At 45.7% G+C, this 288,358-nt stretch overlaps 2 protein-coding genes across 3 annotated transcripts; one reads left to right on the top strand and one right to left on the bottom strand.

The window, feature by feature from the left end:
- Nucleotides 1-62,038: 62,038 nt before the first annotated feature.
- LOC144099454 (glutamate receptor ionotropic, kainate 2-like) lies at nucleotides 62,039-188,173 on the top strand. 2 transcript variants are annotated; one of them, XM_077632763.1, is made up of 17 exons: nucleotides 62,039-62,324; nucleotides 63,569-63,774; nucleotides 123,429-123,647; nucleotides 132,735-132,998; nucleotides 139,276-139,460; nucleotides 143,413-143,466; nucleotides 146,082-146,258; nucleotides 147,806-147,970; nucleotides 150,482-150,586; nucleotides 163,219-163,332; nucleotides 167,443-167,646; nucleotides 171,058-171,584; nucleotides 172,940-173,138; nucleotides 174,162-174,375; nucleotides 180,418-180,734; nucleotides 182,613-182,731; nucleotides 187,965-188,173. In XM_077632763.1, the coding sequence occupies exons 1-15, from the start codon at nucleotides 62,308-62,310 to the stop codon at nucleotides 180,684-180,686; spliced, it is 2,919 nt and encodes a 972-aa protein (XP_077488889.1). In that variant the 5' UTR covers nucleotides 62,039-62,307; the 3' UTR covers nucleotides 180,687-180,734; nucleotides 182,613-182,731; nucleotides 187,965-188,173. The 2 variants fall into 2 exon arrangements, with proteins under 2 accessions (XP_077488889.1, XP_077488888.1); XM_077632762.1 differs by having other exon boundaries at nucleotides 63,509-63,774.
- A 41,015-nt stretch (nucleotides 188,174-229,188) lies between these two features.
- Nucleotides 229,189-261,809, bottom strand: LOC144097372 (MFS-type transporter SLC18B1-like). The gene is made up of 13 exons (XM_077630107.1): nucleotides 261,400-261,809; nucleotides 252,168-252,263; nucleotides 251,994-252,067; nucleotides 250,659-250,806; nucleotides 248,465-248,533; nucleotides 245,205-245,304; nucleotides 243,515-243,669; nucleotides 242,383-242,481; nucleotides 241,525-241,613; nucleotides 236,186-236,281; nucleotides 234,822-234,896; nucleotides 234,656-234,749; nucleotides 229,189-229,323 (listed from the first exon to the last, which is right to left on the bottom strand). Exons 1-13 carry the CDS (start codon nucleotides 261,688-261,690, stop codon nucleotides 229,240-229,242), a joined length of 1,470 nt encoding a protein of 489 aa, XP_077486233.1. The 5' UTR covers nucleotides 261,691-261,809; the 3' UTR covers nucleotides 229,189-229,239.
- Between the last annotated feature and the right edge of the window lie 26,549 nt (nucleotides 261,810-288,358).

The following is a 288,358-nucleotide window of genomic DNA, read 5'->3' as shown; positions in this document are numbered from 1 at the left end:
GTGACAAATTTCGTCCACGCCTAACACCGGCCAACGATGGAATGTTACGCTTGCTCCACCGCAATTAGGACCAATACTTTCACGCTAGATATCAACAGTCACGAATACGTCTTGCCTGGTGACAAACTCAAACCGGCCTTCGTTGCCGCTCTTGGACCAGCGGACCGCCACCCAATGTGACCTCGACGCTACCATCCTTCTGTGTGGCCTCACCCAAGCATGTTCACTGGGCTGTTTCTAGCTTTACCTCTATGGCGTGAGAGTTCTGCAGCGACCTTTGAGTCGCGCTAGGGCCGCAAACCACAAGTCACTCCGAGAAGAGGAACGAGGAAGAACATTATTTGGGCCAGTGCTAAGGCCCAAGTCCGCTGATGATCTGCCGAGCTCGAGTAAAGTCGAGCACTCCAAGTAGAATTCAAGGGGGGGAGAAGGGGGTAAGGGTAATAGGCGATGCACGCGTCTGTCAACGAAGTTGGCACGAGGCCTCGCAGCGTGAGAAACGCCACAAGTGAATAGGTTGATACTCAATACTGTCGAGTTGTCGAGGTTGGGTTTTAACATCGACATGTGAAAGCCACCTTATACACTTTTGAAAACCTTGAAGGGATACTTAAGCTCCGTCTTAAGGGTGGGATGATAGAGCGTTAATGGGTCCTTTCGGAGGCCTGTGGCGGTATTCTATAAGCTGTCCATTTTAATATGGCTTTTCGCTTCAGTCTGGTCTTCTGTCATTGGTCGCTCACATATATACCCGCGGCTCTCAAGAGTCTATCATAAGCGACCCGGCCACTGGGTGCGACCGAACCTCCTCATTGGCTCGCATTGACTGCATTATGCAGCCTCTGGTGAGGTGCATCACAATGCTCTGTAAATATCAGGTATCGAAGCTGCCTGCTGGCTGCCATTGGCTGTTACATGCTGGAAACGTGAGGTCCTGTCATCTTCTAAATAATAGCAGGGTCGCTCGAAAAACTCTTGAAAGCCGCCGGTAAATCGTAATGACCAATGATAAAGGAGCAGACGGACGCAAAATGGACATTTTAAAATGGACAGCTCATGGAATACTGCCGCTGGAGTCCTCTCTGCATACTACTTCGCAGACACGGACACACACCTTTCTTTCACCATGACAAAGCGGTTAATTTGCCCTTAAGAGTACTACCTCGATGGAAAGAAACGCGAACAACCAGGCGCCAACACACTGCGCTGTTTCAATTTCTTTTCACCGCGCTTTTACTTCGCTGATAGCAAAAAGACCGTAGACTCGTCCATGATGCATTCTAGGACGACTCTAAGCTCTTTTTCGTGCCACCCAGCTAAAAGCGCAACGAAAACAAAATCCAACAGCGGGGCATGTTGGCGCCTGGTTGTTCGCGTTTCTTTTCATCAAGGTAGTACAATGCGTTAGAATTAGAGATCCCTCCCGAGTGCGTACTCCTGCTATGTCGCTTATGTTCTGCCTACATTCGCCTATATCCACGATTGGCGCTTCTCTAATTTGCACTCATAGATCACGGGGAGCCCTTATACCGCTCCTGGCCCAAAGGCGCAGCGGCCGATGGGGTATGTGAGACCGAGGTTTCTCTTCTAGAGGAACCTCTCGCGACCAGTCATACATTTAACCACCGCCTGCCACGCTGGGCAGGTTGCTCACAATCCTATGGCAGGTTGCCACCTGCACCAGTAGGCAGGTTGTAATGGCCTCACACGTTCACGTTACCTAGGTGGCTGGTGGGCCACCTAATTTTACCGACAATCCGACGACGCCGGGGTTGCCGCTGTACGGGATCCCTAAACACCCTTGCGCTGAAATGGTTTCAAGCTGATGTGCCTCAGAGCCTAATACTGACCACATGCAGAATCGGTAAATTTTTTTCGCCCTTTCATAATCATAAGATCTCACGAAGTGCACAGGACGTTGAAATGGTTCGTAAGTGATCCATGCCTTGATGTGATGAAAAGAGAGCCGATGAACTTCATTGGAAAACTCCTGGGCGCAGCAGACCTTGATCAGTGTAGTTAGCCCGAGAGTAACTACGATCGGGATCGAGGAATAAAGAACACGGGATACAAATTGGAAGTTTCGTAGAAATCTGGCCTGGATATGGCTCATTTGCCGGCCGAGGAAGATTACGGGTTTGCGCGGCAGCGCCGATGCTTCATATTAGTCGCAGCAAAAGAGTCATTCGCCCGTTTGGACAAAAGATGTAGGCGCACTAAATTAGTCCCGAACGATTTCTATCCCGACATGTCCAGAGCCGCGGGCCGACCGTAGCGAACCGGAACAAAAGGCGGAACTGTGGTCGTGAAGTATCACAGGGAGAAAAGGGAACGGCCATTATCGCGAAATTTGCCGCAGACCTCTCTCCTACGGACACCGTGTCTTTGTTTCTCTGGAAATTTCGTGGAAAATCTTCGGAAGATCTGGTTATGCGTTTGAAACATTTTCGGGGTTCTTAAAAACCATGAATAAAACAAAACTGTTTCGAACTGGGTATATATCTTTGCTAATCTGTACAGGTCGCTCATAAAACGATTTCTCGCCTTATTGCATGATTTTTAGTAGCACTTCGCTCTGTCTAACATCTCTTTTTTCTTTCTAGGTATTAGAAAAGGACACTTTTCCACTAGTGTCCTGCTCGTAATAATGAGGGCACTTTATTAAATAAATGGTTCCGATCAATGCTTTCTCTTTTGTGTGTGACTGTAGATAAGCAGCTTGCTGTGGATCACCTCTCATTAGCGCAGCTCAAAATGAGAAACTAGCTTTTGTGGCAGAAACGTACAGGATATATACGTCCTTTCGTTGGGCCTCAGCTCCTGTGTGTCTCAGACCTGGTCACTGTGAGGAAGTCACAATGAAGTCGCTTGTGGAATCAGAGAAAGGCCGAAAAAAGGGCCATCCCACTCACAGGACAGAGCCCGCTGTCGTGCGGCCTCAATCATATAGACCGGACTGGCCTTTGCATTAATGTGAGGCTCATGGAGCACGTTAATTCCTTGAAGGAAAAGGCTACAAACTTGGCTAAGCATTGCGCTTCCTGTCAATGCACTCCGTAATTTTTGAATAACGAAGTGCTCTTTGTAAATTCCTATAGACGTGCCAGGGAGGTAGCTGAAGCATTCCACATTTCCAGAAAAAATAATTAATGCGTTAGCATGCCATCTGTGATGTAATCTTCTTGAGAGATGAACGTGCTTCCCAGTAGATAGCGGTTCCATGGTATATAGAAGTGCTTTTGAAGCCGGTTTTTACTTTTTATGAGAACGTCTGTGGTTGACATGGCGCATGTCCGCAGTGTTCTTTTGTATAAATTGACGTGCATACTTGCAATAATACTCTGTTGCAAATTCAGCGCCGTTCTGTGCGTACCTTCTTTTACTCTATCCTGTTTCTTAGCGCTGTTGAATCATCACGAATTAATTTATCTAATTTATTCAAATGTGTTACACGCCGTGGTATGACACGGCAAAATTTTGTGAAGGCAGGCTGCACAAACAAATCCTAAATATGCGAAGATTGACAATGCTGGATGCTGTACGATTTGTCATGTCCAAGAACTTAGTATTAATAGGGTGACAATGGGATGCAAGGGCTCCCAGCCTTTATTTCTAAGCATCATAGCGCGCAGTCTGATTTACAAGCTACCGTTGTTAAAACGTGGTGTGCAAATACAAATGCGCTATGGAAAGCCCGGGCGAATTATTCGGCAGCTTTTTCCACTTGCGGCACTCAAGAACGCCGATTGATACATCAAAAGAAATCAAATGCTTGAATGCAGCGTATCGCTGAAGGAGCTGACTCATACTTACGTACATACACTGCTTTGGCCAATTTCGCTTCCATTTTTGTGTCTGCAGCAGCAGAAAGAATGTGGTGAGCAAATGGAATGTTGGAGTTGTCACAGGAAATTCTTTTGGGAACTAAGTTTTATTCTCTGCAGGGTTTAGGTTTGTCGGCAGTCGAATGGCCATGCATTACATGATTAGGGTGAAGTCCACTGCATATCAGACTTAGCGCCCTTGTGCTCAGCACTGTTTCAAAGCTGCACTTCATAGAATGGCATACTCAGGAATTTATTTTCAAGAGAAAACAAATATTATTCAGGAATCCCGCACCAGCAATCTATGCTTGGCTTAAAAAAAGTGGAAAAACGAAAGAGGAGACGCAGAAATTGTTTAATGGGTCTTAAACAAACGAAGCAAATATATAAAAAACGTGGTTTCAGATTTGGTGAGAAAACAATCACTCAGCGAATAGTTAACATAAACACATCATGAAGATAGATGTGAAAGATCAGGGAGCGGGCAGGAGAAAAAAAGAGGGCAATTGAAAGATATCCTGTAATAAGCCCAGACACAGAAGTGAAAAGAAACTGTGCGCTAGTCGGCACACAAACTCTAAAAAAAACAAGCAAAGAGAAAAGAATTAAGGCAGCCAAAACAAAAGATTAACATTATGCTTTCAAAGCAGTATGAACAATCAAACATAGTGAGAATGCATTTAAAATAAAATAAAAATCTGCAAGGAAGATTGAAAAAACTATTTATGTAAATTAAAATATGGACCTATAGACAAAAACATAAAAATAAATCCACGTAATGACAAAACTGACTGCAAAGCGTAGGTAAAGTTTGCAGTAGTACGTGCACATGACTGTGAGGTGAGCACTGGAGTAGAAGACATAAAGTGTGGCTTGCGCAGAACTAAATGGTTTATTACGTGAAGCTGTGGCTACAAAGAAAAGACATTAGAGTGGCGCGTATCAACAAGCCTACTAGAAGGGTAAAAGATGGCCGTCGCTCTTGTCCAAAGATGACGGTGAGATTTCGTGACAAGGCGCCTGAAACATCGGCGACAACATCAAAACAAACATCGCCGGAACTGTTGGACACAGCCAATAATTATCTGCAGAACTCAGATGCAGTCTCGCGTGGCGAGCGTATTTGTGAATTTTTCGTGCAAGCGGCGATGGCGAAAAATCTTCTGAAAATAAACAAAAAAAAACCTTGGTGGAAATATCAAAGGTGAGGAAATCCCCCACCGACACCTGCGGCGACCACTGCAAAACCTTACCTAATGAACATTGGGCCACACTGCGCGCGCTGAATGAAGCTAACATCAAAAAGTTCCACTCCAGTTGTTCTGAAACAATAAAATGTGCCCGCCAAAGGTTGGGAAACGGGATTTAGGAGGACTCGGATGCGCTTTTGCTCCATTAGCGCAAGCCCGTGTGCCTGCTCGCTTCCCTGCAGAGCGCCAGTCACTTCGACAGAACCCAGACATAAAACCTGTTGTTTCTGTCGGTACTGCTGTTTAGGTGGTACGACGCTACGGTAGCACCTGCGAACCAGGTCTGAATAGTTCTCGGAAACAGCGACGCAGAGCAATCTCCGATTGCCACCCTCATGGCTGACCCGAAGCAACTCGCATTGTGGAACCGCGCCATGCGCCAACAAATCTGTTTGATGTCCCGAGAGCTGGGAAGCGGCTCGTAAATTTAGATCGGAACGTCGGCAGCCGCCGAAACAACCGTGCTTCGGAAGGAGAATTTTTGTTGTGCATTTGTTTTGCTCTCAGCACGCAACTGGTTCTACTGGGCGGCTATCAAGTGCAAGATTTCGTGACGCAGATGCTTCGCATAAGCGTCAGAGAGAAACATTCGTGGATTGCCTTCCTCAGCAGTCGAAACACATGATGGCATAGATAGAAAAACCGAGACGCCTCGCATCGATTAGATTAGCAATACATTGTTTTCTCACTACTTTGCCCAGACAATCATGCGTTGCTATCCTTTAGCCTTTATCAATCAATGTTTTCTTTATACATAATTTAATACAGTCCAGGAGTGGACAAGAAGCGCCAGAACAGAAAGGACGCACGCTGCTTCGGAACTGGTGCTCTTCATGTCTCGTTTCACTCGCAGAGGAAGATGTATTGAAATGGCGTTTCAAGAAGTATCTTGTTAGTCACTGTCTCTTATGCAAGCCTTCTGTCCGTCATGTGCGTCTCTGTGCTCTATTAAGCTATGAATTATTACCAGCTCCCCTATATCGCTAGCCTTAGTTCCAGTTTTTTCTCCAAACATTACAACGGCCTTTCATTGAAGTTGTAAATTCGAAATTTTTCTTTTCCGATATGTTTACTTTCTTCCTAATATTCGTTAAATTACGCCGTTATAGATCTAGCGTTCTTTTGTTCCTTCATTTACAAAAATAATTTCATAATTTATTTTATTTTAACAGTGGTGTTACTTTTCCTGAACCGGGGTGATCATTTAACTGCTTTGAGTTCTTCTTTCACGAGATTTTACCTGGAATGTACTTAAATTTAGGCAAGATTCCTCTGGTATGACTTCATTACCTCTGTTCTGCGCACAGATCCGAGAACTGAGTGTTTATTGCAACGTAGAAAAAGTCCAAAATCCAAGAAAAACAGCCGTCCAGTTCCTTTCTTAATGCTGTGGCTATAACAAACACTTGAACAAACTATGTCCAGAAATTGCTTTCAGGTCCTTGCGTCTGGCGCCTCATTGTGTTCACCCTGAAAAGAAGAAATAATTTTCTGTGGCCTTTGATCAGTGGAGCCGTCTACTGGAGTTGGTCAGGGGAATTCCTGTTGTGACCTTTTCTTTCATCACTAGAGGGATGTAAATGAAATATAAATCGTGTTTTTATATCTTTGTGGCGCGAGCGCTTTGTGAAGATTTCATGCTTTATAAATTAGCAACATAATAAGCGCTTAGCGGACAGCATGATCCACATCGCTGATAGCCACCAGTCGGCCCATAAGATCATTCCTGATGCCTTGCGCATAGCGTAGCGCCCCCGGTTGACACTAACCAAAGAGCGAGGTCAAGTGCCAGGCTTTTATTTCATAGGTACTAGTAGAGTGCATCTTAAAACCGCGCAAAAAAAGACAAGGGACGAGTAAGAAACCAACAGGACAGAGCGCAGAACTTCTACTGGTATATTACTACAGTGCGTCACATTTACACAATCTTCGTAACGACGTGGTAACATGACAAACGATTATCACGTAACACTTGTGCGCAGGCGTGTACGAGACATCATGCAATCTAGATATGAATACTCTTTATCGGATAGGTTAACCGAGGTTTTGCTGACACACGAGCCGGATTCCTTCTTTATACAGTAGGTTTCGTTCACTTCTCTGCTTGGTTTAGACCCGAACTTGTTGAGGATAGTGGTATCGCGGAACCGAGGCGTGCAACCACGGCAGTGGCGACAATGGTCGGCCACATGCCCTTGCCCGCCAATGCGCCTACTCCTCCGTGGTGCTCCTGAAGTCTGACGTTTATACAACGTCCGGTTTGTCCGATGTAGCTTTTCCCACAGGACAGGGGTATACGGAAAACAACCCCCCTTTTGCACGGGACAAATCTTTCTGCGTGCTTGATACCTCATTCTTCTTTGTGCTTTCCCTGCACCTTGTTGCATTGGCCGGCCAGTTTTTGGGGTGCGGTGAAGACCACCGGCACGTCGCCCTTCTGAGCCACTTTTTTCAAGCGATGCGAGATCTAACGTTATCTCTGCCTTTAATATATTCCACCTAAAATGAGCATTCTTGCAAGGCCAAACTCCATCTCATAACTTTACTATTGTGCGTTTTAGCCTTGGTTAAGTATTCAAGCGGCTGATGATCTGTTTGAATCCCGAAATGTCTCCCATAAAGATAAATGTGGAATTTCTTTACCACTCACACCACCGCCAAACATTCCTTTTCAACAGTGGAGTAGTTGCGTTCACTAGCCGATAATCTCTTGCTTGCAAAAAATACCGCATGTAGCACGTGATTCCCTTCTGGCAAGAGTACGGCTCCTAAAGCTCGGTCTGATGCATCAGTGCGAAGCACAAACTCTTTACCCAGATTCGGAGCAAGCAGAACGGGCGGTTTTGCCATATACCCTTTTAACATCACGAATGCATTTTCATGTTCAGCAGTCCAATTCAGCTTATTGCTTGCCCCCTTCTTAGTGAGTTTGACAAGCGGGTCGGCTGTGTGGGCGTAATCGGGAATAAAGTCCCTGTAGTATCCCGTTAACCCCAGGAACGACTGTACCCCCTTCTTGGTCGTCGGTGTCTGGGCCTGCTGTATTTTGTCCAAGATGTCGTCTTTCGTCGCGATGTAGCCCATCCCCAGCTTGTGTCCGAGAAAAGAAATAGCTTCAAAGCCCACCTCACATTTTCCCGGTTTTATGGTCAACCTGGCTTGCTGAATTCTATCAAATAGTATTTCCAGCGTAATTACATGCTCTTCCCACGTATCTGTTGCCACCAGGATGTCATCAATATAGTGTTCTACATTTTGGAGCCCATTCAAAACCTTCCTCATGAGCTTCGTGAATATTGCAGATGCTGTCTTCAAACCAAAAGGCATGAATTTAAACTGGAATAAACCAGCCGAGCACGAAAAGGCAGTCTTCTCTTTAGACGAATCTTCCATTTGTATTTGCAAATACCCTTTAGCTAAGTCAAATTTAGAAAAAAAACTTTTGTGAGCCACCTTAGCGAACACCACGTCCGCTCTTGGTATGGGTTCTGCATCGGGTACTATGATGTCATTTAGCCGACGAAAATCTACACACAGTCGATTAGTACCATCGGGTTTTTTGACAACCACGAGAGGCGCATTGTATGCTGACCACGACCTCTCAATCACACCAAGCTCCAACATATCCTGCACCTCCTTTTCTATTGATTCTTGAACTGCTAAAGGTAGTGGTATTGTTTCACGCTGATTAGTCGGTCTGTAGTGAGATCTAGTCTGCAACATATGACATTCGTTTTGCCCTGTACATCCGAAAACACATCCCCTTTGCTTTGGAGTAGGGCCTTTATCTGTGAGCGTCGGGCTTCATTCAAATTGGGGTTTATTAGCACCTTATCCCAACCTACAGTTTTCTTCCCACTGCATGTGGGCATCTCGACAACATCATCTGTCTCCTCGGCTACTACCCAGCATACTACCTTGGGGGCGCACTGGATGGGAACTCTTTCTTCGTACTTTTTCAACACGTTTGCATCGAAAACCTTCTTGGTGTTATTTATCAATAACTCATAATCCATGTCATTTTTCTTCTGTGTCACAAGGTAAGGGCCCTTCCACTGCATCATTAACTTATTATGATCCGTGCGTAGCAGGATGAGAACCTTGTCCCCCGGATTCAAATTCCTGTGAGTGGCTTTCTTGTCATAGTAGCCCTTATAGCGTTCGCGCGCCCTTTCTAGGCCTTGATGTGCAAGCCTCCATGTTTCTTCCAACTTATCCCGCAACTCAAGAACGTATGTGTATGTTATCTTGAGATCTGATGCAATCTGCTTATTAGCCCACAGCTCCTTGAGTATTGTAAGTGGACCTCTAACGGTTCTCCGATACAACATCTCAAAGGGCGAGAAACCAAGACTCGTTTGTGGTACCTCGCGGTAAGCGAACAAAAGAGCTGGGAAATATCTATCCCAATCAGTAGGTCTCTCCTGGCACATTTTCTTGATAATATTTTTGAGGGTGCCGCTGAACCACTCTACAAGCCCATTACTCATGGGATGGTAAGGCGTTGTCAGTAATTGCCTCACTGACAAAAGGCCGTTAACCTCCTTCATAAGTTTCGATGTGAAATTCGAGCCCAGGTCACTCAAAACTTCCCTCGGCAACCCATAACGCGAAAACATTTCCACGAGACCCTCCGCCACTTGGATACTGTCAATAGTTCTCAGTGGAATAGCGTCAGGATAACGAGTGGCCACGTCAACCAGAGTAAGCACATATCTATTGCCTTTGGCGGATACTGGAGAGATTGGCCCCACAATGTCAATCGCCACTCGCTGAAATGGTAGGTCGATGACTGGCATCTCGCCCATAGGTACGGGACCAACTCTTCCCTTCGGAACTGTGCGCTGGCACATGTCACATGAGCGAGCAAAGCGCTTAACGTCACTCTGAACACCCGGCCAAAAGAACTCCTCGGTGATCCTAAACACCGTTTTTTGAACACCTTGGTGTCCGGCCATAATGGCGTCATGTCCTAAGCGTAGCACGGTCTCTCGCATATCTCTCGGTAACACTAGCTGCTGGACCCGCCATCCTGAACTAAATATGCACTCCCTGTGCAGAAGACCATTTACCAATTGATATTCGAATGACGCCCGACTCTTCTTTCTTTTCACCTTATCCCCGACTGTTTGGAAGCAGGTCTTCAGGCTCGGGTCTTCTTTTTGCCTAATTGCAATTTCGCCCGGTGATACGCTCAGGCACATCGCAACAGGAGTAGAAACTGACGCTGCGTTGCTCGGACTGTCGCTTGAGCTCTTGTCTCCACTGCCGACGAGAAACTGACTGCACCCGTCTGAGCTGTCGCGGGCCTTTCCTCGTTTGGATGTTCTTCAACGTCGAGCATCCTCCACTCGGGATGGGGGTCTTCGACACTTCTTGCACCCGTAATGTTTCCCAAGATGAGATCGTAGATGGGTTGGTCTACGCATTTTGCCATTACCTGTCCAGTATAATATGGCGTGGACACTAAAATCCTGGCTTCAGGAAGGTACCTCACTGTGCTGTCTACCAGAGTGACGGCCGACGCTTCCCCTGTAAGAGCCTCGTCCTTCACCAGGCTTCTACGAACCAAGACTGTGCTGGCTCCGCTGTCTCTAAGCACCAATATAGGACGGTCCCCTATTTGCCCAACCACCACAGGCATTGCTGCATTCGACTTGGGTGTTCCACTCACTGCCTCATTTTCCAGCGGCGTTTGCTCTCCTTTCAGCTGTGGAACTTCGGATGGCGTGACAAGTTCTACCCTAGAGTCGACAACGCATGCAGCTCGGTCCTGCGTTCTCTATCGGCACTCATCCAGAGTATGACCCCTCCTCTTGCAACCTTGACACACAGTCTGTGTTTTTTGGGCAGCGCTACTAGTCCGACAGTCGGCTGCACGGTGTCCTACCTTGCCGCAGAGAAAACACCTTACTGGCGCCTTACATGCACTGCCATATGATCTTGGTTTTTCCGCATCTGTCTCTAAGGTCTTTTGGGTTTCCTCCTTTTCCTTACTCAAATTTCTTAACCCTTGAGCCTCGAGGAATTGGTCTGCAGTGTCGGCGAACTCTTCCAATGAACAGAACTTTCTTTCTTTCAGCAATAGCGCTAGCTTTGAGCTGGAACACGCTAAAAATTGCTCTGTGACCAGCTTGTCACGCACACCTTCAAAACTCTTTTCTGTGTTTGACATATCAAGCCACCTATCAAAATAGTTGGATAGCCTGCAGGAAAACTGCTTAGCGGTTTCCAAATCCTCTGGTTTCGCGGTGCGAAATCTCACGAAAACCCTCTGCCGTAAGCCTGAATCTTTGGAGGAGTGCCTTTTTGACTTTCTCGTAGTCCATGGAATCAGCAGCAGGAATCCTTCCAAACACATTCAGCGCCTCTCCGACTAAACACATGCTCAATGCCGTGGCCCATTCACAGCGCTCCCAGCCTTGCCCCAAAGCTATCCGCTCCAAGCGTTGCAGATATGCATCCAAATCATCTCTCTTGTCATCAAAAGTAGCCATCAGCTTTCTTGGACATACTCTGGCCGGTCTAGGAGATTATGTACCCGCTAAGGAACGCTGATCATTGTCCGTGACCTCCTCATATCCTCCTGCGACATGCGCCTGTTTCCACAAAATAAACTCCTCCCGTTCTATCCTTCTTTTCTCCTGTTCTTCTTCCTCGCGAGCTCTTCTAGTTTCTCGCTCTTTTGCCTCGCGAGCGTCTGCGCAAGCGTCTGCGCGTGCTTGCGCCCTTTCCTCTCTCTGCCTGCCTCCTCTTTCTTCCTCTTTGCCTCCTCCTCATAGAGACGCATCGCCTCTTCTTTGCATAACCCCAGCTTGAGCGCCAGTTCTAACGTTTTTGCCAAATCCATACTTCCTGCCGTCGAGAGATCGGAAAGATCCGAGACAAAGCAAAAAAGAAAAAGGAAATGTATCCTGGCACAAGCTCGCCACTTATCTTTTTCACGGATCTCTCCGGAGAACACTCGAACCGAAAGAATGGACTAGGCGATGGGTGTACTCACACAAACGCACAATTAATACACCCTACGTGACACGCACACTAGAACACAAAACTAACAAAACTAACACAACACACAAAGGCTATAAATACACACGACCCGGGCACACTACTACCAGCGTCTTCTACTAGCAATCTACTATTCGTGGTCGGCGTTCGTGCTCGCGGCTGGTTCGGTGCGGCTGCGGAATTGTAGGGACCACGTAGCCGGCATCGAGGCGGCGTTCGGCGTGCTTGGGCTGGCGTTGCTGGCGGCGTCCTACGTGCTTGGGCTGGCGTCGCTGGCGGCGTCACTGGCGGTGTCGTACAAGCTCCCGGTCCAAGCGCCCGTGGAGGTGATGCCGGTGTTGTTAGCGTTGGGGGCACCACCTGGATGGGTGCCAACAGCGCTGGAGACACCCCTGGCCTTAGCAGGTGGTAGCGGCCTCCGTCGACTCCCCGGAACGGGCTCAGGCACGGCAGGTAGTCCACGATGCGTTGCCGTAAAACGCGAGCTCACCGGAGCAGTAGCCGGCGTCGCTCTTTTCCAGCCGATGTGTCCCTGACCCGCCGGAGCATCCGCTTCTCTGCTGTTTCCCCCCGGGCCTCGCTCTCACTCGCCCTTTTATAGCCTCGGTGTTAGTCAACGTATGCCTTGTCGTCGTCTTCTTCTCTTATCCACCAATCATCTCTCTCCACCTCACCGAATGCTTCTCCACCAATCACCTCCCTCCACCTCACCGAATGCTCCTTCTTCCTCTTATTTATTCTTCGGTTAATTCGCGTCGTCTTCTTCACACCTTTTTCCTTTAAAATTTAATTTAGGCTCCTTAATATATGCGACAGATGTAAGCTTCGATGATGATGATGATGATGATGATATCCTCAGGTGGTGTTATGTGTAAGCTTCGATAACCTCACTGCTTTCCTTTTTTCTTTTTTCTTCCTTCCAGAAATAGTGATCCCGTTTAACCTCAAAAACATTTTTCCAGTAACCGTTTTCCGGTTGGCGATTACTCCGCTCTCCTGTTATTCTCCTTCTTCCGTGGTAATCACCCTCCTGATGGCTCTGGTGGTAACGGCCTTGCGGTTACGCATCTCTCCGCTCATATCATACCTTTTTCTTTACATCGTAGCCACCTCCGAGTGGTTCCCATGGCAACGCACCTACCGGGTGCGCCGACGACTGCGACACACTGTGACATACCCAGGAAGACTGGGCCCTTAACAGCTATCGCTGCGAAAAGGAATATGCTATTGCGTCATCATGATCAGCATGGCAGTTCGTGGATACCAAGAAATTGCTTTTTTCTGTGGAAGCTCCTTGGACACTACCTCCACCCCCCACCCCCACCCATCTCGTTTTTTACTTCTAGTGGAAGCAAAAAAAAAAAGAACTGTGACACCAGCATCATTACTCACAGTTGTCTTCAAACAATAAATATCAATGCAAACTCTATGCGCTGAACGGCAATAAGAACATACAAAGTTCTCTTTTTGTTCACGCTTCGAAGGCCCTGATACCAAAGCCACCAAATCTTCGTGGACCCCATAGCTACGAAATGTGAAATCTGGAGCGCAAGCAATATACCAGGGCCGCATATTTCGCTCGCTTTTTTTTTCTTGCTTGTGTTGCTAACCTATCGACTTGCTACATCTCGGCCAGAATGTTTTCGCCACTCTTGGAATAAAGTCGAGATCAGCCAGGATCGTGAAATGTTGTGCTTTATGAAAAACGAAAAAGGTATATGCCTCAGCTCATTCATCGTGTACGCTTCCATTTATTATAAGTGTCCAACGCATTTTGAAATCAATATTCGTCTCATATCCTTTTTTTATCACGGAGAACCCACTTAGTTTTCACAGCCATTTTATATATTCTTTTTGAAATGCAAATTTTGATGACATTCATTCAGATCATCTATAAAGGAAAACAATTATGCGTCTCATTTTTATACTTTCTTAATATGGGATTTTCGTTTTCATGCGTAATTTAAGCAAGGATTATGCTGCACTGTTATTCTATGTTTTCTTTAAACCTCCGTCGATATTTCCTAACAATTAACTTTCTTAATAGACTTGCGAACCTTGGTAAACGTGTACAGTTCATTTTCGAGGAGAAGCATTATATTTTGCTGTAGTAGGTATCTCTATCACTTGTCACTAAGGTCACATTCACCAGGGGCACTGCGCCCATTTTGTACTATCGGGCACAAAAGTACACGGGGCACGAGGGGACGGGGAAAAGTTTCTGTGTAGTCACCTCATCCAGCCGGCTGAGATTTGTAAATGCTTGAGGCTACTTCGGCGCTCCATCCGCTGATAAGAATTCCACACCACTAAGTCACCAGGCAGAGCTACAATAAGATCTCATGCGAGGACACGCGTCGTGTCAACTATTGATCGCTTTTATACATGACAACATCATATTTAAACATTTTCTTGTCCTTTAGGACTCTTTTAGGAAATTTGTATAGGGAGAGGGAAGGTGTTAACGCAATCATGAAAGTTGATAGGCAGGCTATGGCAGTGGTTTTGAAGGCCGTTCTAGTTAAGTGGAAGTAAAGAAAAAAATGAGTTGGTAAGAGTAGTAGTACGAAAACCAGGGCACTAAACTTGAATACAAACACCGACGCGATGCGATCGGCGCGATTTACAGGCGGGGACGCTGATGTACGATTTTTGGCTGAGTGGGTAATTTAAAAAAAATTGAAACAAGACGAGACTGGTATTGATACGACGATTTTAAACACTAGACAAACTTTATTGCAGTTGTAAGGACGATGTGGTATTGTCATATGATTACGATGAGTGCATGAATTTAGTCGCTATGCTTTGTACAGCTTAGAGGTCATTATCCGCATTGCTACGAATGCTTTTAATGCTTGTTTGTTGACGTTCAAAGCCTTAGGCACACGTCTTTACCAATTTGCTTGCGACGGGAGATGCGACAAGACTTATCTCGAAAGATCCCAGCTCTTTGAAGGTGATTCTACGTTGTTGGAGATGGTTGTGTTTGTTTTTTTTGCGGCCTGTATTGAAAGGCCTTTGGCAGCTTCAAATCCCGGGTCGGCCTAGAGCGGCGGTGATTCTTTTCTGCGATGACCGTCGAGCCAGTTTTCTTGCTATTTCAGACGCCGAGTTGCTCACTTCTTTGTGGACGCAAGACAGCACAATAAATATTTTCGTTTGGAGGCCATTTGACTGTTTTCATGCCTACTGGGCCCCCGTCTCCCCTACGTGACAACATATGCCTGATCAAGGCTCAAGACGGCCGACGACTGCTTCGGACTTATCGCAAAATCGAGAAACACAACTGTTGACGGTACAACTGTGGTACCTGTAGGGACAATTGTTTGGTGTGTTGAGCTTTTAAACGAACGATGAGCGAACAGCTTAAACAACACTGCAAAAAAAATAAAATTATTATAAAATTCCTTGCGATTCGAGAACGGAGCGAAGCGCTGACTGAAAAAAAAATGCAATCATTGACAGTATTCAACGCTATGTGCTAATGAATTACACTGTGCTAAGGATTGTACGAGAGGCGCACCGCTATAGTGTTAAGCATGAGCGAAACTGCTTTACTTTGTACTCGTTATCTATACTAGTCGAGATGTGATGAGTTTCAAAATTATTTTCGCGAAAAACGTGCGTCTCACTGGGTTATATGGTGTGGAAAACATGCAGTCGGGCAAATTTTCTGCGCATGGCGACCGATGGCATACTGAAGGTGCCCGAGTCTGGTGACGCTTTGAAGTCGCGAATACCATGGCAAGATGAACCATGCTGCTTTGTTTTGAAGCGCTTCGAGGTAGTTAGTGCAGATGACCTGAACGATATGCCAGATTATATATGCGTATTGTTACTAAGGCCGGATGAACGAGTTATATACAGAAAATCTGCTGGCTATGTTGGCGCTACGGAGTCGTCGCTTGAGGAGGCCGAGTTTGTGCGACACTTTCGAAGTGCTCTAGAATTAAAGAATAGTTTCATATGTAAAATTAAAAAATAATAGAAATAAGTGTTATTTCTAGGTATTGAATAGTGGGAACACAGTCAAGTGGAATATTTTTGACGTATGTATTGACCGATGTTTCTGACGCGGATCTGAATTTAAGGTGATTCGTTCTTTTTTATGTTGATTTGCATCGACCACGTAGAGCACAGCTCTGTTAGTTTGTTGACGGCAAACTGCAGCCTAGTAACGGCGGCAGGGCTTGTTATTTCGTTATATATTACATATAGTATAGGTGATCAAACTGTCCCACTGATCTTAACACCTATTTCATAAACTTAAATAGAACATGAAAGTGGCCCCGATGCTAACCCCTTTGGTACCCCTACTGTGACGCGTGCGTGGCTCGAGATGTGATTTTGTAATTTCAAAAAACGACAATGTAACTTTAAAAGCTCTTTATTTAGCGGCATTTTTTTTCTGTTCAATTTTAAGATTATGGGTTTTTATGAGATTTAAGTTCAAGCATTAATTGGGTAAATGAATAACTGCTTTTGAAAAATCTGCACAAACTTCATCAGCCTATAGGGAGGAGTGCAGTGAACGAAGAAGGTTGCAGCACAGTTTTAGTGCGATTGTCTGGGAAGGCATACAATCGAAGACACATATGTTGCCGGTTCGAATCCCTGTCGCAAGCTAGGCTCCAACTTGACTAGCACATGCAAGCTGTATGCAACAAAAAATTGTGTGACACCACACGGAATGCTGTACGACAAACGGTTGCTCACAATTGTGGTACAAATGTCGTCGGAAAACTGCCGCCACATGCAGGTCGGCGAGCGGCGAGTAAACTTAGACAAAATATGTGTATGGCTATGGTTAAAAGTGGCAGTGCTCGGTTCGCTGTGCGCGTCATATGGACGCTTCGTGCCGTCACCCTATTATTCTTGCCATCGCTGGGATTTTTTGTGCCATCTGCGAGTAGCCATCCCCCCCCCCCCCCCTGCTTTTCTCGTAATGATATTAGTAATACTTCCTAATTAAAATTTTATAACTTTTAAATTCGGAGAACGGATTGCGCCGCCGAATATCTATTAACTCAGTGGCAGTCCGATTGCCCATTTTGGGAATTATTTAAGTGGACGTCCTCACGTAGCATGATAATGTAGAAATCGCATGAGCAGCCATGGCAGTCAAAGTATACTGAAATCAAGGCGAACTTATAAACGCGCTTTACAGGGCTTATTGCAGGCGTGGAAGCCACTTCAAAACCTTCTGCACCACAAAAGAGATTAACAGCGGCTGCATTTTGTGCGTTAAATATTAACCGTTAAACCATTACTCGCCGGGCGCTGCGTTGCTCTGAATTACTGACAATACTGAAATTTATTGGGACGCAACATGTTATATTTTACGGATAATGACGGCGGCATCTCGCATGGCGCCGACTTATTTCGGCATCCCGGTTGGTGAAAACCCACTACAGGATGTGCATCAAAACATTAATGAAAATGCAGCACTCGCATACTTAAGTGCACTTTTCAAGCTTTGTTCTAGGCATGATTATGTGCCATTTAAATCTGATGTCGGAACACGAGAAACAAGCAGGAACTAGAAAGAAAACCTTTCATGCAGGCTCAGGGGGCTCAGACTCGTGCCAGTGGGTGATGCAATCACGAATTCGGATCTAGAAAAAAAATAATTTTTTTCGCCATGCGCCTGACGACACTCAGGAGACAAAAAAGCCTGATGAGTTTTGTCTCAGATGTTCCCGCTGTCACTTTTCTTTTATTACAGAACGGTGTCACTGCGGTAAAGAAGAGAGGCCGGATTCTGCACCCTGATCGGTGCACGCTCCCGTGTTTACTACCTCATCTGCGCTCAAAGCAGCATCAAAGTTACTAAATATTATAACAGCTCTGTAGAGCACATCCAAAGTTTACGTGACTCTGCAGATTTTCTTTCCTGCCTTATTCTGCATACGTAGACAGCACTCGCATGTGGCGCATACAGAGAGCTACAGAAAATCGCCTTGCCTTTTAAGCACCCCGGAATTACACGGTGTATTCGTTAAATAGCGTGAACGAAGATTTTTATGGCTGGGAGGTTTTTTCTGAAAAGAAATGAAAGATTATCTGAAGTTTTCCACTTTACGTGAAATAGAAAATTTATAAGAGGAGAAAAATTTTACCTGAAAACTTGCCCATCTAACAGATTTTTTTTTTCAAATAGTGAATCCCACAATATAATTTTAAACAATTTGAAAAAACAATTTTTATACAGTTTGAAACTGGCTTCCAAAAGACCATACAAGAGACAATTTTTACCTCAGCAGCAACTACGATGCAACTTTCTCGTCATGGCAGCAGATTCATGGAAAGAACCAGGCTGTGGACTAAGTCTTATGCTTTAAAATAATCCTTGTGCCTCTCTCCTATGCGTTTGCTTCTGGTATTACACCGACTATTCAACCAGATTATACACACGCTGTCTGTAACCATCTGTATTGCCTCTCGAGCCAACAGATTTGTATACTATTCTACCCGCACAGAACCGTACACATGAAAACCTGGAGAAGTAGATAACTGACTGATCAGCCTCCACTAACATCAGGAGCTCCGTAGGCTAGGTGCGCCGACCGTGTAATATATGCGCTAACCTTGACCTTGTGCTTATAATTGAACATGCTTTTTTCTTCACCTGTGGTTCAATAATGTACAAAATTCTACTGATTAAAACTGACTTATATTTATTTTCAAGAAATCGGAGATTTAACGCAGGCAGTGCACTTCTTAGTATGCTTTACAGGCTCCAAAAATGCCCGTCTGTGCCAAGAAGCCGCAACAGCGCGTTCATGCTGCAGAGAATCGTGAAAGTGTCCCGGTTGTTCTCCGGGCTTGCGTCGCTTCGCGGCGCTCAGTGAAAATGAGCGCCTCTCTTCAAACAGCCTTAATGAAGACAGATTATGGGCGCGCCATCACCGCTGTTCCCTCTGTAGTTGGTGTCTGCCGTCCGCTGCTTTGGCGGAGGCAGAGACGAGCGAAAAATGTCTCCGGACGTGTTTTTCGGCTCGATGCGCCCTTGGACAGTATGCAAGTGACTAATGCGCCGCCAGGAGGAGGGAACACGTCCATTAGGAAAACTCGGTGTGCAGAAAAACGCACCGTCAACGGAAAGACCTACACGTTACAGAGCCGCGTGTCTTGCGCAATACGACAATTTACGTCACAAAGAAATATTGCTTTAGTGCATGCGAGTGCGTGCAGTGCTATAGATTCCTAGTTCCTACTCAATGCATTTCACCATGCGGATGGCGCAAGGATACATTCTGGAAGCGTTTCGATCGGTAGGAGTCTATAATATTACCATCGGTAGGGCACCAAACAGCTTACGTACGTGGAACTTTTAGTTTCACCTACCTGAGTGGAGGAGATTCTTATGAACGGTGGCGGACTTACGCATTGCCATCTAAAGCCATCGGAAATGGTCCTCCCGATCCCAGTTGTTTCGGATAATTAGTCACGTAGTACGGGAAAAAGCAGAAGACATTTTAATCGCATCGTGACTTCAATGAATAAAAGAATGCGGTGGCGAATTACCGGCTATGAGGGGTCGGTAGTTTGCTTTGTTCTTGTGAGCAGGCAGCGCTCTGCACGAAGTGCGATATTATAGAGTGCACATCGGGGCCCCCGTACCTGAGAACCGCAAACACTGTGACGTGCAGATCAACGGCCCTAAGTACACTGTACCTTGTGTTGCACACTTAGCAGAATGCTCTACGACACTTGGTTCGCTGCAATCTGTAGCACTGCGCGGAAGAGAACGCACTCTTGACGGGTGCATGATGTAGAGCATGACAACGCTTCAGGTCGTAGTAATCGCTACTGCATTGATTCGACCACACACAGCTCGTACACTTGAGCGTGACGGTCTGCTCTTCGCGCAAGCGGCGCTGTCACACTGTATATACCCACTGTTTACAAGAGGCGGATGCTGTTGGCGGTTCCTTGGGCGATGATTTCGTGTCGACAATGTGGACCAGCTTAAGGAGCTATGCGCGATAAGGTCAAGGGTGTGACATTCCCGTAGAGCCAATGGGGACGATTTTGAAATGCGACGGTGGCGGTGCCTGGGAGTTGGCGGTAAAAACATAAATTGCTCAAAACTTTGCTCGCTATGCTTGCGCCGGTCGCTGTCGTCTGCTGCCACTGCGCTGCAGCGTTGCCCGCGGCGGCACTGGCGGCGCAGACGCGTTGTGTCATTGACTCCAGCCGCGTTTGCTGCCAGATACCAGGATCGCTGCAATCGTTCCGACCGTGGCGACACTTATGGCGCGGACGCGCAACTTGCAACATGCCACAGCACTGATAAGGTTTCGCTCCTGGCGTTCAGGACAGAAACCGTGGTTTTGGCAGGCGAGAGCAATGCCTATGTGGTTACAGGAAAATGGACAAACAATTAGGCGAGGTGCAACTTTTCGGCGGCACGCGTTTCATATCTTCTTTAGACGAATACGTGCTCAGCTGTCTTTCTCCGGGCCTAAACGTGTCGACATCGTATTGTGCTGAAAGTGGAAAACTGCTGAGTTGCTGTGCTCGCGCCGAGCTGACAATCTGAGGACGTTTTTTGTTTGGTCGTATAAACGAACTTGCCGTCGCCCATTTGGGTTGAAGCTTTCAATTACATGGGGAGAGTTAGCCATACAAGTTGCTGTCACTTGTCCTGACAGCACGTAATAATTGATCTGCGTTTGCCTGCTAAAACCACCTTAACTAATACATTATATATTTGAAAAAAGGATCTCTCCCTGATGTGGACAGACCTCTTCCGAGCCCCAAGGCTCCACCCTTCTCGTCGTATCCACCGCAATACATCTATGACTTTTGGCTGCTGTTTCCCGTACATTCGTCCGAGCCCTCGATGTCACAAACTGTTCGCAAAGTTATCAGCATCTTGAGCGTGCTCCGTTTTCTTCATCAACCCTCTTGTACCTACCATTACTTCTTGCAGGAGAGTTGGAATATGAGTTAGTTGGTACATAATCTTGAAAGAAATTAAGGGGGCACGCGAGGCGAAAGCCTCCGGCCGAGGTCAAATTTTGGGGTTGGGTGGGCCATTTTGGGGTTGCACCTTGCCAAATTTTGGGGTCACTATGGTATTCGCCGTAGTCGAATTATACTGAACATCGTTTTCGGTTCAAATCGGCCAAGGTGAAATTTCGGAGGTGACCCGGGCCAACTTTGGACGTCACCCTGATGTTTGCCGTAGTCGAATTAGGCTGGACATCGATTTGGTGCAAATCGTCCAAGGTCAAATTTCGGGGGTGAACCGGGCGAAATTTGGGGGTCACCGGGGCAAAATTTGGCGTCACCACGGTGTTCGTCGTAGTCGATTTAGGCTGGATATCGATTTTGGTGCAAATCGGCCAAGATCAAAGTGTGTTGACAATGTTTGTCAACTGCGATTAAGAGCATGGATAAGGGCAGAGGCTATCTAAACGCTCTGCCTTGAATAAATCCTGTTGAAAGTGCAGCGCTCATCCTGTTCTCTTACTCGTCTGTGTTGCCATTTTGCTCTTTCATGTCTTTCACGAATACGCACCAAGCCCAGCCGCAAGTACTTCTTAATAAACATATCCTTTTTATGTAGCACAGCTTGTTTCCATTTTATCAAATCGAAAGGCATCTGCTCAGTCGCTCAGTTCAGATGCCATGCATGGAGCTGTAAGCTGTTCTGAAAGACATACCTTATGGCAATGTTTTTTTTGCGTGTGTTTGTGGAAGGAGGGTGAGCGCTTGTTTGGAAGATAAAGGTTACAAATAGTAGTCACATTCCTGACAAACAGTCGGCGCTAGGTGATATACCACACGGTTCAATTTTTGCCCGAAAATAATTTCTAAGTCCGTGTCATGCAACGAGCTATTAACAAAAATAAAGATATATGTGAGCGCACAGGGGAATATCAATGCTCCGCAGAAAAAAAAAAATGTGGACTTTCAGGAAATATTCGGCGATAGTAAGAGATACTGAATAGCCAACATATATTCATAATCCAGAAACGTCTTTCATTTTTTAAACCTATTCACCGCGGACTGTGTACCGGAAATGACATCATGCATATATGCCAGCATTAAATCATGGGGCCATAATTTTCAAAGGACGATTTCACGTATCGATGCAGTTACACAAGAACGAACGAGCACGCAACACCGCCCCTTCATGAAGAACACGAACTCCGGCGCGCATCGTAGTGTGATGACGTCACGGAGGAGCAGAGAGGCCTTGCCTAGTCTAGAGGGTGTTGGCTAGGCTCACATTTGAGCTGCTGGCGGAACACCTGTCCCTGGTGACTAAGGCGCAACCTGGTCGCTGCATAGTGCTGCGCCAAAATCAAGTTGCTTGGTTACTCCGGGACAAAATCTACTCGCAACCTTGTGCTGTTCTGAGATTAAATTGGCGATGTGGGGGCTGTGGAACAATATCTACTCCCCGTATAATGCTGCAGTGAAATTAAGTTTGCCCTTGCGGACCTAGTGAATCTAGTTACCTTATTGACTCTGAAACAAGATACGTTCACTGCCTAGTGCTGCGCTGAAATTTAGTCTGCCCTTGCGGCCCTGGCAAGGTGTCTACTCGCTGCTTTGTGCTTCGGTGAAAATAAGCTTTCTCTTGTGAATCTACGACAATATACTTGCTGCTGTTGTGCTTGCCACTGTTTCTCCGTCGGTATCAGCCGCGTATCTGCCTGAACGGTGCATATTGTACACGGATGCATCACATACTGCAGAGAGGGGTGTTACTGCTGTGTGTGTGTGCGGGGGGGGGGGGGGGTTACTTAGGAGGGTAGATGTGTAGGCCAGTTGCAGTCCCTCCCATCCGCCTCTCAACTTTCGCGCGACATATACCGCGGATACGTGCACTCCCCTGGCATCGGAACTTGAAGCCATTTATAATGTCATTGCTTCCCTTCCACTCCTTCCCACATTTAATACAGTTTATATTTACATCGACTCTCTCGCCGCCCTTAAACAGGTTAAGGCTGTTCGACGCACATTACAGATTACACAATCAATTCATCTTCTGTGCGCAAAGTACTCATGTCCTGTGCGCGTACACTGGATTCGCGGCCATGCTCAGGATCCACTAACATTCAAGCGGATGCTATGACTCACCTTCACACGTCGGACGACCCGCCACCTTCCCCTCTTCCCCCAGATCCGTTCGTGTCCCATGTTTCCGATTCCGAAGTTCGGCACCAGCGAACACGCGCTCTAATTCCTTCGTGTTCGCACCCTCTCCCCCGTTGTCTTACTCGGCAGGAGGAGGCATCCGTGCGCCGGATTCGGGCAGGGGAGGCTCTGCCACCATCTGTCCGTCATCGGTGGCGTGCAAAATATTTGCCAGCAACTGACAGGTGCCCTCACTCTGGCGCTGCACCGGACATTTGTGATGTGCGACACTTGTTGAGGACATGCCCGCCGACGGCTTCAATCAGAAAACGGCTCCTGCAGGAAGGTGCGCCTGTTGGGGAACTGCGAACGTGACTATGTGAAGTGGACTATGAACAATCATTTCATCGGCAACCTGTGTGACTACCTCAGTGCAACGGGTCTTCACTCTTTCTTTTAACTTTCTATCTCCAGCATTCCTTCCCCTTTTTTCAACTTCTGCCTCATGGTACACTGTTCGAATAAAAAAAAGCATGAGGTGAAGTTCATTGTTCCTTGGTGCCTGTGTCAAAATGTATACTCGCTGCTTCGATGGTGCAGATAAATCAACTTGGCGCTATTGATGGTTTATGGTTTATGCAGGTTTAATGTCCCAAAGCGACTCAGACTATGAGGGACGCCGTAGTGAATGGCTCCGGAAACTTCGGCCACCTAGGGTTCTTTAACGAGCACTTACATCGCACAGTACACGGGCCTAATGAATTTCTCCACCATCGAAATTCAGCCGCTGCATCCGGGATCGAACCCGCGCTGTTGAATCTGGGACAATAAATACTTGTTGCTTAGTGCTGCGATGAACTTGCGTTATCCGTCATGATTCTAGCCCGAGACGTGCTCATACTTCCGAGTGCTGCACTGATATCAAGTTTCCACTGGTGGCTCTGCCCAAAATCTGTTCAGCGGCAGAGTTCTGCGCTGAACTGTGTTTGCCAAAGTGGATTTAAGAGAATATATACTCGCTGCCTCTTACTGCGCAGCAATGAATTTTGCCATGGTGAATTTTGCTCAAGCGCTGCTCACTGCGTAGTATTTCGCTGAAACTAATTTTCTCTTGATGCCTAAGGCGCCAGACTTACTAGTTGCGTACGGCTGTGGCGAAAATATGTGCGCCCTGGTGCCGGGCGGAAGATGTATTCGCTGCAAAGTGCTGCGCTCAATTTATGTTTTGCCAAGTGGCTCTTCAAAAACGCGTGCTCGCTTCTAGGGCTCAAATTAAGTCTGCTATTTTTCTGCCTCCGCTGATGTTACTGCTTGTGCTAATATTATAAGTAATACTATTCGCCCTATCTGCTACACCTATGCTTGGCATGATATTAGCGCCGAAGCTCATCCTTATCTTTTTGTTCTTTACAGGGTAGGTTTGCGGCGTCAGACTAGCGTCGAATGTATTTATTAGATACCATAGTCATTTTCTAGGTCAGTTGAATAATCAAATAACGATTTCCTTGGTGAAGTGCGAGCACGTTCGTTCATTATTACGTCCGGCTTTACAGCACCTTAAAAATCTGAACGGCGAAAGTTAGCGGTTGAGCGAGACTGGAGATGTGTAGGTGAAACAGTAAATAGCAAAAAGCAAACGGCTCCCGTTTTCTATAACAGCCATTGACATTATTCTTTGCAGTTAGCCTTTAAAGAAATGCATGACATGAAAAACGCACCTCAGCCACAGCCTTTGCCCTTCTCTAATCCACCTTACTCAATCCCTATGCAGCTCTGGGAACGTAAAACGATATTAGCCTCTGAAAAATAAACCTTCAGTTTCTTCCAAGTTTTGCAGGGTATGAGGCAATGCAATGGAAAAACTGAGCGCTAACAAAGAAAACACGAATGGAGAATGCAGTCCTCGTTGCATAGCTTCTGGGCCTCAAGGCAAAATTACAGAAGCTACGGTGAACAAATCTGATTCGTAAGTGACTAGTTTTGTTGTCAGCATCGCAAGAGGAAGAAATAAATAAAATGAAAAGAGAAATAGTGATTGCACGTCAAGAATTTAACCCTCAGCGCCCTCCAGTGCTCCCTCCAACAACCGCTCCTTTCTGAAGGAGATTTCGCGAGTAGGCGGCTCTCAAGAACGGCAGCCATTGAGATGTGTGAGGGGCCGCTGGTCAGCAGAAGGAAATGTGGCACTTACCTCATCGTGCGATCACCGTAGGCCGTGATTAACTCGAGCACTAAAAAAGAAAGCGAAAGAGAATTCGCAAGCGCGTGATGCATGTTTAAAGACAGAAGGCAGAAATGAACTAGGGAAGATGTAGGGGCGAAAATTCCAAGTCCTAGAATTACAGCCTCTGGAAGGTGCAAGTTCAGCGCTGATTTTCTTTACCGCGGAGCGTCCGTGTCGTTATAAGTTCTTGCTGCATAGACCAAAGAGAGCTCCAGGCTGCAGCACTAGGGTGCAGCGTTGTCAGGAAGCAAGATAGCCAGCGAGCCAGCTTGTTCATTCGCCAGACTCACATCTCGTTTCGCTCGCTCGGCTGCTCGAATCAGCCACATCATCGAATAAATCCGCACCCTGCTCCCTTCTCCGCGACGTACGGTGCCAAAAGAAACCACACTTTATTATCCCACTAATGTGAATGCTTCCCCGTGGCCGGCGTGCGCCTCGACTGCGTAGGAAAAGGCGAACGAAGAGAACCTAGCTGTAATGCCCCATACCAGGGGTGTTTGAGGTATCAGATAAATAATAAATAAATAAATAATGAAATAATGAAATAAATAAATAACTAAATAAAGAGTGCTTAAATGTTGTGCCGATAGACTAGACATTTTACCTTTACTGCTTCCGTAAATGAAATGAACATGAATCCAATTTCCTTGTTTTTTATGATGTGAGGCGAATTTTGTAAAGCGGAGTTAGGTATTTTATTTCTACATTCTAGCATTTGAAGTAGAAAAGCCTGCTCGATGCTAATTACGTGCAAACAGTTACATTTTCTTAGACTCAGGGGTTTTAAAGATTCCAACATATCTGTTCGCTTCCTGCTTGAATTGACTGGTCGTTCTTCCGGACGGTGAATCGATGTTACATTCTCTGCTTGTCGATCTTTCATTTGTTAATCTAAAACAAGGTTCAAAGCCAGTGCTTTGCAGGCGTTTTGCAAAAAAAAACAGTACTTATATGGTTTGGCAAATATATATTTAGGGTTTTTTACATCACATTAAAACTTCAAGTCGTCAGTGCTGAAGTTAATTCTCTCATTACTAGAATTCTAGAGGCCCGTTTACTGTGCGATGTCAGTGCAGGTTAAAGAACCCCAGGTGTTAGAAATTTCCGGAGCCCTTCACTACGCCGTCTCTCATAGCCTGAGTCTCTTTGCGACGTTAAACCCACATAAACCATAAACCAAACCAAGCCTACCACAACGTATAAAAGAGTGGTATTAGTGAGCGCTGAAATGTACTTCGGGTGTCAGGAACTACTTCAAATCGATAACTTTTTCCGGCAGAAGTAAAGAGTATAAATAAATAAGTAGGAAAGGAGGTGCGTTGAATCGCAGTCGACCGCAACGTTTCGCACGTGTGGGCTAGCAATGCGTGGCCAGCGTGGCTAGCACTGGCGACGATCTTCAGGTGTCGCCGCGTTTAGGCACGTCATAAGCCCCAAGGTACTCCAGCGGGGCACTTAGTATGTAGATTTGTAAAGTCCCATTCGCCGTTTAAAGTGAAGTAGCACTCGTTTGCTCCTCATAGGCTTTTAAAAAGATTTGGGGTCCCGAACGAGCCGGGTGAAAGATGACCAAGACGACAGTATCGAAAGCAGAGCGTGAGAGGCTACACGCTGCGTAGAGGGGCTGCGGCGATGTTGGATTGATCTATAAGGCGTCGAGAAACAACGCTGCTCCGTTTTGACCACCGCTTTCGAGCCCCACTCTGAGCCGGTTTTTTTTCTGCTGACTACACTTTGGATAGAAAGTTTTGGACTCTTTCGCAAAAGTTCAGCCTGATGCTCGTCTTCAGATTCGCTGTTCCAGACGATGGTCGCCGTAATATGTCTAGAATGGGAGCTAAAATTATTTCATGCTAAAAACTCGCATACACACCCGAAAATAGTTGTGTAACTACAGCAGAAAATGATTCCAATCAGTCCGCTTCTGAAATCTCTTTATTCACTCGAGGCTATATTGTTCTGCTAGTACATCTTCGTTTTCTTCCAGGCTTAACTGGACAGCATGGACAACCCAACCTCCTACGAACGCAGCTGTTTATGCAGTGGACACTATAGCTGCTCAGGCAAACAGGGTACGCGCTTTAAAAGAGCTGTGTGTACTCTGTTTCATTCAGATTAAGGTTTCATAGCTGAATCAAAGTGGGCGAGAATATAGAGTCAAAACCCACATATGATTTCAATATTAAAGCCTCTGCTTGCAAATGCAGCATTAATTTGGTGCTGAGTCCTCTTCTCAGCACACTCTCTTCTCCACTCCTCGCTTGCACCGCCCCACTTGGTGGCCGAAATGGCTTCCTCTTCCGGAGTCTGCGTAAAGCAATACCGTCTTATTAAGTATTAACCACGACGACAAGAGGCCCTCGTGTACGATTTCCTTCCTGTTATGCCATCTCAATAATCCTAACAGTGAGTGTGCCCTTCGCTGAGGGCTCGAAGAAAGAACCGTTTCGTCCTTCTTCTCTGTTCGGTATGACCTTGAGTGAAACACTGTAGGAAGGGCTTCTGTGCTTAGAGATGGGCCGCAGGCTCTACCTTTGGGGAGCGCCTCCGAGGTCGCCCTGTTGATTATTCATTTATAGCCCACACTAACCTCTTAACGAACGTTGAAACCCTGTCATCGCCGTTGCAAACGTCTTGCAATGGCGATGACAAGGTCTTGACATCCTGACCTCGGGGTCTTGACAACTTGGCCACAGAGGGCGGCTTGTTTCGTCGCAGTACAGGAACACACGTTGGCGCAACTTTGTGTTGCTGGTTGCGTTGTTACTAACTTTGCGGTACTTCTCTGCCATCGATGATTGCGGTTGGCGAACGTACATAGTGATCTAGGAAACTGTCGCTATGGGTCAGAATTCCTTCAAGATTAAGACTCCGGGCCCGTGCAGCCCCTGCAATTCTTCAACGTAAGATGTGCATGCTCGGCAAGCATCAGATAGAGGCACGCGTAACTCCTTTATGCGTACTGTAGCTTTACATCAATGCCGCATGGTTCTTTTTTATTTCCAGAACAGTCCAGTGATTCTCAAAAAAAACGTCGCTAATCGCGAAAAGCAGCTCCAAATAAAACTAACGACCCTTGATAACATCTTGGTTAACCACACCGTATCAATGCTCCAGCACCATCAGTCACCCTCAATATAATATCAAAACGATCGAATGGCGTCACCAACTACTTCGCACGAAGTAAAACCAGACGCAGGATTTCTAGAGTGCGTTGACTTTATGTCCCCTGAGAGGGGGAGGCGGGAGAGAGAGAAGATACTAGTATTCAGTGACCTGCACTGTATTCGGGAGTCTTTATTCGTTGGGTCGATGACCACGTCCAGCAACCACTTCACAAATGCGGCGCTCATCGTAAAGACGCCATGGGGTTCTTTGTAGGTAAGCCGGCAACAATAAAAGATCGTTTGCGGGACACGATAAGTTGCTCCACTGCTTCCAGCTGCAGCCAAACGGTAGCATCAGCTCGAGTAGCCAAGACCAGCGGCCCATATTATGGCCCCCCTGCGATAAACGATCGAAGCGCAGAGTTGCCAGCGTATACGGTTGAGCATTTGCAAAAGCCGGAGAGAAGCTCCTGCGCGCGTTGTTCGACAGGGGCTCTTTATCTACTTGCTGCATTATGTTCGATGAAAAAGATGTGGAGCTTAAAAGAAGATAAAAGAAGTGAAACTTTCCAAGGTAGAGGAACATCGATTGAATGGGCTTACTGAAGTAGTAAGAAGCTTTAATAAGGGCCTTCTTCAGAACGTAGTTGGTGCATTCTGTTTTGTTATCAGATTATTATGCCTATCTCCTTCGCAACACTATCTGCGTAATCTCAGCTTGCGCTAACCTTGTTGCCAGCTGAAATATTTTTGTTTCTTATTAAGAAACCTACAGAGTACATCAAAAAATTCCTTCTCAGAGAAACGCTCACGCCGAAAGTAACGGTTAGAGCAGGATGACTAAGACGAATCAATACCACACAAAAAACATCGGGCCGTGGGTAGTTCTCGATCTATTTTGCAGACTTGGAGAACCAGCGTCACACTCTGCCAGTTTTCGCAGAGTTTTCAGCAGCAATAACAAGTCTGCAGCGAGATGTGACAGCATGCACGAGTATTCGTAGAAGACGAATCACATACCAAGCAAAAATGACGCTGCGAGGAGCTCTTCGCGAAAGCAAAATTTTGCGGTTGGCCAAGCGTTCAGTCCACCGCGAGGAAGTTACGGTTTCGTGCGCCTTCCTTCGTGTTGCGGAAGATGAGGACAAGAGAAGCAGAGGCAATGGTGTTTTGTGACGCACGCTTCGAGCAACACACAAGAAAGCGCACGTCGACAGAATATATGGCACGTCCGACCTTGTTTGGCTTCTGCCGCGACACCGTCGAGCTGGTCGTAATCAATAATGCAGCGCCAAGGCGCATCTCATCTCCGCTCCCCTCTGGCAGAAACGCTCCAGCGGCTCGGGCCGTCTCTGCCTAGAATCGGCCCTAACATTGGTTCGGGACTGGGGAAGAAGCAGAGAGTCGGCAATGGCGGATGCAGCTTTTGTGTTCATAGATGCGTGTAGCGCTTTCTATGCTCACTGTTTTAGAATCCTAACATTCTAGCGGTATAGTGTTGATTTAAAAAGTATCTCACGCTGAACTAACCAAAACGTATGATGGACAGTAGAATAGCGACACTTATGAATTTCTGCATAGCTGTTACCGGCACCACGGTATACAGATGACAGCGACGAAGACTTGGTCAACTGTGTACGTCTCTTTAGACTTACCGTAGCGCTTAGCTATGGCACTCAATGTCCCGCATAGTCTCGAATAGTCTCGCTGAGGCGGGAACCAAAGCATTCGGCTCTTTTTTCTACAAACGGCTCTCGAGCCATTGTCACATAGGCGCTTTCCAGTATTTATTACTGCTGGTCGTGCTGGCTTCTGCCTTTTTTTCTAAGAGCAGCTTTCCTGGGTATCCCTTTTGTTGTAACGCAACTATGGATTATTGTAAGATGCTGTTAAAAACAGATTGATGGAAATTGTCGAGCCTGTACAAGGGTACTGAAACCTTGCTTTTTAAGTTTCTCCACCTCTCACGCGATGTAGGTAGGACTGACGTAGAACACTGAACGGGTGCTTCTTTGACAATAGATAAAACTACAAGTGTCTCGAGAAGGGATCGGCGGATGTAATGACTGTTATGGTCAAATCTTCCGATATGCGAAAAAATAGCTTTCATAAACAACTTTGCGTTAAAAAAATGCGCTTGCTCAGGATTTTTGGATATGTGGAATTGGAATGACAAGTCGTTGCCTTATAGCGACGTACTCGAATTTGCATATTAGTTGCGAAAGGAGCTAGGACTGGCAGCCATCAACAGGCAGAACGCGCATCATACAACAAATTGGAATACAGTGTACTGCAGTACACAAAACGATGCAACACGCGAGTCACTAACAGAAACCACTGACTCAAGGTGGAGCGAAACAAAGTCATGATTGAGTACTAGTAGGGAGTGAAGACGTGTCTACAAATACCTAATAACCAAGGCAAACATGTAGACACAAATATGCCCCACAATGCATAGCAGTTGAAGTAACGATAACAAATAAGACGCAACGGACACGGAGTACCGTGTCCTAGGAAGGTAAGAGTGCGTTTGCATTACTGCTGAATGCCCATGACGACCAACCAATGGAAACCGTGAAGTCGTGAAACTTGGCATGCACTGCTATAGTGGGAGGTGGAAAACGGCCAGAAAAAGAAACTGCATACTGAGGCGTAAGAAAAATTAGAAAACCTACATTGCACACAGGGACAAGGCGTCTCTATAATGGTGCGTTTTATAAGTATGTAGAAATTTGTACATTCGGGCTTTTCCGGATCATTCCGATGCAATAGAAGCGCTAGAGTTCGGGCGCTTTTTTTTAAACGCTGCCAGATGACAAGTGACGATAGCTTGACTGAACGTGAAATGGTTGCAGTCATTTAAGAACCACGATAAATGAGTTCTCGCCATGCCAATACAGTATTCTCTGCGCAGTCCGATGCCTAACTCAGACGTCGTTTCAAATTGATTCAAATAAATGATAGGAAACTAAAAACAAAAAACTTTTTCTAGCTTTTCAAGTAACAAGCTCATCAAATAAAAAAACTCCCAGTTTCAACGTTCGCTGGATTGTTGTCTTCGCCAAGCAAATAAGCCCAGCTCTTCTAGAGCCACCGTGTCTATTTGGTTGCTTCCATGGGTCTGCTTCCATTACCGTTAGTAGCGATGTGATAGGTTCGAGAGCACAGACCTCGAGGCCTGTTCAGATGTCGAAACAGGAGACACGCTTGAATGACCTGTACAACATGGGCAAAAGTGTAAGCCTCCTGTCACCGGCTGCCGCCAAGAGTCGCACCGTCGTGGCTGCAACAAACTAAACATAAAACAATTTTAACTTTTTGTGCCAGGTACCTCACATTAAGAAAATAACGTGCCGCAACGCACGAAAAAAACGTTGGACCTTTTACGCTTGTCTCACAAACTGTGTAATAGCCGGCTTTCAGTGGTTAAGAAAGTAATGCAAAACTGCGAAACTAATGATGTTTATGTCGGCAATGTCCGTTTGACGGTGTTTTCCCTTCATAACGTGCACGTTTTTAAAATTAAATTTGGGCTTCTAAGCAGCATACACGCGAAAATGCGCTCCATAAACGAAACCACATGACAAGCAGCTTCAGAGTCGCTGTAATGAGAAGGCGATGGTTCGGCTTGTTTACATTGGCAGTACGTGTTCATTGCAAATAATAGCAGCATAAGTTCTACACTGTGTTTTTAACTGTTTTCCTCCCCATCATTAATTGCCAGAATTTCGGCGTCCTTGCTCGAGTTGCAATATTAAAATTGGCTCCGACTTCTACTAGGGCTTGCGCTGCGGGATACGACTGTCCAGTATTACAGAACGCAGAAGGGCCTTTGAAAAATCTTCAAGGGAGGATGGTGGTGGTAAAACTTTACTGGATGCACTGGGGCAAGTTTTAGAGGAGAATGGAGGGTCTAACCGCTCCCCTGCATGGGTGGTAGTCCTCATTCCGGGTTACTATTGGCGGTAGCCGCTGCCCACGCTCATTGGACCAGAGCCCTCTGGGACTCCAGCTCCAAGCAGCCAGACAAGGTCGCCTCCCAGCCCTCTCTCGTTAGCTGATTTGCTCTGTTTATTTGCGGATTTTTTTTGGCAGGCCCATAACATATGATATGCGTCTGACACGTACATCTCACAAAATTTACAGTACCCCGAAAAAGTGGGCTCTATGTGTTTTAGAATCGCAGGGCTTAGAAACGACGCCGTTTGTAGCCTTCTGAGGTGTCGTTCCTCAGTTCTATCTAGGCCCTTGGCAGGCTCTGGGAACGTCTGCCTACTGAGGCGCAGATATGTTGTAATGTCCGGATATGTGGTAAGCGGATTCGGTACAGGAGTGACGACAGAGTTTGGGAATTCAGTGGAACTCTGGGGGAGAGACGCTCTGGCGGCTGTGTGAGAAGCCTCGTTTCCTTCTATTCCCTGGTGTCCGGGCACCCATATCAGTTGCTTTGCTCTATGCATTGAGCTATGTTGAACGTTTGTTAAATTCTGCTTGCAAGCAGCGCTATTCTTGCTCTTATATAATTTCGACTGGCGTGTTGAGAATCAAAAATTATGTGCGTGGCGTCGGAGTCAGTGGCCGCCAGCGCTATCGCCTTTTCCTCGGCTAACGCAACTTTACTAGTTTTCACCGAGAGTCCATCCACGTGCTTCCCATCGCGTATGATCGCGACGGTGCAGATGCCCTCATGCGTAGAGCCCGCCGCGTATACATAATACGTGCCATTTTTCCTGCCGCAATACTTCTCTATCGCTCGAGCTCTGGCTTCTCTCCTACCTTGACTGTGCTCGGGATGCATGTTTTTTTTGGTATTGATTAAACTAGTACGAATTTCAAGAGAGGACGAGGAAAACTTTATTTTTTTCTGCATCGATAGATAAGTCCATTCTAAAACAAATACACTACTCTCACTAAAATTGGAGCTGCTGTAAGCTACAAAATGCCCCAAAAATGAATTTCAGCCGTCTCTACTATTCGCTTATTTTGAAAAGAAACTGCGGTGACCGGAAGAAACTTTTTGTCTGTTACGCAGATCCTTGAGGTTTGGCTAGCCAGCCGATCAATCTCAATCCAGGATCACGCAATGCTTTTTGGCCTTGACGTCACAAGTTCGAATGGAGGAGGGGGGCGTTCTATAATGATTTGCAATAAGCCGGACTTTCATGGACACCACTTTTATTGCTAGGCAGCTGTGTAGGGTTGTAACTCTGTTATGACTATGTTCATGGGAGTGCTGTGACCCTCTGGCACGGAGCAAAATATGGATGCAATTTTCCAGCGTTCGCACTAAGTAGTCAAGACTGCCATAGGAAAGTAATGGGGTGTGCCTCTCACAAAACTTGTGAACGAAGTGTGAAATATTGAAATATATTTTATTCCCACATTAAGGAGAAATGGTCTAATCTTCCGATGCATAGGAAAATCTTGCTTTTAAAGTTTGTCCTGCGCTTTCCCAGAGTAGTTAGGACGGTCTTAGTAAAGTATTGTGGTGAGTCTATCCCAGTAGACCGAAGAAAACTACAAGCGTGATGAAGAGGGTTCTGACCGTATATGTATTGACTGATAAGGTGCCTTGTTACGATATATGAAAAAAATCTCGCTCATTGAAAACTTCTCGTGGATAAATCTTCCTTCTCCATAATTGCTCGATGTGTTTCCTCGGAGCCAAGTGCGTCTCTTGCTGCCGAAGAAACGTCAACATATTAAGAAGGAGCCACAAAATGGATTTTATTACGACAAAACATTGCATGGAATGTCACAGTGCTGCTTCAAACAAAGAACGAACGCCGCTTCAGATATTTGTGCTAATTTTAACTTTTCTTTTTTCGCCACCATGAAACTCAGGTGTGCCTTAAAGATTTGGCGCCCCAATATTGAGTATTTACGGTATTTCCCGAAGAGCTGTGTAAAATTTACTTCCGCCTATAGCTCCCGGTAACCGGAGTATGACGCAAACTTTCACAACATCCGCTTTTCCCAGCGAGCTATGGAAACTGCAATGAGTATGTTTGCATGTTCGAGGCTTTTGACGCCGCTTCCAGTGAGTATAGAGACTCCTGGACTGTATTCACTCGCCATGGCTGGCTCGACGGGCTCCCGTCTTTTCTCCACCACAGCGAAAATGAATGAGCCCGCGTCGCCGACGTGCATTTTGAGCGGACTAATCTCGCTTGGGGCTAGTGGCCGAAAGCCGCGAGGGCCAGCCGTGTAAACAGAGAGAGAACGAGCGAGAGGGAGTGAGCTCAGTCCTGTCTCCATGCTGGAGCCACCGGTGACAGCGCAGTGGAATCCCGTGAGCCCCGATGGCATGGCCGTGATTAGGAAGCCTGACGCGCGCCAATCGCGTCACTCGAAATTAGACGCGCGCCGGGGCAAACAGGCAAGCGCCTTTGGCAGGATCGGTGGAAATGGGGCAGGTATTCCAGTGTTGCGGCGGTATTTCGCTTGAGATGCGGGCGGACAGGTGAGATTAACTGCGAGAGCTGAATGCGCAGCAGGACTGCACACCGCTGCCCCTCACTGCTGCGGTATCAGCTGTCGGTATTTCAAAGACCTTACGGAGAGGAGAGTAGATGAACAACATCGTTCTCGATTAGTCCTGTTAGTTACGACGGCAAAAAGTAATTTATTCGGTGAGTTATCTGCGCGCCTCTCTTTAAGTGCGGGATGCTTGTAACCGGGGCGTAAAATTTTCTCTTCCTTCGCAATCAGCCTCTTCAGCTTAATTAAGTTCACTACAGGACAGGAGTCTCGATAAGGAGAAAAATTACCATTGTCTCGCGCCATATCATTCCTCCCTACCGCGGAAAACGTCTGGAGCCCAATAGTCCACCCAAGAGCCTGTTGTGTGCTCCTACGTTGCTCTTACCTTGGCATCGGCTATCTCAGTCATTCCGGAGTTGTTTCTAGCAGAGACCTCAACATCTGTTTTTTTTTCAAGCTGCAGTGCTTTTGTTTTTTGACACCATGCCGCTCTGGATCAAGGAAGTCGATCCATGCTACCGCCGCGTTTTTCAGAAGCTACGCGCGACAGAGAGTCTCTTTCAAACGAAAGCAGTGTGAAAAAAAAAGAAAGAAACATAATAGAAGGGTCGAACACGCGTTTGATAAAGCAAGCATGGATTGGTGTCGAAGTTTGCATTAATAGGGAGTGTTGTAATTTACAGTCGTATTATGTGATATCCGGCACCGCCTTGGTTGTGATTCGTCTTAATTCATGACCAACCCTCTGGGACTAAAATTTTGAAATTGGAAATTTGTAGGACATTGTTAGGCAAATATTAAATTACATTCTTACATTCTTGTGATATGTATCAAAATCTTTCGTTTAAAGTGCTTCCACCGACCGCATCGAAGAGTTAAGTCGGCCATAGAAAACCAATAATAAACGCTTTTGAATAAAGCAAAAACGTGAATAGAAAAAGAATTCTAGACTGCCGTCGGGTGATCTGCGCATATATTGATTGTTATAGTGAAATCTCATATTATACGAAAAAATTGCGCTCATAAACGATTTCCAGCTCAAGATACTTTTGTCCGGAAATGTTGGTTTCGATTAGCGAGATATATTATTGAATTCAAAATAGCGAGCTGTAGCCATCGGTTTATGCAAAACAAAATATACGCACACATACTGAATTAATTAGATCGTTATAATATTAAATGAAGGGAAAGTAAATGGCTGACTGGCGGCGGCCGACCACAATACACTAGAAACGGAATGGGAGAGTTCACAAAGATTCATAGTTGCAAGCTGATTAGAGCATGTAAGACTAGAGAAAAGAGGGCGCAGAACGGGATCGGATGATGAATCTCCCATGTTAAACTTTCCACTTTTTCTTAAGAGCGAAAAGATGGCAAATTTAATCTGAAATTTCGCTCAGTGGACAGAAAGATGCGTGCACAAGCTCACTGTAGGCAAATGCCAACAACATTAAAGTTTCACCTGGAACACATATGAGTTCGCGTTTATGCTCAAGCTCAGTAGAGGAAAAGACGCCTAACAGCAAGTTTTGATATTCAAAATTTAAGAGGTTGCATTTACTAAAATATCCCAAGCCCTGAGGCCCATGTTCAGTGGCTCATCGCACGTATGTGTGTCGGATAGGAGAGATAATTATGCGCAGTGTTTTCATGTTCGATTTAATCTCGCTCGAGTGTAGTTTGTACAATGCGCCTGCTATCGTTTTTTTATCCTGTGTAGTGCAGTACACAGCTCCATTCTCTTCGTCTTCGACGCTTATGGCTGTCTCGCGGAATAATTTTACGTACCATCTCCAGGGCTTTTCATCGTGAAATATTATTGCTGCTGCCGCAACTGGCTGCGCAGAAAACAACTGCGGAAGCCGCTGAGGTCTGTCTGTGCTGCGTCATGGGCAATTCTACGTGCTGCCCATAAGTGTATAAATTAAATATAGGAACGCCTGCTTCTTTGATATCATGTCAGCTAAAACATGGCTGGTGGGTAAGCTTTAGTAAGCACGAAATATTGTGTGAAAGCAGCCTTTTTTGGACGTGGCCACAGCCGCCCCGTACATGAAAGCACGGCTGAGTTATCCACTGACCCAGGGAGCCAGTTATGCCCATTTTTAATTTTTTTCAACGTCAGTAACAATTTATCAAATGTACGCTGGCGGCCTATGCACCAGTGCAGCGTTTATGCAGCATTGTTGTCAATGTCAATGCATATTTCTCTAATGCCTTGCTTCTGCCTCAACGTTGTTCATGCCAACGCATGCAGCGCACATCGTTCTGTCATTAGAGCAAATTACTGGGCTAGTTGGCTCATGACGCACAGAGGGCGGAACCAGATAAACTGACGCAGGACAAGGAAAAGGAGGCACATACACAACACCGCTGAACTTACAAGTGAGTTATTTCGATTATTTTTATACATCTTTCCTGCGCAAGCGCACAGTCTGAACAAGGTGAACGAAAAAAACTTGACCAAGATAAGAACTGATACTCGTTTTCGGTGAATATGACTGAAGGATCGCTTATGCATGCCTACAAATTTTTTTTTTTCAATTGTAAGTCCAGTGGTGTTACGTGCGTGCCTCTATGCCTTTTCCTGCGTCAGTCATGGTTCCACGATATGAGCATCTTTCTATCACTACGCCACAGAGATCACAGCGCGAAGATTCGTTTGATAGTAGTATTAGTAGATGAAGAATACGACGCGGAATGCACAGCGCCAGAGTGTGTTGCAGTTTAACACGAGGCGTGTTCGTCTGCGGAGACATCCTAGCGCTCTCGTGTAGTGGCCACCGAAGCTGATCTGTTCACGGTGCCGCGGGTTCGTGCCCCAGTCGCGGATGGTTATTTGATTTATTTTGCTTTACTTATTTCATTTGAAAGGAGCCTACAAACACCGCAAACATACAAAGATCGCAAGATCTTGCTCAGGGTTTACCCATGGGAATCATGCTTTAGCACTAATATTACGTGGCCACATGTATTCACAAACGCGATTGCGCCCTTATCACATTTTGACGTATGTAAGCTATAGCCCAGCATGTTCTAGCGCGTATATTAGCGCGTGTGAGCCTGTTTATTCTTCTTTTGGTCCTATTTTTGTACCCTGCCTGCCTCACCATAACGTGACACCGAGTATCTGAGTGTTTCATCCTCCCCCTTTTTTCTGCTTCCAGCCAATAGGAGATTCTCCAGCAAAACCCCGAAAAGTTCCACCAAGTCCACAGAACTGGCCGGAGGGCGCCGAAACCGGCAATCGATTGACTATTGACCCTAATCTGGGCGTCGGCCTCCGGAAAAGTCAGGGTAACGACACGCCCTCACCGCCTCCGTTTATTCTTCCTCGTGTGTTCCTCCTTTTCTCCCCGCGAGTGGCTTCGTCTCCGTACGCCCTGATTTCTCCCTAACTCCAGTCCTCTCAATCGCAGTGCAGAGAGGAACAGGTCTCCTTTGATTGCAAGGCTAAGAGCGCCGCATGATCATTTGGCAGCCGTACGGCCATTTTGTCTGGTGCACTGATTCTATGGAGTTCGTTAGCCCCCCCCCCCCTCCCCTATTCACTACACACACGCACACACAATTAGAACGACCTACATACAGGGTTCACCTAGACACTGGTAGTACTGGTTGCGTGGTCAAAATCAAATCGTACCTATCACGTTATATGAGGCAGATATTGTTTCTATTATGTGAAAAAGGTTCAAAGGTCAACGTTGCATATTACGACACACACTGTATGATACAGAGAGTTGTAAGACATCAAGTCTTGATCACTCATCCCCAAGTAGGGCGCCCTTTTACTCTAGGAGTTGAAGAAAACAGAAAACAGGCAGAAAGATGGAGCGAAACGACGAGCGAAGTGGCCTACATCATCCTAGCTGTACAGTCTTAGTTAAAAGTATACAACCCAAGAGGTCTTCTTCTGAACCCTGCAGCGCAGCTCCTCTTCTATACTCAGGGACTCTAATCTCAAGAAGGCGGGGAGGAATTTAAGCCCTCAACCCTCCAAGGTATAGGACCCTCAGATGTGCTTATGAGCCCCGCTACATGGCTTGGAAGCAAACTCCTTGAGCTGTATATTTTTCTAAAAGACTGTACTTTATGGAATCGCATTCAACTTCTCTGATTGAAGCATTCATTTTTTCTTTTTTCTTTATTTTCAGCAAAAATCTACGTGGGGCTTCCAGTATACTCAGTCTCCCACGCATGTACTCACCAAATATATTGAACAAAAATTTACTGCTCTGCGAGAAAGAAATATTGCGTTGCTAAATAGACAAAAAGAACAGCTCCTTCACTGTGATGAATTTGTCACACAGAGTGAAGGTGAGATTCAGATGAAAAACATCCCTATTCTGAGACGTACAGCACACCCTAATATATAGCAACTTAATTAAGGTGTTCTTTCCGGCCTTTGCAGGCATACGCGGCGAAAAGCAAATGGATGAAAGTTGATGAAGACGACGATATCGATAGCACTGCAAGAGATTGATTGTCTCGTCCTCGATCTCCCAGTTCACAAGACCGCTGTGTTTGCGTCGTCCAATCTGTCAGTCTATATCCTATTTCTACTCCTTTACCTCTTCCACACGCTCCCGTTTCCAACAATTCACCGCCTGTGTCTTGGCCACTCCCCCGTAGTGGACATGTGCCACCTTTATTTGATGCCAATCAACCAACCAAGATAGAGAGAGGGAAACAGAAGAATGGAAACGCAGGGAGGTTATCCAGGACACGTCCAGAATAGTACCCTCCACGTGGGGAGGGCAGCAAACGGAGATAAAGATGGAGAAGAGATGAATGGGAGATTAGTTTTGAACGTGTTTGTAGACAATTACAGTGAATGTAAACAGGGCGCACACGAAAAGTTTAAAGTTTTGAACTCAACCCTCAGTCTTTTAAGAATTCCAATACCGCCTTCACAGCTTTCCTATGAGATGGTTTAGTGCAAGGTCCCTAAATCTTGGCTTCTGTAAGCGGACGAGGATCCAAGCGCGGAGGACAATCGAGGACAAACCAGGACAATCACAATGTAGGCGCGCAATTGTCTCATCGCATCGGTAGTGCTCACACACTGGAGAGTGTGCCACCTCGATTAAGTGGTGATAGTCATTTGTAAAAGCCACTCCTAGCAGCAGTTGACACAAGAATGCAGCATCCCGGCCGGAGGTGCCGAACGGTATACTCAGTTGAAGCATGGAATCGGGGTGGTGCACCACGGCCTGCTGAGACTCCGGGGTTAGACCATGACGTTGAAGTCTCATTTTGGGCAGGCACTTGCAGTCTACAAAGGTGGGCAATGGCCCTCATTTTTACTTTTCCTCCCACACCCTCACTTTTTAATCCATGACCCTCCCTTACACTCGCCCTCACTTTGAAAAGTTATCCGGCCCTCCCTCACCCTCACCATCCAATAAAAGAATTTGCTGGACCTCCCTCGCAGTCACCCTCACTAACAGTCATTTTAAAGGTAGTTATTTTTGTAGTCTGTGTACGTTAATGTCATTGCACGTTAAAGATCCCCAGGTGGTCGAAATTATTCCGGAGCCCTCCACTACGGCACCTCTTCCTTCCTTTCTTCTTTCACTCCCTCCTTTATCCCTTCCCTTACGGCGCGGTTCAGGTGTCCAACTATATATGAGACTGATACTGCGCCATTTCCTTTCCCAAAAAACCAATTATTATTATTTGTAGTCGGCAACTTATGGCGATATTGCTGAGTAATAAACACTACAGTAATAAACATAAAGAGTAATAAGACAAGCCCTCAAGGCACTATTGGACGACAGGCTAGATTCTTATATTGGTGTGGGCGCGTGTGTGTGCGCGCGCGCGCGCGCGCGCGTGTGTGTGTGTGTGTGTGTGTGTGTGTGTGTGTGTGTGTGTGTGTGTGTGTGTGTGTGTGTGTTGTTTGAGCTAATACGTGAATCTTTGTTTCGGTTTATGGGGGTTTAACGTTCTAAAGCGACTCAGGCTATGAGGGACGCCGTAGTGAAGGGCTCCGGAAATTTCGACCACCTGGGGTTCTTTAACGTGCACTGAGATCGCACAGTACACGGGCCTCTACAATTTCGCCTTCATCGAAATTCAACTGCCGCGGCCGGGATCGAACCTGTGTCTTTCGGGTCAGCAGCCGAGCGCCATAACCCCTGAGCCACCGCGGCGGCTGCTAATACGTGAGACAGAACCGAGGCAGCTACGAGTTGAGCCCCAAAATATCACTCTGCCTTTACTTTTGGCACGCAGTGCATGGGTACACGTTCCCTGCATTTATAACATGTCATTGTTATCTATACGCACTGCTAGAACGAGGCAACGAATTATTTGTGTCTGTAAACGAAAACTAATGTACGCCAAGAATATTTATAAATAATGCAGTAGCTTTTACCGCGACGCATAGATTGAATGTTAAGCATAGATTAGACCCGGAACAAGCAAAGCTTGTAGGTCGCTTAATGATCACTTCCCGATGACACTGCGATAGCACTAGGTCTTCTGAATTTCACTGCTTCTATTCTCCCGCCATTCCGTGCGGTTTGCTGCGTGCTTGTCTGATGACCCTTCCACGCGCACGGATGAAAGATGAAGACCGCTCTTTCAAACGACAGCGTGGGAGGCTGACAATTTAACACGCACGAAAGCTGGTACGTGACGAAGATCAGGACATTGATCAGCAGTTTTTTTTATTCGAGATGTTTCCCTTTAGGCATAATAACAAAGGGAGAGAAATTTAAAAGTTGGGGTCTAAGCAAACCTCGCTTAAAAAGTGGCAAAAGTTCTCGATAAAGCGAGTCGTCTTCAACGTCCCATCGCGGGCATACCTTCCTTAGGAAGCGTCGTCGCACGGAGGCTGCAGCCGGGTATGTCCACACCAAGTGTTTTGCGTCACGCAGTTCAGGCGCAGCGCCACGATGGGGACAGTTGTCAGTTCTATGCGTTTGTCATGCCACCGATGACGCACAGAGGGGGTCAGAGCCGCTCCTGCTCGAATCCGGCGCACGGATCCCCCCTCCTCCCGAGTGAGACTACGGGGGAGAGGGTACGAACGCGGAGGAATTAGAGCGCGTGTTCGCTGACGCAAATCTTGTTTCTGAGGAAACATGGGTCAGGAACGGATACGGGGGAAGAGAGGAAGGTGGCGGGATGTCTGATGTGTCAAGGTGTCATTGTATCCACATGATTATTATGCGGATCGTGAGCATGGCCGCGAATCCAGTGTATACGCACAGGACAGGGGTATTTTTTGCAGAGTTGGTGAATGGATTGTGTAATTTGGAATGTGCGCCGGAAAGCCTTAAGCTCCTTAAGGGCGGCAAATGTGAACGATATCGAAAGTGGGTAAAAGTGTAATTGAAGCAATTGCACTGTGTATCGCATGGAGCTCCAAGGCAAGGGGGGTGCAAGTATCCGCGCTATATGTAGCACGGGAGTTAAGATGAGGATGGCAGGGAACTGTAAGCTGCGGTAACTCCCTGCAGTGATGTGCGTGATGCATCGCTGTATATTATGCAGCCTGGAGGTAGATGCACGGCTGATATCGGCGGCAGAGCAGAGGAGCGATTGTCTGTGAGTTGAAAGTATGACGATGGAGAAAGAGTCTGTAAACGATGCAGCTGAAGGGACATCTTGCGTGCTCTGCTTGCCTCACGCTGGTCGATGATTTCAGTTAATGTATTAAGTTGAGCGTGCTATTGCAGAATGAGTATGGGTGTAATACGAGGGAGACAAGTTATGACGCGCATAGCCTCCCGATTCATTGCTTCAAGGGAGTCCCATTATCGACGGGTGAGGCGATGAAATTGGGCCTGGTACACTATCCACGACTGGAGGATGGAGCGCACAAGCTGACGGGGAGTATCAGAACGCGATCCACCGGAGCGCATAGCTATGCGTCGAATAAGACCTAGAGTAGCTTGAGCCGATTTGCGGGCCGCGTTTAGCCACGGAGTCCCAGTCCCAGATGTATGAAGTAGAAGACCTAGAACACACATTTTCTACTTAGCAGTTAATACAGGCATGATGTTAACATTTCTCCCAACCGATTGTTCATCTGAGGGAACTGTATTAACCATCCGACTTTAAATCAGAGTGGCATTCCCTCTTGGTGGTGTTCTCAGCCTTACCTCGCGCCTAGTGCTACGTTGCTGTCTTTATGCGATGTATTTCGATGCGTTTCCTAAAAGCTTTTTAAATAATTTAGTTAATATAAATAGAATATATTTTCAATGTAATAAATACCATGCTTAAAAAAGCTGTAGCGATGGCGTAGTGGTCTGAAGGAGCGGACAGCGGAACTGATATTTAGCGCCGCTGCGGGTTAGGATCCCACTCCCCAGCAATGAAGTTTTTATTCACTAGTGTCTTCCCCCAGTGCGATGCCGGCTGTCCGCTGCAGTGAGGCTCTTATGCTGTCGCTTAAAATTAAAAAAAAATTATTCAGGCCACTTGAAGATCAGACGGATCACTAAAATACATTTGGGCTGAATAATGCATGGTAATCACTAACTCATTGAGTCTGGACTGAACGATTTCCATGGATTTGTGAATGTAAAGAATTCGCCAAATCTACCGCAGCAAAAGTCTAAAATGATGCATCAGCCCGCAAACTTACATCATATGATATATCAACCGAAGTAAACCAGTTCAGGTCAAGCAAATGCCTGCAAGAAATTTTGTTCATAAAATCATGCGCGTGATTACGTGGTCACATGTCTCACCGACAGAAATAAACCGAGAGCTGTTCCTGTTATCTGGAGAGCAGTTCAACTTTTCCTTTTGTATCACCTCGTATAAGGCGGACCGAGAGATGATTCAGACCCAGGTGGTTAAGATGCTGCTTTATTTTCGTAGTAAAACTACAATGGTTGGCTTTGCCCACCCCACTGTAGAACCGCTTTCTTATACCGGAATTCCAGCGAAAATAGATGCGACTCTACTGAACACCTCATAGTATGAATGGGAACGCCAACAGGCTTTGATTTGGAAATGGGATTTCGCAGAAGTATTTTTTGCGCTGCAGCCACTTCTTTGAAATCTCACTGAGCTGAAATTTGACTTCGCTCCGGAAAGCAACGCTTAGAATTTGGGAATTGAACAGCCTTAAAGGTATAATTTCTACGTGATGTTCTGACAGACTCGGGGATGAAAATGAAAATGCCGACTGCAGTACCACGGTTTCCGTCGGACCTGTGGCCACCCGCACGGCCTGACCAGTGCCTCTTTGTGTTTCACTTTAAACTTTGCACAATTAACAAAAAACGCATTTTGAGTTGGAACAGTTTTTGTTTTCGGCATAGCATAGTCAGTAGTGTAGTAAATCGCGGCGACGGAGAAGGCGTGCTGCTCCCCGTCTTTCCTGCTTGCCTCGTGTATCTCCAGACTGCAGAAACTACGTCTTACGTGGGAACCTTTCACCTAAAATCCAGCGTTTTAGAACGGGAATACATAACGGGCTGTACAGACAAAAATTATTAGCTGGGAGTACGGCTCGGGCTACCACCCTCGCGCTCAGACAGTGCAACTTGCCCTCCATCACCCTCAACTCATCATGTCTTCTCTTCCTCGCCCTCACCTCACCGCGTCTTTCCTCTCTCACCCTGATCCTCATGAATTTCCTAGCGCCCATCCTCCCTCACCCCCACCTGACCGAGTGAAATCCTCATGAGGTGAGGGTGAGGACGCCTTCATAAGGGCTCGCCCTCGTGAGGATGCCCATCTCTGCTCGCAGATGTCTTGCGCGTAGAAGAGGCTGCCACTGAAATGCACTTCGCGATAGACTGCGGTGATCGCTGAGTGGACTAGAGCAGCTGGAAGCGAAGCTCATCTGCTCTTGCCGGCGGCCGTTCTAATGCAGCTAGAGGATATAAGTATAGCTATGTTTTTCTGCGTCCGCTATTTCCATTTACTCCTTTCGCTCCTTCTCTTCAGCTTCGGCGAAAAACACACGCCATCGGAATTTTGGGAATTGATATTTATGCTACTAGCGCCTTAGCAGATATCCTGTGCCTTAGAGTGCTCTATTTAGAACGGTCGCTTTCCGCAAAATAGAACGAACACCAAAATAACAAAAACAGTGAATAGTGCTGCCGTCTCGTGCGGCTGACCTGATGGTTACGTGCCGCACCATTCGGCGTTTTCTATTATAGCAGCTCTTACTTGATATGCAAATTCCATTTTCCTTGACTGAACAGAAAAACTCTTGGGAGTACCTAATCCGAAAATGACCAAAAAAATCTCGTATGCCTGAAATCAAGAAGACTAAAGCTTAGGATTTCATTCAGTTGCAGCTTTCAGTAGAGGATATCTGTTTTGTTTCTAAATCTCTCTTCTTTTTCCTGGAGTTTTCTTTAATGTCGTCGTCGGTGCCAATTACTGAATACTTTGCAAGCCACCGTGATGCTTCTTTAGTTTTGAGGATATGCTGCCGAGCCGAACTTCGAAATGCAATGCCCACAGTGGCGCTCTCAATCATTTGAGGCGAAAAGGCAGAAATGGCCATTTTGTTGCGCAATAATAGCTGACGTTAAATAATCTGAGGTGATCGCAATCAGCACGGAGCCCTCTACGGCGTCTCTCGAAAGTCGTCGCGCATCTTAAAGACGACAAACCCTACACACATGACTGCCCAACAACCGGGCCCTTTGCTACCAAGCAAATTTACGTAACCATCCTGGAATAGGAGGGAAAGTGGAAGCAGCGACCACAAAGAATGCTAGACAATTTAAATGCCCTCAGTCAGATATGAGCAGAATATATTAAATCCCTACGCATGCGTTCATAGACTACGAAATAGAATTGGGTTCAGCTGAAACATCCGCTTTTATGCGAGGATTACACTAGGATTTTGTACAGGTTAAGCAACTATACTAGATAACATATACACGACTGTACATGCCAAATATTCCCCCACAGCAGTTAGGTTTTTGTTTATGGAGGTTTAACGTCCCAAGGCGACTCAGGCTATGGGGAACGTCGTAGTCGGGGTTTCCGGAAAATTCCAGCACCTGGGGTTCTTTAACGTGCACTGACATCGCAAAGCAACACGGACCTCTTGCATTTTTCCGCCACAAAATTGCGATCGCCGCGGCCGGAATCGAACCCGTGTCCTTCAGGTCAGCACCCGAGCACCATAACCTCTGATACACCGCGGGGACATCGCCCCAATAAGTTGTAAGACGCGTCTTGAAGAGTGTCAGGCGAGTAAACACAATCTCTCCGACATTTGTTTAGTGCATATTTGCAGTAGGTATTTATAGGGATGAACTGGAAGGAGCTGAGAATGAGAGTTACTAACCTTTGTAACCTCCTATTTCCAGATTACATCGCACCAGAAATTACTTGAGAGCAGTAGTTGCAGGGTATGAATCATGGTGTAAATTATAGAGCCCAATTGCAGGCTCAAAACATATTAGGGTGAAGGCAAATGTATTACATCATCAACAGTAACGGTAGGAAGTAACAATTGCTGCTAGGCAGTAATGTTTTGGAAGGAGTAAGAGAGTACGCTTGTGTGGGCGAGGTAGTTACTGTAGACCCTGAAAGGACGACAAAAGTTGTGAGCAAAGTAAGTTTAGGTTGGAACGCATACACCCGAAATCCAAAGGCAATGAAGAGCTACCAACCGGTATCCCCCAAGAGGAATGTAAAGAACAGTTGCATCTTGCAAGTAGTCGTCAATACGACTTAAATCCTGAGATAACCAAATGGCTTAAAGTGAAATTGAGGACTGCGCAGCGAGCTATTAAAGGGGAAGTGACAGGTGTAACCTTACTATACAGGACTGGAGCAGAGTGGGTCGAGGAACAACCGCCAATCTGTTATGTTCTAGCTAAGAGAAAGAGGAGACTGCTGATTTTTCGCTTGGCACGTCTAAGCAGAACCGGCAAGCGATGGTCTCTTAGGTTACAGAAGTGATTTCAAGGGAAGGATACCAAAGCTAGGCATTGCAGGGAGCTACATGACCAGGTGAAATAAGAAATTACCTTTGATAACGCCGCCATTGTTAGCAAAGACCAGGGATAATTTCATATGGATGACCGGCCTTTGCCCCAAAGTGGACGCCGCAAGCGGTGGTGATGAAGATAGAAGAGATACTGTGGCAAAGGGTATACTATAAGCTAGGTTGAAGGCATAGAAACAGGAAGAAATAAGAAAAAGAGAAAACCCGCGCGTTCATTACCACTGTGTAGCGCGATATCAATCGACTGTTGGTCGCGGCAGTGATTATAATATTCTCGTTTCATTTTTCCCTTTTGTGTTGAACAGTGCTCGCAATGATTTCCGTTCTTGGAACGAACAAATATACCCGCTTTTCCTGTGATGCCACAGCTCGTTCGGCATAAGTGACTGGTACTTCGTTATTCCGCTTTCGTTAAAGCCTCTTGCATCACGGCATCACAGCAATGAACACCGTACACTGCTTACTGCTGTGAAAGCCTTATATGCAACTTAGAAAGAATGTCATTTTATGCTACGCGAGCACTGCGTTGTTAACGCATTCATTTTTTTCCACCTCGGCGATTCTTTTTCGGTTTTTGTTTCTAAATTCATCACGTTACTTCTTATTTCCCAAGAAAACATAGCACGTGGCTCCTAAGCTTTTGATTACAAAAAAATGTCATCATTTCAGAAGATACCGGTTGCCGTTAAAACTTCTTTTCTCTGCACACGATGTTAGGTGGAAAACACCGCCGTCATCGCGCTGTGCTAATAATATTGCTCTTTGCAGTTAATAAAAGTTTGCTGGCTCCTCGGCTCCATTCAGGTTTTCCTACTAGCGTCCGCAGTTTATGTTCCATAAACACTGATCAATGCTGAAAAGCAAGCACCGACAAGCAGAGCATACAGGCATGTTCATACGTCTCTCCGACTCGGCGCTGCCGGCTAAACTGGAAGTCATTTCTGTATTCTCGGTTTTATGCACGCAGGCTCCCTGGAATCAAGCTTGACCTGGAGCGGCCTGCATGCGTAACAGTACAAAAAGCACGCCCGGGAGTAATGAAATTACAGTTTGCCTCCGATCCCATGTCGGAACTCGCCGTAAAGCTGCACTCCATAGCAGCACAGTTCATGCGAAAAAATTTGAGTTTATGTCGGCCTGACCTGACGTCGCAGTGACCCTTCAATTCCGTCTTTTGTGAAACGCAAAGAACCGGTAATTCTGTCGAATAATTCTAGCCAGAGTTTACGATAGAGTACCTAGTTAGTTTTTACACGTTTTTTTACCCCAAACAAATTTTTACGTCGCGTGTGAGAGAGTTGCTAGGAGCTAAGATTAAAAAAGTTAAGAAGGGCTTTTACAAGACAGCCTTCACTTCTGAAACTTATCATCTGGGCACAGCAGGCATGCCTAAGAAAACAAAATAATGGAAATACCTTAAAGTTAAGTTTTGGGATTGTCTGGGTATTCAGGGTAGGTTTTTATGTCTGATGCTAGATTTCTATGGAAGAAATTATTTTTGAATGGATGAATAAAGGATTAGTTTGGCATAATACTTCGGCAAATATTATAACGTTTATTCTCGGCCGTCCATATACTTGCGGTAATGAGGGCGTAGTCTTCTTTAGAGTAGAATCGGTAATTAAAAAACTTGAACCTTGAAAAATATATCAGCAGTGAATTCAAATTGTGGTGCCCCATATTCTCCGGGCAGTCTTAGGCTATTAACACAATAATGCCGGTATTATTGGAAAGATAACTACATGTAACCTTGCCTGCACTTACTGGTGCGACCTAAGCTCTAACAGTAAAAAAAAATCAGTTCCAAATGAAACTGAGACGAACGCTGTATGCATTTGAAGGGAAACTTACAGGTGTAAAGAGAGTTGCAAAAAAGTGGGCGGAGGCACTTACGACTGCTTACATGTGAGAAGGCGTAAGCCCACCCGCTCACTTTGTGAAAGCAGTCACCGGGCGAGGCAGCGTGATATAACGCGATGCCACGGAGGTGGCAATTCTACCTCTGCCTGTCTCTGCGTAGCCGCCGCCACACCCCTTCCGATCTGCGGGCTAACTTCGTTACGGCAGTTGCCGTGGTGCGTACCGCACTCCACCTTAAGGGTATGACACGACAGCTAATGGGTTAATGCCCATATATACGGAATTGCTCTGTCTATACTTAACACTCGTAAACCCGTAGTAGTCCTATTACCACTTCTGGCGCATTGGTGCAACGATTAAGCGGGCTGCCACGGGCCTAGTAGGGCAGCGGCTGCCGCCGGTGCCACTTGTGCGATACAGGTTGTCCCAAGGAAGCTCGAGTGACCAATCATTAATTGCCACCAGTCAGGTTGAATGAGGATGCCACCTTTTATGGGTATCATCGAGTGCCATCGCAAAGACACACACACGCACACGCACACGCACACACACACACACACACACACACACACACACACACACACACACACACACACACACACACACACACACACACACACACACACACACACACACACACACACACACACACACACACACACACACACACACACACACACACAACACACACACGCACGCACGCACGCACGCACGCACGCACGCACGCACGCACGCACACACACACACACACACACACACACACACACACACACACACACACACACACACACACACACACACACACACACACACACACACACACACACACACACACACACACACACACACACACACACACACACACACACACACACACACACACACACACACACACACACACACACACACACACACACACACACACACACACACACACACACACACACACACACACACACACACACACACACACACACACACACACACACACACACACACACACACACACACACACACACACACACACACACACACACACACACACACACACACACACACACACACACACACACACACACACACACACACACACACACACACACACACACACACACACACACACACACACACACACACACACACACACACACACACACACACACACACACACACACACACACAGACGTGTTGTCACTGGAGGGGGCAACTAAGGCATACGCTTTAAAATGTGAGTCGTATTAAAGAATTCGTGCTGCTGGTAATATAACTAAAATTAGTATAAACTGAACATGAGAAAACTTGAATATTGAGAAATCGATGCAAGTAATAATCCAGCTGGCTGGGTGGCAAAGTGGATACGAAGGAAAGCAAACGGCTGCCCATGGAGACGGGGAATAATAAGGGGAGATAAGAAAAGTCTGTGTCATAAGGCGTCGTGGTTGACTTAGGATAATTGCAATCGGAGATCAACATTTCAGTGAGGCTATTTCCCCCCGAAGGGCTTAGCACGGAGTGATGATTATGGTATTGTAGAGATTAAAAGGACCACTGATTGCGGTATGCGAACCTGGGACTCTATGGCTATCACAAAATGCCAGCGACCGCAATTTTCAAGCAGTACGCCTCTCGAGTGAGAGAAAATAACTTGGCGCAGGCTCATACCGCGATCTTAGCGAAGCGGCCTTCCTTGCTGTTGTCATCACCTGAGGGCCCCAATTCCATGATTCTTGAGCACCCTCGTTATTTCTTGACTGCCAATGGCCCTGTTGTGGTCAGCTGCGTGGAGACTTCTCTTTCACGTGCTGTAAAAACAGTGCTTGCATCATTTATTATAATCTTAGTCTGCAGTGAAAAAAATCTCAGGATTGCAATAAGCAAGAAATCGCGTCGCCGACGTATTTTACAACGCTATCGCAGCATCAGTTGCCACAGGTGACGAAGTTTTCATCTGCCATCTTGCAGTATCACCAGGAGGTTCACTAATTTCATAGGCCATCATTAATTTATTCCTCGCATAGAGGCGTTCCTGAATCAGCTAACTGTAGGGTTTTTTGAACAGGTTGTCCTTTGAAATAAGAGGTTTTCATTTTTCATCGATATAGCTTGTGAAAATGGCCTAATGCAAAAATTTCCCACATTTCGCCCGACGTGCGCTTAGTTTGCCTGTATTTTGCATTCGTAGGATGTCTTTACTAGTTGAGGAAAGACATCGAACTAGACTAGGGACTTAGTGGTTACGGAGTTCTGTTACTGAGCAAGAAGTCGCGGTTTTATTCTATCCGCAAAGACGGAATTTCCATGACGGCGTTATGAAAGCCCACGTTTACTAAGTTTCAGTCCGCGTTAAAGAACCTTATGGGGTCGAATTTTAACATCAGCCCTCCTCTGTGGCCTGGCTTAAAGCCCATAACTTTGGTTTGGTAAATATTAGTGCACGAGAGAAGCTAAAGAACACGCGGAAAGCTCGCTTGCATGTATCTGATTCAATCATGAGTGCTCCGACACCAAGCAAGTGGAGAAGTCGTATATAGGTCTGGGTGCCGAGGCAAGGCGCGGCCCTCGGGACAATCATACATAAGAAGAGGCTCTGAAGGAAACATTGTACGAACGTGTCGCATGCACCCGGAAAAGTACTGCGAGGAACACAGGACGCTGGGAGGGTCCGATGCACTTCTAAGTAGCGGGGCTGGCGTGATCGGTTATTGGCCAGAGGAAGTCTAGGCTACTCAAGTTTCCTATAGCAAGTGCAGCTCTTTTTTTTGCAGTTTTCTGCTTAAATGGACCATACGCAAGAATGGCCACAGTTTGGGGATCACGGACGTGATGCTATACGTTTGTTCTTCTACCGGAAATACATTCACTGTTATTAGTAAATGAACCCAGAACAAGGAAATTCGTTAATTTTTTTTTGTCGAACCACGCTAATATTGTCTTTGAAATGCCGATTCAATTGCGAATAGTACACACTGTCTACTGAATTTAAAACAAATTAGGCTTCATGCAAGCGATTACTTAACCGTGTACCGGTTGCGATAATTGCACGGGAGCAGCAGGCTTCTTTTAATTATGTGAAGAGCTCCAACGAGAGGACTGCAGACGTCAGGCTTCATCTCAGAGAATATCAGCCTTAAGACGGATAAAATTGTGTGTCCACGTTGGCGCACTGGAATAATGAAAACAAATTACTAATAAAAAACGACAGAAGTGGTGACAGCTGAAGAAATGCGCATTACGGAAGAAATTGCAAAAAAAAAAATGTCTGCACGGTTACCCCACTTCTCCACGAGATTCAGCACAGCTGCTAACGTATTTGTATTTCACGGCGTGCTGAGGTAGAAAATATGAGACAGACTTCACGTCTGCGCATAGCTCTAGACAGATCTTAAGTTTTACACAGAAACCAGTTGTTTGACCGGCTCTCCACTCCTCTTACTTCCCCGGCAACTACCCTCCGAGTGGTTCTTACAGGAACACACCACCTGTTACGCCGAGGACTACGACACACTACTACTACTACGACGCGAAACCCAGGATCCGGTGCTTATAACAGCTGCCGCGGTAAAACTGCGTGAAGAAAGCGCGTACTTGCGACACATAGCAAACTGATATAATCTGCTCTGTAACGCAAGTAGGTTAAGAATGACTGGGAGAAGCGGAATTTAATTACGCGATAGCGCTAGGCAGCTGTCCGCCAGAACCTCCGGCGTCGCCGTTTTCGTCGTCGCTGGTTTTGTGAGTGGAAAAGCAGGTGGCTCACCTGCCACCTGGGTCACGTGGCCTTGTGACGTCCTCACAACCTGTCAACCGCGGCAGCTAGGAACCTCCTCGCCGGATTCGGATCCAAGTACCCACCATGGCAATTGGCAGTTCAATTAATTATGGTCCCGAATGGTTGATCGGGAAGCGTAACCTGCGTTTCACAAGCTCCATCGGTCGCTTTCTATAAAACAGCCCCATGCAGGGCCAGTAGCGCACAGCTCCATCACTGCGCTGCACCACTGCGCCAGGAATGGTAAGGGGACTCCCCGCGATCTATGAATTGTTACGTCTCGCCTACAGCGCGCGGTATAGCCGGCGCGGATGCAACGGACGCCGCGGCTTCGTTCATCGCTGCCGCAACGCCTCCCGCCAAGCGCGTCCAGGCATGTTTCAGTGCCACGTGTCGTCGTGCGTGCGTGTGTGTGTGTGCTTGTTTTGCCCACGCTTGTCAAAGCGCGGCAGCCGGGGAGAGGAGCTCCTCAACTGGGAGGCGAGGAGGTCTGACCGGCGCCGGCCTGGCGGACGCGCCCGTCACGCCTGAACATGTTCAAGCGTCGCCGTATCGGATGACTCTTCCCAAGCCGTTCCCTCTTGCCCTCGACTCCGTGGGTATAAAGGGGGCTGCCCCGGACGCCAACAGGAGAGCCTTCGATTCCTTCCTTCGAGTAACGTGGTCGCCCTGACCGGCTGCTCTTTTGCGATGCCAGAATAAACTAGTTGTTCTGTTGCCAGTCGACTCTTCCTTTGCCGGGACCTTCGGATGTTTCCAGCTTTGCCCCAGGCCGCCAGGCCAACGCTACCCTTGGGGCTTGCAACCCATTTGCAACAACTGGTTGCCAGCGGTGGGATCCCGACAACGGAGGCCAGCAGCGAAGATATGCGGTCAACTGTATGCTGAGCAGCACAACGACCATCCGGGAGCAGTGCAACGAGCCCTGTGTGATGACTGGTTGCCTGCAGCGGAACGACTGCGCTGAATTCGTGGCTGCGAGGTTTGGTGAGTGCGGGACTTTCTTCTTCTGAGTTTTGCCAGGCTTTTGTTAGTGTCAGAAACAGAGCTGGTAATTGTGGTTGTCGTTGCTGCCGGGTTAGTTTGCGGCAAGACAATAGTAGGCAGTAGAGAAAGCAGCATTCGGAGCAGCCATGGATTTGAAGTCGTTGCGCAAACCGAAATTGCTGGAGCTTGCAAGAGAGTTGGGTCTTGATGTCTCAGACAAACTCAGAAAACCAGAACTGCTAAGGGCGATTCTTGAGTTGGAGGCTGAGGATGACGAGCTGTCGGAATGCCTTGAGACCATTGAGGAGAGGGAACAAAAAGAGAAAGAGGAGCGCGAACGTAAAGAACAAAAAGAGAAAGACGAGCGCGAACGTAAAGAACAAAAAGAGAAAGACGAGCGCGAACGTAAAGAACAAAAAGAGAAAGAGGAGCGAGAACGTAAAGAACAAAAAGAGAAAGAAGAGCGCGACCGTCAACACGCTTTGGAAATGAAGCGTCTCGAGGTAGAGATGGAACGCGCTCGTAATGGAAGTCAGGCACACGGTGCAGGAGAACGGGTATCGTTCAAAATGACTGACCTGATGCGGCCGTTTAAGCTTGGAGAGGACATTGGTTTGTTCCTGGTTAACTTTGAGCGAACGTGCGAGAAGCAGGGGTTCTCTCGGGAAACGTGGCCACAGCGCTTGCTCACTTTGTTACCCGCCGAGGCGGCCGACGACGTAGTCGCTCGCTTGAAGAGAGAGGAGGCAGAGGATTTCGACCAAGTGAAATCAAGTCTGCTAAAAAAGTACAGGCTGTCAGCGGAGGCGTTCCGTCGGAAGTTTCGGGAAAATGAAAAAGGCAGAAATGAGTCATATACAGAGTTTGCCTACAGGCTTATGTCAAACATGCAGGAGTGGCTCAAAGAAGAGAAAGCGTTTGGTGACCACGAGAAAATTCTGCAGTGTTTCGGGCTGGAACAGTTTTATAGTCGGTTACCTGAGAACGTGCGGTACTGGGTCTTGGATAGGCCAGACGTTAGTACAGTGGCTAAAGCCGCCGAGCTAGCCGAGGAGTTTGTGACGCGTCGGGCTCGCGGAGCTAAGGACGGTCAAAAGGGTGAATTTGGCTCCAAGTCTGAGAGGCCGAAGTTCACACCCATGAGAGCAAGGGGGGACACACGTAGTGCGGATGCGAGTGAAAGCAGTCCGACCGAACGTAAGGAGACGGCGGCAGCCGAAGCCGAACGCAGAAAGCGGTTCGAGGCGAGGCAAGCGCGCGTGTGTTATACGTGCCAGAAGCCGGGTCACTTTTCGGCGCAGTGTCCAGAAACAAAAACAAAAGTCGTTTTTTTGTCATTATGCAGCACTGACGAGAACATGAAGCTTCTCGAGCCTTACATGCGAGACTTCCTCGTGAACGGGAAAGAGTGCCGAGTGCTTCGTGATTCCGCAGCTACAATGGATGTAGTTCACCCCTCTTACGTAGAACCCGATATGTTCACGGGCGAGTGCGCATGGATCAAGCAAGCCGTGGAAGCTCACAGCGTGTGTCTGCCCGTAGCAAAAGTGCTCATTGAAGGACCTTTCGGAGCAATTGAGACGGAGGCAGCAGTGTCATCTATGCTGCCCCCCCAGTACCCGTACCTATTTTCGAACCGGTCCGATCACCTCCTGCGCGAGAAGGGTCTTTTGTTTGGTGAGGCTAGCGTTCAGGCCTTAACCAGATCGAGAGTTCGGGAGCTCGCTGCAAAGGCGGTAGTTGCGGAGCCGACGTTGTCGAGCAATGAGAAAGGGTCGGAGGCGCAGCAAGCTGATATTCAGAGCACGTCCGAACTGAATAAAATTGAGCCTGTAGCGCTGAAGGCACCAGGTACTGGAGAGGAAATGCCCGACACGGGAAAATTAGAAGAGCTATCTACAGATTTGCTCATCGCGCCTACGTCCGATGGACTTAATAGGTTGCTAAAAGTCAGCCGGTCGGCTTTGATAGCAGAGCAAAAAAAGGATGGCAGCCTAGAAAACATGCGCTGCAATGTCAAAGAAGGTATCGCCAAGAAAAATGTTCGTTTTGTGGAAAGAGGTGGGGTCCTGTACCGGAAGTATCTAGACCGCAGAGGAGTCGAGTTCGATCAGCTGATCGTGCCTCAGTGCTACCGTCAGGATCTGTTGCGCTTGTCGCATGGCGGTTCGTGGTCCGGACACCTAGGAGTTAAGAAGACTAAGGACCGTCTCTTGCAAGAGTACTATTGGCCAGGGTGTTTTCGTGACGTAGAAACCTTTGTGAGGACATGTGACACCTGTCAGCGGGTTGGCAAACCAGGGGACAAATCGAGGGCGCCGTTGAAGTTGGTACCCATCATTACGGAGCCTTTTAGACGGCTCGTTATTGATACAGTGGGACCTCTGCCGGTAACAGCCACGGGGTACAGACACATTTTGACTGTGATCTGCCCAGCGACAAAGTTCCCTGAAGCAGTGCCTCTTAAAGAACTCAGCTCAGTTGAGATAGTCAATGCACTACTGTCCATATTTGCGCGAGTTGGTTTTCCTGCGGAAATCCAGTCAGATCAGGGCACAGTGTTTACCAGCGCTTTGACGACAGCCTTTCTCGAAAGGTGTGGGGTAAAGCTGTTACACAGCTCAGTGTACCACCCACAGTCGAATTCCGTTGAGAAGCTCCACTCCGTCATGAAGCGCGTGTTGAGAGCATTGTGTTTTGAGCAACAAAGTGATTGGGAGCTGTGTCTGCCTGGGGTGATGTTTGCATTAAGGACCGCGCCGCATGCGGCTACGGGGTTTTCGCCAGCTGAGCTGGTGTACGGTCGCTCGCTGCGGTCTCCGCTTCGCATGCTTCGAGACTCGTGGGAAGGCAGGGGCGACGACCCAGTCGTGGTCGAGTACGTGCTTAGTCTCCTCGAACGCTTAAGAAGGGCACAGGAGTTGTCAGGTGAAGCAATGGCAAAGGCCCAGCAGAGGGCCAAGGTTTATTATGATCGGACAGCCAGGGCCCGTCGTTTTGAGGTGGGCGATGAGGTGATGATATTGCGCACATCGCTAAAAAACAAACTCGACGTGCAGTGGGAGGGCCCAGCACGGATTGTTCAAAAACTGTCGGATGTTAACTACGTGGTGAGTCTGCCAGGAAAACGGAAAGCACAACAAGTTTACCACTGTAATCTGCTCAAACCCTATAGACAACGGGAAGCAGTGGTGTGTATGATGGTAAACGTTCCCGAAGAGCTTCCGGTCGAGCTTCCGGGACTAGGCTCAGTGACGAACAGGGAAGACACTGATCAGGTCATTAGTGACTTAATCATTAAAGCACCGCTGTCAGCTGAGCAGAGAACCGAACTACACCAACTCTTACAAGAGTTTCAAGGTCAGTTCTCTGAGAGGCCTGGTAGGACTTCTGTCCTTACTCATGATATAGAACTTACCTCGCCAGAGCCAGTACGATCCAAGGCGTACCGGGTGTCACCCCGCCAGCGCGATATTATGGAGGCCGAGGTAAAGAAAATGCTACAGCTCGGAGTTATTGAGGCGGGTGAGAGTGATTATACCTCCCCTTTGATTTTAGTTGAGGTACCGGGCAAGGAACCTCGTCCTTGCGTCGACTACCGCAGGCTTAATTCCATCACTAAGGATCAAATTTATCCGATCCCTAACATCGAGGAGCGCCTTGAGAAAGTTAGTAGCGCTCAGTTTATTTCCACCCTAGATCTTGTCAGGGGTTATTGGCAGGTTCCACTTACAGAGGAGGCTAGTAGGTATGCGGCGTTCATTTCACCAATGGGAACATTCCGTCCTAAAGTTTTGAGTTTTGGTTTGAAGAACGCGCCATACTGCTTTTCAAGCCTCATGGACAAAGTGTTGCGGGGACAGGAAGAATTCGCTTTATCGTATTTAGACGACGTAGCGATATTCTCCGCCTCCTGGTCTGAGCATATGGCACACTTGCGGGCAGTGCTAACCCGCCTGCGCGAAGCGGGCTTGACAGTCAAGGCTCCCAAGTGCCAATTAGCACAGGCCGAGGTTGTCTACCTCGGTCACGTGATTGGACAGGGTCGTCGCCGCCCCTCTGAAATAAAGGTGGCCGCTGTGCGAGACTTCCCGCAACCGCGCACGAAGACCGATATTCGGTCGTTCTTGGGTGTCGCCGGCTACTATCAGAGGTACATCCCCAGGTACTCCGATATCGCGGCTCCCCTGACGGATGCTCTAAGAAAAACAGAGCCCCAAACAGTCGTCTGGAGCGAGACAAAGGAGAGAGCTTTTAGCGCCCTAAAGAGCGTCCTAACAAGCCAGCCTGTGCTATGATCGCCAGACTATACCAAAGGGTTCGTTGTTCAGTGCGATGCTAGTGAGCGAGGCATGGGCGTTGTACTGTGCCAAAGGGACAATGGAGAAGTGGAACACCCCGTCCTGTATGCTAGTCGTAAGCTGACCTGTCGTGAGCAGGCGTACAGCGCCACCGAGAAAGAGTGTGCGTGTCTCGTGTGGGCCGTTCAGAAATTGTCATGCTACCTAGCCGGCTCGAGGTTTATCATTGAGACGGATCACTGCCCTCTCCAATGGCTGCAGACCATATCTCCCAAAAATGGCCGCCTCCTGCGCTGGAGCCTCGCTTTGCAACAATATTCCTTTGAGGTGCGTTACAAAAAGGGGAGTCTCAACGGTAACGCCGATGGCTTAAGTCGAAGCCCCTAACGTAGGAATCCGCCTCAAAGTTGTTGGTTACTGATGTTTTCTTCCTGAGGCAGGATTTTTAACATATTGCTTTTGTTTAGTGTTTCAAAGTGATTATGTGCTTTCTAGTGCAATTTTCCAATTTGTGGACGCGTTCTGAGTGCTGCTTGACTACTGTAAGGAACTAGGCAGTAGTATAAAAGGGGAAAGAGCCTGGCAGAGCTTAGTGAGGGTTGTCTCGTGCTTGCTGACTGAGCGGTTGCGTTTCGGCGTAGTTCTAACGCTTGCTGGGAACGAGCACAAAAATGGCAACTCTCCCGAAGTGACTTTGCAGTGCCCTGTGTGATCCTGAACCTGAGAACGAGGCCTTCTCTGTGCGCTGCGCTCAAGCAACGTCGAGGGACGACCGGTTTCGTTTACGAGCATCATCGAGCGACATCCCTCTGGACAGCGGATGCAGTCCCCTGACCATCGGGATCTCCTTCTCCCGGCGGGGCGGTCTGTTACGTCTCGCCTACAGCGCGCGGTATAGCCGGCGCGGATGCAACGGACGCCGCGGCTTCGTTCATCGCTGCCGCAACGCCTCCCGCCAAGCGCGTCCAGGCATGTTTCAGTGCCACGTGTCGTCGTGCGTGCGTGTGTGTGTGTGCTTGTTTTGCCCACGCTTGTCAAAGCGCGGCAGCCGGGGAGAGGAGCTCCTCAACTGGGAGGCGAGGAGGTCTGACCGGCGCCGGCCTGGCGGACGCGCCCGTCACGCCTGAACATGTTCAAGCGTCGCCGTATCGGATGACTCTTCCCAAGCCGTTCCCTCTTGCCCTCGACTCCGTGGGTATAAAGGGGGCTGCCCCGGACGCCAACAGGAGAGCCTTCGATTCCTTCCTTCGAGTAACGTGGACGCCCTGACCGGCTGCTCTTTTGCGATGCCAGAATAAACTAGTTGTTCTGTTGCCAGTCGACTCTTCCTTTGCCGGGACCTTCGGATGTTTCCAGCTTTGCCCCAGGCCGCCAGGCCAACGCTACCCTTGGGGCTTGCAACCCATTTGCAACAGAATGTAAAATACAGAACAACATTTTCCGCATATATGAGCATGTGTGCAGAGCCTAAGTTAAGTGATACGCAAAGAGCCTAGGCCGCTGAAAATACCTATTATCGCTATCGCGTCATACCTTTAAGGCGGAGCTTAATTTACACCCATGTTTTTATTTGTTTTTACATACTTAAGCTCCCATAGGGGGCAAAACGCAACTCAGAACTTAAGAAAAAGGTAAGTGATATGGACCCGAACACAGCAGGAAAAAAATATGGAACTGATTATTATAAATAAAAATTATGCGCTGCATCGTATAAAAGAGAATGCAGTAAAATTTGCGAACAAAATATAATATGATTATTCAGAGAACTAATGTTTAACTAGATAAGAAGCTGGGAGCCACTGGAAAACAATTGTGGAAGAGATGTGCAGTCATAGACCAAAGTTGGCGGCATGTGAACTCCGGGAATGAAAACTATTTATGCGTTTTCTCAGTTGTCAGTCAGCTTGCATTTTTCCTCTGAATCGCGCACGCATGCCCCGTCGTGATGCAGTACTTTTGGTTGTCCGGTTTTGCTCGACTGAACGAAAGTACATAATTTTTGTTTTATTTCGGCGAACCCGTATCCAACAAAGCTTTGCCCATGACTATACATACATGTGTACATTAGCCGCAAAGCAACTTAAAGTGAATCACGGCTTACTCAGAGAGCTCATCAGAAGTCAACAAGCCTGTTGCAAGATAAAGGTGGCGGAATTACTTAAACGTACTTGTAAAAGGCAAAAGAAGAACACTTCTCGAACACCTCTCGCCTTAGCGTTCGATCCTAATTGGTCACGGTGCAGTTGTATGCGCGGTCGTTTGTCTGCTTGAACGAATTGTACACAAGCTCAACAAGATACGCAGTTTTGCCTACTGTAATATCGTGTGAGCGAAAACTAGGGGTGGTTTGGTTTGGTTTAACGTACCGAAGAGGCTCAGGCGATAAATGACAAAAAAGGGGTGGTAGAGCTGCAGCTTAACAGATACTCTTTGGCAAGACGTTAGGAGGATCAAGGAACAAAACAACATTAAGTGATAAGAGCAAAAACTTTCACTGATTAGGATCATAGCTAAGTAATTGTCACAGGACGTTATAATCATTTGATATAGGCCTGTAGATCGAAATTTGGGCAGCGTTACCCGAAAAAAATGGGATTCAAAAACTTTTTCAAAATCAAGTAGAGCTAAAACAGCAGCCAGTTGGCTCTGCATCTGGGCGCACTCATGCGGCAGATATCGTCAGCGAGAGCCGGCAGAAAGGACAGAAGTGCACACCAGAGCTCAGTCGACGCACTCAGCCAACCTACACTCGTACCGGAAAAACGAGGAAGACCAGCGGGTGATCTCGCATCGCACAGCGGCGCCAGTAAATGGCTAACAGTGTGGGAATATTACAGCAGCCAACCAAGAAGCTGCATTAATAAAATAATGAGCGAACATTCGAGGAATTGTGGGAGAACTGTGCACACACGGAACCTGGCCATGCATTGTGCTCGGCACAAGTGTTATCCCTTGTTTTATTAGATCAGTGCAATGGGGCATGGAAGTGAGAAGATAGTAAGAGAGATATGAGAGCCATACTAATCTTCAAATCTTCAGGATAAAAGGTCCTGAAAAGTGTATTACTGACTTTGCCATTGTTTCAGCAGAAACAGAGATAGACATAGTCAAGAACGGATAGAGGTGGGGTGGCACGTGTATCATAGTGACCCAAAACTGGACACGTAATGCGTTAAAATGTATAAAAAGCAAGTGTTTCATGTGTAGTAAACAGCTTTCATTTCGCACCTGGTGCGCAGTTGTCTCTTTCTCTTTGTGTATTATCGTCACTAATTCAGTGTAGTAGGCCGCATATACGAAGATGTTCAAAAACGTTCTGAACGCCGCTCAAGAAATTTTAAAAATCTTGAATAATCTTGCATGTGCGGTACCAGATTCGTTCATATGATCGAATAAGCATATATATGATTTGCCCTGAGGAGTTTTGAATCTTCCGAGATCTCTAGTAGAATGATTAATTAAATCTTGTCGATTATATATAGTGCGCTTGGCTCTAATCTCATGGCTTGCTCATCATTGTCCCTCCTCTAAACTTGATAAGTACTGGGCCAGCAGCAATGGTGTAAAAAAGCAATATTTCTTTTCATTTGTTAAAACCTTCTTCATCCTCATCCATAAATACGGCAGTCTAAGAGCTTTTGACGAAGACGGCATATTGCCCGAGGAAAAGCAACTGATGGAAGACTGGCATGGGAAGATTTATTTAAGGGACGATGGGTTTAAGTGAGATTCCCCATCTTTTCATTCCTGCAAAAGAAGAAAATAATGGAAGTGGTGGGCAGGAATAATTTAGATCACTGACTCTTTACCATCTTTGGCATGCCTACGGAGGAATCACTCGGGAGCCAATCAACTCATGCAATTAAATTCCTCAATACGTGCTGCCGAGAAAAGTCGCAGCGGCTGCGGAAGGCCCGAAGGCGGATTCGCCACGAGCTGCCAACAGATGGCGCCACATTCTTCGTCGTTGCAGCAGTTTCGCTGCGCCAGTGTGTGCCCTCAGTTCACTCTGTTAGTGAAGAAGCGCGTGGGAGAAGGGAAGCTCTAGAGGAGCCTTCTCACAAGCCAGCTCTTTCCCACTTGCTCTTCCCTCCCCTCTCTTCCCTCGGTCTTTCCCAGATACCCTCTCTCGGAGTTCTTCAAACGCGCTCCGTGCAGCGGGGCCCGACCGCAGCAGATGCCTCGAGGCGCAGTGACCGGCGGCATGCTTCTCAGCTCTCCAGGGTCAGCTCCAGAGTTCTGCGTCCTTTCTCCGCGTGTTCGCAGAAGTGGGCGTTTGTTCAGCAACGACTGTTAACAAGTTTCAATATGTGTACTTGACTTCTTCTTGCGTCTTTTCCGCAACATTACGGACCATGAATTTTTTCGCACCGAACCTGTCGGGAAGAACGAAAAGAAGATCCTCTACTGCAGCTGCCCAGCGGATGTTTTGACTGCTTCTGGGATGCTGTTTACCTCAAAGTAGGTAGCATGAGACCAACCGGGTTAACTTGTGAAACAGCCCATCTCTGAGTGACTTTTTTACCGGTTTTGTGCCGTGAGTGCTCAAGCGGCTGTCTTCGGCTTTGTGCACTGCCACGGGACCTTCGTCGCAATGCTGGTGCTCGTCAACTGTGTTTTAAAAGGCATGCTGCCCTAGTAGCTGGCTTTGCATTTTTGCAGTCGAGGTTACCAGAAATACTACGGAAAAACTTACTAATCTCTCCGAATGCTATGACATGCGAAGGTAGCGAAGTACAACGTTCGCTCTTGAGGAACACGAGCTTCACTTCTGTTTCCACAGCAACATGTAATTCAAATATTTTGTCAAGCTAAGCCTTCTGCTTTCTTTCTCTTGGTAAAGTTCCGTGCTACCTGTTGCGAAAAGGTTCGATATTGCAAAAGTAATGGTCAGCTCAGTTAAAAGAGTCAATGTTGTGAAGGTACAACTTAAAAACTACTGTACCCGTGCACTTTGCCACCAGTTTCGTACATAATTGTGAATTTTAATTTCCTTCACTGAATATAAGTTTTCCTTTTACAAGTTATGTCAATTTTTTATACTGTTCCGCGACTGACCGAAGCCAGAAATAACAGAAAAAAGTAAAAGGAAATAATAGCGCTCGACGTAGTTCAGTGCAAATTCCTAACGACAGCCATTTCTCCAGGATAACACCAATCAAAAAGCACGCATCTTAATGTTAAGGAAGCCTATTACAATGTACATCCTCTGTTGTTATAGCTACTACTTCTAATAAATTACTCCGTCGTTTACTTTACTGTCATCCAAAGGTCCTCCTTCCTTTATGTCTTTCATCATTAGAGCAATTACAATTCTCAAGACAGGTGAATAGTTTTCCTCCGCGGCACATAGCATATTTATTTCGTTTCTCACAGCGCTGTATACAGCGTGGCAGTGTACCTTGTCCCGGATTCGGCCAAAATTATCTAAACTGAGGTGTTCCAGTTTTTCCAATGTTTCTTTTTTTGCCAGCCTATCTTTTATTACTTTAAGAAGCACCTGAAATTTTAACAAACCATGCATAATTAGAACGACCTCGCTAGAGCAATCGTTAGTTCCTAACACCCCCCCCCCCCCCCCCCCCCCCCCCCCCCCCCCAACGTCAGTTGTGTAATGGGACCTCCGCGACGTTAATGTTGGACAGAGCCCCCAGACCACGCTCGGATGGGTGGGCTCAGCGGCGCTCGTATTTTCCCGGCTATAGCCCCGGAGAGCCACGACTCGGGCCAGCCGCGCGTGAAACGCGGACACAGCGCACCGCCCCCACGGCCCGCCGTCCCTTCTCACGCAAGATGAACGCTGCCGGCACGCGTGTGCGCCCTCATCTGGGGCTCCTCGCAGCGCTGCTACTCGCGCTCGTCGCGGGCCCGGCAAGCGTGGGGCAAGCACTGCCGGACGTCGTGCGCATAGGTGAGTGGCTTCTCGTCCCTGCCTCTGGGTTCATTCCAGGATCCCTTTCTCCTTTTCCTCCGGACTGCTTCCTGATGTTATACTAGGATACAACTTCAAAAAACAGCAGTTACTCCGCTATCCAGTCACTAAAGTAAAGGAAATCATCTTTTTAATGTTGGACGTTATTAAACAAGCCATGTATGAAAATTCTAGAGCTTAAAACATTTTTCTCATGATTAGCTTCTTGTTTAGGTCAGAAGAAAAGTTTTAACAACGGACTGCCTTTTTGTCGTGGAGGAAATCTGTGCGGCGGTCCTGAATGTGGGTGGAGCTTCACTGCAGGCTTAAGTTGTATCAGACTATAGCTCCTGCCTTCAGTATCCGTCAAGTGCTTTTGTAAATTGGAAATGGGTTGCTCTTTCAGAGGAGCAATCACTGTGTTTTATGTTTTAACAAAACATTCAACACAGTTTTCGATTATAGTGTTGGCGATCGTTTAATTATTTATATTTAATCACCATTAGCCACACTATATGTTGTTGGTGCAATCGTGCTATGCTCACATGCTACCTAATCTCAAGCTGTGAAAAACAATTATTCTCATCCGAGTTCAAGAAAACAAAAATAAAAGAACAAAAGCGATTGCTGCACCGATCGGGCTTGATTTGGCGTACCCACAACGGGTATGGTGCTGCACGTGCATACTTCATTTGCATCAGCCGAACATAGAGGTTTCAGTAACCAGGGAAATTCAGAAGTGTAGAAAGTCCCTTACTATTGCTGTAATTGTTACCAACCAATTGATACCGAAATTATGACCGCGGTAGAAAGAAAACAATTTCTGCGATGCTCATTAACAGGACCTGCATGCCGTTATCACACTGTTATGCGGTCACTAGAGTTCACCGAGGATGAATTATGCAGAAACAGTAACCAGAACCTAAGTTCGTAGTGCAGGAACCTTATGTTGAGCGCCATTGTAACAACGTTCCGCAAGTTTACGGTTCATAGAAGATGTGTAAATAATTCCCAAGTATATTCGGAAAAGAACTGCCTTTTAAAGCATCGCTGCTACAACTACTGGACTAGCGATTTCAAGCGATGCCCAGTTTGTTCCTCACATTTGCTTCCAGAGCAGAAATTTTCTCTAAACAAAAGTCCTTTGTTCTGTCTTTTTGCTCCATTGATTGGCTAGCAGAACAGCCCAACCAGAGAGAGAGAGAGGGGTTTTTGTCAGAAAGAGGGGTTCCTGGTTGGCCTCAGAGCAGTTTGAGGATCAACTGGCACTTGTGGGACAAGGTCGTTCGATCCTCGCAGACTAAAACAAAGCTGCAAGCCGCCGCGGTGGCTGAGTGGCTATGGCGCACGGCTGCTGGCCCGAAAGACGCGGGTTCGATTCCGGCCGCGGCGGTCGAATTTCGATGGAGGCTAAATTCTAGAGGCCCGTGTGCTGTGCGATGTCAGTGCAAGTTGAAGGACCCCATGTGGTCGATATTTCCGGAGCCCTTTACTATGGCATCCCTCATAGCCTCAGTCGCTTTGGGACGTTAAACCCATATAAACCAAGCCTAAAACAAACCTGCCAAATAATATGCTGTCTCTCTATGTCTCTGTAACGCTCTACGTAATGATATTAGGTAGATCGGGCAGCATGGTTCGAAACTACGGTTCAGCACTGTGTATAAATTACCCTCCGCTTTCGACAAAACACCATCCGCGCACGTCGACTGTGCAAAATGTTTCATACACCAGACGCAGAATCTGTAAACAAACAGCCGTAGTTTTCCTATGTATTTCTCTGTGTTGCTCTTTCGCGAGGTGAAAATTACTGATTGTGCTCAGATAAAACGTCCTGCTTGAAGCAATAACTACCACTCCTGAGCTTGGTCCAGTCATCGAAGTGTCTATAGGAACCGGCTTAGGTGTGACGATGTTGCTATTTTGATTTTATTGGAAAAGGCGCAGACTTATGCATGAGGATTTTTGTTCCGCAGGGCTACTAGCACCCGTAATATGAAGTAGGTCATAGTCTTGCTCCCACTTACACGAAAAATGCCATATGAACAAGGTGTAAAATACGAACAATCTTAGGTCTGAAGCAGAAAAGTGTTTCACAAATTGGAGGATGCGCGTCAGTTTGGATATATATTCACAAAAATTATCTGCCGAAATGATTCTCCTGAAGCAGACGGAAACAGCTTTAAATAACCCAGAGTGTAAACGAATAACTATAAGAGTACACATAGATTTCTTCAAATAATTCGACAGGCTAAATTATGAGACTCTTGTTCTGAAAAGTTCTGAATGAGGTGTTCGAGACAAACCACTGACCTTAGACAAGCTATTTGACTGACGGACATCAGTATCTTTACAAGATAACCATCTTCCAATGTTTAATGATATAAAGCATAATGTACCGCAAGAATTTATTATTGGTCCTCTATTATTCAGTATATACAATAATGTTTTAGTGCAGATTGGTTCCGGAACGGATTATATAATTTATGCTCACGACACAACTGTATTTCTGGCAGACACCAAAGCCAACTGTATAGTTGACAGGCCGAACCAGATTTTTTGGAAACCTTAACTCTTGGTCTGAAAAAAAAAATACTTATGATAACATCACCTGAAACGCAGGCTATATATTTTTTAGCAAATATAGTGAAATGCGCAGCAGATACAGATTTAGTATTCGATGGTAGTGCAATTCAAATAATTATTCCTGTGAAGACACTAGGCGTTAACGTTAATTATTTCTGTTATAGGATGATCACATCAAGCAATAGGGGGTTAAATTTATCGAAGGTAAAGTGAATCTTACCTACCAAAGAAAAATTTGTAATCTACCATTCATTGTTAGAATCGCATGTTAAGTAATGTAATATGTCGGGGAACAGCAAAACGAAGTAATACTTCGAAGGCTTTAATATTAAAAAAAAATGCGCTGAGGGCAATAGCAGGTGCTTCCTACTTATCATATGCAAGGCCATTGTTCTTAAAATGGCGCATCATGAACGTGAGTGTCATTCATAAATCCAGTGTGTTTTAGCTACACAAATCTCATGTACATATTCGCATTGCATTTTAATGTGCCTTGATAATTTAGGTGAAAATACCATACTCCACAACACAAGACATCCTGAGCGTTGGTGTATGCCTTCTCCGCGCACAAATGAAGAATTTCTAAAGTATAACCGTAATTACATGACAGATACACATTCACTAATCTATCCATCCGCTCCGCTTCATATAACATCGCCAAAAATATGTTCCTACAAGATGATAATTCGAGACCAAGAATAAAATGACCCTTCGTTGTGATATCCCATTGCTTTGTATATGTGTGTAGACTGTACGCAGACTTTACTGGGTAGTTATTGTGAAGACAATGTCTCAATTGCTTGTCCATGTCTTCTCTTCAATTTCATTTGTTTTTTTTTATCGGCGACCTGTTATCGTTGCGTCGAACTGTTACGGGTGATGGGAGCTTTATCAAGCAGCTTGCTCTGTTTTTTCCGATGTTCTCAGTCATTGTACATCACTGGAATATAAGCTGAACTGAACTAGTGGCTGCCAAAACAGACTGAATCTAGAAAGCTGACGCGAACCGAAGACAAATCCGGAACACAAGGCCGGGTCCAATCATCTTGAGAGTCTCCTCAAGAAAGGAACATTTTATAGTGGCACAGTACTGATTCACGCATCAATTCTAGCTTGGTTGTTTTAGGTGAGGGTCTTGGCAATTTAATATTCCAATACTGAAAAGGAAAAAAAAAGATTTTCCAACACTTTTCACACCGATCAGACCCCAAATAACTTGGGTGCAGTGTCTCCCTCCCACCTTAACTTTTCTCCTATGTTACAGTTTAGCACCGAAGAACTCGGGAAGACACTCACACGTGTCGAGGAAGGACCAAACGCTCTTGAAGTTGGAAGAAAAGAGACTTCGTCTGAAGTAGCGGCTCGGCAGGGTGCGATTTATCATGCTTCTCATCCAGAGGCTGAGCACTCTTGTCAACAGAAAAAGGAGGTCACGACACTTAAAACAAGGGCACCCATAGTCATAAATTACTTTCTCCGTTCAACTCATTGATCGAGAGCTGCCAAAAAGAGCCCACTGCCCGCATAAGCAAGTGCTTGCAGCTCCGTTTGCTTCTTAGGCGCACTGCGAAAACTCTGTGTCCCATCGGCTTGATACTGTCAGCTTCCCAAGTGACAGAACGTTAATCGATGCGGAAGTAGTATTGCTATCAGGCCGGAAATGGCACCCCCATATAGCTCTTGTTGGGATTGCTGCTCGCGATCACTCAACGTCAAGCCGATTCTTCTGCCTTGCAAAGTCGGTACGTTATTAGAGCTGTGGCAGAGGCGCTGATGGCAGTGACCGTTGCGAGGCGAAAGCTCCCGATAATGTGCTCCGTAGAGTGAAGGCATTACACGAGGCCTGAAAGAAAAGTTAGTAAACACAACACTTTGTCTCAGCGGACGTTCGACTCATATGTCTTCAGCGTCCACACTTTAACAGAGGCTTTGGATCTGCGAGAAATAAAATGATACTTGTGCTGGAGAAAATTTAGTGTTAACGTTTTACCGCTGCCGAAAGCAAAACATAATTATGCACAAAGATCTGAACAACTCCTAATTATTGCACTTATCATAATAAAATAATATAGAAACGAATGAACGCAGAGGTGCCCTTACGAAAGAAATTAACTCATCAGTGAATGAGATCATAAGATTCGACTCAAGCAGGTGCTCAGCTTCTTTTTGCCGTTTTAGATTTAGGAAGGGACGCGAACCTGGGCTCCGGGCACCCTTGGATTAGTGGTTAGCAGAGCATTATGAAAGTTTGGTAGGGCTAACTTTGACAGTGAGTTCAACTTGGTGTGCGTGTTAGTCAGATTACATAGCCTGAATCGCTTTGGGAAGGTAATCTCGATAAATTAATCTAACACTTGCCAGAGACGTGGCGGCAAAAGCACTAAGTGAGAGAAAAGAGCGGCTACTAATAATTTTAGGAAGGACATAAAATGTGCAGACTAATGGTGACTTCCAATCGCAGAGTTGGAGCACTTCTGGAGCAACGTTTCCTGCTCTTTTCGGAACAACTGTATTCCAAACGCAGATCTGAGGCACGGATCGCGTCTTCCAATCGTAGACAGGGAGCGGTTGCCGAGCCGAGATTGCTCCGTGGAGCAGTCGGGACTGCTCCGCCGAAATCGGCGGATCCGACCGGTAGTTTGCGTGACGTTCTTATTCAGCGGCGATAGCGGCGCCCTACATGCTCTGGCCAGAGCAAGTGTACTCCAATCGCAATTTCAGGTCGGGCGCTCTGCGCCGGATTCAGGCGCTCTGTCACAGAGCGTGCAGACCGCTCCGGACCTGCGATTGGAATTCACCATAAATTAGCCCCTTAGGAAACGTCATGAAAAGTGGAAGTAAAAATACGCAACGCCGATACGAGCGGTCGTGCCGGATAGCTATGGTGGCCCGGTATTTAATAATTTATTCATTACATACATTTATTGCAGCCTAGTACAACAGAGGCCAGTATAATGTATTTATTTATTTATTTATTGAAACGCCCTAAAGGTCCTCCAAGGAGGGTATTACACAGGGGGAGACAAACGAAGTACTCTGACAACACTTTGTTCGAAACAGAAAAGAGAACAAAAAATACAGACACCATTTCGAAGTACATAAAAAACAGCAGTAACAGCAACACTATAGCGCAAATAGAAAAGCGTAAAAATTCAAACAGCTGGGATTAAGAATACGAAAACAACGTACAAAGAACAAAAACGAATGGAAAGAAACATCTGGATGAAGGTAATGGTATTCGATTGAGCACAAAAGAGGGATTACTAACTCTTTAAAAGTATAGTGGTGCACAGAGACGTCACATTCTGGTGTGAGTATGCAGCATTTTGTGAAATTTGTCTGGGTGAACCTCGGTAGCATTATCTGATGGTAGGTTATTCCAGTCACTTATGGTTCTAGGTATGAATGAGCGCGCTTAAAGTGATGACTGACAGGCTGGGCGATTGACTTTGTAAGGATGATCACGGGGAGGGAAGATGAGGCAAGGTGGCTGAAAGAAGTCGTCATGCAAAACTTCGTGTGTGATAAAGCTTGTGAAACAGAGATAGGCGAGCGTGTTTTCGTCGTGGTGATAGTGTATCTGATTCGGCACGATTATTTAAAGATGCAACACTGGTGTACGGGGAATAGTCTGAATAAAAATGAAGCGAACAGCACGGCTTTGCAGGTATTCTATGTTACGTATGATGTAATCCTGGCTCGGGTCCCAGATTGCACATGCATATTGAATTTTAGGTCTGATTGAGGTGGTCTATGCGAGCTTTTTTAAGTGATAGGGTGCTTGCCTTAGTCTGTGTTTCATGATTCCTAGTGAGCGATTAGCAGTTGCAAGAGTAACGTTGACGTGATGATGCCATGTTAGATCCGTTTGAGAATTTAAGTATGCTCGGCAATATTTTTATCTATAAAATATAAGGTTACAATGCAGGAAGAGGAACGTGTAAATGACATGCACTTAGTTTCGGTATGATTCATGACGGTTTTCTAGTCAGAACACCACATATTAAGCATGTTTAGGTCTGAATGCAACGCTTGTTGGTTAGTTTCAGTAGTAATTTTACGGTAAATAACACAGTCATCGGCGAACAGTCTTGCACGGGACGAGATGCAGTTAGGCAGATCATTAATATATTGTTAAGACAATATATTAGAAAAAGCAATGGACCAAGCACGCTCCCTTGTGGAACGCCGGACGTGATTGGAATAAAATACGAAATGCAGTGGTATGTATTTGTGAACTGTGTTCGGAATGACAAAACATCTTTTATCCATAAAATGACTTGTGTGTCAATTTTAAGATGCTTTAGTTTCGTTAGTAGCCTGTGGTCAGGAACGTGGTCAAAAGCTTTAGAAAAATGCGGGAATATGGCATCCACCTGGTTGCAGACGTCAATACAGGCTAGCAAGTCATTAGTGATTATGCTATGCTCTTCTAGGTATGTTATGATTTCCGAATGTATGAAGTTCCTCAGCAGTTTACAGACGGTACTAGTTAACGAAATGATGCAGGAACTGTCAGAGGTGTTCGCCATATAACGACTCAACGATGTCAGTGCGTTCCCTAAGGAAATCGCCATCCTAAAAGAAAAACATTCATTACAATCTCTCGTTTTTGTTGTGGAATACAGCTTTACATGTTCACGAAGAATTTGCTTTCCTAAGCGCTCACAACACGCTTCTGAAGATGGTGCAGGATGGATACGATGCTTCGCAACTTCGAAGCCCAGAAAGCAACGTTTAAGAAGTCAGAACAGTTAGTTATACTTCTTGGCGCCATGTTATTTAGGAAAGAAACTTGCAAGGTTCTCATTGTATTGTGATTATTTTATTGTTAGGCCATTGGAGGGCTTCGGTGACTCCAGGGAGTCCGGCCTAAGCCAGGGAAGAAGTAGCCCTTGAGCGGTCGCTGCGTCGTCATACCTCCGCAGTGCTGACATGAAGCTACACGGCTTGCACTTTCGAAAAACGAGGGCCGCCGTTGGCGCTGGACGACTCATTTCGCTCTTCAAGGACGGCCTTCTTTTTTCACGCCTTTTTTTTTATTAATCCATCAGCGCTTAGACGTCTGTGCAGCGGAACCTCTTCTTTCTGGCAGGAAGGTATAATGATTTATTTCATTTTAGTGCACACACGCGTAGAAAGAAACGTCAGGATAAATAGGTTTTATCGAAAACAAACTCCTTCTCTTGTAACAATGTAGAAACGCTGTCGAGAGAACCTGATACAAGTTTCCCTGCGATGTTGACGTACAGTGGAGCAAAGATACGCAAAAACAAGTGCAGAGACCTCATCTGAGAAAAAACAAGCAAACATGAGATCTCATGAAAGTGGATCGTCCTTCGTGCAGAACACGCCTGCCGGTCTTATTTGGTGTTATTATGTGGTTTCAACATCGCGGATGAGAAGAAAATTAAAAAATTTCGGCGAAAATTGCTTCCGAAAAGTTATAAAACGGGCAACGAAGAGAAAAGAAAAAGGAGTGTCAGTTGAAAATGTGCCGTAAACAGCGGCTGTCAGCTTCTGAGAAATGAGAGGATAGCAGGAAGAACGTGAAAAGGAGAGACTGCATGACCAAAGTAATTTCACGGAAGGCGAGGCTTGGGCAAGAAGTGAAGCCACTAAATGAAGAAACGGGCAGTTCTAGCAAGATTTTAGAGGGGGCGGTGGGAGAGAGGGTCTTCGAGACGCCTGGGAGTAAAAGGTGTAATTATGAAACGTGTGCAGACTCTGGTACCGTGCGTCCGCGAAGCTGAAGAACGGTCAGCCCTCATTGCCATCGCCCGAGTTAAATGTGGACACCGTATTGCTTTTTCTTACAAGTTTCATTTGCTTCATTCTTTTCTCGCGAAATAAAGAGTACTTAGATGAGTCCTTAGAAACGCTGTGTAAAGAGAGGTAAGGCGCGGCAAATGTCTCATCAAGGGTGGAAACGGGAACCACGCCATCACAGGAGGGATGCAGGGCAAGAACAAAGAAAGCAAAACAAAAAGAAAAATAACGTCTAGAATGTAAGGATTTAGACAACGGAAATTTGAAGCCGTAGCTGTGTGGCTTAGGCGAACAGGTATGCTTGGGCCCAGGGTGTCCCAACTTAAGAAACGGTTGCGCAAAGCGCGCGCACCCTGCGGCTGCGAATGTGTACTTTGCGTTGACTGGGCACCAGTAATATTTCACCACGCTTTGTTATTTGAGCACGGCAAAGGGCGCTGTATTTTGCTCCACGCTCCTTCAAAGTTCCACCGTGTTACTCTTATCGCTTCTTGGGCGGGCCGTCAGCGACCACACGCGAAATTAAAAAGCCTGTCAGTTTTGTGGATGCGTGTTGCGCAAGCCAGGAAGAGAACACTGCGCTTTTTAAATTTTGCTTGGATGAAGTTTCCGCCGTCCTAGCTTTTCACGTTTTTCTTTTGCGGCTCCAACACAGTGCCCCGGTGTTCTCAAAGGTGACTGGGCTGCTTCAAAACGCAGCCTCTTAGAACGTCAGATTATGACCTCGGTCATGTGCCTCTCATAACAGGGAAGGACGGAGCGCATGCGGTTATCCATTGTTTTGAGTACGTTAGTGTTTTCTGCATTTAAAACGTGGTAATAACTTTATGTAACGCTAGCGCTGTGCGTTTAATTGTGTCTCTGTAAAGGCATATGGCAGAACCTTCATTATCTCGTGTACATAGCGGGGCATAGAAACACGACAGGCCTGTAACTAGGAGACACGGATGGAAAGAAAAAATCAGGACAGATGAGAAATATCAGACAAGTATTAATAGGCGGCATGACTTGAAAGCGGTGAAAACGTTGATGAAAAATTCAAACTGTAGAAAGAAAAAGCACTAAAAGTAATAAAAACCTCTTTTATTCGCTGCAAGTGGTTGCATAAAAGCCGCAAGGCTGATGTACTATATTTAATACAGCCGAGTGGTGGTTTTAAGAACTGTTCATGGAACAGGCGTTTTTTTTTAATAAATGTTTGGCGAGAAAATGATGAGATTCAGTACGAATAAATATTTTTATATCAAATGTGTAGTCGCTAATGTGTCCTGTGCGTAAGTTATGAAGCGACGAACTGAAACAAGTGAAGTACACTTGCTTCGCGCTTGTTGCATTCATTTGATCCTGCAACATAAGGCAGTGTTTCTTTTGCAGAGATAAAAAAAGTTTATAACTACGTACACAGACACGCGCAAGGAGATTGCGTGTCGTTGAAAAAGTAGAACGCTGCACAGTAAGCATTCTTTTAACACTGAGATGGAACCGTAGCGTACGCTGTTGTTATGAAGACTGTTCTTGTATATTCGAAGATGTGGCTCTGACGAACGCGTTTTTGACATAGGGGTGCCATTTCACCAGAGGAACCTTGCTTCGGACTGTATTTGTCATCGTTACGCCTTTCTCAGTCACGCTGACTCCTTACAAGCGCCATATCTAGCTTTCGCTTCGTCTCCTCTTACCCATAACACAATTGGCAAAAAATATATCTGCATTTTTTTTATTTAATTGGTGATTCGGGTGTTCCTATGGCTGACTTTAGGCATCGTTTTGCCCACAGGAAATTATTTACGCTGTTATCATCAGCCGTCGCCTTTGAAGCTTATGCTGTCGTCGCTGCATTTGAGACTGCATCAGTTGAAACTGCTGATTTGACGTACAGCCCATGATCCCAGAAAGTGCTTGCTTATAGCGCAGGCAAGAGCCTGTACACTTATTTAAAAGGCATTTATGACCTAAAATGAAGCACAGAGGGAACATCTCTGCAGTCATGAAGCTCTATAGCTACCATCATAAAGATAAACATCTCACATTTCAGCTATGCTATTGAGATTAAGATATGCATACATCTCAAACCTGCCAGCAACCCTCTCTGCACTGAGGTTTTCTGTTCGCAGAGTGATTGTGCACGTCTCTCGGTATGGCTGTGTTCATTACCGTGTCTGCAGGTTGCAGAAGGGAAAGCTGCCCTAATAGGCCTTCGAATTCTGTATAGAGAAGCGATGAAAAAAGGTGCGTGCGCAAATATGTATTATAGTAAGGAGAGCAGGGAATTTTACTACAGAAGAGAGGAGTTTCACTCAACTCGCGGCAGCAAGAAAAAAAAACTTTGTCGTTGTTTACTCATATGCTCGGTAGAGTGGTGCTGTTCTCGGGGAGGTTAAATTATGAGAAAAATTTAACTTTTCTCCACGTACAGTTTTCAGAGAATGGAAATCTTCTTGCCGCTTAGAGAGGGTATTCTTTCCCTGCATCCCAAACATGCTTTTCTTGAAGAGCTAGAAATACATACGAGCGCTGCCTTGAAAGTGCTATGCTAAGATATCGACAAGAATTGCATATGACCATGCTTCAGCTAGAACATTACCAAGAACTTCTTAACTCCAACTCCTTAACTCCTCAGAGCTAATTTTGTGCCTCTTCTCCAGGATTTCTGCAAAATTTATTCAGGAGGTCGGCATTCCATCTTCTTATCGCATTCTGTCTGTACACTTGTTGTCTGGAATGATCGGAGCGATCAGGAATATTTTTCTAGTCTTTTAGTCTACATTAAGCATAATTGTTGTCACCCTACTCTTGCCGTACGAACAAAACTTTGTCAGGTGGAAGCCTTTTGAAATTACCTTCTATAGTTAATCGAAACCATGCTGTATGCACTTTATGAAAGGTTCCATTGAGTAAAACGTTTTGCCGAAAAGCATGCTTGAGCAATGAATAAAACATAGTGCTGCGCTTTTTTCTTCGAGCTGATTATTTTTGACATCATGGCGTGGGAGGCTGATTCCTATTACCATTTACTTTTCTCAAGCCTGAGGTTATAGTGATTGCGGTCTCTTGTTACCTTATTTTTGTACAGTTCTTTGCGTCTTTTTACTATATTCCGCTGTGGAGATGCTAGCCCTAATGCTTAATGCTCTAAACACACTGTGTATTTTGACGGAATTGGTTTTTTAGAAGAACTTTAAACTGTTCTTTTTCCTATCACCACTTGCTCTGTCCGTGCTCGAATTGCAGATTTTTTTAAATTCTCCTTTTATGTTACAATTTCTGCCTTCTGCTTGTCCCTTTTTTGTTTCGGTCCTCGTCGCCAACGCAGAGTTGCGTGTCTTCGAGTTAAACAAGCTGCATAAAATCTCTGCTTTTTCATTAACGTGCTACCTCTTTCTGTTTTCCCCAAATATCGTCCTTTTTTAATATGCACCTGCAGGGGTGGGGGGGGGGAGGCTTTAGAAAAGTAACTGAAAGTAAAGAAATACCAAGAATGGCAACCCTGGTTTTAAATTTGGGTGAGCTTAGAGGGCAGGAAAGTATATACTTTTTTTTCAAAGATATCAATATGCTTCCCTAATTGTGTAGTCAGTTTGGGTTCGTCATCAGGTTTTTTCTGCATTTCATTTGCGCACAAGAAATATTATAGCTGCAGCTGCGTAAAATGATTGAATTTTTTTGTTTGCCGATGGCGCAGGTAGCTTTTTATTGCAGTGGCAGGGCTGTATTGCATATTTAGCCTAGAAAGTGTGGTATTTAGGCAAGAAGGCTTGGCAGCTTGCTAATTACAAGAACGAGATATATTTACTATCTCGAACGAACATGGGCCACGTAAAATAAAGTGACAGGGCACACACAAATCCTATAATTTCAGTCGAGCCTGGAAATATTAGACTGCCAACAGAGATTAGCCTCTGCATTGCGCAAAATATTTCGAAGTTTTAAATGTGTGCTTATACCCAAGAGCGATCTTTTCCTCATTTATCGTATCACAGGACGAAGGTGTGTTGGGAAGAATGACGGACGGCCTACTAAGATGGTCACGCTACGCCATAATGTATTGCAGCCTGTCCACAGCGGTATGAGGAGTTATTTAACATGACGGTACTTTGAAACTGAGTGGACGCGGAAGTTCACGCTGCACGCCGTGAGATTCGCTGACATCACCGTTTTTTTTTCTCACAATGCGAGGCCATTTGAGCTGCTCTGCACCCTTCCTTGGGATTGTTAACACCTCCACACGCTAGCTGCAATAATGAGCTCATCGCTTCTTGCAAACAGTGCCGTGAATAGGCTTAGATCTCAAAGTTCAAATTTCTTGCTCGACCACCGGGGTAACGTTTGGAGGATGACGTGGGGCGATTCTTTGCGGATAATGTGGCTCAATTTGAGCACAGCGCACTGAAGTCCAGTCCTAAAAATGAAACGTAAGAAAGCAAAGGCTTTTCTGCGTTTTTATTTTTCTTTTCGTCCTCAGCAATACTGGCCGGTCATGTGTGAAGTTTACTCGAATATGTGTCAATAATTTCTCAAGTATGCGCATACGAGTTCCGAATTACTTAGCTTCCTTTGGTTATCTCATCTCTTTATGCGGAGATGGTGTATCCTTCAGCTGTGCTTTAGGCGTTACCGGAAAAAGAAGTGACTAAGGAACGCGTAAACGCTCTACGTTAGTTACAAAAAAAATGAAACGCGTTGCCGTTACCGTTACCGAAAAAAAGTACCGCACGTTACTTTTCCGGTACTGCATAGCCATACATTTTAAATAGTGCGTCTTCGCTGCAAGAACTCACGATAACAATATTATAAAGCTCATATTTAACATAAAACTTCTAGCCTTAACAACCATATCACCCGAAATCCTGATTTAACGAGAATACTTTGCACAAATGTGCGGGAGCTGAGCAATGTTATAGTGGCCTAAAGTTGCCTGTAGAGTTACATGTGATGGCTTCTAACTCTGTGGCACATGGTGAAGTCTTTATCTGAATGTGACATTAAAAACAAAATGACACTTCATCACCAATTATAACCTCACATAGAAAACATCTCTGAACTCTCAACAAATTTGGAGTAATTCTGAAAAATCTGTTGTTCCAAAATGCTCGGCATGCTTACACTCTTTAGAGAGTTGTGCGTGTGAGTGGTTTGGGAAAGAGAGGTAGCTGGAGGCAAGTGTGTGAATGCGTGTTCGTGCCCGTGTTTCGTGCTTTATGGGTATTCTGTCTCTTTATTTTGTCGGGCGCGTCGTCAAGGGCCGCAGTTTTCTGGCATGCAACAAGGGACGTCGAGAGTACATGTATATTTTGCTTATTTGCAGCATCACTTTCGATGCTCTGCGCTTTTCTTTAAAAGGGGCGGAAGGGGGGGGGAACTCAAATTAAAAGTAATTAGTAATGTGACACCTCACGTTACCGACAAATGTAACGTTAGTACGTCACCGAATAGAGTTGCGAAATAGTAACGAGTACGTTGCTAAGTTACCGAAAAGAAGTAAAGCGTTACCGGTAACGCCGTTGCTTAATGTAACGCGTTACCGCCAACAAAGTCCTTCAGTCACTCTTTGATTCCTTCTGCCGGTCTGGAAGAGCCGCTGATGCCATAGCTATAAGAAACTGACGTAAGTCAAAGAAGGAAGGAAGGAAGGCCTCAGACATTGCTGGCACAAAGAACCTCAGCACGCTGCGTGCGATCCTCTTTTTCCTCTTTAATGTCTAATAAAATAAAGCATACCAACCAAAGGCTTCAGCTCATGCGCCACATCATTCGGAACCACGAAGGGAAATGGGGCGGAAAGACGCGTGTATAGCGGTTTTATAGCTTTTAGAAAAAAGAAACTGGCTCGCGCTACAGAGGAGCAAAAGGAAATGTCAACTTGGGAACAGGGGCGGTGCGCGACGCCACGGGTTCCGTTCGATGGCGGGGTTCACCGCGAGATGCGACGAAGAAACGAATGAGGATGTCAACGGACGACAGCGCACGCGCCGACTCGCGAAATGAGAGAGAAAGGAAAGATCGAAGTTGAAAATACAGGTCGCTCTGTTGTATACAGGAGGCGTAACAAACGCCAATACTTTTGTGTCTGTGACTGGGAAGATCGTCAGGGCAGAAGAGAAGGGAGAGGAGCATAGCACGCCTGCTTCGGCCGACACTGGGGCAGCGCGTCTTCCCTGTACAAAAGGGAATCGTCCGACGCGAATCTATTGTTGACTCGCATGCTAAATCTGCGCACGTGTAGTGCTGCTGCTCCTTTCTCGGATTGCGTTTTCTCATTTCCCCTTGTCCTTTTCATTCCGCTACCACTGCCGTGTTTTTCCCTCGCTTCCTTCTCTTGCTCCGAGCGAGACACTAGATTCCTTCGCTTTCAGCTCCCGGCGCGCTGTCGGATGCATTGTACCCGCGTCCAGCAACATACATGCCGTGCAACCGCGCTCTGTCCTGAACACGACGTGTTGCAACGGTCTCCGCCTCCGGATAGAGGAAGCGGCTCCGACCGTAGCGAGGCACGGGTCATGATTCTGCGGAGCGATCGTATTTTGTCTGCGGTGCGGTTTCGAAGAGTGTGCTTGTTTGCTTGGGGCAGACACGTGGGCGTAAAGCGTGTGTTGTCTGTTTTCGTTTGTGTGCGGCCGCTTCTTCTGGACCCGAGCAACTTTAGTGGGAGGACGCGTGAATGCAAGCGTAGAGCTTGATGACAGCGCTGATGGCGGATCTTAAAATGCCCCCTCAACAGCAGAATCATGGAGAGAAGAAGGAAAGATGCATTCTGCGAACGAATAGTATTTTACGAGAGATTAGTGAGGCATATCCCAATCTCCACAGTACTTAATGGCGAACAGTGGCGATCGGGATGTGTGGAAGAAATGAAGTAGAAATAAATAGAGTACGCTCAAGCATTTTCTCGCGGGATGCACAAGACTAACAGCCAGAAGAGGTGCCTTTGAAGATGAAGCGAAGTTTCGAGAGAAATGCGTTAGCCCAAAGAAATAGTCTGATAACAACGATGACAACAGCAGAACAGTCGATAGTGAAGATAGCGATAAAGTGGGAGAATAGAGAAAAACGCCGAAAGGGTAAAGCTTTGCAGCCATATGCTCAACTCTCACTGATAACATAGGAGTTTTGCAGCAGAAAAGAAAAAAAAACAAACGATACAGTTTATGAGCACGTCTTCTGGGGAAGTCATCCGGACAAGTTCGACCAGAAAGAAGCTCTTCCCTCCTCGCTCCTCAAGAAAGAGAAAGCACTTCCTCCTTTTTTCTTCAGAGAAGGGGATATTGGAAGAAACAACCGCAACAAGAGAAAATAACGTTATCAACACCATACACTGCAAAGCATGAGTAGCTGCCATACCGAAAGAATACTGTGGAGTCACCGGAATCGGAAGAGTCGCGGCTGCGGCGTCAGGCCATATGTGTCAGAGAAGATGGCACTCGCAGTCGGATGCGACTCTTTCTACTAGCCTTTCTTCCCAGAGAACACAATGGGAGCAGTGAGACGATGAAAATGGTCACAAGGCGAAAGAGACAAAGCGCACACCCAAAGCGAAACCCGCGGGTCGTTGCGAGTTTATTAGGCGGAAGAATTTCGCCTCCCCGATCGACTGTTATATAGAGACCGTCTACGCCAGCTGGCAGGAATCTTGGTTTCTTCGTAAACGTCGACTGTATAAAAATGGCCGTAAAAGGAAACGTAAAGAACAGCCAAAGAAAATGACTAAACACGCAAGATCCTGATTGCATCCGGTGCACGGGCAGCTTCTGGGTAAAGCGTAGGCACAGTTCCTTTCGTTTTTTTTTTTTTGCAGGAAAACCTCGGTCATAAATCAGGCGCTAATGAGACGCTCACTCACTTGAACAAGGAGCGCAGTCTGCGACGACACTCGTTGGTCGTGCTTAGACCTCGTACTTGCAACTTTTCCCGGTGGTTGCGATCCGTAAAATAAAAAAAGGGGGCGCGTGTTAGCGTGCAGCATTTTAGGCTCGCCTACACCGCTTTCCATGCATCGCTGTCGCTCGCCACTGCGTCTCGGCAGCCGGGGGCTTCAAGCAGATACAGGCCACGGTTGACTGAAACAAGGACTCTTGCTGCTCATATTAATAATAATAATAATAATAATAATAATAATAATAATAATAATAATAATAATAATAATAATAATAATAATAATAATAATAATAATTTGTTTTGGGGAAAGGAAACGGCGCAGTATCTGTCTCATATATCATTGGACACCTGAACCGCGCCGTAAGGGAAGGGATAAAGGAGGGAGTGAAAGAAGAAAGGAAAAAAGAGGTGCCGTAGTGAAGGGCTCCGGAATAATTTCGACCACCTGCGGATCTTTAATGTGCACTGACATCGCACAGCACACGGGCGCCTTACATTTTTCCTCCATAAAAACGCAGCCGCCGCGGTCGAGCCAAATTCTGTTTTGAAATGGGACGAGGATGTAAGGGTGAACTTTGGGAGTTCTCGGTGGCAGTTTCTGACTGAGCAACTTTTCCTTGCAGCTTTGAGACGGAGAGATAGACACCGATCGGTTGTCAGTAAAAGGTGCGCCTGCCTGGTTCGTACTGAAATACCACCTCATTAACAACCTAGAGCACATTGGCGAGTCAGACTCGTCATGAGTCGACTTTTATGCGTCCAGCTTGTCGTGTGTTGTCAGGCTGGCTGTGTCCGGTTTAAGGCGAGTAGAACTCGTCCAAAGCTATTTTTTGCTTGCAGGACGGCGGCAGCACTGGCATTAAATCTAGGACGTTTTCCGGGTTAATTGGTAAAGCATCCTGTGCCGAACAGCGCGAACACAGACAAGCACACGAAACGAGGAAACAGACGAACAGATGAACACCACTGTGTTCGTTTTTTCCTCGTCTGTTCTGCTTGTCTATGTTTGCGCTGTTTAGTACAGGAGGCATTAGGAGACAATTTTAGAAACATTTCCGAAAAAAAAAAAAACATGTGTTCGTTGAGGGTTTAATGGGCTCTTCACAGGGTTTACAGAACTACGAAGACGACACGTGAATGCTGAGCAATGGAGGCCCGGCAAAAACATTGGTGGCGTTCTGCGGCCGGCTCTTGGTGCGCAGTGACTTTGTGATTTCATATACCCAATAAATATAAAGCAGGCGCTCTTACATGGTTGCGTTCGGCATTACTTCATTTGACAACAGTTACCTTGCCTCGTTTTTTTTTCATGAAACCGTGATATGTGTTGGAGCTGCACTGCTTGATATAGGGTTGTAGAGTGTGTAAGAAAAAATGATCGTCCCGCCCCACCAAAAAAAAAGAAAAAACCGACGCCGCCACCACAGTAGCTGTAGGAAATCAATCTGCTGATGATTCTGACCTCTTCAAGCTAGAGAACGGCACTGCTTGTTGAGCTAAAACAGAGGTACATTTTTCTAAGACATGGAGGTGCGCAAATGTTAGCATCAGCGTGCAGGGAAGTTGTACCAATCAAATAGAAATCTGAGAAATTCCGAAGTAATATGGGGTTCGAAAACCTGCGCGTGGATGCGAAAATACGTAGAGCCCATCATAAAATGCGTTCAGAGTGAACGTGAGCTTAATCGATGTCGTTCACTTTCCAGCCTTCTATAAATGCGTACGGTCCGCACGACCACGGTACAACTTGTTAATTAAAGATCTTAGAGAAATTTCAGTCGTCTTAGAGAATGCTCAGTAAAGCAAAATATGTACTGTATGTAATGTACTGTCGGGGACAAAAGTGCCCAGGACACGCGACCGATTTCAAAACCATATAGCTTTGTTATCAGCCAGTGGTTGCACATCGCCCTTGTGGAGATGAAACGAAGCCTTGGACTCTTTAATGTGTGCTAATGAAATCAGCCGAAGAATGTCGCACTTCGCACCTATAAGCCAATATCATCAGTCATGCGTCCTGGAGAATTTTGTAGTCAATAATACACTCTGCAGAGGTGTTTCCTGTTTTTGGGCGATTCTTCTTTTCCGGTGGTCATATTAACTCCGCCATAACAGCTGGTAAGTACGCTGATGAAGACGGCCAACAGTCGGCAGTGCGAGCGCGAAATGATCATCTTGAAGCAGCAATGACATCAGTCCACTAGATTACGTGCAATGCTTCCAAACACGCAAACTAATAAGGAAAAGTGGCACACATCAATGGGACAAACTGTCAAAGTACAGGCACACGCATCTGCTTTTTATGGTTTCGACTGACAGTGTAATTTTTTTGCAACGCTTTCCTGCTCACTAGGCGCAGAACGCGTAATAAAATAACAATTTTTGTGCAGTTTAGGAAAGTAAAATATAAAGCGGCGGGAAAATTAGCAATTTGGAAATTTTTATGCATCCCCTCTCTAATGGCATGGCTGAGTTCATGACCACGTTAGCATTAGTTACATGCTTGCTAAAAACAGGGCAACACATACTCAGGTATCTCCCTCAATAGAGCAGTGTGCGGAATGAAGTGCACAAAAAAGCATTTATTGTAGTTTTTTCAGCATCCAGAAACACTCTCATACAAGAGCCATTTGAGAAACATTTGCTGGCTCCACCATTCCAGACTCTGATGTCGCAGTTAGGCCTCAACCAGCATAAGGTCGCTGCCAAATTTTCTGATTATAAAAAGTAGGCTTAGGTATTGTCAGGACATGTGTTGATCTACTAGTCGCTTAATGCGCGGGAAACCATCATTGGGAAGAGAAAATGAATGTTTTTCAAGCTGTGTAAAAAAAAAAAGAAGCATCCAATTATTTTGCTTTCACGGTTTGTTTTCAACCACATCGAGGAGAAACCGACAAAAACTACGCGACCAAGCCTTCCCTTTCTGTCTTATGGCCATTCCACACATCATAGCTGTTGCTATCGCCGCTCTGTTCCCACTCCGTTTTTGTTCTAGTTCATGGCCGGCAATTTGTTCGCGGAGTTCCCGGAAACGCTAACCCCACGCCTTGATTGTTATTCTCCTGAAATTCTGACTTTAATCTGTGTTGCACTTGAAATCAATACATGACTGGTGGCGGCTGCGTTTTGTTCAAGAGCCTCCCTTGCTTTACACTATGGCGCTGACAGTGAATTGCAATTGTATCTGAGGGAGGGGAAGAAAGAGGAGTTTGTAAGGAAGTAAACCCGACCGCGGCGGCTGCGTTTTTATGGAGGAAAAACGCTAAGGCGCCCGTGTGCTGTGCGATGTCAGTGCACGTTAAAGATCCCCAGGTGGTAGAAATTATGCCGGAGCCCTCCACTACGGCACCTATTCTTCCTTTCTTCTTTCACTCCCTCCTTTATCACTTCCCTTACGGCGCGGTTCAGGTGTCCAACGATATATGAGACAGATACTGCGCCATTTCCTTTCCCCGAAAAACCAATTATTATTATTATTAAGGAACTAAAAGGAAGTTTTTGTAAGGAAGTAAAAAAAAAGAAACCTTTAAGTCCCCATATTTGGTTCCACCATGAAGTGCCCGTTTTGAAGCTCCTACAATAAATGCACCACCTCTCCGAGAATCGAACCTTTGTTCTCGTTACGTGTAAAAAAACAAAACAAAGATGATAGCACACAAAGGCAGAGAGAGGTGAGCGATAATATCGGCCGATGGTTTTGTCTGTACTTAATAATCGTGCCTTTGGAAATTTCGTTAAAGTATTGCATTTTTGCTTTGCATATCACACAACGTTACATATAAGAACGAAGGAAGCTTTTGCTGCTTGCGGAAGTTTTGTCCGTTCTCTCCACTTGGCTGCACAGGCGATTGAGATCAGCTACGACAGTGAAAAGCAGCAATGATTCTAATAACTTCCAAAGAGAGTGATTTCAGCTGCCTTCGTAATCTGTTTTGCGAACATGAGACGCTGAGTACCCTTAAATATGCCGTAATGGCTTGACCCTTCTCATTCTGCTTTCAGCAACGAGAACAAAAAGCTGGAAGAACTTCCGCATTGCTTTTGTTCATTTATAACTGCCTGCTGCTACCAACGAACCCCTGCTTGGGAAAAAGAGAGTTACCCACAGTCAGCCTCCGAGTGGAGCCAGCTCCATTAGAAACGGAGTTTCCTTGGAACTTGCACAACGCATTAAAAAAACAAAAAAAAACCGAAATTGGAACCAGGGAAAAGAAAAAATGCATTCGCTCGATGCCGGAACGCGTGCGCGCACAGTGAGGAGAGAAGCAGGCTTTCACATTCAAATTAAAGACGGAAAAGAAGTGTAGCAGCAGGATGTACTCTGCGATTGCTTTTTACGCTCGGCGGCAACCCTGCACAGCAGAGGTCACGATTCTATTTCGTGCTTTGAGTTGGCAGTGCGTAGGTGCCAGTAACTTGCTATACTTAGCCAGAAAACTAGAACCGTATTGCGGAGATTGTTTCCTTGTGCCGACTTTACGGAAAAGCAGCCTTGGTACATTGCGATATTCCGCCAGTGTCCCGACACAAACATACGCACGCAACCATCAGCGCATGCAAGCGCATGCGAGGATCTGTTGTTAATAATAAAAAACAAGGAAAAGGAAGTGTAAACTGCGTAGCCCATAGGAAAAGAAAATGTCGAGAAAGAGCACGTGGCTATAAATCTGGCGTTAACCTCGGAACTGATGCTAACTAACGCGGTGCGAGCGATGGGAAAGGTAGTGCGAAGTGAGATGTATGCAGATTTCAAGTGTCCTGTGTGCCAGCGCTTTTCCTGATTTCGTTATTTCTAAACTGTAGTCGTAGCATTACAAACTTGTGTGACCAGCAGAGAAAGAAGGCACAAGCAAAACAGCGAAGTTTCTTAAAATGTTTAGACAAGGTTTTCAGGGACGCGGCGACAGCCATGGAGGTGGGTAGGCGGCTCCAGTCGTCTTTAAGGTGCGCAATATTAAAATTCGGGTTGGTGAGGATATTGCGGCATTTGATGCAGGGCGGTGGGACGGAAAGAGTGTTCCTAGAGATTTGTTATAACAGTTGTCTTTATGTCATCATGCATTTACGTACCACTGCGACATAACAGAGGGAAACATTTCATTGTGACAATTCCTGAACCAGAAGCCAACAAAGTAAACCTTGCGTGAAAAAACTGGCATGGGATAAAACGACTCTTGGACATCGTTTCTAGAGATGCTGTAATGCACTTTTATTTCAGCCGATTAGTTGCAGCATGAAACAAAAATTTTCTTAAAGATAACAAGATGGCTACTCACACAGCTGACGCACAGTTGCGGACAGAAAAATATGAAGCACGCTTTGAATGTTAGTCTTCTGACGGATTTCGTTCCGAAAAGTTTTGCCTATTTGATGCATTTGCAAATAATTTTAATTTTAGCCCTGGCACATAAAGGGAGCAAAACTTGTATATCAGTTATGCAACTTAGGAGAAAAGCTTGAAGGCGGCACTACGGCTAATAATATTCTGTCGGCGACAGTACGCCGCTTGACAAAACTTTAAAGCCGGCTTGCTTCTGAGCCATGCAGCGTTGCTCACTTCGCAGCGTCACCGAGCTTATGTTTCGAAGGCAGAAATAACTCTCGTACCTAACAATTTTTAAAGGTTAGGCTTCCAGGAGTGCTACAATGTGCCCCACAATACAGCTTACTACAACCAAATCAGTTGGGCTTTATATTTTTGCGAAAACTACCTCCTTCTGATGCACATGCAATAATTGTATTATGCCTCATGTCCCCCTTTTGAAATGCAAAGAATTTTTCAAACCTACAGCTACATAAATGCCTGCTATCTATTCCCAGCCTAAAAAAAACGGTCAAATATGCGTACTTCTTCTAGATCTAAATCTATTTTTGTCTATCGCTCGAATCTGTGGCATGCTGAGAGTTAGGTGGGTGTCGTTGCATTATAATATTGGTGCCGCAGGACGCGGAGAAAAATGAGGCCATTTCTTGCGAAAGAACGTTTTTAAACTCCTGTGTGAAGCGGGGGAGCTGATGTCGTTATGCGAAGTTAATAGCATTCTATTAAGCCTTTTCTTTGCAGAAGGCAAATAATCATAGAACCACAAAGCGCCTGATAGCTGGTGAAGGAATTATAAATTGATGATAGAGCAAAAAAATCGTTGACTTGAAGAGATGTCATCAGACGCACAAAAGCAAGCAAAGGTTGTGTGCCTCAACGGTTACTGAATTGCCCTCACTACCTTAGCGACGACCAGGTCACTAGTGAAACCATGCTTTCTAATGCGCGCTGGTGATCAGGCATTGCAATACATTTTCCTTACATATTTTTCCCTTTTGGGGCTGCGTTTTAGGCTTAGAAAAGATAATTTGCTTTGAAGTTTAGAGATTCCATACTTGCGGCGACTATTGAGCTTTAATAGCATACATTTAACAGAAATGCGCACTTGGCGATAACGGGAAGCATTACTCCATCGACTAATCATAGCTGCAGATGAAGTCAGAATTTTAATATTGCATTCTACTAGACAAAATAAAAGCCATCAAAAGTATTGGGCTTTTGTTACGACTCGAGATTCGCTTTATCGTTTCAGCAAGAAAAAAAATCTTTAATAAGAACCATTTTCTCTGTCGCAAACGAGCTTTTTCCGCTTTTCATCAATGTAGGCAGATGATCCATGTAGACTTAAGCTGGTTACGCCCATAGAAAATCTGTTCATTCAGAATAAGCGCAAACAGCCACCGAGGTGTCGCTCGGCCTACGGCTTTCAAAGTTTCCCTTTTTTTAAGTGATACAGGCGGAACAGCTGCAGACAGATTCACTGCATAACTGATTATGGTCGTCCATCAAGACAGCTCCACCGTCGGTGGAAAATCGCGTATGGCTGTGGTGGCTGGAGCTCAATAAATATGCATTTCAAAAATGGCCGTTAACTTCGATTTCCTGCACATTAAATAAACCACGTGATTAATGCTGATTATGGGCCCTGACACTGAAGCCCACACTAAAGTTAACGGATGAAAGTGACCCTAGCCAATCCCTCAAAGAGAGTCTAGATATTGCTAGTCTAGTTAGGGCCCACGTTTAGAGATGATAACAAACGAACTAGGAGAGTAAGAATGCGGCGAAGTGCATTTGGCATGTACAAGAAGGTCACGAATCTCAGATTGCCAGTACCCCCGAGGAAGAAAATTTTTCAATTGTATTTCGCCTGAACTCTCAAGAGGATAGAGTTGAGCGGCTAAATAGTTGGCATGAAATAAGACCATGGACAGTGCAGTGACCTACTGAAAAGAAAATGATGAGGTTAACATTGCGAAACACGTATGGTCCAGAAAACCAGAGCGAGTCTATGATATCCTAGTTGAAATAAAAAAAAAGAAATGGCCATGGCAAGAATGTCTAACGCAAAGGCGAGACAACCAATGGCTCCGTAGGGTAACGAAATTAATTTCAAGGGAAGGCACTCATGGCACAGTGTGGCAGAGAGTAAGGTTAGAGGATGCCATTAGGAAGTCTGTGGTTAGAAGGCGGCCACAGCTGGCACAGGAGAGGGTAAATTGTTGGAATAAGAGATAGCCTTTCCCTGAAGTGGACGTTGTTTGGCTGATGCTGACGAAATGACTTAGAGAAGCAAGATTTATTGCATCAACGTTTGTAGCGGCAAGAGATGCCCATTAATGATATACTTTACATGGCACAAACTGCGAATGCACGATATTGCCTGTTGACAACATTGATGACCTGTTGGCAGTTTCCAGCGGGATTGGGATACGTCACGAATTTATAAAAGAGGTTGGCTTAGAGGGTTTCGTTGAGTGTCATTTGCCGTGGGGCAGTCTAAATATATCCGTTGATTGTATTCATCGCAGCATTCCGCTAGAACGTAGCTTTGAGCGCTGCTCTCGCGGGTGTCATTTTGTAGTTGCCGAAGCCTTTTCGGGAAATCCTTAGCCTCGCCGGTATACGTGGTGAGGCATTCAGCGCATGACTTTGGGGAATCTTATTCTTGAGCCCCTAGCTTCTTTTGAAGGTAATTCTTTTGGGTGTGACAGCGATTTGCCGAGCCCTGAAGATGTCTCTTTGTCTACTTAAACGAGAGTTTTAGATAATCCGTTCAATATAACGAATGGCGGCACGCATCCCAGGATGAGGGTACTGATGGCCCTGCGGTTGCAAGGGAAAGTCTTGGCGGCGGACAGCTACCTTGTCGGCGCGAGACGTGACTTATCAGTTGATGGCAGAGCAGCTTTGTTGAGGTAAAAAATGGCAGCTCCTTCCGCTTTTTGTTTTCATGGGTTGCGGGTATGTTTGTTTCAGGAGATACAAACTTAGAAGGCAAGTCATTGTCTCGTTCATTTTCGCAGGTGAAATGTGTGGCTAGGTGATGGATCTGGGATGAGCCAAAAACCTAGCCATCGCCTGCTCTATAATGCAGAAGCAGTTATATAGAAATTGGCTGTGGTTTAACTCTGGTTAAACCTGGTAGGAAAAGAGAGCTACAGTCCACGACTACGCTTACGCTTCGCTGTGGTTAAGAGATGTAATGCTACTGATGATTTCATTGGCAAACCTCTGTCTATCCTTATTTCGTTCCAACGTTGAAGTCTGGCTTCCTTCAGAGACGCCAAACTCGGCACGTCGTCTTCTACCGTAGCGGATTCACTGTCGGAGGCTAAGCGAGCTCGTCTAGCCGCGTCGTCATTACAACGCCTATCGAGACGTTTGACACGCTCTTCGGTATCTTCGGCACGCTGTCTCGTCCTTCTTTCGTTGCGACTCCGAAGTCTGGCTTCTGTCAGCCTAGCCGATTCATGGTTCTTCATAACGGCCGAAGCACAATGCAGCGTTTCTTCGGCGCCGCGTCAGCGTGTGGGCTACCGGCATCGCCGCAGGCGATAATACGGCGCTTGGAGCGAAGTGACGCAGGGAGACGCAGATATCTGGCGAGGCAACATCTCAGCATCGGTACCGGAAATACCTCGTAGGTGGGGATTGGTGGGGCGAAAAGCCGCGGCCCGTTTCTGCGAAGGCAGCAGCGCCCCTTCTGTACCCTTGCCATTGTCCCCCTTGCCCCCTCCTAAGGTTCCCGTCACCGTTGAATGGGACGATTAGCTACGGACAGGGGATCATTGAGGGGCTTTACCCACGATATCTCCCCACTCCCGTCTGGAGACGCCAGTTCGTATGCCTTCATGTGTTTGGACACCCTCTCTTGCGGGTTCCGAGCGACAACGCCGGTGGACGATACGCTGCCGAAGAAACGCTGCGGCTCGCCTCCCGCTACGCCGAACCGTATGTATATACACACTGCGACAGCCCCTTTCCTTCTACTACGCATGCGCACAACTGGCAAGGCGAGCGGCATCTGCTCCACGACGAGCACAACGGCGGAGTGACGTCATGCCAGATGGCACGCCGAGCGGTACGAACACGGCCGAGGTGCGACCACGGCCGAGGTGCAACCACGGCGAAAGCGCGACCATGCTGAAGGGGCAAAGCGGCTACAGTAATGTAGCTCTGACTGCAAAAAACATAAGAGCACTGTTGAGGTCTCAGTAAAACTGCATCGTTTTTCACTGACCTCACTGACGTGATCAATATTGCAGCGCTGATTGTTTCTCCTCCAGGCTGCACGCGGAAATCAGAGTTGCAAGAGGTCTATATGTTACGCTTGAGTAGAATGTTTGAATTTGGGACTCCTTATTCTTCTCTTTCAAGGGGCAGTCCTTTCGGAAGCCAACGCGGACAGCGGAGATCGCAAACAAGACAGGAACACCTGTTGTGGAGTGAATACCGACGTACTGGAAAGTATTTAGCTCTGTTCGAACGCGCAGTCGATATAAACCAAGCACTCTTCAGCGCTGAGGTTACCCTATGACGTGCGTTCCACGGTGGGACGCCGGTGCGATCATGGGTAGGCAGTTTTACGTCATTAGCAGGCGCTACCTCTCGCAACGGCTTTATAGCATCGTTGTTGCTGTCGTTGGCGTCTGCACCATGAACATATTTCACTCGCACACAATGGTTGGTCAACACACATTGGCGTCACGCATGACGTCACTACTGTGCGCCTTCCCAGTACAATAGGAAGCTCCCATGCCATTCCCCTCACTTTTGCCACCTCACCCCAAACTAAACCGCCTTTCCTGAATTTATTCCATTCCCCAGTGGCAGCTTAAGTTGCACATTCGTGTTAAAGAATCGTAATCGTCCTGCGAATTTTTCCCCCTTGCGGGCGTAAACCTCGGTATATGTATTCGAACAACATGCGGTCAGTTGATTCTAAATTTCCGGTAGACCAGAGGGCTTAGCATGCAAAATAATTTTTAAAAGCAACTAAATGACATTACCAATTCCTTGCATGGTATTCTAGCAAAGCTAAGTAAATTACGTTACAGATTCCATCCCACAAAAGGTGATGTAATCACATTACAATCCCGGGTTCGAACCCGACCGCGGCGGCTGCGTTTTTATGGAGGAAAAACGCTAAGGCGCCCGTGTGCTGTGGGATGTTAGTGCACGTTAAAGATCCCCAGGTGGTCGAAATTATTCCGGAGCCCTCCGCTACGGCACCTCTTCTTCCTTTCTACTTTCACTCCCTCCTTTATCCCTTCCCTTACGGTGCGGTTCAGGTGTCCAACGATATATGAGACAGATACTGCGCCATTTCCTTTCCCCCCAAAAAAACAATTATTTTTATTAATCACATTACAAGTGGTTTCTAAAACTAACCGAATCACATTCCAATTCCATTTTGATTTTGAAGCATATAGAAAGAAGCGTGCTGGTCACAGCTCTTCAAAGCATTGTATATTTATTTTTGACACCACCATCAGCGCCATCAGCCTGACTACGCGCCTTGCAGGACAAAGGCCTCTAACATATCTGTCATCTGTACTCGGAGCTGCCACCCTCTTATCCACACAAACTTAATCTCATCCGCCCTCCTAAGTTTCTACTGCCCTTGCTACGCTTCTCTATCCTTGGAGTCCACTCAGTTACCCTTAATGACCAGCGGTTATCTTGCCTTCGCAGTACATGCCCTGCCCAAGCCCATTTCTTCCTCTTGATTTCGACTAGGATGCCATTAATCCTTGTTTGTTCCCTCACCCACTCTGCCCGCTTCCGGACTCTTAACGTTACGCATATCATTTTTCTAGCTCGCTGCGCTAGGTAAACACCAGTAAGATGCAGCAGTTTTATATTTTTCTCTTAAGGGATATTGGCAAACTGAAATTCATGATCTGAGAGAACTTTCCAAATGCGCTGCGCCGCATTCTTATTCTAGTTATTTCACTCTAGTAATCACATTCTGCGGTCACTACCTGCCCTAAGTACAGATATTCCTTTACTACTTCCAGCCCCACGCTACCAATTGCCGCCGGCCGCGGTGGCTCAGTGGTTATGACGCTCGGCTGCTAACCCAAAAGACGAGGGTTTGATCCCTGCCGCGGTGGTCGATTTTCGATCGAGGCAAAATTCTAGAGGCCCGTGTGCTGTGCGATGTAAGTGCACGTTAAAGAACACCAGGTAGTAGAAATTTACGGATCCCTCCACTATGGCTTCTCTCATAGCCTGAGTAACTTTGGAACGTTAAACCCCATAAACCAAACCAACCAATTGCCAACTGCTGTCCCCTACTTAGACTGATCAATATTACTTTTGTCTTCTGCGTACTAATTTTTAGACCCACCTTTCTCCTCTGACTGTCTAAGCCATTGATCATGTTTTGTAGCTCATCTTGCGAGTCACTTAGCAAGGCAATGTCATCAGAGAATCGCAGATTATTTAGGTATTCTCCATTAGCTTTTATCCCAACTGTTCCCAATCCAGGCCTCGTAACACCTCCTATAAATGGCACCCTATCTTATTTTAATTGTATTGCTTACCTTATGTAAGACTATAGAAGCTGTGCACCCGCTATAGATATCTTCTAGAATATTTATATAAATCTCTTCTACACTCTTATTCCGTAATGCCAGCATGACTTCATTTCACAGTGCCTGAGCTTGAATGTGGGCGTCGGAAATTTTGCCCCTGAATGGAACAAAGCCGCCGTTAGCAACGCTCAACAGCCTTCTGACGTGGACGAAGGCCACAGAGATTGCAAAATATACAAACTTGCTGGCTTTACTCTTCATCCCGCCGTCTTGGTTCTCATGCATTCGTCATCCATCTCAGCTCTAGGTAGTGCAGAAACATTTTATTCGCGCTAATCGTCCCGCTGTGGCGCCTAGTAACAGGAGTGGTCAAGCTGTCGTTTCTGCTTCTCAAGCGTCTTGTTCCAGATCCACGCTAGCGAATCTACGTTGCTTGTCGTGGTGACTTTGGCGCATATGTATCCATTGAAATAAAAATATAGCCCCAAATCCAGCCCCAAAATCTAGTTTTCCTGATACCTCGTAGCAAAGTTATTTCTTTTCTTTTCCAAGTTAGCTAACCACTTGTACTATCCGAGGTGATTATTCAGGTACTTTTGTGCTCAGAGAGTAAGATCCTCGTTGTGTTATGGATAAGCTTGGCCATCATGTAGTTAAAAGGTTATTTCTTCCTGCGCTGGCCAATTGGGAACCACAGAGATTTTTTCCGCGTACAGAATAATTATTCAGGTCTTTTTGTAGCTTAAGAATCAGTAGTTTCCGTCCTTCGATCACGGCTGTTTGTAGCCATATTGGGCGTGTTGCAAGGATGTCACTGCCGTTTAGCCCAGCGCAACCTGATGACGTTATGACTGTTCGAATCACTTGGAAGAAATCTTATAGCGCGCATTGTTTTCTCAAGATATGCGTGGGATGAAGGCTGGCTTGAAGTGTTGCATTTTTTTTTCGTTATCCAGGTATAGTTCTGGTAAGTAAATAAAGGGGTAAGAGACTCTGTCCTTGCTTAGCCTTATTCAGCACTCATCATGCTGCTTATCCTACTTTGGCGGAACACTCTTCTCAGTTCTTGGTTCTTTTAAAAACACTTAATGATTAAGTACCAGTGACTAAGGCAGATATATGCTTTGCAATATTCGCACCTATTTAGGCTTTCACAGAGTCACATTCAGCGGATTTGTGTCGTTCTTTGTACCGTTTAACTCTCTGCAGGTTAAACAGAGGAGCCCATCAAACACAGGGAAAAGCGTTAGGAGCCTAGGTCATGGATACGCGCGCGCTTCTACGAGCTCATACATCCGTAATGAATAAGCGGTAATGCAATGCAGCACTTCCTTCAGCGTCAAGAAGTGATTCTCGATCATTCCCGCTCAAACATGGGAACATTTTATTTCTATTAGCTCTGGCATGAAGCGGCATTCAGTATTGCTTTACAGGCTTCAGTCATTTTGGATACCAGGTGCAATGGATTTCAGTTGCGCAATATAGATGAGTCTAAAGCCGAAGAAGGAATCGCCCAAGAACTTAAGCAGTGTTGATGTCGCGCCGTTCGCGCTCCTTTCGCACAAGCTCCTGCATAGACTGTCGTGATGCCCCAAGGCAAGTTCCGCTCAGGTCTGCGAGGTATGCACCATGTAGTGCGCAAAATACTCCGTCATGCAGTATGATGCCAGTTTGGATGCTTTTCTGCGAATTCCGCGGAAGAAATGGGATAACTCCGACATGTCCCTGTAAATGGATTGCTCGGTGAATCTTTCAGCAGCCTTCTCGTCCTTGCTTAACATGTCGGCACCCTAAAGCAGCTTGAAAGCTTTGCTAAAGAATCTTTGTTATCCACTCCTACCAATTCGGCGACTGAAGCGATCGGTTATTCAAAGATGCAATATCTTCTGAGCTCGAAATCTCGTCTTCAGTAAATTGAATGTCCCGTTGAATACAGATGCCCGCGCGAATAAAGGATGTCTTTCTTGACCCTTCGCGTATGGAAGTAGGCCGGTACGTGCTGCTGAATAGAATAATTCAGCTGCTAGGCAGGGTCTCGGGAAGGGTTAAAAGCGGAAGAAAAAAAAGGCGAGCTGGAAGAACATTGGAGGAAGAACAGAACATTTAGGATCCGAGGCACATATCTGAACTGCACGTCAAAGTGGCGGCTTTCAGCCGGACACGATTGCTGCTTGAGTGTGCCCTGTTGAGGTTTAGGTTATAAGAGTTTGCCGGGCAAGTTAAAATTACTAACATGATCCTAGTATCTCATACTTTCCAAAGAAAGGGGAATACTGAAACTCAGATAACTGATGCGCATTTATAATTACTCCAACTCGTTATTTGTAGTTCATAGAACTTAAATGCCAATCTTACAACTTTTCTGTTTTCAGATTCCCGGCCCTATACACCGGTCCTTGTTCCAGTCAATTTATGAGCATTACATCAAAATGAAATTATCTGCTTTAATTGGTTTGTTCATAGAAGGTTGTGGTCAAGTACCACACCGGAGTGGACAAATCCTGGAGTAGTGAGGGAGTGCGTTTCGGTTCTGTCACCGACGTCAGGCCGAACCCCCGGCCTGGTTGAGGGAGATATCGCAGTAATCTGCGATTCGCTGACGACATTGCCTTGCTGAGTCACTCAGGAGATGAACTGCAAATCATGATCAATGGTTTAGACAGGAAGAGCAGTACGGTGCGTCTAAAAATCAACATGCAGGAAACCAAAATACTGTCACAGTCTCGCAAGGGAGCAGCATTTCACAATTGACATTGAGGTGCTGGAAGTGATAAGGCAATGCGTCTACTTGGGGCAGGTATTGAGCGCTGATCCGGATCATGAGATGGAAATAATTAGGAGGATAAGAATGAGATGCAGTGAATGAGACAGGTTCGCTCGGGTCATGAATAGCTGCTTACAAATATCCCTCAGGAGGAAAGTATGCAATAGCTGTATCTTACCGTATTTACCAATGTGGCCGGAACATTGAGGCTAACGAAAAGTTGAGGACAAGGCAGCGAGCTATGGAAAAAAAATGTTAGGTTTATGGTTGACAGAGGTTCAACTTCCCAAAGCGACTCAGGCTATATGAGGGACGTCGTAGTGAAGGGCTCCGGAAATTTCGACCACCTGGTGTTCTTTAACGTGCACTGACATCGCACCATAACCGCTGAGCCACCGCGGCGGCAAAAGAAAAAAAATTTTAGGTGTGACGTCAAGGGACCGAAAGCGGGATAGTGGGCTTTGGCAGAACATGTTTTGCGAACGCAAGGTAACCGCTGGTCCTTAAGGCTAACGGAGTGGATTCTAAGAGAAGGCAAGCGTAGCGGGGAGCGGCAGAATGTTAGGTGGGCTGATGAGATTGAGAAGTTTGCGGGGACGCGGTGGCCGCAGCTGGCAAAGGATTGGGTTAACTGGACATACATGGGAGAGGCTTTTGCCCTGCGGTGTGCGTAGTAATGCTGATGATGATGATTGTTTAATGTCCCGATGACACAAAACGAGTTGTGAAGGACGCTGTAGTTGAGGACTCGGGAATAATTTACATCATTTGGGTCCTTTAACGTCGGAGAAATCGCATAAAACACGGTCGTTTTTGTATTATTACTGCATTGAAATACGGCCTCCGTGGTCGGGATTGAATACGCGACCTTCTGGCCCGCAGCGAAATGCCAAGGTCACTGTGCCACAACGGCAGGTATAAGCATCATTTTTATATAATTTCTTTCTTTGGATCAAGCGCGTCAGGCATGGCACTGATTCCACTGAATGCATCGCGAGATTGTAATAAAATCAACCTTTCACTTTCAGATATATATTGGAGCCTGTCAGTGATGCTGGTCTTTGTAGCTAAACAGCCAACAAAAATGGCGCCTAGGATGAAAACCGCGCGCGACGATGCTTCAATGCTGTGTTGTTAACACTTAGCAACCCTCAAGGACGGAGTGGTCGGCGCCTAGAGACAGCTCTTAGTTGCATTAATATTTCATCTCAGGGAAGCGATTTTACGCTTGAGCTTGGCAGCGCTGGGGAGGTTCTATTTAACTTATCTATGAAATCTGAGACTACACCCGCTTGCGTTTGCCCAGTGGCGCCTGGGTTGAGATGATCCACCGCCGCCCTAGAAAAAACATAGATCTGGAATAAAAAGCAATGCATTGGGTATCTAGCCGGCGCACCGTTAAAGCTAATCTCATAATGGGTTACATTCTTCATGAGGTAGTGTCTAGAAGCAGTCGATAGAAGAATTCAAAAGCGAACGGTCGCTTTGGCCAGCGCTACCTCTATTTTCTTCTTTGGCGAACGCACAGAGAGACGCACGCACGCATTATGACTTATATCAGTGACTTCTTCGTGGGATTTGACAACCACTGGACTTACATAACGTTGTACGCGGCAACTGCATGATTGTTGTCCACTTATTTGTCTCCCCAACTTGCTGTTCAAGCAATGAATATAATGCAGACGTACCGTGATTTGTTTCATTGGGCTACTCTGTGGGTCGATTGCTGTTCGATCAAGGTGTAATGAACACTGCGCTAAGCCCTCAAGAATATAGTGAATGCTTTCTGATGAATCAGTACCGGTCAGCTATAGTTGCGTGGCAGTGACTGGTCTTTATTCAGGAGCTTTGAAATTGAGTGACCGTTACATACAAAAGAGTACCCTCAAAGTAACTGGGAAGATACAGTTCAGAATGTTTTGTACCGCAAATGGTTTGTGCAAGAAAGACCTTTCATCTCTTGTTTTGTTACCGCATTTGAAAATGGCATGTTTCCGTAGATAACAGTGCCACGAGAGAACTTCACGCTATATTTTTGTTTTCACTGCGCTCACTTTCATTGATTCAAGAACGTGGCAGATGACTGCAAAGAACTTGACAGCAAAAAAAAAAAATGCTTTGCGTGGTGCATGTGAGGCACGCAAAAGTGCACAATTGAAAATTGTTGTTCTAAAAATTTTGGATAAATTATCTCTCTAGAGAACGGCCTGTGTTATTCGCTATTCTCTATGCAGCTTGCGCGCCTTTCGCGAGTGCGACAAAAAAAGTAAAAAGTACATGGTAGTTGCATCTGTAGTCTCATTCTAATTTCCTTTTATTTAACCCGGAAATTAAATGGAAAAGGTAGGAAAAAAATGGCCTGGCTTAGCTTATGGTTAAGCCTAGAATGCGAAGCATACGTCGCTTGGCAAGCCGTACTTCTCGTTCTTCTCCCGTTTCCGTGGCTCTTTGTAACTCGCGCTTTGCGGTCTGGCGAGCCGCCCTCTCCCTGGCCGACATCTCGCTGCTCAACTTACTCAACGAGTGCGTCGCCTTTTATACAATTGCGTGACGTCAGTATCTCCTAGCTGTAGAAGCGGGAGCTAGGCCGCCGGCGGAGGCTGCGCGTCCGCAAGCGAGCGCACGAGTTGAGCCCCAGGTTTCACAGCTGTTGTGACGTCATATCACGTGGTGCGGCGATGCAGGTCAAGTGGTAGCTACGCTGCCGCGCGCGGCGCAGCAAGGAAGAGCTCGGTCGAGCGGCTAGTATGCTTCGCATAAAACTGTACACAGCAGGCTGATGCATCCAGCACATATATAAATTATCGAACGCATAAAAAAATTAAGCAAGAAAAAAACGCCCAACACGCAAAATATTGTGTGCATTTCTGTGTTCCTATAAGCTCTCAAAGCTTTTCCTAACCATATTCTTCTGTAAGGGCACAAAGGCGCATGTACGAATAAGCATAAAACAAGTTTGAGGCCTCTGTTTGAAATGCTTCTCCATTAATCGCCACTCTCATAGGGCAAGTTATCTGTTGTGAAAACGGGCTGTTGCCCTAATGAGAGATGGCTGGAGTATTACACCGCCTATATTGAATCCAAAAATGGACACCTTGCGCTCCATTGCAGTGAACGTGAATGCCGGCCAGCGTTAAAAAAGTAAAAGAAATATACAAAATGCGAAGACATTACGCGAGAGGAATTTCTTGAAGCCCGTAGGATTATCGCAGTAGGGGATGAATGTATGAGCGTCACAGCAGTGCTGCTATCCCAGGGGGGTGTCATGAACTTTCCGGTGTATAAACGGAGTGTGTATTGTGCTTTGTGTATTCTGATTGGTGTTTATTCATGCGAAATTCATCATTACGAATTCATCGTTAAGTGAAATCAAAATTCAGAGCCTTCATTCTCTAGTAAAGTGTCCATCGCGTCTTTTCCCTGCTTTGTTAGTAGTTCACTTGAAGCCACTCGCAGGCTTTTACACCGACAGGCAAGCTGTCTCACAGGCCGTATACCTTACTGTATAAACATCTGGTGGGCGCTGATAAAAAATTTATAATTTATGAAGTTTTATGTCACAAGCAGCGTCGGTCCCAAGCGCCAGTGTGTAGGCCTGATTAAGACTGATCCTGCTTAGAACTCCAATGTGCACCGAAAACTCAGTATATGATAATTTCTAGATGTTTTGTCCTCAAATATGGCCGCTGAATCCACGAACGAAGGTGTTGTTGTTATTGTTTGCCTCACAATATGGCACATAACCACAAAGATATTGGCCGTTCTTGCAGTCAATAGCAGAACGTCAGTGTGGCTGAGCCACTTCGATGTGTCTCGCGTGCGCACTATACACTTGAGGGTAATCGCTAGAAAAACAACTTCAAAGTGTTGATACGGTCGCTGTGATGCAGACATCGAGGAAAATGCATTGCCTTGATGGAAGCACAAGCGGGCTGCGCAGTGCGCGGGAGGCGTCATAAGCCTGCATTGAGCAAAGCTTTTTCTATGCTGCAGAAGCCCATGCATGTCTGTTCTTTATTTTAACGTAATGGCATTAGATGGCTCATTAGGAAGATATCGTGTCGTCGGAAGTAGAATTCGCTTATTGGCTGCGGGGATGCACGTCACGAGGCGGGAGCATTTCCACTGGCTGATTGATTGAGGAAAGTGATGGCACCGGACTTGAAGTTACATATCGCTTCCTTTAGAGGCATCATGAGCTGTTAATGCCATCGAACTGCCAGCACACAAGGGAATTAGGTGTGCGTGCGGATTCTTTTATGTTATTTGGAGCCTAGCTTGCACATTTTTTGAACAGCTCCGGAGCGCTTCGCGTGAAACGAAAACTGTTTTCTTCTTTGCACTATCTTTTCCCTGGTTTGGCCAGCGGGTAAACCGGGGCAGTGAGCCGACCCGAGGACTCTTGCAAAAGCTCTTAAAGTGCTCAAGCCGTGCTATTTTTAAGCAAGAAAAAATACAAGAACACGGCCACATGACCACGAAGGCCAGACACGCATTCTGTTTCTTGACTCCACGTAGTGCACTCATCTTTCACGCAATGTTAGCGCTGCCTTGTTTTGAGCAACAAACAAACTGGAAGCTGAATGATCTTGCGATGGGCGGCTGACGAGTAGGCAACGATTGGTTGAATTAGCAGAGGTCTACGTTATGTAACTCGCTCTAAACGCGTTCAGATCGCCAGCGTAATTATTGTGGTGCACCGATAAGTCAAGGCATTCGGCGGGCTATTTCAGAAGAGCTTAGCAATATGAAGATGAAGATAATTAGATTTGATTTTAAATAACCATGGACACCTTGTCCAAATGGCGCTATTAATAGCGTGTCTTTTGAGCGCGAGGTACGGCCCGAGACTTATTTTACACTACATTTCGCCCGGTAAAAAATGGGTACCAGGCTGGAGGAAAGCTTTTATCCACTGGAGCACAGGTGGGTAGCCGTCATAATTTGGCCAACGAACCTTATACCTCCTCCATGCGAGGCGAATCTTGAACTACTAGCCTAACAGCCACAGTGGCTTGGTAACACAATATATGCGCAGAGCAGGATAGAGAGAAAGAGATATTGCTTCACGATGACTGAGGTGTCTTGGAAGCGGTAAAACTGGTCCCCTAAGTTAGCTTCATCTAGTAAAGAAATCACAGACTTCGTCTGCAAATTTTGGCGTACTTTACCAGTCAGTAACTTGATGAAGTTCCTCCTTCGTCGACACGAAACCTTCTTATCATATGTAGGTGCACTTTACATGCGTACATATTCAGGTTCACACTGACTTTTTTCCAATCACACACATCCATATTCAGGTTCACAGTGAGTTTTTTTCAAACAATCAAACACGTACATAAAAAGAATTTGAGTGCTGAGCCTAGCAAAACTCACTTTCTATAGGAGAGAAGAAAAACAGAGACTAAAAGAAAAAAATAGACATGACGACCGCTCCCATAAACTGCTTGCATCAGGCGCACGCTAATTTGGTACTGTAGCAGTACTGGAGTGATGTGCAGGTGCTATGTGAAGGGGGCGCAAATTTTGCTCAGTCGTACATGAATTGCATCCGCACAAGGCAACAGAGAACAATGGCGACCTTCTTACTTGTGTCATTGCGGGAACGTTCTTTCTAGAGCCTTAGTGAAGTCCATGCATCATGGTTTGCTCTTCAGCTCAAGAACCAAAATGGTTTTCCTCAAAATACGGAAAATCAGATCGCGTAGAGGCCCGTGGGGACAAAGCGCAATGGATCAATTGAAAACAAGAGGCATAAATATTTTACCCATTCTGCACCTCCGCCCTTCCCAGGCAGGATAATAAGAAAAAAAAAACGGGCGTTGACAGAAATATAGTCGCCCAAGGGTGAAGAGTTGAATTTGTCGGGGTTCGTTCAATACCAAAATATAAATGTATTGAGCAAGGCGGGGCGAAGATAAGAAAGTAAGAGAGGCAACGAGGAGACGCCGCAGTGAAGTGGCTGCTAAAGCTTAAGTCGTGGGTGCAATCCCGAACACAGAGGCTGCTATTAATTGGGGGGAAAATTGGTGTACTCGCATTTCTAAGCACATTGCAGCGCCTGAGCGGATCAAGTTATAGAACCACGGAGACATAATTTGAGTAGCTCGTTTTCTTCTTTCAAATAATGCCTCTGATATTACAAAACATGATTAACCCCGTGGTATTCGCCTCCGACCGCTAAGCTGCTTATAATTGATTTATTCCTTGATGATGCTTCTGTTTCATAGACCAAGCAATGTCTGCGACACGTAAATTGGCGTTTGCGTCACGCGAGGAACAAAACTAAAATTCAATATAACCGCTGATATATCATTCGTAGAAAATAAATCTCTTGAAGCAGATTGGCTAAAGTGTTCCAGCGGAATTCAGGTATGCAGTAGCGATTATAGGGCAGTTTATTTTCCTTGGCTCACAAGATCAAAGCTATTCTGACACGCCACAGCCATCGGTCGGCTGATCGATCCGAGACCGAAAGAGCGTCATGAAGAATTTCAATTATATGTTTTTTAGCCGTAGTAGGGCGATTATAACATGGTGTGCGTGGTACTCTACTCTCTAACGCATCAATTAAAGGAAGAAAACACTCAACTCAAGTCTCATGCATGCAGTAATTTAAGCACAAAGGTCGCTGAGGTCCGTTTTAAAGCAAAAGCTTTACTTAGCTATGTCATCGCTTTCGTGTCATCAAAACGTGTCGGCAGCCATTGTGAGAAACTAGGAAGACAGAACGTCTGAAAAGTGGTCAAAGTTGAAAGAGGATGATGTGGGGATGCGGCGCAAAAAAACGTTTATGACGATCAGATGAATAGTTAATTAATTAGAGCCAAAAAAAGTGCAAGAAGTGGCCGTGGCCAAGGCAAAAGTGGCGCCAATTTAGAAACGCCGGAAGTGTAGTACCACGCGACCGAAAGTGTGGGCGGAGTCAACGTGCAGCGCCAAATTTGAAAGTTTGGAACGAAGCGCGGTGGGAATTAGACGATTTGCATATATTCCCAGGCAAACAGGGGCAATAGAGGAAAAAAAGAGCAAATAGAGGCGACTAGTGCTAAGGAGGCGTCAATGCTTTCGCATTACTCCAATGCGGATGGCCGCAGGGACCTCAGTTTTATGTTTTCTTTGCTTGGTTTATCCTCAAGGTCACAAAGACATTTTGAAGAGAGTGATTACAGAACAGGGAAACAAATCGAATTAACAAACTGAAGCACACGAGGCAGAGCAATTACATAAAAATGGAGTCATGAGAAACATTGCTAGCTACGCCTTTGATGAAAACTTGGCAGAAGCACGTTTTGCTTTCCTTGTACGGTTTGCGCCTGCGCAGGTTTGAGTGCATATATAAGCTGGTACGGTGATAAAGAAACAGTTGTGAGTCAGCGCTGTGTTCCGTACTTCCTAATCTTTCTACTGCTACTATGATTTGGCCGCGTGCTGTTGCGCTGTTCCCTTAAAAACGAGCTTAAATGAACTAGAACATGCTTATGGTTAAGATCCGGTAAATTACCTTGGTAAAGTTGTGGATTCTAACAAGCGGTTGCTGAAAAGTAACTGCCAATAATTCATTTTCGCAGTGCCATGTGTGGAACTTAGGATAAACTTATGCCACATTCTAGAGAACTTTGTGACGCATCACAATACGAAGGAGGAACGCTGGCGTCTCAGCTAGACCGCAAGTTTGTAAAACAGCCGGCTATAATGCATCCTCATCACTCTGTAAATTAGGAGGCTGATGTCGCCATAGCGCAGGCGCCGGGCAGTCAAAAATTATCGTAAAGAATGCATAGAGGGCGGAGTGAGCGCGCGGTCTCATTGCAATGCGCCCTAATGTTTTCACAAGACCTCAATTGAACGCGAGCGGTTCCATGACAATATTTCTGGCTACGTAAACACTGCATTTTAAAAACCTTGTGAGCTTATTCCCTACTTGCAGGCGAGAAAGCGGCGTCAAAGCGCAGGATTTCTACCACAGCGCAGCAGAATGCGATTTGGAAGCCCATGTTTTACGACGTTTATTGAAGAAAAAGAAGGAAATACCCTTGCCAAAGGTTTAGAGGTATTATACGTGTTGTAGCATTCGCTGCTTCCGCGTGGTTCGAGAACGGCGCAGCACGGCGACAAACCCCGGGCGGCCTGCCAAGTCGATTATTTGTTGCACACCGGGTGAAGCGGCAGCTGCGAGTATCTGAGCCTGAAATTGAAAACAAAGGCACGACCGGGCTGCCCCGTTTTCCTCGCTTTGTGTCGGTCCTCTCATTTTTTCATCCGTCCCAGAGCAGAGAAAAATAAAATAATAACTCGGTGCGACTTCGCTGTCATGCGAGGTCGGGCCCGCTTGTGCCATTGGTGCACTTCGCGGCTTCCGAGAACCGGCTCATCCACAGCTCTCTCCGCATAATGTTGTCTTGTGGAATACCGTGTTTGCTAGAGTTTAAGACCACTTTAAATTCCAAAACTACTTCCTTCCCTGTTGTTAGATTGTTTATTTTAAATAAGGGCGGACGTTACAGTTGGAGGTCCGTTCTGCCGACAATTGTGCGATGACACATTGTCGCAAATATTACGTCATACAATATCACTAGATATATTTCTTCGTTTCTTCTAATCTTAAAAAAAAATTATTGGCATTACATACGCATTAGCGTATTCGAACTGCAATTGCTAACTTATAGAGGTCTCGCAATTTAACAGCGGCATTTGGCAATACTGCCTGAGAGTAAAGCTGAGCCATTGAATATATAAAGCAGTGCTCCGCATACCGGTCGGCTAGTGTCTGTGAAAACCGATAACAGGATATAAAGCTCATAAACTTGCTGCTGAGAAGGACCAAGGCTCCTGTGCACTGCACTGCGAGTTGACCACCCATGCAATGCGCTCAGTGCGGAAGAGTTCATCCGTCCAGCGAAACCATGACAGACAACCATAACCATTGAGATTCCCGGTACACAATACAACAGACTCAAGCGCGCTCATCGCCAGTTTTCGTTGTCAGTAATCGCCACAACTTTTTTTGTAATTGTCTTGTAGTAGCATACAGGCTGTGGACGTTTGAATACTATGTGCGTGGGGGAGGGGGAGCCTAGGAAGCTGGAGAGGACAGGAGCTGCTGTGAACCGGGAAGATTGCATTTCTTCGTGTGCGCAATTGATGCAGCGCATTTTTAATAAATAAACTGGTGTCGGGACCTACGTCTTCATGGTTCTGCACAACCTCTCTCCACACACCATGATGGTGTACACCCGGCCATTTCTTTAACAGTACCGCGCGACCGCCGACCAAACTGCTTGTCAGCGCCTTATCAAGGCGCGGAGCGGCGATGATAGCGAGAATAACCGCTTGCGCACAAGTTTGCTCACACAACGATTGCCGTTTGTGGCCAAACTTGTGCGCCGCTCCGCGCCGTGATAAGGCACTGACAAGCAGTTTGGTCGGCGCTCGCGCGGTACTGTTAAAGAAATGGCCGGGTGTACATACAGTTTTCTTTGGGGCTTAGCTGGGCTGTCAAGCGTCGATTATTTTTCCGGGTGAAGTTGTATGTAACAACAGCTACCAAATAGGTCGTGGGCTGTGATTTTGTAGGGTACGCTCACAGTAAGTGGTAACGTTGGGAGGCAACATACACGTATCTCTGTGTACTACATCCGGGACTGCCCATGCAGAATCCGTGTCCGTTTAGAATTTTGCATATCATGCAGATATCATGCGGAAACAATATCTAAATCATGTGCATATGCGTATATGTTGCCTATCATAGCAGATCGTGCTCAAACATGCCGTAGCAGAAGCTACAGCATGTTTTGCAGTGATTTTCAATAAATGCACTGATTATAAAACTCCTTGAAGGCCTGACACTCAACCTCTTTTTACAGATTTCGTTCAGTGTAATAATGTCTCCAGAAATGAAAATTTCTTATTCATGTCATACTTTTATGAAGTCTGTGTTTTCATCTCAAACATAGCGTGACAAGCGTGATAAAAATAAAGCAAGGACGATTAGAGCTAAAGCGACAATTTTAAATAGATATTCGACATTGACGAGGACAGTTAATACAGTAGCAAAATCTATTTAAGTACCTTCATTACACAGTGTGGAAAAATGAAGACGAAATTAAACCTATGCGGAAAAAGCATAGAAAATTCCCAAGAGTCTGAACTGCAGCCAAGCGTGCACTAAGCCTTTTTGAAATGAAGAACCAGAAGGAAGTTCTCGGCAATTTCACCTCAATGGAGTTGAAAATGTCTGCCGCGTCCAGAGTCCTTAATAGAAGCCTTGCGGATTACTACAGCTGGGACGAACCTAAGTAGTCAGGTTGGAAAAAAAGCGGGATTAGGCGCACCACCTCAATAAGGAAGCGAGATGAAAATATAATATGACTCGAAGGAGCGAATAAGTTTAAGAATAAAGCACCAAACAGACCTTGTAGAAAGTCATATCATAAATAAGGAGGGAGGTAGAGCGGCAAGAAAAGTACTAATAAAAGCGAGGTAATGGATGCCTACTCGCTGGGTCGGTGTGGGATTCACTCTATCCACCCAAGGTGATACTCAGCGTCGAGAACAACTCCTCGCGGCCATCCCCTCTCCTGCGCGCTTGCTGTGTTTCGTGGCTACTTTGTCACCGCGCACAATGGGGACACTGGGATGTACTTACATGATGACTGAAAGACGCGAGAGAGCAAAAAATCGCGGAAGAAAGGCCGCAGAATCTTCCTGAATTTATCAGGCAGTATAATTTCACCTCCCCGGCGGTGTGGCGTTTCGTGGCCTCATTCGAAAAGATTACAGTTTCTCGCCTCACCCTAATCGACAAGATAACGTAAATAATGGAACAGATGAACACAAAATACGCCACGCTCTAATTGCATCCACCGAGTTGGCTGTGGCTGCAAAATGTTCCCTGAAGTTTATTTTTTCTCCTTAATGAGAGAGAACGGAAGTCATTTGTCAGGCGCTAATGAGGCTTTCAGCTCCCCCTCAAAAGAAGGATCGTCGCTGCTGCACAGGAGTAGCGAGGAGAACTTGATCTCCTTATGCCTCTTTCCGCGGTGGCTGCTTGTCGGTACAAAATAATTCAAGAACGAGGCTCCTGCTCGATGCGGTGTCTCGCTCTCGTTTCCCCGTTAACGCCAGTTGCGCAAAACCGCAAAACAAAGCCGAGCTTTCCTTTCATCTATTTCCCTGTTCGAGACTTTCTACCTTTGAAAAGTAGTGCTGTAGTTACCTTGCAGGATCCTTGGAAGTCCTAACCTTTGAAGAAGTGACGACAAGGATCCTTCTCACCATGAACAGAGTGCGAACTTTGGCGAAGCACAACCAGACGTAGAGTATAGCCCAGAATCAGCTCTCCTGGGGTGGAAAATTTTGACATTGGGCAGGCACTTCGTCTTATGTACATGTGAGAGTACGTAATCACTTGATACTGTGGCGCAATACCGCCATGTAGCTGTACGAGAGACGGTGAAGAAGCTGAGCATCATGCGACTTGACTTTGTACCGACTATGGCCACAACGATTTGATCAGTGAAACTGGTTGTTGTACTTTCAATGCACCTTGCCGTTACAGCAACTTTCGCATAAGGCTGTGCAAGAGTTACTGGACGATTTTTGTAGTTTTGTTCTATGGATTGAACAAAGGTGGGTTTTGGGCCAGTTGATCCGGCGTACTTGTGGGGAAAAGCCGCGACTTCAAACACGACGAAGAGAAATGCACAGGACGAGCGGTAACTTGCAAATAAGGTTTGTTGGAAGAACACCCGTAGCTGTGAAAGGGGTATCTACACATCACAAAAAAAAAAGAAAATAAAACAGAAAAAGAACAAACCAAGACGATCTGACGTAAAAGGAGGCCGATATAACCACCAAAACTGCACAAAAAAGCGCGATATCACGTACGTAACACGTTGATCAAAAACCGGGTCTCTTTTTCCAAAAGTGCCACGGATGGATCACTTACACATGTGTCAAGCCAGAGTATTCGCATACGCGCCGCTTCAAATTTCTGTCTTTCTAGTCTAGTTTTTCCGTTTCCGATAATGGTGGCCTTATTCACTAAGGGGTAGCAACCATCGAGATTAGTGTTTTGGAAGAATGGCGCCATTGTCAGGTTTCAGAGAACGGTAGTGCTGTCGCAGACTATCATTTATACATTGGCCCGTCTGCCCAATGTAAAATCTGCCGCATCTTAGCGGGAACTGGTACCCCACAGTTGTGGCGCAGTGGACATGCTGGTGTTCATGCTTGGTCCTACATGCGACCCCACGCTGACCATTCGCCACGTGCTTGAAGAGTTGGGATAACTTGCTAGGGGCTGAAAAAACAAGTCGGATGCCGTGCTTGCTCGCCACCCTCTTCAGGTTATGGGCCATCTTGTGCACATGGGGCGCGACTTCAAGCGTGGTTTTGTTGGAGGGGAGAACCGGCTCTTGCCCATGCACTTTCTGCCTCAGCCTCCATACCACCGATTCTGCACTGCCTGGAGAATGGGTAGTGGGAAGCCAGACTGTTGCAATTTATTCATTTTGCGATGAAAACTCTCAGCTGCCCTATGCTGACAAGACTTCGAAAGGGCTGGCCTCATACAGGTCATGACTATGCCTCTCTTAATTAGTTTCGAGTGGCAGGAAGATAAAGGGAAAATAGCCTTCGTGGAACGCGACACATATGCCCAGCAGACATGTTCATTCATCCTAAAAAAAAGTTGGAAATCTAGAAACTGAATACTCTGTCCTTGCCGCTTTTCAAGGGTGAAGTTTGAAGATTTGGAACATTGCTTGAAAACTTCAAGCACATCCGCAGCGACTGTGTCACAACGCGCTGAGCGGTCAACATTAAAATGGTCTGAAAAATCATCCGCACATATAAACAGTTTACTAGCACCAAGATTGGTGTTCGTCTAGCTGGAGCTGAAGCTCGCGGTCAAAGCTAGCCAGGAAAATTTCGGCTGGCCTGACGGCTGCGCTGCAGGAAGGCGTTTTTGGCGCCAATTATAACATATAGGTTGACTTTAATGAGTAGATTGTATTGCACTGCTGCCGAACACAGCAAAAGGTTTCTAATGTGAACTGTTTGTATTTACTGCGTCTCTACAATTGTAAATCATGGGAGGGAAATCCGAGGTCGAGAAACAGCTAGCAGACTTTCGCAGAGAAATGCGTGCAGACATCAGGGAAATAAATGAGAGCATTCGCTTTTGTAGCCACACCTGTGATGAGGTCAAGGAAATAGGAAGCGATGCCCAGGCCCTCAGAAAGAAAATACAAGAACTCACTGAACAAAATAAGCAGCTAAATGTCGAAAACCAAAGGGTTGAAAAACTCCTTCATGAGCTCGAGCAGTACAATTGGGGCACTAACTTGAAAATCAAGGGTGTTCCAGAAGATCATGACTCGGCTGCCATTGTAAAAAAAAAAATCGGTGAACTGGTGGGTGAGGACGTTCATGACGCCGATATCGATATCTGCCACAGAGTGCCGAAAATGAAGCAAAGTAACAAGAATATTGTCGTCCGGTTTGTAAGTCGCGCAAAGTGGAATGCACTGCTTGCCAAGACCAAGAAGCAGAAAATTTCTACAGTTGATATTGATATCAGTGAATCAAGTGTTCCTGTGTACATTAACGAGCACTTGACGAGGCAGAACAAACAACTTCTTGGCGCAGCTGTTGCAAAGAAAAAGCAAGCTAAATGGAAGTTTGTCTGGACAAGCAGGGGCAAAATCTGTGCGTGCAAGGATGAGTCGTCTGATATCATTCAAATTGCTGCAAAAGATGACATTCCTCTTATTCAGTGATTCTACCCCCAGTTTCTTTGCTTTATCAATTTCATTTGTTAGTTTATGCCAGACGTGTCAATAGATGACTGTAAAGAAAGCGATGCACTCACTGAAAAGCTCAGTATTTTTCAACCATGTTTTTCTTTTCTTTACTTGAGTTTACGAAGCATTCGAAACAAACAGGATGACTTGGTTAGTTATCGTGATGAACTTCAAGTAAATCTTGATGTGTTGTTGTTTTCTGAGACATGGCTAGGTAAAGCGTATTCCTCGCCCCAAATTAGAAATTACTCGTGCATACGGTCGGATAGAAGTGGTAACGGTGGTGGTGCTGCTGTTTACCTGCGGCGCCAGCTCGCAGGTGAGATAATTGATGACATTACTGACTCAGATTGTGATAATGAATGCTCGTGGATGGATGCACAAAATTTCATACTTGTGGTTGTGTACAGACAGCCAACTGGCTACAAGCGACGTTTTCTGGCTAAGTTCGAGGTGGTTCCGGAATACTGTAAATCCTACCAAAACGTTTCTTTATCATGGGTGATATTAATATTAATACAGTGTCTGAAGACATTTATTCACATGACTTCAACAATCTTGTTGCATCGTACGGATGAGAAAACATTATACCAGCACCGACTGGAATCACCCCCAGTTGCTCTACGTCCGTTGACGTTTGTGTCACCAACTATAATACTTCAGAGTTCATTGCTGGCACGCCCTCCTTTGACATCAGTGATCACCTTCCTCTTTTTTTTCGCCACGAATCACCTATCCTATAAGGCTCATAACGACAATTGTTTTCTTCGTAGAAGTATCAATGAGGCATCATTGAATAATTTCAAAGCCATAATCCAACAAGCGGGTTGGTATCCCGTATACCTAGAATACGAAGCAAACAAAGCGTATGAAACATTCTTAAAAATATTCAGAAATTGCTATGATTCTGCGTTTCCTCTTCAGAAATCAAAAAACACGTAACAATAATATAAAGAAACCGTGGATTAATGATGCACTGTACAAAAGAATAGTAGCTAGGAAGAAAATGTTTCACAGATTTCTGCCACTCAAGACGGAAAAGTGTTCACTGATTTCAAGAAAATCCGAAATCAAATAAATACTGACATAAAACAAGCCAAGTTAGTATATTATGAAACCATGTTTTCAAAAATAAAGAGCAATCCTGCAAAAATATCGAAACAAGTCAACGCCCTCACAAGAAAAGCCGTAAATTCCAACCCAGTTGAACATATGTTGGTGAATAATGATGTCCTCCGCAAGAAAGAGTTAGCGGATGAAATGAATAAGTACTTCACTAATACAACACTGTGCCTTCAATCCCTAGCCAACAACAGGACCCAGGTAGGCTCACAAAAAAACTTTATAGTGCTAAGTACCGGCCCACCTCCAGAAATTAACAAGATCATAAAGCAACTGAAGCCATAAGAGGCGAGCAGTTATGATGACATCCAAGTCTCAATTGTCAAGTATGTGTCATATGAAATAAGTCTTCTATTGTCGCATTTAATAAACATATCTCTATCAACAGGAACTTTTCCTGACCAGCTTAAAATAGCTAAAGTGGTACCTACACAAAGGAGGAACACGAAATGATTTCGTTAACTATAGCCCAATTTCAGTGTTACCGGTTTTCTCAATGGTATACGAAAGGTCTACAAATAATCATGTCACTTTTTTCCTGCAAAAATGTAATATAGTCTAACTATTTCAATTTGGGTTCCAAAAAGACAAGACACCTGAAGAGGCCGTGCTCTATGTAAAATCATTAATTATAAAGAATTTTTCAGCAAAAATGTTTACTTTGGGAATTTTTCTTCATTTACGGAAGGCCTTCAATTCTGTCAACCACTAAATTTAGCTTTACAAACTTCACGGATATGGATTTCGAGGCGTTGCATCAGACCTCATTTAAAGCTATTTGTCTTTAAGACACCAATTCATAAAGTTCAATGGAGAGCATACTGAAAACTTAGATATAAAACTAGAAGCACCTCAAGGTTCCATACTAGATCCTACACTCTTTTTGTGTATATAAATGATGTCTTAGACGTTAAGCGCACACCCGATATAACTGTCTTTGCTGATGACACTAGTTTATTTTTTACACGTAGACAGCAAATGACCTAGAAAAACCAGCCAATCTTTACACGTCTCAGCTATATATTTGGCTCGAGGGCAATAGTGCGCAACTAAATACGCGTAAAACAATGTTTATACTTTTCAAACCACTCAGCAAAGTTACTAAAGAAAGCCTACCACTTAAATTCAGAATAGAACTCATTGAACAGGTGCATTTAAAGAAAATTTCTAGGTGTGCGGCTCAGTGAAGATCTAACCTGGACTCCACATATTAATCACCTTCTAACTGATCTTTCCCGTGCTGTGGGCTGTACGAGCTGTATAGCTCCACTTATCCCCCTCTGGCTGAAAAAGACTTTATAATATACGCTATTTTACTCACGGCTACTTTGCGCAATATTAGTGTGGGGCACTATGACGAAAGGAAATTACGACAGGTGGCCTTACAGCAAAAACTTGTTCTACGTCTATTTAAGAATTATAAAGGTAGAATTCGTGACCTATTAACCCAGCCACTCTTTTTAAGACATGATATGTTACCGGCCAACAAAGTATATTACTGTAAACTGATGCAATTAATTCATAAAAAAAAGCTTTACACTAGATATACAGATATATCGCCATACTATAGCTTTCGAACCCATACACATAAAACAAGAAAAATGAGAACAAATTACAGTACAAAGCATTCATAATGATTATTGAAGACATCTTATGTATATGGATGTACTCATATGCCAATGCAAATCACCAGTCTTGCAACAACGTTTTTTTTTCGCATGTTCCTGTCAACATGTTATCCATCTCAACCGCGGTTTTTTTTTCTCGCCAGCGTTTTGTCGCGAATCCTCGGATGTGTTTTGTTTCACTGCGAATCCTTGATTCTCTTCGATCGCTGCGTTAATCGACAGCCAGCATTCTGTGTTCATAGGTACTTTATATTTTGCGTCTATGTGCACACTGTTTCATGAGGAGAAATCCCTGCAAATGTATTGAAGTTTTGCCTGCTCCGAACTACATAACGGAGACGACGCCTTGTCAGGCTCCATTCCTTTTGCTTCGTCTTCCACTTTCAACTGAAAGGAAATAAAATGATCTGAATCTGATATTGAAGAGCCCTTCTACTCCGTTCCTCAAGATGAACTTCTCTGCGCTGTCAGCGGCCTTATCGATGTGTCAGGTGTCGTGCCATTTCAGAACCAGTTCGGCGCTATCAGAGACGATTTTTTAGAGCTATTGAGGTGCTACCTCAGTGTCAACCCTGTTAAACTTGAAGAAAACCTGTACACCCAGAAACGCGGCATTTGCAGTGGTTCGCGTGTGGCGCCTGTCCTGTGCGAAGTTTTCCTGGCTAGCTTTGACCGCGAGCTCCAGGTCAACCTAGACGCACATTAATCTTGATGTCAGTAAAGTGTTTACATATGTGGATAATTTTTCAGTCCATTTTAATGTTGACCGCTCAGCGTTTTATGACATAGTCGCAGGGGATGTGCTTGAAGTTTACAAACAATTTTCCAATATTTAAACTTCACCTTTGAAAAGCAGCAAGGGCAGAGTATTCAGTTTGCAGATTTGCTACGATTTGTTTACAATGAATGAACATGTCTTCTGGGTAGATGTTCCGCGTTTCCCGAAGGCTATTTTGCCTTTATCTTCCTGCCACTCCAAACTCCAGCTCTTTTGAAGTCTTGTCAGCACAAAGCAGGTGATAGTTTTCTTAGAAGGGTGAGGGTTCGGGCTAGTGGGTAGTCAACATGAGGACCCATAGCGCTCGTTTGCGCTAGTGTTGTGTCCCCTCAATTGTGTGCGCTATGGACCCTCATGATAGTTTTCGTCGCGAAGTGAATAAATTGCAATAGTCAGGGTGCCCGCTACCCATTCTCCAGGCAGTGGCAGTATCGCTGGTATGGAGGCTGAGGCAGAAAGTGCATGGGCAAGAGCCGGCAGTCCCCGCTTGAATTCGTACCCTATGCGCTCAAGATGGCCCATAACCTGAAGAGGGGGACGAGAAAGCAGGGCATCCGACTTGTCGTTTCAGCCCCTTGCAAGTTATAACAACTCTGTAAGCGCGTGGCGGATGGCCAGCGCAGGGTCGCGTGTAGGACGAAGCGTGAAGACCAGTATCTCAACTGTGTCAGGGATGTGGTGTATCAGTTCCCGCCACGATGCGGCAGAGTTTACGTTAGGCAGACGGGAAAAAGTATAAATGATAGGCTGCGACAGAACTACTGTTCTGTTCTGTGAAACCTGAAAATGGCGCCAATATTCCAAAACGCTGCCGAGAATGCGATGGTTGCTACCCCTTGCTGAGTAAGGCTACCATTATCGGAAGGAGAAAAACTAGACTAGAAAGGGAGAATTTTGAAGCGGCACGTGTGCGCAAAACTTGGGCTTGACACGTGTGTAAGTGAACCATCTGTGGAACTTTTAGATAAAGAGACTTTGTTTTTGATCAACCTGTGACGTACGTGATATCGCGCTTTTTTGTGCAGTTTTGGTGGTTTTCTCGGCCTCCTTATACGTCAGATCGTCTTGATTTTTTTTTTGCTGTTTTATTTTCTTTCTTTTTTTTCTGATGCGCAGATACCCCTTTCACTGCTACGGGTGTGCTTCCAACAAACCTTATTTGCAAGTTACCGCTCGGTCTGTGCAGTTCTCCTGCCCTGTTAGAAGTCGCGATTTTTCCCAGATGTGTTCTTTAGACCCTGACCAATGATATCCCTGAGCTTATCGCTACGTCAAGTATTTCATATGCTAAGTGCAAGAAAGACAAGTCAAGGACTACATTTCCTCGAAAAGTTTGCTTCACAGTTATCATTACCACTCTCCACTGGTGCTCTCTGCGCAGCTCAACGCTATACAGCAGAAACTTCAAATAAATTATGTCGTATTTTGTGAACTGCTGTGGAGACCGTTGCGAAGAACTCGGCGGCCAAAGCCTACCACTTTCGTCGTCAAATCGGAGCATTTTTTGGCTCCGTTTCACGACAGCCTTATAAAAACAGAGAAAAATAGGCGGAAGGATGCTGCATCGGCCGGGGTAGGGAGCGGAAATCATTGTGCTCGGATGTCGCAAGCTCCCGGGAGGATAGAGTTTTCCTAGAGTTTCTCAGCAACGATTAATGGAGTTTAGCGGCGAAAGTTAAATAGAAAAGAAAACACAGCCTACAGCTTCAGGGCTCTTGAGTACAGCTTGGGCTAAAAAGAAGTAATGGAAGGACAGGAAGAAACCGGAGCGACATGATTTTGGTTCGGATAAGGGCGAAATAGAAATCGGAGGCGTCAGACAAACTGAAACGCTTTCTCGTTTTTCTAGGACGGCGCTGTTTCGAAGCCGCCCTTATTTCGCCCCAGAAATAAATGCACCTTAAACACCAAGCATGTCTTCCGCTATGCAGGTTATGAGTGTGCTGAGATGGTCGGTTTTCCTTAAGGGCAAATGAATAGAGAAACATTTCTCGGTAATGCCAAATTGTGACCCTTTCTGCTACACAAGCACCCAAAAAAAGGTTATAAGAAGCCACGGTGTTTTCACCTAGACTGAAATACGCTAACCTGAGGTCTCATTAAAGAGAACTACGGAGTCTCGAATGTATTTCAATATACTGCAGGCCGACATTTATAGCTCATGCAGCAGGGCTATAAATGTCATGTAAACAAAGAATAGCACAGGAAAGTCAGTTCACGGGGTTGCAATCAATAGCACAAACAAAAAAGTACAATGCTGATTCACTCTAACAGCTGCTTTTCAAGAACTTTACTGAAACCAAAAGACTAGAAATTGGCCCCCGGACACGATTTTCAGTCACAAACGATCCGCGGGGAAAAAAAGCTCTGTTTGAATGCCTCACTCATCGCAAAAACTTATTCAAGCAAATGCCTTCCAGACTTGTAGGTTCGTCTTGACGAAACCGGTTTGGGAATTTAGGGATAAAACGTGTTAAGTTTTTGTGTTAAAATGTTAAGCAGAAACAATCAACGGGACATTGCTATGCGGAAACTATCAACGGGACGTTGTTGTGCAGAAACAATCAACGGGACATTGCTATGCGGAAACCATCAACGGGACATTGTTGTGCAGAAACAATCAACGGGACATTGGTCTGCGTTCTTCAGTGGTGAGATTGTGTTGCTTTTTATCAGGGTTGCAGGTGAATCTATCCTCCTCCACTTGATATAAGTAAACCTGATTGCTTTCTTTTGGATGATATCATGCTAGTAAATGTCTTTTTTTATGACGACATCCCTCAAGACCGAAGCATACTCTAATTTTTATGTAACAAACGTTGTTGTTGAAACATGAAGTTTCAACATAGTCGGAGCACCTCTAAGCTTCCGCTTTGGGTAGCACTACTTGGAAAATAATAATAATAATAATTGGTTTTTGGGGAAAGGAAATGGCGCAGTATCTTTCTCACATATCGGCGGACACCTGAACTGCGCCCAGGAACAAATTCCAGAAATATGAACCATTGTTAAATCGCTTGCTAATATGGCGCCAAATTATTTATGATGTGTAACCTCTTTAATGGCATGGTTTAACAGGCTGTATGAGAATGAACTAAAATGTCTTTTAAGATACATTTTTAAAAGCACTGTTTTATCTAGGTTCAACTGCATAGCATTTGAAACACCTTTTATGAACAGCTAAAAGCTAGATTTGTAAGGCATAGTGATAGTTCTTTGCATTAAAGGCCCTAAACAGAATTCACTCATCTGCAGACTGCCTGACAGAGACATTCCGGAAATATCAGCGGAAAGTACAAAACTAAAACAATTTGCAGCACACTGTCCGCACGGTGATTATTAGAAAACTGAATGAAGTCACAAAATAAAGCTCGCCCACTCTATTCTTCTCTGATGCATTTTTATTGGAGTCGTATGCCTTGTTTAGAGAAATGGGATGGGGAAACAAAAACTTTTTCGATCAGTAACTGGGGATTAAAATGGAATGGATTTGCTTCTCTAAGGTGGTCACTATGCCACCTCATTGTAGCTAAATTCACTTTGCGCGTTCTATTCCGTTATTCGTGGCGCAAACTTGTTTACTGTGCGTGCCACGAACGTTAAACAATTAACAGTACGGTTACAATTCTTCTATTCTTTTGCTTACTGGCCCACCCGGTGGCCGCTTCTGTGAACTTTACATGCTGCTTCACAACTCCGCTGCTCCAACGCAGTTTAGATCGTTATTAGCAGAGCTAGCTAAATGTACGGTTTGTTTACGTTTTCGCTTTCCCGTTGTCGACATTGTGTGATGAACTGCTGAGCATGGCGAAGGAATAGGCCCGGTGTTGTATTGATGTGAATTAACAGGTGTTGTGAATTCCGAAGTTGTCTGAAGCAACATTCTTACTACCCAGCTGTGCGTCAGCTCATGGAAACTGGCTGGGCATTTGGCGAAGGTGTTGTAGTTGTACGATAACCGCCTGATCTTGATTGATGCAGTATCACGGGACCTCGGAAAACATCGAAAATTAACTCATCCGCTGTGAAATATGCGAACCGGCTACTACGTCTTGGTATAACGGCATACTGAGATTTCAGCTTCAGGGTTGGTTTAAAAATTTGCTGCACAATCCCGTTCATATCTGAGCGAATAAGACGTGGGGCTCGGAATTCTGCCATGTGAATGGGAAGCGTCTGAGCGTAGCAGAAGCACATGACTCGATACGCTACGCGCTGGTCTTTGACGCATGCGCATCAATTCATTGAATTTTGAGTATTTTTGGACTCGGGCTTGAGGAAGAGTCGCCGGGAGTCCGAATGACGCATTCGCCAGGGAAAGGAGGATCTTGCGATGTATAGTGTACGCTGGGCCCTGTCCCATAGAACGTTATTGGCTTGTAGGAATGATCACAGACGCCCGCAAGCAGTTTTTTCTAAGGTTTTGACTAAGGCCGCATTCACTCGTGCATGCCTTTGCGCGTATTACGTGACCAATTGCTCTTTGCTTTCACATAAACTCCGCCTTGTTTTTCGTGCTACTCGCCAGGATGCGTTCGCAAATATCCCATGACTTCAAGCAGTGTTACACAGTGTGGGGTTTTTTGCCACAAACGATGGATACATAGAAAAAATTGAAAACTCATGCAACTTAAATTTTAGCTCCGTAGTTTACGAGGCAAAATACATTTATGGAACCTGTGCCGAGGCCTCGTTTCCGAGTACACTGCATTGAAGTTGATGTTCCTGCGTACACTGGATTTGTCTATTGGAATCTCAGAAAAGGAAATTCAGTCTTTCGCACGAGTCCTTCTTATTCTTCGGCATCACGTTTGTAAAACATTCATCGTCCAGCTCTGCGACCTCGAGTAAGTGGCAACTCTCGAGCAGCCAAACAAAGAAAAGAGATAAAAATCTTTAAAAACACTCAAGCTTCGCTCTTTACACTGCGCGTGCTTTAGATCACCCCCGAACCGTCTCGAGCATGAAAGCGTAATGCTCGGGGGCACAGGGGCACGATATGGCCGGAATCGGCGAGGTGTGTGATTTAACAGACGCGAACGACGCGCTAGGCCGTGGCGGCCAGCTTCCGCCTAGCTTTATCGAGTTCCTGCGACCAAGGGCCAAGGCGAAGACGTGCCCCACGCGAGGAACACTCCATAAATCCTTCACTTCGCGCGCGCAGCTATGTCCTGCGCCGGCTTACCCTCGGTTTCGCTCCGAGCCGGTCACTGCATCGCGAGAGGTTTTTAAACATGCAAGAGCTTGCCATCCGGCTAGTGTGTATCGTCAGCTACTAGCTGTTGTCTTGACTATGTGTCTTTCTTGAGGCTGATGGATTTACGTGGGCCTTCGAGCGTGATTCGACGTGCTGGCGAGGCATTCGGCAACTGAATTTATTTGTAAAGGCCGCTTTGTTCGGACGACATGTGGACCAAGCACCAAATACTACGGTGAAAGTGTGCATGTTACGAGTGTGGTTTTATGAAATCGCTCAGGCAGAGCTAAGAGAATCTTCTGAAGCATAACGAAAAGCATGCCTAAGCTGCACTCGGACTCAAGTCGTTAGCATTTCTTTGCTGCTAAGGATGCTGAGGAAAAAATGGAATTCACGTAGAATAATGAATTTATATTTTTGAATGACAAAAAGACTACTTTCTCGAGAAACGTACCTTTTGTAAGCAGAACAAGAGTGAGGAATAAAAGACTGGTAGAGCATCAAAGACTGGTAGAGCGCGCCATTCCACAAATACAGAACGGTAACGTCTAGTGAGCAAATCGGTCGCACATGCGAACAGGCGAAGGGTAACACGTGTCACTGTTAGTAGCAATTTCGCATTGTCCCCCTATGACACTCTTGCCAGAACAAAAATATTCTGAGAAAATTAGATGGTACAAATGCACCACTCTGTACGCCAGTTTCAAAGTCGTGACTTTCAACCAGTATGACGGGAAACTACCAGGCCTTTCAGGGAAGGCTCAGTTTTTTTTTTTCAGAAAGAGGCTTTTTGGGGTAAAAATATTGCTTTTGCGGCGTAATATTACCCGTGTTGGCAGACACGAGAAAACCGGTGAATTGTTTTAAGTTCTAAGATGGTCACTAATTTTTGATAATTAACTTTAAACTATTAAAGTTAGGCGTTTAGTTGCACTCAGAGGCTTGTAGCCGGTCTTTTGTATTAGCCATATAAGTTTTTAGAATTTCGTAAATGCGAATATCTTCGGTGCTGTGGCTCGACAAAATTTGGCTACGTCGTGCCCAAATACATGCGGTTTCAAAAGCATGCGGGCAAAGCAACGTTTCCAGGGCTCGTAACTGATCAAAAAAGCCAAATGTTGTCCAGCCAAAGCGCCAAGGGTAGTCGTGTTTTCTAAATTATAACAACTGGTGGCTAACACTAATGGATGGCTACTGATCTCTGAATGCAACTAGCGCCTAGCACAAATAGTTAAGAAGGCAATTAAGAAAAATTATTTAACCAACTTACTACTTAATACGGTTCACCGTTGTTCTCGTGTTCCCCAACACTGACAATACTATGCCTCAAAAATCATATTTTTACCCAAAGAAGCGTTTTGTTTTTGAGAAAAAAAATGAATGTCTACCCTGGAACGCTTGGTATATTTAAGCTTAACTCCAAACAGCAGACAATCGAAACCGCCTGTCACGGCGGTCAAACGTGACCAGAGTCGCCGCATACCCAGCTCTCATATTTTGCTAACAACGTAAATTCGATGAAGTCGTCCTCAGTCTCTCATTCACTGCCGCTGTTTCCTAGGGCCCCGCAATTACTTTCTCTGGAACTCGGAATATTATATTAGCGGATTTGTTTTTTAAACAATTAGAGCTGAAATGAAACCTTCAGGGCAGGTAGTTAAGAGACTCTCTAGGAAGGTTTAACTTTGGTTCTTCAGCAGCGCGCACTTCCCACGATGTTGCATTGTAGTTAAGCTGTCTCAAAGAGTAATTTGGCAATTGATATAGAGAATGACAGCGGAAGCTGCATTTCAGCACAACACGTTAAAAACGATTGTAGGCCTATCCAGACTGCGAGTTCCACACAACCGACTGAAAACATCTGAGAGTTTCATATGAAAAGCGTTCGAGGTTCTTTTAGGTAAACAACTTAGGTAAAAAACACAGTTAAGCCACTGCTTAACGTTAAGCGTAGCGGGAGAGACGACGAAGTAGCTGCATGCTGATGTCGAAATACGAAAGTTTTAAAGAGTGTTTTGGAATAAGGCTTTAGATTCCTTGCCTGCCGTGTGCATGCACCTTGTACAAAGCGCTGCTTCTATTCATTTCCAGTGCGTGAGCGACAGTACTATGGGTTGTCTGAGCTTGAATTGAGACCGAAATTTCTGAAAGAGCGTCTGGCGACTGCCTGAATTGTTGAACGCGTGAAAACTGCGTGATGTGGTTCAAGTTTCGTTCCTATTTCTTTTTACTTTGAAAACTGCTTTGATCTTTATGGGCAATGCGTCGAATGCTCTTGATCACAAAGACGCAGTTTCCTATTAAATGCGCGTCATGAAGTGTTATTTGAGCGTACATTCTTTGATATGTCGTTTATTTATTCTCAGATAGAAGTCCGTCCTGAAATGTGGTTATCCTCCTCGTTGGATCGCGACGTTGCGAAGAGTGATGGGCGTGCTTTCGCTTACATCATACGCGGTTGGTTCTCTTTATCCTCGTTTAGTGCACCCAAAGAAGACAGCCTCTTCTTGACGATGTGCACTTCTTGGGAGGTGAAAACAAAAGAAGAGGCAGGAATTATGAAAGACAAAATGCAGGCACTGTAACGGTGGCGTGAAATTGCGCATCTAAAGTCAATACTCGGTTGACCCGTGGGCCGCCCGCGAAAGGATGGGCGCCAGATGCGTGCCTGCGTGTCCGCCTGAGGGGGCTTCTGCTCCGGCGGCGGTGACAAGCGTGTCCCGTTGTTGTTTTTCCAGCCACGTATATACATTGCCTGCCTTGTGTCTTTTTCTCAAGCGTGGAGCGGCCTGCCGTCCTCCGGGCTGCCCTCGAGCCGGGTTATTTCTCGCGCACCGCAGCAACAGCTGCACGTTTCCGAGCACGCCGGAATGGAAAACAAAGGGGCCGCGGCCTATTCGGCGCAGCTCGTTCGTACGTGCCTGCCTGCGCTCGCTGTTGGCGCAGAAACAACAACTGGCCGCACGTTGCCGGGCCTCGCGCGGGCCCGGCGTGCGAGTCGGGGCTCGCTCTTTCCAGGAACGGCTTCACCTACACACGCGTCCGCGTTTCCGCTTTGCGGCATACCGTAATGTTGCGAGTGTAGGGTGCAGCTTCCGGTTTGCTATTTGGAGACGCTTGCAGGCCCTAGATTTCTTAACGTAAAAAACTGCTATCCAAGGCAAAACAGGACGAGGTGATTTATATAGACTCAGTGAAGATGAGTTTGTTTCGGAGGTCTAACCACTGCTGACGTTCCCTTGCTCTTACTTTCCAAGAGATGATGTTCCTTCGAAGTTCTCGGTTTGGTGCACTAAATTTTTTTGCCATGATGTTAGTCTCCGAAAGACTAACTGTTTGGTACCTTTGTTTATTTCTTTTTAGAAGGCATTTAAGTGCAGAAATCTTTCTATTTTTTCTTGTGAAAGAGCCTTAGGGAGGTGGCGTGTATACTATATACAGCTACGGCCTGGTTGAGCACCGCTGATTTCCTACGGCTAACGAAAATATAAGCAGTGCAATAGGCTTGAACGGAACCCCTAATTAATCAACTTGATGCCTCATTACCAAAGGGCAAGTAATAAAAGGATCGTCCACTTATAACGGGTGCTGGGAATAAAATTTTTCACGATTGTTGCTAAAAGTAGTATTAAAAAGAGATGTAAAAGCAAACGTTTCGAAATAAATGATTCGATCACGAAAAGGCTTAGACTCATAGACTCACTGGGTTTAAGATCTAAATGACCAATTCGTGGTTGCCGCAGTGACTTACATTTTAGGTGCTCATCATATTATTGTTCATAGGTGTTGCTTCTTCCTATTTATTATTTAATTTGCTGCTCCTTGAGCCAAGGGTGAGGAGTATTGGCCAAGCAAGTAAGTTAAAAGTGAAGTACAGAAGGAGCGTTACTGATTATAATTACCCCACCGTACTTTGTTGCGCTCTCCACTTTTGGCAGAATCAAAATGTTCGCTCTGTACGAGATTATTATCGGATGATGACCTCTCAGCCAGAATACGGCGTCTTGTGAACCCCAAGATTTATTTTCCTAACCGAATGAAGAACTTAGAAACTCCTGAGGTAGTGCGTGCCACTACGAATGGTAGCTGGGTCGATCGAGAAACGTGGTTGTATTTTTTTCTTTATACAAATATCAGCACAAGTTTTTCAAATATTTGGATATATAGGTAGAACTCCACTGGAAGCGATCCCCTTATATTATTATCTGGCTCATAATATCCTTCTGTTGACCGACAAAATATTTGTCCAGAACCTTTTGAGATATTGGAGCTGTCCACGAGTCCTCGGCTATTAATAAGTGCCAATAGTCGGAGATGACTTGGACGGTAAAGCGGGCACAACAAGGTCGATTATAGCACGAGTTTAACTCTTGAACGAGTGAGCGCAGAGCCATGCTTTATCTCGCAGTAAGGTAAAAAAATGTTTTGAATTCCTGAAATTGTGTAGGAGCGAGTCGCAAATTGAAATTTTTTTGAAGCTAGGACCACTTTAAGTTCCCTGTTTATTTAAACTAACGGGAACGCTCGACATGCATGGCACGCTGGCGCACCAGATCAAAGTGGATTTTAATCGCAATAATCTTTGTATGAAGCTTAGCAGCAGTAATCAGAAATAAATATCGGATATATTAATCGCGCAAAGACCGACCACAGGAGTGTGCCTCCATCCGCACGCACCTCGCTCTCTCGTTCCTTTGCTTTGATGTTTTCTCTTCGCGTGTCCAGAATTGAAGATATCGAGGGAAATACTCGCGAACAAAGGCCTTAGGGATATTTTCTCAAACAATAACAGGTCACTGGTCTTCGCACGCAGCGAAATGAAAGTCGCTTTATCGTTACCACTTTAACGGCTTAGGGAATGGATTCTTTTTCACTGTAGATTGAACGCGGAGCAGTGGCATTTGTAAAAGGTTGTAAAACGGGGAATGCGTACCAGTTAAATGTGTACAATCTAAATTGAAGCAGTACGATAGTTGCGGCTTACGATGCGTATGCATTGGGTGGAGGGCACCACATGGTGGATACAAAAGAACGCGAAAGAGAGGCTGTATATAGATGGGAGGATGCAGCTGCGCTCCAACAGACTTTGCGCGACTGACAGTCACGGAAACCGAGTGCCGTAATGTCGAACGAGGCATTCTTCATGCCCTTCCGCGTCGCGGCCTCGTATGAACAAAAATCCAACTCAAAGATGCAATGGGACGATCTATGAAAAAGCGAAAAATACAACCTATACTGCTAACGAAGGTTTGTCGCATCACGCCTGTTTATTATTTTGTCATTTTGAAGCTTTCGCTACAGCTACGCTTGAATTAATATCTGATAGTCGGGAGAGAAGTGATATGCTGCACATTGCACACACACTACAATCTGGTGCAGTCTAAAACATTTTACTCCTCTCCCTTCAGAAACGCGCTAAAGTCAGTGGCAGATTGCTGGCCGCCTTTTGCTAATGCTGAAGAATTGCAGTAAAGTCTGATCAACAAAACGATCAACATCATCGATCAACGATCAACAAAACGATCAACAAATTCTTATTTTACACAATGTTCTTGAAGGCATTATTAAAGAAGTTTGCCATTTATATTTAGTAATTATTTAACTTGGAAGAATTTTACAACATACTGCAGCCTAGGCCACGCGACCGTAAACAGCCCTCTCTTATTTTCTCTGCGTTAGGACACACCGTCTTTTTGCTAAAGCTTGGTTCCCTTTAGCTGGGACACCTAGTGTATTCGGTTTCGTTCCGGCGGGCGTAGCACGTTTACTTTTTCGATTACTGCTTCTACAAATGTGCTATTCGTTTATGACTCACATATATTGAGAATATAAGATAATTATTGCTAATTACTCCTTCCATAATGTGGGTGTTTTTTTTTACGACAGGCGCCATATTACATTACCAGAGACGAAAAAAAACAAGTTCAAAGATTGGAGCGCAGCTATATACTGGTTTATCCTTGACAAGAAACGTTTTCTGCCTGCTACGTGGGACATATCTCACAGATGCGATTGCGTATGCCTGTCTGTAGTGTGGTGGCTACTGTGTCGTGCGCACGTAAGTGCCCTGTTGCTTCCGCGAGGTAGTACGGCTTGTGTGCATTATTGCAAATGGTTCTGTCGTTACACTTTTGCTTAAGAGGACGCAATTTTTTTTTCTTGTTGGAAACTAACCAATGTACCAAACTACGTGCTGTGCAGGAGGTTTCAGCGCTTCTTGATTTTAGTTACACTCTGTTGTCGTGTCTTCTGCCTCCTTCAGGCGTGGTGTACGACGAGGCTCGGTCTTCGGAGGACGAAAAACTCTTGTCCCAAGCCCTCGACCGAGCGAATCTCAACGCAAGCGACGGTACAGATGCAGCGCCACCACAGGGGGGAAGCACGGCTACCCAGGTGCCGGCCACTTCGGCCAGGACCCCGCACCTAAGCCTGGCCGTAGTAAGACTGGAGCCGGGCGACCTCTTCAGATCAGCAAAGAAAGGTTAGCGCATGGGCTCACTTTGGCACTCATGTCGCATTAAAGGTGTAAATCAGTGGTTTTGATAATGTTAGAAGCTTTTAACTTGACAATTAACGCGTTTTAATGACATCCTAGTCGAAATCAAGAGGAAGAAATGGGCTCGGGCACGGCATGTAATGCGAAAGCAAGATGACCGCTGATCCTTAGGGGTAACGGAGTGGATTCCAAGATTAGGCAAGCGTAGCAGGGGGCGGCAGAAGGGTAGGTAGACAGATGAGATTAAGAAGTTTGCAGGCATAGGGTAGGCGCATGCAGCTGACAAAGGAGAGGCTAAATTGGAGAGACATGGGAGGAGCCTTTGCCCTGCAGTGGGCGTATTCAGGCTGATGATGATGATGACGTTGACGATGAGGTCCTCTGTATTGGCTTCGGTTTCACCACCAATAAGTTTGTCGTTTGTCTAAACAAGCCCAGAGAAACGTAACTGCAGGTCTTTTGACGCCTATATTGCGAGGTAGCCGCATCCGTCATTGCGTAACAAAAGCAGTGCTTAACAATCAGTCGATGATTAGGCGCCCTTAAGAGGTCACTAACGCCACGCCCGCCGTCCAGGGCGCATCACAGCGTTTTCATACTCAACGATGAGAGGGCCGCGTCTGCTCACTTCTGGAGGAGTATTATTACGACTGTAGCGTTCGTTGTCTTTCTGAGAGGAAGCCCAGACACCCACGTCTCGTTTCTGCCAAGGCGCACGCTGCGATCACCCGATCCCTCGGACGTCGTGTGCCAATTACCTTCTTGCGACGTAATAAGCGCAGAGCTACGGGCAGTGATCTCTTTCCTTCATCCTGTGGCTCGCTCTCCGGCTTTGCGGTTTTACCCGCCGCGCAAAGAAAATTACGGTTCTGCAACAGTGCAGTTGCTTCTGTTTTGAATTATTCATCGGCTGAGAACGAATATTGAGCACAAAACGTAATTTCTATCTGGCCGTAGCCATGAGTTGGGTTGATGCGACAGACGGCGAATGGAAAGTCAGAAATCTGTTACCTCTTACTTCTGCCAGTCATGAAGGTGGTACAAAGTGGTTATCGCCCCTAGCCCCTTTTCTCTCAATGGTAAGTACAACCCTTGTAACGGTCAGGTAACGCGGGTACGATGTCGGCGAAAGTTGCTGGAAACATGAAGTTCGGCTGCAAACACTTCTGACTTCAAATATACTGCTGAGAGCGTATAGCAGGCTATCATGGAAGCCACCGTTAGAAAAACTAGGCCACTTGTGGTGTTCATTTGAGCCCCTGGAATCTTCTAGGTGCGACTTTTTGCGCATATAGAGCTTACGAAATCCTGATTACATTTTGGTTTTCACTGCCTGCATCTGTTCGCAGTTAGTGATGACTTTCTTTAGCTCCTACAGATTTCCGTAAGGAAAAAGTCACTAAATTTCGTAACCTGCCGCGCATCTCATTGATTTTTTTCGTATTCTTGTCTAAGATATCAGAGGACTCTGTTTAATCCGGAGAGCTTGTTTCTTTGTGTAACGATGCCAAACGTTAGCATGTTTGCGTCGTCGAGTAATTAAGACTGCGCAGCTAGGTGACCATTTGGATGTGCAAAGGATGATGGACACTTTCGAGGCGCAGGGCGGCCCATGCTGTAGTTTTTCGGTGCTGTTTAAATAAAACTCGCGGTGGAAACCAACACATCTTCCTTTAGCCGTGGTCGCACTTTTTTGCTAATCGTACACATCTGGGTATTAAAAAAAAGTGTCATCTTTTTGCCGAAAAAATTGTTCTGAACGTTACATGAGCACTACCATGCAGTTTTGTCGAGGGAGTGATTTGAGCAATAAGGATAAGGTAGCAAAACAAAAACACCCACAATTATATGACAGATCACGTTTACACTTAGGGCAGGCGTTTAAGAAATAGGTGTACTACTGTAAATGAGAGCACTCCCATCCAATATTCGCGCTTTCCTCACAGTCAGCTGCGAAACGCGCTAACGAGTGAAAACGTGTCGGCGTGTGGGCGGCTTTCAACGGCTGTACTTAAGCAGGCTCTATAAGGAAACACATTTTACACGTGCTTAAAGTATACGGCCATTCGGAAGCTGACATTGTATATTCTCTTAAACTACGAGCCCACTTCCGGCTAGACATTTATGCTTATAATACGTCGGAAGAAACCCTACCTGCTTATCTTTCGAAAACAGCGGGTTTTCAACAGCCGCCGTTGCATTAAGCAGTATAAAAGGCCGCTTCGCTATATTTTAGCTTGCCTGAGAAAACTTGAAAGGAGCACTGCAGATGATAAGAGCATGGAGGAGCATTATGCCGGTGTACCAACAAGAAATACAGAGAAAAAAGATCAACGTTTTTAACCTACGTGAAGTCGCCAGGTCCTGTTACGGAAAGCAGGCTTTCATTCAAGCCTAAAAGCCTCTTTTCAGGAGCAGAGTCAGCGATCGCTTTCAGCTTATCGCATTATAAACATTGAGTATATCCGCATCCTTTTAAGGTATGCACGGCCCTAAAGATAACTTCTCGTTTCTCTTGCTCAGAACACGAGAATGATTTTGACCCAATAAAAAAACTGCCCTCCTTTAGTGACGTACCTTCCCCTTATTCATGCTTCTCTGGACGAGACGTTCACGAATTCAGTATCGTAAGGCTCATGGTTCCTGCTGTTTTGTCTATGCATCACTTAGTGATCAATGTCAGAGCAGTGGTTAAAAGCGGCGCATTAGGTTTGTGTATACTATGAAGCATATAAAAATGTTTCACGAGGTTTAACGTCCCCAAGCGACTCAGGCTCAGCATACAACGTGGTATATAAAGTTTCTTTAAAAGGGCCCAGTTTGGACGCTTATTTATGATAGCAGCCCTTGCAGAGGGGAAAACGTGCTGAATTTCTTGTTCCTTCGAACTTTCGCACACTGCCGTGCTCTGATGCCGAGGATTTGGACACAAGTCACTTTTGAAGCATATTGGAAGAGATGCATTACATGCGGAGCTTGGCACCTTGGCGGGCGGTACCGCGGAACAAGTGGACGTTTTGGCTTTATTGCTGGCAGCAGGTTTTGACGTCGTGTCACGTGAAACGTGAATGCGGACGGCTTTGAGAGTGCCACTATGGGCGCATCGCGCATGATGTCATTTCATCTCTATAATTAAACCGCAAGCGACGCGCACGAATATGCTAGGTCATACTAGCCGAAGTCTACGTTCGACCAGTTCAAGACCAGGTATGTATCAAGCATAACTTAACAGGACAATGCCGGAGCAGAAAAAAGTCGCTCGCAATTCGTGCACGTAGTGATGGAGAAAGCTGACGAAAATCTTGAGTCGCTGTTCACTCACTGATGCTTCAACTTTTTGCAATATGTCTGTGTATAGGAACGTGGGCTACATAGCAAGAGAAGTGAGTATTTGGGGAGAACGGGAGGTTAACCACGTGCCGTCAACTTACGGGGCCAGTATACAGTTGCTGCCCCAGCGAATTATCTGCGTTGTGTGCGGGGCTTCTATGCAGTATTCGATTAACCTGCGTCTCTGCTCTTTGCGAACTGGGAGCGCAACCGACAATGATAGTTAGGGTGCAGGGGAGCTCAGCGGGAAACAAGCGAGGAGAGCGAATGGGGAATCAGGGGAGAGGCACGAAGCTGAAAAAAGCGAGAAAGAGCGAACGGAGTTGTATAATGAGCGCAGTCCTCCATTACACAGCTGGCGTGGCCCCCTTTCAACGCGGGCGTGCCCGGCGGCCCAGGGTCAGCGAGCAAGTAATGGCTTCGCACCATCCACGCCTTCCCGCGAACACGCCGAGTGCTTCGGAAGAGGTCACCGCCGAGCATAGCCGGCGGAGTTCGGGTCATTTTCTTCAGAGGCGCATAGCCGACGATTTATCGCCCCGTATCTCCAGCTGTCTGCTTTTTCCTTCGCCTCTCCTCTGTTTCTTCGTCTTTTCCTTACATTCTTTCTTTGTTTTCACTAATTTCTATCCGTCATCTCTCTCTTTTTTCTCGTTGCTTTATTTTCCTCTTCACCTTTTTCTCTTTCATTATTTCTTCTTTCCTTCCACATTCCTTCTTCTCTTCCTTTTTTTTTCTGACTTCATTGTCTCATCCTCTCTGTTTTTTACGCCTTCTTTAATTTCTTTTCTCTTCTTTTTTCCTTCATTACCTTCCTTACATCTTTTCCTTTCATGCTTCGCTTGCATTCTCAGTTCCTTTCTTCGTTGCCCCCTGGAGAGCCTGTGGTTGTTGAGAAGGAAAGAAACATGATTACAAGGACACATGACCAATATTATCGTACGCAGTGCGGATGAGACCAGCGGTCACAACAGTTAGAAGTGCCGCCGAAGAAAGAGGTTAGCTTGACTGGTGGAGACTAAAGCGTACTACACAAGAAATAAGAGAAGACAGGCATGTGAATAATGGCCTTTGGGACCCCCCGAGGTGCAGATGATTCCAAAAGTAGATAACATACATAATTTACGAGCCTAACAGGGAAGGACACCGTTGCACATTTGTCTCGAAGATGATAAAGAGACAGATTAAGGCTGCGCGTATCTCACGGAGCCGATGTAAGAAATGTTGGCTGGCATTAATCGCGTGCACAAGGAAAAGAGGAGTCCAAAGACTAAGCGATAAGTGTTCTCCGCGCAAGAAAACGTTGCAATCACGGAAGGACGTTTAACAAATTAGAGCAATATGCGCGACAAAAACGTTCAGATGTGAATTTCTTCTTTGTAAATTTCTCGCCGTTGAAATAAAGAGGCTATTCTGTCGCTAGAAAAGGGTCCGGAAAGTGGACAATCGATGACCCAAAAGTGGGTGTGGCCTTTGGTCCATAATGGAAGGACCACATAAGGAGCCCAGCAGGGCAATGTTAAAATAAACTAAACCTAATATCGTTCAGCGCTGGTGATTTTGCATGAATGGCTGGTTGTTTTCATTTTTATGAAACGCAGGGGTGACGCCGTTCTGAAGGGCTGAGATTTATTTTTTTCCGACTCAGGGTTTTTGAACAGATGCGTACTGAAGCGTAAGTTTATCGGCGTTTCTCCATTTTCCTCTGTTAGCCGAAATGTCAGCTCCTTGATCGGAACAGAATCCTCAGATATTTGTTAAGTAGGCGACTTACAGGACATTTATTGACATCGGGCGTTGACAGAAATTTTAGCTGCAATGATTAACACACGAGAACGAGTGCCTGAAATCCTTCTGTATAGCTTTCTGCAGATGTGTGCGCATTTTTCTGCGCTGAAGTGTGCGAGTCATAGAATATTTGCGCTTCCAAGTGTCCCCCAAAAAGTCGCCGCCATTTATTATAGCAGACTACTGGCTGCATTACCGCTTTTCTTTTAAGTAAAAAGAGCGGAAAGAAAACAAGGTTGAGGATGCCACAAGCCCACACTATGAACTAATGAGCCGACAAAGGTAGGGTCATGAGGGGCTCGTTATGACATACTTTTCAAAAAGGCCAGCAGTCTCCAAAACCATGCAAAGCATATGAACTTCTTGTGTTTAAATTTCTGGTGTTTATCAATTTAAATTAGTATTACAAACATGTTTTTTTTAATTTAATTGATTATAAAGTAAAAGAAAATAGAAGCCCATGCAGCCATTGGGGTTCGAACCAACTACCTCCGCGTGTCGCTTACGGTGCTCTGCCAACTGAGTTGTCGAATCATCTAGTTTGGAGCGTATCAGTGTTGAGTGTAATATTTTATTGGCGCATTAAACTAAATTTATATTGGAATTGTAATAGCAATCAGTGTGCTCACAAATAAGGCTTATTGAATATTATGAATTCCAAGTGAGGCACCAATAAGTTGTACTATGATTAAAATTCGCTTGCAGTAAACGAAAAAAAAATGTGCAGAAGAGCAATGCCACTTAACAAGGATATAACAAAGTAGGGGAATATTTATCGATGGATTGCACAGATGTGTGACTGAAAGATAGCATAACTTTGTTTCTAGTATGGAAGGCCTCTAAAGTTTCCTGTTTCTCTCCCCAAATATATACATTGAGGAGAATCATATAGGAAAAAGATTTGAAATACGGTACAGGGGACTGTGGACAAGGATGATAATTTCTTGAAATGCGAAGTTTCTGTGAAAGCTATATAGCTTTCCTCTGTAGTATTATGCCAGCGCTTTGGAGGATGCTAATCAGCAACTACTCCTTTATTTCTTCTTTCGCGACCACTAGTAGCATCATGAGCTCCTGACTAAACCTTAAGTCTGAGACCACACCAGGCCACTGCCTGCATAGTTACAAGCACCTATGATGAATGACGCTGCAATTTAAGAGACGCTTTTACCAGTCTGAGGGTGAAGTAACTCGAAAATGGAACACTAACTATTTTATTTATTAGTGTGACGTTAGCGACTATTGTCCGAATTAAGTGAGGAGAACGTTTTAGTTCGTGTTTGTCCACATGCATGATAGGTTAACACGTTTCAAGATCTATGTGCAAGAAATTATGAGTTTGGTTCTTGGGCGGCGACTTCGCGTTCATTTTCATATTGCTGATACATGACCAGTCGGCAACAGATGTTTCGGGGGTGCATGTTCTAGGGGTCAAGTTTATTGTCGCACTGCTTGTCGAGCCAGTTGCCTGGTACTGTAACCGTCAAATTAAGCATGCACTTCCCCATACTTCCATACATAACCGTCAAATTCGCTCACGTTTTGGCACTTAAATTGTTTGCGCGCACCCTCACGACGTAAACTTTTGCTGCCGACTGAAGACCTCGAACCTAGCCGTTTAATCTCCTCATTCCGAATGATGGGCAGCATAGAATTATTTCGCTCATGATGATGATGATGATGATGACGATGCAGGAATGCGGGGGAGAACACCTTATATCGCGCAATTTTCTCGACATGTAACCAAAGAAGTGGACTGTGTTCGGCGCTTTCCATTTTTTTTTGTTTTTACACGACTTGTCACCCTTGATATGGATAACAAAGATGAAAACTCAAATGTCCTCTCACCTACCTGTCCTGCCGTAAGAAGGAGTGGCTACCAATCAAAATGGGGCGGTAGAATCGAGAGCGATAAAAATCGATGCAAAGTATCTTTGCTCCGCCGTCGAAAAACTCGTTTTTGACTTCCAAAATGTAGGAGCGACAAGAATAGTTTTATCATTAACTGCTCTTCATAAAAGGCTCAAGCCTAGAGCACAAAATTAAGACAAGGTGTCGTATTTCTCGTCCGCTTCTTTCCTGATTAATTTCTTCGTTTGCACTGCCAGTTAAAAGCGCCTGTTACTTCAAGGCTGGTAACTAGCAAGAAAATGCTGAGCGGGCCCACTTCCTAGGAATTCACTATTTAAACTAGATGCGCTAAAAACAAGACTGGTAGGTAGAAGCAGACATATCCGGCACTCACGCGCAGCCAAAAATTTATAAACATAACCCGGTTAGTTCCATCAAGCTTTTTTAGTTCAAAAACTGCGCCGGGCATCCCAATCGCCTACTCTTAAACTCCTGCCTTGCGTGCTAGTAAGCTTTGTTAGAGATGGCGGGGCCCTTGAGTAGGGTGACTCGTTCAGTACCGCAGGCCCCGGCTCCGAAGGACGTTGTCCGACTCCGTTAAGAAGGAAACTGTATAGTAGGTTTATTTACATTTTTACTAGCGTAAATATAAGAATGGAGGATGATTTTCACTGCACTCGCTGTCGAGGTTTATATCGTTCTTCGTCCCTAAATTCCCTAGGTTGAGGACGCCCTCGCCGGTGTGGGAGTGGCCTGAAACTTTCACTCAAGCGCACAAACTCACACCACCGCACATATGGAGACGCCCCCGTCACATGTCGAGCCTGGGAAAGAGGAGGATGCCGTCGGGTTCACGTCGACCGCGGAAGGCGATGTTATCTGGACAGTCGAAGGTTCCCACGCGCTGGTGACACCTGTTCTTCAAGAGATGACAGCCGACGCGCAGGGCCAGATCGCAAGGTCGGGTCGAGAAGCCGAAAGGGGTCGTTGGTCCTTTGAGATGCTTGCGAAGATTGCAGACGATAACCGCTAGCCCGCCGCTGTACTCGGCACGCCGCCTCCCACCGGATACGAGGCCTCTTTGTTCCCCCAACATAGTCACAACAATTGGGGAAGGTAACTGCCGCTCGCTCTCTGCGGCGGCGTCTTTCAGGCCTCTGCTCTCTCGGGTCCCATACACCAACCGGGCAACGCTTGCTAATTGTAACCAGCTGACACCTGGGTCCGCTCCGCGTGGTCCATGGCGGCAAGCGTGGGAGCGATCACCATCTAGTTGCTCGGAGCCACCCTGTAAAAGCATAAGTGTTGGCTGCCTTGAGGCGAGACTTGCAGTCGTCGTTGCTCATCCAGACAGGCTGTCGCTGTTCGTAACAGCCGCATTGTGTAACTAGCAGGAAGCATATGTTCTCGGATGCGCTAGCAAAACCGATGCTCATTATTATAAAGTGGGCCTAAAAGCTAACCGGGGAGATGAAGAGTGCATTTAATACCTGGCGTAGTGGAAGACCCTAAGCCTGGGGTTATTGTAGGTTGTTTTTAGGCTTGGTGCAGTTTTGATGGATTTTTTTACTGGCGCAAATAAAGGCAACTGGTCTCCTAAAGTTGTCTCTAGAATCGGCTTCGCTGGTGTGAGGGCTGTGGCAGGTTTTCTCGTCCTGGTTTTCACAATTACAATCTTAATGTGCGGAGGAGGATAGTGCTTTCCAAAATTTTCAGGTTTTTGGAACTGGTTCAGCGTACAACCATGAATGTTGTGGCGCCTGAGTGCTGTATGTGAGACCATTGCTTGTGTCGGTCGAATCAGCGACCCTTATTTCTGGTGAATGACTTGCATGCGAAGACGTATGTACCCGCAAGTTAATGCAGTGCTTTGTGTGGCCTGCGCCACCTGCAACGTTGCGCCGAATTCCGCCCACTGGGAAAGCTTAGTGCCTGATTATAGTCGTCACACCAGCAAGCGAATGCCGAATCGTTTCCAAGAGAGAATCTTCTCCTCCTATAGGAGTAAAGTTTCTTCCCAGACTCAAGTGCTCATAGACTTGTCATTTGCAAGAGTCGCATGAAAAAATTAAATCCTTATCGTATGCTTCGTGGGGACGCCAGTGTGCGGACTACTGGAACAGGGGATGCTGGCAGTTCTGGGTCCTCGGCTGCCGGAGACGGCATCCCTGGTGCGCAGTGCCTGTTTCAGGCACCGGGTGCCGCACGTTTATCTACACCGGGAGGACTTCGGAGGTGACCGCGTGGCTCCGGACAGTGTGTCCCTGACGTTGACGCCTTCGCCCGAAGAGCTGACACGAGCTGTGCGGGACCTTGTGGAAGCGCAGCGTTGGACGCACTTCACCATCGTCTACGAGAGGCCTGAAGGTGAGCCGAGTTGCCTTTGGAATTTTGGCAGAGAAAGCAATACCTACACACACGCTTTGCTAGAAAAAGAAATGGGCAATGCTGTATTCGTTCAAATAGTAAGAAATAGCATTGCTACAAGCATCGTAGAAAGCGATGCGGAAACAGCTACAGCAACACCTGCCTTAGTGTCAGGAAGCAGCGGGCATTTGATGTTTGCACAGCAGCTAATTCTCTTAAATTCGAATCGATGGGGATCATAAAAACACCCTCATAATCCCTTCCAGAAGTTCTTTCGATTAGGCTGTGATAACTTAAATCAGGGCAATGTACTTGCTAATTTTGGGACTGCCGAACGAAATATAGATAAAAGGCATCAGCTGTGAAGAACTGGCTCAAAGCGCATACAAAACAAAAAGTACTGGATACAAATCAAGGAAAAGTGCAGTTCTGACAGAATACCGGTGCGGATCAAAGGAAGAGATTGCGGATCATATATATTGCTTGTCAGCATGTGCAACAATATGGGATGATACAGATACTGCAAGTCAGTAGTTAAAGCAGAGACAATTAAAATACTGTTTATATAAGCAGTATATTTAACAGCTAAGCGGAGATGCATTGAAGCACCGTCTCACTTGATTACCGAAATTAGAACAACAAAAGTCCTACTGTTGTTTCTTGACGGCTCCGCAGCGAATAAAAAGGCTTCAGTGACCATACGCTCTAAAGAAACCATCTTCATCTTTACCATCCGTAAAAACCGTCTTTGATAGCAGATCTGGCCAATGACGTAGCCTGTGTCGTTGCTCCGAAAAGACAGGTGACGGTTGCCGCTGGTTGGAGAGGAAAACAATGGATCAGAAGAGGAAATGTTACAAATCAAAACCTCAGTATTTTACGCGACAGCGCATACAGTTCGTTCGGACGAAAAGCCGTCGGCGTAGTACTAGTCGGCACCGCGTGTCAGAAATAAGGGGGGGGGGGGGGGGGGCTGCGTGAAAAAAAAATCGTATCATGATAATTTTTGGTTATAGTGATTGATAATGAATTACTGTGTGAGAGGCGATGACGAGTTAATGAAATAATTGTAATTAATTGATTGTTTATTATTTAGAGAAATGAAACATAAAAAATAAAAAAGAGTTTTCAAAGGTGCTAAAATGCTCAGAATGAAAAAAAAAACAATGCTTGATGATTAAAATCAAGAAAATTTTGAGTGTGTAATTGATCAATTAATTAATGGAAACAATTGAAAAAAATAGAGAAATGTGCTCAAAGGTGTCTTCAACGGGCAAGGCGTTGCGCCTTACAGGCGATGGCGTTCCCTGGTCTCCCTTGCAGCGGTACAACATGCTGTCGCGTTGCACTCTCAAAGGGGAAGCTTAAGCTTCCTCTAATTTTTTCTTCTAGTTTTTATTAATATTTCTTTCTTGCACTTTTCACTGCTGTCTCTGCCACATTTCGTACGTGGTCTTATTGGATAGTTCAAGTTTATACAGGCGTCAGTGTCCACAATTGGAGTCACTCAGTAACTTTTGAATTTTCTAAGACATCAAAACAAAAGCCACCATGAACTGAAAAGCTTAGAACACAGTACTCGCAATGATATTTTAAAGCTGAGTTCTATTCTTGCACCATAGATATTTAATTTCACTGTCGCGCGCTGCGCAAGCAAAAACATTTTTTGAATCCTTTCAAGCTGCAGGTGATTCCAATGCCTTTTTTGTAATTTGTGCTTTTAAGCGCTTTAAAGATTTTTTAAATGTTGATTTTTGTGACTCATCTGTCTAAATTTTTGTCTGTTGTATTGTTTCGTCGTGCAGGATGCAAGGCTGAAACGTGCTAAAAGTAAATAAATAGGTAGTAAATAAATTAATGAAGCAGCAAACAGCAACTAACGTGTGGACTGATTCTGAAATAATTAAAAGATGTTTAATTTCGGCACGTCACTTACATGGCTTCGTTCCGTTGAACTTCTGCCGATCAAGATAAAATGCAGTTTCATTGTCAGCAGTTCAAGGAAGCTGGATATCAAGGCGCTGTGATTATGAAACCTGTTGTTTTGATTCTTTGCATGCTATTTTCTAGCAGTCGTTATTTAACGCCGCTTGGTTATTTTTATATTCTGTGTGCCTTGCTGATGAAACGAATGGTGGCCGCTCTGGAGCATTGCTTTTGGAATAATTCATGATTAGACGCACTTCCTAATTATTTTCTGAAGGAGAAACCAGTACTTTATAAAAACAACATAGTGCAGCGGAGAGAGAGTGTGCTAACAGGAGGACCAAACTGTGACACATCATTAATCTTTCATACGTCCAACTTTTTATCCGACGACTCGTCCGTACTGGGGCGTGGGAAATTAATCACGCCTTTTGACGTGCGGAATCCTTAGAGCAAACAGACTGATTCCTTCAGACTAATATCTTGTGCCATTAAAAAATAATCATTTGGCCCATTCTTTGTTTCTAGGAATTGTGATTATTTTATTTACTTTGACTTAAAGGCCAACAATTGATGGCTCTGAGAGCTAAAATATCCTTTGAACTCATATTTTCTAGCGCTTAGTGAACACAAGGGACCAGAACACAAATACACAGGACGTACGCTAGTCTTCATCCTCTTCTACCTCAGAATTTAAAATCAAACAATATCCAACTAGCCCTAGTTTCTGCCTTGCTAAAATATCCACATTAAAGATTGGGTCCTTCCTGGCAGTAATGCATCACGTAGTCACTCCCATTTGAGTGTTACAGTTTCAAACGATGTGACCTCAGGATAATTAGTATAAGCTCTTGCACTGCGGGAATAGCTGTTAAGTTACATGTTTCCTGAGTGAAGTTCGAAAGCTATCGTGCTAGCGATTGTTAATGTCGTGGGAGTTACGCTTTGATGGCTTAGGATTACTGCAGTCGCTCTCGAATCATAAGCTAGTAGACGTACCGTTGCGAAATACGGAACTTTAGGCCGTAGAATATTTTCTGTCCGAGTCGCTTGAAAAGGTATTGCGAAAATGTCCAGTTAAACGCTTACTTTCTAGTTCTACATCTAATCATTACATATATGCTGTGTCGTTGTTGTCGTGCTGCGTCATGACCTGCGTCATACAGTGTAATGAAAGAGAGTCGTTCTTCCACTATACACGTTTCTGTAGCAATTTACTGGCGGCCTCTGTCGACAGGGCACTGTTTTTGTTGCCCAACCACTTGCATCCAAAACGATTTCTATGACGGCACATATAAAAGTAGTAGTAGTAGTAGTAGTAGTAGTAGTAGTAGTAGTAGTAGTAGTAGTAGTAGTAGTAGTAGTAGTAGTAGTAGTAGCAGTGGCGGGGGTGGTTTAATAAAATAATAACAAAAAGAGAGGAACAGATTTTTGCTAGTCCCAGCATCTGCCATCGCTATTGAAGCACTTGAGCTGGGGCTGAGGAACTAAAAGATATATCAGGCAGAATGGAGAAATTAGATGAAAGAGGTGAGGGAAAGGGAAGAAAGGATGGGGGAGAGGTAATACATACAAAAATATTTTCACAATAATAATTATATACAGGTTGCGCGCGTCATGTGTTCATGATAAAGAGGTAACAACACAGGCGAACAACACTACGTATAAATTACAGCTGGAGTGGCGAGTCCAGCTAATAATCGTTTAAGGTAGCACTCGCGGAGCGTTCAGTCACTGCGCGTAACTACCTGGCGGAGAACGGTCGGGACGTCAAGCCCGTCTGTTGCAAGAATGCACAGAGGCTCACCAAGGTTCGCTCATGGTTGCGCGCACTGCCCTGCGGCCACAGTAGCGTCTTGAAGGAGTCTGGTAGTATCCCCAGCGCCCTGTAGGCCGCGAGCATATCATGACGAGCATCGGCGAACGCGGTACAGCGAACGAGCTGGTGCTGCAATGTATAGACCGACACCGATCTGTGATGTAAGCAAGATGCGGTGGCGCTGATTTCACCAGCCGGAACGACTGGGCGAAAACATGGGGGTGAAAAGTAAACTTAGCGCCCATAGGAATCCGCAAGAGAAAAAAGATTTCAAAGCAGTTTTTTTTTTGTTTTCACAGCCTACCTAGAAACCTATGATGTCGCCCCTTCTTTAAGAATAACCAGATTAATCCTGGAACAGGTTTTGAAAGTATGAAGCGCCTTTTGTAAGGCGATTTTGAAACATCGCTTTACGGGCGCGTGAGAGTGATTCCTTGCTGGGGGTGCGGAATGAGAGCATGGCCCTTTGAAACACATGTAAGGCATACTATCAAACATATTTTTCTTGTTTCAAAGAATACCCATGGAGGCTGCTGTTAACAGTGTGACAAAGAGTACTACATCATTTCGAAGCTATCTATTAGAAGCTATTTGTTTCGAAACTAACTTGGAACTGTTGCTCTTCGTGCGCCTGAAAATTCAGGTGCGATGAAATATATCTCGGGCTGATCGACTGCGTCCCAAATTTAAATAAGGTTTTCACGGAGAACTTGCCGAGACCGGAAAAGGAGGCAGCGTAGGTGCTCGCTTCTTGCGCCTTCTCTTCGTAAAAATCTCGGGCACAGCTGCCATACTGAGATATACAAGAGCTTTCACACTGGCACACTAGGCATGTCACCAGCAACAAGAAGTACTTTCTGTACGGCGTGAGAGGAATACGCCACATGCATTGAAGCTGTAAGACGCTTCAAGATGAGAAAAATTTATTCGTATTTTAAGCTTTTAATTTACTTTCCTAATCGTCTCGTTTGGTCACTTCTGAGTTGAGTATCAAGCCAACTTCTAATTTGCCCCGAACTTCCGCAGGATGAAAAAAAATATTAAGAGATTTGGTTCATCTGGTTCAGAAAAGTTGGAAATTGGTTTTTTGGGGAAAGGAAATGACGCAGTATCTGTCTCACATCTCGGCGGACACCTGAGCCGCGTCGTAAGGGAAGGGATAGAGGAGGGAGTGAAAGAAGAAAGGAAGAAAGAGGTGCCGTAGTAGAGGTCTCCGGAATAATTTAGACCACCTGGTGACCTTTAACGTGCACTGACATCGCACAGCACATGGGCGCCTTTGCCTTTCGCCTCCATCGAAACGCTCCCGCTTTGGTCAAAATCTAACGCGGGTACTCCGGATCAGCACCCGAGCGCGCTAACCACGGAGTTATCGCGGCTGGTTCAGCCTTGGCGCTTTTCAGCGTACATAAAGCAACCTCCGGCTCATTTTTCGCGTGTTAAATATAAAAAAACAACGCTGGCACTACTAAACGCATAAGCCACATCTACAAGGGAAATCACAGTGCTTAGTATTTGTGACGTGTTGCGTGTAATAATGTGCACTGCCTTGGCCATGTGCAACGATAAAACATGCTTTCCGTGGTGGACGTGAGCCACTAACCGACAAAAGGCGTGCAGCACTCTAGTCCCTTGGGATAACTTGCAACGTTGAAGATCACCGAATAGGCGATGTGCGCAGTCGGCGCTCTGGAGCGTTTAGAACTGCGATTTTTGAGCAAAAATTTATTCTTCAGTTCCTAGCGTAAATTATCTAAACATTTTCCTTATTCCCGAGAACCTGTCCTTTCTGTCGTCGTCTGGTGGATACGTATAATCATGCGCGGAATAATACCGACCACTCTTCTCACGGGTTGTGTAACGTTACGTTACGGAAAAATCTTTGTGCTCAAGAGCACCAGCTACATTTTCTTGTATTTGCATCAAAGCCGAATAAATTCCACTAAGTAACAAATAAAAAAAATTAACCTATAAAATGTAACTGGTATTAATGCGATAGCATTTGGGTGTCGTCTTGCAAAAACCACCCGGTTTCTCCGTAACCAAATTCTTGATTAGTCGAGAAGGTCGTGACGTAATCAGCATCACCAAATTTAAAATCTGAGGACCAGAATGTTCCAGTGCCTGACATCATCATATAGGATAATACTAACCCGAACCAGTCTTCCACATTATTCCAGCCACTAATCCCAACTAGTCTACTTTGACCCACCAAATTATCCCCACAAATTCACCTTAATATACCCAGAAATCCAGCGTAATCCATTTTCTGGGGTGGTCCCACTTTCAAAGGTTTGGGGGTCCCTCGCAATATTTGGGTGTGGGCCAACTTCCACGTGCTATCACATTTTATTTTCTAAGAATGCAGTAAAGATGGTCCCAAGTTTTATTCTGTACGCGACTGTACTTGCGAGTCAATCTTCTCTTCCAGGAACACAGATCTCATGATGACCAGGCCTAAATGGACTCTGTTTCTGATAACGATTTCCTCTCCGTGTGACTGCGCCGGCGCCTCCTTTCTCCGCTTCCCAGCGCTGGTGCGGTTGCGCGGTCTACTCCACATGCCTTTGCCCGGTGGCCAACCTGTGCCGGTATCGCTGCGGCTTCTGCTCAACAACGCAGATCCGCGACCGTTACTGCGAGAGATCTCCAAAGCCGGCGAGAATAACATCGTCTTGGACCTGACCGCGCAGAGGCTGGCGGACGTGCTCAAACACGTAAGGCATACATAAACTCAACATGCGCTCCTATAGTTTTGCGTCGTGCTGCCTAATGCGTAGAATAAGCATTAGCTGTTTCGCTTTGACACGAGCACTTGTGATGCTTTTCCTTGTACCACGCTGTGTGTCCAAGGGCTGTTGCGGGACCCAGACATTAAGCAGCACGACATTATAGTTGGTAAGGTTTTCCAGGTAGTATTTAATGACTTGATGTGCTGAACGCGCATAGAAAGCGAAGATAAGTTTGGACACTGCCAAAAAGACGACTAAATGAAGCTGTGCCAGGAGAGTGGGATATTCGGCTCCGTTTTATGACGTGCTTTCATATTCAGCGAACGAAGGTATGACGGGTGAGCTGGTATATTCCAGAAGACAGGCTTCTGTGCAGCCGTCAGCATAGCTGCACTGCTATTATTGCATCACTACCATTTTTACTCTTAGAATGGCAGGCTATTCTTCATCTTTCATTGGTTTCATCTGTCTGGTTTGGTATCAATTCTGCGCTGCGCGGAGAGCATAGAAAGGCGCGAAACCGAGAGAATGTGTCATTAACAGCTGTCGCTGATAAAGGGGCTTGAAACGAACTGTTGCGATGGTTTCTTTGTTTCACATCAAATATAGGCTGCGCTGGGAAGCACATGCTAGTGGAGAAATCCGTAAAGTTAGGCACGTATGCTCTGTCTTACTTCATGTGTAAAAGATCGAATATAGGGCTGTACGAGGGAGCGATCCATAAACCTCCGCTTGTGGTGACCACTGCTAGAGTTGAGGCTTTTGAGGAAACCGTAGTATAGGGTTCAGGTAAATGTGACGGAGCCTGCGGCTAACCAAGCTGTTGAGCAGCAGCAGACATTCTTAATCTGCAGGACAAAGAACAAGAGTACAGATAATAAGCGCCAAGAAAAAAAAAGCCAGGACGTCGCTATCTAATTTATATGAACACCTTATCTTGTGTTAGCTTATTTGTTTCTTCTTCTCAACCATAAGCCGCCTGCGTTTTCATCCCTATTTAGTCTTCTGTAACTGACAGCATGGTGTCTCAGTGCATGTAAATTACGGCTTAGATTTTATTTTCCCTGTCAGAAATACGGCTGATGGTCACTGCTGTAGGACTGGTAAGCCTGTTATTTCGACTTTTTTTTTCAACCATTCCTAGCAGTGTGGTTTGATCCTGCTGGAAGCCGGTGCGCAGTTCACCTACAAAGAGAATTGGGCTGAAATGTGGGTTACAGTTTGAAGATAAAACACTACTGCGTGGAACGTTTTTTTCCTTTCTGAAAGCTTTTACAATTGCATCCAGCCAAACTTGGCTTCCCGTACGTGTCAACATGTCTATGGGTCTTGCAAAGTGTTTTCTGTGTTTTATTCAAGCCGTTGAGGCGTCTAGGAGTTGACAGTGCCTACCACGCGTGTCGTACGAAGCCAGCGTTTACATAAAGGCTAGCTCGCGTTCCGCTGATGCCTCTTTTAGTGTGACTGCGGCTTTATCAGAATTGTAAATACGTGTGCCCAGCTCATAACATGTCCCACAATTTTTATGGCAGATCACGGTTCTTCTACGCGCGCCTTTAACGTTTTGGTAGATTGAAGTACGCACGTCCGATAGCTGGTTGAAACTTTATTAAAGGTGGTGTTTTGTCGTTGTCGCTGTTAGCCTATCTTTTGCACTTTTATCTGCGCTTTCTTCATCAAGCATGCGTGATACTTTAGCGCGCGCAAGGGCGTGGTACACAAATACTGGCATAGAGTACGCCGGATTTGCTCAGCCGTGCTGTCCCACTGCTTCGCACGTCGTAATTGTAGACATTAGTGCATCATGTGGGAGAGAATAGAAGAAAAGAAGCCGTTATTATAATGAATAGAAACCGATGGTATAAGAAGTCAAATTTAGAGGGAGTGTTTATCGACAGGAAGGGCAGAGAGGCTGGCCACAAAAAAATGAATATCTGGGCTGCTACCCTGCACTGGGGGAGGGGAAAAGGGGAAAAAAAGGAGGATCACGGTGGGGAATGATGGTGATGGGAGAAGGCAGATGAAAAATACAAGGCACATTTTCTAACATCACAAACGCGGGTAAAGGCCCGTGTCGCTTACAAAAAGTGAGAGTGCCCATGTTGCCTGTAGAGAAGAAGACAATGATCAATATGCACAAGACACAGATAAGTTTTGAGTCATTATTCGCCCCTCTTTTACTACTGGCTCGGTGCGACCTAGCCATTTTATCTATTTAGAGTTAGGCGGGAGAAGCATCACAAAGTTTTGGCAATTGCCATCAACTTTCCAAAAGAAATGACTGAAATAAAGTAACTGTGTTACAAGACGTTGATCAAACATGAAAAGCACAGGACATCAGCATAAGATTAAACTTCATATTTCTCATGAAAGCTAGCATGCCGATGGTATACTATCATAGCTAACGAATGCGGTAGCATATGTTACTTGAAGATTTTATTCAGCGAGCGTCACAGGAAGTGTAGAAGAGTAGCTTTTTGGGCCAGTTCGTGTCTGGTACCAGGTAGAGAAACCAGGGAACAGGACGCGTAAAGAAGAGAAGGAATTCACAAGGACGACGCTGAATTCCTTCTCTTGTATACGCGTCCTGTTCTGCTGGTTTCTCTACCTGGTCATCGAAAGTTAAACGACCAAGTAACAAAAATGAAGGCGTCACGATAGCGCATGTTGTAATGGGTTGAGAGAGAAAAAAGGAAACAACTGTTCCAATATAAAAATGTAGCAGTCAGGTTGGCGTTCTCGTAAAGCACGCGCGACTACTTTTTATCACGTCAAGGGAACCACTTAGGGAAAATAGCGCTTAAAGCTGCGAAAAGTCAGAATGCGTTGTTAACACGTTTAGTGCGTGAAATGGTGCTAAAAGTGGGCCAATTTTCGAAAACGCTTCCCCATTATAAACAGTTTTTCCACCATGTCAGAAAATCTTAGGAAAATGGGGAAAAGTACAATGTTGTCGAAAGCTCACTTGCGTTGACAGGAACTTTGGGGGCGCGAACTTAAGCACGCATTCTGCTCACGCAGAGATGACCAAGTCTGAACGAATGCGGACACGATCCTGTCACTGCCGCCTCATATTTCTTGCCGTTTATTCAGAGTATCAGGACATTTACGCAACTCAACTACAGTAACGGCGCCACCAGAGGCATTCTTGGGTGTCCTAAACATTTTCAATGGAAGATCTGGCGTAATGCCTGGCTGATTAGGCTAGTATTAAATGTAAAATCCGCCAGTTAAACCCTCCCCCTCCCCCACCACAGTTATTTTAGTATAGAGTAGTGGTTGGTTTATGGGGTTTATGGGGGTTTAACGTCCCAAAGCGACTCAGGCTATGAGAGACGCCGTAGTGAAGGGCTCCGGAAATTTCTACCACCTGGGGTTCTTTAACGTGCACTGACATCGCACAGTACACGGGCCTCTAGAATTTCGCCTCCATCGAAATTCGACCGCCGCGGCCGGGATCGAACCCGCGTCTTTCGGGCCGGCAGCCGAGCGCCGTAACCACTCAGCCACCGCGGCGGCTGAGAGTAGTGATTAATCGGCTTGCTAACGGGATGAATTTATGTTAATAGTGACAAGCTTTTCTCTGTAACACGACCATGGACTATAGCTCATGACGGAATTATGGGTAGTGGTTTAATTTCAACCATGTGTGGTTTTTAAACTAGCACCCAAGTCTGAGTAAACAAGCGTGTCTTCATTTTTTTTTATATGCAGCCGGCAGTGTTTTTGTCTAAGTGACATAACTTTATTACGCGTGAAGTTTGCGTTTGCTGCGTGTGGCATTTGGCACTCAATAATAAAAAATTAAATATGCTATCTCCTTGTTTTCCCAGCAAAAATAGACAGATCTTTCTTTGTACGCTTGAAAATATGAAACTCGCCTGATGACTGCATAACCGTTTGTTTATTTCTGACATCATTATACGCTCATTTTTAGGCGCAGAAAATTGGAATCATCACCGAGTACCACAACTACGTCGTCACCACTTTGGTATGTTGAACTCATTTGCTATCGTATATAATATGCACTTTCCTGCAGCAGCTGCTCCTTTTGTATTTGGGTCGTTCCACATCTGCGGTTTTTTATTTAAGTACAGAAGTTATTAATAACCACAGCATCAGCTTACGATCCTCCAGGAAAGTGTTATCCTTCTACTTGTCGCCCACTCTAAATTGAACTGCCTGCGGGCTTTGCGGTTTAAGCAAAGTAGTTGTTCACAAACCAGCGCTGATGATGGCGTCACCAGGTACAGTCGGGGACGAAATTCTCTGTCCCCCCCACCCTCCCATCTCCTCTTTACGCTCCAAGTTCTGATACCTGCCGCACAGCATGCGGACGCTACCTGATGATGCACACTTGGTGTCGAGATAGGTCCGCTGCACCGGCAACGACACCAGGAGTGCGTCGGCAGAGGTGTCCGCATGAAGCATGGAAAGGAGTGGTTCGGAACATAGAGGGGGGCACACAGACTTGACCCCGACTGTACATAAGTCCCATGCTCCCCTGTTCCTAATAATAAATTTCAACAAGCTTTGTTGCCTGTCTTTAAGACCAAATGATTGCGATGGAGCCAATAAATGTAACGTTATGCAGGAGCCATGGAAGCGATGCAATTAACTCTCGTTTTCGTCATGGCAAGGGCCCAGATATCCAGAGAAGATTCAGTTTTGTGCACTCGGCCTGATGAATCACCGAGTTTTGGCGAACCCATAAAAAAAGAAACTGTGAAATCATTTTTTACCACTCGCAGCAGTGGTGCTCCATACACTATTTTGACGAACCGAACTGTATCGCTAGCGATTCGTGCATGCCATGCTGTTTGATTACCTATGAAAAACCTCTTCTGCATGGCCGCACACGTAAAGGCGTTCTGACGGGCTATTTTAATAATAAGCATTATGAAGTGAGCAACGCAATCTTAGACGCACACACTAGGACAAACTATGAGAATGTACACAATGCTGTTTGGTTTGGTTTGGTTTATGGAGGGTTTAACGTCCCAAACCAACTCAGGCTATGAGAGACGCCGTAGTGAAGGGCTCCGGAAATTTCGACCACCTGTTGTTCTTTAACGTGCACTGACATCGCACAGTACACGGGCCTCTAGAATTTCGCCTCCATCGAAATTCGACCGCCGCGGCCGGGATCGAACCCGCGTCTTTCGGGCCAGCAGCCGAGCGCCGTAACCGCTCAGCCACCGCGGCGGCTAAAATGCTGTATTCGTTCTCGTTCTTCGTCTCACTGTGCGCACCTTAGATGGTGCTGTTCACTTCATGGCGCACATGTAAACTGTGCACAACAGAAACATTTAGCACACCGTGTACCGTGTTACCGTTACCGTAACGGAGCACCGCGAGCCCACGCGCAGCCAATGCGCATGCGCAGATCATCCTGACAGTGCCAGATGGCGCCAGGTACGTGGCAGCTGCCCGCGCACCTGCAGCGTCGGAACCAATCAGCGCGTGCTCAGCGGTGGTGGTCGGGCTCCCGGTAATCTGGTAACGTCAACGGTAACACGGTACATGCTGTGCTGAAGGTGTCATATCTGGTGGCCATTTCTCGTTCGAAGAGCTTTGTCTACGAAATTGGCTTTTTTGGGGGGAAAGGAAATGCGCAGTAACTGTCTCATTTATCGTTGGACACCTGAACCGCGCCGTAAGGTAAGGAGCAAAGGAGGGAGTGAAAGAAAAAAGGAAGAGAGAGGTGCCGTAGTGGAGGGCTCCGGAATAATTTCGACCACCTGGGGATCTTTAACGTGCACTTACATCGCACACCACACGGGCGCCTTAGCGTTTTTCCTCCATAAAAACGCAGCCGCCGCGGTCGGGTTCGAACCCGGGAACTCCGGATCAGTAGCCGAGCGCCCTAACCACTGAGCCACTGCGGCGGGTGTCTAGGAAATTTCCGAACGCAAACGGCGAATAATAGTTTTGAGACGCCCGTTTAATATAAATGAAACAGCAACTGGAAATAGTATATCAATATTTGTTCTGCTGTATAAAGTACTCGTAACGCCACATGCTTAAGATCACATTAAAGCAGTTAGACTTCAGAAGATAGCACAACATAGATAGCTCAATGAGTATGCTCAGAACTGCCATTGTTGTTTCAGCAAGCCTAGCTCCTGTATCAGCTTCAATGTTTCCATGATTAAGATACTGCCCTGTGTCTATTGAAATACTAAAGTCTCGCTTTAGCGGCCAGATGAAGGTATTCGAGTGTACAAGAGAGTGCCTTAATATGCAGCATGTAAACTCCTATTATCGAAGGAGCGTAAGCCGGATTCTGAGCACAGCCTATGAAGTTTACGCGATGCTATGGACCATAGGTGCAATAGTTTGTTTCATTCCACCTGATTTCCTGATTTCTTTCCAGCCTCTGCTGTAATAGATACGGAGATAGACGAATCGTTAGCACTAAAGCGGCAGCTTTCCGTGCAATATTATAAGCGGGCAGCTCATGGCTATCCCACGCAGAAGAGTTATTGTTGAACAATTGCCCAAAATAGGCACTTCATTTTGAACATGTGAATAGCCTATGCAAGGTAACCTTAGATGTTTTCTACAATTTTGCAAATAAGCAAATACAAATGTCACGTGGTACAGGACCTGCACACAGTGGACTTATCGGCCTTCCAAAATTCTGGAACCAATCTGAGCGGCTTCGAGCTGCTGAACAAGGAGCTGTGGCAGCACGACATCCGGTCCGTCCGTGAGGCGTACGCCGGCACAGGCGTCTACCCGGTCTTCCTGGGACAGAGGGCTCGAAAAAAACCCATAACGGTGAGTTGGAGACTCCTTACACGATCCTTAGATATTCGGAAGCATGGTAGGCTGACTAGAATAGGAAGTTCCGACTTCCAGTTACTATGCGAGTTGTGGGAAAATAGTCAGGACTAAGTAATTACAGTTCACCGCGTGTTATCCTCCACGTATTTGTGCAGATATGTTAGCATTGTAATGTGCCGCATTTATGAGAGTTGTGGTTGAGATCATTTTCGTAATGCATTCTGTGTATCTCGATCCTTTAATTTTAATATCCTACCGCTCTTTAATCAGTGAAATATGTTGCCTCTTTTCCTTGTCAAAGGACTGAACTACATGGATGGTAAACCGGAAATGAAGAATATGAAAAATTCAATTGGTTGCTGCGTTTCAGTATCTTGCCAAATTTGTCACCGGTGACATGTGATATTTCCGATATTTCTCTCACCAAAATATGGAATGCAGACTTTCTTCGTATCTGTTTTTTTTTTCTCTTTCTAGTGCCTACAAATATTTTTGTTCGATTCCTTACAAAGCTTTTCCAATTTCTTCCCACCGTTTTCTTTTTAGTGTTGATTCTAGATACTTCGTGGTCTACCTTCGGGTTCTTCGCTATTAGAACAGGAAACGGTTCAAATAAATCGCTCACTTAGAAATTTTTCCGCAAAGGAGGAGTTTGTATTGAGCTCTGAACTATAAAGCATGCTTTATTGTGCATAGCTTTTTTTCCCCTTTTTGTGTGGGTGGTAGTGAGAACTGTAGGAATCTTGTAGTGAGTACAAACATGGTACAAGTTCATTTTGTGTATATGAGTTTAATGCAAAACTTGCGCTTCTTTTGTTCATACTCGTAACTTAGCTTTAGAGTAGTGATCGTGGCTGGACGAATCGCGGAAGCCTTGAGTGCGCATGGTGACTTTGCTTTTTATTGGCTTCTGGTTTTTTGAGAAGAAAACATCCATTGACCTTTCGGCTAGATCCACGCATCGCTGAGGCAAACGCCTCGGCGAAAAGTCCCAGGAACCCGAGGGAACCTTTAATCACAAATAAATAAACAAAGGATTCATTGTGTTCGCTGGGTCCCAAAGAAAAGAGCCCAGAGAGGCACATACTGAATATGATTATGATTTAACAATACGTCTGAATAAACTAATCAGGCAACCTGTCAAAATAACCACCTATAATGGCAAAGCACTAGCGTCTCATTCTAGGACCAATATGCTACTTCTTTTTTTGTGCCCAAGTCAACACTGGACAGAACAGAGTAGGCATTACAACTTTACTCTAAGCCGGGGCTTTTTTGCTGCAGCAGTTATTGCAGTGACCACAAGAACCAAGATAGGGAGTGACATGGTAGAGCTCTTACCAGAACGGGAAGCGAGCCCGATCTTCTATGAAAACGTCCATAGAAATGCGAAGAAATGAAGCACAAAGGGCGCCTATTTCAGTAAAGAAAATAATGCAAGAGTACAAGCTAACGAGTGGTTTAAAGAAGTATCTTCAACCTGCTTTGAATTCCGCGACCTCACCGGGGTGGCTTCATCGGACACTGTGCTCGGTTCCCAGACAGACGCGGCCGTGGCGCAAGACGCGCTCGAGCTCCTGGTGCGAGCCGTCCAGAGCCTGGCGCGGGCGGGGAATCTCGGCTGGCCGCCCAGCGTACGCTGCCGAGGAGGCCCCTCATCCGAGGCCTGGCAGCACTCAAAGGACCTCGTCGGAGCCGTTAAGCAGGTAAGACAACCGTGACACTTAACTGCGTTTGCTCCCGAATCAATGCGGTCATCTGGCAGGGATTCAGGGGTTGTTCCGGTAGTTTCTGTTGAAAATTGTTCAACTGTGAGCTCTGTTTTGCACGTGTGTCACGCAGTGATAGGCACCTTGCTTAAGCCTTAGAGTTGGTCTCACTACTCAGAACGTTATTTTGCAGGTTTGAGAAATCTCGCTTTGTTTCCTATTTTAAGATTTTTCCTAAATTTTCATCGAACTGAAGCTAAGTGTCAGCAGATTCACTGCGGGCTTCGGCAAAGTAATTTTCCAGCTTCTTTTTTTTTCTGAGGTTGGAAAGCTGGAGCTCGAGGATTGTCGCTAATTACGGGTGCAGCGGAGCGCTGCTGCTTTCTCAATATTCTGGAAGGAATTGATAAATACTTTATGGATGGCCTGGCTTCCTTTCTAAATAACATTATAACTAGACGCACTCAATGGTTAGGAAGCAGTTCTCCGGCGCTGTCGCCATCGCTTCTGAGGTCATAACTTCCTCGTCACAGCCATCTGCGTCCGCCAGCTAAGTGACATCAAGAAGAGTCACGATGTGGTTGCACAGATTCTAAAAATAACCGTTGGCAGTGCAAAGCGGATTCTAAAAGCTATGTTTTCAAAGAATGCGTAACGAAAGCCTATAAAAAAATCAGCCAAGTATTCCATAAGGCTCAGAACGGAAGAACGAAATTGAAGCCCAAATAAACAGCCCTTATTCGTTGTTTCCAGTCGTCTCTCCTCATCAAGACTATGCGCCTGCTCTTGGCAACAAGGACTTATCGTGATCTGCCCTTCTTTTGCTCATTCATTGCATGTACCAGAAATAGCGTTAGAGTGCGCGACAGGGCGAGCGAACGGCATGCACTATTCAAGGAAAGTAGAGAGGCCGAAGAGGAAGCCCAGGCGGTGTAGTCACGACCCAATTCCCGATCGGAAAGCCAATTTAACCGCCACCGTCTGAAATCTCTTGAGCGCTGCCAGAGCTAATCCGATGAATCTCGTCTTCTTAGGAAGAGGCGGCCGAACGCAATGGGCCTCGCTTTCGCGAGCAGTCCTATACTTCGGCGTATCAGTGTAGTTGGACACAAGGACGCTGCCTGTTTCGTCAAGAGCGCGCGGATTTCTTTAGTCCCACAAGCTTTGTTGCTCTCGAAGCTCGCTATCAAGGACTCCAGTTGCCGAAACAACAAATCCCCGGTGTTCACGTGGGGCGAGTTCAAGATCTATACTTTGTGACCCCCACTACAGCACTGCTAAGCAGTTTTTAACTTTTTGCCACCATTTTGTCACTTATAGAAATCTCTGTTCGGCCCATCCTACCCACTCTGCCATTGACACTGCTTCTCTGAGCACAACTAGCACCTATTACGTCAGTTGTGTACGGACGCTTAGCAATTCCAACTGCACATTTACGTGGCCCCGCATGATATCACTTTTTAGCGCAATTTTAGTACCAACGTAAACATTTTCCTCAGCGCATTCCAGCCCCACATAAATGTGTGAGGCGGTATCTTGCGAAAGGAGCGTGAAACACTTTATTTATATTTAAGCGAATCAGCGTGCCTGCTCAAGAAAAGCAGGCTGCTATTGCGCACCCTAGTCTTGGGACATGTTTCGTTATACCCGGATGCCCTGTTAGCACCACACCGGCAAAGCCATCCTTTACCTGAAAGACAAATCGAATATTACTGGCAGGCTCCACAAATATAAAGGCTTCTACTGCACTTTAAGCACTAGCTTAGATGCCGCTAGCCTACAAGTGGCTAAAGGCGCTTCATAAGTGGCGTTAGCTCGCGGCGAGTTACTCTTGAAATAATTGGGAAGAAATGACCTTGACAGCGCGTTTTTCTTAATATCGACGGTGGACTCTTTGGGATCGAGTTCGCGGTCTTCTGCGACTAACTTCGAGCTAAGAATTTACATTGTATTTCAATGTAATAATTCCAGTTGTTACAATCGTGCAGCCCACTCAGCCTGAAGGATTAGCGGAGAAATGTCCTACATACTATCCCAACATAAAAGTGCAAATTTTTCAGTACAGTGCGTCCTGTCTTCACATTTACAAAGTAGAAGTGGACGCGATCAGTTTTTTTTTTTAAATTTCAGAGAGAGCCTTATACGTTACAGTGCCGTATAGACTTCAGAATCACGCAGTTATGCAGATTGCTTTTCAAGCGTGGCTTACTCAAAATGTATAAGTGTGAAGAACAACTTAAAACATTCCCTCAGGCTTCACCGAAAGGTGTTTTCGAGCGCTAGTATTTGGAAGGGAACTTTCGCACATAAGTGCGGATAAATCCGCTGCAAGGTGTGTAAAGAAGGCTTAAGTCGGTAGAGTCGCTATTATCTGAATGTTCGCTTGTTATAATTTGTTATTGACAGATAAATAATCGTTGCCGATTAAATACGCAAAATAAATTAGCTAAACTTTTTATTTGCGTGAAGTAACGATGCTTCTTTGGACGTACTTTTTGGCTGGCCTAGCGAAGTTTTTCTGGCTTGACCGGAGCAGTTTGGCTCGACCCGATGGGACGCCGGCACAACCTGTCCCTGCATGCAGTGCAGCTCAAGCGATCGGGCCTTACGTCGGTAAGTAGGAACCTGCCGTTTATTCGGCTGCTGTATGATACTTCAAGGTGCCTCCATGTTTACATTCATGCCTACATCTTTGTGGCGCATTTGCATATAGATAGGGGCCTTGCGGACGCCTAGTGATCAAGTTACATGACTCTTGGCGTTGTCTGCCTATGACAGCCATATGACAGCCATATGACAGCGTTTCTTATAGCGTACCCGCTGCATATTAGTGTCTCTCGTCTGCCGAAGGGAAATGGAATCTAATCGCCAGGTAGTGCGGAACATTCTCGCTTGTTTTATACCAGTGCGATTATTTGGGCCGGTAAGCAGCGTGTTTTTATGCCCGGTTAGTCTTAGATTCCTGGCTTAAACCCCGCACTTGGGATCGAAAGGACAAGAATGCAAACAGGGTGCGAGAGAACAAACGACGCAATCACAATGGTCTGTACGGCGTGCGGTACCTGGGCAAGCGGCACTCGAGTGAGGCATATTACTCAGTGCACTATATGGCGGGGTGGAAGGGATATAGGAGAAAGACAAGGGTAGGCATGACGGTGCAGGGCGATGAGTTAGTTGACAAGCTGCGAACTGTACACTGCTGAAATTTGGCATTCATTAAAGATACTCGCCAGCCTTTCTTCATGTCGCTTATTACATCCATAGGTGAACTAGTGAAGCTCAGAGTAGTTTCCAAAATTCTCGTGTGTTGTTGTTGTAAGTATTACTTCAAATATCGTCAAGTGAAGTAGTACTAACTGCTAACGGTTTTTCTTAATCACTACCTACAATAACGACATTGCGAAAGCTCAAGATTGTTTGTCTGGGAGAGTTTCTCTGATGGTAGCCCGAAGGCTTTGAGAAAAGGAAAGGGGAATAGCTATTATATATATATATATATATATATATATATATATATATATATATATATATATATATATATATATATATATATATATATATCGTGGGTATTTATGTTTATTGGGTGTAAGCGAACCTTGAGAGTGTTCACCCACGAGAGCAGCAGATTGGACAGCCGTCGCCGTAGCTCAGTTGGTAAGAGCACAGGACGCGATATTCGGAGGTCGTGGGTTCGGATCCCACCGGCGGCATTGTTGTTTTTTCTGCTGCTTTATAAGTAATTTTCTTTAAGCGATAGATCTAAGTTTTAATATTCTACTGATTAGCACTACACATTAAAAAAAAAAACATTCCCCTATGCACCTTGGTTAAGGTGACTGTTGGCTCCCTTCGTAAGTTTGTCCAAACGAGTCCCTCATTTCATTCCCTTGTCTGCTAATTGCTTAACGAGGGTCTCGGTTCTGGCAGTCCTGATGCCATAGGTAGCATAAGAGGGCTCTCGCACAGTTTCCGCCCTCGCCGTTAGATGACGTTCCACGTCACACTCCCGGTAATACAGGACGTGCTACGTCCGCTGCTATGGACAAGGGTGGCGCTGGTGAACACTCTCAAGGTTCGCTTACACCCAATGAACATAAATACCCACGAGAGCAGGAGATTGGACAGCCGTCGCCGTAGCTCGGTTGGTAAGAGCACCGGACGCGATATTCGGAGGTCATGGGTTCGGATCCCACCGGCGGCATGGTTGTTTTTTTTTCTGCTGCTTTATAAGTAATTTTCTTTAAGCGATTTATTAATCTAAGTACTATAATATCCCACTGATAAGCACAACACATAAATAACATTCCCCTATGCACCTTGGTTTCGGTGACTGTTAGCTCCCTTCATAGGTATATATATATATATATATATATATATAGTTCGCTTTGCCGGTGGACGCCTCAAATGCACCATGAACGCCGACTGAAATTCCAAATAATTTTGGAAGGAAAGGGCGCAGCATCTGTGTCACGTATCGGCACACACCTGAACAGCGCCCTAAGGGAAGGGATAAAGGAGGGAGTGAAAGAAGAAAGGAAGAAAGGGGTGTCGTAGTGGAGGGCTCCAGAATAATTTCGACCACCAGGAAGATCGCACAGCACACGGGCGCAGATAGAGGAGGTGGCTTCCTAGCCCTACGGGGCTGGGATATAGGATATCTAACAAATGTGGCGAGGGCTCCGTTTCACGGGCTGTATCTTTTGCTAAACTGTCGTCGTCCTTTCGGATGACGCGGTTGCTGCGACGCACGTCCCGTCTTTCAATATTTCCTCTCGCATCTCTGTTAACTCTCCTACAGTCGGCACGTAGCAGAGATTGTGGCCCAGCTTTAGCTCCTCGCTCTCTCTCTCTCTCTCTCTCCATGAGCTTGAAGCACGAAGACAAATGCGGCGATGGCGCGCCGCGCGCATTACCTGAAGAGAAGGTTCAGCGGCCTCATAAAGCGTCTGTGCACTTTCTATCGCTTATAAAACTATAGCAGGAGAAAAAGGAAAGGAAGGATTTTAATGGAACAGGAGAGGTCTGCCTGGTTGTTGGCCTGGCATGCTAGTCCAGAGTATAGCAGGGGTAAGCAGTGCTAGCGCACCTGCTTCGCACTTATTTAAAATCAGCTGCACATTTTGTTGCGAAAGGAACACTACGCCAGCCAGGCATAGTCGCGTGGTCGCACTTGAGCCGTATGCCGTGGCCGATGAACGACCTTGAGCTGCCGTTGCCTAGCAACGCCACTGCCGCGCTCCAACAGATGGCGCCGACGTCGACGCCGCTGCTGTCGCCGCTAGCTCCACCAGATGTGCTCCGCTGGGGTAGAGGGAGTTGTCGCCTCGCGGGGGATATATTAAAGCGAAAGCTTTACTGCCGCGAACTTGTGATTTCGCCATGGCGGTGCTCCAAGGAGGCTCACGATGTCACAACGCGCGCATCGCCGCAGAGCCGAACCGGTCTAGCCGGGCCGGCGGTGGCTGGCGCACTCGGCGTCGTAATAGAGACATGCTCCAAGTCTCCGCCAGTGCGGTCAGAGTGCGCCTAAGCCGCCGAACGCGTCGGTGGTCAAGCGCAGTTGGAGCATAGAGGGTCTCGCTTTTGGCGACGTGACGTCGCCGTGCAGCGCGCGCTCGAGAGTTACGCTTGAGTATAAACGCGCCTTAACTGAGCCTGCGCTTAACGGCAAACCAACGTATTCGGTGGCGGCATCTATGGTAGCCACTGAACCCCCCTCCCCCCCCCCCCCCTCCCCGCCGCACACTCACCACCTAAAAAAAATTGGAGGACGCTTAAGTTTCGCCTTTAAGAGTGGAACGCGACAGCGTGTTGCAGCGCTCTCAGGGAGTCCACGGAACGCCATCGCCATTCGGCGCGACGCCTTGCCAGTTAGACAAATCGCTCTGCTACGTATGGTGGAACTGACACGCGGAGCGGCAAACCACGTAGAAGCGCTGCCGGGCGCCTTGCCTAAACGCGCGGGACTCAAGTTGCAGTCGTAGTTCGTCGGCACATCGTTATCGACAAACCGGATGCCACGAATGCCAGCATCGCTTCCGCGCCGAGCAAGCGTGCAGCAAGCCGCAAGCTTCGTGGTGAAGGCGCTTTGGATGTGCGCTGCGTTGTTCGCCGCTCACCGCTTTATTCCTGAGTGCCCGCACGGCCCCACTGCGCCCGAACGAGAGATATGTCAAACGGGTAACCTCCTTTCCTCTCAATCAATTTTCATTCCATTTTCACTTTCCTTACGGCGCGGTTCGGGTGTCCACAGAGATATGCGAGACAGGCCTCACTTTCCTTCAAGCCAATTTTCGTTTCATTTTCCTTCTCTTGCGACGCGTTCCGGGGTGGACAGCGTACCTGCCTTTCCTTGCGCTGTCGTCGCGCGCTATCTCTTGGGGCAGTGGCGTACATTGCGAGGAGAAGGAGGAGAAATTTTTCGCTCACGGGGAGGAGGAGAGTTTTTTCGCCGGACAAATGCTTTTCTGCGACACGAGCTACTTAACGCTGACGCGTTAAAAAAAATAATGTGGATTATCTCAGCTAATCCACCATATAGAAAGCGAAAGATGTCGGCGTTCACTATGTTCGTTGGCGTTGGCGTTGATAATGTTCTAGACGGCGATGGCTTTGAGGAAAGGAAGGACGCATAACTGGCTCCCTGGATTGATTCTTGCTTCGATTCATATGGCGGTGGTGAGAGAGAGATGTGACCTGAATGTTTTAGCGCTGACAGCGTTGTGGCTGACATGCGGCAGTGCAGCAATAGCTAGGCCGCAGCTTTCATTTGGTGATCTATCTCTCGCGATCAACCATTAACTGCATGCCACCACCCAAGGTGGCCGGGAGGGCGCGCTGCCTATCCAATGTGCGGAACGCAATTAAAGCAGGCTTTTGCAGTTGGACAACAACGCCACGTACATTAAAGCGAGATTGAGGTCTCCATTGACCCACGGCGACGGTTGTGCGCCTTTGCTTTCGTGAAAATGAACGGCCTTTGCAAAGTTGTCCATGCCAATGAACTCTATGAACTCTATGAACAACATAAAACATGAAATATCACGAACCGATGAAAACACAGTACAGGCTAGACATTACAGCAACTTATACGGTAAAGCAAGCACATAACACAGTACGCGACAATATAGTGGTGCGAAAAAGGGTCAGTGCACAATATGCATATGGAAAGAGTTTGAATTCCCGGCTTCGAACCCGACCGCGGCGGCTGCGTTTTTATGGAGGAAAAACGGCAAGGCGCCCGTGTGCTGTGCGATGTCAGTGCACGTTAAAGATCCCCAGGTGGTCGAAATTATTCCGGAGGCCTCCACTACGGCACCTATTCTTCCTTTCTTCTTTCACTCCCTCCTATATTCCTTCCCTTACGGCGTGGTTCAGGTGTCCAAAGATATATGAGACAGATACTGCGCCATTTCCTTTCCCCAAAAAACCAATTATTATTATGGGCTCACTTGTTTTGTTTGGTTTTGAGGAAAGGAAATGGCACAGTAACTGTCTCACATATCTCGGTGGACACCCGAACCGCGCCGTAAAGGAAGGGATAAAGGAGAGAGGGAAAGAAGAAAGAGAAAACTGAAAATTGAAAGTTGAATTTTGAGGAAAGGCGCAGCGTTGCGCAGCGTCGGTACACCTGTGGCTCGATGTTACTAGTGGCAATATGCGCAGTAGTGACTAGGGAGCGAGAGAGAGAGAGAGAAATATCCGCAGCGAGGCGCGCGTTGTGACTTCATATGCCTCCTCGGAGTACCGCCACGGCGATATCGCAAGTTCGCGGCCAGCAAAGCTTTCGCTTTAAAACCTCTGCCGGGGCTGGGAATGGAACCAGGGCTATTGGCGTTTGAGGCGGAGGCGCTGCCACTCCACCACGACGGCTCAAGCTTTAACCATGAATAAAGGCGCATCTAGTGAAAGCACTCTTCCGATGCAGAAGTCGCCACGCTTTCGCTACGTATATCCTGGCCAAACAGAGCTAGGCCATCAGCAATGTTATATATGCGCTTCGCCTCAGTTGATTCTAGTCGTTATGGAGAGCGCGAAAGAGAGGAAACAACGACAGAACGAAGCGAGGCGCGGTGGCTCAGTGGTTAGGGCGCTCGACTACTGATCCGCGTTCGCCGATGCTCGTCGCGATATGCTCGCGGCCTATAGGGCGCAGGGCATACTACCAGACTCCATCAAGACGCTATTGTGGCCGCAGGGCAGTGCGCGCACTCGTGAGCGAACTTTGGTGAGCCTCTGTGCATTCCTCGAACACACGGGCTTGACGTCCCGTCTGTTCTCCCTCCGTCAGGTAGTTACACGCAGTGACCGAACGCTCCGCGAGTTCTACCTTGAACGATTAATAACTGGACGCCCCACTCCAGTTGTAACCAACACAGTGCTGTGCGCGTGTGTGATTTAATTCCTCTAAAATGAACTAATCACGCGCACAACCTGGACACATTTCTTATTGTGTAAATAGTTTGTACATATTACTTCTCCCCCTGTCCTCTATTCCTGTCCCCTCACCTCTTTCATTTCATATCTCCATTCTGTATGCTGTCCTTTATTTCCGCTGCCCCAGCTCAGGTGCTTCAGTATCGATGGCAGATGCCGGGGCTAGCAAAAATCTTTTCCTTCCTTTTTACTATTATTTTTAATAAAACCACTACCACCACCACCTTCGCAAAGAGAGAGACTACCCGCCGCGGTGGCTCAATGGTTAGGGCGCTCGGCTACGGATCCGGAGTTCCTTGGTTCGAACCCGACCGCGGCGGCTGCGTTTTTATGGACGCGAAACGCTAAGGCGCCCGTGTGCTTTGCGGTGTCAGTGCACGTTCAAGATCCCCAGGTGGTCGAAATTATTCCGCAGCCCTCCACTACGGCACCTCTCCCTTTCTTCTTTCACTGCCTCCTTTATCCCTTCCCTTACGGCGCGGCTCAGGTGTCCAACGATATATGAGACAGATACTGCGCCATTACCTTCCCCAAAAACCAATTTTTAATGGCAATGAGCATAGCTGCATTTAAAAATATTCTATGCGAAGGGCTGATTAGAATGCATATTTTTATTAAAACGAGTGCCTGAATACGCCAACGAGCTACCTAAAGCGAAAGATTGCAGTGATGTCCTGCGAGAATTCCAGTAACTCTGGCTGGAGATGCTTGTAGTTTCCCCCGAGGAAAAGTATTATAACTCGTAGAGTGCAGAAAAGTTGAATGAGCCATGCAAGCACAAAGGTCACTGGCCCTCTTTCTTGCCGGTGAGGCCATCATGATATGAACATAAATTAATTGTAACGCAAGTTTTTGAAAGCTTCACTACGCAGGTAAAGCCAATTTCGCCGTGCTTTGCTGGATGACCTTCAAGAGAGCCAGAGGTCGTGTGTAGCTATAAGCCTTAGCACCTCCATGGAGTCGCACCAGTTGACCTTAGAGTTTGAACAACCGTTCGTCACACACCAGTCTGATTGGGTTCATAGGATTTCTCATTGCATATCAATTACATGTTTTAGCCAAGTTGGAGATTAGCTTGCAACAGTGGTTCGCACCAATGACATATGCACCTTCAATTGCATGCTTCCTGAGACTTGCAACAGTGGTTCGGACCGATGACATATGCTCCTTCGGTTGCAAGTTTTAAGGCGCGGTTGAGGTGTCCACCGAGACGTGGGGATCTGACAGCTACTGCGTCGTTTCCATTGCTCAAAAACATTTCCTTTCCTCAATCGACGCCTTTCGTCAATCGCCGCGCTGGCTCAGTGGTCAGGGCGCTCGTGTACTGATCCGGAGTTCTCGGGTTCGAACCCGACCGCGGCGGCTGCGTTTTTATGGAGGAAAAACGCTAAGGCGCCCGTGTGCTGTGCGATGTCAGTGCACGTTAAAGATTCCCAGGTGGTCGAAATTATTCCGGAGCCCTCCACTACGGACCTATTTGTTCCTCTCTTCTTTCACTCCCTCCTTTATCCCTCCTCTTACGGCGCGGTTCAGGTGTCCAACGATATATGAGACAGATACTGCGCCATTTCCTTTCCACCAAAAACCAATTATTATTATTATTATTAAAGATCCAATGGTGGACGAAATTATTCCGCAGTCCTCCACTAAAGCAGCTCTTTCTTCCTTTCTTCTTTCACTCCCTCCTTTATGTCTTCCCCTACGGCGCGGTTCAGGTGGCCGCCAAAATGTAAGACAGATACTGCGCCATTTCTTTTCCCCCAAAACCAATTATTATTATTATTTTCATTTTTTTCCTCAAAACACATGCTTTCGCATTCTTCCACATAAGCAGACTTAAGTGCCTAAAGATTTTTTGAACCATTTCCACTGTAAAGAGTGGTTATGCTCCTTTTAAACAAGAAATATTTTTTTTAACGTGCGCACACACACGCGCGCTCGCGCGGGCCCATGTTCACACACATACAAGCACAGGCGGTATTGCGAGCCGCAAAAACCTGTATCACGAGCAAATCACACCAGCCGTGATGGCCCAGAAGTTAGGGTGCTCGACCTATGATCTGGAGAACGCGGGTTCGAACCCGACCACGGCAGCCGCGTTTTTATGGAGGCGAAACGCAAAGGCGCCCGTGTGCTGTGCGTTCTCAGTGCACGTTAAAGATAATAATAATAATAATAATAATAATAATAATAATAATAATAATAATAATAATAATAATAATAATAATAATAATAATAATAATAGTAATAATAATAATAGTTGGTTTTTGGGAAAGGAAAATGGCGCAGTATCTGTCTCATATATCGTTGGACACCTGAATCGCGCCGTAAAGGAAGAGATATAGGAGTGAATGAAAGAAGAAAGGAAGAAAGCGGTGCCGTAGTGGAGGGCTCCGGAATAATTTTGACCACCTAAGGATCTTTAGTTAAACAGTAGTAAATAAGCAAGTAGTTTTATTAAAATAATAATGAACAAGAAGGAAAAGATTTTTGTTAGCCCCGGAATCTGCCATCGATACTGAAGCACCGGAGCTGGGGCAGCGGAAATAAATAGCAGGCAGAATGGAGTAATGAAATGAAAGAGGTGAGGGGACAGGAAGATAGGATAGGAAGAGAGGTAATATACACAAACTATTTACACAATAAGAAATGTGTCCAGATTGTGCGCGTGATTAGTTCATGATGGAGTGTTCGGTCACTGCGTGTAACTACCTGGCGGAGAACAGACAGGACGTCAAGCCCGTCTGTTCGAGGAACGCACACAGGCTCACCAAGGTTAGCTCACGGGTCCAGCCCGAGCCAGATCGCCATCAACTCCGCCGTGGTGGAGGAGCCCTGGAAGGTTGCGTTTTGCTGGCTGTGCAGTCGCAGGGCGGGGATGGTAGCCGCCGCTGCAAGGGAGAAGCTGTCGCGGGCCACTGAGCTTTCGGTGTACACGAGGAGATGATCCTGGAGCTCCTTGTGTATGACGGTTCTGGCCAGCTGCTGCACAGCACGGAGGTGTGTGCTCTGCTTTTCCGCAATGCCGACGATCTCTCGCTGTATCTCCGAGGCAGCAGGCCAGGCCGTGCAGGAGCCGTAGGGTGGTGGGCCTTGAGTCAATTGCTCATACTCGAGCAGCGCCACGCCCATTCGTGAGCGCGGTTGCGAGCGCATACGCTGCAGCAGCGAGCCGCCGTCCGGTGAGCGGTGAAGCCGGTCGATGTGATTCAGTGCCCTGCGCGCTGCTTAGAGCTCAAGTGGCCACGTTCCTGCCTCGGCCAACGTTGCGGGGCACTGCGAGCTTTTTGGGCAGGCCTAGGCACACGCGCAGGGACTTGCGGTGCTGGAGCTCGAGCTTCTTCCAGCACGACTTGCGCACTGTGACGAGCGGCAATGCATAGAGCAACGCCCCCAAAAGCGGCGGCATTGTATAGCCGCAGCGCGGCTTGCTGGGAGATGCCCTGGCCTCGAGCGGTGAGCTTGTGCACGGCGGCGGTGATCCTCTTCATCTGCAGACAGGCCTTGGTCGCCGCGGGGCGGAAGGAAAGGCGCCAGTCGATGCCCAGGCCAAGGTACCGCACCGATTTACGCCAAGGAATTGGAGTCCCATCCAGTGGCAGTGGCGCAAAGTGCTCGCGCGAGCACGAAACGCAGGCCGTGGCCCCCGATTTGTCCGCGCTCAGCGACAGACCAAGGTCGCGCAAGCAGGCGTCGATTGCGGTCAGAGCTACTTGAAGGCGGGGGAGGAGCGCCTCGCCCAGTGGTCCCCGGCATCACAGAGCTATGTCGTCTGCAGATATAGTACAGGTGGTTTAGTTTTTGGGGGTTTAACGTCTCAAAGCGACTCAGGATATGAGAGACGCCGTAGAGAAGGGCTCCAGAAATTTCGACCACCTGGGGTTCTTTAACGTGCACTGACATCGCACAGTGCAACGGCCTCTTGAATTTCGCCTCCATCGAAATTCTACCGCCGCGGCCGGGATCGAACCCGCGTCTTTCGGGCCAGCAGCCGAGCGCCATAACCACTGAGCCACCGCGGCGGCTATGTACACATGGTGGCGGCCGCTCGTGGGGAGGGAGGCCGGCACCACCGACATGGCCACATTAAACAGAAATGGTGATAAGACAGAGCCCTGCGGCACGCTCACTTCCACCGGAAGAAGCTCAGAGAGCTTACCCCCTACTCGTATACGCACATGGTGCGCCCGATCAGGAAGCCGTGAACGTATCGCAAAAGGCGGCCGCTTAAAACCGGCCCCCTCATAATAATTGGTTTTTGGTGGAAAGGAAATGGCGCAGTATCTGTCTCATATATCGTTGGACACCTGAACCGCGCCGTAAGGGAAGGGATAAAGGAGGGAGCGAAAGAAGAGAGGAACAAATAGGTCCGTAGTGGAGGGCTCCGGAATAATTTCGACCACCTGGGGATCTTTAACGTGCACTGACATCGCACAGCACACGGGCGCCTTAGCGTTTTTCCTCCATAAAAACGCAGCCGCCGCGGTTGGGTTCGAACCCGGGAACTCCGGATCAGTAGTCGAGCGCCCTAACCACTGAGCCACCGCGGCGGGGCAAACCGGCCCCCTCAAGCACCGCGAGAATTGGTGCGTGGTGAACGTTGTGAAAAGCGCCCGAGATGTCTAGTAGTAGCAGCAGCGCAACCCGACCTGCCACCCTGGCTTGCTCCAGCGCTGTAACAAAGTCCTATATATAATCAGCCGTGCACCGCATCCCACGGAAACCCGTCTGCCGCTCGTCAAACAAATCCGCCTCCGTAGCCCGCTCGTTCAGACGCTGCAACGCCATATGCTCCATGAGCTTACCTGCCGCCGATGTTAATGCCACTGGCCGGTATCCGCTCAGCTCCTAACTGGGCGCCCTGGCTTTCGGATGGCACAAACGACCACCGTTCGCCAATCATCCGGTAGCTTCCCGCGTTCCCACACCAGGTTGATCTGCTGCAGGAGGATCTGTCGTTGCTGTGCATCCAGGTTTCGCAGCATCTGGTATGTCACCCTGTCCGGTCCGAGCACCGAGCGGCGGCGGCAGCGCTGCAGCGCGTTGTTCAGTTCCGCCGCGGTACACGGCACATCACATGGACCTTCCGAGGCGACGGGCGAGGGACTGGAGTCGCTTCTGGGGCTCTCAGGAGCAGCTATGTTAGCTGCGTTTGTGAGGCTTGGCGGCGCGAACCGGTCGGCAAACCGCTTTGCCAGCTCTTCAAAGCTGACCCCACTGGAGATTGCGAGGGCGGCCAGCGGTTGGCGGTTTGCCTGTGGTTCGGTGATGCGCCGCAGGGTGTCAAACAGCCTCCGCGAGTTGACATCTTCCTCCATCCTTTGGCACAGTGAACCCCACTGCCGGCGGTATAGCTTGTTGGCAGGCGGCGGGCTGCCGCGTCCAGGCGGTTGTAGACCGACCAGTCGGCGGCTCTGTCAGTCCGTCGCGCCCGTCGCTCTGCGCGATCTCTCTTCGCGCGCAGATTGGGAAGCTTCTTATCAGGTGTGGGCTCCCCCGCCCTTACCTCCACTCGTTGGGTAGCTGCGAGGGCGCTTCGGACTAGACTTGAAAAGAAATCGGCGCCAGTTGCCGCAGCTTCATCTACCGCCCCTCTACCGCCTCGTCTACCGCCGGGAAATCAAAGTACGCGATATATGTGTGGCAGGATGTCCAGCACACCCTCGTGGGCTCGGCGGCGGCGACATCCGATGCCCAGGAGTTCGTGGTCGTGACAGTGCGCGTCCGTGGTGTTGACACGTCGGTGGCCAGTGTTTATGTGCACCCAGCGGTCGCGTGGAACGCGGCGCGTTTTCGTGCAGTGTCTTCGTGCTGTGCCCCGCGCCAAATCATATGTGGTGATTTTAACGCCCGCCATAGTGCGTGGGGAAGTGCGCGCGTGGAGACGACCTGCACGACGCAGCAACGCAGCTGGGACTCACCCCCTTGAACACCGGCGAGCCCACCTTTCGACGACGCGGAACAAGCGGCTCCTGCATCGACGTTGCCTTCGCATCCAAAGGCATCGAGGCGACATGGCGCCGATCACCATCTCACTGGGTCTCGGATCATTACTCCATCCTAATCGAACCCGCTGCATTGGAGGCCCGCGCTAAGCGTACCTACTCCGTTACCAAGTGGAGTGCGTTCAGTTAATAATAATAATAATAATAATAATAATAATAATAATAATAATAATAATAATAATAATAATAATAATAATTGGTTTTGGGGGAAAGGAAACGGCGCAGTATATCTGCCTCACATATCGTTGGGCACCTGAACCTCGCCGTAAGGGAAGGGATAAGGAAGGGAGTGAAAGAAGAAAGGAAGAAGGAGGTGCCGTAGTGGAGGGCTCCGGAATAATTTCGACCCCCTGGGGATCTTTAACGTGCACTGACATCGCACAGCACACGGCGCCGTAAGGGAGGGCATAAAGGAGGGAGTGAAAGAAGAACGGAAGAAAGAGATGCCGTAGTGGAGGGCTCCGGAATAATTTCGACTACTTCGGGATCTTCATCGTGCACGGACATCGCATAGCACACGAGCGCCTTAGTGTTTCGCGTCGATCGAAAGGCTTAAAGATGACGAGGAGGTCGAAATTATTCTTGAGCCCTCCACTCCGGCACCTTTTTTCTTCCTTTCTTCACTCAGTCCCTCCTTTATCCCTTTTTTTACGGTGCGGCTTATGTGTCCGCAGACATATGAGACCGATACTGCGCCAGTTCTTTTCCCCAACAACCAATTTATATATTATTATGCAAAACACAACGGAAATCACATTGTACGTGCTCTTGCGTAAATTTCTCAGCGTTTTTTTTGTTTTTCAGGTGGGAACGTGGAGTGCATCCACCGGGCTCCATATAACACGAACAGAAAGAATGTTCCAGGAGGAAATACTGAACACACTGAAGAACAAGACCTTAAGGATCACCACTATACTGGTACGTAACTTGATACATGATAAGTCGACTCCCAACGAATGCGACAGAAGCTCCTAACAATGTGATACTGGCCAATGACATGGTTGATCCGCGTGCAAATTACGGAAGAACTGAATGCTTGCAACTGTCAATTTGAATAGAAACCTTTAGTACGTTTGTGACGTTTTATAGTAGCAGCGTCTTCTGGGATATCGATATGCTCGAATAAGAAAAATTGTTTATGCTCGAGTAAGAAAAGTAAGAAAAGGGCTGAACGCTTACAGAAAACGCACGCACCCCAGGATACAACAATGTACGTGGACGCTGCCACATATGCCATGACCAGGAAACAAGACGCCAACAACGCAGTGACAACTGTAGTCAACTCGAAATTACACGCGATTACCAGCGCCTCATTGCAAGACTGCACGATAGCTGAGGTTTGAGAGGCGGCCGTCGTTCTAGCGGCAGCGGAGGGCTATCGGATTGGGTGGTCACTGAAAATTCTTACTTACTCACAAGCAGCTTGCTGCAACTATCTTAGCGGCAGAGTCCGTGACAGAGCGCTGCGCATACTCCACTCTGTAGACTGCAAGACACAACAGACAGATGCAGAACTGATCAGACATAAGATCATCTGGGTACCGGGGCACACGGGGGTGGCAGAAAACCAAGATCCGGACAGGATAGCTCGAGGATATACTAACTACCGAGCATCCAACGTCAACGACCTTGAGGTGTCCCTGCGAGTACCTCAAGAATACTCGGCCATACTAAACAACTAAAAAGGCAGCAGGATGCGGTACCCACCACCGCCCAAATCCTTAAACAAAGAAGAGGCTTTCACATGGAGACAACTACAAACGGGGTCATATACAAACCTAAACACATTAAGTAAAATCCACCTCACACTTTACGAAAACAAGTGTCCGTGGTGCCATGAAAAACCTACGCTATATCACATAGCATGGACATGTCAAAAAGTCTACGTCATTCCAATTATACCAGACCCAAGTGCGGAGCAATGCGAGGGTATGCTCTCCAGCGACTGCCGTCATGACCAGATCGATCTGATACGGCGAGCTCAGCTGACGGTAGTATCTAGCGGAGCCCTGGAATAGGGGCAACCGACCGTTGCGGAGATGGACTCATCTGAACCGCATAAAAGCACTTGCGCTAGAGCTTAATAAATTATCTTATCCTATTGAGCTGGTACATGATTATAAGGCGGCTGACGGGACTCTGTTTCCAAGAAGGACTTGGTTGTAGGCCAGTTAGTAGGACATCGCGAGGAGCAAAACCGCAAAACAGGACGGGGCTGAGGCAAGCGACGACAAAGGGCGACAACACCTCCCTGTGTTTTCGCCTGCCTCAGTCCTGTCTTGTTTCGCGGTTTTGCCCCTAACGCTGTTTATTACTTCTCCCCCTATCCTCTCTTCCTGTCCCCTCACCTCTTTCATTTCATTTCTTCTTTCTGCCTGCTGTCCTTTATTTCCGCTGCCCCAGCTCAGATGCTTCAGTATTGATGGCAGATGCCGGGGCTAGCAAAAATATTTTCCTTCCTTTTTACTATTATTTTTAATAAAACCACAACAACAACAACAACAACGCTGTTTCCAATGTTTAAAATTCTTAATATTTCAGTAAATATCTGTTTAGTGTAAAATCTGTGTTCTTAAATATACACCAAAGCATCTTTTCCTGCACTCATTTATGTTTTTAATGAACTTGTTAGTAGCCAGAAATGAAACGGCGTTAGCGGACTTCAGACAGGTCTGATGAATGTTTTGTCAGCAATTTATGTTTCTTACGCTGCTAATTTCAAGCACCCATCAATGAAGAGCAGTTTTAGCTAGTACATCGTGTGCTTACACTCGTGCGTACGTCTATGAGGAATGTTTATTAGGGTGTACTAAAAGACCCGCCTGCTTTTTTAGGGTGCAGATAAATGAACATATTGATTTATTGCACATGCGCAATAAACCATTCAGCTCTCTTATCTGTAACCTACCAAAATGTTAGCGGCAATATTCGTGCGCCATTTTTTTGCGCCACTTGGACAAAGCTATAGAGCGCTATTTAAATCTATGTGGTAAACGATCCATAAGGCGATTGAGCTGTCGTCCCACGGTCCTACCACATGTTATTTTAAACTTTGTTTCTTTGTTTGAAGTGAACAGTGATTGGCGCAACAGATAACGACTGCAACATCTGTGCAATGGAAAGTGGGCTTCCGAATAGTAAATATTCTTTTTTTTATATAATTGTGAACTTTCGATTTTATGCCAGCCGGAAAGTCTCAACGTGGAATAGGGCTATTTGAGTAAAAATTTTCAGACAGACCTCATTGGCCAAAGAAATCGTGGGTGTTCAAAGCCAGCTCCTTCTTGTTGACTTCATAGTTCAGGGGCCGTATTCTATAAGCTGTCCATTTAACTTTGTCCATTTCGCGTCCTGTGTCAATGGTTACTCAGATAAATCGGCTGCTTTCAAGCGTCTGTGGGAAGCAACCCTGCGAATGACGGATGTATTCACTAGAGAAACCCCCCACGCTGGCTGGTTCCCTATTTCCTGAATGAAAACAAGTTTTAGTCATTAAAGCATAATTTTCCACCACTTGTAAACAAATATCCAAAGGAGTTTTTTTTTCATCTAAGAAATAGTTTAAAAATTATTTTTGTAACCTCAGCTGAACTCTTCCTGTCGTCCTGATTTGATCTGTCTTGCCTTAGTTTTAAACTGACTAATCGTCCTTTTACCTGTGCTTCCATATCATCCAATGATTTTTTTCTTTTTTATTGTCTCACTTCTTGTATCTTGTATATGCAGGCTTTTGAGACCTGCTTTATTGCCCATATATTTTCAATGTGGTCTTTGATGAGTGCGGCTTCTTTTTTCTGGACAATCTGCGTCGACTGCTGTTTTGTAAGGTGGCCCCTGGGCAGTCGTCTAGTTGCTTAGTGAAACTTCTAGTCCAGGGGACCATTCAGAGTTCGTGTTTGTACCGCTCTTGAAAATAAACGAATCGAATTGAATTGAATTGAAATGGGTGGTTAACGAGCGGACATCATATACCAGTCAATGGCAGCCAGTGGTGAGGTCTGGCCGCCTGCTGTTGATAGAGCGCTCGATTCAGCCAGTACTGAGGTCAGCTCACCAACCGACCAATGGTCGGGTCGCTGCCGACGTACGCATGAAGCCGTGGGTGTATCTGAATGCCCAATGATACAGGACCAAATGGTCGCGAAATGGACCACTGAAAGTGGACAGCTTATGGAATACGATGAGCTGTGTTTTAACGTGACGTTGTATGTTTACCATGCCTTTAAATCTTAGAACATAACTTCTTATGATTATGAACGAAATTATCATACTTTTACCCAGGAATTATTTTCTACGGTATCTCAGCGCCTTTCAGCTTAAGGGAAAATAGTAGCCGTGTTCTCGTATACGCGGCTATGACAAGCCAACCTGCGATATTACTGGTCAGTACTATGCCTTTAGCGCAATGGCTTACTGGCCCACTGTTCAACATTTATTATTTATACCTCAATATTAGAAGCTGGCCATGCGCACATAATGCATATATCCTCAAGATTGGACGTTGGCTAACCCGTTTTCAGTACAAGAGCAATTCAGGAAACAAATGCCAGTGTGCGTTTCTTTTTTTCTGCCATTCTTTATTCTTTGCACATTGTAAGCAGGAAACTAACTAGAAGCACTGCTCAGCTTGCTTAGGTATGCTTGCTTTTAGTTCAGCTTTGACTGAATAGCAAATGCAAATCCATCTTGAAAGTACTCACACTTAGTCATTGGTCTTTAAAGACGGCGAGCATTAATCGTTACGCTAACTCAAATGTAACAACAATCCTATAAGGTCAATTTAAAATTCAGCTGCAGTAATGCCTACTGAATGAGTTACTAAAGTTTTGTAAACAAACTGTAACAAAAAGTGCGGTAAAATTTCTGTGGCACAAACTAAAAGACATCGTGAAATCTGGGCAGAAACAGGAGTTCTAGCTGTCGCGGCATCTGGCTTTGCACGCTTCTGACCATTAATCCAATGGCCTATGCTGTCTCTTTAGCCCCATTTAAAACATATATCACCCTTATGCTCGATGTCCTTTACAGAATGCGCCGTACATGATGCTGAAAAAATCCGCGCACAAGCTGGAAGGAAACGACCGCTTCGAGGGCTTCTGCGCCGATCTGCTCCGAGAGATGGCGCTCCTCTTGGGCTTCCGCTACCACCTGAGACTCGTGAGGGACGGAGCCCACGGAAACAGGGACTCCCGCGGCCGGTGGAACGGCATGATGCGCGAACTAGTCGACAGGGTGAGCGCATGAACTGATGTGGGCTCGGAGCTGTGTTTCGCAATATATCTAACCCTTTAAGTGCGTCGCAAAACTGTTTTAATGACTCTAACTTTTTAAAGACTATTGACGGACTGTCGGACGGATTGACGGATGAAAAGATTTTGTGATACTAATGCAAGCTTAAAATTATCCTTGGCCTTGCTTCGGCACATACATTGTGGTGCCAGTGCCAGTGTTTAGAACAATTTTCGTCATTGATTCTTTTCGTTTAATATTTCGCTATTGCAACGACTTTCTGGTACCCAATCCCAATTATGGTTACCCAATTAGGTACCCATTTAGGCTTACCAAGACTTGCATTTCTTTCTTTAAACGAAGCAAAACTCACTAGTTTCGTTTGCAACAGTAGATACGTAAGGATAAAATAGTTTCATGCATCATGCGTACCTCTGCTTTGCTTAGACGCCTCAGATACGCAATAGTCAGTTAGACCGGGTACGTCGAGGCAGAGGACTGCAAACATTTTAAACGACTCATTGAAGGTATTTGTCATTTTTCAAGAAAGCTCTCCTGAAATAGTTCACGAATAGCATTTAACCTCAATATATGATACAGAGCGAGGGCCACCTTGTTCAGGGCTCCAGTACCAAGGAAGTAGAATTTTAATGCGTTCAAGAATATCACAAAGAAGCAGATATTGCATTAAGGGACTGCGTGGGGAAGCTATATATTCAATTATCCAATTATCTGCCTAGCAGAAGGATAAGGCTAATTTCTTTCCAGTTTGCTGCCCTCTACATAAGCGGTTTTCGGAGACTTTTTTAAAACTGTACCTTTCAGCCAAAGCAACTGTGAGAAAAGCCGGGTGCGTAACTTTCGCCACGGGAAGAGAAAAGCGTCTTTTGTGGCATTTCCTTCTGGGGTGTTGAATGACTAGATAAGAGCCTTCTGAAGAGAGCCAGCATTTCTTTGCAGTCGCTCTGTATTGGAGGCTAAAGGTGAGTGTAGAATATTAAGGTAAATCCCGAAGTGAGTTTAGAAGTACATTTTGGAGTGTGTTTGAATGCAAAGAGTAGACTGTGCGGTGGAGGAAAAAACTCATCGTGCATAATATTAGGCTGTCCTCGCGGAAATAATTATTGATGCATCCCTGCGTGGTGAAAGTATATTATTGTGATATGTCTTGGCTTAAAGTGGCAATAAAGCTGATGGACGACGCGAGTTTTTTCTCTGCTGTTGCATCCTATGGAAACCCCGTGATATTTAGGACCAGGTACTGCAGGCCCTATCGCCTCAGAACAATCAGATTCTGCGCACATTTGACAACAAAAAAATCTAATCTGTCTCCTCTTTCTGAGATTCTACCACCCCTGCTCCTTATTGTAAAGGAAACTTCGTTACTAAGCCTTTGAAGCACATGCAAGACGAATTTGCGTGCCCTCCAGACTATACAAGGTCAAGCACTTCGCACATGCCTGGGTATTACTCGCAGCGCATCAACAGTTGCTACCATTGCTATCGTCCAGGACTACACACTCTCGACATGAATAACCATTGACACCCTGCGGACCCACATATATTACCTAACAAGGATTCCCCAGCACTACCTTGTGTCAGTGGCGGTTCAAAGACAACACGCTGCGTTTTCAAAGGTTATAGCAGCCCGCCAGTCGTTCATCCCATCACAGTCCACCCCGGCAGCATGGCCTTCCTCTGTGCTGTGGAGTCTGCGGGAGCCATGTGTAAGCCTTACAATTCCGGGCATAACGAAAAAATGGAACTTATCGACACCGGCTATTAAACAGTTGGCACTCACCTACTCCACGCCGCATATAGGGACCGCACCCATGTGTATAAAGATGGTTTGGTCTCAGGGTCTCAGGTACATGTTCAAACTACGCCGTGGTCATTCCTCCGAGACACCTCAGTATTAACCAGCAAACTTCGCATTGGACAACCTCCACCGGGTCAGAACTGGCCGCTCTTCATGCGGCTGTGCAGTACATCGGTGCACAAATACCCCACAAATGGGCTGTGTTCTGCGACTCAAAAGCAGCCCTACAGTGTCTTAATTCTGCTTTACGCCATGGCGATCACGATCAACTCGTAGCTGAATTAAGACATCTCCAACGCCAGGCGCGGGAAGAGGGTCATGACATCCTCTAGTGGATACCTGGACACTCTGGCATTGTTGGAAACAACGCAGCTGACTCTGCAGCTGCACCAGCTCACGGCAGTGCCAACACTGTCCAGATACCGTTGACAAGAGCCGACGCAGCAAGACATCTGCGAATGCTTGGCCCAAATGAGCTTTTAGCGTCATGGTCTTCTCCTGGAAACTCCGCATGCCGTCTGCACCACTCAGACCCCTTAATTCAACACAGTGCTCTTCCGGCCTTTCCCGCTGCGATGATACGCTGTTGTGTCGCCTGTGGCTGGGAGTGGCGTTCACAAATGGCTATTCCCAATTAATCGCAATGGCAGGCTCTCCAGCGTGTGAGATCTGTGGGTGCGACGAGGCAATAGAACACCTTCTTTGTAACTGCTCTCAGTTTCAGCATGAGCGTGCCCTACTGGCTGCAACACACCACCGTTTAGATCCTCGGCCCCGTACTGAAGCCAAAATTCTGGGTCCTTGGAGTAAGCCTTCATCGCAGAGGAAGTTTTGAAGGCGCTTTCAAGTTCTTAAAGGACTCAGGACTGAGTGCAAGATTGTGAACTGTCAGTGTGTGCAGTGTGTACCCTGCATGTAATGGCCAACGGACATGTGGAAAAGTGATCTCTCTTTGCTCTCTCCCCTTTCGGTCTCTGCGTCCATTCCCCTTCCCACGTTTAGGGTAGCATACCGGGCGTCGCCTAGCTAACATCCCTGCCTTTCCGTTCATCTTGCTCTCTTTCTCTCGTTACTAAGGGCGAATTTTCCTTGCCCCAATCGCCTGACATAGCGAGCGTGCCTAGTTGCTTTCACATGGTTTTTAAACTAGAAACACCCGTTATGTGGGTGGTTAAACTTTTCAGCCGGATTTTAGACATTTCTGGTAAGCTGGCCTACAGAATATTGCTGCATTGAACGTGCAGAGTGAACTGATAGTTGTTCTTGGCCGCTCGTGCTTGGCGATGCGGAAGCAGGATGACGGCACCACACTGGAAAAGCGCTAACCTGCATTTCTCAGCGTCCCACGCCACTCTAGGTTTCAACGTAACGTTAACCAGTTTAGTGTATAGCTTGTCTTTAAAAACGCGTGGAGAAAGTCAAGGCGTCGGCAGTCTACTATCGCAGTAAATAACAAACAAAATTGGAGAATGAATGCAGTATGAGCACATAGAATGTAATTACTAGTCAGAGTTATATGGCTCTTTAAACTTCGTTTGGGACGTCTTTTAAACTAAGACACTATAGTTTCACGCTTGCAAATGCGCGTGTTGCAGGAGGCGGACATGGCGATTGGTGACCTGACGATCACTCTCGCTCGCGAGCAAGCCGTGGATTTCACCATGCCCTTCATGACCCTGGGAGTGAGCATCCTGTACCGAAAACCTCAGCAGGAACATTCACTCCTCTTCTTTCTTTCGCCCCTCTCCGTGGACGTGTGGCTGTGTGTGGCGGCTGCTCACCTGATAGTGAGCCTGCTGCTTTCCTGCGTAGCACGCGTGGAAACGGCACAGCGGAGCGGGTGTCGCTCATCTGCGAGACGTTGCTGCTGCTGTTCTTGCCAGGACAGCCCCACTACTTCGGGCGTTGCTTGTGTTGGTCGGACTGGCTGTGGCCGAGCGCAGCTTGACGTGATAATGGTGGGAGGGGCCAGTGATGTGCTGGGGCACTGCGAAGAAAGGATATTGGGTTGCAGTGAAAAGGGGGAAGAAACACGGGTGAAAGAGTGCCAGTTCACAGTGCTGAACAGCCTGTGGTTCACCATCAGCTCCATCATGCAGCAGGGATGTGAGACGCTGCCGAGGTGAGTGGGACCAAGCGTGTGGTACGAGAGGGCATTGCCACAGTGATCGCCATTCGGTTTAGCACCTTCGGCTGCCTTCGAAACTGTCTTACGTCGTCACTTTTGTATGGGCTACTTTTCTGACATGTACGCTGCAGATTTAAGGAAGGGGTTCACCGACTCAATAGTATTACTGGTGCGCTTACTGTGCTCCTTACTATTGTTTTTTATGCATTATCGACAACTCATTCCTTAAAAAAAGGTGATTTGTCGCATATAGACCGAAAATGAGTGGATATTGTGTAAAATTACATAAACACTGCAAGAAAACATTTATTATGCCACCATTACGCTCTTCTCATAAGATAATCTGTGCCAAGTAAAAACTTTTTTATTGCTTCACAAGGGTAACTATATAGGTAACCCCAAAATAAATATTACTGTTACCTAATATTGATATGAAAAAGTATTGACCATGATAAGTGGAACACCGAGGTGCTTGATATTACGCAAGCACATTAAATAACAAGATTTACTGGCGAGCACAGAGCTCTGACCGTGTTTCCTTTATGTCCTTGTGTTTTATGGGGCTGCTTTCGGTATAACATTGGATCGTCACTGTATAGTGCTCAGAAAAGTACTTTTAGCCCGTATCGATGACTCAGCGTAGGAGTGGCCTCAGACGCAGACCCCCGGGGACGTGTTGTTGGCGCGATAGCGCCCATGTTTAGTTTTTTTAGCGTTTTTATTGGCGCACATTTGTGGGGTGCACTACGCTGCCAATAGATATTACATTACAGAAGTGTCAATGACCGTAAATAAAAACGACTCAAATGTGCAAGTAAGCACAACAGAAGAAATAAATTCTAAAAAAAACAATTTAAATAATACACTGTAAAACACATGAAAAACAATGCAAAAAGAAGTCAAAGGTTAGATAAAACCTCGTTAGATGTGAGAGTATGGTACAATGGGTGACTGGGAGGTGTAATGCAATTTACTGCTATGTCGTCACAATAGGCGGAGGGGATTGGGGCGGGGGAACCTTCTATTTGCTGCGGCATTTGTGAGCTGTAGCAGAGTGCACTTCATCGGGATTATTCATGAACGGAGGGCGCGCAGTGATCTGTAGTAGAACTTTCTGACGGGCTAGTTGGTACATTTCTATTAAATAGCGTGCGCTAACAGGACGAACAAAGGAAACTTGGCTTCGTTCCTCTGTCTCCAAGTTTCTTTGTTCGTCCTGTTAGCGCACGCTATTGAATAGCAGTAATCTGAAGACAATACTTCACGTGTCGAGCTCGCTAATCTTTAACTAGAGTCACTTCGGCGACAGCGAACGGAAGACGAGAGATTTTAATGCGTCCCTAATGCAGGTCAGCCTCGACGCGCATCATCGCTGCCACCTGGTGGCTGTTCTCTTTTGTGCTGGTGTCCTCGTACACTGCCAACCTGGCCTCGTTCCTCACCCGGGAGAGGCTGCGGTCGCCCATCGAGACGGTGGAGGACCTGGCCAAGCAGTCTGAGATACGCTACGGCTGCGTCCGTTCCGGCTCGACGCACGCCTTTTTCAAGGTACGACAGATAAGGCGCACGCGCGCCTGCGGCACCAAGGCGCACTGTGAAATCAAGATTTGCATGGCGTTCTTTCCTACAGAGACGCCCGTTTTATGTGGGAAGCTTTCCAGCATTAATAAATATTACGGAAGGTATTCCCGGTTGACAGGTGCAATGCAAAACGTGTGGTACACGAATTGACGCAAAATCATTGATGAGAAGAATAGAGCGTATCTGCTAAGAAAAGAAGTGTTTACTAGAGGTTCTTAGTGAAAAAAAGTAATTTGATTTAGCTTGAAAGCGTTGACGGGCACGCAGATAAAGAAACATATATAACACGCAAGCCAGCCTTGGTGATACGTGTTCTGGTGTCGTCCTTGGATATTTTCGCAGTCACGTGTTTTTTTGTATTAACAACCGGCTCAACTGCCTGTGCTCTTCTTAAGAAGCATCGTTTGCGCGCAGTTTCCTAAATAATTCCGCTTATGTTACGATGCAAAAAATTTACTGCCTCGGTCATCGCATCAACCACGTTAACACGTTTTATTTTAATTGTGGGAGCTCCTTCGGGAAGCAGAACTTTTTCATTGTTCATTTGGAGCAGCGCAGGAGTAGCCTGGTTGTCATCGAACGGTTTCGTACCATTTGACTTCTCTTCAAGAATAGTTTCGAGAGGAAGAACTCCGCTACAGCTGCACTGTAAACCTAATTAGACGTTTCAGGAAACAAACTGATAAACGTCGACGTTCTCTTCTTCTGTAACGTTGGGCAGCATGGCGTCTAGCGTGGTCGTGGCTTCCGTGCCATGAGGGAACAAACTCCCTGAAAAGGGAACAAAATTCTTGCACAAAATTGTAAATTTTCTTATTCTCCAATTTATTGGAAAAACAACCTTTCAATATTATGCGCCGAGAAGAAAAGTTGTTAGAAAATAGAAAAAACCATGCCTGTCACACGTATTTATGGAGTTATCGACAAATGAATGCTCAAACTTTGTTCCCTTTCGTACTGCTCTCGACTGTACATACCTTTCCTGCGCAGGAGTCGAAGCACGAGACGTACGAGCGCATGTGGCACGCAATGCGGGAGGACCTCGTCGGGACCAATGCCGAGGGCGTGGCACGGGTCGAGGGCGGTGGCTACGCTTTCCTCATGGAATCCACCAGCATCGAGTACGTGGTGCAGCGCCGGTGCCAGCTGACGCAGATCGGAGGGCTCCTCGACTCCAAGGGATACGGCGTCGCCACACCACCGGGTCAGCTGCCTGCCTGTTTTTTATATAGCGACAGCTACATTACGGTAGCATTTCGAGCCTTCGGCGTGGCGGCGCCACCACCCTGTGGCTGCGCCGTTACGCTGTCATGTGGTTGGTCACATGGTGCAGAGCAGCTGCCGGCGGCGAAGCGCCGTGGCTGATCACGCTTGTGTGTAACTTGGTCACGTGACCAAGTTACACTCGGCCAGCTGTAGCTATCGCGTCCCTCCAGGTTGAATCAGCACTAAACCACCGCCAATTTTTTTTTTTTCAGAAATAATGCGTCGATGTGTCTTAGACAGAACAGCACGACAGATAAAGCGTGTCCAGTGTTTTCACGTTCAAAGCGAACGGGAAAGTACAGAGCGCTGTTTACGAGCAACAATAATGTAAGGCGCACATGGAAGACGGAACACCTTAATTTCACTGAGAGACGGCCTTGAACAAAGAAAAGATCGAGGAGCGCCGGCGTCCTTTAATTGGAAACGTCGCTTGAAGCTGGGATGACAAATGTCACGCTTCTAAAATGAATTAATTTCTGAATGATGGGTTATAAAAGTGTATCGGACGAAAACAAGGAGTATTACCAATCTTTTTCTTGGAACCTGAGGCAAAACCTGCTTTTATTTGTCTTACCAAAAAGAGTTTTCTGACACTACAATGGAGATGTGTCCGAATCCTTTGACGATCGACGACATCGTCGACGGAGAGGAAAAAAATAGACGGTGATTGACGGCCGGGAACGTCGGGAAAAAGCCCCTTCTGGATGTTTTTGACTAGTTGTTAGTTCCATAAATGTCATTTGTGCGTCTAGACGTATTTTGAGAAATTACTTTTGATATTAAAAAAAGGAAATTAAGGCTAGCACTGCCGACTTAACTGCATTAAACCAAGAAAAAACCTCACACTAAGGCCAATGTTTAGACGATGTTTATGTTGTTGTCTATCATCACCATACGAATTCTGATTCACGCCAATATTATCCGGTACCTATATAAATCCTGACTTCAAGCAATGCAAAGCAAGTGGGCGAGGAAAAAAGAGTGAATGTGCCTTAATTTGTAAGCTGCCGCATAAATGGCTGCTTCAAGGAAAAACAAGATGCCCAACATTACCGGACAGAAATTTTCGAAACTGAAAAATTATACTGTTACGAAAATATTGAAAGTAATGGTTAATTATTCTGATATCCGTCAAAATCTTTCTTTCATGGGGTTTCCGCTGATCTCATCGAACAGTTAAGACTGCCTTAAAAAAAACAAAACAATGGGGAACTCTTTTTTACGATAGCGAAAACGTAATGGAAAAAAATGGAAGACTGCCGTCGGGTGATTTGCAGATATGTTCATTGGTATAGGGAAAGCTTATATTACATGAAAACATTGCTTTCATAAACGGTTTCCCGTTCAAAAATGTGTTTGTCCAGAACTGTTGGGATTGTAGAACAAAATGGAGAAAACATATGCTGTAAATGTTATTATATGAGATATACGCACTTGATACGGCCAGTCTGCAGTCTTGTACATGCAACTTCAACATCGTTTGAATAATTAGCCTTTCATGTAGGTAGTTATGAGCAATATTTGTACACAGGGTTATAAAACTGGTTACGACATCAATGCACCGATTTCACACCTTGGCAAAATCTTAAATTTGTACTCGCATTTCTCAGAGTGTGGCGTTTGGTTTTTTCATTTGTAGTTGAAACGCCTTTCTCTTTATTTCTGTAATAGAATATTAAGAATACTTTGTAACGCTTCTATTTGTGACCAAACGAATGCTAAGCAGTGCAATATTTTCGGAATTGCCTTATACGACGAAATCGCTTTCATGCCCTTAGAGCTTGTGGCATTGGTCCACCGCCAGCGTAAAGGCATTATTTTTAACGTTTGAGTTTGACAAGAAATTTGGCGACAAATCCATGGCTGAAATCGAAAATTTAGGGCACTGGCAATAATAGTTACTTCTATATAAAGAGCTAAAACTAGTTAAATTTCGCATTATTTTCACAAAACTACGTCCAGTTGTGTTTTCAGTGGGAAACATTAATATGCATGTGGAATGAAAGCTTCATCAATCATATAAACACGCTTTATGTAGGTAACGACTAGGCAAATACTGTTCCCTGGTACGAAACGAAAAAAATGATTAGAGGCAAACATATTACGGTTCAAAAAAATGCCTGTGATTTGAGCAGGAGTGTTTCAGATAGCTTAACGCAAGAACTCAGCAGTACAGAGCATTCTTTTAAAGTTCTAATTTGCATAATAAATACATGAAAAGGTACAATTTAGGGTCGCATTTTTCAGAGTTCTCCTCCGCCTATAACACAAGGCTTAAGCAAAAGCTTGACTGAGGCTTACAAATGGTGCGAGGGTCCATAATATTTCCAACAGTTTTTGCAGATTGTCTCATAAAAAATGAAAAACAAAAGAGGGGTGAATTGGGCCATCCGGCAAAAACAGGGTGACACCGCAATGCAAGGTCTTGACATCAGCATTTGCCGCTCTTTAAAAAGGCGCAGCTATCAAATAAAGGCCGCATCTATTTTTACCTGAGGCAGCAAGCCCGAGTTTTCACTTCCGAGTTTTGACGAAGCCTTCAAAGCCCATCAAGGGAGCGTCTTGCACTCTGTTTTTTTTTTCTGCAACCGTTCATTATTCGCAAGGCGCCTGCACGGCTTGTCATAAGCCAGCCCGATTTATCATTACTGTGCGCCATGCGTGCTCCTAGGATCAGGTCGCTGAAAGAAACAAAGAGGAGCAAGGAGACAACAAGCACGTGGGCGACGTGCATCAACCTGTAGCGAATGGCTTTTGCTTTTTACTTCCTACTTCCATAATCTCGTGCTGGAAGCGGCTAAAGCTTCTGGCAGAGAGACGAAATTTGACGAATGTTTATCTACTTAAAAGGGAACAAGAAAAGTCGTAGGGAAATAATTTTACTCTGCTTTTCGACAAGACTGCTCATTACTCATTTAGTCATATCAATTTTCCCGACGGTCAACTTGGCGCAACTTGTGGAATTGAGTAGTCTTGCCGTCTTGCCATTTGTTTAAATTTATATGCATCCTGCTTGCCCTCCGCTACTTCAGTCATCAGTGCGATGAGGATAGCCGAGAACTATCGGCATTTCAGTTTACCCTGTGCGACATCTCACACGCTTTGCCAGAAACAAAAAACGTGAACATTTGAATAGCAACTTTAATTGTACGAAGCAGCAACAGCTGCCAAAAAAAACAGAAAGAAATAAAAAACTCCTTGCGCCACTTTTTAAAGCTGCAATTCTGACGCACACTGAGATGACAAGAACCCTTCTTGTTATATATGGCAGCAATAAACTTCATAAACACGATGTACATTTAGTATTAGCTATGTAGGCAATTTCACCACGCCACTTCTCAAATCAACACTTTTTTTCAGCCGTAGCGAAAAGAAAAATGTAACTTAATATCAACGGCATGGGCATGCTACTTCGCTTAATGCATTTAGGCTCCACTTGCTAGCCGCGTTGTTGAATTTGCTTCCAAATATAGGAAGGTAATGAATTTAGCCGCATGAGTCGCACTGGGTGGGTCCTGTTTTCATCTGTTTGAACTCTAAACGGCAAACATAAGCACTTAAATGATGAACCTGAAAGCAGCTTCTGAAAAGAAGTTGCTTCACTCTCTCAGGTAAGCTGAGTTGAGAGACAGGCGTACACAAGAGATAGAAGGACCGCTATGGTGATATTCGTGTTTCTGAACCTCAGCAGCATGCACTCTTTTAGCTTTGCCTGTTCGGCCACTGAGACAATGAGAGAGATGCCGCCAGATCAGTGGTATATCTGCACGCTAGTGTTGCGAAGCCAGAATTAAAGCTATTTTAGTCATTTTGAGACACTAAGTAACAATATTTGGCGCTAAAATGTAGCTCTTAATCGAAGTTTGAGAATTAAACTTTATGTTAAGCCAACCTGCTATGCTGGTTGACTACAAATAAAAGTCTTATAAAGGAGTTCAAGAGGCGTTAAATAAATACGAAGAAGTGCACCAGTTGTTAATTGGAGCATGCTGACAATGCCGTAGGTTGTGCAGTTAGGCTAATAGTTCCTTTTTTAGATGCCCAGTGCGCATGAAAATAAAAGGTAAACTCCAGCATAATTACAATAAAATATTTCTTACAAAGATAACCATAAAAAATAATGGCTCCTGTACAAACAATAAAACAGAGCTTCGCTGCTTTCCTCAATGTTTCAGGATTCATGCCCAATTAAAGGGATCATCCTACAATTATTCATTTCGAGAAGCAGAAGGGATGAGTGGCAACAATAGGAGAAAAAGCGAAAAGCGAAAATACTAAACCTTAAAGTTTATCACACCGTTTGCTTTCCCTTTTAGCCAGAGGAACGTGGCATTAAAAGCGACCGAAGCTCTGATGTCTCCTCTTTATGGCAATACTAAGATGAGTGTGATCCGTTGCCCGAAAGCCCGGATTCCGCTATGGGCCGATACCATCAGAAGCACGATTCCCTTACAATTTTTGACGATCACAAATGCAGAAATCATTTTTGTCTACATTTTTATCCTAAACTACGCTCTAATTTTTTTTTTGCGAGTCATATGAAAGCTGATAATAAGAGAAAACGATTGAAAAATAAAATTGGCGACAAATTCGGTTTCATTCGCCGTGTCCCTCCTTAACGACCTCATTCACCAAAAACGTTATGAAGAGGGAGGATTAGGCGTTAGGTTCGAAGCACCTTTGGTGGCCCGGGTTTCCCGAGAAAATATATGCCTACGATTAGGCTTTTTATTGGCGCTAACAAAGAAAAAATGTAAAGTGTGTGGTAAAAATGCATGAATGTATTTACAGTGCAAGCGGCACATGCACATTTGTTTTTATTTGATCGTAAAGCGTGTAACTGCTCCCGTAATGTCTCGTGCTTCATTCCGGAGTGCTAGTTAGAAGGCCATGTGCTAATAAACATTTTCTGCCTCTTCGCCGCTTTTGAGGTAAGTAAGCATCATCCGTGACTGATATAAAGGGAATCGCTCAGCTGAAACAATATTATCGTATAAAAAGATACGAGGAACTAAACGGTGACATAGCAAAGTGTGAGACATATTTTTTCCTCTACAGCGCCTTTTGTGCGCTCTAATTCCCTTAGATAACGTATCAATAAACGCTTAGTTTTGCAAAGTGAAAACGCGTTAGTATCATCGAAAGACTAGGAAGAAATGAAGGCAAAATAAATTGAAGCACCTTGTATGTTTGCCTTTCCTGTGCGTAGACATGTTGCCCGCCGCGGTGGCTCAGCGGTTAGCACGCTCGGCTGCTGATCCGGGGTACCCGGGTTTGAACCCTACCGCAGCGGCCGCGTTTCAATGGAGGCGAAACGCTAAGGCGCCCTTGTGCTGTGCGATGTCAGTGCACGTTAAAGATCCGCAGGTGGTCGAAATTATTCCAGAGCCCTCCACTACGGCACCTCTTTTTTCCTTTCTTCTTTCACTCCCTCCTTTATCCCTTCCGTTACGGCGCGGTTTGGGTGTCAACCGAGAGAAGTGAGACAGATACTGCGCCATTTCCTTTCCCCGTAATCATAATAATAATTGGTTTTTGGAGAAAGTAAATGGTGTAGTATCGGTCCCGTATATCGTTGGACACCTGAACAGCGCCGTAAGGAAGGGATTAAGTAGGGAGTGAAAGAAGAAAGGAAGAGAGAGGTGCCGTAGGGTAGGGTTCCGGAATATTTCGACCACCTGGGGATCTTTAACGTGCACTGGAATCCCACAGCACATGGGCGCCTTAGCGTTTTTCCTCCATAAAAACGCAGCCGCCGCGGTCGGGTTCGAACCCGGGAACACCGGATCAGTAGCCGAGCGCACTAACCACTGAGCCTCCGCGGCGGGGTTTGCTTTGCCCAAAACCAATTTTCAATTTCAATTTTTTTCCGCAGACACGGCTACTCGTCCGTGTATGAATAAGATTGATTGTCATGGTGATAAATAATCGACGAACAAAAAATAACTGTACACTAAAGGCGCTCCCTGACCCTACACAGGATCGCCGTACCGCAGCCTCCTGTCGTCGACCATTCTGCGGCTGCAGGAGAACGGCGTCCTGCAGATGCTGAAGGACCGCTGGTGGAGAGTCCGGGACCCGGCCAAGCGCTGCCCCGAGGACGCGGGCCCCGAGAGCCCCGGGTCGGCCAGCGAACTGGGCCTGCCCAAAGTGGGCGGCGTCTTTGTCGTCCTCCTCGCCGGGCTGGGACTGGCCTGCCTCATCGCCTTCGCCGAGTTCTTTTTCAAAGCGCGCTCGGCGCGCAGCTGAGGACTCGGTGCTTCCACGCTGTGCTCGTCGCTACGGCAGCCGAAACAGGCAAGTGCGCCGATTGCACCGGATGTTTGAATGCGATTGAGAACAGTTTTCAAGAGAGGGAATGATCTTGCGAACGGCGCAGACAGCTGGTAATATTGTTATGGAATCGTTAAGAGGTTTTAGCAAAGGGATGAAATGTAGACAAGAGAAGACTGATTAAGGGGTGCCTGCAACTTAAGGTTATTGAAAATTGCTCCAAGGGGGAAAAAAACACACCACGGAGATCCAGAGCGCCCGCTAACGTCTGTACAATGTCAGTATGAAAGGAAGGAAAGCAGTAGTTACGAGTAAAAAAAAGCGGCAGCGCACTTTAAGGGGAGATAGAAAAAACGCCTCTGAATAGAGGGAAAGGAAGGAAAACACTACCGCTGGAACATTTAGGCCTAGAAGCAGCCGCCGTCCGCTCTGAAACTTGCACTGAATAGAGGAGTAGAGAACATCAGCTGATTCTACACCAAGACACGTGTATTTATTCTTTTGTGTCAGTGGGGCGTGGTGAAGGTCGCTATCCAACCTGTCGCGAGTGCGAATATTACTGGATGCGCCGCGAAGAGACTGACTTTGTTGTGGTCATTTTGTGCTGATGTCTGCCTAACAACTCCCACAATACTTATTTCACCCCGTAAAAGGTCCCCCTACTAATACAAACGGTGAATTATTCAGCACGGATTATTCCTTGTACTGGTGTGCGCTGCAGCCTTTTAACTCCATATAGCACCGAGAATACACGGGTCAATTCAGTTTGCCAAACACGCAATCGTGACCACTCTAACAAAGAGGCCAGGTCAATCAGTGCGGAGATCATCCTGGTGGCTTTTAATCAGTGTAAAGTGCTAGTAACGTTCACTCTGCGGAATTTGAACACATGGCTGTCTGCTCTGTTAACTGTGCGCCGTACTTCGAAGCTGAAGCCGTTGTGTCAGAATAGGCCTCCCTTGTTGCACCGGTTGAGCTTCAAAACTGGCTTCATGCAATCATACAAATGCAACTGCGCTGAAACGCACCGTTTTGTGGCCGATCGAGAAAACTAAAGAAATGCGAACGTACTAAACCATTTCGAGAATGGCCTTCCATTCCTGTCCCATCAATACAAGGGGGATCTCCGAGCTCGTCAGTAAGTTCACTGCAATTATACCAATGACAGCAATTCAACTCGACGTGGAATAAATAGCTTTGCCGAAATGCTCGTAGGCACCGATGGTCTGCAGAGTAGTTCGGCCATTGTATTGGACAGAAATCCATAATGTCAAGCATTGTTTTGCTGTAGTGCGGAGCGCTGCGCTCTTATAAAAATTATTAAAAATAAAAAAACTCAACCGCCTATCGCAAGTTTTTGTAGTAGTTTCTTGTCCGAGTAGGTAGCCCGAGAGCTAGGGCATACATGTCAAGCACTCAGACAGTTTAGGGTCAGCTTATGCTGGAAGATGCAATACTCGAAACAGAGATCTAGATTTCTCATCTACATGCCATTTGTATGGCGGAGAAACATCTGGAAAATAATTGCAAAACTAACCCCACCCGCACCTTACAACAACCTCAACCTGAATAAAAACGCCTTCCAATTAAGGTGTAACCTTTTCAACACTAACAGCGCGGCACACAATTTCGCAGGTCAGCTGTGCTTGTTCGACTACAGCGTTCCCACAAAGGATGAAAACAAAATGAGTAACAGTGCCCTATATTCTGGAGACCTTAAGGAAGTATAACCTGAACGATCTCCACATGTTTTGTATGGGAATTTGTGGGCAGTTTCCAGTAGTTCACTTCTCTGAAACCGGCATGCTGCACATCTGTTTGGTGTTTTTTTGGGGGGCCTATGTCATTCAACTAATTCAAAATAAAGAGTGTTCGATTTTCTTTTTTTCTCGGCAAACGCAGGCTGACCACAGGTAACCATGAAGAGAGCTGCTGACATAAAACGAATCGTTACTTCTTGGGGCCATCGAACAACTGTGGCAGCGTCGCGAATGCCGCCGTCACTTGACGAAGATCACGAGGTAAGCAAAGGGACACGTTTGCTGGGCATGGGTTGGTCTTTAAAAGAGCTGAGTGTTTTGCTGGTTGGTATTCTGACATCAAATTTGTCTTGTTAAAGTGCAAGTCCTGCTGTCTTTTCTTCTACCTCCTTTGATTTTACTGAAACTTTCATGGCATGTTTGCAGCGGGGCGGTGTTTCTTTGCAGCGCAATTAAACTGTGAAGTTTCCCATATTGCAGCCTCAATAAGGAAGATTTCCGCGGGAAAACTTGCTTATGTGACGTCGTTAGATGCATGGCCGTCGATATTTGGTATGATTTTGCTGAACGACGAATTTCGAGCTTCTTTTTTGGTTATATTAAACAAACACCTAAGTTGTCACTCGTATTCGCTAGTTCATCCAATAAACGCACGCACGATAGGTTCTGTGACAGTGCCCATGACATCATTGGTTGGTCTGTTTTGATGTCGCCATTTGACTGCAAGAATTCTTTCGTCCTTATCTGGCGTACGACGCCCATACGTGGATGGTGGTGTTGTGTTTTTTTTGTTTTACTTTTGTAACTTTGTATTCGTTTGATTTTCTGCTTTAAAGTATTGACTGCATTTACTTCGATTGCATGACAATGCTGTTTCTACGGCTGACTGACACTGCTATTGTTAAGATTTGTTTTTTTTCCTAACTTTTTGTTACAAGCTAGTGCTCTAAGTGCAGTTGAGAAGAAGAGTTCTGTGATTTGTGTTTAGCATTTTCAGTTGCAGATTACTTTTTACTGGCTGGGTTGAGAGCGATAGAGCGTTGTTTCTTGGTGATTGCATGTTATAAATATGCCCCTTTTCTTCGAATAAACAATTGGGAGTGTGTGCATGTGGTGTCTTTATCTTTATTGTGTTGCCGTCGTTGCGCCGCAGATTTTTCAGTCATACACCAACTCGCCCCAAAGGCCGTCATTCTTAAGTGGTACCTCTACGACTATTGAAACACTGTAGCTGTAGGTTCTTTCTTACAGCCACCTCATTTTGCAGCTTTTATAAGGCATGTTTCCTTGCCTTTGAATCATTAAAATGTGTACGTTCGCTCAATCGACAAATTCTCAGAGACCAATGGTTATTTAGTAACAGGTGCTCTGACTAATGGCTATTATGGGGAATATCGAGTCGACCAAAGCGTCTTCAGAACATAAAGTGCCTTTAAATAACAAATAATTTGCCCACTCCCCGCTGAGAGAAATCCTGCAGCAACTTCTGACTAGAACTGTTACAATGAAGCAAGATATCAGAACTTCGTTGAACTCTGCTTGCCAAATTGAGTTGTCACCCTAACACCAGCCATAGGTCACAAGAAATTTTTAAGGCACATGCGAGCATGTGGGTAGGTATTGTAAGAACCTTTCAATGCGAATGGCACAACGAGTGAAACGCAGCAATTTCTCACCCTTGAGTTTTATTATGAGGTGGAATTTAGAGGCGTTATATATGAGATAAGCGCTTGAAACGTCTCCGTTAACAGGAGCAGTACACGCTTTGCTTTTTTGTAGTCTCCAGCTGCACCGATGTACGTCCAACATCGATACACTTTAGTCTGATGCACCTGTACAACCAAGCGGCAATTACACCTTAAAGGAGGCCCTCCTCCAACCAATGATATCAACGTATTACGATGCGGTAGTCAGCGCCATGAACCTGCCAGCCTGGCATCGAATATGAGCAGCAGGTTGAAGTCAGTTTGCTGTGACTTGATCACAATACGTCGACGCCATTGCTTAGCGAACCTGCTTTGAGCAACATTTTGCTGCTTCTTTCCTGAGTGGCATCCGACTGGATGCCAACTTGTGGTGCGGGCGGGGCGCTTTGTTTTTACTTGTTTTTTATTGCCCAATCTAACGTATGTGGCTTCGGTATGCTGTCGTAGTTCCCACGCAGAGTGGCTATCATCGGATTTAAAGGCCGGCTAAATTATCTGTTTTCTTCAATTAAAGTGCCTCTCTCTCTCTATTGAAGAAAGGCTGTCTGTCTGCCGTCGTCTACGGTACAGGTCCGATGTTGGACTATCCATGTCCCGCCCAAGGTGAATGAACACAGTAAGAGTACGAACATCGCGAAAGAGGAAACGATCACAAATGCAGTTATAAACGTGAACGACAGGTAAAAGGCAAATAGATCCCCAGCGCAGTTATGGCGCCAAAATCCGCCCATGTTCCTTTACGTATGCATACAATGATGAAAGGCCAATGTTATTTGTGGAGTTTACATAGAAAACTGCAGCATTCCGTGAAAAGAAGGCACTCCAAACTTCCAATCTAATGCAACTATCAAGCCCATATCACTTGATCTAACCTTGAAAGATATCACTTCTGAAAGATGCAGCGCAAGATGCTTAGGAAGATCCCAAGCTCAGGTGGCCCTTACTGCTGGTTAAGTCGTAACTAACCTGGTTTTCGAGCATGATTTGCCTCTCCTATATGCCTGGCGTGTACATGCCGTGACATATATGCGAACGTCCTCGCCGCATGCCCTAGATCTTTTCTGCCCTGTGACGAACCAGTACACGGCGCCTGATAGCAACTCCTCTTTCTGATGCGCAGCCTCTTATGCTACGTAGAAATACCGAGCCAATCATCAATCTTAGGTCTTACTTATTCGGTGAAATCGCATTATTTCTCTTTATCTGTTCTTATTAGCGTGAGGCAAAAAATAACATACAAAACGAATATATTCCGTAGCCTCATACACATCTTACAGCTGCCGAAGCCAAACTGAACGCCCCTCGAAGCAAGCGGAGCCCTAAAGCCCAATCATGACCGCATAATCAGTATGCGCTGTCCCGCTCGTAAATGCCGCTAAGCGTGATGTAATGCGAAATGAAAACTGGGAGCGTCCACCTCAAAGGCTGTTTCCATGGAAATAGTACAAAATTGAGTTTCACTGCTGCTTCGTGACTAACAGAGGCATGGCGCTCTGAAGCGAGCATGGCCGCGCCGCAGGGTGGACTGCAGGAAAATTGCGCTGAGGAGAGTGAAGTAATCTGGTACGTCGGAGAGCGCCAGAAAATAGTAATAACAGTGGTGACGCCCTCATTGCCAAAGACACAGATTTTACAAAGATAAGACCGTATGAGATTGGGCACCTAAAAGGCGCAAGAAAACAAGAATGCTTAAGCAAAGTTTGAATATTCTTGCTACGCGTAATAGAGCAGAAAAACGTTTTCGTGCAATGTGAACATTGGATAATTTGCGCTGGGAATATTCGCTAGAGAACTTTTATTATAGCTTCCTTGCATTCCGAAGCGCTCGACAGGGTTGCTTTCTGCCTTGGGTTTGTTTTACTCTCACCTTAGCGCTGCACTAACATATTTAGGTGAGCACCAAGCTTCAATCTTTTGCGCTATGTTTACTAATCAACTAAGCCGTTTTCCTGCGGACGAGTCATGGGACTGCCCGTTACTAGAGAAGAGCAAAAAAAAAAAGAAACTGGGGATATTGATTAAAAAGGAAAGGTATTCAAATAGCGAGTTTCATATATTTCTCAGTTCCATAATAACTCGGAGATTTCAGAAGCCCTCATTCTTTCCGTGACAGTCAAAATTAATTTCGAGACATGGCGACACTGTGCGGTACTTACACACGCTCAAAGTAAGCAATATGTATGCTGTCCGCTCGTTTTGATTAACATATTATTTGGCAGACACGAATGTACTTGTCCTGTAACGCGGTGCGGCGGAAGCGAATTTCTTGTCAAGTGAAGGGGCGGTGCTGTCGTCATTTTATGATTAAAGTGCACTTCAGCCGTTAATGCCTTGAAATCAGGCCCATATGTAGCAAAATATTTTTTGGGACACGTGCTCTCAAGAGCAAATTTTTTCCTGCGGTGTTTCGCGAAGCAGACGTCTGGTATTGCTGTTCCAACGAATGCAGCTTGCACGTGTCCTCATGTTTGCTGGCCTTTCGAGTGATAATTTCACCCTATACCGCTGGAGCCATTCTAGACACCGACACCAAAAAAGATCGAGAGAAAGAAGACATACCTGTCCAATAGAGGAATCGTTATATTACTTTGCGGAAAATGCGTATGTAATGTACGTCTTTGCAGGTCCAGTACTATGTTGTAGTCCTGCGGCTCTGTGAACGCATAATCTGTATTCTGTAGCGCATTTCACTACTGTGCCCCTTATAGCCCACGCGTCGCTTCAGGACGTTGAACTCCACATTTAATTGCTATTAACAAATGATCACTTAATCTCGCATCGAATAAATAACCCTCCCGCCTCCTTCCCGCCTCTCGCTCCTAAGTTACGAAAATTTGCTGCACACTTAAGCTGCACACTTAAAAATGATAGGTGTAACGTTAAGAGATCGGAAGCGGGCAGAGTGGGTGAGGGAACAAACACGGGTTAATGACATCCTAGTCGAAATCAAGAGGAAGAAATGGGCTTGGGCAGGGCATGTAATGCGAAGGCAAGATAACCGCTGGTCCTTAAGGATAACGGAGTGGATTCCAAGAGAAAGTAAGCGGAGCAGGGGGCGGCAGAAGGTTAGGTGGGCGGATGAGATTAAGAAGTTTGCAGGCAAAGGGTGGATGCAGCTGGCAAAGGATAGGGTTAATTGGAGAGACATGGGAGAGGCCTTTGCCCTGCAGTGGGTGTAGTAAGGCTGATGATGATGGTGATGATGATGATGATGATGATGATTAGCACATAATCTTATGGTCGTTATTCTGGGCCTTCATGTATCATCAGCGATGCTCTGTTTCTACATGCAGTGTTTTCATCTAGTGAAATAGACATTGATGCAGTGACACTAAGACGAACCAATAAGTGTAACAACACAGTGCGGAAATAAGCTTGACAGCAAAAGTGTTCGTACAAAATTTAGCCTCTCGTGCATTTCACGCTTCTGAAGTGTTGCATGATGCGAATTCCAGAAAAAAAAATATATTCATTTGCGCGCTGCCTCGGTACTCAGTCAATTGGTGTTAGTGTCAAGAAATGGAGCGTAAACGTCCTTTTTTTAGTCTGGATTGTCAGTGTTGTGGTTTCTCTGATATGCCCAAATGACTGGATTTTCATGCACCCCTTGAACGTTTACATGTAATTACCTAAATTACCGTAATATTCCTCTCTGAAGGCGAGGGAATAGAGCGGCCCTTGCGGCCTGTGAACGAGTTTTGCTTTTCTTTTTAGGCGCACAATTCGGATTTGGGCAATCTGCCTGATATATACGTCAAATTTGTGCTTACAAAGTTTTCTTTCCACAGGTGCGGAGCGCACGGTGTGGACAAGACAGGAAACGAGTGACTAGTGTTACTACTTGCGGCACGAAGACAACGGCTGGTGACCACTGCGTGAATGGTGTGCCGATTTTAATTGTAATATAGGACTTGTACGTCGATTCGTTCTTTCGTAGCTGATATGCCTGCCACTGGTGCCGTCTACAGTTCCGAAATAAAATGTCTGCTTTACACTCAGCAGTGCCTTGTCGTGCGTAACTGAACAGATTTATAAATAGGTCTTCGTAAAAACTGACGGTGGCGCTTGATTGTAAAGCGCAGGTGTTGGAGACTACCGCGGCCTTTGCAAATCGCAGAACACAGAGCTGAGCCATTTTATATCCACCGTGCTTTGGGACCTGCAGGAAGTCAGTTTGCGCTATCTTGTTTCAACTAGAAATAGGGCTGTAATTTCGGCAGCAATTGCTTTGCTGACTGTTGCACATGTTGTAATCCACCGAGAGGAAATTACCCTTCTTGTTTATAATCCAGATTATGCAATAAAAGCTCGGCTGGGTCTATATTGCATGGAGAAGATAAAATTTTTTATATTAAACCTCGGAAGTTTCTACAAATACGTCAGGCTTAGTTAGATATTACGTTGATTTACGACGGCCGGAGGATGTTCCAGTATGCGACGCTAGGCGACTCGCCAGAAAGCCCTATTTGGAGCAGGCAGGATGAAAGGGGAGGGGGGTTCCCAATTTTGGTTTTGGAAGGTAATAAGAGACAGGCACACCGTTGTGGTCAGTGCAGAGGGTGCATTCAGTGTCCGCTTGGTTCTTTAAAGATATTTTGAAACGCTTTTTTGCACACCGCTACTCCACACACCAAAGCGCTAAAAAATACCTAAACCCGAGTGATATGCCAAATACGTGAGCCATCAAAGCGTGCGTCGTTCAACGAATTGGTTGTGCCACTCATCAGCTCTGAGGAATATGACCATGTTCGGTTCCAAGACGTACCGTCGACAGTCGAGGTTGGTAGGGTAAATACAAGTATCGAAGGGCAGACGCGTGAACGCGGACCGAGATGGGGAGCCCGGTCACATTTTTCTTTTGCGTCCATAAGCCGACAGATGGTACGCAGGGCAGTAGCGATGTTCTTGCGTGGTTCGCTGCCGCTAGCAATGATGCGTGCTTCGACTGCTACCCGTTTCGCAGGGGAATTATTTTTGCTGGGACCGCCACAGTGCTCGATACAACGAGGTCCTCTTCACTTAGCATTGGCCGTTTGTTAACTCTGCACTTTGTTTTTCTAATACCCATGCGTCCTTCAGAAACTTCTTCGCTTTGTACCAAAACAGCCGGATCTTCAACAGAGCTAGCACTGTCGGTTCTTCGCGGCGTCGGTAAATCGCTATGACCGATAAGTCAATCTTCCTAAAATGTTCGTATTTAACATTTTTCCTTTTGTGCCGAAAGAGTCCTGAAGACATGGTTGTGGTTTCTTCCGAGTGCCGATGAGTGTGTGAGTCCAGGCGTGACGTTCCGAGGCGTTAGAGATGTTTTGGATCAATGTGGATGCTGGGGACGGAAAAGTAAAAAAAAAAGGGATCGTGCGGCGACCAAAACGCGGAGGGTTTAATGGGCCAGAACGCAGCGCAGCGATCAAGCAGCAATGGATGCTGCGGTGTCTTGATTGTGGTTTCTGCTCATGGCTGCGATTTGGATGCCTTTTATTCGGCGTCATGTAATTTTTTGGGCGCTGGAGGTTTAAAGCTTCAGCCACTATAAATTTTGAAATTTTTAGAAGTTGTCAAATCTTACAGTGAAAACCTATATATGTTCTGCCATGAGTTTGGATTAAACTTCACGATTCTTTTATGAACTGATCGCATTTGCGTACTTCTTCGAAGCAAAAGCGACGCGACGCGGAACCATAAAAAAATGAAAAAAGAGTACGCATCTGTCTTTGTGTTTATTGTGTAAGGAGATGAGTTTATACTTCAGGTGTTCTTGCTTGGTTTGTTACTGAATGGCTTGTTTCATTCTTTCCTTGATTCCTTCCTTGCCTGATACTGGGCAATGACAATGAATTATTCCTTTCATGCCAGAGTGTAGTACAGTTTAGGACACCCTCTTTTTTCTTTTTGCTGTACAACGTTTTTTTATGTCCGTTAAATCGACCTGTAAATAAGTTTGCATATCAATGCCCTATCCCCCCTACAAGCGCATGTCGTTTGTGTAAGCAGGCCACAAGTTTGCATAAGCCGTGTAGGGTGCACGGCATTAGTAGAGAGAGAAGACTGCAGGAGAATATTCTGGGCTACAGCATTTGCGCCGGGTGGTAAGTACACTATGAGATCGCTTATTGGCGCAGTCTTCTCGACACATGCAAGTGCTTTTTCAGAGACCATTTTTCTTCACATATTTTGACGTTTTTATCCTTTCTTCCGAATTGCGCTATGGCAAAATCAGCATAGGCTTTGATAACGTTCATTTATATTTTTCCTCATTTCCTTTTTGTCGGTTGCTGCGCCACAGAGTCAAGGCGCCAGAAATTAACTGTCGCTATAATGAGAAGTTTCGAAGTAAAATGATGTTCAGACCTGTCTTCTACCTAAAGCTTTCGAAAGTCTTACCATCAGGTGCCGGTCGTTTCCACGGGGTAAAGGAAAGATAAGACGCAGAGCGCCAAGGAATAAACATTGCTATCCCGGTCACTTTTGCTTGTCCTGTTGAAGCGGCAGTGTAGCCAGGATTTATGGGCGACTGTTAGCGATAGCATGGCTCACCGTTATGGCACTCGACTCCTGATTACTGCTGATGGCGTGCGTTTGCTTGTCTCTTTGCACTCTCGGAGATAAGATATAAAAGGGGATTTTGGCGGTGACCATTCCATAGCGGGCTTCCAGCTTCTAGCGCCATAGCAGCAGTGGTGGCCCGCACTTCCTAAGTATATGCTTGTACTGCCCTCAGAAAACTCGAAGGCAGTCCCCCTTCCCCACAAAACGGCAGCTGTATTGCGAAAAAAAAACACTCTATACTTCTACTGTCTTTTTAACCTGGACAGCGATCCTAAAAAGCTTAAGTTTTTAGAGAGAAACTGGAATCCAGTAAATTCGCGAAAGGGAAAAGAGATTAAAATATGTGTCGATGAAAATTGTTTGTGGAGGGGCAGTACATATTCTTCGTGGAAAAATAATCGGATGCTACTTGTCCTTGGTTTTTCAAAAGAAGCATTGTCGATAGTGTGCTGGCTGCTTTTTAAGAGGATTTAGGTGTCGCTATCGACTCGATGTCGGTTTGATGTACTTGCGATATTCTCACCACGAAAGCGATTCTAACGAGTGTCAATATCATCGGGCGGACCTGAGCACACCTTCAAGCGGAAGGGCGAGAAACTGGACAAACGCGCAGAGCCTCAGCCATTGGATACCAACTTCGAAATTTTGTGCTCAATTGCTGCCTATCCTGAGACTGCGAAGCAGTCTGTGATTGAGTTTTTCGTCCAATTTTTCTAATGCTTAAAAATGAAATTCACCGGCAATGTATTAACTAAGAATTTTCTAAAGAGCCCATACCAATGAGGTATGAGCTCTTCAAAAAAATTCTTGAGACCAATTCTTCAGCCGAATCCCTCAAGACGGTGCCCTCAGAACTGATGCCGCTCAAATCGACAAGTTCCTTGTACCAACCATCATGAAGGCGGATAAGCTGAGGAATTGATCTAAAGAACTGAAACATAAGTAGAAAGCAAAATACATTGAGACATGTTCAACTGTAACAAGAAAGCATACATAAATACAATCTGCGACTATGAGGTAGACGCCAACAATTTGTCAATAGAACCAATGGACATGACGACATAAGAAGGCAGCTTGTTCCGTTCCTCAATAGTACGCGGGTAAAAAGAATACTTAAAAGAAAGTAGACGAGCCTTTACTGCGTTAACTTTTAAAGTAGAGAAAGTAGGGGCGGGCCTCGAAAGTGGGAATCACGAGGTGTCGTAATAAGCGAGCATCCGGGTAAAGGAATCGATAGCAGTGACTGCGGGTTCAGTGCCAACTATACTTTCTTTTTTTGAAGTCTTTTCTTCATGGGCGTTCCACATACAAAGGCAGCACGCCGCCGATGGCGGCGCCAAAGGAAGCGGCGTGCGAATTCCGTGGTGGCAAAGCGGCTCAAAAGATTTCATTAAACGCCAACTTCCAGCGTGCCTTCGCGCTTCTCTATGCGGCGCGAGAAAGGAAGTTGGCGCGAAAGTTAGCCAAGAGAGCTGTTGGGGCGGTACGGCATCCGAGGATTTTAGGTTTTGGTGCTCTCTAGCTTTCGATGGTGGATGTTGGCGCCTAGTCTCGGGGTACACAGGAATTCTTCGCATTGTTCTGAGTGACGGTAATTAAGGAAGAGGAAAGTGTCTAATTTTTGTTTTGTTTCTCTTTGGTTATTTCTTTATCAGAGCGTAGCTCAGGCTGTCCAAGACAGCAGGATGGCGCAGAAAGGAGGCGTTTAGAAAGAAAAAAAAAACTAAAGTTACCATGATAGAAATTAAAATGAGCCGCTTTGAACTCAAAGTAAGGCAGCAAACGTGTCGATGATTCTGGGGATATCTGTGTAGTTCAAAGCTTTTATACCACGAGAGCAGTTCAGACTGGAAATAAGTTACTTAGATAAAAACGTTCTGGTTGAGCGCACAAGAAAACGAATAAATACGGGACGAAAGAGTTTCGCAACTGTGTTATTGAAGGCTGATTGAAAAATAAACTGTTAGTTGCCCCATAACCGGTGTTTTTTCTCGCGTGGGCCTATTAGCCTGAATTTTGTTAATTTTTTTGAGAGTGGATAAAATATCTTGCAGCCTGCTCTGCAAAAAGCTGGAATAAGGCTAAATAATACATTGTTTGTTATTCTTGAAAGGCTATGGTGGGAAGCCTAGCGAAGGAAGTGGAGCGATATATGTATGGCCCAGACAATACATTTTTTGCTTTATCCCAGTTAGCCCACGATGTGGGCCCCTGTTGGTCCCACTTGGGCAAGTGAGGCTGCGGAGACACCTGTAATATCCACGTCGGCCTCCGATGGGTAATAAGGCGACAAGCCCAAATATGGCTTGTCCCTGTTGATTCTACATGGGTGCCTTATCGGTGTTGTTAGGGCTAACTCAGGCCACTTTCCTTCATCCAGCCCGCATCGGTTCTTTGTAGGGAAGTTGAGGGCAGATGCAGCGTAAATGTAAGCTATATCTCAGAAAAACCTCCCCAAGCTGAAACGGTGCTGCCCACGCTAAACTGCTGTGGGTCCCGCATCGGCCGGGGCAGGGCTGCTGGAAGACGGGCATGCACGCCTGCTGCCCACATTGGTCCCTTGCCGGAATTTTGAAAGTCGGTGCAGAATCAATCGACCTCTCTCCAGGGAAAGCACCCTAATGCTTTACAGGGGCTGCCGACACAAAGCCGCTGTAGGTGCCACAAGAGCCAGGGCGGGACCACAAAAGTCGCGTGCCCACATGCTGCCTACATCGGTCTTGGAGAGAATTTGAAGGCTGATGAAACATAAATGCACGCTCTATGCAGGATAAAAAGTGGCAAGCCCTAATAGGGCTGAGAATGCAATGACGCAGTCGGTCCCACATTGACTGTAGTGGGCTACACATATCGATGTGCCTACATGCTATTATGCATGCCTTTTTTCATTTCGCGAATTTGTTTTATGAATGCTTGTAGCTTGCTCTCTTAAACGATTCGTATAATTTTTCCTCGATTCCAAAAATAAATGGGTTATGACTCTTGTACTCACGTAACTTGTGAAAAATTACCAGAACATACTCAGCAATAAGAATGCCACCTTACCAAGTTGCGCTGAAACACATGCTGCTGTCCAAACGAATATATTTGAGAGCATAGAAACGCGGGCTGCTCAGATTTCCCGCCTGCCCGAGTATTTTGGGCTGCTTGCATGGGTCTAGCATATAAAAATTTAAAATAATGAATGTTTGGCCTTCGGGCCTGAGGGTCCGCCGGGAGGAACTGGGACTGGGACTGCCCCCAAACTACCCACATTCCAACATGGGCTATCTACGTTGGTTGCCAATCGTACTGATCAGGATGTTTGTGGGCAGCCCGCACAAAAAAAAAAAGGTTGTCTGAAAGGTTTGCCTACATTGGTGGTGCCGACAGCGTTAATACTAGCTCTGCGTATGCGCATAAGTTGACGCAATATGCTACATATATTGTTCTCGCGGCTTCAGAGACAGAGAAAATATGTGAAAGTTTCTAATGGCCAGATGCGCTATAAGAACAGAAATGTATGACGCCGAATTTGTTCTGAACGTTCCGCAAGGAAGTTGCGAGATGCTATAAACTTAGCGGCGTTTTCAGTTTCAACCGAAGACTTGATTACAAACTAATGGCGCTGTGTTTGTCCTTTAGACAAGAGTCCGGTGGCATGAGAACACGCTCCTCATTGCCTTTAGAGGCTCTTGTGTTATTCGTGTGAACGATTATATCCGCGCATCATCCTGCGGTTTAATGTAAAAATTGCTGATTTTAATTTTCCGCTTATCACGGCAGAAAGCTGTCTCCCGAGCTGTAGGTTACTGGTCTTCAAATTTCAATGAATATTTGCGCTGTATGTAACGATTATGTTGGTTACGCATTGACTCCCAGATTCTAATCGATGTTTTAATGCTTTGCACCAACCGCCTCTATCGTACTGCCTACGTTATCTATTGAGATAACCAGGCAGGCGACAGGCCATACGCTAACAGCTTGTTTTGCCCTTCTATCAGGCTGTTTCTGTAGCTTGCTACATGCAATTGCAGCAAGTATAATAAATCTACTAGCCCGGCAGTAAGTCTGGAACGTTGGCGCTGCACTGTATTAATAACGGAAATTCGCAGCATCTCTTGCCTTTTTTTTTTCAGACCACACCTGTGATCGTGTCCTTTGCGGAAGCGAAAACCAGTGCTCGAGTCGCTACATTTTGTGCAGTAAAGGAGAGATGGCACCTCAGGGCATCCGATAGGCGCGCCCAATCTGATTCGGTGGCAGGCGTTGGGGCTGCAGCCACTCCTCAGATAGCTAACAGGTCGCAAACACAAGGAAAATTTAAACTTTACCCAGGCATTTACAAAGTTTTAAAAAAGCGGTGCTGCCACAGTCGTGCAGCGCGGTTGAAAGAAGGAGAGTCACGAGCCAAATAACATGAAACTCCGGGAGGGAGCTCTTAAGAGGGAGAAAGAACGCAGACGAGAGTGAAGGCGCACGGGGAGAAGGAAGAAAAGGAGCGAAGAGGAGAGGAGTCCAGTGTATGCAGATGAGGCCGGCGCCTGGGCGGGAAATTCGAACTGGACTCGGGACAGCACACTCCCCGTCTGGTTATACATATAACCACTATATGATGTTTTCAGTCCTTACGCGGGATAAGCAGGACTGTCTCAGTCACAGAACTGAGAAAAATCTTGATCACTCCCCGTGTTGCCGTCTTGATCTCGACCTTTCGCACCTTGCCGTCCGCACTCGCGATAGCATTCACAATGAGTCCCATGGGCCACTCGTTGCGATGAACGTGGCTATCTCTCAGGAGAACGAGGTCACCTGCCCGGAGACTTCGAGTTGTGCCCTGCCACTTACGATGACTCTGCAGGGTGGTAAGGAACTCGCGTCGCCAGTGGCACTAAAACGCGTCGGCCAGCCACTGAACCGGCCGCCGCTGTCGCCGATATATATCTTTGTCATTTAAGACTGGTGCCACTGTGTTGCCGCCTGCCTTCTGGGTCAGAAGCGTTGCAGGAGTTAGCACTTCCTAGCACTCGAGATCCATTGAGACAGGAACGAGGGGTCGCGAATTTATGATCCCTGAGACTCCTGCTAAGAAGGTAACCAAGACTTCACGAGTAGGCGACGAGAGGTATTCTCAAGAAGCGTGGAGTTCAAAATTCGACATGCGACTCCAATCATCCTTCAAAATCTCCTCCCATGTGAAAAGCATGAGGGGGTTTGAACACCCAAGCTCATCCATGGTCTGACAAGGATGTTCCTAGCTTCTCGCGGTCTCGGTCACTGGTGTTCAGTTTTAGTTCGGAGCATGCTCCAAGAAAATTTCTCCAGCAATCGGACCTCAGTTGCTTTGCCGGGCCCCTCGTGGCAAAGAATCTCCGGAGCGCATTAATAAAACTTGAGGTATCCACGCTCTCGATAACTTCGATATGAACAGCGCGGATACCCATGCAAGTGAAGAGCATGGCCCACCGTTTGCTGTTGGCCTCATAGCCTCTGGTGCGACGACACACGACTTGCCACGGGCCAAATACACCTAGTCCGATATAGGTGAAAGGTGGCTCGGTGCTTAGTCTTTCTGTGGGCAGGTCCGCCATCTTCAGCTGTAGCTGCCTTCCTCTGAGCTTGCAACATGTCACACAACTGTGTATGTATGAGGCGATGCCACGCTTTGCTCCGACGATCCAGAACCCAGCTGCCCTGACTGCTCCCTCAGTGAAGTGGCGTCCTTGAATATTTGACCTGTTCATGGTAACGCGCACAATCAGAGTAGTGACGTGGTGTCGCCCTGGTATAATGATGGGTTTCTGCTCTTGCTGGTCGAAGTGGTTGGTCATGCGTAGTCGGCCACCAATTCTCAAAAGACCATCGGAATCAACCCATGGATCCATTCTCCAGAGAGGGCTTGACTTCGGTAGTCGCTTTCTTCGTTTTAAGCTTTTCAACTCCTCTGAAAAGGCGTCCTTCTGGAGAACCAGAATAATGACTGCCTCTGCTCGGGCTAGGTGTTCTTCAGAAGGTCGCAGTTGGTGAAATGAGATGTTATGCGGGTAGTTTGACACGTTGTCAGGGGTGCCCCGAATTTCGCCCACTAGCCGTATGAGCATTGCAACTGCGCGACTCAGCCTAATCCAACTTGACAAGTGGTCGAACCGCTTGCTGCTGAGTTGTTTTACGCCTGCACTGGTTGCGAGAACATTTGCCTGGGGCCGCACCTCCGTGTCGGAATCCGCATCGACCAAGTCGAACTTGCCCTTCAATATCTGCGAGCCGTGTTCCTGATGATACAAAACTCCGGACCTGTCAGCCAGGTCGATCCTGCCATTTGGGCTGCTGGCACAGACCTGGTTCCGAGATCTGCAGGGTTCATGTCAGAAGGAACATAGCGCCATTGCTCTGGCCGTATTGAGCTCCTGATGCGTTCCACTCTGTTACTGACATACACAAAAAACCTACGCGTCTCATTATGTATGTAGCATAGGACGACCTTGCGGTCAGTATAGAAGTTTGCAGCATCAAGTTCCATATCTATTTCACGACTGATAAGCTCTGCTAGCTCCACTCCAACACCGCGCCGCACAGTTCAAGCCTTGGGATGGTATGTTCTGGATGCGGTGCTAGCTTAGCCTTTCCTATGACGAACCCGACATGAGACGAACCACTGGATATGTCACTCTGAGGTAAGCCACTGTAGCCATAGCTTCGTTTGATGCGTCGGAGAATATGTGCAGTTACTTGCACTCTGCCGTAGTGAGTGAGGCAGGGGCATAGGTACGAGGTATGTCCAGCTGCTAGAGTACTTGCAAGGAGTCTTTCTACGTCTCCCACGCGGCTCTCTTGTCGTCAGGAAGTGGGCAGTCCCAGTCGCATGTCTCAGCGACTAGCTCTCGGAGGAGGGACTTCCCTTGAACGATGACTGGAGCAACAAACCCAAGTGGGTCGTACAGGCTATTCACCACTGACAAGACACCGCGCCGAGTGAACTTCTTTTCTTGGATTCAGTAGCGTGGCTTTTTGGGCTTGTTGGTACATAGTTCCAATACACTGTAGCGCAGCAAAAGACGAGGACACAAGAGACGAGAGACGAACACCACGAGCGCTAACTTCCAACAAATTTTATACTCCTGAAGCATCACATTTATACACCAGAAAACAGTAATCACACGTGCGAACAGTATCGATTTCTTAGAAAAACGAGCTCTTTATCTGAGAGGAGAATGGAAGGTGTGCTTACACACGAGCACCCTGACCTATTTATCTTTTCGGCTTCAATGATTTCGCGCGTTAACCTTTCTCTACTTTGTCCTATTACAAGACTTATCAAAGAAAGGCTTACAGGGTTTTGACTTGCATGCGAGAATGTGGTCAACCAGCGATCCGCCTTGCCCGTTTCTGACGTTGCGAGAGTGTTCCATTAAGCGCTCGTTCAGACATCTCCCCGTCTGGCCGATATAGTGTTTCCCTCATGACAAGAGAATTTGATATACAACACCTTCATCGCACGTGACGTAGGGCTTCTGGTGCCTAGTTGCGCATCCGCGCGCTTTGTTGGTGTTGGTTTTTCCCAGTTTGCACAACGTTGCAAGTTTTTTCGGCGCTGAGAACACGACGGTCGCATTCGCTCGTTGACCAATTCTTTTTAAATTGTGGGAAATCTTGTGTAGATAAGGTAATACAACAAGGTTTTTCCGTTCACGAGGAACTGGGTTTGGATTACATTGATTTTCTGTTTTCATTCTCTTAACAAGTTTTTCTGCAACAGAAACTTGAACATGAGAGGGGTATCCGGCATTAGTAAGCCTCTTGGACTGCTCTTGAAAACTATCGGTCATCATGTGCGGACAAGATTTCTGGAGAGCATTTCGAAAACATAAATTGACAATACCTCTTTTTATCAGTTTTGAATGAGCGGAGTGATATGGCAGCATCGGCTTGTTGCTTCGCGGCTGGTAGACCCAGCATATGTGATGAGCGTGAAAGGTGAAGTTAATATCTAAAAATCTAATGGAGTTATCGAAGGGCAATTCGCATGTTAAAACAAGCGGTTTAAAATATTCTGTCATGGTAGTTAAAATGCTGTGAGCCTTTGACTCAAGTGAGAATTGGTCACACTTAACAAGAATAAAAAAGTCATCAACAAATCTAAAGACCTTGATTACGTCCAAGCTGTCAAGGTGGCTGGAAACAGCCTTGTCAAGTTTTGCTAAAAACAGATTACTCAGAATTGGCGCTATGCACGACCCGATGCATATCCCTTCTTTCTGAAGGTAGGATTTTCCTTCCCAGTTAATGAACGTTGACTGCAAGTAAATAGCTAAAATTTCTAAAAAACTGCTCGCCGACACACCCGCCGCATTCTGGAAAGCAACACACCCGAACTCATCTATGCACTCATCTACACAGCACAGCACCTTGTCGTTCGGCAGCGAGTAATATATATCGTTAACATCCACTGAAAATGCAACCATGCTGTTATCAGAGCGCGACCGAACAAAGTCTAAAATTTCGTCAGATTTCTTAACCATAAAGGGGTCGTCAAGCGGTAAAAGGTTAAGTTTGCTTTGTAAGTACATTGAAACCGTTTTTTGCCATGTGCCAGTTTTAGAGATGATCACCCTGAATGGTTTTTCCGGTTTATGGGTTCTTGCACTGAAAAACACGTCTAAAAAATCTTTTCGTGCATCGCCTATTTCTTTAGCCAGCTTGGTAAGGTTTAACTTGTTGCATAGCTTCTTCGCTTTAGCTTTTACTTTTGACATCATTACTTTGTTGCGGCAGTTAAATACAGAAGACACGACTTCGTCAGCCTCGGACTTGTAAAGTTCACAGGATAGAATCGCAAAGCCACCTTCTTTGTCAGCAGGCAGCACGACCAGGTCCTGCTCCTTGATGAAGGACTCGACGCGCTTGAGGGGTAGCTTGAAAGATCCTGGCTTTGAGCACTGCAAAACGTCGACTCCTTCTGAAATGCAGCGGTCGTGTTCCAGTTACGTTGCACGCTGCGATACTTGGCGTACCGTCGCAAGTAGTTGTGCAGCTGACGGCTTGGGCTTCACAGCAAAATTTGGTCCTAACGATAGAACCCTTGACACGTCATCCGGTAGATCCAGGGCCTCCAGGGTGAGGACGGTGCTCCGGGCTGTCTTCGTCCTGCTCGCAAGGTCGGCCCGTAGTTGTGGCAGATGTTGAGCCCACAAGCATTCGGTAGCTTGAGCAGTGATACGCTGGTATTCCCGAAGAGTTCGCCAGGCTGCCTGACTTTCGCCAATCGAGAGAAGCTGAGCCTCGAGGCACTGCCTGTGAAACCGGGCTTGGCTGTACCACTCGGATTTGGCAAGCTTGCACGCCCTCATGCCGTGACCAGCCGATGGGACGAATCCTCCAAACAACCACCTCACGTCTTCAGGCAGCAACCTGTTGCGAATGCAAAACGACATTGTGCGTGCACGACATGTTGCGAGCGCTATGAGTGAAACCGTAGCACAGGGATTCTGGTGAACCTTAAAAAGCGGGCCCGTTGTACTAGAAATATAGTTCAGTAGCGTGGCTTTTTGGGCTTGTTGGTACATAGTTCCAATACACTGTAGCGCAGCAAAAGACGAGGACACAAGAGACGAGAGACGAACACCACGAGCGCTAACTTCCAACAAATTTTATTCTCTTGAAGCGTCACATTGGAGTCGTAAATCTGAAGACATCCTTCTTCAGATTTCAAGAAACTCCCAGGCTGCGTTGGATCGGCTGTGAGCCATTGCACAAGTCAAGGTCCTTCAAATCCCTGGCACGGTCTTCTGTGAATGCTTCCAACACTGTAGGGCAGGTAGAGGCTATCATGTGGAGCTTAAGGTTTGATGCAGCCATCTGTTGCGTGTTGCGTATTAGACTGATGCCGTCCTTGTTTTTGGAGAGACACTTCAACCCATTGTCTACATAGAAATCCTTCTCGATGAACTGCCTGACGTCGCTGCCCAATTCTTCCTCTCCTTCTCGTGCTGTTCTCCGCAGCCCGTACGTTGGAACTGCTGGTGAAGGGCTATTTCAAAACACATGTACGTTCTTTCGGTATTCCACCAAGTCACTGTGATGTTGTTGTGGAACCACATAAATCTTAGATAATTTCGATGGTTTTCTCGTACCAGGAATCAGTAGAACATGTGTTTAATGTCTACAGTTATGCCCACGGGTTCCTTCTGAATTTGGATGAGCACTCCAAACATGCTGTTGATCAAGTCTGGACCAACACACAACACTGTTTAGAGACACGCCCTTATACTGTGCACTGGAGTCGAACACGACTCGTGTTTCCCGGGGCTTTCGTGGGTGGCAAACACCAAAGATGGGGAGGTGCCAACATTCTTCTCCTTCTCGAACCGGTCGAGCTTCCTCGGCATGGCCATTCTTGAACATTTTGTCCACGAAGCTTGCGAATTGTTCCTTCAGTTCTGGCTTTCTCTTCAAGGTCCGTTGGACAGCAGTGAGGCGTGACTCGGCCAAACACTTGTTATTCTGAAGCCAAGGTCTTGGAGAACGAAAGGGAAGAGGCGCTACCCAACTTTTGGATTCGTCCCTTGAGAAGTCGTCGTCCATCAGCTTTAAGCACTTCCTGTCCTCGGCAGAAATGGAAGGTCTGTTTTGATCCTCCATCATCTGGAACAGCGTTTCAGTGATCCTATCATCATAGCTGTCTTTCCTAGCAGCGTGTTGAGCTGGTTGGAAGCAGTGTGTAGATCCTTGCGTGCCAGCGAGCTTCTCCTTGACAAGAAAATGATTCTGGCATGGCTCGAAAAGGGAGGGACGTCCATTTTCAAGGACGTTTCTTTTGAGGTTGCTGACACAGTCCGGTGAGCGACTTCGACTAATGCAGACATTCCCTACGATGACCCATCCCAGGTCCAGTCTCTGAGCAAATTGAGGATCAGCCGGTCCGTTGTGTTGTTGTCGAACCTTGTGTACTCTGAGGATGTCTCTCCTGAGAAGTAGAATCTTGGCCTCTGGGTACAAACAAGGGATGAATTTTGCTACACCTCTGAGATGAAGGCGATGCAATGCCACTTCCGGTGTTGGAATCTCGTTCCTGTGGTTAGGCAGTGTTGGCAAGGGTAGCTTCACGGAGCCATGAATGTCTTCAATGTGAAAGCCGGATGCCCTTCTTCCCGTCGCCTCTGTAGTTCCAGCACATGTTTTCAGTGTGTAGGGGGAACTGTCACCATTGAGCCCAAAAATGTCGAACTCCGTTCTTCCAAGGGACCTGTTGCTCTGATCGTCTAAGATGGCATACATTTTTTTCAGTGTTGTGAGGCTGAGTCGGACGACTGACTTTCCCCAAGCAGATCTTAGAGCAGGATTTTCCACCACTGCATTGACCGCAGACTTCTGTACATTTAGATGACATTTCAAATGCGGAATCTTGGTCTAGGTTTGCATCTTCAGAGTCATTATGACATACAAGAGACTTATGGCTGACATTTCCGGCATGAATTTCTGTGGCACGCCTATCGCTACCACAATCGTCACATTTGAGAACTATTTTGCAGTCTCTTGCAAAGTGGCCCGTGGAAGCGCAGCACCTGAAGCATATCCCATAAATTTTCAGCAGAGGTTTTCGTTCATCCAACGCTTTTTCTCTGAAGGCGCAGCACTTCCGGAGGGAACGAGGCTTCCTGTGCAGAGGACAATACTTGGTTGTATCATGCCACTTCTTTGGTGCATTTGAGGGCACATGGTCAGTGCTTGCTTTCACGTCCGTCAGTTGCACTGAGATGGGCGTTCTTCTCCTTCTGTCATTCGTTGCCCATCTGTCTGGTCTTGGGAGCCTTGAAGGGGTGCTACTTCGGAGTTGAGTTTGAAGCTAGGATCGTTTCTCGTTTTCGCTTGGTCCCTGATAAAGCTGGCAAAGAACGAGAAAGGGGGAAAGACGACCTGATGATTTTGTTTGTACTTCGAGCCTTTCGCGATCCACATGTCTTGCAAGCGCTGGGGCAGCCTTTCTACAATGGGGTTTACCCCTTTTGCGGTGTCCAGATAGGAAAGCCAAGTCAGGTTAGGGGCACATTTTGCAGCCTCAACTTCAAGAAGCAGGTCTCCCCGCTCTCTAGCTCTCTCAGTTTCTGGGTGTATTTGTCGGACAGTCTGGGGAAACTTGAAATTCTCTTAAGATGTCCTCTTCTATAATTTCCTGGCGACCATAGCATTCCTAAAGTCTTTCCCAAACTACCTTTAACCCGGCCTCTGGAATGTCGACGTGGACGGAACGCAGCTGCTTTGCATAGCTTGACGACTCGGTTCCAAGCCATTTCACAAGGTAAAGTTCTCCACTTGCCTTGACTTGGAGAGTCCGTGTCATTCCCTTGAACGTAGATTTCCACGACCGGTAGTTTTCAGGGCAGTCGTCGAACTTCGTAAGTGAGGTACTCACCAGGTCGAGTCAAATCAGATACTTTGCCATGGCGGTGAGTTCAGGGGCATTCGCTTCATCTCCCTACTGACGAGCAAATGTTCTGCGCGATGCCTTGGTTGCGAGCGCTTGGTGTGCATAGAGCGAGGTCTTCAGGTGTTTCATCGATGGTGTGAAAGACGCCGTGCTCTCCGCTGTCATGCTGCTGCGATGGCTGGCGCGGGCCGATGCGCACGTGAGCCTGGTCAAGCACGTAGTCAAATGTACGTTGAGCGCTGTCTTCGAATGCCTCGGAGACAGTCCGACAGATGTGATGCTCCCCGGCGTGCTGATCAACGGCAGCCTCCAGGATCTCTGCTTGTACTTCCGCTGCGGCCACTTCTCTTTCCAACTGCATCACTTGTAACTCAGTGACCAGCTCGACTTTCTTGCGTTCGATTTCCGCAGCCGCATTTTTTTCTTGTTCTTCCAGTTTGGCCTTTTCCAGTTTCACTGCGGCTTCTTTCTTCGTAAGATAAGGCTGTACTCGCGACGCGGCGGCCGCCGCTCTTGCTCTGGCGGCGAGCATGCTTGGCGTTGTCGAGACGGTCGCACGCTCGAACTAGCTGAGCGCGACGAATGCCGTGACTGCACAGAGCTTGCTATTTTCTCAGAGCATGCGAAATGAGATTGTTCTGGACTGACTTGAGCAGCGGGCGACTTGTGGTTTTGCGACGCCATGCCGTCCGTGGCTGCGATGCGAAAACGGAACTTCTGAAGAGCGGAGCCAGCCAGCGGTGCTGCTGCTGCTGCTCCTGACAGGAAGAAAAAGAAACTGCATGGGCCTGCCTACTGGCTCAAGCCGAGCCACGCTTGCTGCCGCGTGCTGAAAGCAGCAGAGTTAAAGGATAGGAGAGGAAAGATAGAAAGACAAGGCGCGCACTATTATGCCTCGGGCCGATCCCGGAGGCAGTGCAATAGCCAGCGGAGCAGCCGAAACCTAGGTGCTTTCGAAAAGCGCGCGAGACACGCACTCGACATTCATCGCGTTTTTGCTATTCTGATTCCGTGGCGCGCGTTGGGGCTGCGGCCAACTCTCAGATAGTTAACAGGTCGCAAACACAAGGAAGATTAAAACTTTATCCAGGCATTTACAAAGTTTTAAAAACGCGGTGCTGCCACAGTCGTGCAGCGCGGTTGAAAGAAGGACAGTCACGAGCCAAATAACATGAAACTCCGGGAGGGAGGTCTTAAGAGGGAGAAAGAACGCAGACGAGAGTGAAGGCGCACGGGGAGAAGGAAGAAATAGAGCGAAGAGGAGAGGAGCCCAGTGTTTGCAGATGAAGCCGGCGCCTGGGCGGGAAATTCGAACTGGACTCGGGACAGCACAGCGCCCATGATAGTCAGTTGGAAGAACCTTGCTACCGAAGGTGTGAAGCGCCAGGTTACTGTGATAGAGAATTTATGCCCAGCATCCACTCACTTGTGCCGAGATTATAGCATGTGGAATACTGGTGACAGCCCTATGACTACGCACATCGCTCTTAGAGCAAGTCTGACTTAAAAAGCGAGCATAAAAAATGATGAATATCTACCTAAGTGTTTGTTGTTTAGGGCTGCTTTAAACTGGAAAAAAGGGAAAGTGATAGAAAAATTAGTGGCGGTTATATATTGATCCACTTGTACACGTCGTGTGAGAGGACTTCCGTCTGAACGACCTACGGGCTCTGACATTGTATTCGAATAGCACCATTCATTTCTTGCTGCCTTTCGTTTGCAAATGTGAAAAAAAAGATCGAACCCGCTTTAACTCAAATTATCTTTATTAACTCAACAACCTGCTGCTTTTCTTTTTTCTGCATTAATGGCTCAGCACAAATCTTGGCACCTTGGTTCATCAGTTGGACAAATGCTTTGCACCCATGTAACGGTCCTGGTTCTTTCTTCACGGGGCTGCAAGCTGCGCCGCTGCACGGAACGGACTAGGAGGTAGGCGGCGCTTCCTACATTAGCTTCGAATCCATTTCACCAGATGCCGCTTTCTTGCACAAGCGATTCGGATAGCCTTAGCGGACTTTTCATGCGCACAGGCGCGGGTTGTCGGCTAATACGATGTCGCTGTAGCCTTTTGGATGCCTTAAGGTTATGATTTTCGGTTTCAAAGAGCAGAAAAATGCCTTCCTTGATTTCACGTCTCTCCCGATTAAACGAAATAAATCGTGGCTGCTCTTCATTTCGTTAAATCGAGTTTTAAACTGTAATTTAGGAGGGAGAGAGAGAAGGAAAAATTTTATTAGGAGCTAAGGTTGGAGGAGGCCCTCAGGGTCCGTTAATAGAGGCCCGCCTCTGCTCTGTTCTTTTGGGAGGATCAGGTAATCAGGTAAGCATTGTTCTGAATTTGTAAACACAAGCACTGCATGACCAATTAGGTGCAGCTAAAGTGACGTGTCCATCGGGTGCTTATATTACCGATTCGTGCGGGCCAAACATAATACTAGTGGGATTGTACTTGATTCGAAATTGTCTTGCTGTGACATGCAATATGCCTAAAGTTAACCACAGCGGTGTTGACGGTTGCACGCCAGCTGAATTTGAAGTGAACTTAAATTATGACATTTTTTCCTTATTTAGCGGGAGGAATAGGACGCAAGTTGCTAGAATTGCTGAAGAACCAACAAAAAAATTTCCACTCGCAAAACAAATAGACCAGAAATTTACAGCAACAAAGACAGAAAAAGACACGGAAAATCGCTACTGACGTGGGGTTTGGAAACACGGGAAAGTCGGAACGATTATTCACGTCACTCACTTGCAAGTATTAAACATAGTTGATTATTGTGTACGCTGGACATTGAGAAAAATGTTAAGGCGAGAAACAGAACCAGCTAATTGGGGATCCGTTGTTACATATATATATATTTCACCAATAGAATGTAACGATTAAAACTAGAAAATTCGCATATAGAGTAAACGGTAGACAATAAACTTAAAAACCTCGAAAGATCCTTCGGGCTATCACATCCAACCATTCGGTGTAGCAAAGGTCACAGGCGTGGGGATGTTTGGCTGCTGATTTATTACGAACATGGATAGAAATGAAGATCACGGGAAAAAACAGGCCAGGCGCACGCAAGAGCTGGGGAAGCTTGTCCAGATCGGCCATAAAACACGCTAAAGTGTTTTGCACCGATAGCGGACTATCACAGAAAACCCAATGAACCGGAACCGGTTTATTCCGAGGGAAACCATTGCAACCAGACGTCCTTTCGCTAAGAAAACCGGGGAAAAAAGGCAAAGGGAAGCTATGAACGTTCTTGGACACAAAAAAAACAACAAGAAAAGGCATCTCTTTCCGCGGACACAGCAATTACTTTGACAGTGGTGATGAATGACGACTGCACGTGCATCGGCGTTCAGCAGCACAGTATATATATTTTTTTCTATCTTGCTTTCCTTGACCGGTAGCTCTTTTGTATGTTTGCCTGTTTTCGTTCTCTTTTTCTTCGAAGTCTTTCAAGGTTCTGGTCTTTGGTGGAGGATAATGAAAGGCGTGCACTTTTACTATCGATAAAAAAGCAAACTATAAACTTCCTGCGTTTTACGCTGTGGTGTTACGATTGGGCCCCGTGATGTTGCAGCTAACAATGTGTTACTTTTACGTTTTAAAAGGTGCAGTCTACATGTGCATGTCGGAATTAGAAAACCTTCCAAGTTACTCAAAGTATTCAACGCTAACTCTTCGTACATCTCTTGCTCTTACGAAGAAAATAATAGAAGTTTACTTGGGAGAGCGTCTTAATTAAGACTGATGATGTGAACGTAGCTTATAATACGTTTTTAGATTTGCTGTATCCTATATATGTAAGTAGTTTTCCTGAAGTACGAATTAAACAAAAAAAAGATTAAAAAATCATGGGTCACAAGTGAACACAATACAAAAATTCATTAGAAAAATACCTTTGCAATCTCTCTATAAAAACTTAAAATCTGAATAAATATTAATATTTTAGAAGTATCCAAATCGCTTGATCAAGGAGTTCTAATATACGCGAGGCTAATATTTCCCAAGTTTCCAATATTTTAAACCTGCATCCACAGATGGCACAAGGAACAGGTTATCTGCAATATTGAATTATAAGGCCTCACCAATTGTCATTCAGAAAGCGAATATAAATGGTACTGAACGAATTAGAACACCACTTACAGATGCGTTTAATAAATACTTTATCGATCTTAAGGTACAAGATAGCATTCTGAACAATCTGAAAAACCTACCGTGAGATAGACAATATTTCCGCACCTGGAAAGCGAGGTTGAAGTAATTAAAATAATAGCAAGCATAAATAACAGTTGAGCCAAAGATGGCGGTGCTTTTAAAGCTAAACCTCCTAAGTATGTTGCTGATGTCCTTGCACCAGTTATAACACATATTTTTAACCTTGGTCTGAGTCGTGTCTTTCCCCAGAAATTGAAGCTTGCACGGGTAAATCTTGTTTTTAAAAAGGGGAACAAAAATGACATGAACAACTATGGACGAATTTCTATCTTACCTACTTTATCTAAAGCTTTCGCGAAAATTGCATTGGCACGGGTCGTTCAGACGGCGCGGGTCGAAGGCACAATGGGGGACCAGGACCACAGGAGCAGGCGTCCGAGAAAGGCCAAGCGGTTGCGGCCGGGCGCACGAGCGAGTTCTGCCGAGCTTCTACATCTTCACCGTCGATCGGCACTCCGCTGGTTGAAGATGATGTTAAGTGCAAAATCAAAGGGAGAACAATAACACACACGACAATAGTAATCAGCTTGAGCAAATTTGAGCAATAGCATAAGTTATAATGAATTGTCAGTACGGCTTTTGGAGAGGTCTAAGTACAGAATTTGCCGTTCTGACTCTAAAGGAAAATATCGTAGCGCATTTCCAGCAGGGTAATTTCACGCATGGAATATTTCCTGACTTTTCAAAGGCGTTCGACTTTGCCAATCATGAAGTAATAATGCGTAATTGTGAGGGGTATGGTTTTCGTGGCAGATTTGTAAGTTTAATACAGTCCTATTTAGAAGATCGAAAACAAATGGTTAAAATACCAATTTCGCCTATATTATATTATTCAAGCCGGTGACCGACAGCATTTCAATGCGCCATGTCTAGCGCCTTCGCAGATCTAAATGCATCAAGCTGACCTTCAAGGGTGAGTGTATACCATCATACGTGAAGATTGGGCATTTTTGACACCCAGTTCGACCTTTCGTCCTGAAGCCGCTAAAGTGCAGGTTCGGTCCCGTGAGCAGCGTCTGGAACAACTCCATCGTGTGCCCGAGATGCTCCGAGCTACACAGCGACCACATTTCCGAGCGACTGCCTTGAAGTGCTCAATCTGCCGTGGCCCTCACGGCTCTTCCTCGAAAGACTGGCCCCGTCTTAAGACTGAACGGGCAGTACTCAAACAAAAGGTGTGCGACCATTCAACGCACAGACAGGCCCCAGCAAAGGTGCGTCCACGTCGATCGCATCGTCGAAGGTCTTCAAAGAAGGCAACTACTTTTGATATGAAGGCCTCAAGCGCCACTGCAGCGTGTCCGCCTTCTCCGGCAACAGCTCTAAATCACGGGAGCCCGTTGTCTGGTGATGCCGGTCCTCCTGCTTCTGATATTATTCGGCCACCACTACCGGAGCCTTGCACGCCTACTGGGCCAGCGATGATACCGACACCGCAGTGTCCAACGTCTACGACGGCTCCAGACTAGCCACGATCGGACTGTGGCCAAGATGTACAAGTAATTGAAATGCTCACGTCCTTCATGAATCTCATGCGCGCTCTGCTTTCCAGCCTGCGCACGCCAACAGCACACAACGCATTGCAAGTGCTGGATGAGTACATCCAATTCTTGGTGCTTAGCTGAACTGCAGGCCATCGGGCTGCAGTTCAGCAGCCAATAAACTCCACCTCAACGACTGGGATTGCTGACAGCCTTTTGCGATAGAAAGACCGACTGTGTTGGGCTCTGGACCGCCTGGAACATCGCTCATGGACGGAGGATAAGATCCTCGGACCGCGGCTGCAGCAATCGACTGCTCTCAAGGCCTAATACACAATTTGTGACAGCGGCTGGCTTGAATGACAATTAACTGTGCTCATCACCCTTTCTTCATTTCTCTTTTCAGTCCCCTCATCCCTCCTCCCTAGTGCAAGGTTGCCAACCGGGGCACTCATATTTAACATGCCTGCCTTCCTTCTTCCTCTCTATCTCTCTCTTATCTCGCTGTTCATTGTTCATGGTTCAGGGGTGTTTAACGTCCCAAAGCGACTAAGGCTATGAGGGACGCCGTAGTGCAGGGCTCCGGAAATTTCGACCACCTGGGATTCTTTCATGTATAAAGACAGGAACGCCGACCAAAGGTTGTTGTCAATACGAAGACGTTTCGGCTTCCGTACGGAAGCCTTGATCGCGGCTTCCGTACGAAGGCTTCAAGTGATCAAGGCTTCCGTATGGAAGCCGAAACGTTTTCGTATTGACAACAACCTTTGGTCGGCGTTCCTTTCTTTATACATGAATCTTTTACCCGTCCAGACGAGTTTTCGTCGTACTTTAGATTTCACTGAGGTTCTATAACGTGCACTAACATCGCACAGTACACGGGCCTCTAGAATTTTGCCTCCATCGAAATTCGACCGCCGCGTCCGGGATCGAGCCAGCATCTTTCGGGTCTGCAGCTCATTGCCATAACCACTTAGCCACCGCGGCGGGCGTAGCTTCTTGTGCGCATAGCTACCAAGCTTAATTTTCAATGATTTCTTAGTATACCGGAAGTTACATGAATGCGGATTTTGTAGCTGAATGTTGCAAACTTATGTTCACATTTGGAACATAAACAGCACATGATGGCGCAGACGTATACTGAAATCAAGCAGAGCCCAACTCGATCATTTAATACGCAGGCCAAATCCTCAGGAGGGTTCTATTCTTAGCCCACGTAGAAATGTCCCAATTCGTGAACATGTCACCGCCGCTCAGTATAAATTGATAACAAAGTCTGTTTCAACCTACTACAAAATTTTGTGGTCTTGTCATAACGACAGAATTCTTTCTGCAGTGTTCCTTGCAGGAGGTGGTCGCGCAGAGCCAGGCTGGGCGTTGCGACAGGCAAATGCCCATTAGTACACAAGGATCTGCCCTTCACGACGAGTTCGTCTCAAAATGTTGCTAGAATATCTGGTCTCATTACACAAAAATTTCTGTTAAGTTTTTCGTCTGGGCTTCGTTTTCGGTTGCAGCACAGAATGATAGCTGTGCCCCCAAAACACATTCCGGCGTTAGTTCTGTGTTCATGTTGCGGCGTAAAAAACATCTGCGTGCTCCATAGTTAGCCAAAAGAGACACTTCAGCTTCAGATCTGAGGTGCGTGTCAGCAGTTTGTGAATACTTTGTTCATGCTACAGCCCGCAACCCGCAAGAAGCAACGCTAAAAAATGCGGCTGGGCACGCAGGTCGAACACGTCAGGAACACTTAAAAGTGAAGGAGAACGCGAGCAAAGTAGGCGGTAGCAGCGCTGCCGTCGTTTGTGGCTTATTCCGTTTGCGCTTTTTCTGGCACAGCGAACGTTTGCAATATCCCCAGATTTCAGCGACAGCGCATGCAGTAGAACACTACTTTTGACTTAGAGAGACTTAAAGGTCACCGTAGTAGACGAGGTGAACAGTACATGTGGCCAGTTATGTCCTTGCTACGCGCTAAAGACCTTTGTCGCTCATTTAATTGTGAGTGCGGTGCTATCTCTGCGATAGAACTTTCGACCCTGAAACTGTCTTACACTCTGCGTTCAAGTTCTGGTCGGCAGCATGAATGCCGACGCGTTGCGGCTGCCGGCGGAACGGCACGCCGGTCTCGCTTGCAGCTAACAGCGTTATTTTACTCCCTGCCGAGTACCCGGGGACTTCAAAATTCCCTTAGCTGCCCTGTGTTCCACGGGCCGCGAAGCTGGCGCTGACGCCGGTATTGCTGTTTTTGTGACGCACGCGCTGGTCCTAACGCTGTGCTCGAAAGACCTCGACTACTTTTGGAGCCCTCTGTCGACAGAACCGAGGAGACACGGAACTCGGTTAACGCGCGGGAGGACGCTTAATAATCTGCTTACGCGGCATAGTATCCAAGCAATTTGCCTCACGCCCACGCTGGGCCTCCTCAATAATGTTTTCGTCGTATTTTTCTTCTACTGCGTTCGCCGGAGTCTATATTATTCAGAAGTTGCCCAGTGTAGGCGTGCATTTTCGGGAAGCAGGGCGGCTCTTGTCACGATGTAATCTGGTTTTACGGTCTCGGTTATGTTTTATTAGATTTCGAGTACGTGGAATAGAAAACCTTAGACTGGACAGTAAATGCAGTGCTGAGAGCTCCTTTTGTTGCGATCAAAGCTATTTGCAGACTACTAGGAGTGGCGTAATCTCATATTTACCCTGGGTCTGCGTTTCCGAGTTTCCATCGGCTCCTTACTTGGCATTCTGGCTTCTGTCAGCCGTGTGTACATTGGCTGTAAATAGCTTGTGGAAAGAACATTGAACGTGGTATAAACCGGGGCGCAGCATGCAAGCAGATGCGGCGAGTAGGGTGCTCTGAGGGTCTCCTGTAGGAGGGCTGGGCTATTTCCGAAACGCTATGACAACTGTAATTGAAGCTTGGCTAAAAGAATAGAGCCGAGTGCACATTCTCAATCGCGTGTACATAGGCTCGCAAATGCCTAATTTTGTGTGAGGAAGGTAGGAAACGCTCATTGCTCTAGCTTGCATTGATACGTAACCATTATATTTTATTCAACGCAGAACAGTAAAGTGTGATCTTTAGATTGCGCAGTAAAAGTATTTATTGGTGCGAGGCTTACTAAACACTGCTGTCCGTGACTCAAAATATTCTCAATCCTTCCTAATCTTTCTAATTTGCTTGTCATTTAAATATAAACGACGGCTGTTGGTAGCTTTGCTGCCAGTTCGTCAGCAATAGAAAGAGGCGAAGTTTTGAATTTGTAGCTTAATAATGGGGCTGTCAAGTATATTTCAGGTATTTAAATTTGTTTTGTACATTAACGTGAAAGTTATTGTCTATGGTGCCCGATTATAAAAGTTTCTTTCCTTCTTCGCAATTCTTTTTATGCTTTATTCTCATGGCTATTCCTCTTTCACTCAGTCCTTCCGAATTTGTATGCGAGTTCTTTAGATTCCCTCTACGTGAATACAAGGTTTTGTATGCAAAAAGGGCCGTAAAGGCAGATAAAGGCATCAGACGGCAGCGGAAATTCTGGAGCTCACGCAGCCGGGCCTCGTTTTATTATTGACTGCGCGCTTTTGAAGAGTCGATCTATTTTGCTGCCCACTGCTCGTTTTATAGATCGATAGGCGTGTCATAAATGAGCAATAACTGCCATGCATCATTTAACAGTCAACGCTGAGGGTCACGCTTTATTAGTTAGTTGGGCGTGTTCCCTCCCCGGGCGTGTCCAAATTGCTGGGTGCATAAGAAGGTCCCAGTGTGGCTAGACTTTGTGCATGTTTATTCTTAGAACTTCGCTGTATTCGGCGCTTCGCTGGCGCTTGCCAAGCGACAGCTACAGGGTAACAGGTTTCTCTAGAGAAAGCCACTCCCAACCATAAGCGACATCCTCTTTAGCTCTCATCTTACCACTCTTTTTCTTTTGCTTTCCCTCAGGTGTTCGATGGAGCGACAGAGAGTAAACTTGATTTAATAAAGCTGTTGACATTTCCGTGAGGGTTGCGCAGCCCAAGAGCCCTCTGGTTTTCTCCTCCAGGCTAGCCTGATCGATCACCCTGAGCTGTTTACCGGCTCGTGTGGCAAGAACGGCGTTCTTCCAGAAGGCTGGAGTCGACTTTGCGCTTCGGAAAATTATATTTATCTACAGAAATCATGAATACCTATAGGACAATATACCGTACCGATGTTAAGCGACGTTTTGCTTCAATCTGTAAACTGAAAATTACCTATCAATTTTGCCAGCTTATTGTGTTGAATAGATTTTGATATGTTGACGAGTATTTATTTTTCATAAATAACCGCAATCACTCATTTCAATCAGCTGCGCAGGAGGCTATAAAGGTTATAGCTCGGCAGAGCCCTCTTAGTCCGGACACATGAGTTGCCCAAATGTCGCTCAATCTGGTTCCTTCACATCAAGCTGCAATTCCGGGCATAACACACCGGTTGGACCCATAAAGCCCACAAGAAGAAACTAGTTCTTCCCTACCGTTCAGCATATTTTGAGGTTGGTACCCTAGTCGCCTCAGCCTTTGTTTTCGCACCACCCTCAAAAATCCTGTCCACACAGTTTGCAATGTAGCTGCGAAAACCAGTGCACTCGGTTATCACAAGCAGGCTTGTTTATCTTTAAAACTCAGTCGCACAAATGTTGCAGAACAGAAGATGAAATCAAAGTACACCAAATTGTAAAGGTCCGCAACTAAGAAGCAAGTAAAAAGTATTTATCGTTCCATACTGCCACACTCTCACATAACCTCAAACCCCTGCGTGGATGTTTAAGACGGGCCTGGCTTTGTACCCGCTATGTTCCACATGTGGTGTGTGCGGGGAATAGAACATACCTTATGTGCTGTCCAGCGCACAACGCGGAAAGGCACCTGTTGCTGACAAAACCTCTTACAGTTCCGCAAATGAAATTGTCTACCCGCGTGGAAAAGAGTCACGTGAAAAGGAGGCTTCACGCCTCTTTTAAATTGCCTCCAGGACTCGGACCTTGACCACAAATGGCGTCAGCAGCAGGTGACTATGTCTAGGACAAAGAAAAAGGACAGGGACGAAGACGAGAACTCAAGAACAGGGCTTCTTGTCTCCGTTATTTTTCTTTTTTTTTGGCCTGCCTTCGCTTAAAATATGTAAAAAAGACGCCTAATTCGCCACATTCATAAAGTCAAGTCTTTCAGTGTACAATCGGTGCTATTGTCGAGGAAAGAAATTATGTTCAAGTGTTGTAGCCTTTATGACAATAAGTTTATTTGAATGCTTGATAAGTTTAATCTTATGCGTCATTCTCACATATTTTCCTTTTCGCTGCACCGCAAGCCCATATAAGTGGGTGCGTTGGCAATGAAATTTCAGTTGGAAGTCACCGCCCATTTATACGTCTCTTCTGGCGGCCTTGTCCTGTTAGCGCTGTTTTAGGAATGATCAGCCAGCATCTTGTCCAAGCTTCTACAATGGCAAGTGGGAAAAGTGTGGGGTTGGGAATGAGTTGGTTTCCAGTTGTCTCCAGTGTGCGCTTTGTATGTGGTGGCGAAACGTCAAAAACGCCAGTCTGCTGAGCGATGTCACTCAACGTTAGTGATCCCTAGCAACAGAAAATACTTCGAAACCCTCCATTACGACACCTCTTCCACTCCCTGCAGTGTGCTGTTGGACGGCGCCGACAGCAGTACTGGAAGCGCGGTAAGTGCGCGCGAGCAGGGCTGCGTCGGCCAGCGCTTGTCTGACGGCGAGAAACACCGTGGGCGCATCGTGAAAAGACGATCACGGGGCGCGACCAGACTGGCACAGTCCGGAAAGAAAAAATGATGGTGTTTTTGCGTTTTCAGACGAAATACGAATTTGGTGCGCCATTTAATAAGCTTTAACTTTGGTTTCGGTGTTCAGATCCATTGTTCAAGGATGGCAGTTGTTCGGATAGTGATAATGAGTTTATGGTCATTTTGGTCATTCTCTCCTTTGCATTCAATGATCCCTAGGACTGTTCATACTACTCCTGGCGCAGTCGTGCAGCGGTTAAGCAATGCGCCACTGCCCTTCTGTGGCAAGCGCTACCATCGGTGCGACTTGGGTTGCTCGGGTTGGGTTGCGACCCGGTTGCTCCTGCCGGGCAGCTTCTCGTGACTAATTCATCTGCCACCTGACACTGTGGGCAGGTGAGCAGCCTGCCATAAAGCCTGCCATAAACACACACACACACACACACACACACACACACACACACACACACACACACACACACACACACACACACACACACACACACACACACACACACACACACACACACACACACACACACACACACACACACACACACACACACACACACACACACACACACACACACACACACACACACACACACACACACACACACACACACACACACACACACACACACACACACACACACACACACACACACACACACACACACACACACACACACACACACACACACACACACACACACACACACACACACACACACACACACACACACACACACACACACACACACACACACACACACACACACACACACACACACACACCGGCTAAATGCGCGGAATGCCACTATAAGTGCTAGCGCATCGAAACAGCGACAATAGCTCACTATACCGAGGAGCTGTTGTACGGAAGACAGGTATACTGCGGAATATCCATAATCGCTTGCATTTTGGACGTGAGAGGTCGAATGCCACTTGTGTCAAACCGACGACCAAAGAAGTCAAGAGAAGAGGCACCAAATGCATTTTTAGCACTGCTGAGGACGACGCCGTGGCCAGTGCTCGTCCATCGTCTGGCTGGCCACAAGGAGTTCGTACATATAAGCGAAAACCAAGAAAGTCTGTGAAACGTTCCAGAATTCGAATGGCATCCGCAGGAATTCGAAGAGTCCAAAGGGTGTTGTGATGGCTGTCTTCAGAATGTCTTCCTCGGTCACTAGAATTTGGGGACAGGCGCGGTAGAGGTGAGTATTCGAGAAGATGGTCGTGCCCTAAAGAGCTACGGTGAAGTATTGGATACGAGGCAGTACGTGACGGTCGGGGATGGTGTGAGCATTAAGAGAGCGGTAGTCGCCCCATGGCTCCCTGTCGCTCGTCTTTTTCGGGACCATGTAAATGGGAGAGGCCCAACTGATAGGAGACGGTCGAATAATTCCCAAATTCAGCATGTGCTCAAATCTGGCACGAGTAATCTTAAGCTTGTCCGAGACAAGGTGAGGTGGACCGAAAAAGACCTGTGCGCCAGTGGCGCCCAGATGGCGACGAACCTCATGATGAACAGGCAAAGTCCTACCTGGGGGGGGGGGGGGGGGTGCATAAGGAGCGGGATCATTAGTTGCCTTCGTTGCAAGACCTTGGGCCGAGAGGTGAGTGGTCGAATCCGGAAGCCGGTGAGACTTGAGGTCGACAAAATGACCATGATGTCAGGAAATCGGCACCGATGGTAGAAGTGCGGACGTCGGAAACCGCGAAAATCCATTGAAAAACTCTACGGAGACCCAAGTTCAGTGTCACAGAGCGCTGCTTGTAGACCGGAATGAGCGTATACAGTTCATGGAGAGCAGGTAGGTGAACGTTCTCAAAGTACGGACGTGGCGTGTAACAGAGAGGACAATGACTTGGGCACCGGTATCAATCAGAAATGTGAGTCCTGGTGGTCTCGTCGCTCACGTAGAAAGGGCGACAGCGCTCGAGGCCATCACCGCTAGTCGCCGCTACCGGTTGGCCTACAGAGCACGGGAGCAGGCAGCGACAGGCGTGGGCGGCGAAACGGCTTTGGTGATAAACAGAGGGGTGGCCGTGTTGGCAAGGCCGAACAGCGCTCCTGTGAGCTTGAACAGGACGGTGAGCGCTGTCAGTGATGCAGGTGGGACCATCGGCGGCCTAGAGCTGGCGCTGCTACAATATCATTTGCCTCATGAAATGAAGAAATTGTACGGTTTTCTAGTGATCTTTCATACCAATGCATACTATCAGTCATTCCTACGAACGGTTGAAAACGCCGTTCTTAGATGCATTAAAGAAATTGCTTTCCGCGCGTGAAGCTTGTAGCTTTCATGCTACCGCGAGCTCGACAGTAGTGACGATTTCGTTTTGACAGGCATTCCGCATTATCCTGCGTCGTTACTGACAGGTCGACATGGCGAAAGCAGAGCAGCTTGAAAACTAGCTCTCCAATAGGTGTTTTCGCCCGCAAAACCGTAAGAACATGCGCACGCTTGGTGCAACAATTCCCGGGGCAGTCTGATGCGCTCTATTTCAGAGCTATTCAGGAATCAGATAAGCGTCGTGGGTGGGTGCGAATGGTAGGAATCTGCCAGCGCATCACCGCAAACCATGAACGCCATTGAAGCCATTTAGAGCGCAAAATTAACAATAGAAGTAGTACCAGGCGGCGGACAGGAAATCAGATTGTGCGCATGGACGAGGAGCACTGGAAAAGGAAACCCTGCCGAACATCTTGGCAATATTGTTTTTACTATATGTTTTCAGAACTGCCTCAATACCATGTTGCATTATTTGAATACGTTAATGTCGTATACCCATCGGCGATCTTAAGCAGCGCTCAGAATCCATGAAGGAGCAAGATATCTGTCGTGGTCCAATCAGAACATAGGGTCCCAATCTAAATCGCCCATTGAAGCACACTTCTCGATTTTGCGCAGCACGAAAACTTCACCCGGATTCCTGACCAGATATGCCGTAAGAGAAACTTATTAACATTTTCTTTTATTTTAGTAATTTTACGGCCGCAGGTGGAATAAAGTGCTGAAATAGGGCAATCGTGGTGACTTGGCACGGAATATACAGGGACAGCTAAACGCCTATAGCCTTTGCTCTGGCTACTTCACGGGCGACGACTACTCGGGCGGGACCAAGAGAAAGCTGAATTTGTTGACCGTGCCGTCGTTAAAAGTAACCAAAGCACGTGGCTACAGATATCAGGTTCTAATGTATCATCTATATGTATGCCTGTGAAACATCTCATGCGCATTTTTTATTGATGCAGTCACCTCCTGAGGTTTCAAACACGCTAATAAAATTTTATTTCATGTTTTCTGTGCTTGCACTGAACGGCATCAGGGGCGAGAAAAAAAGCAGAATATTGAGCAGCTTTTCAAGCTTCCATGGCTTAATACATAAAGGCAAGTGTAGACACAGTACAAGCGGAGACGTGAAACATTAAGAATAACACAATTTGTGACATAACTGCCAGTAAAAATATCATGATCCGGATCAGCGGCCACTACCTGCTCTAAGTAGACGTATTCCCTTACAACTTCCCGCACCTCGCTACCAATTGTGAACTGCTGTTCCTTTGCGAGACTGTTGAGCGTTACTTTGATTTTTTCCATGTTAATTGTAAGACCTACCGCTCTGCTCTGTATGTTTAACTCATTGATCATGTTTTGCGGCTCATCTCCTGAGTGGCTTAGCAAGGCAATGTCATCAGCGAATCGCTAATAATTTAGGTATTCTCCATTAAATCTTATCCCGAACTGTTCTCAATCTAGGCCACGGAATAGTTCCTGTAAACAGGCGGTGAATAGCATTGGCGAGATCGTGTCTCCCTGCCTGACACCCTTCCTTTATTGGAATTTTGTTCCTGACTTTACGAAGGACCACGGTAGCTCTGTAATCGTTATGACATCTTCCAGAATCTTTACATGAGCCTCTCCTACACTCTGATTCCGCTATGCCTGCATGAGTGCTGAGGTTTGCACTGAGTCAAATGCTTTCTCGTAATCAATGAAGGCTATATATAGGGGTTCTTTATATTCTGCGCATTGGTCTATTGCCGGATTGATAGCGTGATTATGGTCTATTGTCGAGTATTCTTTTTGATAGCCTGCCTGATCATTTAGTTGATTGAAGTCAAAGGTTGTCCTGGTTCTATCTGCCACTACATCAGTAAATACCGTGTAGGCAACGAACAGTAAACTGACCGGTCTGTAATTTACCAAGTCCTTGACGTCTCGTTTGTTGTGAATTAGGATAACATTAGCATTCTTACAAGCATCTGGTACGCTCGATGTCTTAAGGCATTGCGTATACAGGGCGACTATTTTTTCTAGCACAATTTCCCCTCCGTCCTTCAAGAGATCTGCTGTTACCTGACCCTCAACAGATGCTTTTCCCCTTTCAATTGCTCCCTCCCCTCCTAAGGCTTTTGTTACTTCCTCTTTCTTTACTGGCGGGATGACCCATTACTGTGCGCTACTGCCTCTCTCATTAACGTTCTGATGGAATTAGATACTGTATATATTTCTGCAGAACTTCATGTGTTCGTTTTATGCTGAGCTGAAACTAAAGATAATGGCTTTATCGAGCGCCACTAACAGTTAGCATTTTTTTTATTGGTCTGTACGGTAGCCGGAATATAGAGGAAGAAAATACCACTGCCGACTAACTCGAAAAATACGTGAAGCAAGCTCTTGACGGCGCAAACTGCTCCGGCGTCGCCAAGCGTTTCTTGTCCCTGAAGACATCCAGCACTGAGCAGTAAAGGTGATTAACCAGTAATAAGGAACTGCATAGTTGAATTCTAAACTAAGCCGTGTACCCGTTCCCGCTTGTAAGACTGGTTACTTGTACAAGGCGCTATGAGAATGGAACAACCTTTGTTCTGTCGCGTCTACAATCACATCGAGAACTCTTATTCACGTGCTGCTACTCGAATTTAATCCCATTCTCATTCGACTGGAACGAAGTGGAGGAGGATCACTAAAAAATATGACGGCAAATATTGTTAAAAAAGAAATTAAAATGGAATGCATGAACTGGCTACAAGCAATGTTTGGCTATAGAACTGCCTCATTTGACGCTGGGTATGAAACAGTGCGTCATGGAAGAAACCAGTGTCAGAATTTGTCTGGGTGCAGTGTTATTGATGTGGGCAGACTCACATGGATTGTTCCAATGAACTTGAGTCAACTTCATGGAATGGTTATTGCGGGTCTTAGTGATGTTTTATTTTTGCAAAATGCCAGATTCTGAACTCTCTAAATATTATAAAACTCTGCCTTGTTCCACTTAGCCTGGCCTCTTCGTAGGTACTGAGCGTGATGGAAGAGTGGTAGCAAATATGAATGGAATATTTGTATTTTTATACTTGTGAGTACCAAAAAGAAGGCTGTGATTTGCAAACATTCATCAAGTTTTGCCCACTGTCTTCGTATTTATCTCCGCACAGGAGAGTGCTATTTGGAGAAATATGCAAGTGGCCTTTGTCCTCCAGTGGGCGTAGTCAGGCTGTCCCCCCTGTCCATAAGAACGGTTTTCGTGAGGGAGCTGCGGCGGGCTAGTTTATGTAACATTAATATAAAGAGGAACAGAGCAAACACAGGATAAGGTAGAGATGAACGACACAGGCGCTGACAAGCAAATGAAGTTTCTTCGAAGATGGGCACACAATAAGTACTCTTGAGGCGAGTTGCCAGCTGATCGGTCTATGTCAGAGGCGATGTAAATGACCGAAGAAAAGCGATAAAATTAAGCAATCCTTAAAAACGATAAAATTTTACAATCCATAAAAACGATAAAATTGTGCAATTCATAAAGGGGATAAATTTTCAACAAGGTACGATGGTATGATACTGTGGGCAGAGTATTGATTCCCGTTTCCATTGTGACTCTGCCCATAGAGTCATACCATCGTCCGTTGTTGATAGTTTACCTCCTTTATGAATTCTATTATGTTGTCGCTTTTATGAAATATACACTTTTATCGCTTTAACTCGGCATTTTTCACTTGCGCGGACGTTCACTTACCAGCTTGAAATCCGCCTCAACACTTATGGTGTGCACATCTTCGAAAAAACATCAGTTGGTAGTCAGCGCCTGTGACGTTCATCTCTACATCGTCCTGCGCTTGCGCTGTTCCGCTTTTTAGGATGGCTTTAAGATAATGTCGACTTCCACATGCTTCGTTCTCTATAATAGGGCACAACTCACTGACGCAGTTGCATTTTTACCTCAAAAGATGCCCACCAGCCAATGCGTGTCATCAGGTCACGATTGATACCCTTGCACGCGAGATGTCTTCTTGCATCTGCCCGCCACGTGTGATATTGGGTTATAGGGGATTAAACACGACGTCATAGCAACCGTTCATCACCATTTATTAAAGCGTCTCCTCTGAGGGACGTTTGGGGCTGCTTGCTTGAGTTGAATCCGCTATATTTGTGCAAAAGTGTTGAAATTGCGCAATGTTTTTCGTTTCCTACGTGCATACTTTGAAACGGAGGTGGCGTGCGGTACGCACATAATGAGAAAATAGCGCAAGTACAAAATGTAGTTCCTGTTCAGCAGTCGAGAGGAGTAGGAATGTTATAGAGCATTAAATTACCTTCTTTCAGCTCTTTTCTCTCTTTTACGTCCCCTCTCCCTTCTCTCCCAGCGAAGAATAGGGAAACGAACACCCTTCTGTTCAACCCTTCCGTGTCTTCCCTCTATTTCCCCAGCTCTCTGGCTGAGAAAGATAGCGTGTACGGCACTAAAATTTTGACTGAACCGAAAGCTCTTGCATATTTAGCAGCGACGGCTCTCAATTAGTTATGAGAAGATTTTTTTCTTTCTGTGTACTCCCTTTCAACCGTGAACTTTCTGCAGAATTGCCAGGAATACAAAAAAAACTTTCTATATTGACAATGATTGAATGCCTGTCCCGGAAGCTTATCAGCTTATGCATAACACTGTTAAGGCGTAAATCGATCCCTAATTTACGGCCGACAGCCCCTGATTCGGCCGAATGCAAAGTCTGGTTTGTGCAGATATTTATAAGCCTGTAAGAGACGAATGAAGCAAAAAACAAAATAAACAGCAGTGTTCATAAGTGAGATGTTCAGGCGATGCCACTGTCATGAGAAACTGATTCGGTTAAATTTAATTTTGACCAATAGAAAAGGCCCACTATGCGCTGTTGGCTCTCCTTGTTTGCTTTTAATAATTACAAGCCATAATGTACAGGTAGGAAGCCACAGTGTATACTTCAAGTGGAAGTAGGAGATATTGCACCCAGTTATTGAAAGGGAGGCGACATGAAACTAACGACAAAAGCAAATTTTGCTGAGTATTTTTTTTTTTTGCAGATAGACAGATGAGCCGTCCAGAATGAATGGACGCATTCTTCTCATTGCACCGTTTAAGTGTACTTCTTTATGTACTGCTCGGTTACACTTAAATAACGCGTATGAAAAATGAGCCCAGAGAAGAAATGGAACCGCACGTCTATTATTATGGACGTGCCTAGAGACGCAGGACTCAAGAACAAGATTAATGGAAGTTGGAGTTACGGCTAACAAGAAATAGCAACTTCCTTTGTGGACAACGGACAACGCCCAGAGCCTAAGCCTAATGAGGTTTCTGGAAGAGAACAGCAAAGAGAACACGCGGGATGCTCGGCGATAGTCAAGAGGTAGCGCGCCTGACTAGCATCGCGTCGATGGTGAGTGGTCTAGTGCAGAGTCCAACAAAGCGGATCTGTCCACTCCGTCCTGTGCTAGAAACCCACTCGGGGCAGGAAAGACTTTTATTTATTCTTCTTATTCTTATTCTTCTTCTTTATTCTTCTAGTGATCGGGCTACCGTAGGAGAAATGAAGCGATTTGAATGCAGCACTTCCTGGCCGTATACTGCGAGCCATGTCAAATCTTGAAGATGCAACTACAGTAATTTGCGGTTTTGTTCTTCGCGCCAATATTGGTCATGTACTCACTCTTGGCTGCGGGACGGCACTTTGAAGGATGCGATAGTGGGAGAATTAAATTTTTGTTTGGAATAAGAGGCGCAGCGACAACTTTATTAATGTAAGGTGTACTACAGAACCTGTGCTAAAAGCGCCACTTGCACCATTTTACGGGAACTCTGCGTGCTACGCTTGCGTACGTTTCCGGGAAAAAAGACCACATTCTGCAGCAATCAACATTCTCAAGGAGGTCTTTTCATAACTTCTACAGCCAGAAGCACTCAGAGCGCCGCAAGAGCCAACGCATATTGCCCAGAATCTGTGCGCTGTTTTCCTAAGAGTGATGTATACCTCACTGCGTAGTTGACTTACTTCAATTAGCTACAGCTGTTCGAGGTGTCCCCCGTCAGCTTTCAGATGGGCAACCACTACAGCGGCGCGAAACAGTACGCGAATAGGCCTTCCCGGATATGTGATCTTTTATGATGCTTTTTATCTGTCTCTCTCTTCCGTACGCACGAGCGAGCATGTGTGTTTTTATGAAACTTTTCGCGCATCCACGACCGACACTATGAATGTGGAAGTGAAAGCATGTGCTTATTACTTTGCGACTTGTTATGCTTTCTACGGATTCATGGGTTCCGATGCGAAGTGTATTCAGCATTCCGATTTTCGGGAGTCCTGGTACGGGACTGCTTACGGCGAACATTAATACGGCTACTTTTCGGTTGCTCGTCGTGGTCTGCATAAACCCCTGGTCTTAATAATATGCGGACCGTGTTACTATATTTAAAAACTAAACATTTTGACAGATTTGCCTGTCTGGTTGGGTTTGAAGACGTATAATAAACTGCACATCTCCAACCAAAATTTTAACTTTAAACCCAACGTTTCGAAGCCGACTCGGCTGACTGAGGGCAGTAGCTAGCGTCTTTTAAGTATGGAGGGGAGGGGGGGGGGGGGGGGGGGAGTGAAAAGAACGACAGCTGTGTCGCGAAAGGCGCGGGGGAGGGGGGGTTTAGGCTGTTAGTCACGCTGGAGCACTGCAGGGGGGTGCTGAATGGCGACTTTTTTTCGTTTAGTTGAAGAGCGAAGTCCCTTGGCATATACTGGGGGCAGGTTTCCTTTTGTGCGGTTGATATTGTTCGGGGTGGTTTGGATACGCCAGGATTCCAGAAGGAGTCTCTTGTGGTAATTTGTTTCGGTTCCGAGGATGCGGGTTTCTTCAAAGTTGATTCTACGGTCGGAGTCCTCGGAATGTTCGGCTACTGGATTGCGATTTCAAAGAAAGGATTCGGCAACATAAGAACGACGTCCGCAAATTCGCAAGAGGGCGCAATCCAGTAGCCGAACATTCCGAGGACTCCGACCATAGAAACTCCATTCAGAAATGGGAGTTATAAGGAGGAGAATCCTCCTCAGTACCCCATGGTTTACTGCAGGGAGTAAAATAGGCCATTTAGCACATTTTTACTCCATATTCACAGAGTTGCCGCATATGGAGTATAAAGGGTGGCGCCAATCATTTAAACCCCCATTTGGGTTGATTCTTTTTTACAGTGTAGTATAGGTAGCGAAGGAGGAGGAGGAGGAAAGACAGGGACGTTAACAGAAGAATAACCGGCTTGCTGCCCTGCACAGGGGGAAAGGGGTGAGGGGATAAAAAATGAAGGGGAAAAGAGAGTAGCAGAATATTAAAGTCACTATGCAAAGTGACAGGCCAGAAGTTCTCAAGTAGCGGAGCAGTGCCTTGGAGGCCTTCACTGCCGACGATCGCAGCGGTCAGTGGCCGAGAATCTTCATTTCCGTCAGTGGGCGTGGATCTAGACGCTCCAGTGCAAGGCAGCGAGACTGCCTTGCACTGTGGAGCCATGAACTGATGGAGCCGAACTGATGACAACTTGTGAGTCTGTCAGTCGTGCCAAACAGTCCGGGCAACGACTTCGGGCTCTGTGAGTTCATTCCCCGAAGCCTACTTTGCTGCCGCAACGAGCAAAGCTTCTCTTCTTCCATGGCTTGCAACTGACGGCCGAGCTCATCGCCTCCCGTATTCACTCGACCCCACGCGCATGCGCAGTAAGGTGCATTCATGATTGCGCGTTCACACTTGGACATTCGGCGGCGAGAGCGAGCGGAATCCGCTGCCATAAAAGAAATACAGCAAATAACATCGCAGAACAAATATAAATAATGGCACACGACAAGAAACAAGCCCTCAGCAACTGCCAACAAGTAATTTTGTCAAAGGCATTGATGTTGTTTAGTAGATCAGGCGGGAGTTCATTCCATTGTGTTATTGTGCGCGGAAAGAGTGAGTACTTAAAACATTGACCCTAGCGTTGTACGGTGTTAGTGTTTCCAGGTGATTTCTTGTTAGTCGCATTGTGCTGGGTTTAATAAATGGATCAGGGCTCATGGAAAGTTTGTTATTTTTGATTAAGAAAGGTAGCTTCAACCTTTGGATTTTCCTTCCTGTTTGCAGTGTCTGTATGTTGTGTTGCGCTATCAGAGCGATTCGTCAGTCAGTGGAACGGTATTTGTTAAAAATGAATGTAACAGATTTTCACTGGATCATTTCCAACATGTAGATGTTATGTTTTGCGTAAGGGTCCCAGACGGTGCATCCGTACTCTAGTTCAGGTCTTATGATGGACGTGTAGGCTAGGAGCTTTGCACTATATGGCCATAAAAGAGCCAGCGGTCTTTCGCTTTAACTTATCTCGGCCATAAAAAAGTGTGAGTTATAAGCTTGCTTTATTTTTTTATTTTGGGTGACGATTCTTCCTGTTTTAGGCTTAAGAGAGGCGTAGATTTGTTGACAACAATGGTTCCCCTACTAACCACCAGATGGAGCCACTAGGCTAATCTTATCGCTTTAAAAGCGAGAATGTTGGCAATGGCGTAACGTCCGGGGAAATAGCTGAATTTAGCGTACGTAAGCGTGCATACAGTTATGGTACGCAGACAGCATCGATTAACCTCTTACCATATCTGTGTACGCCGTGAGCAAACGACCCACAGATGATGCTGTATGAATGAAGATGTTTTTTTCATCATTGTAACTTCCCCTGCTGTAGCGCCTTCGGGCTAAGCGGGGTAAAAATTGATTAAAGAATAAAGTTGATCCGAGACGCGGTGGACGGGAAGTGTGAACGATGCTGCTTTTCGGCGGCTGCGGATTTCGCTTGCTCTCGCCGCCGAATGTCCAAGTGTGAACGCGGTAGCGGCGGAGTCGGCGGCGCACCTGCGGCGAAACTCGCGCTTGCGCAGTAGGAGCAGATGGCCAAGACGGCCGAATCGCTGCGGCTAGCTTAGTGTAGCTTCCAATATATGAAGGACGTTCAGCACCGACAATCAGCGCGTGGAGTAGTAAGAGCTTCTTAGAAGCATCCCGGATGACCGATGGGTCGACCCCACTCCCCTGGTCCCGGACGAGCGAGGCACCACGCACCACTACTAGGGACTGCGCCGTCGTGATCCCCCGGTTGTTGGACTGCCGCAGTGCCCGGTGAACAAATTGTGCTCTTTTTTGATTACCTCTCTCGTGTTTTAGTACTCTTTAGGTGCAAGATCTCTCTTTTATTGTGGTCTCTCTCGTGATACCTTGCATTTCTTGAAATTTTTAATAGCGAAGCTGTGCTTTGTCGAGGCTTTCACGGCACCAGGCGTGGTAACGAGGACGCAGCGATGTTTAGAGGGCATACCATTGCGAGGGGAAGAGCAAACGCCTAGTAAAGGTCCAGCGCGTGGGGAGAGGGCGCCGAACGCAGGTGGGCGGAGCCAACGCACGAGCGAGAGCACGCGCCGAGTGTAGGTGAGCAGAGTCAAGGAGAGGAGAGGAGTCGGCCAATTGGAGAACGCGCGCCCAGCAGGCGGTTGGGAGGAGCGCGCATATACAGATGAGTGCGCTTGGCTATAGTGCCTAGACAGCTTGGCGGTCGTTTCTCGAAAGATCGGAAAATGGGTAAAGTCACGCGCTCTCCTGAAGATGAAGCCGCCCGTAGAGAGCGCCAGCGAGATATGGCGCGCGATCGGGCATGGCGTCGTCTGTCTGTCTGTCTGTTGTTGCCAACAAGAAAGAAAAGGAAAGTGAACGGGCCTGCTCACTGGCTCAAGCCGAGCCACAATCGCTACCACGTGCAGATAGTAGGAGAGTTGAAAGATGAGATAGAAAGACAGGATAGTAAAGACGCGCTGAAGACAAGGCCGATCCCGCAGGTAGTGCAATACCGGGCCAACTGGGGGCGGGAGTGAAGCATCGTTCAAGCATTCCGCCACATTTCCAAAAATAAGTCCACTTGGACCCGTAACAGATACTCAACGGGGTCCGGACATTCTCATGGCGTCCTCGGGCGAATGCAGAAGCCCGTGCGAGGGATGCCGAAGCCATGCCCAAGAGGAGGGAGGAAGATCCCGAGCATCGAGCGAGAGAAGCCAAGCGCCCACTGTGTTCGCTTCTTCATCGTCAAGAAAATAATTATCGAAAACATTCACCTTTATTTCAGCTTTGGTTGTGTCCACGGAGCAAGACTATTTAGGAGGTGAAACTCCCGTCAGCGCGAGCGAGCGCCGTATGCAGTGACCGTATGCAGTGGCGGCGCCATGCGGCGCGTCGTAGAAGCCGCAGCGAAAAAAAAAAAAACGTTGGGCTGAGGCTTAGCTAAAGTGTTAAGCCTGGATATCTCGAAGCGAAAAGCTTCGTGGCGATGCTCGTGGTTTAGCTTAAGGTTTCATACATAGGGTTACAAATTGGGTATACCTTTCTAGCTTTTCCAAAACGTGTTGTCTTAGGTATACAAAGCTTGTACAATCGTCTAAGATCCCGCAAATACCATAGTCTATCACAAACGTCACACACGTGGCCGAACGGGTTGTCCACAAAGTCTGTCGAAATGACCTTGGTCGCGCTGGCACTTTCACCGAGTTTCAACATGCAGTCTGTGTAGCGGCGAGTCTTTACCTCTTCTTCCATAGCATCGTCGTCGTCGTCTTCACTCTGTTGGTTGCTAACACTGGTAGCAGACGCGGCTAGGAGCCGCTTTTGAGCGCCTTGTCGTCGTCGTTTAGCGAGACGCTCCTCTCGTTGCTCGTGTGTTTCGGTTGCTCGTTTAGCTCTGGCCTTTTCATTCTTTCTTCGAAACCGCTGGACGTCTCCCGAAGTACAGTCTTCGCTCACCTGGCCACTCTCAATTGACGCAGCCAAACGGCGCAATTCAGCGTCATTTTGCCGCCGTTTAGCAAGGCGTGCCTCTCGTTATTCAGGCGTTTCAGCCGCTTGTCTAGCCTTGCACTTTTCATATCCTCGCTGCTTTTGAGCTAACTCCCACGCTACCACTTCTGGGTCTTCTTCTCCTCCTTCCATGGCGAAAGGTCAGACGACGGAGGCAGCGCGCGGCGGCGACGGTGGCTGCGGCAGCAGCGGCCACCTGCGCTCTGCGTGACGTCACTCGGTTTCACGGTCAGACACCGGAGTCAGTGCGCGGTGGCTACGGCGGCTGCGGCAGCAGCGACCACCTGCGCTCCGCGTGACGTCACTCGGTTTCGCACCCGCGCAGCTGTGGCAAATCTGTAGTATGGCTCACGCGAAGCGCGGTGTTGACGAGCCTAGTGAAGCTGTTCGCTTCAAAAAATGCAGCGCCCGGGCAGGCGGCTCCGGCGCCCGCGCAAGCAGACGACAAGCGGACGACACGTGTGTGTGTGTGCTTCAGCGGGCATGCCGTGACTTTGTATTTCTGCGCACTTAACGCAAACAGCAACAGTTCTTGTCGGTGTCTGTTCGAGGGCCGTAATAATAACAGCGCTGCTACGCGCAGTGCGGCCTCCTTCAGAATTTGATAGACCAGGATGGGACACAGGTGTTTTGTTCGAAATTGCAAAAGCGGTTACAAGTGTTGCAGGGAGAAGGTAAGCAAGGTGAGAAGTTGTTGCCGCTTGTTGCCTTCTCGGCTGACGTGTAGTCATAAACGCTGCGCCGTACGACACCCGCATTCTCCTCCAGCAGATGAAACTTAACGTGGTCACATACTCGACGAACGTGAAGGCATGTTTACCTTCGACGAATGCCAGCAGCGCTTATGCCCATCCAATCAAAGTCATCGCGTGGGTGTCAAACAACAGCCTTGCGTACAACCAGAAGCTACAGACCATCTTATAGCGGTCATGGAAAAGAACGCGTTTTATTTTTTACTGTGCTCAAATGGTTGAAGCGCAGCACCAGTTGCTCTTCGGGCTACCAGCGGTAAAGTAGCGCGCGAGAGTGCCCTCTATAGAAATCAGGCGCGCGCGGCCGAACGGGAGCAACACGCTCGATCGGTTGCCTTGGCAACCGAAAAGGCGGTAATTTCCAGGCCGCCAAGCGCCGCCAGAATGATAGTGGCTCCGCGGGCTTGTAACCTTTCTGGTCGCCGCAGATAGCGGAGTTTCCACTCTTAAATAGTCTTCCCCCGTGATTGTGTCTAAGAGTGAAGTATTTCGCTACTTATATTTATGGCCTCTTACCGGTCTCAACTATTTACTAGTGAAAAACTAGCCAATGTATTGTTGATAATTCGCGCATGATTTTTATTAAATACAGTACGACTTCCTTCTTTGAGTAGTCTTCAATATGAAAAGCGCTTCTCCATTTGGTAGGAGAGCCCATGAGAGATGAAATATTCCTTTAGACTTAATTTATTGTGATCCCGTTGATGAGTCAAAGCCTTTATATTCAAGTAGTCCCGGAAGCGCTGATCCTAGCAGACCCCGATGTCTTGCAGGCAGTATGAAACCACACAGCGAAAGTGGCTGGAATCTGCAAATTACACAATAAGAAATAACATATTCACTTCAAAAACAAGCGGACAAGTTATGAAATGATATCAGGAGAAGGCATTTCTTTAGATAAGCTTATAATATACAAAATACAGGTCGAGCTCCTTTTAAGTCGGTCACAAAACGAGTGTAAAGCGTGTGTTTCCTAAAGCAGTGGGAATTTTTAGCCCCATTTGCAAATAAAAAACCACTGATATGCGCCAAGCCTTCATTGTTGGTATTTAAATGCATGAAATGGTTGTAAGGAAAGGCAACGGGCAATAACTTCCTCGGTTCTTGATAGACACCTGAACCCTGGAAAAAGACATGAAGGAAGGAGTGAAAGAAGGAAGACAGTGAGGAACGGTAAAAACTGGCATCGGATGAGTTTCCACCTGTGGGGTTTGTTTGACACGCACTGGCATGTATTAGCATAGATGCGTGCTTTACCTTTCGCGTCCATGAAAACGCGGCTGCAGCGGCCGGGATTTTATCCGGCGCAAAAAGCTCAACAGCTTAGCACCGTGAGCACTGAGCCATGGCGTCGGGTATTTTCTACTGGAAGTAGACGCGACCGAGATACATTGCTGTGAAACACGGCCATCTTACGCGCCCAGAAAATTAAAAAAGTCGTTAATCGGACGTAGACGCGAATCGAAGGGGTTCTTCTTTAAACCCTTGCTGACATTCTGGATTCCTGCTGCGACAGTCACGTAGCTCACCGGTCGTCAGCTATCTCTTTGATATGCATTGCGCTTTGGTTTTATTTGAAGAAAAGATACACTCTCTGGTCCACCAGTGGGAGCGGTGGTCAGATAGAGGAACCGTGGCAAAGCACGGTAGACACTATCGCAGAGCTCGCAGGTAAAGCACACACCCAAAATCGTAGCTTATGGTCATCAGAGACAACCCAGAGGTCGTGGTGCCAGGACACAAGCGCCATATCTCCGCTTAACGTGTGTGTGGGGGGACTTCCTATCAAGAAGGTGTTGACCATAACGATCTTGGGACCGTATTTACAAGCTAAGAAAAAAAAAGAAACCCTGGAAGAGCTGAAAACATCAGTTAACATGTCAATTAGGTTATTTAGAAGAGTCGCAAAAGGCAAGAGAGGGGTAAAAAAAAGAGACCTGTGCCAGACTGTGCAAGCTTTTGTCCTGAGCAGGATGATGTATGCACTGTCATACCCCAAGCTAGATGTCGCGGAAAAAGGCAAAGCCGAGGGGATAAGTAGGTAAGCATACAAGGTAACCTTGGGGCTGCCGAACTCAACGTCGACAGAATGACTCCTGGCACTGGGAATACATAACAGAGTGGAGGAGCTACAGGGGGCTCACCTCACGGGGAAGAATTAACAAAATGGCTTAAGCGCACCAAGGCAGGCAGAGCCCTACCAGAGCGCGTTGGGTTAGACGTAGAACTTCCACCCGCGAACACATAACACAGATACCAAAGCTCAAAAAAAATGGACTACGGATCACACCGCTGCCAAAGCCTATGCACGCTTCACACCACGAAGGAAGGAAGGAAGGAAGGAAGGAAGGAAGGAAGGAAGGAAGGAAGGAAGGAAGGAAGGAAGGAAGGAAGGAAGGAAGGAAGGAAGGAAGGAAGGAAGGAAGGAAGGAAGGAAGGAAGGAAGGAAGGAAGGAAGGAAGGAAGGAAGGAAGGAAGGAAGGAAGGAAGGAAGGAAGGAAGGAAGGAAGGAAGGAAGGAAGGAAGGAAGGAAGCTAGGGCAATAGCTACACACAAAAAATACCGGACGGACCAAGGCGCTGCTTATGTAGACGTGGCAGAATACACATTAAGCCGAGCGTTCGCGCTGGCGGAGGTGGACGTGCACCGGCGGCTGCCGGCCTCGAGGTCGGATCTTCAGAAACAGCAGAAGAGGCAGCTGTGTCACTAGTCATAGCTAGCACTGACGAGGATAGAATTTTCTCGGATTTCAAATTGCCCGCCCGTAGCTTTGAGGGGGGAGGGGGGGGGGAATAATCTCGACTGCGGCACAAAAGAAACTTAAAATGACCAGGCAACTTTATAAAGAAACAGAGGTGATATGGTGGCGGCCTCACTCGAGGAATCCCAGAAACGAGGCGGCCCACAACATGGTTCGAGGTTTCGTCAACGGAGTCGGTGGGTCGTCCGTATCCATAGATTACTCCAAAGAGGGGATGGCATCTTTCCCCGATATTACAAGCCACTCCAAATTGTAGAGGCACAGATTTCCACCACCTGAGAAAGCGTTGCATAACTTGCAAGAGACCGCGTGGAGACGCCTAAAAGCTAGGTCCTTTCTTATCCCATATCCATTGGCGAATAGGCACCCGAATGACTAACCCCGAGTGCAGGTTCTGTGGTTAAACAGCCACATGTGATCACATAGTATGGCAATGTAAAGAAGAACCTCCACTGTAGCGTCTAGTACAAATTCCTTCTCTTGAGCAATGGGAGTCCGTTCTGGTCAGCTCGGACACGGGCATCAAGCCTTGGCAACCGAGTGGGATGCTAACGTCGCCGCTAGCCATGGGCTGGAGGCCATATAGCACGGACCATCTGCGTCTGCATTTTGACGAAATAAATGTTTTTCAATCCAATATGCTTCCGCCACTCCATTTCCTTGGACACCGAAAGTTTGTTTTTCCTCGGAGCATAAACTGGTATAGGGAATACCACTCTCCTTTTTTTCTTAGTGATAGCGGTATGCAGAAATGACATATATAAGAATATATGGCCCAGTGGGCTGCAGGTAATTTGTTACAGAGAAATTTGTTTTAAATGGGCCCAGCTCTCGTGGTCTAATGTAAAACGAGACATACTCGATGCAAAACCACAAGTTTCTGAATGAAGTGCTTTCTCATTCTTTGCTTCTAGCGATAATAAGGAAAACCACCGCAAGTGACTTGTGCTTGCAAAAGATGACGGAGCACTGAACCGGTCAGAGGTCGGCGCAGGCGCGGAATTGGTGTCGAAATTTTGTGCTCTCAAGTGACAGTCCAAGGGTTGTGGAAATTGTGGTGAAAAATAGAGCTGTTGTAAATTATGCAACGCTTGGATCGACATATATCCTCGAGTTCTGGCGTTTCTCAGCCTCTTCACACTGTTATCAGCAAATAAAGGAGCTGAAAATTCGGTGCTCCCACTACTTCAAAGCGTGAACTAAGTGCATGCAGAAGAAAGTAAAAATTCGTTTTGAGGAAAACAAACGCGGAGTAACTGTCTCTTTTTTGTGGGGGCCGTAATGAAAGATTCCGAATATACTTTTACCACCCGGGGTACTTGAATATGCGCTGACATTGCGCAGCACACGGGTACCTGTAGGACTGCGCCTGAATGGAGATGCGGCCGGAGCGGCCAGGATTCAACCTAGTGCGGTAATGACGGCTGTGCTATTAGATGGCGTTGCAAGGGCCGCGAACACTCACGTCTGTGTTTTAGTGGGGTGCAACTCCGTGCAAATGATGGTGGCGGTCGCCGGTACACGTCTTCGGCGGCGATTTGTATTAGTTGGGCGTATGTGCCTGGCAATTTTTTACGTCAACCTGCGGGACGAGCGGGAAGCTGAAACCATCACTTAAGCCTCCGTTATTTTGCACCGGACTCTCTGCCACAGGTGTTTCGGCGATCGAGGAAGCGTTGCAAAGGGCTCTTTCCGTGAGGCCTGAGTCGTCGCAATATTCGCATCAGGCGCAGCTTCGAGAGGAGGCGAAGTACGGAGAGGAATTCCTTAGATTGTGGTTGTCCTAAAAAAAATGTAAAATATAGCCACAGCCTGCATCGCATATGCACTACAGGCTTAAACCAATCGAAGCATAAAAGAACCAGTTCATAGCAAAACTGATCATTTTGCACCAGGAGGCGAAAACAAAAGAACTAGAAAAAATTGCTCCGTATAGCAGAAAACCGCATGCCGGGGTGCGACCCCAGCCAGACTCCTTTCATCTCATCTGACCTGAGAAGATGTGATAACGGGTTGTGGAAGACAAAGATTATATCGGGACTAAAAAGAAATAAGAAAAGTGTGTCCAGGCCCGCACCTCTAAGTATAATTGGCTGCTCGTGGAAGACAGTCCAAACATGCGGAGAGAAAGAGATTTGTTATAAGGAAATGAAAGGCGCAATAACTGTCTCACTTTCTTCCAACTGTACCTTGAGGGAAGGGAGGGAGCTGGGAGTGAAAGAAGAAAATAGAAAAAGGTGCCGTAATCGAGGGCTCCGCAATAATTTTCACTACCTGGAGATCTTTATTGTGCACAGACATCGCAGAGCACAGCCCCTAATGTGTTTCGCCACCATCGAAACGCGCCGCTCAAAGCTGGGTTCAAACCCGGGCACTCCGGCTCCTTAGCCGAGCTCCCTAGTCATCATTATCATCAGTGGGACTACTTCCACTGTAGGTCAAAGGTATCCCTGATGTCTCTCCAAATGACCCTGTCCTTTTGCAGCTGCGGCTACTATATCCACGCAAACTTCTTAATCTCATCTGCTCACCTAATATCCTGCCACCCCCTGCTACGCTGGCCATCTGTTGGAATCCACTCTGTTACCCTTAAGGACTAGCGGTTATCTAGTCCTCGAATTACGTGCCCAGCCTACGCTCATTTCTTGCTCTTGAGTTTAACTAGGACAAGCGGAGAGAACATCTCTGTTGAAAGCGTTGTATGTTGAGAGAGAATGCTAGCAGCTGCGAGTGGAGACAGTTGTAGAGAAGCAGAGGTGGTATGTGGAGGGTGGGTTGACAGGTGACAGTGTTGTAGGGTAGAGTTCGGTCGGTACGTAAGGTGGGAATTTGAAGTATTTTTGGCCGCGGATTGGCGGTTAGACGATGCCGCGTCAAAATTCCTGAAAATGCTATCTGCGTAGTTGTCTCTCTTCTAAACAGGATGAAATGGTTATAGGCATCGCGTCCACACAAGCTTAACTACCTCCTCTAGACCGCGAAAGAAACCAGGAAGCCCATTAATTTTTGCTATAACCTGATTTCGATACATTTCGCAGTTCGTGGCCGCAAACGTGCAGTGAACAGGATGTTTCTTTATAGTATACATATTTATGTGTGAAAAGCTAATTTTCAGTACATTTAGCTCCACATATAAGCTTAGCGATTCTCAAGGTCTATTCAAATTCATTCATTACTGCTAATTGCGGCTTGTCTTTGGCCTCTGTATTCACAGGACGGACGGGAGGATCGGATGAAAGAGAGATGAACGAAATCGCTAGAAAAGCGTTCATTTAAAACATATTTTTAAGTTATCAGCAGTGGGATCAAACGAGCCAACACACTCTACAGCCATGCAGCCATACTGAGCTGCAGAAATTTTTGCGTAAGCAGCACTTACCCACGCACCGAGGAGACAGCTGAGAGCCAGACACGCATTTTGATAACCAAATGTATCGTACACGTAACCCGCAATGGGCGGTGTCAGGATAGCCCTGTCAAAAAAAAAAAGTGGAAATCTTTGTAAGTCCCTAATTCAAATCCGCAATATATTACAGGTCACTCACCCGACAACAAGGAACGAGAAAACAGAGCTGGAGACGAAACCATTAGTGCGGATGTTGTTCGGATATCCGCTGCGCCTGAAAGAAGATGTGCAAGTGGCTTTTAGTACGTAAACAGTCTTTGCCTCCAGGATGTAAAAAAATTCGTGACTTTATTTTGCGAGTTTCTCATTCAACTTTTTTCAGGTGCTTTCAGCGCACAAAAATATTTTTTTCAAGACAGCAAAGCTATAAAACATGTCTAAATTTCTTTTAAATTTTTTATGTTGTGTAACTGCCCCCTTTTTCTCGACTCAATTTTTCAAGTAAAAAAAAACGCAGTGCATGTATTCGAAGGGTTGCCACGTGCTCAACGTGGTCAGTAGGTCACTAAAAGGGCGCTCAGCAGTTCAAAATAATATAGCAGGCACAACATGACATGACCTCTATCATTAATGTTTCATAACTGCTGAGACATACGCCAAAAGTGTGACGAGCTTTTTGCCATCTTCGCGCAAGGCAAGATATGAAAACGCAATCTGTCGAGATCATGAAAACGCTTCAACGCCCGGTTTCAACGCCCGGCAGATGCGCTGCTCAAAATCTGGAAACAGCCACCATTGGCAGTTCACTGGTCAGTGTGTCACAGAAGTGACCTCTCAACGTCAGTTTCATTCCTGACGAATCGATGTCTATAAGGACCAACATTTTTCCCCTCTTTGCACTCAAGGGTTCCCGGGTGACTGATGTTCAGTAGTTTATGGCGGTTAAAATGTGCTGACATTCTGACATTTAAAAGTTAAACGGTTAATTTTGTGGCGAATGAAATGAAGCAAAGTGAGAAAAAAAATTGTCAGTGAAAAGCATGATTTGAAGATAACGATTGTTCTTCACTGCCATCAAAGTTGGGAAGGTAGCGTGTGTGCCGCGGATGTAAAAAGTCTCGTCTGTGACAAAACTGTGAAAATTTTTGGTTCTCAAATTTTGATGCCTCTTTGAACCAGCAAACGAATTTGTTGTCCAACTTGGGCTTTCAATCTTTTACGACACTGTAAGCAGTAAATAAATAGTCAACTATTTATGCAGCCAGAATGTTATGAACTAGATTTTTATTCTGCGGTTTCTGGGTATACTGTTAAGCTTCACATCGCTTTTATGTCACTGGCCCCGCAGGAATATTCTCGATCCGCGTCAGGGCAATATCTGAAATTCGTGAACCACTTCCGACCGATATTCCAGCGCCAAGGGCTTAACATAGTGGAGAGTCAGTTGGAAAATCTCCAGCTGTCTGGCGCAGCATGGAAGCCGTTAAATTACAGGGAAACTAATGCTAAAAAGCTTTGTTACTTTGCTCTTTTGAAGTGTGCGAAGGAATGTGTTGTACTTACATTACGTGGCTGAGAACGTGACTGTAGGCGCAGATAAATATTGATGATGTACCAATTCCATTCAGCATTTGGCCCATGTAAACATTCCAAAGCTTCCTGAAATGAAAGTATTACGTGCAAAACATGATTTTACTCATTGTGATACTATAGAAGCTTGGGCAAGTTGGTTTGACATTGTTTTTCAGCAGCGCAGGGGACAAAGGTCAAGACAAGTGCACAGACACGGCGCTGCCATTCAGCATTTTGCCCATGTAAACATTCCAAAGCTTCCTGAAATGAAAGCATTACGTGTAAAACACGATTTTACTCATTGTGATACTATAGAAGCTTGGACAAGTTGGTTTGACATTGTTTTTCAGCAGCGCAGGGGACAAAGGTCAAGACAAGTGCACAGACACGGCGCTGCCATTCAGCATTTTGCCCATGTAAACATTCCAAAGCTTCCTGAAATGAAAGCATTACGTGTAAAACACGATTTTACTCATTGTGATACTATAGAAGCTTGGACAAGTTGGTTTGACATTGTTTTTCAGCAGCGCAGGGGACAAAGGTCAAGACAAGTGCACAGACACGGCGCTGCCATTCAGCATTTTGCCCATGTAAACATTCCAAAGCTTCCTGAAATGAAAGCATTACGTGTAAAACACGATTTTACTCATTGTGATACTATAGAAGCTTGGACAAGTTGGTTTGACATTGTTTTTCAGCAGCGCAGGGGACAAAGGTCAAGACAAGTGCACAGACACGGCGCTGCCATTCAGCATTTTGCCCATGTAAACATTCCAAAGCTTCCTGAAATGAAAGCATTACGTGTAAAACACGATTTTACTCATTGTGATACTATAGAAGCTTGGACAAGTTGGTTTGACATTGTTTTTCAGCAGCGCAGGGGACAAAGGTCAAGACAAGTGCACAGACACGGCGCTGCCATTCAGCATTTTGCCCATGTAAACATTCCAAAGCTTCCTGAAATGAAAGCATTACGTGTAAAACACGATTTTACTCATTGTGATACTATAGAAGCTTGGACAAGTTGGTTTGACATTGTTTTTCAGCAGCGCAGGGGACAAAGGTCAAGACAAGTGCACAGACACGGCACTGCCATTCAGCATTTTGCCCATGTAAACATTCCAAAGCTTCCTGAAATGAAAGCATTACGTGTAAAACACGATTTTACTCATTGTGATACTATAGAAGCTTGGACAAGTTGGTTTGACATTGTTTTTCAGCAGCGCAGGGGACAAAGGTCAAGACAAGTGCACAGACACGGCGCTGCCATTCAGCATTTGGCCCATGTAAACATTCCAAAGCTTCCTGAAATGAAAGAATTACGTGTAAAACACGATTTTACTCATTGTGATACTATAGAAGCTTGGACAAGTTGGTTTGACATTGTTTTTCAGCAGCGCAGGGGACAAAGGTCAAGACAAGTGCACAGACACGGCGCTGCCATTCAGCATTTGGCCCATGTAAACATTCCAAAGCTTCCTGAAATGAAAGCATTACGTGTAAAACACGATTTTACTCATTGTGATACTATAGAAGCTTGGACAAGTTGGTTTGACATTGTTTTTCAGCAGCGCAGGGGACAAAGGTCAAGACAAGTGCACAGACACGGCGCTGCCATTCAGCATTTTGCCCATGTAAACATTCCAAAGCTTCCTGAAATGAAAGCATTACGTGTAAAACACGATTTTACTCATTGTGATACTATAGAAGCTTGGACAAGTTGGTTTGACATTGTTTTTCAGCAGCGCAGGGGACAAAGGTCAAGACAAGTGCACAGACACGGCGCTGCCATTCAGCATTTTGCCCATGTAAACATTCCAAAGCTTCCTGAAATGAAAGCATTACGTGTAAAACACGATTTTACTCATTGTGATACTATAGAAGCTTGGACAAGTTGGTTTGACATTGTTTTTCAGCAGCGCAGGGGACAAAGGTCAAGACAAGTGCACAGACACGGCGCTGCCATTCAGCATTTTGCCCATGTAAACATTCCAAAGCTTCCTGAAATGAAAGCATTACGTGTAAAACACGATTTTACTCATTGTGATACTATAGAAGCTTGGACAAGTTGGTTTGACATTGTTTTTCAGCAGCGCAGGGGACAAAGGTCAAGACAAGTGCACAGACACGGCGCTGCCATTCAGCATTTTGCCCATGTAAACATTCCAAAGCTTCCTGAAATGAAAGCATTACGTGTAAAACACGATTTTACTCATTGTGATACTATAGAAGCTTGGACAAGTTGGTTTGACATTGTTTTTCAGCAGCGCAGGGGACAAAGGTCAAGACAAGTGCACAGACACGGCGCTGCCATTCAGCATTTTGCCCATGTAAACATTCCAAAGCTTCCTGAAATGAAAGCATTACGTGTAAAACACGATTTTACTCATTGTGATACTATAGAAGCTTGGACAAGTTGGTTTGACATTGTTTTTCAGCAGCGCAGGGGACAAAGGTCAAGACAAGTGCACAGACACGGCGCTGCCATTCAGCATTTTGCCCATGTAAACATTCCAAAGCTTCCTGAAATGAAAGCATTACGTGTAAAACACGATTTTACTCATTGTGATACTATAGAAGCTTGGACAAGTTGGTTTGACATTGTTTTTCAGCAGCGCAGGGGACAAAGGTCAAGACAAGTGCACAGACACGGCGCTGCCATTCAGCATTTTGCCCATGTAAACATTCCAAAGCTTCCTGAAATGAAAGCATTACGTGTAAAACACGATTTTACTCATTGTGATACTATAGAAGCTTGGACAAGTTGGTTTGACATTGTTTTTCAGCAGCGCAGGGGACAAAGGTCAAGACAAGTGCACAGACACGGCGCTGCCATTCAGCATTTTGCCCATGTAAACATTCCAAAGCTTCCTGAAATGAAAGCGTTACGTGTAAAACACGATTTTACTCATTGTGATACTATAGAAGCTTGGACAAGTTGGTTTGACATTGTTTTTCAGCAGCGCAGGGGACAAAGGACAACACAACTGCACTGAGCGCCGTGTCTGTGCACTTCTCTCGTATTTTGTCCCCTGCGCTGCTGAAAAACAAAACTCATTGTGAATAACGTTCTACCTGTAACTTCTGAAAATATCTATTGCCTGCTCCATGCGGTGTACAAAGCAGCTACATCATTAGCCTGCGTCTAGTTGTGCTGGTACTCGCTTCGCATGTTAGATTATAAATGCGTATGCAATTTGGTAGGCATCAGCTCGATGCAATTACGAATAAATATATATTTTGGCTATGTGAATACCTGCGCTGCGCAGGTAGAAAACCTTTGAAGCCAAATTTCCTACTGCTGCCTGAAACGATGTTTGCAACTCTAGAATAGTTTAGTCGCTATAGTCTGAACTCACTACTCGCGCTTTAAATTCTGTGATAGTAGAAATTAGCCCCACAAGACACCGGGTGGAGACGCCTACAACCTGAGCAGTGGGAGACAAGTTGTCCAGATCAAGAAAAAAGGACGAAAGGCAGTTGATTCACCGGGTGCAGCTAATGCCGTACGAGCCCAATGATAAGATCTCCTTCCTATTCTGAAAATCGGCAAGCTCTTCATTGAATAAATTATGTATCATCACCACCAGACAAAAACAGCACAAGGTGGTTTGGGTTCCCTGCAGTCTCCGTACCATGTATTTTGCTGCAGTTCATCATTACTATAGGCTCCCAACTGGCGTACAACTATACACTCATAAGTTACAATGTATGAAGCGCATTTGCAAAAGACAGTGTTCAAATTGCCGAGCGTGAGGAAGCGAAGTGCCAAGGAGAACACTGCAAAGACTTATCGGCGGAACTCTGGCGGATGCATTTGCCGAGCCCCACGAATAGGTTAGCGTATTTCAGTGGTTTCATTATTCAGCTTCTTTTTATTGGTATTTTTGTATTAAAAGAGGAAGTTTCTCAATTCCTGCTCACAAAGATTTTGCGGGTCCGTTGAAAACACGCAATTTATGACGCCTGAATGCGCATCCTTGAGCACGCATGCAGCGGCTCTGCCAGTTCCGCTGCTGAAGCTAGAACTATTCATGAAGGCCCATTTCCTCCAGTGCCGCATCCGAAACTCCAAACAGAAAGAAGTAAAATGGGGAGTAAACTTACCTCTAGCGTACACACATTTAGAAAACGGGTTTCTCTGGATGACAGCTTACTCCCTTCTTACACATATATGGGCGTAATTGTTGTGAGAGTGTATTTCGCTGAGCAAAAAGAATGCACCGCTCAGAGTGCAGCACACGCGCCCAGTAGACATCTTTCACTGTGAGCGTTCCCGACACCGATATTGGTGCGGCACATACAGGCATATCGGTGGCTGTGCATCACAGTTCGTTCCACGGCGTTTCAGATTCATTAACGCGGAGCCTATAAATAAAAACGAGCGTTAGCTTACGATGTTTGTCAGCACATTTGTTTACTAGGCTAGAATTACTAGTTTATTAGTTAAGTTGATAACAACCCTTCAGATGCAAAAAAAAAATTGGCTTTGAGGAAAGGAATTGAGGCAGTAACTGTCTCACATATCTTGGCGGACACTTGAATCGTGCCGTAAGAGAAGGAATGACAAAGGAGGGACTGAGCAAGGAAAGAAAGAAGTAGGTGCTGTAGTGGAGGGCTTCAGAATAATTTTGACCCCCTGGAGATCCCTAAGGTGCCATGACATCGCACAGCCCACGGGCGCCTTTTGCGTCTCCCCTCCATCGAAACATGGCCGCCGTGGCCGGCTTTGAGCCCCTCTCATTAATTTTCGTGAGCTTCTGCAAATTAAATCGCAGCGAAAGGTAAATACTGTGACTACTAGTACTGGGCTATATAGGCTATCGTGAGCGTTTTAGAGAGGACACGGATTGTTTCCAATCTAGATACATAGAAAATTAAGGAATCGTTCTGATGCTTTGCTAACATGAGAGAAATTTGAATAGATAATACGCTCAAACGGTATTGTGATTCAAATATGGGTGTAATAGTTTCAGAAATTCGAAATCAATGCAGAACACTCCAGAGAATTCCATTTGCTCAGCTACGAAACATGCTTTAAAGCCAGAGATGCGCATCTACTAGCGTTTTGAAGCGAACCTTTGAAGACAAGCACTGTTTTGCTCACAAAAGCATTTGGACGCGATTGTAAGGCAAGAGCTGCGGACCTTTATCATGCCATGAACATGGCGCGATTGCCGCGTTGGCTTCAGGTAGTTTCGGGCACAACGAGCATTCTTATTGCTTAAAGCACAGAAGTAGATGACATACATTTTGTAAAAAAGGCATTGTATTATCATGAATGAATAGATTATCACTTCTGATGTTTGCGCGATCGAAGGAAAGCCTACCGTTCACTGGCAACAAATGACACCGGCGCCATGACAAGGAACGCTGCAGTGCAGGTGAACTGGCCGAGAACCATGTACCAGGCATCCCCCTGCAAGGCATTACGGACGAAAGAGAACGCCAGCTTATATTTTATTGGAAGCGATTTATAAGAAACAAACAGCTTTTGGTATTCGCAGCATTAATATCAATATTCATTAGAATGTATATGATTTCGGCACTACTCTCTGTTCAGACTCCTCGGGGTCCTGAGTTGCTAAAACTTTATCACACAGAAAGGGTGTGCAAGTCGATTATGAGCGTTGTTTAGAGGAATATTTTATTTTATATCGATAGCGTTAAAGGTGCCGTGTAACAGAAAAGGCCGCGTCATCGACATCGATCCTGACCATGTCGTCGGGGTTCGCCGTGAGCGAAAAATCTCGATGGAAGCAAGATAGTAATAAACTTCAGGAGCAAGTCAAATAATGTTTAGCGCTTAGGAGGTGTATGTGTGATATCAAAGTTCCTAGAATTACATTAGCCACGCTATTTTGCTTTGAAAACATATCACTGTCCAGAAAACTACGAGATAGTCTGTGATATGTTCTTGAGAATTTACGAGAAACATCTTGTTTCGTTCTTGATATACTTAAGGTGAAAAAGCTGCTCATTTGTCATTAAAAGCACCGCACACAATGGAGCCTTTCGGAAAATTTGCGGCTCAGTCGGACAGCGTCCGATATAGATGAGGAGTGGTTCTGATAGTCGCTGGTGGTAGAAACAATACCTTTGTCGAATTTGAAGAAGTATGTGGAGTGAACGTTGCTAATAATTTGCTGTGCAACTGCAACTTTCGTGTTTTGGCTAACACAGCCTACCTTAAAATGGCTGATGAGTCCTGCAATAATGCATCCGCAAGCATAAAATCCATACTGGACCGTGTAAACCATGCCGGTCTCAGAGGAGCTCAGATTAAACTGCAAAAGACAAAGAAATGCGCCAAAGACACACAGTCATCAATCTGACCTCAACGCCCAGCTTCGCGATTTAAGACAGACTACATGCGATTATTTCAGCGCTTAACAGCGTCTGCATACTACCGAGATCTTCCCTTTCTGTACTGCCTGCAATATTCACAGTATAATATGTGCTCAATTTGCAGTAATTTTCCCAACCTATCACCACGGCTACATGTGATATGCAGGTATTGTATGAAGGGTTTTTGAATACAATCGCTCAGGCTGCTGGCTTGTATGCTTTATCACTGCGATATACAAGTAATGGCCAATTGTACTATCAGAGACAGAAGTGCCATGAGGCCCAGTAGATGAATTAAATGCAAATTTGCGTTACAAGTGTAATTTAGTAGAGCGAAAATGGCACGTCCATTTCGTGCTTCATGGGGTGTTTTTCTGGAAGTGTCCCCTATGCCGCCCTTGTGCTTGTTGCGAGAAGCCGCTGAACGATGAGTCGACAGGCTGGCATATGCGGCCCTGCTTGTGCTTCTGCTCTGATAAGGCGCCGGACCAGCGTTTCTTTTCTGAATTCACCAACAGCTCACTGCTGCGGGCTGCGGTAGCGCTGCTTCGCGTATGAAGCTAATGAATTCGAACGGCGTTCAACGGACATGACAAGGCAACTGTACCTTCTAGCGGGAATTTTCAAAGCGGTACAAAAATCTACTGCCACCAGTCGCATAGTTTATGCGTTCGGTCGTTCGTCCGGTACACTTCTGTCCTCGATAGTACCTCTCTCTTCACATGGATCATAACACCAGCGTGGATATCAGCGTTTCCTTTTCGATGAACTCCCTTGGCTTTAATCTTTTATTGGTTACTCACCAACTGTTCTGCGAGAAATGCACATGCAAATAAAAAATGAAGTGAGCGCTTAATTTCACCGAGTTTGTGAAGCTTATCTGGGGCGGGGGTATAGAAGCTGCTCATTAATTCTAACGTTTCTGTTCGTCAATCTCTAGAATACATGAATACAATTATACGTGGTACTTACTTGTTTGATGCTTGGCTCCAAGGTAGGCTCGTTGAATCCGAGGATGATCCATACCATTGTAAGAGTTATCATATCGGCAATGAAAACGGGGTCAAGAAGTAACCACCAATAGTTGATCCTTTCTTCATCTGCAGTTAGGCAAGGCTGCTTGCTCTCTGAAAGAAAGACAATTTTCTTGTAAACTAACAGTGAGATAGTGCCAAACGCTGTACTTGGATGTTTTACAGAGGATTTCAGGCAAACAGTTTGCAGTGAAGTTCAACTTTTTGCAAACCAGCATCCAGGTTTTAAAAATCAGAGGAGATACATAAACTCCCCCTTTAAGGGCATGACGCGATAGCGTTAATGGATTAATGCCAATATATGCGGAATTGGTCATTTTCTTCTTTACTTTCATAGAACCTTGGGAGCCCTCATACCGCTGCTAGGTCATTTGACTAAGAAATATGTGCACCCCCCCTCATCCCGTCAAAAGTGTTCAGGCCACAGCGCAGGTTTGTAGTGAAATTGATGCTGCTTGAATACCGCGAGAAGCCGATCATTCAAAGCACACGTCAAACATCAAGCTTCTCTGCTGCGAGCACTAACGTTCTGCTTACACTTCCACGCCCTTTGGTCTTTATTGGCGTTGTGATGGCTCCTGAAGCGAAAAACGTTTGCCTGAAGATATTTGAGCAAGAGTACACAAGTCCAGCATTGTGGGACAACAATTTTTAATATTGGGATGCTGTAAGGAACTGCTATCCAAATATTAAGGTGAGAGCTCATTCTTTGCATTAGTTGCAAGATATCTCTTTTAAAGGTTTTCCATCGCTTGCGTCGAACATTTAAGACTGCCTTAGAAAACCAATGGAGAACATTTTTTACGATTGCAGAAACAATTTTACAAAAGAGCTGCAAGCCTGATGACGAGATATTCGCGGTTATATTGATTGAAAGCAAAAAAATGCGTTCATAAATTCTTTCCGCAAAAGATACATTCGCCAAGAATTGTTGGCTATGGAAGCCACGTGACCGGCCCATTTATCGGCCATGGAGGGTTGCGCGAGCCTAGCAGAATGTTGTGCCCAGGTTGACCATAGGGCGACCACCCTGAGTAGATAGGGCGGCCACCTTGGCTACCCTAATGAGGTAGATTTTTTGGCGACAACATCGACGCCACCGGCGCCAGATTTTTTGCACAACGGAAGCCTGAAGGCTATAGAGTGAAAATAATAATGAACTGCGCCGTAGTGTCTGAATCTTTTTTTCCTCTTTTCTGCTTTTGTCTATTGCTACTGATAGGCTCGCCCTCTGCTCGACAAGCAATCCGCTCTGCCCAGTCGGCATTAGACTTGCCCTCACAGTCCACTGTTGCGAATTACAAAGCGTCATTTGAATGACTACGGAAATGAATCGTTATATTAAGCTGCCGCTGGCGTGTTTTCAAGCAGCCGTGGTTTAGAAGTCAAAAACTAGGGCATGCATGTAAACCTTATTTGTGTCATTGTCCCCTCGGGTACCCAATTTATTAGCACTTATTCAGAGTATCCAGCCGAACGCACAACAAAAGGTATGAATAGAAAGTGTACTTAAGAGATGACAAAAAGCCGCTAATATCAAAGCATCATTGCATTACTCAGAATACTTCACATTATTTCGTTTGCATACAACAGCAAAGTGACGTGCATTTATGGACGTACAAAATTACCAGAATCACTGTCTAGTCTTCGGCGTAGGACCGCAATAAAGGGAAATGTTGATACTGCGATGACGCCGATCACAATGAACGGCAGCGGATAGCACCAAACCTAGAAAAAAACAAAATTAGGTGTGTGCCTTTTGAGTGTTTTATTTTATTTGTGGCATCATGTCCTGAGGCTATCAGATTCTATTCAATCGACGCCCTGACTGGAAAGCTGATCACGTGGGGTTATTTAATGCTCGCGAACTTCGCAAAGCACACGGGCGCTTTTGCACCTCGCCTGCACCGAAGTGCAGGAACGTGCAAAAATGCAAAGAGAGCTTACTTCATTTTTCCTTTCACATAAGGGGGTATAAGTTTTTATGCTCATTTTTATGGCTTATACTGGTTGACGTAGTCAATATTCATTCTTAGTGTCTCTTCCTGGCAAGCGAAAGACTGCACAAACAGTGTGAAATGTAGTTCGAAAACACTCTCTTTGGCTATGGATTTCTCTTCTTTCATCGGCACGTTTTTAAATAGTGACATCATTACAGACTGATTCCTTCTGGCGCTTTTTACTTGAGCCGTTCGTGGCCGGATTTGATTAAGTGACGACAGAAATGTAGATAGCATCAAGACTTGGAGCAAGTTTATTGATGCACAATACAAGAAAGACGAGGGCGCAGGAAAAAAAAGTTACATAGGACGCCGGCTGACTCTCAACGGAACTGAATTATTTTCTAGTGCGAAATAAACAGTCAGCAAAACCGAACAGCCAAAAAAATGGTAACAAAAAATAAGAACATAATATTACGCACAAGTAAACTGGAATCATCCTGTCCGGACCAGGAACATTACCTCTGCTTCTAGCGGCGATACATATGACTTGCCTGAGTATGTGTTTTGCTTCATGCATATGTCATGTTCCTTCATCACTTTGCCGAACAATTTCTTTCCTTGTGACGACAGAACAGCGGAGTTTTGAAAAAGCATCGTGCACCTACGCATGATACAACGTAGGGCAATATGTGCATAAGTCGCTATTTTCGGGATGTTATTGTGATCAAACCACTCGACATTAAGACAGCTGTTAGTTTGAATTATTCGCAGGATCTTCTGTACTAAAGATGAACCTCAATTGTGTCGAAGTTAAAAGATGTGTTGGTAGGAATCGCGATGAATTTTTCTTATATGTAGGGTAAAGCACAAGTCCCATTCATGCCATGCAATTCCTGTGCAGAGTATGAGATTAACCTTGTTATTCAAATTCTTTTACGCAAAACTGGCGGCGCGGTGTTAAAGTTCGGTTGAATGAGAACTCTTTCTAAACGGCGCTTTATGTCATCTCTCCGCACATTGTGCCACAGGTAGCCGTAGATGCAGAATAATTATTCAAAGAACTGTTATATTGTCAGCACATGGAGATAAATTGACCATCAATATAGATGAGGCCTTTGATTTATGAAAAAGGAGAGACACATGCGTGACACAGCCATTTGTATCTATGTTAGAAGCAGATGCTTAGTTCCTGAATCGGACATATGGTTCCTGTGTGTTTTTGCGTGATATAATTTCAAGTTTGCCTTTGTCGTAAGGATTCTGTTATATTATTTTTCGATCTTAGCGTGTAAATAATATGCACGGCAACAAAACGTTTTTCGCACGTCCGATGTACAACAATTTTCTTGAGTACCCGTCTTTCGCGCACTGTGAAGCGATGGACAATGCCGCATGTCATCAATAATTGTAATATTTACAGCTTTTCTTTATTCTAAGAAAGTGGTATTGCACAGAACGCTGTTGACTTTATCCTCGTCTTCGATCATTGGCTTCATCGAAGTCCATTTCCTGGGCGTTTTATTGCAAGTTATTAGCAAGTATTTCAGCCTGTTGTCGTTCTAAGTCTTTTTATCGTATGTGTCTATGTTCAAGCCCCCTGGATTCTGCATAGTGCAAAGGCCACGAAGCACGCATTCATCAGATCTTTTAGAAACGAGGGCTCTGGGACCAAACTTCAACCTCCTTCTGCTAAGAAAGCAGTGAAGGAACCTCTCTCACAGCTTTCATCAGTGTTTGTGCTTCCAGCGGACGTCATAAGTACTTTCTGATTGAAGGAAAGCGTTCTGGACAACAGACCGATTTCGGAGTCCCCCTAAGCTTCCGTGGAAAGCAAAGTATGTCGCTTGCAGAGCATGTTTATTTACGTACTTGATAAGCCGTACGGCACCAGAATACTCCCTTAAGTAAATGCTTCAGACATGCGTTTGAAAGCCTTGTTGACTACCCCACCCTCCAATCTATCTGGTGCATGACTCGAGCCAGTGATAAAGAAATATTGCTATGGCTACGATCACTGAGGTTTACACAAACTAAAAGAACTGTACCATGCAGCCTGCCGCTCCTTGTACACTGCAATGCACCTGCGGATAACGCTAACATAATTTTTCTTTGAAGTCGCCACTACATGAATGAGAGGGCTCTGCAAGGTCGTTGCTCATTCTACGGAGCAGGCTTACAGACGTGCTGCTGGAGGTACGCAACCTCCGCTACTTCACCAAAGTCTGCCAATGTGTCGACAGAACTGACAGTGCCTCATCACCAGATACCCCGAAACTACAACGTCTAAACGCCTTTCTGCATGACAGGTTCGTCGAAAGTGACCAACAACTTGACAATCCGACGGCAAGCGGTTTTCATGGCGTGGCGGTGTGCTCCGATAGCGTCACAAAGTGATTAGCCAATATCATCGCGGCTTGCCCGCAGTGCACATTCGATGTATTTCGAGCGCACAGTTCCCATTTCAAGCTGAACGTCGTGTAGCAGAATGACTGCAAAACTACAATAAGTGATATGCATGAACCTCAGGCGCGTAGCATTTTGCATAGCGCTTCCTTGAAAGGCATCAGGAAGCAATGAATTAGCATATAAGTTCTGCTGCAGTTCTTTGTTTTGTTTACGTGTGTTCTCGAGGTGCGCGTTGCAACGCTTCAAACCAAGATGTTCAATGGTACACTCGTGGTAATCTCTTTTAAACTCAAGGTCTGCATGATATCTTTGTCATCTGTTATCTCGTCTTGCAATCACGCACTGGTTCTTTCTTTTAACCATTTCAGCGAAAATCACTGTCTTTGACAGCTTATTCAGGTAAGAGTCAATTGCGTAAATTGGTGTTATTTATCCTGTTTTTATTAGTAAAAATTTCAGCCTTTCTCATAACAATAAAAAGAATCGCTTTTTGAGCTTAGTTTAAGCACACTTATTTGTTCTTTTCTACAGCTACTTACGTCGATAAGGCAGCCTCCTATGTAACTTCCTGCCATGTTTCCTGCACCGAAAAGGAACTCGAGGAAGCCCTGAAAATAACCGCGAAAGCTGACGTTATTGGTTTGCATGGCCAAGCAAGTCAAATAAAATTAAGTTCACGTCACTGTTAAATGTACAGTACACTTTTGTGATGAGATTTCATTGACTGAGAAACAGTGCTTATCGTTAGAGGTGTCAGAGTGGTTGAAAAGAGGAAATGCAAACGTTTCTGATCGCAATTACCCAAACGAGATACTCTGACCATGAGCACCGAAACGCAACGTGACATAAGAATAGGCCTCCACTAGGTGTGCCTTCCATCCGATGCTTGTGGTGCGAATGACAGTTAACCTGCTTGAATTCACTAGGAAGCTTGAGTACATGATGTAGTTTTGCTTGCTAGGGATATGAATCCTTAAATCTTGCACTTGGATGTGCGCACTATGTTGGCGTTTGATCGTGCGAAGAAAACCGTGTGCCATGGTGAATATAGAACTTTAATTCAGGATAAAATGACGTGGGAATTTAAGACAGAATCACAGAGTATCTGTCACGGCTTAACGAAAGAAGTTACTAACACAGAAGCTAATCTCCGAGACTTGAATTAGCTGCAACAGCGCAGCAACACAATCCTGCAAAAAGCTGATCTTTCAGCGTCTTTTAGAAATCTAGAGACACAGCAAAACGATAGAAAAAGGAAACTTAGGTCGGGCGTACGCAACTGCTCTATGAATGCGATTGAAAATGTTTGAAATGAAAAAAAAATAAACTGATGGAATTAGAAAACAAGTGCGGGGTAAAAAGCGGCTGGCTACTTTGGATGTGGCACAAAGAAGGACAAGGCCACTCGGAAATAGTACAACGAAAGCAAAGATATTAATGCATCCAATATTTCGGACGTGCCTGTTCTCCATTCGGAGGAAATGAAAAGTGAAAAAGTTGTGGACTAGGATAACAGGAAACTGCAGAGGATATTTTTTACAGACTTCAGAACTCAAGTACGAACGACTCAGGCATTTTAGGGTCGTATTCCGGACGTAGATCGAAACAACGCGGAAAGGGAAGGTGCGCTTATCTCTTTGTAACTAGTTTAGCAAAGCCCTTAACCTGCACAAACAGTGCACTGCCTGAAAGCAAGAAAAACTCCCGAAACAATAGGTGACACGCATAGGGACTCAGGGACAGAAACTTTGAGGCTGACTAAAAATGTTGAAATAAACAGAGAGCACTGCAGTGAACTGGGGGAGGGAAAATGATAGGCGTAGCGTTAAGTGGCAGGTAGACAGCAGAGTTTGTTAGAAGACAATTGGGGATTCATGATATCCTAGGTAAAATGGACATAGGGCATGCAACACAATGAGGATATAGCGATGCTCTCTCAGGGCAACGGAGTGGTTTGCAAGTGAACAGATGTACGGCAGGAAGTCGTGTAGAATCAGCTGGGCGGATTTTTTAAGTTTTTCAAGAGAAAAGTAGCCTCACGTGCGAACGTCATGGCTATTTTCAGGCGAATGTGGCCGTAGGTTTTCGTACTATAGAGGTATTTCCGATAGTGATAATCATGATATATAGTGATATCATGATGGCTGAAGCGAATATGATGGAGCTGACGCACTATGACACCAAAAGAAATTCTCATATGTGCCAATAAATTATTTGGCAATCATTTTTAGCTGTAAGGCATATCGCCCATGTAGCCAAAAACTAAGATAACTGCTTCGAGCAGAAAGCTGCCGCCAGTGGATCCTAAAGCAAGGTGCGTCCCTTACGTTCTCACACGTTCCAGGAACTTGCGCTGAAACCATATTCATGGATTTCGCCAGTAGTAGTTGTAATCAAAGCCTCTGATTCTCACCTAGTAACATATTAGTACTGCAGGAAAATGAATTTCGAGAAATGCACCTGATGCATTCCGCAGGCCGTGATCTTACGTGCGAATTGCCAGTAAAACGTCGAGTAACTGCGAAAATATAAAGGAATAAAATAGGTGCCTTTTTGTACCAGAAGGTAAACAATTAACTTTAAAAACCCATGGAAAGCGCACGCCGTAACTCATTTAAAGAGAAGTTTCCCATTACGACAATGCATAATATACTGGCCAAAATAAAACGATTGCTAATTCTAGTATCGTTGTACAAGGTGCAGCAAAATAATCCCGGGGTGAAAAATGCTCACTATAATAATGCCGCTGTTCTCGTGAAATTTCGCTGTGATGACCGTAAACATGCCGACAAGGTACATGTTGTTGGCTAATCCTCCGACAAGCACGCACGCCAGAGACGAGGCCAGAAGAACGCCGCCATCTTGTATCCAGTACAGGCAGCTGGGTAAAAAAAAAGCGTTAACGTGAGAAGTTTGGCTAGTTGGTATGTATTCATGGTAAACGAGCGCAAAAACGCGCAGACGCATAGAAGAAGGCAACACAGCACCGGTGATAGTGTTGTGTTCTTGCCTTCTCTGCGCCTTCGCCTTTTCTGCTCTCGTTGACCATGAAAAAAAGCCTGTTTGGTTAATTACGAGGTGTTGCTATAGCGTGTATAAATGCGGCTTGTAAAAGAGGCGACGATAGCTCGCAATTTTTCGCAGCGATTTCTAACAATTTGTGTTCTTGCGGGAGTTAAGACTTTCTGCAGCTTTTACAACTATACATCGAGGTAGCGAAAGCTGCTCAAATGTGCACATTGTAGTGCAATGGAAAGTACAATTCTGATATGAGGCAGCTTGGAATAGTGTTCAAGGCCTGCATTCTAGGACAAAAATTTTGAATATTGAAATATTGTAAGGTACTGTTGCGTAGCAAAGTATTTATTTTGAAGTATTTCCGTCGCTCTCATCGAGCAGTTAATACAGTCATAGAAAACTAATTGGGAATGTTTTTTTTTTACTTTTTGACGACAGCAAATACATTTCGCTTGGCAGTCTGATCGTTGACGGTTACTTCATGCGGCTGACATGTAGGGCCGTCCATTCACAGCCTGGACCCGCGAGCGGCTTGGCTGCACTGTTCAGAGCGCCAGTGAGTCTGTTTCCGAAGTGCATCAAAGCGACGTGACCCACGGGGATAAGCACCAGCTTTCGGCCCCTCTCCACCTGCGCCACTTTTCTTCCGTGTGTGACTATGTCGGACGAACTGGTCATCCGAAGAGTGCAGCAGCACCTTTCTGTTGTTCAAGCTAGGAGTGTATGGCCCTGTACGTGAAATATCCCTGCGATGCAGTGAACAAACGCTTGTTTATAGCAAAAGCTGGCGGCAAACCAACGGGTAAGAGAATCAGCCAGTACAACGCATGAATAACTCTGTTTCCTTTTAGCTGCTGAATAAAGTAAAGTCTTCTTGCAAACTTCTTTATCCAGGCTTAAGTTTTTCGAAATATTACCGAACTCGCGATTCGTGAGATGTGTCAAGCGGGCAAAAATTAAAAGGCAATCTTCAGTGAGGGCTCAGCGCATACAGACGAGCATTTGGCAGATGCTTATTTTAAGCCTTTAAAATTGCGTAGCGTTCCTTACCCAAAAACAATCATGAAGAAAAAGAAGCAACCTTGACCGATGAGGTAGCAGGTTGTAGGCGGCTGTGCTTTTATCTAAATGAGAAATCAAAAAAAAAAATTACAAGGATCTACATAGAACAACTTTTTTGGAAACAAGTGTAGAGCGGGAAAATGAGACTTCGTTCAACCTTACCATTCGCTCCGCAGCAATAGAGCCGATCAACATCCCGAACTTGTAATTAGAAAATACGAAGCCATACTTCGATGCCGACAGACCCCGTGAACTCGCCTGAAAAAAATAAACCACAATTATTCTCACTTCGTGTTAGCCCCTTAGCCGCGCTTTCATTCAGGATCCTATCGTTAAATTTTTAATTGAAGATGTCCCTAAAGCGCTCTCTGTTACTGCATACGTAAATGAACTCTAAAGAATTGTGAAAATGAGAGTTTTTCAAGGTGAGCAAGCGTGTCCTGCCGCAAAGTTTCAAACTACTTTTTCCTCCTGAAGAAGTGCTGTGGGTGCAGCAGAGGTGTGGCAGACCGATACAACCCGCCACGTGTTATCTTCCGAAACAAACGCAGCACTCGTTTTCACTGGCTGGACATGCACTTACAATACCAAATGCAGTATTAAAAAAAAAAGACTGAATGCATCACTAACACGAATCGGCGAAATGCAGGAAACCTATAGAACGGAAATTTTACCACAGTTCTCTTTAGTGGAAGAGCTCGGAATAATTTTGTTAGCGAAAGCTCTGTATGCCACGTTCGCAGAAGTCATGTCGTCGTCAACGACAGTGTTGGTATTGTTCCTGCTCTCTTTCCCTCTCACTCGTCCGTTTACCCCGCTGTGCCTGTCATGTCAGCCGCCCGCCTTTTATCTATGTGTGAGCGATGACTCGTCATCATGCGTGGATTGCGTCGGGATGCGTGACGGACGTCAAACCTACACCCTATACCTCCACGCTCACGCTATAGCACTCCGACAGAAATTTGCTAAAGACTATAACAAGCATGAGAATTCAACACTCTCCGAGCTTCTGGTGAAATTTTCCTTGCCACAAGAATGAAGGCCCAGCGAGCTCGAGCTTTTAATAGCGAGCTTTTAATAAGTGTTCTTGTTTTACAGCAAGAACACTTAAGAGATCTCCTCGAGCGGATCTTCCGCGTGGGCCAGCGACACGGATGGTTTTCTCAGTAATCGTCCAGGGGGCTACGATACGGTGGAAAATCCCGCGAGGTTGATATTACCCCGGGCGGCAACAGCCAGGAGGGCTGCTAAACAGCTAGAGAACACAAAGCTCTAGCTTGAGGTAACAGCCAGAGGTGCGTGACAACATAACTGAGGAGAAGCAGGTGCAGTTCCATGCAGCTAGTGGCGTGTCGTCAGAGTCAAGCGTAGTGTGAGGCAAGACAGCACAACCGCTGCATTGCTATTGCTGGCTCTTAGCAGAATAAGGACGCTCTTGTCCACTGCCACGCTGAAAACTATGAAGACTATATTGCCTCCACCGACAAGATTACTGCCGCGCGTGCTGCTGCACGGGATCCCAATTGACGCCGCGTACAAAACGAGCATCGCCGGAATAGTAAAGCTTCGTTTGAATACGGTCGGGTTAAGCGACAGCAAGAGGAAGGGCCTCTGTCGTGCTTTCGTGTTCAGCAGCCCACTTTGGCAACTGGGAAACGCCATCGGGTGTTTGCGCCCCCCTCCGCTTCACGTGCGGCGTTCGTTTTATGGATCACCAGACTCGCTCAAACAGCTCCTCGGCCCGTCAAGAAGGCGGTTCAGCGCGCTGCGGCCGTGCTGCGCGATGGCGGAGTTCAGTGCTTGTGGTGGTTGGTTCATTCAGGTACAGCCACAGTGAAGTTTTTAGCTACGCGTTCAGAAGTGACTGCTTTGCGAGCCTTGTGGTGGCAGTGTGTGCAGCCGTCTCCCTTGCCCCGGCGCCGCAGACGCCAAAAGCTGCTGTCGCTACCGCTACGTCTCAATGGATAATGCTTGTGCTGCGGCTGGTAGCCGCCGCGTCGCTCGGGTCGTACCGAGTACTGTCCCCGACCTTTGTGGACCTACATCCCTGGGTTATGTCATCTGATGCCTAAGGTGACATCTCTATCGTGGATTTTATCTTTGCCCATCCCCTTCCCCTTGAGCGTCCGAAATGGTTCACTGTACTGTGTTAGAGTAAAGTGTACTAAGGTTACTGCGAAGTGCATCAAATAGAGCGTAATAAATGTTGCACAAAGTATCACTGCAGCTCTTGCTCAAAAATACCCACACTGCAGGAGGTTCGTGAATAGCTTCAGCAACCGCAGAGAAGGCAAAATATACCTTCTAAGCAGGCAAAATACACACCAATAATTTTCTCATTAATACCAAAGTGTTTGTAAAAAAACACGTAGCGACCGATAAGGTGACTTCATTTGCTCTTGCGCTTTGATGTACATCAGAGAGTGTTAGATATTATTTTCTTTTGTTGTATCAGAATTGCAGTCTGCTCACTGAGTTTCCAAATAGGTTTTTAAAGCAATAAGTGCACAGTTTACCAATTACTAGGGAGAGGTCACTAACGCATTCAGCCTGAATAAAAGGGTGAGTTCCAGCAGATAAGAGCATTTCAAGGGTGTGAGGCGCGTAAGTCGACTTGGCAAGGCCAGTATAAGAGCTTCCGAAAAACTTGCATGGCGACTCTAGAACATAAAACCACGGACGAGCGAAGATGAAGTAGGAGGAGGAGGGAAAAAGAGGTGATAGAACAGCAAGATGACGACTCCGCTGAGGCTCAGGCAGATGCTTCGTTGTTTATTACGTCAAAGCCAGCACCTCCACCAAGTTGTTACGTGCGCAAAACCTTTACTCAAGGTCAGTTTACGCCAGGCGAAAATCGTACCAATTCAGCTCCTAATAGAGTCCAGCTGACCAAACTTCACTTCTTCTTCTTCTTCTTCTTCTTCTTCTTCTTCTTCTTCTTCTTCTTCTTCTTCTTCTTCTTCTTCTTCTTCTTCTTCTTCTTCTTCTTCTTCTTCTTCTTCTTCTTCACCCCAGGTATATGGCAAATACCCACGCGGGGGGATTGGCCAAGGTGTAGTTGAATAAACAACGTTTCCATGGAAGATGATGACAAAAATGTAGCACCGATCGTGAATTTTGAAAATTCAATGAATAAAAACAAGAGAACAATATTGACAGTTAAATAACAGACAGCATTTTGGTGAAAAAAGAAGAGCCCGTAGAACTTTAAAAGAATTAGCACATCAACCTACCAGTTGCAATTATGTAATCGTGGAGAAACCCACAAATAGAACCCAATGCAAATCCCTTGGCGTTCGCACCAAACGATAATAATACTGGCAAAGATGAAGGGAGCCCTAACCTGGAGAGAGGGACCTCCAGGTAAATCTTTCTCTGAAGTGCGAATTTTGGGCAGTAGAGGGCAGTAGGCCTTTGGGCAGTAGGCCTTTGCTACATCAAGAGTGACCAAAGCTGAAACTTCTCTTCTGCGTAGCGAGAGCCGGATTCTGCTCGCTAGATCCACATGCGCGGACCATATAGAGCATCCTCGACGAAAGCCAATCTGGGCTGAGCTGAGACCGTTGATGTCATGAACATGTTTTGTGAGGCGACTGTGCGCTATCCTTTCTCTTAATTTGACTAAATTTGAAGTCAGTGCAATTGGCCGAATATTATCTAAGACGTATCCTTTTCCTACATCTTTCATTAATAAAATAATTTTCGCCGTCTTCCAAATGCTTGGAATCCATGCATTTTCCAGAGAAGCATTGACAAAATCTAAGAGGGCGCTTGTAAACTCCTGGGCTAAAATTTTAATCATGCCTACAGTGACACCATCTGGTCCAGGAGCTGCAGGATGCAACATTGCCAGGACTGAGAGGAGCTCTGATGCGTCAACCTCGGTATAATCTGAAGAGGGTGAAATTGTGCACAAAGGGACCTTGCTCTGCGTCTGGAAGCGTAACGCCAATCCCTGAGCAATACACCCCAGGCTCTCCTGAGCCTTTTGTGGTGATAACACTGTTGAACTAGTGAGAAGAGGGACGACAGAACTCTTGTTACGTTCCATGAATCTATACAGGGCTTTCCGATGACAAGGATTTGAAAGATATGTGTTTAAATTTTGGTTGTACTCCTCCCTGGCTTTTGCAAGTGTTCTTTTGAAAGAGGCAGAGAAGAATTTGTAATTTAACCAATTAGCCGGACTCTGGTTGCAGGACAGCCTCTTCCAGGTCGATTTTCTGCGACGATAGGCCTTCTCACATTCTTCTGTTCACCAAGGAGACGGCTGTTTAGTAGAGGCTGCTGCGGGCATTGCGAATATTGAGTGGTCTATTGCATTTTGCAAAAACGAAACCGTCTGCTGAGCTCTGTCATCCCGGCTTGTATTAAGTATAGAGGCAAGTGAGGCGGACATCAGATTTTTATAAATTTTGTGGTTGACAAATTTATGGGTTACACAACTAGCTTTAAGAGTAGATAACCGGATAGTGAAAGTTATAGGAAAGTGATCACTAGACGTACCCGAATCCTCTGTCGAGCAATCAGTCACGTCTAGCCTACCTGCTGATAATGTTAAGTCAATGGCTGAGCGAGCAACTCATCGCATAAAGGTTATTTCTCTAGAATTGCAGCAGCGTACAGCATTTGCAGACAGCCACGACCAGAGAAGCTGGCCGCAGGAATCAGTACGACTTCCCCAGTCACTATGGTGAGAATTAAAATCTCCTGCGATGACTGCACTGTTTGTGCAAGTCACCAAGCTGTCTAAACAGTCTGTCCTGTGTACATCAAAAGGAAAATAGACATTAGCAATTGTAATATCACCACAATGCGGAAATGAAATTTTGATCGCTAAAAGCTCACAGTCAGGGAGAACAATTTTCTTAGAGATAGATGCCTGATGACATAAATTTTGAGATAGCATGGTTACCAAGCCACCTCCCCTGCCAACATTTCGATCTGACCGGAAAACTGGAAAGTTTCTCATTGAAAATGATTTATACGGTGATAACCACGTTTCTTGTAAAAGTACAATATCAGGCTTATGCTTGTGAATAAGTATGTCTAGATCTGGAAGAGAAGACAAGACGGAACGGCAATTCCGTTGTAATACTTTGATACCTGCCATGATTACTGACGAACTGAAGAGGCCGAAACCGCCTCTTTAAGGATATCAACATGGGGATGAAGTTTGGGTGTTCCCTTTTTAGCTTTCATCTCATCTCACTTCGTCTTCGCTGGTCAGTGGCAATATTTCTTGTTTAGACTCGTGACGCTGCTCAGTCGTGCCCGCAAATTTACCAGATTCCTGAAGGCTAGAAATGATTCTTTGGACTGGCGTACAGTAGTCGATGAACTGGTCTAGAGCCCTCGGACAGCGCAAGAGCTTTTGAAGACATTGCGAGTTAAAAGCGATCCATCGCAATGTGAAGGCACGATAAAGTGTTATTTCGAGCCATTCGTCACTCATAAACGACTCAGTTGTACTTCCTGGTGCAGCGCTCGAGTGCTCTTGACAGGTTTGTGGACCACTGTACACCACGCTCTTTCGGTGATGGTTACGAACACGTTACTAGATTCAAACTGACGCGATAATTAATGCCCACCCGATGCGGCGGCATTATGTTCAGACATGGTTGACAGTAGACACTTCAGTTCTTCTAACTTACGTTGTATGTGTGTGTGTTTGTGTGTGTGTTGGGGGGGGGGGGGGGGGAGGGCTGCCCCATTGCCTTTCGCGCGCGGTGTTTTGAAATTACGAATCATGCGTGGCTTTAGGAAAAACGCTTTGTAGCACTCTATAATGTTGCAAGTCGTAGCAAAAATGAAAAACAAGCTTAGAATGAGGACATTAAGAATGCTTTAGACCAACCCTACTGAAGTTTTGTTTATATATGCAGACCTTTCTTCTTTTTTTGTAATCACGAGAAATATTCTTATGGTGATTTCAGAATTGTGGTATAGAGGTCGTCCCGAATACGATGACAACCATATCAAGAGCACTACATACAAGCGGCATTTCAGAAAGATGTACTGAAGGCAAAAAGCTAGCGCATGAGAAATACTTTGAATGAACTTTCTAGCGGCTGTATGCAAGAGGAAAGGAAACCTAATACAGTGGAAACACTGTGTGACGAAGGAAGTACTGCCTCGTACAGAAGCTGCACGTCCAAGAAATCCAGTGCAAGAATGATACTCGAGAACAGAAGACGTAGCCTTTCGCTGCGTCCTGCAACTTCATTCTCAGTGACGACGTTGTTCGACTTAGCGGGAAAGTCACTGCCACGTCATAGACGTTAAATACATTGACCCCCCGTCATGTGGTCGGTTGCTTCCTCAATAAGTCAGACGAAAGCGGGAAGCACGTCAGCCTACTGATTATTTCATCTTTGTATTTATTCCTGCAAATCGTCTTTGTCATGATTTATCGCAGCCTGTGGTGTAAAAATTTTGCCATATAAATCGTCCTCAGCCCTCGGTCTGGCTCGTAAGCATTTCGTTCAGCGGATCTTAGTAAAATTTCCGTTCATTCACCTGGACATGTGCCCGTAAACTCGAATAAATCGAGGAAGGTGACACGCTGTTGTTTACAGTTCATTTGATTTACATTTGTCCCAGACGTGATGGAAAAACGAAATGGAGGCCATTAAGACTTTTGGAACCATAAAATTGGGAGCAAAAAGAAAATAAACACTTTAAAATCAATTGATTTTTTTTATTTCATGTCCTGAAGGACATGAATTAAGGGTGCGGTGAGAAATGTTGCCTTATGGACAATTTGACAAGCCCAAGTCCCCTTCTGCTTAGGGACAATTAGAGACACTATACAAGCGGTACATAAATATTATTACCAATTCTAAATTCCACGTTAAAACAATATACATGCAGCATATTATTTGACAATTACAATTACTATAATTGTTTCTAAACGAACAAGAAGTTACTTTTCTTTCGGTGGTGTTAAAAATATCAAACGTAACAAATATCTTAATATGCATACAACAACCAAACCTAGACACAGAGATATATACATTCACAATAGTAAAATTAAATATAAAGCATAGAAGTGAGTGATTTTAATGTACTATGCACTGCGCCATTTTTGCGAAGGCTATTCAGAACTCTTGGAATTCTGTTACATATTATTTGCCTTAGTTCCTGATGCTGGAATCTGCCAGTTTTCAGTGTGCTGCTTATGATATGGGCGGTAGTTATTGCCTATATCAGCTGGGCTTGAAAGGAATTTATTTTGCATGTAGTTTTTTACCACGGTTTTGAATGATTCCTAACAGTTTTCCATGCTTTCGAAGTTAAGCTCTTTCGGGACAGAGACAGTTGAGCATTGTGTGGGAGCTTCTCATATAGCTGAGAATTTTCTTCTGAAATATGTGCAAGTTTCATGAGATTATGTGATGGCCAGCCAACCGGTACGAGAAAACAGTAGCGTAAAGTGCGTATGAAAAGTGAGTTCTAATGCGAAACTTGATTGTTTAACGAAAGTACATCGCGGTGGTGACTAAGTAGACATGTGCGTGCCAGTTTAGCGGTTACATATTTGAACTGTAATTCCCACATCATGTGTTCAGAAAATATGTCTTCTAATGTAATGAAGCTCTTTAAGGTATCTATTCAAGTACAATTTAGAACGAAAGAGTTCCTTGCTCGATATGTATACTTTTAGATCGAGAAACTGCTTGTGTTGTTTTCTTGCTGTTCATAGTCAGACCATTCCGGTCTCAACCTAAGCTAATTATGCCAAAATCTTAATGGCGAAAAAAATTCCTTATCGTTATTTGCAATAATCAAGCTGATTACGCGAGCGTATCTTATATAATTTACAAAATTCTTTGTTAGTACAATGCTATTTATGAAAATGATGAAGAGATAACGTACTGCCGAGTACTGCCTTCTGGCACACTGAGTGATGTTGTTTTCACTAATGGCGATAAATGATTTAGAAATAAGCACTTGAGATAGTTTTCAAACTAACAATTCATCAGATTAAGCGCTACACCACGCATGCCATTAATTTTTTTTTTATGAGGTTTCGATTTAAAGTGTACAATCTTTAGGATAAGCGCCATATATTCACAAGGCAAAGTTATTTTGTTCAAAATTCCGCTGGTTAATTTTGAGTGATTCGTGAAACCACAATTCTAAATTTTTTAAACCAAATTGCGAGTTAGTTACTGTATTTTATTTATCTCTAAATGACGCAAAGCGTGAGTGAACAAGAAATTCTGAAACGTTTGAGAAAACAAGTAATATTGATATGGTCCTGTAGTTGTGTAAGTCCCTATTTCTCTTCGCACAAATTATATTCAGTTTAAAAAGCGGCAACTGGAGAGGACAGATGCAGGAATTAAGGCAAATGTTGAAGATATATCTAAAAGCATTGACAGTGATATCCGCTCAATCCTTCATTTCTTCACTCGATTCACACCTTCAATATCATTAATAATAGCATTGTTACATGGGTTCATCTCACCTATACAATAATTATTGCCCCATCTGTTAGAGGAGGTCGGATTACAACTGCATACCCGGTAACGCCAGTTAATGCAGATGATTCGCAAGGTACTAGATTCTACTACCTGAATACAACAATATGAATCCTATAATACTCCAGGCAAAAATGAACTATAAATTAATAAAACAATTAACAACACGCGGAATGAAATAATTAAGCTTGCGGAAACTTTCCTTTTCATTCCATCAACAATGTTGTGGAATGAAAAATCTTCAAAAATGAGCCGGCAGTTAAATGAAACGCATCAGTGGCACTGTATTTTACGCCAGTGTGCAATGAACGCCAACATCAAACCACGGGAAATTGTGCGGCGAATTTGTCCTAGATTGGCTTCTTTTCGTTGTACGACGACTGCTCAGCTACTAAGAGAGAAGCTACGAAATGAGAGTCAGAGTTGCTGATTAAAACGCCATGCGTAGTTTTAATTATTCCTAAAGAAACGGCGACAATAGTTTGTTTTAATTTTAAACCATGGAGGAGTTTCAAAATGTCCCATTATGACAATTAAAATTACTAGCGTTACCAATGTGCGAAGTTAAATGTCGAGCAAACATGATAGCTTGGACAGGTTTAAGCAGTAACCAAATTATTACACAGCCGACATGCCTATGATCTGAATAACTTTATCGTAAAAGATGAAAAGTGAATTCCAAAGCAGCAAACAATTGTGGAATTTACCGGAAACGTAATCACTTGTTCTTCTAATCACTCCATTGCCGATAAAAAGCATTCAACAAATATTGAGTTAGGGCTCCCCCTCTCCGACACACTCGAGTGCTCTTTACCTCTTCGCTTCTAGACAAATTTTTCCCAACTTTTGTGTCATATTGTCGTGACAAAAAATTTAGTTATTTAAAGCTTGTGTCTTCAATCACTTACCAGACCTGGAAAAAATGGCTGTAAAAGCGAAAAGCCTGCGGACATCCAGAACTCCGTGTGAATGAGAGGAACTAGCCACATGTAGCTTCTGATGAGGTTGAGAACAAAGTCCACACTTGATGCATTTGTTGTCTCTTTCTTGCCTTCGGTCTTCATTACTGTGCATGCCTCAAGTTCACCAAAGATTTTGTTATGCTTGTCCGCGGCATCAGGCAGTCGGGCATCAAATTCGACGACGTAGACATCACCTTTGGCTCGCATTGTAAGGTCTGAACACGACTTGTCACGCATAGCTCACCGCTTCTTGATGCCTATCTTCAAAAAAGTGCGAGAAGAATTTGCGGCCCACGGTTATGCTCTTTAAAGGAGTGGAAAGTTTGCAATGAAACACTTAATTGAAACCGTCAGATGCACCCTCCAACGCTTTTCGCGGTACTGTTGCATACAGGATGTGAGCCGTATGAGCTCATCTGAGCGCGAGCTCATGTCATAGAAGGTGGCCTCCAATTCCCGGTAAACCGCTGAGCCTGTCGCTCATTCTATGCGTCACTTCCTCACTGCGCCTAAAGAGCGGAGCACGGCCGGACGGATGAATGGCGCCCTTCGCTGCTTTGCAGGCGATACTTCCGTTGTGTCGCTGCATTTATCACGGTGTGTACTCTGCCGCGAGAACAACTCTCTCCAGGTAGAGCTGTAGACACACATTACAGATAATCAGCCTTGCGGAGGCGGACTGTCGTGGAACACCTGGCTGTAAAACATTTCTGTGCTCTGCTTTTTGTGTTTCTGTACATCCGCCTCTCGAAAAGCTGAATGCCTGGTCGTTGTAGCCGAAGCGTTTAATCGGCTCCGTTCGAACGAAGAGCCACGCAATAGGAGTGCCGTAATTTACGAGAGGCCAAAGGCCCACATCGACGAATCACTACTAGCGAACTATGCGGCGCGCCTAATCAGCCCACTGCATATCTGATTTACATGGCTTTTTTTAAAACGTGTGCTCAGAGTTGCACGCTTTATGGTGAACTCTAGGTCATGGAACTCTGTAGGTCTGCATCTGGTGTCGTCTGATTGGCTAAGCAGTGACGGTGGTGATTGTCATCAAAGGCAAATGCTTAAAATTTCTCATGAAGTAAAACATAAATGCTTCTCGAACATCATAGCTATCAAAACAGGGGTCCTATATATCCTGCACAGAACAGTTAGACCATGCGCGATAATTAGAGACACAGAAATAGCTTACAAATCTTCTCAAGCAGCTTACGAAGAATAATAATCAGCCACTCTCCTGTGAAATTGCACACCCTCCTCACTTAACAAGCACACCCACCCCACTGTACATTATTTTAAAGGAGTCCAGAGCACTGTGGTATCTTAGGGGATGACAGAGCAGAGGAAGCTGCCTAAAAAATCTCCAGCTCTGAAACACAGAAAGGTTCCCTTTTTATACCGCTGACGCGGCCCCAAAGACAGGAAGTCACCGCTATGAAGCCATGCATTGGGTCTACAACTTGTCATCTTATCATTATGCATTTCATTATTGTGCTGACACTGACAAATTAACTAGGATTCCGCATAATTATTTTTCGGGATCTTTAATTTGTTCAACATTGTCTGCGAGCAAACGCAACGTTCACAAACAGCTTCTGATACCGCTTAGGTTAGGCGAACGCTCCTCATTGTGTCATCTGTGGCTAATTAGAAACAGTTTTCGAAATGCGCAGGTAATGAACACCAGTGAGCGTACAATGAGCACAAATGAGCGGCTCTCACAGAGGGGCCACTATCGAGACACTGCGTTTTAGGCTCCTCATCCTCCCCTTCCTAGCAGCGCCCTGCATCGATTTTTATATACGCTTATCTGGAGTACATTGGACAAATCTAGAAACTGTAAAACCTTCTTATATCCGTCCTTGTGTTGCATTCGCTGTGCACAAAACTTTCAATCACTGGTGCACGCGAAATTGTAGAAGTTGCGCATGCGTCGGATGTTTTGGGCGGCAGTTGTATGTTTCAATAAAGCACAGTTGAATGTGAAGTGGCCGTTCATGTCTAAAGTCTCTTTTCTCGTGTAAGCGTCTTTTGTTACAATTTCAGAACTTTTTGCCTGCCCGCCTGCTGGGAATCAAACTTCTTCACTACATTTAACGCCTCTTGCGCTACCCTTTCATGTGCATTCACCCTGATTCAAGAAGCATTGGCCTTTTTTGTTCTTTCATTTATCATATTAGCTTTCTTCTACACCCTTTTCTCTCTATAACACGCTATCTATAAACCGCTCTCTCACATGCAGAAACCTGTGAGCGCTTTCCGAGTGCCGGCTAATATCTGTTCATCATTAAAAATTGTTGGCGATTAAGGCGGAAGAGTGTGTGTTAGCATGTGTTGCACCAGACAGAACAGCCGCTGCAGCTGGCAGGTTCAGCGAGCGGGTGGCGCGATTCAGTCCGTCAACGACCGTGTGACACGTCATTCCCCCTCTCCACTGTTCTTCACCCACCTTATTTCGCCTCTCACTCCTCCTATTGCCTTTCCTGTCCCATTTTCTCTGTCCCTCCTGCCCTCTTCTGGTGAAGAGTGCATTTCTAACTTTCTTCTTCGCAACCTGTCAACCGTCACATGCCACTGCCTCTTCGTCTTCCCTCTCACAATTTCCATCCTTCCTGTCTGTGAAAGTGCAGCTCGGGATTTCCTACCCTACAAAAACCTCCAACTTCCACCTGCTTTGCACCTGCCATGCAAAGCGCAAGATGGACGTACAGATCTCAGACAACGAGGTTCTAATGGTAACCTAATAAAAGCTTCCCTTTCTTCATGTTCCAGTCGCTGCGACGAAGCGTTCAGCAGTTCTATCTTAGGCACTAGCAATGTGCGGATGCCCGCTCTTCGGAGCACCTAGATTTTGTAACCACCTACGCACACCCTTTAGCGCAGTTTCTCTGCAGCCTTCACTTTTGGTATTATCAGTACGGTTAAAGACAATGTCTGACTCATTGTTTACAACACGTTCTCATTCAAGAGGCAATGAACTAACAAAACAGGCCAGCACACAGCTCAAACTCGAAAACTTCAGTACTGAAATGGTCTATTTCTCTACATACGTTCCAAAAACGTTTTCTTTTCGCTGATATTTACAATGGCCTTTGTCACGGCTTTCCAAAGCGTAAAAGGTATAACGCTTTGTGAAATCTGAAGTCTGACGAAAACTCGTCTGATCGGGTAGAAGATTCATGACGGAAGAAAAAGGAACGCCGACCAAAAGGTTGTTGCTTAAAACGAAGACGTTTCGGCTTCCATACGGAAGCCTTGATCACTTCCGTATGGAAGCCGAAACGTCTTCGTTTTATAACGCTTTGTATTTGAGTGGCTTGCAAGGTCACTTAAACAAAATAATTATTCAAAGTGAGTGCAATTTCAGGCGCATATTTTAGCAAAGCGGGAAGTAGGTACTCTTCGTGCGCATGCGTTGCTACGTGCTTAAGGGAGGCAATATATCTGCAGCGTAGACAAAAATCCTGCGGCGACCTATAAAACTTATTCGCTTCGTTTCCCCATTCACCAGCACCTTCTTAAAAGTTCTTCAGGAGAGATGCGCTCCCACTCCTGATGATGTTATTTTAACCTGCACATTAACACTGGCTTTGCAAGATTGCGGGTAGCTTAAAACCAGCTTAAATATCGTGAATCATGCAACACAACAAATCAAAAAGTCTCTTTAGTCCGGAGTGTACATTCCAATTGAGAAATAAAATGGCGTAAAAATGAAGTCTTTTGCCACCGCCAATGTGCAAAGTTAAAGCAATGGATTTACCACCCCACTCTCCATTTCCCTCTCTCTGATCTGTTGCAAGCTCAAATATAGCGCATGAGCACTGATGTGATATTCTCACTAATGCGACCGAGGTCACTGTGATACCACTTGTCTGGCATTGAAGTTGTTACTTTTTCTTTTGGTTTAACTCATTTCCGACCTTCCAATTTCTCTCCATTGAAATACGTCTCTTCTTGACATGTTTTATGCCATGTAGCCTACCATAGGAAAAGCATATTTAGCGGCCCCCTTCGTTATCCGGCCACCCTTAATGCGATGACGCAGTTCTATTCCCATTGCCTCTGTCTGTAGTCTCATGACTGCTGGCAGCACATTCACATGAGCACTGCAATTCTGCAGTGCTGACGTGATTCCGGAACAGCGACGGCCCTTACTGTGTTTTGTCATTGCAAGCTTGCTGCTTTTGTACAAATTCCAGTACTCATTTTACTGGTACAGGGACCAGAAGTAAAGGCTTGGAGAATGTCTCTGCATGCACAAAAAAACCTTGCAGGTAGGTGTGTTACTGCAAAACTGGTGAACTTGGCTTTAGAGTTCACTTGAGTTTCTCGTGAAAACTGGCTTCAAAAAGTGCAGATCGCCTGAACTGAACATTTCCTGCTAATGAAATCATACCCAAAAATTGAAGACAGCGCTCTATTGCAGCCGGCCCTCTTCAGCTTGACAGTGCTCATTAGGCAAATGCCTATTCCTGCGCACAATCTCCAGACAAATGCCAGACGAAGTTATTCGCTCAAAGCAGAGGTGTGGTGTGGAGGTTGTGTGTAAACAGTACCTTCCGGTTGACGGCGGGCAGGAAGCTGCGTGGCGTGTTGACAGAGGCCTCAATCGAGTGCCCCCGCGGTGCTCTGGAAGAGCGTGAAGTATGTATAAATAGAAGGGGGCAGACGGGATAATAAGAGACACAAACTCGATTGCTGACAAGCAACTGAAAGAACGTTTATTGCAGCGACGCAATTTATACCCTTGAGTCACGCCCACAGCATAAAAACATAAAAAACTTTAAAACCAGGCAGCATAATTCTTATTTAGACGCTTTTTAAGCAATAGGCTAAGACAACATAGCAGAGGTATCAATGACAGCACGAGAAAGAATCTGCCTGAACACTTGGCCACCTGCAAGTGAACCGCAAATCTTGACAAAAGCAGGGTTCTGAGGAGATGCAAGCAACACCTTGGGCGCCAATTATTTGAAGCGCATGTGACTCATAAAAGAGTGAAGAAAAGAGAAAACTTTGAAAAGGAAAGAGATTAGTTTTCTTGGTTGCTCAGAACGCGGAGAATCAAGCTGCGTGGTTTTATAGTTTTTATGTTTTCATGCTCTAGGAGTGATCCTGGGGTATAAATTGCGCCGCTGCAATAAACTTTCTTTAAATTGTGAGCTAGAATTCGTGTTCGTGTCTAACTTATTGTCCCGTCAGTCACGCTGTCATTTTTGTGTCGATGAACCAACTGGCCCGGCTAATTCCTATCCTGAATGAAGTACGTGTAGCTCATGTTTCTGTATTCTTTCAAGGTTCTGTCCTATCACTGCTGCAATTCAATATAGCCACGGCCTCTCTCGCCCGCATGATGTCTTCACTCTCCGACATCGGATATACCATCTATGCGGATGACATCACCATCTGGTCAACCCGAGAATCCCTCGCCACCAAAGCGCAAGCCTTACAAACTGCCGTAACGGAGGTAAAGCATTTTGTTCAGATCAGTGTTATGTAATGTGCGTCGAAAAAATCGGCAATAATCTATATTTTTGGTCCCTGCTATCGATCGCCCAGCGAAATTATGCTCGAAATTCACAACCATCCTTTAGAAGAAAAATCACTCATTTTAGAGCTCGGCCTCTGGGTTCAGCATGATGTCAAGCCCACCAACACCATTAATGGCCACTCGACCCACGTCCGTGCTCAATTTTGCCCGTATCGAACGACGTATCGCTGGGCATCACAAGGGCATGAGCGAGGACGACAATATCCGCCTCGTCACCTCTCTGGTCATGAGTCGAATCCAGTATGGTCTTCTATGCCACATTATTGATCGCACCGCAGATTGTAGGATCGACGTCCTTATCCGTTCTCTCTGTAAAACAGCTTTGGGCCTCCCCATGTGTACATCCATCTCTAGACTGCTTCCACTCGGGGTTCACAAGACGTTTGTGAAAACCCAGCAGGCTGTTGTGAACTCCCAACAGATGCGTCTCCAGACCACATCGGCGGGTAGGGCCATCCTTTCGAGAATAGGCGACCCACAAGCCACCAGGACCGTGGCCCTGGCCGGATGTCTTCCCAACGTTGTACACTCCCATCTTTACATGGACCCTACGCCTCGCCACATGAACCACGAGTTACAGGTCCCCAGTCATCATTCCTGCCATCGTAGTCTTCGTAGGCAATGCTGCCAAGACACCTCGGCTATGTATGGGGATGTGTCTTCCTAAGTGCAGCCCCACAGGTATGCCTGCGCTGCTGTCAATCACACCAACACCCCTTATCTTGGAGCGTCCTTCATGACACCTCATACGGCGGTCGCAGAGGCCAAAGCAATAGCCATCACCATAAAAATAAGCGGCACCCAATACCACTGCACCCACATTGTTACAGACTGCCAAGCCGCCTGCAGAGCCTATGCGTGTGCACGTGTCACGAACACGGCTTTCCGCATTCTGGGCGGCCATCTCCAATATGATCATGCCATCCAGGTCTCGATGGCAATATACCAACCATGCGGAGCACACTGACTCTACTCTCTAACCCCTCTCCACCCATTTTTTAACCCGCCTAGAGGCATACTTTATCAAAGGCTTTGGAAAAGTCCAAAAAAATGCAGTCAGCGCAAGATGAGTTGTCAAGTAGGCGGTATAGCTTATCAGTAAAGGCAAGTAATTGAGTTTCACAGGAGTATGTTTGACGAAAACATTGTTGCGCAGGCGTGAAAAATGAATTTTCATCGAGAAAGGTAACGACATTCTTGAAAATGATATGTTCTAGTAATTTGCAGCATGTGCTGGTGAGCGAAACGGGATGAAAGTTTTGAGGGCAGTGCTTACCACCGGACTTGTGAAGTGGAACCACCTTCCCAATTTTCCAGTCGATAGGAAGGCTTGTTGTGTCGAGTGACTGCTGAAAAAGTTTGGTTAGTATAACTGAACTATAAGCACAAGTATTTTTTTAGGAATTTAGCGCTAATCGCATCAGAACCAGGTGAAGAATCCTTTTTTAAAGATTCGATTAATTTGGCTACACCAGGTGGATCGACAGTTATGTGTGGCATTGTCGGGAACCTGTGGTGCGGTATGAATGGAAGATTAACGCTTGAAATGGATGAAGAGCTTTCAACGAATATGTCATTCAGCACGTCAGCACAAAGGCCATTGGGGATAAGGTTATCGCAGGCGTCTTGTAGTCTAATTAATGGATCGTTCGCAGGATATATAACGCGCAAAAATTTTTGAACACTCGTTTTCAAAATTGTTGGTAATGTGGCAGACAAAAAGTTATTCTTTGTAAGCTTAATCGCGTTCACGTAAGCGTCGAAAGCAGACTTGTACTTCGCCCATCGCGCATTAGATGGTGAAAGCTTCGCGCGGCAGTATAGACGTTTCTTTTTGTTAGAAAATCGTCTGATGTGAGAGTTGTGCCATGGTGCTTGTGGATTAGAGGTGACGATGCGCTTTGGGATATACTTATCAGTTAGTTCGTGAACCTTTGTTTTGAATGATATCCAGTTATCCTCGACAGAGCAGTAGTCTGAGTTTGCAATAAAGTAATCAACAAAAGTGCCCAGCTCATTGTTAATAGCGGTATAGTTGGCGCGTTTTGTAATCTAGAATGATTTTTTTTTATTTTATTCACTTTTGGACGTGGTATACTAATGCAAAAAGTGAGCAGAACGTGATCGCTTATGCCTGGAAGATATGTTATGTAAGTAGCTAGCTCTGGATTAGTTGCTAGAACTAAATCGAGAGTGTTCGAAGCGTTATTTACCGTCCTAGTGACTTTTGTAACTAACTGAGGTAGCGAAAATGTGGTGCATAGTTCTAAGAATTCTTTAGGGTGATGCGAAGGGGGAGATGAATAAGGCGGCTGAGCAGTCCATAAAATAGTTGGGAAATTAAAGTCCCCAAGTAGAAAAAGCGGTGATGAAGGAAATTATGCTCGAACAAGATTTATAGCGTCGTGAAGTTCGTTAGTGAATGTAGACGAATAAGAAGGAGAACGGTAACAGACGCCAATAACCAATTTGAGATGACCTATCACTATTGACGCAAAAATTAGTTTAGTTCGCTGAAGACTTGGATACATGAAGATGGAATGCCTTTGGAAATGGCAAGTAAAGCACCACCGCCACGCTTGGCTGTTCTATCGCAACGATATACCGAATAGCAATGAGCGTTATGGAAGATTTCGAAATCTGACACATGCGTTGGGACCCAGGTTTCCGTTAGCGCTATAATGTCACCTGAGCATGTGTCTATGGCAGAAGATAAAGAAGTATGCTTGTTAAGTAGGCTTCTGACGTTAGTATAAAGAACTGATATCGATGATGACAACTGTCCACTACCCCTCGCGATTCCCTACGGTGAAGCGGAAGATCCACCTACGGAATTCAATGCAGACGATTCCAATGCAGGTGATTCGCCACGTGCAACGATTTCTTCATCAGTGTTCGTAGTAGGGTTATACATGAAGCATTTTTTATTGATGTGCCGTTTGTTATATCGTATCTTAATAGAGCGAGGGCCAGCATGATTATATCCGAATTCAAAAAGTTTTTTTCGAGCCTGGCGCGTAGCAGGTGAGAAATATTCACTGATAGTGATGTTATCTGTTTTAAATTGGTTACGAAGGGTTAATATCTTGTCTTTTATTTTAGTGTCCGAAAATTTAGCTATGATTGGTCGACACTTCTTTTCTGAAAAAAAACGCTGAGGCGATGTGCACGTTGAATTGGACTCGAGGACCTTAGACAAGGCTTCCAGGAGTTTAGATTCAGTATCTGCCCAAGACTCTTCCACATCGGGTATACCCCTAAATATTAAATTTTCACGTCGCGATCTATCTTCTGCTTCATCAAGGCGAGACTGCAGCAGATCATTTCGAATGCGCCGGTCTTCTACAGATTTCTTTAAAGATGAAAGTTCTTGGCCCATTTCGCTGAATTTCTTTGCCTTTTCCTCGACTTCATCAAGCCTCTTGCACATGCCAGCTAACTTTGATTCAAAGTTCTTCTGACTACTACTATTGTCTTTTATATCCGCTTTTAATTCGACCTGATCTTTTGAGCTTTGCAACCTACGAGAATGTACATCCTTGAGCAGCTTAAACAGAACTTTCATTTGTTCAGACGGATTGTCTGGCGGGTTGTCTATGTCAAGGGAGCGAGTCGTAGGAACCGGGTTGGATTCAATGTCGCCAGAGCGCAAAAGCAGGAAATTGATTGAAACACATTCACAAGCAACATCAAAGCACACCAGTGGGCACGGGAACAGAAGTAAACAGTGATCGTCGCATTTCCTAGCGTGCAAAGAATTGTGAGCACAAACCTGCACAGTGAAGAAACGAAGCATTGCAGGCATGCCGATGTCACTGTTTCCGTGCCCACTGAAGGGAAAGCCAACGTGTTGTCGCTTTAAATCCGGTGTGGGTGGCGATGCCATCGTCGATGACGCTGGACGGGTGTGGACGAGGGATTCGATGAGCAGAAAATCTTGGCCGTGAACAGAAGCCCAGAACTTGCAACCACCGGACCAGGGAAAGACGTCCAGTTAGTGCCTGCAGCCGGCGAAGTTGATATGCCGAGCGCCAGCACAGCCTGCACAGTGAAGAAACGAAGCATTGGAGGCATGCCGATGTCACTGTTCTCGTGCCCACCATGGTTCTATGAGGCCATGTAGTGGAGCTTTCTACCAGTAGTCTTGCTAGACACGCTTTGCGACAGGAGACGGCGAATTTCCTCTAAAATGGAATTCATATTTCTTCACTTTATACACTATTTTGATATGTTGCACATGATTCGCTTAATGTACTGAGAAGGAGAATAAGAATGAAATTTGGGTTCTTTCATTGTCAGTTTGGACATGATAACTTTGGATAAAAATATAGTTTAGTAAGTGAAAGTCGACTTTTCAAAAGGCACATTAAACTCTTCTACGAAATATGGTTTGCATTACGCTCTTCCGCGAAATATGCCATCACAAGCTCTCACTTTTCGAATAAGTCAGACAGTGTGCATGAAAAGATCTAAAGCAAATAAGTGTAAAGAAATTTTAGTTGCACAGGAAAGAATGGTTAGGCTAAAATCTCAGGGAGCCTTATTTCACGTAATGGTTGGGAATTTTTTTTATACGACCGTCAAAAGCACCCCATTTCAAAGATTTGAAAGTAACCGGTTTTTAATGCTTTGTGACCAAACTTGTTAAATACTGTTTTATATTTTAGGTTGCGCTTATTTTTCTTTCACAAAACATCTCTAAAGAGGCGGTTTGTCTGCTTCAAAGGATGAGTAAATTATCAGATAATTTAATTTTTGTTTTATTGTATTCGTATTAATAATTTATTAATTGAGGCCTGGCGTGCTGTTTTTATTTATAATTATTTATTATAGTGCAGTATCATATAGCAATAATTTCTAATCGACTCAGGCAGTGATCTTCATGTGTCATATACTCAAAATAGTATTAAAATAGAAACTATTCGTCGAGGAAAGATTGTTGACAGAGTGACAGTAAAGAAGGAAGTCAGTCAGCACATTAATGTTTTTACGCACTTTCAGTAAAAATTGTTTCTGGGCTAGTTGGCGACACATACTTGAATAAAAAGGTAGCGCAAAAAGGACGACCACAGAAGAAAGACGCCACAAACACGAACGCTTGTTCGTGTTTGTGGCGTCTTTACTCCTGTGGTCGTCCTTTTTGCGCTACCTTTTCATTCAAGTACGCACTTATCTTATTTCCACCGTGATTAAGCTATTCTTTAGAGATTCACAAGTTTTAAAATCTGCACAAATTACTACGGTACAAAGCAGTTGAATACGAAAAGGTTGGCTTCTTAACATTGGAACAAAAAAGGGGCCTTGCGATTCCTTCGGTGCAAAAAAGAACGAGCCTCTACCTGGCTGAGGTCATGCCCAGATTTTTCGTGTTTGCACCGCCACAAAACCGGAAGCTTCCTGTACTTGTGTCCTTTTCTGAACATTGTGCTGAAGAACTCGTGTCCGGTTTCCTTGCTCTGCTTTTTTATCACCTTTAAAAATAGCCAGTCGAGAGGCTATTTGTCTCACTAGCTGCGCGGGCTTGCTGTTATGCCTTCGAATAGCATGGTAATTTTACTGCTGGCGCTTTCGCTTGCTATATAGTAAGGCAGGCGCCCGTCGGGTCTTAACGCTAACAGGCGAATATCCCAGCATCACTTTCTGTACATCTACATAGATAATGCGGCGTTATAGCCCATCTCTCTTCTAACAATGAAACTTGAATCATTGACGGATAGAGTTGGTGAGCATTCGGCAGTTGTCGCGAGAAGGCAGGAAACCGCGAAGCATAACCTATGAGCAATGGCGCGTAGTTTAGCGCTTTCCTGTCTGCAATCCGGTCACCTAACATAAAAGCCGGGCTTGCGCCAGCTCTGCATCATAAAAAAAGAAAAGTAAAAAAATTCATTTCTCCTGTTTTTAGTCTTTCACATTCTGCAGGCCTTCACATGAAAAAAAAAAGCTCCGGATTTCCGGCCGACAGAGTTCACGACTCTTCCCTAGTGCTCTGCCCTACTCTGATGAGCAATACGACCTTGCAAGGACCACGCAAGGCTGAAAAGCCCACGTTGGACGGCACTTAGATAAATAATTGTCTTCATAACCAAACCTACATAATTTACTGAAGGAAACAGGCATCTAGCAATAATCTACAGTTATGTAAAAACAGCGCTACCAGACACGGGACTAAGAAGAGAAGACATACACTGCGCTGAACCCTTGCTGCGCTGCGTCTTTCTCCTGCGCCTGGTAACGCTGTTTTAAAATAATTATGTACAACCAACAACTCACCCAATCTGCCGTTCTTCTTCAGATCTCCTATTAACCCTGTTAGGCGCCGGCTGCCGCTACATTCTACTTGCAGGCTTCCAAAACTCATCGGCTACCTAGAATATCGGCCGGCGCTGCCTTTTCTTGAATCAAAACTTCAAAATATTAATTTCCTGCCGCACCCTGCCTTTCTTTGGAGTACAGTCCGTTATCTCAGGAAACTGTCGGTTATCTTCCTTAAGCGTTACGCGCTCTGTCTATGTCCATTTGTTCTCTCTCGATTTCGGCTACAACGTCGTTAACCCGCGGCTCTAAACACGATAACGCCGAATAAATAAATAGAAGGAAACTTATTTGAGGAGAATGGGAGTGTATATACAAGAACGAATTCCATCTTGCGACCACAGGCAAAAGTCCTCCACATTGGGCGAAATAGGCACTCGCGATCTTCATATGCGCTGCAATGAAGAGCGCCAGTTTTTTGTGAATGGAATTCTTATACCCAGAATCAGACACAGTGTCACGATGCAAAAATTCTACAACAGAGCAATATATCAAGAGAGATATAAAGAGAACTTCCACATGTAACTATCGATGACCAAGCGCCCCGTAATCATTGAACAGAAAGTTCAGCACGGAAGTAACACAAATGATGCACAACATCTTCATGAAACTTCCAAACGCGCAGGGCACATCAGCAAGAAGCAAAAGTGCTGGTGGTGCGACACTGCACAATAGAGCTACAAATCAAGGCGTGATGTAGTTGTCAGATGACACTTTCAGTTTCAACCAACTGCATTTGGTTGCTTTTTTATCTTTATTTCGGGTTTGCTTTCAGTTCTTGACGCCTTGAAACGACAGTCACGTCATACTTTATTGGAAATCTTCGAACTTTATGAGCAGTATTCTCAGTATTTCTTATATTACTCGTCTTTTGAATGAACAATCTTTTTTTTTTCATTCTGTTCTAATGTAAAGTATTTCTGGGGAAGTACTTGGCAGTAGTAGTAGCTGATAATCTATGTTCTGCTCTGTATACGTTGCTATAGCCGATTATTTAACACACTTTTCATCTTTTTACGCATAGCATCAACATGGTCATCTATATCTTGGAACGCAGCTTGTGCCATTGGATTGAATATAAGAATTTAAATAATTTAAAACATAATAAAGTATTTTGAGAACAGTGGCAAAGCATTTTAAGACCGTCACTTGTTTCCTATAAAGTTATTGCATTTCTTTTGCAGGAAGTAGAGTCTTTCTAAAGTACCTTTACCTGCTCTGCCCAATGCTAGAAAGTAGTATGAAAGCGGCAGAAATTTACCGCGTAATAGAATAGAATAAAACGAAGCTGCAAAAAAACCTTTCATTGCTGATGGAACGAAGGTTTCCGGAAATAATTATGCGTAGTTGTGATACACGTTGTGTCCAGTTTAGCTCTTCGCGCAAATATTCTCCCCAAAACTTTTGTATGTCAACTCTGTCAACTCGCTGGTGCCAAAAAGTTAACTTAAGATTAGTGTCTAATGCTTTATTATTTGCTCCAATTTCTAGACTATTGATTTTTCCGCGTTATGGGTGATTTGTTGCAAGATAACCGCCTCAAAGCATTTGAAGCCACTCATTTTCCGTGTATATTGCTACATTTAAATGTTCGCGACGGCTGAAATCTACATCTGAACCGTCTGCGCATAACATATTCCACTCGACCCGGCTCTCTGAACAGGCACACGCTTGACCCCGACAAGGGGTGATGCGCGACGTAGCCTCACTTGTCAGCCGTTTCCTTATTAAGGGTGCTCGCTCGGGGACGGTAATCGGATTTCCGGTCCCGCCCACGCTAAACACGTGAGGCTGAGGGGAACTGGCGCTCAAAAGACCTTCTGAGCACACTGTTCGTAAAACCGCTGATGTCGGTCTTTCCAGGCATTGCGCACGTGCCGCTGCAAAGGATCTGGTTTCCGGCAGAGTGGAGCCATCGAGCAACTCTCTCTCAAAGCGCGTGCAGGCCAAGAAGCGGCCTACACAAAACTGGGACAGCCGTGTATTTAACACGCCGTTTGATCGCACTAAAGATATTTGATTTTTCTGGGTGTGCCATTAAAGAGATAGGGCGTCATATCGCTGTTATCAGCGTGAAAGAAAAGCAGACATAATTAAATTTTCAGTTAGAATAGGCAAAAAGAATGCAGCGATTGTCGGACACCCGCAATTCGTGCTCCAGGGCGGACCCACTATAGGCCGTCCACCGGATGTAAAAGAATGAATTTTTGGACAGAAGAAAGGAAGAATGGGCTGCACCAGTGTACAGCAGTGAACTTCCTTTCAGAGTCCAGCGTGTTCTTATATTTGTAAATAATACTTTATGCCGCAGGAACACTGTCGCAATAAAAAAAAAAAACTTACCTGACAGTGGGTGAGGAAAGAAAGGTGGTGTTTTAAATTTATTTCTTTATCACAACGCTTCTTTGCAGCCAAAGGAATGTTTATTGTTTATAGGTTTTGCTCCTAGATAGGTGAATGGTCTGCCATGGACTTCCTGAAGAAAAACAGGCTCAGTCTGAATTGAAAGATTACGTGAAAGATAATGTTTGGCTTCAAATGGTCAGGATGACTCCCCTCGAATCATTACGTTAAAAGGCAACAGTAGGCACAGGAACTCGCATTAGTTAAAGGGGATAGGAATCGAAGAAAAATCATGGGCATTAAATGAAAAGCCAGCGCGGTGCCCCTCAATATTTTCGATTTTTCCTGTTGCTTTTCGGTTTCCTGTACAATCTATCTTCTATTTTCTTGTTTTCTCCCGGACCTCCTCAACGTAAAACCCTCCCCAAACATCCCTCCCTTCGTATTCTCGGTGGTTTCCTGAAATTGCTAGTGGTTTCATCGTTGATTTTTACCTTGGTGTGAAGTTTTCGATCTAATGTGCAGAGGTTGTCTCACCTGAACATATTCCTTTGAGGTTCGTTGTGGCAACCTTCCTTCGCAGCTGTGCCACAACCACGGAAACCGGGATTGGTGTGTCATTCAGTCATGCGTGATAAGCAATCCATATATACTGCGCCGAAAAGTGCTCGAACATTGCGGTGTAGAGAGATCATCGTGCTGCCGATACGCCAACTATCCAAAGGAACCTTTTCGAAGTACTGAGACCATTCAAAGAATCAATAAGCAATTAGTTTTACGACAGGCTGTTCGGTCCCTGTTCTTTCAGGCGGTGGTGATGGATGTCTTGAGTCCAAACGTAACGGGAGGGAAAAAGGTGGAATCCTGGGAGTTTTGCCTTAATTCACTACTGTGTGTACGTAATGCGAAGTTGCTTACACCTGAAGAGAAGGAATTTGATTACTCCGGATTTAATGCTGGTAGGTGCGGGACTATTACTTGATAACATGGCCTTTCAAAGACATAATCCAAGAGCAGCTAATAGAGGATGGAAATTTTAATATTAGCGTTGGCAGTCCCGAATGCTTGTAAATTTAAGAGCTTAGGAAAGCCTTTCAGTTGACGGGCCGAGGTATTACGTGTGAGAATTTTTATCACGCACTGGAATAACCTAACTGATACTTGTGGAACGTGTTGATATTCAGACATGGTTGCAATTCGTTGATTCATGTGTCTACAACTAGCTTTGCTCCAACGAGTTACAACACACGGCAGTCGTGATCTCTGTAATTTTTAACACCTCCAATCTTGTCACCCTTAAATAGCTTAGTAAACTATTTTCACGACGAAGTTTTCATTTGCTAACAACCTACTTTCTACCCTCCCTGGACTATAAGGACTGCAACACTGCAAAGCGGTTAGTCATATTAGCGGCGGAAAAAGCACGCAGAGCTTTTCTCATTAAATTTAATTAACAGGAACCCTCACCATGCGTTAGGACGAAAAAGTAACGCTACACAAAGTAGCTGTGTCTAAAGCATTATTTATTTGCAACTCAGCTTCGAACCCGTTGAGGAAAAGATTTTTTCTCCACACCGTCAAGCAAGTCACAAATGTAAACAGCGCAGAAGAATAAAATTCAGCTTTTATGTACATTGTTAAGAAAGCTGTGCAAAATCTAACGCCCGTTTTTTTCCGCCTTTGAAAAAAAGGTAACGTGCTAGGGCTTCCGAGGCTAAAAACATAATAGATCCCATGTGTATGTAATCTCTTGCACATCCATCACAGGGCTGGTGCCACTCTACGAGTCCAAGAGAGGGCATCGGTGTTTGAGGCCATAATTTTTGTGGAAACAAAACCAGCGATTTCTAAATTTGGCTGGCCTGTACTCCTTACTCCTTTTACGGCCTTGACTTGGCACCCTTTAGTTTTAAATCCTTTCGTAGCGCTAACAGATGCACCTCGTGGGATAAGATATCAAGAACGACGAGAGGGTATTTAGCGCTGTTAAGACATACCGTATGCAAGGTGTTGGTGCGGGCTAGTTGGTAATGCATTACGAAAAGCGCGAAAACAAAAAAAAAACACATGGACGCAAGAAAGACAAAGGACAAGCGCTAACTTCCAACTGTCGTTATTAGAAACATCGAAAGATCGGAATATCTAGGCACATGATAGGGGGGAAGACAAAATACTAACAATGACAGCAGCATACAAAAAGTCATGGCACTAGATTTCCGCTCAGATAGATCATCTCCCTCTTTGAAAGGGCGATTTATGGCGAGCTTACGCAGCCACTTCCCATCCTATCAATCTCTAGCGTCTCCAATATCTCCCTTGTGATTTCCAAAGGATGCCGGTCGATAATTACAGATTGTGGTAAATCCGGAGCACAATGGCCGCCACCCTCATAGTCAAAGTCACGGCAGTGAACTGCCAACGTTTCCCGCATTTGTTTCATTGTTGGCATGTTCTCAGGAACGCTCAATTACGCATCGTCCACTCTGACGTAAAAACGGCCGCATGGCAGTGGTATCTTATAAACAATGTCTTCAGTACAATCAACATAACTTTTGGCCTGTCGCATCCTGCAGCCTGAATCTTGTTCTCCCGATGAATTCGTCAGCCTGCAGAGCCTGCTTAGTTTATGGGGTGCTGAAAGCACCACGTTGATAGTCATTCTTCGAGAAATCTTCTTGATATATTGGGATAAAGTGTTATTATACGGCAAGGCAACGGCACTCTTTTTATCTGGTATTTCTTTGGCAACTTTGCCACTGTCATCCTTTTGCTTATTGAGGATGCCCTCAGCCACAGCACAAAGTAGATGGGAGAGATAGCCGCACGCCCTTAGGCGATCAATCTGCCTCCAGAAACTGTCTCCAACTAAGTGGGTGCAGAACTTTTCTTGGGCATTGGACAGGCAGGTTTTCGCAATGCCTCTTTTTACAAGCTTCGTGTGCGCCGAAGCAGAAGGTAGCAGCGCTTTCTTACCTCGCGGCTCGTACACCCAGCACACATGCGAATCTGAACGGAAAAGCCTGAGGTCCAAGAACCTAAAAACGACCCATCGGGAACCTCGGGGGTTCAATAAAACAAGCGGCTTTAGGCCAGCCTCAAAAATGACTAAAATGCGTGCTACTTCTTCTTCAAAGCCGGCATCGTCCCCATTTAGAACTTCTAAAAAGTCATCTACGTGGCGAAAGGTTTGTAAGACTTTCGAGTCGGCAATGGAGTCGGCCAAGGCACTGTCAAGTTGCGCTAAAAATGTATCACTCAAGATAGGAACGATGCTCAAACCTATGCAAAATCCTTCTTTTTGTATGAAGACGTCATCGCACCATGTTACAGCCGTGGACTCTAGATACATAGAAAGCATTTCTAAGAACCCGCCTACACTCACACCAGCTGAGTTTTGAAATCTTACAGCCCCAAAAGAACCAATGCACTACTGGACAGACTGCAGTAGGCCTTCGTGCGGTAGAGAAGAAAACAGGCCTTTTATGTGAAAAGAAAAAACTTTGCAGCGCATCCCACTCTGAATTTGTAAAAACTGAATGACACTTTCCGAATTCCTTATCAAAAGCAACCGTCAACATTTAGGAGGTTCAGCCCCACCTGCAATGAAAAGGAGGCAATCGCCTTTTTCCACGTCCCTCGCTCCGTGACAATGGCGTGCAAGGGCCAGTCAACTTTGTACGTTTTTACGGTGACATATAGTTTCCGGCTATTGCCCTTGCTTTTCTAAATTTGCTTTGAGAGTCTCGTTAGCTCAAACTTATTGCACAACCTTTTTGCTTGGGCATTAATCTTTTAAAGTCGCGTGCTCAAAAACGGCTTGAAAGATGCCTTGAAAGAAAGCAGCCAACCTCACTGAAAATATCTGGATATTAGGCTACAGAAAGAGCAAACTTCAGCCGTGTGTGTTTACAGCACAACACCACTGGGTGTTGGTGGGGTCACGTTAACGAGAGGTTGCGCAATAAACTGCGATGAAAGCCGCACGGGAGTTACAGGAAGAAGCCAACAGACTAGCTGTTACTCGCACCTGAACGTTTAACGCAAAGGTGAAAGCATACATACACGGAAACACCCAGAAACAGCACACGTCAGAACTATGTCGTAAAATGTTCAACCTCGTTGCATAAAAGCTTGCACATAATTTACTAATCAAGAACAGAGATCGTCCAGTTATCCTAGTGCGTGCATTCTTTATCCGCTAGGCTCAGTGAAGGATGGCGTTAGCAGTGATTGGTGGTTTTCCTAATAGAAAAAAGGCTTTCATTGCTTAGGGGCCACATGATCCTGAAGGAACGCGAGGCGTGCATTTATATTTGCGGCAGTGCGCTGACATGCGGACGAGCAAGTCACTATAAAAGAAATCTGCATCCTCAATTAGCTTCCCGTTCAGGCATCGGCCTGTCTGACTAACGTGCAGTCCTGTGCAATATAATAAAGAAGAGACATTTTGTTTAAGATGACTGATTTTCTGGTTATTTGAGTACTAAAGGTGACAATGACTTTCAGATTTTAGACACCTAGAAGATACAAATTCAGAGGCGAAAAAACTTTTGTTCTAAATTAAATATGGAATAATAAAGAACGAATGCTCAAACTATGTTCAGTCTCATATTGATTTCGCCGCTGCGGTTGCTGCGTTTGCTGAGAGGAAGAAGGAAAAAAAAAGTGCACGGGCCTGCCTACTGGCTCAAGCCGAGCCACGCTCAAAGTAGGAGAGGCAAAGGATAGGAGAGCAAAGAGTGAAAGAAAAGACGCTCCACGCTAATATGCCCCGGACCGATCCCGGAGGCAGTGCAATACCGGCCTGTCCCGTGCCAGAGTGCTTCAAGCCAAGCACTCTGCCATATTCCAAAAATAAGTTTAATATCTTAGGCCCAAGGACCCGCAGCAGATATTAAATCAGGTATCAGATATCATCTCGTATATTGATTTCTACTGCGGGCAGTCTACTATATTTAGACTCATCTATATTCTGTACATGATACCCAAGCCTGTTATACGTGAGTGGTCCAGGCAGGGGCTTATTATTTTTAATTATGTTCGGTTGCCCCCATCCTAATATATGTACACGACCCCGTTCTCGCGATACAGCCGTGGTGCGGGCGAGGTTGTTCTATAACCTGAACTTACTATCTGTACACGATACCGCACAGCAACGGCAATCTGTACACAATGCCCTTTCTACTAAAAATAAAAGCGAAGACGTTTTTTGTGCAGACGCATCTGTTCATGTGGCTACCAGCAGCTAATTTCCTGCGCACATGTGGGACAATTCAAGCCAGCTTCTTTAGTATCGAAAACACAACTCTACAGGAGCATTTCCTGGCCAAGCTCTTCAGTCCATGGGAGAAACTGCGATCACGGGGTCTGTCAGCCAGCCTACCGCGTTCAATGCCACAATGCGTAGGCAACAAAGTTAGTTGGCAGTTCGTAACACTGTGAGTCATCTTTCCAGCGCACATAAAAACCCGGAGAGATGGGAAGTTGACGTCTACTTTTCCCCGTTCGTGTGTTTTATGCGCGCCGGAAAGATGAGTCATATGGCAGACTATAATACTGACCTCGTCTGTTCTTCCCTGACTTAGCCCATCGGGTAACTTTGCCACCTGCCCTCGAAACGACGTGTTTGGAGAAGTCGCTCTTGTTCAACCTGGCAATCTCTTGCGCACTTTTTTAACAAAGTGGCGAGGGGAACGATATGTAGCAACAAGTAATGACAACTCCGAGGTATTTTTAAGATCCACGAAGTCAAAAAGAAGTTTTACTGGAGCTTTTCCTCCCCGTCCTAATCGTTTTTACTAAGTTTGACAGCCGTGCGCAGTTTATTCCTGCGCAAATTGATTTTAATGTTAGCCATTGCCGTCGCTTATGTTCAGCTCATTTCTGCGGGCAACAGTGGGCTAAAGACGTCATGAATGTTATTCTTGCTTTATTGCCTGCTCCTCGCTTGGAGAAAAATTTTCAGGTTTGCAGTAGGTCATGTTAGGCGCTTTATGAACGGTTCCGCACTTTCCATTTTCTAATCCAGCCATTCAACGCGCGTATGAGTGTTTTTCTATTGAAGTATCAACGTTATGACTACGTCAACCGCAGCATCGTTCCGAATCATGAATGGAGTTTCGGTTTCGATTTTATATCATTGTTGTGTGAAGAATATTCTACTCTGTATTTTGAAAAACGCTTTTTTCTTGTGCTGAAGACAGGCGACTCGAAGGAATGCAATGCGATCATAAACAAGTTCCAGGGTTCGAACGGAACAACGGCGGCTGCGTTTTTATGGAGGAAAAATGCAATGGCGCCCGTGTGCTGTGCGATGTCAGTGCACGTTAAAGATCCCCAGGTGGTCGAAATTATTCCGGAACCCTCCACTACGACACCTCTTTCTTCCTTTCTTCCTTCACTCCCTTCTTTATTTCTTCCCTTAAGACGCGGTTCGGGTTTCCGCCGATATATGAGACCGATACTGCGCCATTTCCTTTCCCACAAAAACCAATTATTATTATTATTATTATTCAACGCCCGTATGAGTGTTTTTCTATTCAAGTATTACCGTCATGGCTGCGTCAACCGCAGCATCGTTCCGGACCATGAATAGAGTTTCGGTTTCGATTTTATATCTTCGTTGTGCGAAGAATAATCTACTCTGTATTTTGAAGAACGCTTTTTTTCTCTCCCAAAGACAGGAGACTCGAAGGAATGCGATGCGATCATCAAATAAAAATGTTCGAAAAATCTTCAGAATTGCCCTTTAAGCCACGAAACCGCTATGCCATCGTTTACTCCTCAGTGACCTAACTAACAAAAATAGGTGTTTCTTTACAGTTCGAGCGCTGCACAGCCAGCAAAAAATGTTCGACGCAGTCGTCAGGGAGAGTTCAAGCATATGTGGCTTATAATCCACAGGAACCTTTAATGAATTTCAAACCACGAGCACAGTGCCCAGAAATCTTAAAGACATACACAACATTTTTAGGAACTTACAGACTTCCACTAGAATCGTAAAACAATTACCGTATCTCGCCGCACTCATAATTACTCATCCAGAGCGCTTGGCAGCATTTCTATCAAGATCACTCAGCAATATGCTGCTGAGCATAGGTGAAATCCGCGACCCAAAGCACCCACGAGTTTTCTGTTCAAAGAAAAGAACGCTACACCCGATAACTGTAGAGTTCAGCTAGAAAGGGATAATTTAGGAAAATGTTTCAACGGACAAACCTCATTTTCTCATGAAGCTGATCGCATCATCTTAGATTCACGCTGCTGCATTTTGCATTATTTTTTTTATGCAGTGGCGAGTAGAAGGCATCATCGCCATTAATGCTAAGCATACTGCATATTTCAGTACCGTTATCTTTCAGCACTTCAACTTTTGCCCCGCAGTTGGGCACCAAAAAGGGATCTGCCACCTTCACGGCTGCCAGGCACAATTGAAAATACCCAGCCACAACATACAGCAAGGTTACATCTTGGTGATAATGCCACGAAACGAAGATTCAAAATACCAATCCTTTTGAAAAGGTTTTCCCGGCGTTTTACGAGGCGCACATGGCTTTCAAATAATAAAGACGTAAAGGAACGTGGCTAAGATGCAACAAAACGAAGGCTCAAAGTGCCAGTATTTCTGATAAAGTTTTCTCGGCGATTTACGGAAACGGCATGCCTTTTTAATGATTAAGAATTGCAAGAACGCGGCTAACATCAGAGTGCAGTGAACCGAAAGGTAATATGGCCCGCAGATGAAGAACACGTGAGCAAAGCTGCCGCATTACAGAAGGAAAGATCTTTGTGAGAAAAGAGAAAAGATAGAATGGCGCTCGGGCAGTAAAGCTGTCTTCTGATGACCATGAGCATATTACTCGAATACGCTGACTTCTGTTTTTGTTGTTGTTGTTGTTGCTGTTCTTTTAATCTCTAAGATAAATTACAGTCGCCATTTTCTAAAGGCGGACGCGGCTTTTAACATTTTGTTTTTTAATTTAATTGAAAGAATTTTTAATCTTCAAACGATTTGTATTTTAAAAACTTTGATAGATACATTGGTGTGTCAGTTGAGCTGCATTGTACAGCAAGGCGGACAATATGTACCTCATATAGATCAATAATTAAAAGATTAATTCACTCTTTCCGGTTCAAAGTAGATTTTGTCCAGAATTGCTGGGTATGTGAAGGCAGTTGGCGTAATAGTGTAATGAATTCACTTTAGAAGAGTGCATGAAATCAGTTATTTCATTCACAATGCTTTTTATTTACTCTCTGTGGTGATAAGGCTCACTTTCTGTGTCTCGCACAGTTTAGAGATATTCTTTGAAGCCTAGCAAAACGTCAGCAGATTAAAAGAAAAGCAAATATGCGGCTTTCTTCGAGATAGAAACTGACGTCTGTTACTCTTGGCGAAGGAAGGGCCGCAATGCTGAGGCATTTTTGAGCCGACCAGTCCTACCTTGTTTCTGCAAGAAAGACAGCGGCGGTGCGATAGCGTGTATTCCTAGCTGAGAAAGGAGCAATTAAAATTGGCCAGACAGTAAAAAACTATCTCTATGAGGCAGAGCATCATAGAATGCTGGTAACAAAGATTTACAATTCTTTTTTTTGCCAAAAGTTGCGAAGAAGCTACAAGGACATCTCTATAATGCGATTTTTTGTAAAGGAGACCCCGCGCAGCTGCGAGTTTGGGCCTGAACTGCATGGTGTTCAGTATCGCCCTGCTAAACTTGCTAATTATTAGCTGCGAGACCATGCTGGTAAAAGCCGATTCGGACGCCTGCTACCAACCAGCAGGTTCTCTCAGATAATGAATAGCATTTTACCAATATCTCTATAGAGAAACGTGTACAACAGCTGTATCTTGCCGGTACTCACCTATAGGGGCAGAAACGTGGAAGCTAACGAAAAGAGTTCAGCTTAAGTTAAGGACAACGCTAGGAGCCATGGAAAGAAAAATAATAGGTGTAACGTTAGGAAAACGGAAGCGGGCAGAGTTGGTGAGGGAACAAACGCGTGATAAACATCCTAGTCGAAATTAAGAGGAAGAAATGGGCTTGGGCAGGGAATGCAATGCAAAGGCAAGATAGCCGCTGGTCCTTAAGGGTATCGGAGTAGATTCCCACAGAAGTCAAGCGTAGCAGGGTGTGGGTGGGCGCCTCTGGCAAAGGACAGGGTTAATTGCAGAGACATGAGAGAGGCCTTTGCCCTGCAGTGGGTGTAGTCAGGCTGATGATGATGATGATGATGATATTAACGAAAAGCGAAATCTATGCTAGTGAGCTTGAATCAATTTTGTCCAAACTTGTGCGTTATACGAATGGGAGTTGGTATTTATTAGTGAAGAGCTGATAGTCATTCCATCCTTGATGACATTTCAGGGGAATGCGGTTTATTGTGGAATCTGTTCCCAGCACATACTCGCAGGTGTGAGCCACTCAACGACCTGAAGAATAAATCACCCTCTATAATAAAAAAAAATTGTGAGCTCAGTGTTCGCCCATATCTAATTTTTGACGCAATATCGCAGTTCAGAACATGTGTTTCAAACCTTCTAGGGTTATATGCTCTTGCGAGCCGGGGATATCATTACATTGACACTAGGATTCGGTGCTATAAATTGAACAAATTTAAATCCAAACTGAACACCGTGGCACTCTTTCTGCGTATCCTAAAACGTCATATATTTTTTCCAGCCGCTGAAAACATCTACTTGAGCAAAAAACAAAAGACAGAATTTAAAAAAAAGAAAGCCAAAAAGCAAGCCAACAAAATAAACGCAAAAATAAAGCTTCAAACGACACGAAACGTCGGATATAGCCGTTTTCGCTCATGTTACGAGGCCTGCCTTTGAGTAGAAGTCATGTCTGTCTTGATCCACTTTTCGGCACTTTCCGTTCGGTATCGATCATACTTTATAGCGTCAGGGCACCTTAAAGGAAATATTTCTCAACTACTTACTTTCGCGGTGGAGCTGAACGATTTTGTGAAGTATTACTCCAGCAAGGCTTCTTTTCTCAAATTTATTTTTTTCTTCTTTTGCTTTTGAGTCTCACCATAGTGAAAGTAGTAGTGATTTCCTGAACGTTTGGAACTGTTGGAAGCTCGGCCTTATATTGAGGTCACTAAAGAAGGAATTGCTCGTTCTAGACAGCGGAACTTCTTAGTGCTATTCCCTTTGAGAGTTTGGTAATAGAGTGTAGAGTGTACAAGGCCTCGAGACCAAACACCTAAAGGTATTAGCATGCTAGGGATATCGAAAATATTGTTGAATACTAATATCGAACAGTTCCCGTTATCTTCTGACCTTTCTGTTTTCATTTTAACACGATCATAAAGGTGAGGGAAAAAATACTTCCGAGGAAACAAAATACAGCAGCCCCAGCCCCGGTGAATGACGCTTCTGCAACGTGAGAATCTTTTCTGGGCGTTTCTTTGTGAAAGGTGGTGAGGAGGCGCCCTTAATGTATGCTGAAAAAGTCCGCCCGGCATCAATGACTAGGCTACTCTCGAAGGAAAGGAAGTCGAAATGGTTAAAGTTATATCGCCTGAGCGTAAGAGATTGAGTGAGGACAGGACGAATTTCGAGAAACCTCTAGAAAGTGGAACCTGATATTACGTCTGTTTTTTTTTTTTGGCTTAAAATTATGTGAAAAGAACCCCTTTAGGGATTCAGAGGCTTGTTTTCTATGGTAAAAAATAGTGAGCAGTGGAGTAGCGAAATCCCCAAACTGCGCCACCCTAATATCGAGAAACAAGCTACGACGTCATTTCTGCTGCGTGTTCTTTGCATAGAGGCCTGTTCTTTGTTCTTGTCAACTAACAAGCAGGAGATCCAGAAGAAGCATTCACCGCGAGTACTGGCATGGCATTCAAATACGTGCGGGTAAAACCAGACGCAGCAACATTGCTTCTTCAACGCTCCCTAATCTTGTTTACTGAGGAGCAAATTTAGGATCGGCCGGCTCATCTGGTTGGTGCTTTGTTGTGACAAGACGGTGGTAGACTAAGCCGGCGTACTGTCTGGACTGTTGCATTTAGCGCTTGCGGTAGTGACGCCAGAAATGGAACCTTCTGCTGTAATTCCATGCGTAGTCATTGATAGACGGGGCATGCAGTGCAAAATATCATACAAGGGACAATACAGTCAAGACTTTAGTCAAGGGAAGTGGCCAGGAACAGTGTAAGAGCCAGTGTGTCCTTAAAGCGGGCACAGTGAATCAATTATGTGTAAGAGTACTTTCCAAGAAGAAACTATGGCTGCTTTATGGCGTTTCATAATGATGGTTCAACAGCGCAAACACACACAGACCAAGAAAGAGACGCGACATACAATCCAGCGCATGTGTGTTGTTTTTTCGTGTGTGTATATATGACGTGGTTCTTCCTAACAAAAAATCAGTTGTAAGATCAGCGCTGGTTTGATTGTCTCGTCTCTTCTTGGTCTGGGTGTGTTTGCGCTATCGAATCGCCATTGAACATCAACACCAACAAGTCCCAATCTGCAGTTCTTCCTCAGTTTATGGTGTTTGCAGTTCGATGGAATTTCTGATAAGTAAACAAAAATGCAAATGGCCGATCGCAGCGCACCATTTCAGTAAGTATTAGTTTTTACTCCGCATGTTTTAGACGTCATGGGACAGGAGTGATGGCCAATAATAATAACGTGCACTTTCTAAAGACTGCAACTTGTCCTTAAAAAAGCCCAGTTTTGCAGTTCCTAGTACAGCGTAGAGATTTCGTAGTTTTCGGCTTTCTGCAAAATAATTTACAGGATTCAAATGTCTTTTGGACACAGACTCTTTGCGAGTCCGTTGTGACGCACGAAAATTATTGCACACTAGACGCACAACTATGGCAATGATTGGTGAAGGGTTCTCTGGTATATTATACTGCCCGAAAGCAGATTTGTAAAACACCGAGAACTATGAATGTCTCTGATATATCGTGGAGAGCAGGTGTTGTTTCCGTACTCTTCATGGCGTATCTTCCTGGGCATCTGTGTACTGTCTATTTAGTAACAAACTCCGGATTCACGAATTTTCATGTGAGAATTTCGCCTAGTAGTATTCGAGATAGAAACTTGGCGCTTTAGAGAATCTTCCATCTGAAGTCCTGTGACCAAGTCTGGCAGGAGATGTGAGACTTTTTCTGGTGCTTGGTCGGAACGGTAGAAATTTGATATTTCCTGAGTCGCACTGTCATTCTTGGGATATCAGTTGACCAAAGAACATTTAGAAGGTTCTGCCTGAAAAGTCGCAGAGAGTGAGAGGAAGAGACGAATGGAAAGGTAAGAAGCTTAATTAAAGGATGTTCAGTGTGCTACCCTAGACGCAGCAAAATAAAAAAAATAGGGAGAAAGATAAAAATGAGAGAGAGGAATGTCCCGTGTGAAAGTATCGCGATGAAATGTCTATCTTGGGCAACACATGGATACCTAAGGTCAATGAGCTTTTTGCGCAAGGTGTTCGTATTCGAGAAAAGCTCAGTTAAAAAGTAAAAGCTTCAATTTTTTGCTCATGTCAGCGACCGTACAACTGACTCTTAACTGCCATTTGATGTGGACGCCAATGAAGTCTTGTTCTTTTTTCTTCACTTCTCATTACATTGCAGCTTGAGATTTGTCAGATATACCGTTTCATGTGCTGACACAACGCTGCGAAACATGCCTGCTTTCAAGGATTCGTTTTATATGAATGTACAGAGACAACGATTTCAAAT

This window comes from Amblyomma americanum, chromosome 7 (assembly GCF_052857255.1).
Source record: "Amblyomma americanum isolate KBUSLIRL-KWMA chromosome 7, ASM5285725v1, whole genome shotgun sequence".
Taxonomy (NCBI): domain Eukaryota; kingdom Metazoa; phylum Arthropoda; class Arachnida; order Ixodida; family Ixodidae; genus Amblyomma; species Amblyomma americanum.
The sequence above is the reverse complement of the archived record's forward strand: the minus strand, read 5'-3'. Positions and strand labels throughout refer to the sequence as shown.

What these genes read in the sequence shown, in the direction of transcription:
- LOC144099454 (XM_077632762.1), top strand. An exon ending in CTTCAGATCAGCAAAGAAAG is followed by an intron (nt 123,648 to 132,734) that starts GTTAGCGCATGG and finishes TGGGGACGCCAG; the next exon opens with TGTGCGGACTACTGGAACAG. An exon ending in CGACGCACGCCTTTTTCAAG is followed by an intron (nt 173,139 to 174,161) that starts GTACGACAGATA and finishes TTTCCTGCGCAG; the next exon opens with GAGTCGAAGCACGAGACGTA.
- LOC144097372 (XM_077630107.1), bottom strand. Translation starts at nt 261,690, where the DNA reads ATGCGTGACAAGTCGTGTTCAGACCTTACAATGCGAGCCAAAGGTGAT. An exon ending in TGGAGCCAAGCATCAAACAA is followed by an intron (nt 242,482 to 243,514) that starts GTAAGTACCACG and finishes TGTCTTTTGCAG; the next exon opens with TTTAATCTGAGCTCCTCTGA. An exon ending in GCTGTCTCCTCGGTGCGTGG is followed by an intron (nt 229,324 to 234,655) that starts GTAAGTGCTGCT and finishes TGTAATTTGCAG; the next exon opens with ATTCCAGCCACTTTCGCTGT.